This window comes from Eurosta solidaginis, chromosome 1, assembly GCF_040869045.1.
Source record: "Eurosta solidaginis isolate ZX-2024a chromosome 1, ASM4086904v1, whole genome shotgun sequence".
Taxonomy (NCBI): domain Eukaryota; kingdom Metazoa; phylum Arthropoda; class Insecta; order Diptera; family Tephritidae; genus Eurosta; species Eurosta solidaginis.
In genome coordinates this window covers 207,892,831-208,181,188 of record NC_090319.1, presented here as the reverse complement: position 1 = coordinate 208,181,188, position 288,358 = coordinate 207,892,831, and the positions used below count along the sequence as shown (strand labels likewise).

Below are 288,358 nucleotides of genomic sequence, written 5' to 3'. Positions count from 1 at the left end.
AGGGGCCAAAAATTTGGGTAAACTTTAGTTTGGCCTACAACTGTAGAAATGTGTTCAAACATTTTGGGAAAAAAGATAAAAATACTTGTTTTAGTGCAAATATTATTAGTTCGAATGCGGAGGGTAAATATTACACAGGTCAACAAAATAAGAGTTTTGGTTTGGTGCAGCTCTACTTGTAACCAAATTTGGTAGTACTCGGTACCCTGATAAAAACTGTATACTTACTTTTTTAATGATACGTACCAGGGGCGTAGCCAGAAAATTGCCTTGGGGGGTTCAAAAAAAAAATTTTTTTTTTCAGTTAAATAAATTAAAAAAAAAATGTTGTCTTTAGCTTTAACATTAAAGTACGTGTATTTAGAAGCTCATATAAAAAGGTTACATTGAAAACTCAAGCGCATGCGTCGGCTTTTCTTTGCCATTTCCTCTAAAACTTCATCAACTGTAGCAATTTGATCACGGTGGATGCATAGTGATGCATAGCCATTCAATCGATTTTCACTCATCGTGTTTCTCAAATAGTTTTTAATCAGCCTAAGAGTTGCAAAAAGGTCTCTCGTTCGTTGCCGTTGTTACTGGAAGCATACACAAGATTTTCAACAACATGTGAACATTAGGAAAAGCCACAGAATCGCATTCCTGTAATATTAATCATAGATAAATTGATAAAAAAGAAAACCGAAATACCTCCTTCAGGAATAATTAGAATTAATGCTTTTTGAGCCTATGCATGAGATCTAACGTATACGTATATAAAATTTCTAAAGAAAGAAACTGATCGAATAGAAAAAAATTTAATTGATATTAGAGAAAAATTGTAAGTTTACAAACGGCGATGGTTACTAGGACATGTTTCTGAATTTCACTTTTTCATCAGCTAGCTTTTCGGGAGCTGAGCGTTGAACTCGAATCTCCAACATTCATATCAGTGCAAAGGCAGATGCCTTTTAGCTGCTAAATGACATTTTTAAGCACTGAACACACCAAAAACGAAGAAGCGGAACGCTGCCAACAGAGTTGCATTGTGCTTTTCACTTCATTAGGCATTCGATAAGCTACTAATGAAATAATTATAGATTCGAATTTTGTAGGGAAGATTGAGCTCAATAAGCGTCTTAATGTAGAAAACTGCCTTTATTATTCAATAAGCCGTCTGTGTGAAACCAGTATTAGGCATCTGCAGAAGTGTTGACTTCTAGATTAAAAGAAAAAAACTTGACTGTCTACCGTACAAGAGAGCAAGATTTGCTGCCATTTTTTAATTCGAAATTGATATAGTTTTTTGTTCAGATGTGCAAGGCCTCCTTCTCAAAATGGGTCTTACAGAATACCACCCAAATGAATGGCGTCTCTTCATAGACAGCTCTAAACGAAGCCTTAAATGTGTTCTTTTACACAATGTTTTAGACAAAATCAGGTATAACGAGCATAATTGGAGTATTTGTGTAGATCTAAAGATGGTTAAATTTTTGTTAGGACAACAAAGTGGATACACCAATTACCCATGTTTTTATTGCCTGTGGGATAGTCGTGCCAAGCACCAACACTGGACAGAAAGGGACTGGCCTGTACGTGAGATGTTGGAAATGGGAAAGCCGAATGTGATAAACCCACCTTTAGTTACAAGAGATTCAATCATTTCGCCACCCTTACACATTAAACTGGGTATAATGAAACAATTTGTGAAGGCGTTAGATAAAAATGGACAATGTTTTCTTTACATAACGAGAAAATTTCCTAGGCTAAGCATAGAAAAAATAAGAGAGGGTATTTTTGATGGCCCACAGATAAGAATGTTGATAAAAGATACTGATTTTTCAAATTCTCTAACCAGTTTGGAACTGCTTGCGTGGAATTCGTTTCTTGAAGTTGCTAGGAAATTTCTGGGAAATCACAAGTCAAGTAAAGCCGTGATTACTCACGAACGTACGTAGAAAAAACGTGTCAGCTGACACGACCTATCTTATGAGTGTGCAATGTAAACGAAAACTCACCGACGTGAAACGCCCGCACGTACGTAGCCCGGAACGTAGAAATCAAAACAATTTTGATTTTTTCCGTAAGAACGTGTCAGCTGATCGCTCTCTCACTAGGCAGAGTTGCCTAGTAAACTTTTGTGCGCTAATTTTTGACCGTTTGCAATTTTATGCAAAAACACCTAATTAAAGCTTGAAAAATTGTGAAAATAATTCGAAATAATAATGTAAAAGTGCAGATTATAAATATGTGGTCTATTTATATTTGTTTAATATTAATTCCAGCCTTTTACAACATCAAAAATAAAATTGGAAAAAGTTGATGTTTCCATAAGCATGCATTCAAACAAGTCAATGGCAACATTGTGTCAAATATAAGCAAACAAACAAGCGCCGGCATTTTAAAATTATTTTTTATATTAGTTCTTTTTGCGCAAGTTATATTTAATTCCATTGACCAAAATGAATGATGAAATGCTAATTTCATTGGTGGAGGTGCATCCCGAGCTCTTTGATAAGCGCAGTCCATATTACAAATTAGCTGGAAGGAAGGCCACGATATGGGAGCACATTGGCCAGCAGATGAATGCAAGTGGTGAGTACAAGTTGTTTTAGTTAATTCAGTGATATAATGGGTAATATTCGAGGACATGGGTGGACTGCCTATACACGTACAATAAAAAAAAACGCGTTTTCAACAAAATTATGAAAAACGCAGCAGCCACATGAAAACTTGCAACTGTTTTTGCAAATGCCTCTTAACCCAAATTTTCCGCTTTTGGATCTTTGGTACAGAATTCAAAACACGTCCTTTAATATCACTCCCGACATTTTTGGGCATGGTTTAGCAGTCGACCATTGCTCTAGAATATTACCATAAAATGATTTTTAAATTAATTATTTTAAATTTCTTTTCAGGTGATGCATGCATGCGTAGGTGGGCATGCCTCCGTGACAGGTATGGCCGGGAATTACGGAAATCTACAGCAGCATCGGGCAGTGGTGCGCAGTACCACCGACAATGGTACCTGCTGGATTCATTGGGTTTTTTAAAAAATCACGTTGTTCCCCGACCGTAAGTAGAACACAAATTGTATATAAAGATATTTATGTTGTCTTATGTACAAACATATATTTATTGTAGGGTACGGACTTCGCAAAACGTGTGTCTGGAACCACGAATTTCCACGCAGTCATCTTCCGTTTCCCAGCCTCTCATGTCCCCACCAATTCCAGCACCTGTACCATCTAGATCTCCTACGGTAGTCGACTTGACACATTCACCATCATCGCCGCAAATTTTTGAGACAGCGCCATATGCCTGCGCCACCGGAGATGTGCCCATTATTTCCCCATCGCAGCAGTTTAGCCCTCAGTGTATAGATTTGTCTATGTCTTCGTCGTCTTCATCATTACAAGGCGGACAAGATTCCACGCCATCTCAGGCAATTCCACAAAATCGGAAGTCGACTGCGAGAAAGCGCGGAAATAATGCTGATGTCGCAAACAGCATGTGTGAGGCTATTGAGTTATTTAAAAAAAAGTGCCTCCAAGTGGAAGAAACAGGCAACCCAGCTGTGAATTCCTTTGGAAAATTGATAGCATCTATGGTTTCGCAAATGACACCTGCGAAACAGTCCCGGGCAATGCGAAAGATTATGGAGGTGGCATTCCAGGTTAAGCAGGAACCGGAATAGCCGTTTTGTATATACCTTTTCCCATGTTGAATGAACGAATAAATTTTAATTTTTTTTTACTTTTTTTTAATTTATATATATACTGAATTTTCGCTTCCTTTTACATGTCTGAATTTATTATTTATAAGTGATTATTATACATGAATTTATTTTTTAATTTTTATAACTCTGAATTTATTATTGATAAGTGATGTTTATACATGAATTTTTGTTGCGTTCTATAAGACTGAATTTATTGTTGCGTTCGATAAGACTGAATTTATTAATACATGAATTTTTGACTCGTTTTATAACTCAATAATAAAATAAATGAATATTACAAACGAGTTTTTGTTCCATTTTATAAGTCTAGTTTTTTTCTTCAGATTATAACTTGAAAGATAACTTTTAAACGAAAAGCAAAAGGTTTAGATTTTGCTTACACTAATATTGCTTCAAACTTACAGCTATAAACGCGAAAATGGCAGAGGCAACTATTAAAGTTATTGCTATTCTTTTATTAATTTTCCCTGACTTTACAAAACCCTTAAATGAAGTATATAACTTAAATGAATTATATGACTTAAAATATATGAATTCCAGAAACATTTTCACGATCCGGGGCCTGGTTAGACATTCAGGGTACCAATACACTTATACATATGGACCACTTGTGGCTAGGTCGATGGCATCTTGGAATGGCACAGCTCCCTCATTTACGAAATACTCCGCAAGCCGATCACGGAGGCTAAATGCATTAGCAGGACCTCTACGTACTGCAGATCGGAGTGGTGGTAAAGAGCGCTGACTTTCTATTTCGCGACGCCATTCTCCTTCCAGCATTAAATTGCCTTCAAATCTGTCAACATAATTTTCTGGGCAATACCAGCGGCTTTGATCATTCAGCATGATAAAATTATGTAAGGCAAGGCATGCCAAAACTATTTTCTCACAATTTTCAGGCGCACATTCAATTGTTGTTCGCAGTATTCTCCACCGTGCCGCTGCTATTCCAAATGCGTTCTCTATTACCCTTCGACCCCTTGAAAGCCGGTAATTAAATATGCGCTTAGATCTGTTTAAATTGGAGCCAGGGTATGGCCGCATCAAATTGGGTCTTAGTGGAAATGCAGCATCGCCTACGAAATAGTGAGGGAAAGGCTCAAGCGATTGTCTTGATATTGGTGCGGGGGGCGGAAGTGGCAGAGTGTCTTGCATTAATGACTGTCCAAAGGGTGAAAGTTGAAAAATTCCTATAAGAAATAATAATTTATGAATAAGCACTTAAAATGTATGTACGTTGATATGCATGTTTGTACATATTATAAATTATATAACAGCTATTACCTCCGTCACTTTGGCTGCCATAGCTTCCGATGCTCACTGCAGTGAAGGTATACTTCGCGTCGCATGTCGCCATCAGGACAATACTAAAAAACTTCTTATAATTGAAATACAGAGAACCTGAACTGGCCGGACACTTGATAGCAATATGCTTGCCATCAACTGCACCAACACAGTTTGGTAAGTTCCATGTATTGAAAAAGTCATTAGCAATGTCCTTGTACTGCGACTCTGTAGGTTCACTGACGTAGACTGGTGAAAGAAGACGCCAGATCACTTCACAGGTTTCCAATATAATTTTGCGCACTGTTGTTTTACCAAGTTTGTAGCTCCCTGCAATGCTTTGAATAGATACTCCTTGTGACAAATATCTAAACGTTCAATATGAAATAAATATAAATATACAATCACACATTAAATAGCGATAAGGTTTAGGCAGTTTAGGGGCCCCACCCTAAAATTGGGCCTTTCTTTTTGAGTGAGGTATCAAAAGACGCGTATTCACATCTAGATCAAGAATCCGAAAGCGGAAGTTAACTTTTTTTACCCGTTCAAAAGATATTAATGAAAAACCGAAAAAAACCCGCGGGTACTTCCGAAACCGGGGGTAGGATCCATAGTATTTTTGCGCAGAACACCTTTCTGCGTTGGCGGCCTTGGCCGCGCTTATGAAAAATAACCCTGGGCTACGCCATGCCAAGTCCGGGTGTGTGGTATAATGATGCACAATTTTTTTTTGTGGGTACAACACAACGACAACCACATGAAAATCGCCAACTTCAACTGCAAATATCTCCGGACAGAGATACAATTTTTCTTTTCCGCCTTCGGATTATTGTTCTCGAGATTAATACGCGTCTTTTGATAGCTCACTCGAAAATCTTGGCCCAACTTTAGGGTGGGGCCCCTAAACTGCACTACTACCAGCGATAATATACTTACAGCAATACCAAAGAAAGTCTTTCTTCAGGATCAATCCTTTGCTTTGGTTTCCGCAGGGAACTGCTGACCAAATTTAGAAGTAATTCAAACACCTCAGGGGTCATTCTTGTATGGGAAAAGACCTCCGCAGGCTCCAACGTTTTTATTTGGCGAAACACTTGCAGTTAGTAACCACTTGTGGCCCAATTTTGATTGATTGGACGCACAGCATATCGTCTTTGCCTTTTGTTGCTATTGTTGTACTCTTCGTACAATTTGTATAGCTCACATAACTCCATAAATAAATCACTTATTTCTTTGTTTTCACTGTCCATTTTCACAATTTATCTTCACTTTCGTTTTTAGTAAAACTTTCATCAACGCAAATTTTGCTTGTCAAATGTAAATAAAAGAAAACAGCTGATTTCTGCGTTGCCACTACGGGCATAAATTTCGCTCAAATGTGTATACGTACGGCATACGTATACGTACGTTATACACGTTGGTGGGTAATTACGGCTTAACTACTGATATTCTTAACAACATGCGCATTCTACGGTCGACAAAGTTAGACGGAGGGCCAACAGACACTTACATAAACATAAATTTAACACGTCTCCAATTACCATCACCGGCAGAGATGTTGAGGATGCTATCGGTCATGCTAAATCATCCAAAGCAGTGGGCCCAGACGGCATAGCCATGCCGATGCTTAAAATCCTAGAGAAAGAGGGTTTCAAATATTTGGCACATGTCTTCAACCTGTCTCTTTCCACCGTTGTCATTACCGAAAAATGGAAAATGGCCAAGGTGGTCCCGCTACTAAAGCCCGAGAAACCAGCTAACATAGGGGAGTCATATCGCCCGATATCTCTCCTATCGCCAGTAGCCAAGACGCTTGAAGCCATTTTGCTCCCCTACCTCAAAGCAAATTTGCAGCTAGCCTGTCATCAACATGGCTTTAGAAAACTTCATAGCACCACCACCGCGCTAAATGGCATTAGCACCCAGATAAGTTGCGGTTTAAATCAAAACCTCTACCATAGAAGAGTACTCGTTGCGCTAGACCTATCAACAGCTTTTGATACGGTCAACCATTGCACGTTACTGCAATAACTGGAAGGGTCTACCATGTCTTAAAAGGTGGACCGCAAATTATCTGGGTGGTCGGCAGGCATCGGTGCAATCAGGAACGAAACATCAAAACCAAGAAGAATTAAACAAGGGTGGTGTCCTCTCCCCACATTTGTTTAACTTCTACATATTAAAGCTACCTTCGCCACCAGAAGGAGTTACTGTCGTTTCCTACGCCGATGACTGCATAATATTGGCCACAGGCCCAGGCCCACAGATCGATGAGCTTTGCAACAGAATAAACGGCTACATGCCTGATCTCTCCAGGTTTTTCGTCTCGCGAAACTTGGCATTATCACCGGCGAAATCCTCCGCGACCTTATTTACAACATGGACGTCCCAAATGTCGACCATATTGAACATCCACGTCGATGACACTACGCTACCGACTGTCCTACGCCCTAAAATCTTGGATGTGACATTTGATCACGATCTACATTTTGGTGAGCATGCAGCCGCAATTGTACCGAAAATCCAGAGCCGTAATAAAATCCTCAAATCTATTGCTGTCAGTACTTGGGGAAAAGATAAAGAAACGCTCATCACCACTTACAAAACAATTGGCCAGCCGATTGCATGCTACGCGTCCCCTATATGGTCGCCAAGCCTAAAAACTACTCACTGGAAGAAGCTACAGGCCTGCCAAAATACTGCTCTCAGAATCGCCACGGGCTGTCTTCTTATGTCCCCAGAACACCATCTACATAATGAGGCGAGAATATTCCCCATCAGGAAGAGAAAGGCGATGCTAACCAAACAGTTCCTGTTGAATACCCAGAAAACAGGGCATCCCAACAGGTATCTGATTGATGAGCCAACACCGCCCAGGGGCTTAAGGAGTCATCTCCGTAAGCATTATGAGGAAATACGGCACCTGAGAACTCAGCCCTATGAAGCCAGAAAACACAAGAAGGTCCTCAGTGAACTCCACAAACAGGCGTCGGACATTTATGCCAGGAATTGCCCGGTGAACCCAGTACTCAAAGAACAATACCCAAAACTTGCGGAAGAGAAACGCACACTCCACAGGGAAACGCGAGTCACTCTAGCTCAACTCTCACCTATCCAGATTCAACCCCGACATACAAAATGTATGCCCTGCTTGCAATGTGTTGGGGACACATGACACCAACCATCTCTTTAATTGTAATGTGGAACCATCGCCTATAACACCCCTCTCATTACGGTCCACCACTGTTGAAACAGCAAGTTTCCTTGGACTCCCGCTAGGCAAGATGCACACGAGGCGTAGCTTCATAGACGTGTATAAGATATGACATGTAGCTACGATTTCTCTACGCCTCAAGATCTGCACACGAAGCTACTTTCGAGCGTCGCTACACAAAGCAAACAATTATTGAAAAAAATAAAAAATTGTATTTCTCCAGTTATATCCGTCCCCGAAACCAAAGGAAAATAGGTATTAAACGTTGTTTTTTTACACCACCGCGAACTAGAGAAAAAGATGATTTCTAGTTTCCAACACTTTTTAGCCTTTTAAACGCTTCAACAATGTCTAACCAAGCTGTTGTGGTGTTGAATATGCTTTTTCGCTTTGGTACTATACCTTCGCGCACTTTTATTAACTAAAGTAACATTTTCTAACTAATTACACAAATTTGCATACAAAAAAATTTAAGCAAACAGCTTCTTCTTCCTTTTTTTCAAGCGTACGTACGCTCAGCGACCAACATTGCTGTACTCTTAGCTACATGAAACTTTCATACTTTGTCGCTTTCATGCAGCTTACGCCTCGTGTGCAGCTCTCCATTCAAGTACATGTGTTCGACATGCAGCGTCTATGACGCGTAGCCTCGTGTGCACCTTGCCTTAGAGGATATTGATGACATTTTGTGATCGGTCGCACCGCTTTTGAAAGCTTAGTAACATTTGTTCGGATTTTTACAGTATTTGTTTTTAATACTTCCGCTGTTACTATTATATCAATATGATCATATGTATTTAATTAGCGAGCTTTGCTCATATTGCTTTATACAATGGTTTTTGTAATTGATATTAGATAAAAATTGTAAGTTTACAAACGGCGATGGTTACTAGGACATGTTTCTGAATTTCACTTCTTCATCAGCTAGCTTTTCGGGAGCTGAGCGTTGAACTCGAATTTTCTACTTCAGTACATTTCTACTCTGAAAAAAAAAATTTTATTTTATAAAATTTTTTTCCTTCCCCTTTATTTTTTAAATTTTCTTTAATTAGTACTTTCGGGAGCGCGGTTTCAATAAATAAATAAATAAATAAAAAAATGTCAATATCATGTCTTCATCACGAAGTAGTTGTGTCAATGACCCAAATGTGTTTTGCTACATTTGTGGGGAATACACAGTCCAAAAATTCAGGAAAAGTATAACATATTTTATAAAAGGTGCTTATTTTTTGTACTTTAAATTGCAAGTTGTAGACAAAAACAAGCCGTGGATACCTCGAATAGTTTGCAAAATGTGCTGTGAACACTTGAGACAGTGGGTCAATGGTAAAAGAAGCCATATGAGATTCGGCGTGCCTATGCAATGGAGAGAACAAACAATCTCTTCGATGACTGTTACTTCTGCTGTGTCGATTTGCGTGGTGTTAATGTTAAAAAAATATATATCCAAACGTTCAATCCGCTAAGAGACTTTACAACATTCAGAGGAAGCACTTGTTCCAACATTTTATTCTACCCGTGAATAATCGCATAGTGAAGTGTCTCGCGATAGTGGTATCGAAGAAATAGCGTCTACTGAGCCAACAACTTTTACCCAAGCAGAATTAAACGATCTAATAAGTGATCTTGAATTATCTAATACTGTTTTCACACAGAAACTTAATGATCTCATTTCACCTTCTAATGAAATCGTAAATTTTTTGCTTTCACACAGAAGTAACTGCTCGATTAGTATGAAGGTTGAAACTTCAAGCGAATAAAATGACAATGCTATATGACAGACAATCATGGCGGAACGATACAAGGTGGCAGCATGGTGACATACCTACAAACATAAAAAAAATTCTATGTACTTGTAACTTCGATGGACAAATATCAAAATCGTACTGCGCCGGTAGTTGATGTATCAAATCAAATAAAAAAGGTTATAATCAGCTGTTCGATGCAGCCACCTTGTATCTTTCCACCATGCAGACAATGACATTTACTTTTACAAATGACATTTTTAAGCACTGAACACACCAAAAACTAAGAAGCGGAACGCTGCCAACAGAGTTCCATTGTGCTTTTGACTTCATTAGGCATTTGATTAGCTACTAATGAAATAATTATAGATTCGAATTTTGTAGGGAAGATTGAGCTCAATAAGCGTCTTAATGTAGAAAACTGCCTTTATTATTCAATAAGCCGTCTGTGTGAAACCAGTATTAGGCATCTGCAGAAGTGTTGGCTTCTAGATTAAAAGAAAAAAACTTGTTGGCTACAGGTACGAAAGTGACTGTCTACCGTACAAGAGAGCAAGGCTTGCTGCCATTTTTTAATTCGGAAATTGGTATAGTTTTTTGTTCAGATGTGCAAGGCCTCCTTCTCAAAATGGGTATTACAGAATACCACCCAAATGAATGGTGTCTCTTCATAGACAGCTCTAAACGAAGCCTTAAGTGTGTTCTTTTACACAATGTTTTAGCCAAAATCAGGTATAACGAGCCTAATTGGAGTATTTGTGTAGATCTAAAGATGGTTAACTTTTTGTTAGGACAACAAAGTGGATACACCAATTACCTATGTTTTTCTTGCCTGTGGGATAGTCGTGCCAAGCCCAAACACTGGACATGGACTGGCCTGTACGTGAGATGTTGGAAATGGGAAAGCAGAATGTGATAAACCCACCTTTAGTTACAAGAGATTCAATTATTTTGCCACCCTTACACATTAAACTGGGTCTAATGAAACAATTTGTGAAGGCGTTAGATAAAAATGGACAATGTTTTCTTTACATAACGAGAAAATTTCCTAGGCTAAGCATAGAAAAAATAAGAGAGGTTATTTTTGATGGCCCACAGATAAGAATGTTGATAAAAGATACTGATTTTTCAAATTCTCTGACCATATTGGAACTGCTTGCGTGGAATTCGTTTCCTGAAGTTGCTAGGAAATTTCTGGGAAATCACAAGTCAAGTAACTACTCTGATATTCATAACAACATGCTAGAGAATTACAAAAACTTAGGATGTACCATGTCCATCACAGTCCATTATCTCCACAGCCACCTTGACCAGTTTCCGGATAATCTTGGTTCCTATAGAGAAGAACACGGCGAACGGTTTCACCAGGACCTAAAAACTATGGGAGAGAAGTACCAAGGCCGATGAGAGTATTGGCTGAGGAATGCAACGTTGCCGGTGTATGTAAGCTTTGGTCCACCGTAAAATCCCTATCGAATCCGTCTAAGCACATGACAAAATTTCCATCGCCTTTGGCGATAAAGTACTGTCGGAAGCGAAAAAATGCGCGAGCGCTTTTTGCCGACAATATATAATGCATTCTACGGCCGACAAAGTTAGACGCAGGGCCAACAGACACTCACATAAACATAAATTTAGCGCGTCTCCAATTACCATCACCGCCAGAGATGTTGAGGATGCTATCGGTCATGCTAAATCATCCAAAGCAGTGAGCCCAGACGGCATAGCCATGTCGATGCTTAAAATCCTAGGGAAAGAGGGTTTCAAATATTTGGCACATGTCTTCAACCTGTCTCTTTCCACCGTTGTCATTCCCGAAAAATGGAAAATGGCCAAGGTGGTCCCGCTACTAAAGCCCGAGAAACCAGCTAACATAGGGGAGTCATATCGCCCGATATCTCTCCTATCGCCAGTAGCCAAGACGCTTGAAGCCATTTTGCTCCCCTACTTCAAAGCAAATTTGCAGCTAGCCTGTCATCAGCATGGCTTTAGAAAACTTCATAGCACCACCACCGCGCTAAATGCCATTAGCACCCAGATAAGTTGCGGTTTAAAACAAAACCTCTACCATAGAACAGTACTCGTTCCGCTAGACCTATCAACAGCTTTTGATACGGTCAACCATTGCACGTTACTGCAAGAACTGGAAGGGTCTACCATGTCTTAAAAGGTGGACCGCAAATTATCTGGGTGGTCGGCAGGCATCGGTGCAATTAGGAACGAAACATCAAAACCAAGAAGAATTAAACAAGGGGTGCCACAGGGTGGTGTCCTCTCCCCACATTTGTTTAACTTCTACATATTAAAGCTACCTTCGCCACCAGAAGGAGTTACTGTCGTTTCCTACGCAGATGACTGCATAATAATGACCACAGGCCCAGGCCCACAGATCGATGAGCTTTGCAACAGAATAAACGGCTACATCCCTGATCTCTCTAGTTTTTTCGTCTCGCGAAACTTGGCATTATCACCGACTAAATCCTCCCCGACCTTATTTACAACATGGACGCCCGAAATGTCGACCATATTGAACATCCACGTCGATGACACTACGCTACCGACTGTCCTACACCCCAAAATCTTGAGTGTGACATTTGATCACGATCTACATTTTGGTGAGCATGCAGCCGCAATTGTACCGAAAATCCAGAGCCGTAATAAAATCCTCAAATCTCTTGCTGGCAGTACTTGAGGAAATGATAAAGAAACGCTCATCACCACTTACAAAACAATTGGCCAGCCGATTGCATGCTACGCGTCCCCTATATGGTCGCCAAGCCTAAAAACTACACACTGGAAGAAGCTACAGGCCTGCCAAAATACTGCTCTCAGAATCGCCACGGGCTGTCTTCTTATGTCCCCAGAACACCATCTACATAATGAGGCGAGAATATTCCCCATCAGGAAGAGAAATGCGATGCTAACCAAACAGTTCCTGTTGAATACCCAGAAAACAGGGCATCCCAACAGGTATCTGATTGATGAGCCAACACCGCCCAGGGGCTTAAGGAGTAAGCATTATGAGGAAATACGACACCTGAGAACTCAGCCCTATGAAGCCAGAAAACACAAGCAGGTCCTCAGTGAACTCCACAAACAGGCGTCGGACATTTATGCCAGGAATTGCCCGGTGAATCCAGTACTCAAAGAACAATACCCAAAACTTGCGGAAGAGAAACGCACACTCCACAGGGAAACGCGAGTCACTCTAGCTCAACTCTCACCTATCCAGATTCAACCCCGACATACAAAATGTATGCCCTGCTTGCAATGTGTTGGGGACACATGACACCAACCATCTCTTTAATTGTAATGTGGGACCAACGCCTATAACACCCCTCTCATTACCACCACCACTGTTGAAACAGCAAGTTTCCTTGGACTCCCGTTAGGCAAGATGCACACGAGGCATAGCTTCATAAACGTGTATAAGATATGACATGTAGCTACGATTTCTCTACGCCTCAAGATCTGCACACGAAGCTACTTTCGAACGTCGCTACACAAAGCAAACAATTATTGAAAAAAATAAAAAATTTTATTTCTCCAGGTATATCCGTCCCCGAAACCAAAGGAAAATAGGTATTAAACATTGTTTTTTTTTTACACCACCGCGGACTAGAGAAAAAGATGATTTCTAGTTTCCAACACTTTTTAGCCTTTTAAACGCTTCAACAATGTCTAACCAAGCTGTTGTGGTGTTGAATATGCTTTTTCGCTTTGGTAATATACCTTCACGCACTTTTATTAACTAAAGTAACATTTTCTGACTAATTACACAAATTTGCATACAAAAAAATTTAAGCAAACAGCTTCTTCTTCCTTTTTTTCAAGCGTACGTACACTCAGCGGCCAACATTGCTGTACTCTTAGCTACATGAAACTTTCATGCTTTGTCGCTTTCATGCAGCTTACGCCTCGTGTGCAGCTCTCCATTCAAGTCCAAGCGTACAGATTTCGTCTGCAGCGTCTATGACGCGTAGCCTCGTGTGTACCTTGCCTTAGAGGATATTGATGACATTTTGTGATCGGTCGCACCTATTGGATGGGGCGAAGCATTGCTACAACAACAGCATGCCGCCAGCGGTGATATAATTTTTTTTTGATCTGGCAAGAAAGCAAAACAAATGAGTGGGAATGCATACAATATATGAAGGGACAATAATGCAAAAATGATATCTCCCCTTCCCTCTCTGACATTCAGCCGGAACCATGGCGGAACTATGCAAGGTGGTAGTATGGTGACATACCTACAAACATAAATAAAAGTTCCATGTACTTTGTATTTGTAAATCGATGGACTAATGTCAAAATCGTAATGCGCCGGAAGTTGATGTATGAAATCATATTAAAAAAGAATAAATCAGCTGTCACCGTGCTACCACCTTGTATATGTACATAGTTCCGCCATGGCCAGAACAAACTTTTTTTGTTATAGAGGACAAAGATGACCTGATACGAAACAATTATTTACGCTCTCATTTTTTTCACTCTCACGAGGGATTTATCTCAAATTTGTGCTGGCAACAATCACAGATAAATCCCTCGCACCAGCTGAAGCGGGTGCCAGAACAAAAAATGTGCCAGCTAAAACGAAAAAGGGGCCAAAAATTTCGTTTAGTTTGACCTACAACTGTAGAAATGCGATCAAACATTTTGGGAAAAAAGATAAAAATACTTGTTTTAGTGTAAATATTATTAGTTCGAAGGCGGAGGGTAAATATTACACAGGTCAACAAAATAAGTGTTTTGGTTTGGTGCAGCTCCACTTGTAACCAAATTTGGTAGTATTCGGCACCCTGATAAAAACTGTATACTTACTTTTTTAATGCTACGTACCAGGGGCGTAGCCAGAAAATTGCCTGGGGGGGCTTAAAAAATAAAATAAATAAATAAAAAAATAATATTGTATTTAGCTTTAACATTAAAGTACGTGTATTTAGAATATGATATGAAAAAGGTTACATTAAAAACTCAAGCGCATGCGGCGGCTTTTCTTTGTCATTTCATCTAAAACTTCATCAACGGTAACAATTTGATCACGGTGGATGCTTAGTGATGCACAGCCATTCAATCGATAGTTTTTAATCAGCCTAAAAGTTGAAAAAGATCTCTTGTTCGTTGCCGTTGTTACTGGAAGCGTACACAAGATTTTCAACAACATGTGAACATGAATCGCATTCCTGTAATATTAATCATAGATAAATTGATAAAAAAAAAAAAAAAACCGAAGTACCTCCTTCAGGAATAAGTAGAATTCATGCTTTTTGAGCTTATGCATGAGATCTAACGTATACGTATATAAAATTCAAAAGAAAGAAACTGATCGAAAAGAAAAAAATTTAATTTAAACAAGTCATATCTACACGGAAAAAACATCTCTGGGATAGCCCCGTTTAAAATGTGAAAAACACATTATTTTTCATTTATCAAATAATTTGAATTTTACATTTTTGAAATGTGTTTTGACATGCAAAAAAGGCAAATGAGGAAACGCCTGTGGTGCGTTCACTTAACGCGCCAGTTTTTCAGAAAAATAAGAACAAAGATTTTATTAAGCGGATGCTTTTAAACTTTAACTTTATTCGTTGCCTCTGATAAAACTAAACATTTTACACAGTTATTTCAGTATTTATACCTTTAAGGTATGAACTGATTCTGCCGTTAGATCGCACATAAAAATATTCATATATGCGAGTATGTAACAAAGCATATCATGTATTTGTATGATATATGCTAAGTAGGAAAGTGAAATTAAAACAAAGAATAAGGAAAATGGGCAAATTAGCAACAATATAGCTCATGTTAGGTTCACACCGAATTAATCGAAACTGTCGGTGACATCCCCTCGCCTGTAAACGAACTAGTCTCAGTATGGTTACTTCGTATATCGCCGACATCTAGTACTGCAATTTTGACTACGGGTCGATGAAGTATACCAACTGATGTTTTGACTTTCACGCTTCGAACTTGGCCATCCTTAGCTGATGCAACGTCTATTACTCCACCTTTCGGCCAACAATTTCGGGGAGATTTTGATCTACTATTATAACGATATCGCCCACACGTACCGGAGCTGTTTCGCGAACTATTTACTGCGTCGCGATATGATAGGAATATATTCTTTAATCCATCTGTTCCAAAAACTGTCAGCAAAGTTTTGAACTGACGGCAACGTTCACAAAGGCTGGAGCTGTCGTTGCAAATAGGTTTGTAGCCACTCGACGATCCAATAAGTAGATGGTTGGGAGTAAGCGCCTCGTCATCGTGACTCTCGAGCGATACAAAGGTGAGTGGTCTGGAATTCATAACAAACTCCACTTCACATAATGCATTACGTAGACTCTCGTCGTTGAAACTCGTAGATGGAAGAATATGATACAGTACGTATTTGACAGATCTCACAAGTCTTTCCCACACCCCACCCATATGGGGTGCACCTGGAGGGTTGAATGTCCACTTTATCGTGTCAAAGGATATCGTAAGATCCGGGAAGTTGATATCCTTGAGCTTAGCGCATATAACCTTCTCCGTCGCCTTGAAGTTAGTTCCATTGTCTGTGAATATCTCTATCGGATAGCCCCGTCGTGTAATAAAGTTGCGTATCGCTATTATGCATTAGCTTGTGTCCAAGTTGTATGCTATTTCGATGTGTATGGCACGGATTGTTAAGCACGTGAAAATTACACCCCATCTTTTTTCGCGCCTTCTTCCTACGACCACCTGCAGGGGACCGAAATAGTCTATGCCGACGTACGTGAACGGCCTCTCGAACGCGGCAAGTCTTGCCGATGGTAGAGCTGCCATTTGTAGGGCTTTCGGCATACTTCTGTTGTTTTTGCATAGCTGGCAACATTTACGAACATTTTTATAGAGAACTCTAAGACGTGGTGTAAGGCATTGTCCGCGTACATGGTTGATAATTGATTCGTGCATTTGGTGGTGAAATTGCCCGTGAGCCGAACGTACGATGAGAAATGTGACGTAGTTAGAGCAGACATGACAATAACGTCTTTTCGGTTATTCAAGTTTCCCGCGCGACTCCTACTCCTGATTATACCTGTCTCGTCCAAGTAGACATCCAGAGAATATAATTTGCTCGACCTTTTCAAAGGTTTCCCGTCCAGCAAAAAGGTTATCTCCTCGTTGGAATTTGTTTGAGCATACCTAATGAGAAAATACTGAGCTTTTTGGACCATTTCGAAGTCAATAGCTGACTTTGTTATTTTAGATGATATTTTTGAATGTAGCTTTTGTATATAGAGCATGAAGGTCGCTACTGCTCTATACAAGCGTCTCCAGTTAGAAAAGTATTTAACGTTCAGCTTAATATTTCGTAATGGTATAATTTCAATTTGTGAACAATAGTGTCTGAGCTCCTTTAAGTCATCATCATTTGAGTTTACGTCAGTGAAATGCGGCCAGTTCTTCTGCTCTAACGCTAAAAACTCCGGCCCTTCAGACCTGTAGGCCGTAGCAGTAGGGCTAGTTATTTTAGTAGCCAAGTCGGTGGTTCGACTTCGAGGGTACCCACCTCCATTGGTCTGTATTTGATGTCTCGAGTATCTCACCAACCCTATGCATAACGTATTGATGGAAGTTTCTAGGATTCATCCGGATCCACCGCAATACCGTTTTCGAATCGGTACACCAATGCATAGACGTTATGCCAATTCGTTGCACACTGGCTACCGTAGAGGCCAGTCGGGTGCCGACAACCGCTGCCTGTAATTCCAGCCTCGGTATTGACAATGGCTTGAGGGGTGCGACTTTGGATTTGGCCGCTGCTAGAGTGACAGAGACATCGTTGCCCTTTTGTATTCTTAAATAGCAAACAGCTGCATACGCGTTTTCTCCTGCATCGACGAAAGTGTGCAGTTGTACATCGTCTGCCCCTTTAAGCAATGAGGAATAACAGCGAGGAATTTGTACAGCAGTTATAAGTTGCACCATAGTTTTCCAATGGCACCATTTTTCGTAGAGTTTGTCATGTAGCCGATCGTCCCAGGCAATACCGGATCGCCACACATCTTGGAGGAGAACTTTCAACCCTACAGTGTAGCAGTTGACGAACCCCAAAGTATCGAAAATAGACATTAGCACCTGGAGAACCTCCCTTTTTGTAGGCGCCAAGTTTTCATTAATGACATCGCGGCGAAGTCTCGTAAACCTGCAAATATATTTAAAATTGTCACTAGTTGGATGCCAAAACATACCCAGTATCTTTGTAGTAGACGCCCACTCTTCTACCTCGTGTACCGATAAGGGGTCATCCGTCAATTTACCCAGCAAGGGTTTGGAATTTGAGGACCAACCACGAATATCGAACCCAGCTGCGCGGTGTATATCCTTAACCTGCGTAGCCAATTTAAGAGCGGATTGTTCGTCGTCTTCGCTGTCAATGAAATCGTCGACGTAATTATTTTTCTTTATGGATTCCGCTGCCCGTGGAAATTCATCCATGAATTTATCTGCATTTTTATCACGTACGAAATGAGCTATGCAAGGAGCGCAGTTGAGACCAAATGTCAGCGCTTACATAACATACACGCTAGGATGTTTCAGATCGTCCCCGTCATCGCGCCACACAAATCGCTGAGCGTGCATATCCGTTTCTCGAACCTTTATGCGGTGAAACATTTCGGCAGTATCTCCACATACAGCAACTCTACCGACCCTAAACGCTAGCAAGATTTGCACAAGTGGTTCAGCAGATCAGGACCAGTTAAGAGAAAGTCGTTTAGTGAGTCTCCATTAGTTTTCGCAGCGGCGTCCCAAACCATACGAATATTACCAGGTTTATTGGGGTTTGTAACGACGAATGTTGGTAAGTACCACACTTTGTTTCTGGGAATTTCAATCTCGATTGTCGATAGCTTCTTCGCGTACCCCTTGATGACCAAGTTGTTAATCTGCTGTTGCATGATAGATAGCAGGGAAGGATCTTTAGCGAATTTCTTTTCTAAGCACATCAGACGTCGTATTGCATTTGGATAACTGTCAGGCAGAGGCGCATTTATATCTCGCCACAACAACCCAATCCCGTAACGATCGCCAAGTTGCTGGCACGTGCTGGTCATGATATTTAAAGCTTTAGCATCATCCTTTGATTTTGGGGACTCCTGTGCGAAGAAATCCTTCACTATTTCATGCAGGTGATCGTATTTCAGTTGGCAGTCACACGTGTGTACATTCAGATGAAATTTGTCGTTTTGGTTTCTCTCACACCCCTGCAGTGTCCACCCCAAACGCGTGTTGGAGGCTATTGGCTGACACCAGGCACCTGCTTTAACACTAAGCGGTATGGCCAACTTCCAATTATCAGCACCAATAAGTACCGACGGTTTTATGTTATTGTACGATTCGATGGGAAGCCCCCTAAGGTACTGATATTTCGATTGCATATCAGTTGTGTTAAGCGACTGTACTGGGAGATCAAGGTTATCTACCGTGCGTACATTTTCCAGTGTGAATTTATGGTTGAGGCTCCTACCCGAAATATATTTGGACGCCTTTTCAGAGTTTTCTTCGATGCGAGTGGTATTACCAGTCCAACGCAAACATAGAGTTCACCTTTTACGCCAAGTTTGTTAAACACTTCCCTTTCTATAAGAGACACTGACGAGCCTTCGTCTAAGAATGCGTGAACATCGACCACTGTATTGCCTGAATACAAACGAACAGGTAAAATTCTAAAAAGGCGACGCGAGTCCTCGTGGCTACTGTTGTGAGTGTTAACTTGTTCAATTGATACCTCGGCGTATTTGTGTAGTAGAGGGTGGTGTTTTGTAGTGCAGTCCTCTATTCCATACGCTTTGTGTATGAAACATTTGTGTCTATGCGAACCAAGACATTGGCGACAAAGATTGTTGGCTTTAACTACTTCCCATCTACGTGGTAAACCAAACCTTTTAAATACTTCACACTGGGGCACTTTATGGTCGTAGCCTTTACATATGCAACATTGTTTGTTAGCTGTATTATAAGATACTAACTTCGACTGTTTTGCACTACTTTCAATTGTACGGGTGTTAACCGTGGCATTGATCTTACCTGGTGCCAAGTTGACAACTGTGCTAGCCGCTTCTGCTAAACTGAATATCCAGTCACTAAATTGCTTCACGATCGGAATAGTATTATCTTTTTGATGGAGAGCCCAGTTCATCTTATGAGTATTGGAGAGTTTATCGACGAATTCCTTAACTAATAGTGGATTATGGAGATGCATATGCATCTGGCAACTTTCCATAGTATTGCAAATATTTCTGACACAAAGCGCGAAATCAATAAGGCCTTCCAATTTGTCTTTTGGAGGAGGCATTGCTCGAGCTCTATTGACCATGCGTTCAAGTATGTACTCGGACCTTCCAAAAGACATTCTCAAAGTACGAATAATCTCGGGAACCATTGGAGGCAGGAAAAGTTTCGCTCTAACCCCATCGCGAGCTTTACCCTTGAGACAGGCCTGGAGCCTTATGAGATTTTCCGCATCGGTATATCCGGCAACTGCTGCACTATTTTCTAAATTGCTGATAAAGAGTGGCCATTCCTCTGGGTCGCCATTAAATATAGGAAGCTGCTTTGGGATCGCTTGCCTTGCCACTAGTTGCGAATGCGACGGTCCTACACTCTGCGAAAATGGATAAAAACAGTAGAAGGAAGCTCACTGTATTGTGACAAAATTCTGTATTTGCTATCCAAATATTGTTGTTGTATCTCCATTTCTTCTTTAAGAAGCTCTAATTCAAGGTTTCGCTGTATGTCGGATTTATCACACTTGTCGTTTAATGCACTCATTTGTTGACGTGACACTGTATTTGCGTTAGTACATGAAATATTAGTTGACGAGCTAGCTATATAGCCAGCATTTATATGCTGTGGGTGATGTACCAAGGGAATCGGCGCGTGCCTTCCAATATGTACGGGTTGTTCGACGACTTTACCGTAAAGGGTGCTTGTGGAATTGTGTGCGAGACAGCATTCGTAACAGCTGTGCTTACGAGGTTGTGATGTTGCGAAGTTGAAAAATTTGTTGTTACAGGCACTGCGATGCCCTCAGCAATAGGTGTTGGGATAACCGTGGTGGCTGTTGTGGTCAGAGTTGACGCCCTACCGATCGTTCCCAATATTTGTGCTGTTGTAACTGGTTGACACAGTGGAACATATTGCGTATGCCCGTTACTTTTATTAGTATTTGGCGATGATGAAGCTGTTGGTTGAGCAGTTGTAGTTAATACGTCGTGCCTACACCCGACGCAGCTCCAGCTAAAGTCAGCAACATTGCTGTCCACTCCGACGCAGTCGAAATGATACCACCAGTTACAGGCGTCACACTGGACCATTCGCTCATTGTCCACCTCTTCACATACTTGACAATTTTGATCCATGTTTATTGGTTTTAATCTCGAATTACACTTTAAAGTTTAAAAGAATTGTTGCGTTCACTTAACGCGCCTGTTTTTCAGAATAATAAGAACAAAGATTTTATTAAGCGGATTCTTTTAAACTTTAACTTTATTCGTTGCATCTGATAAAACTAAACATTTTACACAGTTATTTCAGTATTTATACCTTTTAAGTATGAGCTGATTCTGCCGTTAGATCGTACATAAAAATATTCATATATGCGAGTATGTAACAAAGCATATCATGTGTTTGTATGCTATATGCTAAGTAGGAAAGTGAAATTAAAACAAAGAATAAGGAAAATGGGCAAATTAGCAACAATGTAGTTCATGTTAGGTTCACGCCGAATTAATCGAAACTGTCGGTGACAGCCTGAATTGATCATATTCACGCATGCAATAAGTTGGTTGATTTTAAATCAATGCGAATATGTTCGTTTAAGCAAGTTGGACCATTGAACACGATATTGTTGCCGTTGCTGTCGAACATTGTTGTGTTCGATTTTTGCTGTTCTCTGATATGTATGTAGATGGTCGTTAGGCAAATTTACAAGGAAACTTCTTTATGAAATTATAGTAAAAGTTAAGATGTACATTTGTATATTTAATAAATTGCAGAATTATTATGAAACAGAATATGATTAAAATATGTAAGTGTTCACTTCGTACATACATATGCTTGCATATTAAAAATATAATATCACCAACCAAGTAAATACGTAGCAGAATTATAAAGAAATTTATTTACATAGACATAAAACATCAAATATTTGAATTGTAATGACCTAAAAAATCAAATGATCTGGAGGAAAGGGGGGTTTAAACCCCCAAAATCCCCCGTCGCTGCGCCCTGCTACGTACAGTTTTCTAGATATGGTCAAGAACCCCTTTTTAAGAGGTTAAGGCATGTATTCCCCATAACTTTGTTTCTGTTTATTCTATCAACACAGCTGATGTATGATGATGTCGTTGAAAACAGTAAATTTCGCCGCATCTATCAGTATACAAGTTGTTAATATATCTTCACAAACGTCAGAGAAATTGCCAAAATAATGTGAAAAATTAAATTTTTTCATTTTTAATCACGGTTTTCTCGAATAATTTGTCAACCTGTGCATGTGTAAATTATTTTAAAATAGTCTACTATTAATTCTGTTTTTAAAGACATTTAACTTTTTATATCCGCGTAGATCTTCCTGGGATTTTCTACTTTAGTACATTTCTACTGTAAAAAAAAAAATTAAGTTTTCTGTAATTAGTACTTTCGGGAGCGCGGTTTCAAGTTTCAATATCATGTCTTCATCACGAGGTAGTTGTGTTAATGACCCAAATGTGTTTTGCTACATTTGTGGGGAATACACAGTCCAAAAATTCAGGAAAAGTATAACAGATTTTATAAAAAGTGCTTATTTTTTGTACTTTAAATTGCAAGTTGTAGACAAAAACAAGCCGGGGATACCTCGAATAGTTTGCAAAATGTGCTGTGAACACTTGAGACAGTGGGCCAATGGTAAAAAAAGCCATATGAGATTCGGGGTGCCTATGCAATGGAGAGAACAAACAAATCACTTCGATGACTGTTACTTCTGCTGTGTCGATTTGCGTGGTGTTAATGTTAAGAAAATGATATATCCAAACGTTCAATCCGCTAAGAGACCTTTACGACATTCAGAGGAAGCACTTGTTCCAACATTTTATTCTACCCGTGAATCATCGAATAGTGAAGTGTCTAGCGATAGTGATATCGAAGAAATAGCGTCTACTGAGCCAACAACTTTTACCCAAGTATAATCTAGAATTATCTAAGGAATCTGCAGAAGTGTTGGCTTCTAGATTAAAGGAAAAAAAACTTGTTCGGTACAGGTACGGAAGTGACACTCTACCGTACAAGAGAGCAAGACTTGCTGCCATTTTTAATTCGGAAAACGATATAGTTTTTTGTTCAGATGTGCAAAGCCTCCTTCTCAAAATGGATCTTACAGAATACCACCCGAATGAATGACGTCTCTTCATAGACAGCTCTAAACGAATCCTTAAGTGTGTTTTTTTACTCAATGGCAACCAATATGGTTCAATTCCCATTGCTCATTCAACTAAATTAAATGAAGGATATCAAAATATTCGGCGGCCACCGTGGTGTGATGGTAGCGTGCTCCGCCTACCACACGGTATGCCCTGGGATTGCACCACAGGCAAGGCAACATCAAAATTTTAGAAATAAGGTTTTTCAATTAGAAGAAAATTTTTCTAAGCGGGGTCGCCCCTCGGCAGTGTTTGGCGAGCGCCCGGGTGTATTTCTGCCATGAAAAGCTCTCAGTGAAAACTCATCTGCCTTGCAGATGCCGTTCGGAGTGGTCATAAAACATGTAGGTCCCGTCCGGCCAATTTGTAGGGAAAATCAAGAGGAGCACGACGCAAATTGGAAGAGAAGCTCGGCCTTAGATCTCTTCGGAGGTTATCGCGCCTTACATTTATTTTATTTTTTATATCAAAATATTGCACTTATTTTAGACAAAATCAAGTATAACGAACATAATTGGAGTATTTGTGTAGATCTAAAGATGGTTAACTTTTTGTTAGAACAACGAAGGGGATACACCAAATACCCATGTTTTTATTGCCTGTGGGATAGACGTGCCAAGCACCAACACTGGACAGAAAGGGACCGACCTGTACGTGAGATGTTGGAAATGGGAAAGCACAATGTGATAAACCCACCTTTAGTTACAAGAGATTCAATTATTTTGCCACCCTTACACATTAAACTGGGTCTAATAAAACAATTTGTGAAGGCGTTAGATAAAAATGGACATTGTTTTATTTACATAACGAGAAAATTTCCTAGGCTAAGCATAGAAAAAATCAAAGCGGGTATTTTTGATGGCCCACAGATAAGAATCTTGACAAAAGATACTGATTTTGGAACTGCTTGCGTGGAATTCGTTTCCTGAAGTTACTAAGAACTTTCTGGGAAATCACAAGTCAGGTAACTACTCTAATGATGTTAACAACATGCTAGAGAATTACAAAAACTTAGGATGTAACATGTCCATCAAAATCCATTATCTCCACAGCCACCTTGACCAGTTTCCGGAGAATCTTGGTTGCTATATCGAAGAACAAGGCGAACGGTTTCACCAGGGCCTAAAAACTATGGAAGAGAGGTACCAAAGCCGATGAGATCAGCATATGATGGCTGACTACTGCTGGGGAATGCAACGTTGCCGGTGTAGGTAAGCTTTGGTCCACCGTAAAATCCCTATCGAATCCGTCTAAGCACAATGACAAAATTTCCATCGCCTTTGGCGATAAAGTGCTGTCGGATGCGAAAAAATGCGCGAGCGCTTTTTGCCGACAATATATAATGCATTCTACGGTCGAAAAAGTTAGACGGAGGGCCAGCAGACACAGCAGACACAAAAAAATGGCCAAAGTGGTCCCGCTACTAAAGCCTGGGAAACCAGCTGACATAGGAGAGTCATATCGCCCGATATCTCTCCTATCGCCAGTAGCCAAGACGCTTTAAGCCATTTTGCTTCCCTACTTCAAAGCAAATTTGCAGCTAGCATGTCATCAGCATGGCTTTAGAAAACTCCATGGCACCACCACCGCGCTAAATCCCATTAGCACCCAGATAAGTTGCGGTTTAAATCAAAACCCCCACCATAGAACAGTACTCGTTGCGCTAGACCTATCAACAGCTTTTGATACGGTCAACCATGGCACGCTACTGCAAGACCTGGAAGGGTCTACCATGTCTTAAAAAGTGGGGCGCAAATTATCGGGGTGGTCGGCAGGCATCGGTGCAATTAGGAACGAAACATCAAAACCAAGAAGAATTAAACAAGGCGTGCCACAGGGTGGTGTCCTATCCCCACATTTGTTTAACTTCTACATATCAAAGCTACCTTCGCCACCAGAAGCAGTTACTACCGTTTCCTACGCTGATGACTGCACAATAATGGCCACAGGCCCAGGCCCACAGATCCATGAGTTATGCAATAGAATAAACCCCTACCTCCCTGATCTCTCCAGTTTTTTCGCCTCGCGAAACATGGCATTATCACCGACTAAAGTCTCCGCGACCTTATTTACAACATAGACGTCCCAAATGTCGACCATTTTGAACATCCACGTCGATGGCACTACGCTACCGACTGTCCTACACCCCAAAATCTTGGGTGTGATGTTTGATCAGCATCTACATTTTGGTGAGCACGCAGCCGCAATTGCTCCGAGAATCCAGAACAAAATCCTCAAATCCCTCGCTGGCAGTACTTGGGGAAAAAGATAAAGAAACGCTCATGACTACATACAAAGCAATTAGCCAGCCGCCACGGGCTGTCTTCTTATGTCCCCAGAACACCATCTGCATAATGAGGCGAGAATACTCCCCATCAGGCAGAGAAATGAGATGCTGACCAAACAGTTCCTGTTGAATACCCAGAAACCTGAGCATCCCAACAGACATCTGACTGATGAGCCAGCACCGCCTAGGGGCTTAAGGAGTCATCTCCGTAAGCATTTTGAGGAAATACGGCACCTGAGCACTCAGCCGTATGAAGCCAAAAAACACAAGCAGGTCCCCAGTGAACTCCACCAACAGGCGTCGGACCTTTATGCCAGGAATTTCCCGTTGAATCCAGTACTCAAAGAACAATACCCAAAACTTCCGGAAGAGGAACGCACACTCCTCAGGGAAACGCGAGTCACTCTAGCTCAACTTCGAACTGAATACTGTAACAGATTAAACTCTTACCTATCCAGATTCAAACGATATACAAAATGTATGCCATGCTTGCAATGTGTCCCCACATAACACCAACCATCTCTTTAATTGTAATGTGGAACCAACGCCTATAACACCTCTCTCATTATGGGCCACCACTGTTGAAACAGCCAGTTTCCTTGGAATCCCGTTAGGCAAGATGCACACGAGGCGTAGCTTCATAGACGTGTATAAGATATGACATGCAGCTACGATTTCTCTACGCCTCAAGATCTGCACACGAAGCTACTTTCGAACGTCGCTACAAAAAGCAAACAATTATTGAAAAAAATAAAAAAATTAATTTCTCCAGGTATAACCGTCCCCGAAACCAAAGGAAAATAAGTATTAAACGTTGTTTTTTTTTTTTACACCACCGCGGATTAGAGAAAAAGATGATTTCTAGTTTCCAACACTTTTTAGCCTTTTAAACGCTTCAATAATGTCTAACCAAGCTGTTGTGGTGTTGAATACTCTTTTTCGCTTTGGTAATATACCTTCACGCACTTTTATTATCTAAAGTAACATTTTCTAACTAAATACACAAATTTGCATACAAAAAAATGTAAACAAACATTTTGTTCTTCCTTTTTTCAAGCGTACGTACGCTCAGCGACCAACATTGCTGTACGCTTAGCTACATGAAACTTTCATGCTTTGTCGCTTTCATGCAGCTTATGCCTCGTATGCAGCCCTCCATTCAAGTAAATGTGTTCGACATCAAAGCGTACAGATTTCGCCTGCAGCGTCTATGACGCGTAGCCTCGTGTGCGCCTTGCCTTAGAGGCTATTGATGACAATTTGTGATCGGTCGCACCTATTGGATGGGGCGAAGCACTGGCAAGAAAGCAAAAAAAAATGAGTGGGAATGTATACAATATATAAAGGGACAATAATGCAAAAATGATATCTCCCCTTCCCTCTCTGACATTCAGCCGGAACCATGGCGGAACTATGCAAGGTGGTAGCATGGTGACATACCTACAAACATAAATAAAAGTTCCATGTACTTTGTTCTTGTAAATCGATGGACTAATGTCAAAATCGTAATGCGCCGGAAGTTGATGTATCAAATCATATTAAAAAAGAATAAATTAGCTGGGACCGTGCTACCACCTTGTATATTGTACATAGTTCCGCCATGGCCAGAACAAACTTTTTTTGTTATAGAGGACAAAAATGACTTGATACGAAACATTCGTTTACGCTCTCATTTTTTTCACTCTCACGAGGGATTTATCTCAAATTTGTGCTGGCAACAATCACAGATAAATCCCTCGCGCCAGCTGAAGCGGGTGCCAGAACAAAAAATGTGCCAGCTAAGACGAAAAAGGGGCCAAAAATTTCGGTAAACTTTAGTTTGACCTACAACTGTAGAAATGCGTTCAAACATTTTGGGAAAAATGATAAAAATAAATATTACACAGGTCAACAAAATAAGAGTTTTGGTTTGGTGCAGCTCTACTTGTAACCAAATTTGATAAAAATTGTATACTTACTTTTTTAATGCTACGTACCAGGGGCGTAGCCCAAAAATTGCCTTGGGGGTTCAAAAAAAAATTTTTTTCTTTCAGTTAAATAAATAAAAAAAATGTTGTCTTTAGCTTTAACATTAAAGTACGTGTATTTAGAATATGATATGAAAAAAGTTACATTAAAAATTCCATTGATCACGGTGGATCCTTAGCGATGCACAGCCATTCAATCGATTTTCACTCATCTTGTTTCTCAAATTTTTAATCAGCCTAAGAGTTGAAAAATATCTCTCGTTCGTTGCCATTGTTACTGGAAGCGTACACAAGATTTTCAACAACAATTGAACATTAGGAAAAGCCACAGAATCGGATTCCTGTAATATTAATCATAGATAACGGTGGAAAGAGACCGGTTGAAGACATGTGCTAAATATTTAAAACCCTCTTTCCCTAGGATTTTAAGCATCGGCATGGCTATGCCGTCTGGGCCCACTGCTTTGGATGGTTTAGCATGACCGATGGCATCCTCAACCTCTCTGGCGGTGATGGTAATTGGAGACGCGCTGAATTTATGTTTATGTATCTGTTGGACCTCCGTTTAACTTTGTCGACCGTAGAATGCATTATATATTGTCGGCAAGAAGCGCTCGCGCATTTTTTCGCATCCGACAGCACTTTATCGCCAAAGGCGATGGAAATTTTGTAATTGTGCTTAGACGGATTCGATAGGGATTTTAAGGTGGACCCAAGCTTACCTCCACCGACAACGTTGCATTCCCCAGCAGTAGTCAGCCATCGTATGCTGATGTCATCGGCCTTGGTACCACTCTTATATAGTTTTTAGGTCCTGGTGAAACCGTTCGCCTTGTTCTTCGCTATAGGAACCAAGATTCTCCGGAAAATGGTCAAGGTGGCTGTGGAGATAATGGACTTTGATGGACATGTTACATCCTAAGTTTTTGTAATTCTCTAGCATGTTGTTAACAATATCAGAGTAGTTACTTGACTTGTGATTTCCCAGAAAGTTCTTAGTAACTTCAACAAACGAATTCCACGCAAGTAGTTCCGCTTCCCAATGCAGTCGGTTCTATGTACCGGAGCGACTCGGGATTTTTCCCGACCAAGGACTGTCATTTCAGTGTGACCCCATTTAATTTGTTGCATCCCTCCCACAAATTGTCATCCTCCCAGCAGCTCCTTGCAGCAGGACTGCTCCATATTCTATTACTCCGGGAAGGCATCGAATCCAATCCGGGTCCGTCTCCTGACCCCGGTCCTGACAAATGGTTTTGCTGCATCTGCCGGAAAAGAATCTTTTTAGGACGGTCATACTCTGTTCAGTGTGTCTCGCGTAAGGGATGGTTGCATCGGACAGGTTGTTCTGGGCTTGAATCCCAAAACCCGACGTCCACGTAACTTTTATAAATCTTCTGTGGCTCCTTGCTGTTCACGCCCAAGGGCGTCCCGTAGTCTACGCCTAAGCGCCCCCCCCCCCCACTACCTTCCAGCAGCCCCGCTGCTGAGCAAGCCACAACAAGTACCAGCTACTGCTCGCGCCCCACGACGACAACAACTCAAACAGCTGCTACCACTCATAACTACTACCTTCGTAGTAGAGTCGGTAGCAATGCTGAGCATCAGCCCTTGCCCCCGTCTTCTCCCCCCCTCTTTTCCGGCAGCAATCGTGTAGGTCAGGGAAACAGACTCTTAGTCCCTACCTCCGTACCGTTTGCCAGCACAGAATATATATGTTTGCGACGCCCGCCCAATGCAGCTCCTGCCTTGGGTGGTGCCACTTTCCTAGATGTTCTGGCTTTCTCGACGGCAACCCCCCGACGGGTTTCATCGCGCCATGTTGTCAGGTCGCAAACCCAAATCATCCGGGTAACCCAATGCTTGCCCAAGGACGCCCAGTCCCAGGGCCACAACAGCAATTGCGTCCTGGCCTTCCACAACCCAGGCGTAGTCACCCGTCACTTACCCCCAGAGTGGCGGCGTCTCCCCTTATGCACTTCAGAATTCTGCAGTTAAACTCTAATGGACTAACTGGGAAGATTACGGAGATAGTCGATTTAATGAAGAGGCACAACATCCGCATTGCTGCGATTCAAGAAACAAAACTCACAGCAAGATCTGCATTGCAGACCTGCTCTGGGTATAATGTCCACAGGAAAGACCGCGAGAGCGGAAATGGAGGCGGCCTCGTGTTTATCATACACCACTGTGCAATATTATATATTTGATCCTGGCATCGACTGCAGGGACAATGTCTTAGAACGTCAAGGCCTATCTGTCCGGTCAGGCGATGCAAACCTAGAAATCATCAACATCTACATTCCTCCTGCTACCTGTTGCCCCAGTGGATACCGCCCTAATATCAGAGCCTTACTCACTGGCAACAATCGCATTATCTTAGGCGATTGCAATGTCCATCACGATCTATGGCACTCAAACTTGCGGGCGGATAGTAGGGGTGAGATGTTGGCGGATCAAATAGAAGAAACGACGTTCTGCACAATAAACGGAGACGCCCGCACACGTATGGTAGGAAGCTGTCACAGTTTGCCAGATATCTAAATCGTGAGCGCAGAACTCGTACAATGCATCAACTGGCAGCCGATGGTAACATTGGCATCCGACCACGTGCCTATACTTATTTCGCTCGAGCGTACCGCCGGCTTCATCGTCACCGAAAAACGCACTTTCATAAACTTCACAAAAGGAAAGTGGGAAGAATATAAATCTTTTACAGACAACCGCTTTGCTGCCCTCCCTATCCCGACTGATGCCCGCCAAGGGAGCGTGCCTTCCGTAAGGTCATTGAATCCGCCTCGGCACGTTTCATTCCCGCAGGGAGAATTTCCGAAATCAGGCCCCACTTCCCGACGGAGGCCGCAAACTTAGCGAGAGAACATGGCCTTATAAGACAGCTTGATCCAGGCGACCCCCAAATAAGGGATATAAACCAACGCATCAGATTGCTTGTGGAAGAACACAAGCGGGCGAAATGGGGGAGCACCTAAGAGGTTGTAACCTCTCTACCGGTGTGGGTAAACTTTGGTCCACCGTAAAGTCCCTATCGAATCCGACTAAGCACAAAGACAAAGTTTCCATCGCCTTTGGCGACAAAGTGCTGTCGGGTGCGAAAAATGGGCGAGCGCTTTCTGCCGACAATATATAATGCATCCTACGGTCGACAAAGATAGACGGAGAGCCAATAGACACACACATAAACACAAATTCAGCGCGTCACCAATCACCATCACCGCTAAAGAGGTTGACGACGCAATTGGTCGCGCTAAACCATCCAAAGCAGTGGGCCCAGACGGCATAGCCATGCCGATGCTTAAAAGCCTATGGAAAGAGGGTTTCAAATATTTAGCGCATGTCTTCAAGCTTTCTCTATCCACCTTTGTCATACCCGGGAAATGGAAAATGGCCAAGGTGGTCCCGCTACTAAAGCCTGGGAAACCAGCTAACATAGGAGAGTCGTGTCGTCCGATATCTCTTCTATCGCCAGTAGCAAAGACGCTTGAAGCCATTTTGCTCCCTTATTTCCAAGCAAATTTGCAGCTAGCCTCTCATCAGCATGGCTTCAGAGAACTCCATAGCACTACCACCGCGCTAAATGCCACTAGCACCCAGATAAATTGCGGTTTAAATCAATACCCCCACCATAGAACAGTACTCGTAGCGCTAGACCTATCAAAAGCTTTTGATACGGTCAACCATGGCTCGTTACTGCAAGACCTGGAAGGGTCTACCCTTCCCCCATGTCTTAAAAGGTGGACCGCAAATTATCTGGGTGGTCGGCAGGCATCGGTGCAATTTAGAAACGAAACATCAAAACCAAGGAGAATTAAACAAAGGGTGCCACAGGGTGGTGTCCTATCCCCACTTTTGTTTAATTTCTACATATCTAAGCTACCTTCACCACCGGAAGGAGTCTCAATCGTTTCCTACGCCGATGACTGCACAATAATGGCCACAAGCCCAGGCCCAAAGATCGATGGGCTATGCAATAAAATATACGGCTACCTCCCTGATCTCTCCAGTTTTTTCGCATCGCGAAACCTGGCATTATCACCGACTAAATCTTCCGCGACCTTATTTACAACTTGGACGTCCCAAATGTCGACCATTTTGAACATCTCCGTCGATGGCACTACGCTACCGACTGTCCTACACCCCAAAATCTTGGGTGTGACGTTTGATCAGGATCTACATTTTGGTAAGCACGCAGCCGCAATTGTTCCGAGAATTCAGAGCCGTAACAAAATCCTCAAATCCCTCGCTGGTAGTACCTGGGGAAAAGATAAAGAAACGCTCATGACTACATACAAAGCAATTAGCCAGCCGATTACGTCCTACGCGTGACCCATATGGTCGCCAAGCCTAAAAATGACCCACTGGAAGAAGCTACAGGCCTGCCAAAATACTGATCTCAGAATTGCCACGGGCTGTCTTCTTATGTCCCCAGAACACCATCTGCATAATGAGGCGAGAATACTCCCCATTAGTGAGAGAAATGAGATGCTGACCAAACAGTTCCTGTTGAATACCCAGAAACCTGAGCATCCCAACATACATCTGATTGATGAACCAGCACCGCCTAGAGGCTTAAGAAGTCATCTCCGTAAGCATTTTGAGGAAATACGGCAGCGGAGAACCCAGCCGTATGAAGCGAAAAAACACACGCAGGTCCTTGGTGAACTTCATAAACAGGCGTCAGACCTTTATGCCGGGAATTGCCCGGTGAATCCAGTACTTAAAGAAAAGTATCCAAAACTCGAGGAAGAGGAACGCATACTCCCCAGGGAAACGCGTGTCACTCAACTTCGTTCTGGATACTGTAACAAGTTAAACTCTTACCTATCCAGAATCAACCCCGACATACAAAATGTATGCCCCGCCTGCAATGTGTACCCACATGACACCAACCATCTCTTTAATTGTAATGTGGAACCAACGCCTCTAACACCCCTTTCCTTATGGTCCACCCCTGTTGAAACGGCAAATTTCCTTGGACTCCCGTTAGAGGATATTGATGACAATTTGTGACCGGTCGCGGCTGTTAGGTGGGGCGAAGCATTCCTACAACAACAACAACAACAACGCAAGCAGTTCCAAACTGGTCATTGAATTTGAAAAATCAGCATCGTTTATCAACATTCTTATCTGTGGGCCATCAAAAATACCCGCTTTGATTTTTCTATGCTTAGCCTAGGAAATTTTCTCGTTATGTAAATAAAACATTGTCCATTTTTATCTAACGCCTTCACAAATTGTTTTATTAGACCCAGTTTAATCTGTAAGGGTGGCAAAATAATTGAATCTCTTGTAACTAAAGGTGGGTTTATCACATTCTGCTTTCCGATTTCCAACATCTCACGTACAGGCCAGTCCCTTTCTGTCCAGTGTTGGTGCTTGGCACGTCTATCCCACAGGCAATATAAACATGGGTATTTGGTGTATCTCCTTCGTTGTCCTAACAAAAAGTTAACCATCTTTAGATCTACACAAATACTCCAATTATGTTCGTTATACTTGATTTTGTCTAAAACAAGTGCAATATTTTGATATTCTTCCTTTAATTAAGTTGAATAAGCAAGGCTTCATTTAGAGCTGTCTATGAAGAGACGCCATTCATTTGGGTGGTATTCTGTAAGACCCATTTTGAGAAGGAGGCCTTGCACATCTGAACAAAAAACTATATAATTTTCCGAATTAAAAAATGGCAGCAAGTCTTGCTCTCTTGTACGTTAGAGAATCACTTTCGTACCTGTAGCCAACAAGTTTTTTTCTTTTAATCTAGAAGCCAACACTTCTGCAGATTCCTTAGATAATGCAAGATCCCTTATTAGATCGTTTAATTCTACTTGGGAAAAGTTGTTGGTAGTGGTCAGTAGACGCTATTTCTTCGATATCACTATCGCTAGACACTTCACTATTGGATGATTCACGGGTAGAATAAAATGTTGGAACAAGTGCTTCCTCTGAATGTGGTAAAGGTCTCTTAGCGGATTGAAGTTTGGATATATCATTTTTTTAACATTAACACCACGCAAATCGACACAGCAGAAGTAACATTCATCGAAGAGATTTGTTTGTTCTCTCCATTGCATAGGCACCCCAAATCTCATATGACTTCTTTTACCATTGACCCACTGTATCAAGTGTTCACAGCACATTTTGCAAACTATTCGAGGTATCCACGGCTTGTTTTTGTCTACAACTTTCAATTTAAAGTACAAAAAATAAGCAAGTTTTATAAAATATGTTATACTTTTCCTGAATTTTTGGACTGTGTATTCCCCACAAATGTAGCAAACCACATTTGGGTCATTGACACAACTACCTTGTGATGAAGACATGATATTGAAATTTTTTTATTTATTTATTGAAAGGCACTAACACTTGAAACCGCGCTCCCGGAAGTACTAATTACAGATAATTTAAAAAATGAAGGGGAAGGAAAAAATTTTATAAAATATAATTTTTTTTTCACAGTAGAAATGTTTTATGTCTATGTTAATAAATTTCTTTATAATTCTGTTACGTATTTACTTTGTTGGTGATATTATATTTTTAATATGCAAGCAAAATATTGATCTCGATTTTATAAGAGTTAATAATTTATTAAATTTAATGTATTAAAATTATTTTAAATAAATTATTAGAAATGAAATGTTACTCGTTTATAAATATATCTAGTTTTTTTATAAATAAATTTAATTTAGTAGTTTTTGATTTATTTATTTATTTTGTTAATAAAAAAATTTATAAATTATAATATTTTAAGGGATAAGCTTTAAAATAAATTGTTATAAATAAAATAAATTAATTAAAAAAATATATGCTTAGAATTAGCAATTATTATTAATTTTGTTAAAAATTATTTTATTTAAATATTAATTATTTATATTTTAATTTTTTATAAAATTTTTTTTTGTCATTTTATTTGAAAGGAAATAATGATTAAATTAGTATATGTGTTTATATAAGTAATTTTGAGTGAAAAGTTTATATAAAGAACTAGGCAAATATATTACTCGCCTGTTTAACAAAAACATGTCTTTTTGTGTTAATTTTAAAGTCTAACCTGCCCAATGAATTTTTTAATGGCCGCAGTAATTTAACTGTGCAAAGGTAGCATAATCGTTAGTCTTTTAATTAAAGCTTGTATGAATGGTTGGATGAAGTATAATCTGTTTCATATAAATTTATTATAGAATTTTATATTTTAGTAAAAAAGCTAAAATTTTGTTAAAAGACGAGAAGACCCTATAAATCTTTATAATTTTATAAATTTCAATTTTTTAGGTTTATTTTATTTTAATTTTTAAAATTATTTTATTGGGGTGATATTAAAATTTAATTAACTTTTAATTAATTTTCATCATATATTTATGATTTATTGATCCATTATTAATGATTAAAAGCGCAAGTTACTTTAGGGATAACAGCGTAGTTTTTTGGAGAGTTCTTATTGATAAAAAAGTTTGCGACCTCGATGTTGGATTAAGATATAATTTTAGGTGTAGTTGCTTAAATGATAAGTCTGTTCGACTTTTAAATTCTTACATGATCTGAGTTCAAACCGGCGTGAGCCAGGTTGGTTTCTATCTTTAATATACTATAATATCTTATTACGAAAGGACCAGTTATTAAAATAATTATATTTTATTTATATGAATGTTATTAATATAATTTGATTAACTATTTTGGCAGATTAGTGCATTAAATTTAGAATTTGTAGATGTAATTTTTAATTACAAATAGTACTTGTTTATTTTTGAATTATTTTTGACTTTAATTGATTCATTAATTTTGATTGTTTGTGTTTTGGTGAGAGTTGCTTTTTTGACTCTTTTGGAGCGTAAAGTATTAGGATACATTCAAATTCGGAAAGGTCCAAATAAGGTTGGTTTATAAGGAATTCCTCAGCCTTTTTGTGATGCAAATAAATTATTTACTAAAGAACAAACTTACCCTTTATTATCTAATTATATTTCTTATTATTTTTCTCCAATTTTTTCTTTATTTCTTTCTTTAGTTGTTTGATTTTGTATGCCCTTGTTTGTAAAATTATTTTCTTTTAATTTAGGATTAATATTTTTTTTAAGTTGTATTAGATTAGGTGTTTATAGAATCATAATTGCTGGTTGATCATCAAATTCTAATTATGCTTTATTGGGGGGATTACGGGCAGTTGCTCAAACAATTTCTTATGAAGTTAGAATAGTTTTAATTTTATTGTATTTTGTTTTTTTAATTGGAAGATATTATATTTTTCAATTTTTTTATTATCAAAAATATTTTTGATTTTTATTAATTTTTTTACCTCTTAGTTTAATTTGATTTTGTATTTGTTTAGCTGAAACTAATCGAACACCTTTTGATTTTGCTGAAGGTGAATCTGAGTTAGTTTCTGGGTTTAATGTTGAATATAGAAGAGGTGGATTCGCATTAATTTTTATAGCTGAATATTCTAGAATTTTATTTATAAGAATATTATTTGGAGTTATTTCTTTATGTTGTGATTTATTTAATTTTGTGTTTTATTTAAAATTAATTTTTATTTCTTTTATATTTATTTGAGTTCGTGGTACTTTACCACGGTTTCGTTATGATAAATTAATATATTTAGCTTGAAAATGTTTTTTACCTATTTCTTTAAATTATCTATTATTTTTTATTGGGTTAAGTTATTGTTATTAAATTTTATTTAATTAATTTTGTTAAGTTAATAGAAAGTATTTTCTATATTATGTTTTCAAAACATATGCTTATTCAAGCTCACTACTACTACAACTATTTAATTAAATTATCTCATCATTTATTGATTATGGGATTTATAATATAATATAAAAAGTAAATAATTGTTAAAATTTGACCTACAATAATATGCGGAGTTTCTACTGGTCGTGCTCCGATTCATGTTAATAAAATTACTGTAATAATTATAATTCAAAATAAAATTTTATTGATAGGATTAAATTGAATTCCTAGAAAATTTCTTAAGTTATAAAATGGAAGAATTGCCAAAATTGCAATTGATATAATTAATGCTATAACTCCTCCTAATTTATTGGGGATTGATCGTAAAATTGCATAAGCAAATAAAAAATATCATTCTGGTTGAATATGAATAGGAGTTACTAATGGGATTGCTGGGATAAAATTATCTGGGTCTCCTAATATATATTGGTGAATTAATGTTAATAATATTAATATTGAGATTATAATAATGAATCCAATAATATCTTTATATAAAAAATAAGGATGCAATGGAATTTTATCAATATTTGAATTTAATCCAATAGGATTATTTGATCCTGTTTGATGTAAAAATAATAGATGAATTATTGTTATGGCTAATACAATAAAAGGTAAAATAAAATGAAAAGTAAAAAATCGAGTTAATGTAGCATTATCAACTGCGAATCTTCCTCATACTCATTGAACTAAATTTATTCCTAAATAAGGAATTGCTGATAATAGATTTGTGATAACTGTTGCACCTCAAAAAGATATTTGTCCTCAAGGTAGTACATATCCTATAAAAGCTGTTGCTATCACTAAAAATAAAATTAAAAATCCAATTAATCATGTAGGTGTAAATAAATATGATATATAGTAAATTCCTCGTCCAATATGTAGATAAATACAAATAAAAAAAAAAATGCGCCGTTAGCATGTAATGTTCGTAACAATCAACCGTAGTTTACATCTCGACAAATATGATTTAATCTGTCAAAAGCTAAATTAATATTTGCGGTGTAATGTATAGCTAATATAAATCCTGTTATAATTTGAATAATTAAACATAAACCTAATATTGAACCAAAATTTCATCAAGTTGAGATATTAATAGGTGTTGGTAAATCAATTAAAGCATTATTAGTAATTTTAATTAAAGGATGTTGATTTCGTAAAGGTTTATTCATTAATTTATAATTCGTAACGGTCCATAAAATATATTAGTAATTTTTACTATGGCAATTAATGTAATTAATAAATAGTTTATTAATATGATAGTTATTATATTTGTTGGATAATTATATAATACATGAAATTGTTATTTTAATTGATAATGAAAATATTTCATTTGATGCTAGTGAAGTTACATAAATAAATAATACTAATATTCCTCCTAAAAAAATTAAAAATAAAATATAAGAAAATCAGAAGGTTTTATATAATATTCCTGTTAATATACAAATTTGTAATGTTTGTATAAGTAATATTAGTCCTATAGCTAATGGGTGATTTATTTGAATAAAAATTAATCTAGAAATTAATGTAGTGATAAAAAAAGTTACTTGAATTATACAAGGAATGGTTTATAAAAATATTAATTTTGGAGATTAATGATAAAGAAGTTTCTTTTTTCTTGAAGTTTTAAAAAAAATAATCCCTATTTTTGATTTACATGACCAATGTCATAGGCTGATTAAAAATATCTCTCGTTTGTTGCCGTTGTTACTGGAAGCGTACACAAGATTTTCAACAACAATTGAACATTAGGAAAAGCCACAGAATCGGATTCCTGTAATATTAATCACAGATAAATTGATAAAAAAAAACCGAAGAACCTCCTTCAGGAATAAGTAGAATTCATGCTTTTTGAGCCTATGCATAAGATCTAACGTATACATATATAAAATTCAAAAGAAAGAAACTGATCGAAAAGAAAAAAAATTTATTTAAAAAAGTCATATCTACACGGAAAAAACACTAATGTGTTTTTTACATTTTAAAATGTGAAAAACACCTTATTTTTCATTTATCAAATAATTTGAATTCTACATTTTTGAAATGTGTTTTTGACATGCAAAAAAAGGAAGATATTATATTATAATAATGTGTTTTCCACATGGAAAATAATATCAAATTTGCATTATATTTCAAAATAGGAAATGTGTACTTCAAAAAAATGCTGTAAATTTAACATTATTTAAATGTTAAAAATATTTGCCTTTTCATTCCGATGAATGTAATCGCTGTGAATTGATTATATTCACGCATGCAATAGTTGGTTTATTTTAAATGTCGATTATGTTCGTTTAAGCAAGTTTGATAATTGAACACGATCATGTTGCCGTTGTTGTGTTCAATTGATATGTATGTAGATGGTCGTTAGGCAAATTTACAAGGAAAATTCTTTATGAAATTATAGTAAAAGTTAACATGTACATTTGTATATTTAATAAATTGCAGAATTATTATGAAACAGAATATGATTAAAATATATAAGTGTTCACCTCGTACTAATCAATAAATAAATTCCAGCTTGTAAACGTTCAGGTTGGTAACCTCAACCTAAAATTAGAAATAATGTAGGAATTAATCTTCATTCAAAAAATAAATAAAATATAAATAAATTCATTGAACTAAAAGTTAAAATTAAAAATATCAATAAAACTAAAATATTTAATAAAAATAAATTTTTATAATTATCCAATTTATTAATAATATAACTAGCATTTAATATAAGAATACAAATCCAAACTCTTAATAAAATTAATCCATTTGAAAGAACATCTATACCTATAAAATAAGAAATATTTATAAAATAATTTAAACTAAAATTAAATAAAATTATTATAAATATTATTAATAATAATAATAAATGAACCATTCAATATAAATTTGTTATAAAACAAATAGGAAATATAAAAATTAACATAAAAATAAATTTTAACATTATAATAAATTAAAAGATTGAAAATAATCTTTACCATAAGTTCGAATTAATGAAACTAAAATCGAAAGACCTAATACTCCTTCACAAACTCTAAAAATTAAAAATAAAATTCTAAAAAATATTATATAATCTATTAAATTTAAATATATAAATAATATAAAAAATAAACTTAAAACAATATATTCTAATCTCAACAATATTGACAACAAATGTTTACGATTAGAAATAAAAACTAAACTCCCAATTAAAAATAAAATAAAAGGTAATACTCAATATAAAATTATTAGCATTAGTTTAAAAACATTGGTCTTGTAAATCAAAAATAGAGATTATTTTTTTTTAAACTTCAAGAAAAAAGAAACTTCTTTATCATTAATCTCCAAAATTAATATTTTTATAAACTATTCCTTGTATAATTCAATTAACTTTTTTTATCACTACATTAATTTCTAGATTAATTTTTATTCAAATAAATCCCCCATTAGCTATAGGACTAATATTACTTATACAAACATTACAAATTTGTATATTAACAGGAATATTATATAAAACCTTCTGATTTTCTTATATTTTATTTTTAATTTTTTTAGGAGGAATATTAGTATTATTTATTTATGTAACTTCACTAGTATCAAATGAAATATTTTCATTATCAATTAATATAACAATTTCATGTATCATAATATTCATTGTTATAATAATAATTTCAATTTTCTTAGATAAACCTTTTATATTAAATTATAGAGAACATAATGAAATAAAAACAATATATTATATAAAATCATTTATACAAGAAAATTCTATTATACTTAATAAATTATATAATTATCCATCAAATATAATAACTATCATATTAATAAACTATTTATTAATTACATTAATTGTCGTAGTAAAAATTACTAATATATTTTATGGACCGTTACGAATTATAAATTAATGAATAAACCTTTACGAAATCAACATCCTTTAATTAAAATTACTAATAATGCTTTAATTGATTTACCAACACCTATTAATATCTCAACTTGATGAAATTTTGGTTCAATATTAGGTTTATGTTTAATTATTCAAATTATAACAGGATTTATATTAGCTATACATTACACCGCAAATATGAATTTAGCTTTTGACAGATTAAATCATATTTGTCGAGAAGTAAACTACGGTTGATTGTTACGAACATTACATGCTAATCTTTTTTTTTTTATTTGTATTTATCTACATATTGGACGAGGAATTTACTATATATCATATTTATGTAGGATTTAGTTATATTTAATGAGATTAATTGTATTTTAACAAAGTTTAATAATGTATACAGTGAATTTTAATTAAATTGAACGTCTTTACGGCTTACTTGTCGTCTTCAAACTCTTCTTAGCTTCGATTTTCGTCTTAACAGCTTCGCTTTTCGTCTTTCGTCTTTCTCGCTCTTTTCGCTCTATAATTATGAACACGCTTTCTTTTTACTCTACGTCTTTAATCTTCCTCTACGTCTTTATGCTTCTTACTGAGTATCTTCTTCTTTCTCAGCTGGATGTTCACAATAAATTCCCACATTCGGCCATTTTGACTAAACATTCGGCCCGAATGATTCGTCGCCATCTTCGTCGTTTTTGTACGTAGACCATGGTTTTATGTATTCTACGCAAGTCGTTGTATTTTTTGGACCATCGTTGTTTCCAATTTTTTGCACATCATATGAGTTATTTTGCTTCACTGTTACAATTCTATAGGGTCCCAAAAACTTTGGCTTAAGTTTAAGGTTGCTACCAAATTGCGTCCTCTTTATGGCTACTACATCGCCAACTCTATACTGCCTTGGCGTCTTGCGTCGTAGATTGTATGTTTTAATATTTTCGTTTTGTATCTTTGAAATACTAGTTTTTGCTGCTGTTCGTAAATCTTTGCGATCGTCAATAAAAGTCGTCAACAATTCTTTCTTGATACACTCTTGCAACTGCAAATCTTCCTTAGTTCGCATCTTTGCGCCAATTAAAAGTTCGAACGGTGTTGTATCAATGCTTCTACAATATGTCGAATTAATTGCTTGCTGTACTTTGTTAACTTTTTTGTACCACTTGGTCGGGTCGCTTATGCTGAGTTTAGAGAGAACTGCGATTATTATAGAATTCAACCTTTCAACTTGGCCATTTACCCTTGGTAGGCCTGTCGTCGTTTTAACCAACTTTATTCCTTCATCGTCGCAATATTTGATAAAATCTTGAGAGGTGAACGCAGATCCTCTATCTGAAATGATGTATGTTGGGTTACCAAAAGTCGTACTTTGATTGCTAAGCCGCTGTATTACTTCATTCGATGTGGTAGACTTCGTTGGATATAACCAGCAAAATTTTGTGAAAGAGTCAATTACTGACAAGATGTGCTTGTAGTTTTTGTGCGTCGACTCTAACGGGCCTAAAAAGTCGATATGGTACGTATACAAAGGTACATCTTCTTTTTGTAACGGATGCAAAAATCCCTCTTGTTTTCCCCGCTTACGATTAGTCATTATACATGGGATGCAACAAGCTATATAATCTTGTATTTTTTCATCTAAACATGGTATGTAGAACGTCTTGGATATTAATTCTTTAGTCTTCTTCGCTGCAAAATGACCTCTGTCATGTGCGTTGCCTATGATTTGTCTTTGCATAGATTTGGGAGTTACCAACAACTCAACGTCTTTGACTAACTTATAAAGAATGTCACTTTTAAGGAAATAATCTTCATAGTAATTTGCCCCATTGCTCAAAATTTGTTTTATAGCTTTAATCTTTTCGTCACGATCTTGTGCTTCTTTAATACCAATACAGGTACTGTCTACTACTATATTCATTACAGGGTATCTGCTTAGAGCATCAACGTGCTTCATACGTGTGCCAGCACGATGTTCAACTGTGTAATTATATTCTTCTAGAAAAAGAACCCAACGTGCCACTCTGGTGCACAAACTCTTTTTTTCTAGCGTTTTTGCAAAAGCATTACAGTCGGTAATTAATTTAGAATGTATTCCAAGTAAATAAACACGAAATTTCGTTAGAGCTCCTACCACTGCCAAAATTTCCAATTCGTAGCTAGTATATTTTCGTTGCGCTTCTGTTGTTTTTTTACTCATAAAATATACAGGATATAATTGGTTGTCGTCTGGTGATTTCTGCAGCAACACTGCACCAAATCCGTCAATAGAACCATCTGTATGCACTTCAGTTTCGTACGATTGATTGAAAATATTCAGCACCGGATTTTCTGTAAGTAACTTCTTTAAAATATTAACTGCAGCCTCTTCTTTAGCACCCATGCAAAACTTTACATTATTTTTAGTTAAATCAGATAATGGTTTCGAAATTATTGCATAGTTCGGAATAAACTTTCTGAAGTACCCGGTCAAACCCAAAAACTTTCTAACTGTTTTAACGTTTGCGGCATTTTAAATTTTACGACTGCTTCAGTCTTTTCCGGCGATGGATAAAGCTTTTGGTTCTCTATAATGTGACCAAGAAATTGAATACGCGTCTTCAAAAAGCTACATTTTTTCATATTTAGTTCCAAACCGAATTCTTTACACGTTTCGATGACTTCTTTAAGATTTGCTACAGCTTCTTCTTCATTTTTTGAGGGAATGATTACGTCGTCTACGTATGGCAAAGCGATACCTTTACGCGTTAGATGACGGAAAACAGCATTCACATGCCGTTGGAATACGCTAGGGGAATTGGAAAGTCCAAACGGCACCTTACGAAATTGATATTGACCGTTCTGCGTCACAAACGATGTATACTTTCGGCTTGATTCCTCAACGGAGACCTATCGTACTAAAAACTTTTGCTTTTTGTAGCCTGTCTAATTGGTCCTCTATAAGGGGTAAAGGAAAATGATCTTTTACAATTACCTTGTTCATTCTGCGAAAATCAACGCACAGCCGCGATGTACCATCACGCTTCTTAACAAGTACTATAGGGTTAGTAAATTCAGAGCTTGACTCTTCAATAATACCTTTCTGCAGCCACTCTTCTATTTGGTCATCAACAATTATTTGCTCGGTTAGCGCCATTCTACGTGGCCGCGAAAATATCGGAGAATCGTCTTTTAATAAGATTTTCATTTCAACGTTTGTAGTTTTCGATAATACTGGTTTGTAATTTGATAAAAGTTCACGCACCTCTTGCTTGGCAGACAAACTAGCGTTTTCACCTATGTCAATGTTTTCACACGAATCAGTTACGTCTATACTAAGCACAGATATTTCTTCATTAGAACTGTCATTAGATATTTTGCTTATTTTTATTCCCGACGAATTAATTGTTAGTTCTGCGACTAAACAAAAATCCGCACCAATAATAACATCAACGTCAAGATATTCGGCATTTACAACAAAAAAATTTATATCAAACACTTCATTGTCTACTGTAATGGTCTGCTTTATCTGACCCAATGGCTTAACATTACTGGTTTTGCCAAAACCTAGCAACTGCACTGTACATTCGTTTAATTTTACGTTGTCTAATTGTTTAAAAACATTAAAACTCATTATATTCGCGCTACTGCCCGTATCAATCAGTGCTACACATTTGTTTTCACCAACTTGTATGGTTTTAAACATCATTTCGTTTGCCTTTCGTATTGTGTTCACTTTTCTTACTGGGTCAATTTTTTTCTTCACATCACAATTTTTTGCAATATGCCCAAATGCATTACAAACAAAGCACTTTGTTCCTTTTTCTTTATTTTGGCAATTCTTCGATACATGCCCTTTATCTCCACAATTATAGCATATTAATTCCTTTGGTTTTCGCTTTACATACTCTTCACTGCGCACTGTGTTTTCTGTGCTACACTTTTCTTTTTCAATTATCTTTTTGTACATCTTTAACTTCTCTTTAAATTCGCTCAAATTTTTTGCACAGTATAAAATTGTTTTATTTGTTATTTTTGTGTCTATTCCGTCTATCACATATTGAATTAGTGCATCGTCGTCGATATGCCCGCGAGATGAAATGTCTTTTAATCGGTAAAAAAATTCAAATACACATTCGTTTTTATTGCGTTTGCTTTGAGAGAGTGCTTCGTGTATCTGCTTGCTAGAAACGTTTGCTTTGAATTCTGACAACAGCGCTGCTTTCAATGCGCTCCACGAATTCAAATTTCGTTCACTTGCAACGAACAATTTTGCGATACCTCTTAATGCCTTTTTCGCAAAAAGAAAACGTTGAAAGTTACTCCATCGCATTAAATCAGCTTGATTTTCGAATTCTTCTATCCAGATTTCCACAGGAATTGAGTTTGTACCATCAAAATTACGAATGCTATCCTCTACGTCACGAAAACTGATGGCAAAGCGTGCAGTCATCATTCCATCATTAACGTCTACAATTTCTCTGCCGCTGTTACCACTGTTCGCGTCACCGACATTACCGAGTTGCGCTGCTTGGCTATGCACATGTTTTAGTGGTGTAACAAACCGATTCTCTGCTGCAAAATTGTTTGCGCTTCCAGACTCTTCATACGTTTCGTCGTCGCTCGATTCGACGGCGTTGGCGTCAGCGTCGGGTACGTCGTATTTTAATAAATTACCTTCTTGCAGGTTGCGAAAAATGCTAACCACCAACTCGTTATTATTATGGCTTATGCCTAAAACATTACAAATTGACACCAAGTCCGCCTGAGTAAAATGTCCTTCAATATATTTAATTTTTTCGTTGTATTCTGCGCTCTGCTCCGCGAAATTAAAACCGGTAAATGTACGCAACCGTCGACGGTTATTTCGGTCACCTTCATAGCCAAAAACGAATTTATGCAACGCAATAATGCTTGGTGTTTTGCACACACGTAGATTTTCACATATTAAATCGTTGAGGCAAGCCATTTCACTTTGTATATAAGGACGAGCCCCCAAAAATGTAGGATTTAGTTATATTTAATGAGATTAATTGTATTTTAACAAAGTTTAATAATGTATACACTGAATTTTAATTAAATTGAACGTCTTTACGGCTTGCTTGTCGTCTTCAAACTCTTCTTAGCTTCGATTTTCGTCTTAACAGCTTCGCTTTTCGTCTTTCGTCTTTCTCGCTCTTTTCGCTCTATAATTATGAACACGCTTTCTTTTTACTCTACGTCTTTAATCTTCCTCTACGTCTTTATGCTTCTTACTGAGTATCTTCTTCTTTCTCAGCTGGATGTTCACAATAAATTCCCACATTTATTTACACCTACATGATTAATTGGAGTTTTAATTTTATTTTTTAGTGATAGCAACAGCTTTTATAGGATATGTACTACCTTGAGGACAAATATCTTTTTGAGGTGCAACAGTTATCACAAATCTATTATCAGCAATTCCTTATTTAGGAATAGATTTAGTTCAATGAGTATGAGGAGGATTCGCAGTTGATAATGCTACATTAACTCGATTTTTTACTTTTCATTTTATTTTACCTTTTATTGTATTAGCCATAACAATAATTCATCTATTATTTTTACATCAAACAGGATCAAATAATCCTATTGGATTAAATTCAAATATTGATAAAATTCCATTCCATCCTTATTTTTTATATAAAGATATTATTGGATTCATTATTATAATCTCAATATTAATATTATTAACATTAATTCACCAATATATATTAGGAGACCCAGATAATTTTATCCCAGCAATCCCATTAGTAACTCCTATTCATATTCAACCAGAATGATATTTTTTATTTGCTTATGCAATTTTACGATCAATCCCCAATAAATTAGGAGGAGTTATATCATTAATTATATCAATTGCAATTTTAGCAATTCTTCCATTTTATAACTTAAAAAATTTTCGAGGAATTCAATTTTATCCTATCAATAAAATTGTATTTTGAATTATAATTATTACAGTAATTTTATTAACATGAATCGGAGCACGACCAGTAGAAACTCCGCATATTATTATATATTAACTTTACTTAACAAAATTAATTAAATAAAATTTAATAACAATAACTTAAACCCAATAAAAAATAATAGATAATTTAAAGAAATAGGTAAAAAACATTTTCAAGCTAAAGATATTAATTTATCATAACGAAACCGTGGTAAAGTACCACGAACTCAAATAAATATAAAAGAAATAAAAATTAATTTTAAATAAAACACAAAATTAAATAAATCACAACCTAAAGAAATAACTCCAAATAATATTCTTATAAATAAAATTCTAGAATATTCAGCTATAAAAATTAATGCGAATCGACCTCTTCCATATTCAGCATTAAACCCAGTAACTAACTCAGATTCACCTTCAGCAAAATCAAAATGTGTTCGATTAGTTTCAGCTAAACAAATACAAAATCAAATTAAACTAAGAGGTAAAAAAATTTATAAAAATCAAAAATATTTTTGATAATAAAAAAATTTTAAAATATTATATCTTCCAATTAAAAAAACAAAAGACAATAAAATTAAAACTATTCTAACTTCATAAGAAATTGTTTGAGCAACTGCCCGTAATCCCCCCAATAAAGCATAATTAGAATTTGATGATCAACCAGCAATTATGATTCTATAAACACCTAATCTAATACAACTTAAAAAAAATATTAAACCTAAATTAAAAGAAAATAATTTTACAAACAAGGCCATACAAAATCAAACAAATAAGAAAGAAATAAAGAAAAAATTGGAGAAAAATAATAAGAAATATAATTAGATAATAAAGGGTAAGTTTGTTCTTTAGTAAATAATTTAATTGCATCACAAAAAGGCTGAGGAATTCCTAATAAACCAACCTTATTTGGACCTTTCCGAATTTGAATGTATCCTAATACTTTACGCTCCAAAAGAGTCAAAAAAGCAACTCTCACCAAAACACAAACAATCAAAATTAATGAACCAATTAAAGTCAAAAATTATTCAAAAATAAACAAGTACTATTTGTAATTAAAAATTACATCTATAAATTCTGCCAAAATAGTTAATCAAATTATATTAATAAAATTCATATAAATAAAATATAATTATTTTAATAACTGGTCCTTTCGTACTAAGATATTATAGTATATTAAAGATAGAAACCAACCTGGCTCACGCCGGTTTGAACTCAGATCATGTAAGAATTTAAAAGTCGAACAGACTTATCATTTAAGAACTACACCTAAAATTATATCTTAATCCAACATCGAGGTCGCAAACTTTTTTATCAATAAGAACTCTCCAAAAAAATTACGCTGTTATCCCTAAAGTAACTTGCGCTTTTAATCATTAATAATGGATCAATAAATCATAAATATATGATGAAAATTAATTAAAAGTTAATTAAATTTTAATATCACCCCAATAAAATAATTTTAAAAATTAAAATAAAATAAACCTAAAAAATTGAAATTTATAAAATTATAAAGATTTATAGGGTCTTGTCGTCTTTTAACAAAATTTTAGCTTTTTTACTAAAATATAAAATTCTATAATAAATTTATATGAAACAGATTATACTTCATCCAACCATTCATACAAGCCTTCAATTAAAAGACCAACGATTGTGCTACCTTTGCACAGTTAAATTACTGCGGCCATTAAAAAATTTATTGGACAGGTTAGACTTTAAAATTAACTCAAAAAGACATGTTTTTGTTAAACAGGCGAGTAATATATTTGCCGAGTTCTTTATATAAACTTTTCACTCAAAATTACTTATATAAACACATATACTAATTTAATCATTATTTCCTTTCAAATAAAATGACAAAAATTTTTTTTATAAAAACTTAAAATATAAATAAATAATATTTAAATAAAATAATTTTTAACAAAATTAATAATAATTGCTAATTCTAAGCATATATTTTTTTAATTAATTTATTTTATTTATAACAATTTATTTTAAAGCTTATCCCTTAAAAGATTATAATTTATAAATTTATTTATTAACAAAATAAATAAATAAATCAAAAATTACTAAATTAAATTTATTTCTAAAAAAACTAGATATATTTATAAACGAATAACATTTCATTTCTAATAATTTATTTAAAATAATTTTAATACATTAAATTTAATAAATTATTAACTCTTATAAAATCGAGATCAATATTTTGCTTGCATATTAAAAATATAATATCACCAACAAAGTAAATACGTAACAGAATTATAAAGAAATTTATTAACATAGACAAAATATTTCTACTGTGAAAAAAAATTATATTTTATAAAATTTTTTCCTTCCCCTTCATTTTTTAAATTATCTGTAATTAGTACTTTCGGGAGCGCGGTTTCAAGTGTTAGTGCCTTTCAATAAATAAATAAAAAAATATCAATATCATGTCTTCATCACAAGGTAGTTGTGTCAATGACCCAAATGTGTTTTGCTACATTTGTGGGGAATACACAGTCCAAAAATTCAGGAAAAGTATAACATATTTTATAAAACTTGCTTATTTTTTGTACTTTAAATTGAAAGTTGTAGACAAAAACAAGCCGTGGATACCTCGAATAGTTTGCAAAATGTGCTGTGAACACTTGAGACAGTGGGTAAATGGTAAAAGAAGCCATATGAGATTTGGGGGGCCCATGCAATGGAGAGAACAAACAAATCTCTTCGATGACTGTTACTTCTGCTGTGTCGATTTGCGTGGTGTTAATGTTAAAAAAATGATATATCCAAACGTTCAATCCGCTAAGAGACCTTTACCACATTCAGAGGAAGCACTTGTTCCAACATTTTATTCTACCCGTGAATCATCCAATAGTGAAGTGTCTAGCGATAGTGATATCGAAGAAATAGCGTCTACTGACCACTACCAACAACTTTTCCTAAGTAGAATTAAACGATCTAATAAGGGATCTTGAATTATCTAAGGAATCTGCAGAAGTGTTGGCTTCTAGATTAAAAGAAAAAAACTTGTTGGCTACAGGTACGAAAGTGACTCTCTAACGTACAAGAGAGCACGACTTGCTGGCATTTTTTAATTCGGAAAATTATATAGTTTTTTGTTCAGATGTGCAAGGTCTCCTTCTCATAATGGGTCTTACAGAATACCACCCAAATGAATGGCGTCTCTTCATAGACAGCTCTAAACGAAGCCTTGCTCATTCAACTAAATTAAAGGAAGAATATCAAAATATTGCACTTGTTTTAGACAAAATCAAGTATAACGAACATAATTGGAGTATTTGTGTAGATCTAAAGATGGTTAACTTTTTGTTAGGACAACGAAGGGGATACACCAAATACCCATGTTTTTATTGCCTGTGGGATAGACGTGCCAAGCACCAACACTGGACAGAAAGGGACTGGCCTGTACGTCAGATGTTGCAAATGGGGAAGCAGAATGTCATAAACCCACCTTTAGTTACAAGAGATTCAATTATTTTGCCACCCTTACACATTAAACTGGGTCTAATAAAACAATTTGTGAAGGCGTTAGATAAAAATGGACAATGTTTTATTTACATAACGAGAAAATTTCCTAGGCTAAGCATAGAAAAATCAAAGCGGGTATTTTTGATGGCCCACAGATAAGATAGTTGATAAACGATACTGATTTTTCAAATTCAATGACCAGTTTGGAACTGCTTGCGTTGTTGTTGTTGTTGTAGCAATGCTTCGCCCCACCTAACAGCCGCGACCGATCACAAATTGTCATCAATATTCTCTAACGGGAGTCCAAGGAAACTTGCCGTTTCAACAGGGGTGGACCATAAGGGTGTTACCAATTATTTTCATTATAATTGTGTGATTGCGAAAAAAAATAAAATAAAAAAAATAATATACATCATCGCTGTGTCTTCTGTGTTTATTTTTTTTTTTTGAATCGCGCTTAATTTACATTTTACATTTTTTCATATGATGTCGGCTACCTCTGCCAACGTTCCACCTCTCAAACGCCGGTCAAGCAAGGGCTCTCCATTAGCTAAAACAGCAAAATTGGAGGAGAGCGCAATTTTAAGTACGGTTCTTGCTGCGCTTCGTGATTTGGAGGCAAAGGCCCAACAACAATCAGACCAATTGCAACAACATGCGGTCCAATTGCAGTCTCTCTTTGACAACATATCTGGTAAGTTAACTACACTTGAAGTTAGCATTACTAAGAGAGTTGATGAGGAAGTTGGTGCTCTTAAAGAAAAAGCGGTCGAAGCAGAGATGCGCGTAAACAATTTGGAAGCGTTGGTTGGTGTTTGCAAGAGTGAAATGAGTAACCTGCAAAATCAACTGAAGAGTTTGCAAACTGCGAAAGCGATGCCGGAATTTGCCTCTGATGCGGTAATCTTTGGTGTGCCGCATATACAGGGAGAAAACTTGAAAAGTCTATACAACCAAATCTGCCTGTCGATTGACTTCTTTTCGCCGCAAATAAGAGATATTTTTAGAATTGCGCGCTCATCAACAAATGCAGACAGCGCAATAATAATTAAATTTTATAGTCCGATGGATCGAAATCGTACGCTGCGAGCATTTAGTGAACATCGAAAGCGAACAAAATCTATTATCTCTCTTGCTCCGCTTGGTATTGATGGCCAATTTAGAATATATGAGAGCGTATCACGAGAAAATAGAAAGCTGCTTCAAGAAGCTATCAAGCTGAGACGCGCAGGCAAATTTGTCTCTGTATTTACACTTCGTGGTGAGGTGTTTGGAAGAGTTACCAAAGAGTCCGTAGCAGTGAAAATATCAACGAATGATGATTTAAAACTTTACTGCTGACTATCAGCCGTATGCGTATGCAGTATAATTTACTTAGTTTTAACTTCTGTATGTTTACTTTATATTTGTTTATGCATATATATACTCCGTATTTTCCTACATGTAAAAATGGTCCGTTTAAGTTTCTTTAATCTTAATTTTTGTTTTTTCCTTTTGCCTGTTTTTTCTTTTGTGACTTTGTTTGTTTGTATGGTTGATTTTGTTTACATTACTCATTATGACCCTTAGCAGCAAGTTGTGTGGTGGGGGCGACAGCAGTCTTGCCATGATAAACATATTATGTCAGCAAAGCAATGGTTTTAATATTGTGCATTTTAATGCCAGAAGTTTAAATGCTGAGAAAGTAGATTTTATTAGATATGTGTTTGAAAACTCATGTGTTGATGTCATTTGCGTGTCGGAGACGTGGCTTCTTGAGGATCTTGATGACAGGCACTTTAATATTAATAACCACAAATTGTTTCGAAATGATAGGGTGGGTAGGAAAGGAGGTGGCGTAGCAGTTTATTGTAGGAGTCACATTAACGTGAAACTCATTTGCAAGTCGGTGGATTCGAGCATTGAATACTTGTTTGTCGAGGTGCACGATTTGTCTACCAAAGTCCTTGTATCTTGTGTTTATAGTCCCCACAAAACCAACAGCCCTGATATGTTATTTGCTACGTTGTCTCGGTACCTTGTAGACTATGACAGCTTAATAGTTTGTGGAGACTTCAATGTTAATCTGCTTGTTCGTGACTCATATAGTAATAGTATGTTAAATTATGTATCTGGTGCTGGTCTAAGTGTTGTCAATAACAATGTGCCAACCAGGTTTGGTGTTAATTGTTGTCCTAGTCTTCTGGATTATTTTATTGTTTCTGACCCTTCAATAGTTTTAAAATTTGACCAGATGCCATTTTTATCAGACCATGATCTTATTTTTTGTTCCTTAGATATACAATTTAACCGCTGTGATACTGGTAGTACCTTTAGTTTTAGGGATTACCGCTTACTTGACTATAATGCTTTGTGTTCTGATTTGTCCTGTGTTAATTGGAGTGATTGTTGGTTACTAGTTTCTGCTGATGAAAAACTTGAGTTCCTTAACAGCAAAATCGTTAATGCCTTTAACATACATGTGCCTATTCGCTCAAGTAGACCTAGAAATGTTTCGTGTCCGTGGTTTAATGGCCAAGTTCAAGCGGCAATAAAAGCACGTAGTAGGGCATACCAATCGTGGAGGAGGAGTAAAAGTAATGTTGCATGGCTTGCCTATAAAGCTGCCAGAAATATCGCTAATAAGATAATAAGGAACGAAAAAAGTAGATTTTTTACCTCAAGGCTAAACCCTTCGCTACCTCCAAAAACTCTTTGGCGTAATCTAAAAAGCTTGCGAGTATATGGAAGGGACAAACATGTATGCGAACTAAATGTTGACACCCTTAATGATGCGTTTGTGAGTAGTCCTGCTGTAAATCCTACTGCGCCTTTTCCAAATGCTTATGGGCGCTACTGTGGAGAAAATTTTGAGTTCAGGGCGGTATCCGAATGCGACGTGGTAAGGTGCTTACTTAAAGTTAAATCCAATGCCATCGGGGTTGATGGTATACCAATAAAATTTGTAAAAATTATTCTACCATTTATACTGAGTACCTTCACACACATCATCAACCATTGCATCACAACTTCTCGGTTTCCTGAATCGTGGAAATGTGCTATGGTAAGACCCGTCCCGAAGAAACGGCTTGCAAACTCGGTCCGTGATTATCGACCCATTAGCATATTGCCCGCGCTGTCGAAAGTTTTTGAAAGGCTGCTAGCAGAGCAAATAATTTTGCACATTTCTAGAAATAACCTCTTATCACCACACCAATCGGGCTTTAGAGCCAAGCATAGTTGTACAACGGCACTACTTAAAATTCTTGATGACATACGCATGCCTTTTGATAAAAACCAACTAACTCTGCTTTGTCTATTAGATTTTTCTAAAGCTTTTGATTCTGTTGACCATGCGTTACTTTCTTATAAACTTAAAACATATTTTGGATTTGCCTACAGTGCTTTGATGGTAATGGAGAGTTACTTAACAGGAAGATCACAACTTGTTAATACTGGTTGCGAAATTTCGGGGACCAAACACCTACCCCGAGGTGTTCCGCAGGGTTCCATTCTTGGGCCTTTGTTATTCAGTATCTTCGTAAACGATATCTTTTCGGTTTGTCGGCACATGAAAATGCACGCATATGCAGATGACATACAATTATATTTGTCTGGTAGTTTCACGGACGTAGCCAACCTCTGTCTTAAAGTAAATAATGATTTATTGTCAGTACAGAGCTGGGCCAATAATAATGGTCTCTGCCTTAATGCAACTAAATCGTTCATTTTGCCCATTTCGAAGAATAGGTCCGTTGATGCCCTTGCCTCACCAATATACATTGGAAACACGGCTTTACAAATTGTTTCTAGAACTAAAAATTTGGGTTTCGTTATCAACTCTAATCTAACTTGTGAAGACCACATCAATACAGTCATGGGTAAAGTGTATACCACTTTGCGCAATCTTAGGCAATCTGCACCTTTCACACCTCCGCATATTAGAAGAAAACTGGCCCTACAGCTTCTTTTGCCAATAATAAACTATTCAGAGCTCGTTTATAACAAGTTGGACTCATGTTCTGCACACAAAGTTGAGGTCGCCTTTAATCATGTAACTAGTTACGTTTTCGGGTTACGAAAATTTGATCATATTTCGGCTTGGAGGTCCAAGCTATTAGGATGTAACATATTTGACTACCAAAAAGCTAGAAGTGTGATTTTTTTGTACCGCTTGATTGTCACAAAATCACCAGCATATCTTTTTGAGAAATTGACATTCACTAGGTCTCCCAGGACGAGTAATCTAGTTGTGCCTAACTTTAACTTCGTTGCTTCGACAAGGCTGTTTTTCGTCAACACCGTACGTATTTGGAACTCTATCCCAGCTGCAATTAGGAATAATGTAAACCAAAGCAACTACAAACTTATTATTTTCAGTTATTTTTCTAGTCAACAAACTTAAACTGGGCATTTGTTTTATTTTTATCTTATCTTAATCTAATTTAACCAAAATTTAAAATTTAAAAAATTAAAAATTTAAAGTTTTGTAGTATTGTTTTTGATATGCTTGTTTTCTAGCATCTTTTATTTATTTATTTAAATGAATTATATGAATTATGTTTGTTGTACTACAAAAGACAATTTGTCTTATTGTACTAATGAATTTTTTCCGAATAAATGAAATGAAAAATGAAAGGGGTGTTAGAGGCGTTGGTTCCACATTACAATTAAAGAGATGGTTGGTGTCATGTGGTGACACATTGCAGGCGGGGCATATATTTTGTATGTCGGGGTTGATTCTGGATAGGTAAGAGTTTAACTTGTTACAGTATCCAGAACGAAGTTGAGCAAGAGTGACACACGTTTCCCTGGGGAGTATGCGTTCCTCTTCCTCGAGTTTTGGATACTTTTCTTTAAGTACTGGATTCAGCGGGCAATTCCCGGCATAAAGGTCTGACGCCTGTTTATGGAGTTCACCAAGGACCTGCGTGTGTTTTTTCGCTTCATACGGCTGGGTTCTCCGGTGCCGTATTTCCTCAAAATGCTTACGGAGATGACTCCTTAAGCCTCTAGGCGGTGCTGGTTCATCAATCAGATGTCTGTTGGGATGCTCAGGTTTCTGGGTATTCAACAGGAACTGTTTGGTCAGCATCTCATTTCTCTCACTGATGGGGAGTATTCTCGCCTCATTATGCAGATGATGTTCTGGGGACATAAGAAGACAGCCCGTGGCAATTCTGAGATCAGTATTTTGGCAGGCCTGGAGCTTCTTCCAGTGGGTCATTTTTAGGCTTGGCGACCATATGGGTGACGCGTAGCACGTAATCGGCTGGCTAATTGCTTTGTATGTAGTCATGAGCGTTTCTTTATCTTTTCCCCAGTTACTGCCAGCGAGGGATTTGAGGATTTTGTTACGGCTCTGAATTCTCGGAACAATTGCGGCTGCGTGCTCACCAAAATGTAGATCCTGATCAAACGTCACACCCAAGATTTTGGGGTGTAGGACAGTCGGTAGCGTAGTGCCATCGACGTAGATGTTCAAAATGGTCGACATTTGGGACGTCCATGTTGTAAATAAGGTCGCGGAAGATTTAGTCGGTGATAATGCCAGGTTTCGCGAGGCGAAAAAACTGGAGAGATCAATTTGTTTAACTTCAACATATCAAAGCCTCCCTGATCTCTCCAGTTTTTTCGCCTCGCGAAACCTTGCATTATCACCGACTAAATCCTCCGCGACCTTATTTACAACATGGACGTCCCAAATGTCGACAATTTTGAACATCCACGTCGATGGCACTACGCTACCGACTGTCCTACACCCCAAAATCTTGGGTGTGACGTTCGATCAGCATCTACATTTTGGTGAGCACGCAGCCGCAATTGTTCCGAGAATTCAGAGCCGTAACAAAATCCTCAAATCCCTCGCTGGCAGTACTTGGGGAAAAGATAAAGAAACGCTCATGACTACATACAAAGCAATTAGCCAGCGGATTACGTGCTACGCGTCACCCATATGGTCGCCAAGCCTAAAAATTACCCACTGGAAGAAGCTACAGGCCTGCCAAAATACTGCTCTCAGAATCGCCACGGGCTGTCTTCTAATGTCCCCAGAACACCATCTGCATAATGAGGCCAGAATACTCCCCATCAGGGAGAGAAATGAGATGCTGACCAAACAGTTCCTGTTGAATAACCAGAAACATGAGCATCCCAACAGACATCTGATTGATGAGCTAACACCGCCTAGGGGCTTAAGGAGTCATCTCCGTAAGCATTTTGAGGAAATACGGCGCCCGAGAACTCAGCCATATGAAGCGAAAAAACACAAGCAGGGCCTTGGTGAACTCCACAAACAGGCGTCGGACCTTTATGCCGGAAATTGCCCGGTGAATCCAGTACTCAAAGAAAAGTATCCAAAACTCGCGGAAGAGGAACGCATACTCCCCAAGGAAACGCGTGTCACTCTTGCTCAACTTCGTTCTGGATACTGTAACAGGTTAAACTCTTACCTATCCAGAATCAACCCCGACATACAAAATGTATGCCCCGCTTGCAATGACATTACATGACACAAACCATCTCTTTAAATGTAATGTGGAACGAACGCCTCTAACACCCCTTTCCTTATGGTCCACCACTGTTGAAACAGCAAGTTTCCTTGGACTCCCGTTAGAGGATATTGATGACAATTTGTGATCGGTCGCGGCTGTTACGTGGGGCGAAGCACTGCTACAACAACAACAATCGCCACGGTCTGTCTTCTTATGTCCCCAGAGCACCATCTACATAATGAGGGGAGAATACTCCCCATCAGGGAGAGAAATACGATGCTAACCAAACAGTTCCTGTTGAATACTCAGAAACCTGGGCATCCCAATAGGCATCTGATTGAAGAGCCAACACCGCCCAGGGGCTTAAGGGTCATCTCCGTAAGCATTATGAGGAAATACGGCACCTGAGAACTCAGCCGTATGAAGCCAAAAAACAAAAGCAGGTCCTCAGTGAACTCCAAACAGGCGTCGGACCTTTATGCCAGGAATTGCCCGGTGAATCCAGTACCCAGGGAAACGCGAGTCACTCTAGCTCAACTTCGAACTGGATACTGTAACAGGTTAAACTCTTACCTATCCAGATTCAACCCCGACATACAAAATGTATGCCCTGCTTGCAATGTATCCCCACATGACACCAACCATCTCTTTAATTGTAATGTGGAACCAACGCCTATACCACCCCTCTCAGCAAGTTTCCTTGTACTCCCGTTGGGCAAGATGCACGCGAGGCGTAGCTTCATAGACGTGTATAAGACATGCAGCTACGATTTCTTTACGCCTCAAGATCTGCACACGAAGCTACAAAAAGCAAACAATTATTGAAAAAAAAAAAAATAATAATAAATTTCTCCAGGTATATCCGTCCCCGAAACCAAAGGAAAATAAGTATTAAACGTTGTTTTTTTTACAACGCCGCGGACTATAGAAAAAGATGATTTCTAGTTTCCAACACTTTTTTAGCCTTTTAAACGCTTCAATAATGTCTAACCAAGCTGTTGTGGTGTTGAATACTCTTTTTCGCTTTGGTAATATACCTCCACGCACTTTTATTAACTAAAGTAACATTTTCTAACTAATTACACAAATTTGCATACAAAAAAATGTAAACAAACATCTTGTTCTTCCTTTTTTTCAAGCGTACGTACGCTCAGCGACCAACATTGCTGTACGCTTAGCTACATGAAAGTTTCATGCTTTGTCGCTTTCATGCAGCTTACGCCTCGTATGCAGCTCTCCATTCAAGTACATGTGTTCGACATCAAAGCGTACAGATTTCGCCTGCAGCGTCTATGACGCGTAGCCTCGTGTGCACCTTGCCTTAGAGGCTATTGATGACAATTTGTGATCGGTCGCACCTATTGGATGGGGCGAAGCACTGGCAAGAAAGCAAAACAAATGAGTGGGAATGTATACAATATATGAAGGGACATTAATGCAAAAATGATATCTCCCCTTGCCTCTCTGACATTCAGCCGGAACCATGGCGGAACTATGCAAGGTGGTATCATGGTGACATACCTACAAACATAAATAAAACTTCCATGTACTTTGTTCTTGTAAATCGATGGACTAGTGTCAAAATCGTAATGCGCCGGAAGTTGATGTATCAAATCATATTAAAAAATAATAAATCAGCTGGGACCGTGCTACCACCTTGTATATTGTACATAGTTCCGCCATGGCCAGAACAAACTTTTTTTGTTATAGAGGACAAAGATGACTTGATACGAAACATTTGTTTACGCTCTCATTTTTTTCACTCTCACGAGGGATTTATCTCAAATTTGTGCTGGCAACAATCACAGATAAATCCCTCGCGCCAGCTGAAGCGGGTGCGAGAACAAAAAATGTGCCAGCTAAAACGAAAAAGGGGCCAAAAATTTCGGTAAACTTTAGTTTGACCTACAACTGTAGAAATGCGTTCAAACATTTTGGGAAATAAAAATAAATATTACACAGGTAAACAAAATAAGAGTTTTGGTTTGGTGCAGCTCTACTTGTAACCAAATTTGATAAAAACTGTATACTTACTTTTTAATGCTACGTACCAGGGGCGTAGCCCAAAAATTGCCTTGGGGGTTCAAAACAAAATTTTTTTCTTTCAGTTAAATAAATAAAAAAAATTGGTCTTTAGCTTTAACATTAAAGTACGTGTATTTAGAATATGATATGAAAAAAGGTACATTAAAAACTCAAGCGCATGCGTCGGCTTTTCTTTGCCATTTCATCTAAAACATCATCAACGGTAACAATTTGATCACGGTGGATCCTTAGTAATGCGCAGCCATTCAATCGGATTTCACTCATCGGGTTTCTCAAATAGTTTTTAATCATCCTAAGAGTTGAAAAAGATCTCTCTTTCGTTGCCGTTGTTACTGGAAGCGTACACAAGATTTTCAACAACATGTGAACATTATGAAAAGCCACAGGATCGGATTCCTGTAATATTAATCATAGATAAATTGATAAAAAAAAACCGAAGTACCTCCTTCAGAAATAAGTAGAATTCATGCTTTTGAGCCTATGCATGAGATCTAACGTATACATATATAAAATTCAAAAGAAAGAAACTGATCGAAAAGAAAAAATTTTATTTAAAAAAGCCATATCTACACGGAAAAAACATTAATGTGTTTTTTACATTTTAAAATTTGAAAAACACATTATTTTTCATTTATCAAATAATTTGAATTCTACATTTTTGAAATGTGTTTTTGACATGCAAAAAAAGGAAGATATTATATTATAATAATGTGTTTTCCACATGGAAAATAATATCAAATTTGCATTATATTTCAAAATAGGAAAGTGTACTTCAAAAAATGCTGTAAATTTAACATTATTTAAATGTTAAAAATATTTGCCTTTTCATTCCTATGAAGGTAATCGCTGCACAAAGTTTCGTGTAGAACAAGCTAGCTGGACAAAAACAAAGTTCTTATTCCAAGAAAAGTGTAATGAGAAATGAAAGAAAACAAACAAAATAACGGGATTTTTGCTTTTTTTTTTGAGATTTTTGCTCATATATATTGAGTAATTGAAGTAAGAAGGCAGGAATGGCAGTAAAATGCATTGATTAATTTGCAAAATTCTTGTTGAATATTAAGATTCATATTTCTTTTAAGTGAAACTTTTTTGCATAATTTTTTTGATGGATTCTAAGCTCGAAGGTAAGTACAATTTTTTAATAGTAATTCTTTCATAATTAGAGTATTTTCAATATATTTAACATTCCGTTATTAAGAAGAAAAGGTGTTTTTCCCTATATTTTTAACTTTAGGGACAAAAAAGTTGCATGCATCCGCGGACATCCGGGCTTAATTTTACATACACTATGGAGCAAAAGTGAACACTTAAGAATCAATTTTGCAGGTTATGTCATGCACAAAACGTAGTGTTATAATATGATAGAAATCAACCAGGTTATTAGAATTGCCATTGTTTCTGGAGCAAAAATAAATTAATATACAAAAACAACAACAAATACATTTAACACAATTCGTATTTAGGTAAGGATAGGTATAGTGTTCACTTTCGCACTCATTGAAATTTTTTGCACTTGAATAAAGTAGGAGCGTCGTTTAATACCGTTATTCGGTATTTTACTAAGATATGGGGTTGACTTGGTATTTGCTATTCCAGCTATGATCAGTTTGTCCTAGTTCCCTCTGAAAAGTGGAAATATTAACCTTTATTTACAAAATGAAGCCGCGTAACAACAAAATGATTGCGGAGGTAGAAAAGCTGCTTCAACTGGGCAAGTATACACAGGAAGTTGCAACACAACTTAAAATCTCACAATCACAAGTGATGAAAGTGAAGAAATTTAAAAATTTGGGCACCCAGCATTGCAAAAATGGCTGACCAAAGAAGATTAGGAATAGCGAGGCGAAGCTTATGGCACGTTTCTTACTGACCGGGAAAGCAAAAACACCAAAAGATGCAGCGCAAAGTATTAATTGTGTTTGGACTGTCCGGCGTGCACTTAAAGGAGTTTGTTGTTTTCCTGCAAAAATGCCGAACAAGCCTAAGCTTTCAGCAAAAAACCGATAAGCTCGGATAGTGTTTGCAGCACGCCATAAAAATTGGAATATTAATGACCGGAGACGCATTCATCTGATCATAGAACGCGTCTCCAGTCATTAATAGTCCAATTTTTATGACGTGCTGCAAACGCTATCCGAACTTATCGGTTTTTTGCTGAAAGCTTAGGCTTGTTGGGCATTTTTGCAGGAAAACAACAAACTCCTTTAAGTGCACGCCGGACAGTCCAAACACTAACTTCACAATTAATACTTTGCGCTGCATCTTTTGGTGTTTTTGCTTTCCCGGTCAGTAAGAAACGTGCCATAAACTTCGCTTCGCTATTCCTAATCTTCTTTGGTCGGTCATTTTTGCAATGCTGGGTGCCAAAATTTTTAAATTTGTTCACTTTCATCACTTGTGATTGTGAGATTTTAAGTTGTGTTGCAACTTCCTGTGTATACTTGCCCAGTTGAAGCAGCTTTTCTACCTCCGCAATCATTTTGTTGTTACGCGGCTTCATTTTGTAAATAAAGGTTAATATTTCCACTTTTCAGAGGGAACTAGGACAAACTGATCATAGCTGGAATAGCAAATACCAAGTCAACCCCATATCTTAGTAAAATACCGAATAACGGTATTAAACGACGCTCCTACTTTATTCAAGTGCAAAAAATTTCAATGAGTGCAAAAGTGAACACTATACCTATCCTTACCTAAAGACGAATTGTGTTAAATGTATTTGTTGTTGTTTTTGTATATTAATTTATTTTTGCTCCAGAAACAATGGCGATGCTAATAACCTGGTTGATTTCTATCATATTATAACACTACGTTTTGTGCATGACATAACCTGCAAAATTGATTCTTAAGGGTTCACTTTTGCTCCATAGTGTATGTTATAGTCGCAAGTATTCTCTAATAGTCGAAAGAACCATTGCGAATTCTTTGCACATCTATTTTTAATTTTTTTTTTGTAGATTTAGTTATCTCTACATATCAAATAGGATGTATGTACGTACCAGCTCCGACGAGATATTTGAACCTTTAAAGCTGATCTACAAACGGCAAAACCAATTCCCTGGTACAGGGAACAAACACGTAGCCATAAAACATACAAAAATAAACGCGCAAGGTCAACAAGAACACACCAAAAGCAAAAAGGCGAAGATCATTGACTTCAACCTGCCACAACCTACCGCACCAGTCACCAAGGCATAAAAACAGGTACATACAATGGATTGATGAAGATAAACCAAAACCAGGTTTCGGCAATACCAATGACGGCAACACTGCTCGTAGAGTTTTCGAAAATTCTGAGGCTATTGCTGAGATTACGGGATTGGATGTAACGCTCATCAAAAGATTCGACACTCTCCTTCGCGCATTAGCATCTGGGTACAATATAAATATCCAAAGATTTGAAAAATTTGCGGTCGAGACTAAAAAACTATACATAGATCTCTATCCATGGTTTCATATGCCTGTTACAGTTCATAAATTCTTAGTGCATAGTACTGAAATTATAAAATCAGCAATTTTACCTATTGGTCAACTTTCCGAGGAAGCACAGGAATTCCGTAACAAAGATTTGAGACGATTCAGGGATTATAACACACAAAGGCAGACGCGTGAAGCCACGAATAGAGATGTTATGAATATGTTGCTTATAACATTGGATCCTTTAGTTAACAGTTTTAGGGAGATACCTAAGAAAAAATTTAAAAGTCTGACTTCAGAAGTCTTAAATTTACTGTCCCCCGATGATGTTGAGGAGTCAATAAATACCCCAGTTGTTTCAAGCTTTCACAGTAGTGTTGCTGATGTTCATGACTATTCCACAAGTGACTCATCCAATGAAAGTGATGATAGCGAATATTAACATAATTATAAAAGATAACCTACGCTATAACTTTTTGTTGGATCAGGTTTTATTCAATTTAAATCTATTGTCTTTTCTACTTTGTATGATACTTTACTTTTAAGTTTTTGTAATAAGTAATTTTGACATAATTAATTTAATTATTTACATTGTTATTATTATTATTGTAATTCACTTTTACATTCCTGATTGGTATTATAAAATAGTTCTGTAAAAATTGTAGTGCCAGGATAAATAGTCAAATAAATACAAGATATGTATGTACTTATGTACAGTCACTCACATAAATAAGTAGACACCCCTTTTTGGACAATTCTTACAATTTTCGCTTTCGCAAATTTATTTTAACAAATTTCCCATAAGAAAATTTGTCACGATCTATAACAAAAACTAAATTATATTTAAAAAGTTCGACGAATTTTCATAAAAAATTTTAATTTTTTTTCCGAATTTTTAGAATTTTTTAGAGTATTGAAATTTGTATTCCATTCAATTTAACTACAATAAAGTAATATTCTTAAGTCCTTTAAATTTTTTTGGATCTATGTCACTTATTCACATGCGTTACTGAATATGAAAAAGCAAATATATGCATATGAAGTAAAATTTTGGAAAAAAATAAAAAAAAAAAACATATGGCTGAAAAAAATGACGTAGTTGTAATAAATGACTGCATATGAAACGGAAAATCTCATAAAATAATTTTGTCCAGCTAGCTTGTTCTACACGAAACACTGTGCGCTGTTGAGGCAAACGAGCAAACGCCTTGAACAACTTTGGTCTTTCTTCGCTTCACTCAAACGCACAAATAAAAAGATGTTTATATTTTTTAGTTTTTTCCGAAAACGTTATAATTTCCTTTAATATTCTTATTGAAAAAAATGCAAACTTTCACACAATTCACTTTTTACAAATTGGTAACTTCAAATACCAATAACTCAGTATGTATAAAAAATGTATACAAAAGGATCGCGTCCGCGGTTGCCGATTGATAGTGCAAGACTGGTTCGTTGCAATTATTGTGGATGACGATTGTAGTGAATGCGTGTTGGCGCCTTTCCACTCGCCGCGCACGGCTGCGCATAGGATTTTCGCCGCCGTATGAATATTGTTGGAGGCGGCTTAAACATCCTGCCCGCCCTGCAGGGAGGTGCTAGTGAGCACCTTCTGCAGTTCCTGCAGGGCGCGGATGGTCGTATCTAAGGCGCGGCTGGTGTTGCGCCGTTGACATTGCGCCGTTTGCAGGCCTTGTGAAGTGCGCGCGATCGTGCGCTTGTCCGTCCGCTCCGTTTTGGGGGTTGCCGCAAATTTGGTTGCCGGGTGCGCCTTTTGTGCCCTACAGGCGCAGGTGGCCTTCTTCTCTCTCTTCTTCTTCGGTGATGCCGGTTTCCGTGGTACTCCCCCTTTTGCACGACCCTCGGGAGTCGCATTCGCCCGTTGTATGTGTGAGGGCTAGGCAATTGTAACAGTAACCCTGGGCTCTGGCCACTGTTGCACGCTGCGGTGACCGCATCGCCTTAAAAGCCGGACAGGTCCGCAGCGCGTGGTAGCGGTGGCAGAGCCGACACTGAATGCAGTTGTCGGCCTCTGCCGTGGGAGCCAGTTAACATGCTGGTCGAGATGTCATGATGGTGTCGTCATGAAAGTACAAGAGCAGAGAGAGAAACGAGAAGTAGTTGGATACAGCTGATGATACGGAAATTTAATTATACAGGGGAAACGTATATAAGTTAGAGCCCTGTGGTCGCTCCATTGGAAGAAAGCACAGTTTAACTAAGGGGCGCATGACAAGCCCATTTTGGGTGCGAACCTCTACAACCCGAACATGGTTGTCAGGTCCGAGGCGAACGTTCTCGATTCGTCCCAGACGCCACTCGGTGGGTGGGAGTGAATCTTCTTTAACTACGACGAGGTCGCCTGGTTGAGGATTTCGCTGTGGCGTTTGCCATTTATAGCGTTTCTGAAGGTCCTTCAGATAATCCTCTTTCCAGCGTCGACTGAATTGGTGATGAAGCGATTTGAGTTTTTCCCATCGATTTATCCAGGAGAGGTCTTCCGCGTTTTGCTCAGGAATGGCTAATAGCGGTGCACCTCGAAGGAAGTGACCCGGAGTGAGCGCTGTGAAGTCAGCTGGGTCCTAAAATAGTGAGGTTAGAGGCCTCGAATTGAGAACTGCTTCAATACGCACCAACAGCGTCGTTAATTCTTCGAATGTAAACTTGTGGGATGCAGCGGTTTTTTTGAAGTGGGTTTTAAAACTTTTTACTGCGGATTCCCACAAGCCGCCCATATGAGGGGCGGTGGGTGGAATATATTGCCAGTTTATTCCCTGGGGGGCATATTTCTGCACAATGTCCGCAGAGCATTCGTTAAGAAATTTAACGATGTCGCGTTCGAGTGCGCGCTGAGCGCCAATGAACGTTTTACCATTGTCGCTCATCATTTTTGAGGGATAACCTCGTCTGCCAACGAATCGGGCGAATGCTGCGCGAAAGGCTTCGGTGGTAAGGTCGGAGCATAGCTCGAGGTGTACTGCCTTTGTGGAAAAACAGACGAATACAGCCACGTACCCTTTTATGATAGTGGTCGACCTCAGAACCGATGCTTTTATTTGGAATGGACCTGCAAAGTCTACTCCTGTTGTGGAAAAGGGGAGTGAGAAATTGCAGCGCTCAGGTGGTAGAGCTGCCATTATTTGCGTGCGCGTTTTCTGTTTGAAAAGCGTGCAAGATTTGCATTGAAAAATGCATTTCTTTATAAGAGGCTTTAGTTTTGGTACGTAGTACTCTTGCCTCACCATTTGGAGCATTAACCGCATTTCTGCATTAAGAAGCAGGCGGTGTAAAAACTCCAGATACAACTGGCAGAGCCTTGAATCCGGAGGAAGGATTACTGGATGCTTCTCGATGTATTGTATTGTAGAATGTTCCAATCTTCCACCGATACGTAGGAGCCCGTATCCATCCAGAAATGGGTCAAGAGCCAGAAGGGAGCTCTTTTTGCTTATTGGCATATTGTTTTGTAAGGCGCTCTTTTCCACCCCGAAATGGCGAGATTGTGCCATTGCCACAAGCCGCGTTTTCACATGTTGCAACTCTTTGTACGCCAGATGGGGATTATGTGTTGTTGCCACCGATTTGAATTTGTTGCAGGCATTGTTCGCAAAGCGGAACACGTATGCAATCACACGGAGAGCTCGAGAGTATGAGGAGAAACGTTGAAGAATGTCGTCCTCTTCCTCGAGTGCGTGATATGCTTCGACCTTGCGTTTCTCGGGTGGAGAAGCGCTACCTGCTTTCGGCTTTGGCCATGCCGAAATGTGGCAAGAAAGCCATTGTGGTCCGTGCCACCAAAGTGAAGAGCCTATCAAATCATGCGGCTTGTAACCACGTGTGCCAAGATCAGCAGGGTTGTCTTGGCTAGATACATGGCACCAGGTGCCGCTGGGAAGATATTCTCGAATTTGAGAGGTACGGTTGGCCACATAAGTCTTCCAGGTCGACGGAGATTTCTCTAGCCAGGCTAGTACAATCTCAGAATCTGACCATAAGAATGTGTTGCATGCTTGTAAGTCGAGCTGTTTTCGAACAGTTGAAGCCAGATGGGCGAGTAGGACTGCACCACATAGCTCTAAGCGGGGCAAGCTTACAGTTTTTATGGGGGCAACTTTGCCTTTCGCAACCAAAATAGAAGATTTCATTTGGTTGCCCACATGTGTGCGGATGTAAATCGCTGCGCAATATGCTTTTTCCGAGGCATCACAGAACCCGTGGATTTGGGTGTCTTGCCCTGGAACGACATTAACCCATCGAGGGATTTCGATGTGGCAAATGGCTGGCAGATTTTCTGCGAAATGTTGCCATTTTGATAATGTTGCGGGTTTGGCGCTTTCATCCCAATCGCTGCCATCCAGCCAGATTTCTTGGAGAAGCATCTTGGCCTGGATCATAACTGGCGACAGCCATCCTGCCGGGTCAAAAAGTTTTGCAACAGAAAATAAAATGTGTCGCTTTGTGACCGAATTTTGGGTGTGTTCCGGCAGAATGGTGTATGAAAATTTGTCCGTGAGCGCTTTCCATCGAATGCCAAGAGTTTTGGTATTGGAAGTGCTCTCAAATTTTAAGAAGTTCGAGTCTAGAAGATCCTCCTTCGGAAACTGTTCTAATATGGCCGGGTGATTAGCCGTTAGTTTCTTTAGTATGAAACCAGCTGATTTTAGGGCGTTTATCACTTGAACGAGTGATTCAGTGGCGTTATCGATGGTATGACTTCCGGATAGGATGTCGTCGACATACGTTTGCGTCTTGAGGATAGTTGCAGCCAACGGGAATGTCGCTTTCGTGTCATCGGATAGTTGATGCAACGTACGAATAGCGAGATATGGTGCACAATTGACGCCGAATGTAACCGTTTTTAGATTGAAATCGCTAACATTGGAGTTGGCCGATTTGCGAAATAGGATTCGCTGAAAATCTTTGTCGTCCTCGTGTATAAGGATCTGACGGTACATTTTTTCAATGTCTCCATTGACACATACTTATGCATGCGCCACTGTAGGATTAGTAGCATGAGATCTGCTTGGAGAGTTGGACCAGTGCACGTCATTCAGGGATTTTCCTGACCCAGATTTTTTAGAGGCGTTGAAAACCACACGAACTTTGGTGGTGACCTTATCTGGTTTGACTACCGCATGATGTGGCAAGTAAAATGAGAAGACCTTGCCATTCGAAGTTATTTCGCATAGGTCGGTAGATTCCATGTGATCAAGGTCGAGATATTCTTGCAACACATTGTTGTACATTGTACCTAACTCCCCCTTTTTCTGAAGCGATCGCTCCATGCTGAAAAACTGCTGCAGAGCAGCCGGGCGGGATTTGCCGAGGGAGAGTTTTTCAGGAAACTCTTCCTTGAATGGAAGTCGCACAATGTATCAACCGTTTGGTGCACGTGTCGTTGTTGTTGCGTATGCCTGCTCACACGCTTGATCCTCGGGGGATATCTGTGGAGGTTGTGGAATTTCCTCCTCTTCCCAAAATTTTCTCAGTTGAGAACTGAGTGTCTCGTTTGACGAGAATGACACAACATTTTCAGTTATTGGACTACTGAGAATCCAACCAAAAATGGTTTGTTGCGCAAGTATGCTACCGCACACCTTTTTTATACCTTCCAGCAGAATTTGTGGAAGTATGTCGCTGCCAATGACCATGTCAGTCTGACCCGGTATGTGGCAACTGGGATCAGCAAGCTCAAGGAGTTTGAACTGCTGCCAGATTTTGCGACTAATGGTGGATGTTGGTAGATTTTTTGTTAGTTGCGGCAACACAATGGCATGAGCCTTTATCTTTTTCATGGCCTTGGATGCAACCAGTGTCAAACGACAAAGCTTGGAGGACTTTTGTACGACTTGTCCACCCATGCCAGAGATTTCGAACTTTGAATGTTCGAATGGAAGTTTCAACCGTTTTTGAACTTTCGAGGAAATGAAAGTTCTTTCCGAGCCCTGATCAATAAGGGCTCTCAGTTGAAATAATTCCCCTTCGTGTTCGACTGCGACCATAGCAGTAGGAAGGAGAATTTGGTTATCATTGGCTGCATGCAATGATTGAACCGGTGAGTGTTTTGAACAACACGGTAGCTCGCTAGAATTGGAGCTATTCTGCGTTTGTCGAACGGGAGGTGTTGACTCAGCAGTTGTGTGCTGCACGTTTGGTGCATTCGTTCGCGGGGTGGAACGTTGAGCTTGTGGGCTCGCATGCAACAGCGTGTGATGCCGTTGATGACATGTCGAACATGACCACTTGCTCGTGCACTCATTGATGATATGAGTGCTGCTAAGGCAGTTTGTGCACAGCTTAGCTTGTTTTACGAATTTTGTCCGGTTTTGCACAGACATTCGCTTGAATTGTGGACAGAATCTAATAAGGTGCGGGGAGTTGCAACATTGGCAAGTTTCCTTTTTAGATTCTGCCACAAGGGTTTGCGTCCTGTTGAAGGACCTGTTTTACGCAGAATTTTGATGAGCGACTGGTTTTTGTTTGCTTGGTTGAAGCCTATTGACCCTTTCAACGACTTCATATCTCGGAGTGAGAAAGTCGTTCATTTGTGACCATGAGGGTAGATCTCTTCGAGAAGAGAGAGATTGTTCCCAAAGTGACAGGGTTGTTTCTGGGAGCTTTGATGAACAAATGTACGCCAGAATCGGATCCCAACTGTCTGTCGTAACTCCTTGGGAGTGAAGGACAGATAGGCAGTTGTTGATTGTATTTTGCAATTTCTGCTCACTGTTTTCGGATGGAATAGTGGCAAGAGTCAGTAAGGATTTTATTTGGTTGTCAACCAGGATTCGCTTGTTTTCGTATCGTGACCGTAAAGCTTCCCAGGCAAGGTCAAAGTTATCATCGCTCAACGCATATTGCTTGACGATGGAGCCGGCTTTGCCTTGCGTTTTGTACCGGAGATGGTACAATTTCTGAGCACGGGAGAGCCTTGGGTGGTTCATGTACACCGCTGTGAACATATCACGAAAAGCGGGCCATTCTTCATAGCCACCATAAAAGGTCTCCGTGTCGCATGCTGGGACTTTGAGGTAAATATTTGCCTCAGCCGGGGGTTGGTCCACGCGGAGTGGTGGACTCGGCGTTGTCATCATTTTGATCAACGAAAGTTGATCGGCAATCTTTGCTTTAGTCACTTCATACGTATCAAGGCAGGCGCATTGTTTGCCTTGCACTGAACTCTTGAAGTCTTCAGGGAAACTTTCGTCTGGTTTCGAAAATACCAGATCGTAAACCGATTGAAGTCGTGCCCAATAATCATCTAGTGATTTGTCCTTTATCATGAGATACGATTCAGTGTGATCCTGAATCGGTGCTTCGTTGAATTTTGCACAGTATCTCATCAGATTGTCACTTTCCGCGATGAACTTTTGCGCGGATGGGTCAACTGATTTGGATTTCCGGCGGGGGGATGTTGACCTTTCCTTGGCCGTTTCTTCCTTTGGGCCACCTTTTGGTTTTGTCCCGGTTTCAGACGTTTTTGGGGGACTGAGAGGCATTTTATGCAAACTTTTGGGTTTTCACCAAAAAACACCGAATAAAATATTTGTCCGCTCAGAGAACGTTCGCAAAATTCGAAGATGGAAAACTCTTCGTGTCACAGAAATTTAAAAAAGGGAATTTAAATTGGTGGCGGTGTTTGTGTTTTTTTTTTTTGAAAAATATAGTCAAGCACGGACAACGGGACGTTCCTTAAATGATTTAAATCCGCCAAATTCGGAATTTAATAGTATGTATATTGTTTTGTAAAAACAAAAAGTATAAAATTTAAAAAAAAATCACAAACACTTTTCACTAATATATACGTGTGGAAATAAACGTGTATTTGTAAATTACTGGTATATATAGGTATATATATATTAGAAAATAATAATACTTTGAGGTGTGTAGGGATATTTTTTGAAAAGTTCCTATAGGGACGAAAATATCTCAAACTTAGCTTTGTACGACAGAATAAGTACAAATGTGCATGCGCAATATACAAACGTATGTATGTATGTATATATGTTTGTTTGTGCGAACGTATGCACGTGAATCAGATGAGCTTCTCTGTTTATGTTTACAAACAGAAGAGTTTGTTTTGATTCGCTTCTTCGTCGCTTTAATGTCGCGTTTCTTTGTGAAGCTGAGTGCGCTTGATTGCACTGTTGGGATAGTGCAGCAAAGAAAGATGAAAAAATTGCAAATATGAGAGAGGTTGAGAACTTTGATCAGCAGTACACAGCTCTCGTTGCTAATGTAGCTATATGTGCTGGGAGAATGTCGCTGGCGACTTGAACGTGTGAGTAAACACGTATGATGTTCTCTGAGTGGAGAAATAGGAATGTTGGAAAAGCAACTTGAAATTATTTGTACATGTATGTAAGTATGTACGTATGAATATTATGATTTTTATATATGCTGGCAAGCAAGAAAAAATGACTTGGAAGAAGTTGAACTGTATCGACAAGTTCAACGCTCTGTGCGAACAACGGGGTAAACTCAGCTGTAGAAGAAGTTTTTGCTGATGTTGTTCTTGCACAGTGTGTTTGAGTAGGCCAGTAAACTGCAATTTTTTGTTGGTTAAATACCACCAGAAATATGTATACACATATATATATATATATAATTGGCGGATTTTGCCTATTGGTATAGCGGAATATTTTCTACCAATTTTTGGTTGCAAAAAAGTTGCAGTAAAACCAACGGTAAGAAAATTTCCGCAATATTCATGTATACATGTGGATATATATATATATATATATGTTTTTGCAGTTTACAAAAATAATATAACTTTTGTGGAAAAAAAGTTTTATTATTTTTTGTGAAAAATAAAAAACTGCCTACTCACCGATTCCTGTATTCTGTTGCTGCTTATTTATGTATGTTGTTGTTGATTGTTGCTGATGATTAGCTGGCTGCTGTTGCTGCTGCTTGGCTGCTGGGTAAAGATGATTTCTATAGTTTTTTTTTTGTTTTTGAAAATTGAAATTTTTTCGCAATTTTTTTTTTGTAAATGTATAAGTGTATGTGTATATATATTTTTTTTATTTGCTTTTTAAGCAAGCACTTTAAAACTCGGTTGGTTTTTTTAGTAACTTTCTTTGTGGAAAAAAATTTTTTGTTCCAAAATTTTATTTTGTTTGTCAATCTATATGTAGCTATGTATGTGTATATTTTGAACACACACTGTAACTTTTATTTTATCTATTTCTTTTTTTTTTTTTGTTTTCCAACAAAGCACTTTTAAATTCCTTCACTCCTCAGCTTTCATTTGTTTTATAGTTATATTGTATATATATTTCGTTGTATAGATATATTTTTATGTACACACTGTAGTTTTGTTTTGTGGCACTTTTGTGTAGTTCTTGTTTTATATTTTTATTTTTTATTTTTTGCACGAACGAAAATTCGATTTTAATTAAATTTTATAGTTTGTAATTTTTAGGGCGGGCCAAAGATGGCTGCGAAGGACCATGACCAACTTTGGTCTTTCTTCGCTTCACTCAAACGCACAAATAAAAAGATGTTTATATTTTTTAGTTTTTTCCGAAAACGTTATAATTTCCTTTAATATTCTTATTGAAAAAAATGCAAACTTTCACACAATTCACTTTTTACAAATTGGTAACTTCAAATACCAATAACTCAGTATGTATGAAAAATGTATACAAAAGGATCGCGTCCGCGGTTGCCGATTGATAGTGCAAGACTGGTTCGTTGCAATTATTGTGGATGACGATTGTAGTGAATGCGTGTTGGCGCCTTTCCACTCGCCGCGCACGGCTGCGCATAGGATTTTCGCCGCCGTCTGAATATTGTTGGAGGCGGATTAAATACGCCTGAATTGATTATATTCACGCATGCAATATTGATTTGAATTGATTTTAAATGTCGATTATGTTCGTTTAAGCAAGTTGGATCATTGAACACGATCATGTTGCCGTTGTTGTCGAACGTTGCTGTGTTCGATTTTTGCTGTTCTCTGATATTTATGTAGATGGTCCTTAGGCAAATTTACAAGGAAACTTCTTTATGAAATTATAGTAAAAGTTAACATGTACATTTTTATATTTAATAAATTGCAGAATTATTATGAAACAGAACATGATTAAAATATATGAGTGTTCACTTCGTACATACATATGCTTGCATATTAAAAATATAATATCACCAACAAAGTAAATACGTAGCAGAATTATAAAAAAATTTATTAACATAGACATAAAACATCAAATATTTGAATTGTAATGACCTAAAAAATCAAATGATTCGGAGGCAAGGGGGGCTTAAACCCCCAAGTGCTTATTTTTTGTACTTTAAATTGCAAGTTGTAGACAAAAACAAGCCGTGGATACCTCGAATAGTTTGCAAAATGTCCTGTGAACACTTGAGACAGTGGTAAAAGAAGCCATATGAGATTCGGGGTGCCTATGCAATACAGACAACAAACAAATCTCTTCGATGACTGTTACTTCTGCTGTGTCGATTTGCGTGGTGTTAATGTTAAAAAAATGATATATCCAAACGTTCATTCCGCTAAGAGACCTTTACCACATTCAGTGGAAGCACTTGTTCCAACATTTTATTCTACCCGTGAATCATCGAATAGTGAAGTTTCTAGCGATAGTGATATCGAAGAAATAGCGTCTAGTGAGCCAACAACTTTTACCCAAGTAGAATTAAACGATCTAATAAGGGATCTTGAATTATCTAAGGAATCTGCAGGTGTTGGCTTCTAGATTAAAAGAAAAAAACTTGTTGGCTACATGTACGAAAGTGACTCTCTACCGTAGAAGAGAGCAAGACTTGCTGCCATTTTTTATTTCGGAAAATGGTATAGTTTTTTGTTCAGATGTGCAAGGCCTCCTTCTCAAAATGGGTCTTACAGAATACCACCCAAATGAATGGCGTCTCTTCATAGACAGCTCTAAACGAAGCATTAAGTGTGTTCTTTTACACAATGGCAACCAATATGGTTCAATTCTCATTGCTCATTCATCTAATTAAAGGAAGAATATCAAAATATTGCACTTGTTTTAGACAAAATCAAGTATAACGAACATAATTGGAGTATTTGTGTAGATATAAAGGTGGTTAACTTTTTGTTAGGACAACGAAGGGGATACGCCATATACCCATGTTTTTATTGCCTGTGGGATGAACACTGGACAGAAAGGGACTGACCTGTACGTGAGATGTTGGAAATCGGAAAGCAGAATGTGATAAACCCACCTTTAGTTACAAGAGATTCAATTATTTTGCCACCCTTACACAACAAACTGGGTCTAATGAAACAATTTGTGAAGGCGTTAGGTAAAAATGGACAATGTTTTATTTACATAACGAAAAAATTTCCTAGGCTAAGCATAGAAAAAATCAAAGCGGGTATTTTTGATGGCCCACAGATAAGAATGTTGATAAAAGATACTGATTTTTCAAATTCAAATACCCGTTTGGAACTGATTGCGTGGAATTCGTTTGTTGAAGTTACTAAGAACTTTCTGGGAAATCACAAATCAAGTAACTACTCTGATATTGTTAACAACATGCTAGAGAATTGCAAAAACTTAGGATGTAACATGTCCATCAAAGTCCATTATCTCCACAGCCACCTTGACCAGTTTCCGGAGAATCTTGGTTCCTATAGCGAAGAACAAGGGGAACGGTTTCACCAGGACCTAAAAACTATGGAAGAGAGGTACCAAGGCCGATGAGATCAGCATACGATGGCTGACTACTGCTGGGGAATGCAACGTTGCCGGTGTAGGTAAGCTTGGGTCCACCGTAAAATCCCTATCGAATCCGTCTAAGCACAATGACAAAATTTCCGTCGCCTTTGGCGATAAAGTTCTGTCGGATGCGAAAAAATGCGCGAGCGCTTCTTCCCGACAATATATAATGCATTCTACGGTCGACAAAGTTAGACGGAGGGCCAACAGATACTCACATAAACATAAATTCAGCGCGTCTCCAATTACCATCACCGCCAGAGAGGTTGAGGATGCCATCGGGCATGCTAAACCATCCATAGCAGTGGGCCCAGACGGCATAGCCATGCCGATGCTTAAAATCCTAGGGAAAAAGGGTTTCAAATATTTAGCACATGTCTTCAACCTGTCTCTTTCCACCGTTGTCATTCCCGAAAAATGGCCAAGGTGGTCCCGCTACTAAAGCCTGGGAAACCAGCTGACATAGGAGAGTCATATCACCCGATATCTCTCCTATCGCCAGTAGCCAAGACGCTTGAAGCCATTTTGCTCCCCTACTTCAAAGCAAATTTGCAGCTAGCCTGTCATTAGCATGGCCTTAGAAAACTTCATAGCACCGCCACCGCGCTAAATGCCATTAGCACCCAGATAAGTTGCGGTTTAAATCAAAACCCCCACCATAGAACAGTACTCGTTGCGCTAGACCTATCAACAGCTTTTGATACGGTCAACCGTGGCACGTTACTGCAAGACCTGGAAGGGTCTACCATGTCTTAAAAGGTGGACCGCAAATTATCTGGGTGGTCGACTGGCATCGGTGCAATTAGGAACGAAACATCAAAACCAAGAAAAATTAAACAAGGGGTGCCACAGGGTGGTGTCCTATTCCCACATTTGTTTAAATTCTACATATCAAAGCTACCTTCGCCACCAGAAGGAGTTACTATCGTTTCCTACGCCGATGACTGCATAATAATGGCCACAGGCCTAGGCCCACAGATCGATGAGCTTTGCAACAGAATAACCGGCTACATCCCTGATCTCTCCAGTTTTTCCGCCTCGCGAAACTTGGCATTATCACCGACCAAATCCTCCGCGACCTTATTTACAACATGGACGTTCCAAATGTCGACCATATTGAACATCCACGTCAATGACAGTACGCTACCGACTGCCCTACACCCCAAAATCTTGGGTGTGACGTTTGATCACGATCTACATTTTGGTGAGCATGCAGCGGCAATTGTACCGAAAATCCAGAGCCGTAATAAAATCCTCAAATCTCTTGCTGGCAGTACTTGGGGAAAAGATAAAGAAACGCTCATCACCACTTACAAAGCAATTGGCCAGCCGATTGCACGCTACGCGTCCCCTATATGGTCGCCAAGCCTAAAACCTACTCACTGGAAGAACCTACAGGCCTGCCAAAATACTGCTCTCAGAATCGCCACCCCATTTAATTTGTTGCGTCCCTCCCACAAATTGTCATTCTCTCAGCAGATCCTTGCAGCGGGAATGCTCCATATTCTCTTGCTCCGGGAAGGTATCGAATCCAATCCGGGTCCGTTTCCTGACGCCGGTCCTGAGAAATGGTTTTGCTGCATCTGCCGGAAAAGATTCTTTTTAGGACGGTCATACTCTGTTCAGTGTGTCACGTGTAAGGGATGGTTGCATTGGACAGGTTGTTCTGGGCTTGATCCCAAAACCCGACATCCACGTAACTTTTATAAATCTTTTGTGGCTCCGTGCTGTTCACGCCCAAGGGCGTCCCGTAGTCTACGCCTAAGCGCCACCCCACTACCTGCCAGCAGCCCCGCTGCTCAGCAAGCCACAAGTACCCGCTGCTGCTCGCGCCCCACGGCGCCAACAATTCAAACAGCTACTACCACTCATAACTAATATCTTCGTAGTAGAGTCGGTAGCAATGCTGAGCATCAGCCCCTGCCCCCGTCTTCTCCCCCCCCCCCCCCCCTCTTTTCCGGCAGAAATCGTGTAGGTCAGGGAAACAGACTCATAGTCACCACCTCCGTTTGGACCGTTTCCCAGCACAGAATATATATGTTTGCGACATCCGCCCAATGCAGCTCCTGCCTTGGGTGGTGCCACTTTCCTAGATGTTCTGGTCTCCGCGACGCCAACCCCCCGACGGGTTTCATTGCGCCATGTTGCCAGGTCGCAAACCCAACACAACAGCAATTGCGTCCTTGCCTTCCTCAACCCAGGCGTAGTCACCCGTCACTTACCCATGGAGCGGCGACGTGAATTCTGCAGTTAAACTGTAATGTACTAACTGGGAAGATTACGGAGATAGTCCATTTCATGAAGCGGCACAACATCCGCATTGCTGCGATTCAAGAAACTAAACTCACAGCAAGATCTGCATTGCAGACCTGCTCTGGGTATAATGTCCACAGGAAAGACCGCGAGAGCGGAAATGGAGGCGGCCTCGCGTTGATCATACACCACTGTGCAATATTATATATTTGATCCTGGCATCGACCGCAGGGACAATGTCTTAGAACGTCAAGGCCTATCTGTCCGGTCAGGCGATGCAAACCTAGAAATCATCAACATCTACATTCCTCCTGCCACCTGTTGCCCCAGTGGATACCGCCCTAATATCAGAGCCTTACTCACTGGCAACAATCGCATTATCTTAGGCGATTGCAATGTCCATCACGATCTATGGCACTCAAACTTGCGGGCGGATAGCAGGGGTGAGATGTTGGCGGATCAAATAGAAGAAACGACGTTCTGCACAATAAACGGAGACGCCCGCACACGTATGGTAGGAAGCTGTCACAGTTCGCCAGATATCTAAATCGTGAGCGCAGAACGCGTACACTGCGTCAACTGGCAACCGATGGTAACATTGGCATCCGACCACGTGCCTATACTTATTTCGCTCGAGCGTACCGCCGACTTCATCGTCACCGAAAAACGCACTTTCATAAACTTCAAAAAAGGAAAGTGGGAAGAATATAAATCTTTTACAGACAACCGCTTTGCTGCCCTCCCTATCCCGACTGATGCCCGCCAAGGGGAGCGTAAGGTCATTGAATCCCCCTCGGCACGTTTCATTCCCGCCGGGAGAATTCCCGAAATCCGGCCCCACTTCCCGGCGGAGGCCGCAAACTTAGCGAGAGAACGTGACCTTATAAGATATCTTGATCCAGGCGACCCCCAAATAAGGGATATAAACCAACGCATCAGATTGCTTGTGGACGAACACAAGCGGGCGAAATGGGAGGAGCACCTAAAGTCCACCGTAAAGTCCCTATCGAATCCGACTAAGCACAAAGACAAAGTTTCCATCGCCTTTGGCGACAAAGTGCTGTCGGGTGCGAAAAATGGGCGAGCGCTTTCTGCCGACAATATATAATGCATCCTACGGTCGACAAAGATAGACGGAGAGCCAACAGACACGCACATAAACATAAATTCAGCGCGTCACCAATTACCATCACCGCCAGAGATGCCATTGGTCACGCTAAACCATCCAAAGCAGTGGGCCCAGACGGCATAGCCATGCCGATGCTTAAAAACCTAGGGAAAGAGGTTTCAAATATTTAGCGAATGACTTCAACATGTCTCTTTCCTCCTTTGTCATACCCGAAAAATGGAAAATGGCCAAGGTGGTCCCGATATTAAAGCCTGGGAAACCAGCTAACATAGGAGAGTCGCATCGTCCGATATAGGAGTAGTAGGAAAGACGCTTCAAGCCATTTTGCTCCCCTATTTCCAAGCAAATTTGCAGCTAGCCTGTCATCAGCATAGCTTCAGAAAACTCCATAGCACTACCACCGCGCTAAATGCCATTAGCACCCAGATAAATTGCGGTTTAAATCAAAACCCCCACCATATAACAGTACTCGTAGCGCTAGACCTATCAAAAGCTTTTGATACGGTCAACCATGGCTCGTTACTGCAAGACCTGGAAGGGTCTACCCTTCCCCCATGTCTTAAAAGGTGGACCGCAAATTATCTGGGTGGTCGGCAGGCATCGGTGCAATTTAGAAACGAAATATCAAAACCAAGAAGAATTAAACAAGGGGTGCCACATGGTAGTATCCTATCCCCACTTTTGTTTAATTTCTACATATCTAAGCTACCTTCACCACCGGAAGGAGTCACAATCGTTTCCTACGCCGATGACTGCACAATAATGGCCACAGGCCCAGGCCCACAGATCGATGAGCTATGCAATAGAATAAACGGCTACCTCCCTGATCTCTCCAGTTTTTTCGCCTCGCGAAACCTGGCATTATCACCGACTAAATCCTCCGCGACCTTATTTACAATATGGACGTCCCAAATGTCGACTATTTTGAACATCCACGTCGATGGCACTACGCTACCGACTGTCCTACACCCCAAAATATTGGGTGTGAGGTTTGATCAGGATCTACATTTTGGTGAGCATGCAGCCGCAATTGTTCCGAGAATTCAGAGCCGTAACAAAATCCTCAAATCCTTCGCTGGCAGTACTTGGGGAAAAGATAAAGAAACGCTCATGAGTACATACATAGCAATTAGCCAGCCGATTACATGCTACGCGTCACCCATATGGTCGCCAAGCCTAAAAATTACCCACTCGAAGAAGCTACAGGCCTGCCAAAATACTGCTCTCAGAATCGCCACGGGCTGTCTTCTTATGTCCCCAGAACACTATCTGCATAATGGGGCGAGAATACTCCCCATCAGGGAGAGAAATGAGATGCTGACCAAACAGTTCCTGTTGAATACCCAGAAACCTGAGCATCCCAACAGACATCTGATTGATGAGCTAGCACCGCCTAGGGCTTAAGGAGTCATCTCCGTAAGCATTTTGAGAAAATACGGCGCCTGAGAACTCAGCCATATGAAGCGAAAAAACACAAGCAGGTCTTTGGTGAACTCCACAAACAGGCATCGGACCTTTATGCCGGAAATTGTCCGGTGAATCCAGTACTCAAAGAAAAGTATCCAAAACTCGCGGAAGAGGAATGCATACTAACCAAGGAAACGCGTGTCACTCTTGCTCAACTTCGTTCTGGATACTGTAACAGGTTAAACTCTTACCTATCCAGAATCAACCCCGACATACAAAATGGATGCCCCGCTTGCAATGTGTCCCCAAATGACACCAACCATCTCTTTAAAGGTAATGTGGAACCAACGCCTCTAACACCCCTTTCCTTATGGTCCACCCCTGTTGAAACAGCAAGTTTCCTTGGACTCCCGTTAGAGGATATTGATGACAATTTGTGATCGGTCGCGGCTGGTTGGTGGGGCGAAGCACTGCTACAACAACAATAACAACAATCGCCACGGGCTGTCTTCTTATGTCCCCAGAACACCATCTACATAATGAGGGGAGAATACTCCCCATCAGGGAGAGAAATGCGATGCTAACCAAACAGTTCCTGTTGAATACTCAGAAACCTGGGCACCCCAACAGGCATCTGATTGATGAGCCAACACCGCACAGGGGCTTAAGGGTCATCTTCGTAAGCATTATGAGGAAATACGGCACCTTAGAACTCAGCCGTATGAAGCCAAAAAACACAAGCAGGTCCTCAGTGAACTCCACAAATAGGCGTCGGACCTTTATGCCAGGAATTGCCCGGTGAATCCAGTACTCAAAGAACAATACCCAAAACTTGCGGAAGAAGAACGCACACTCCCCAGGGAAACGCGAGTCACTCTAGCTCAACTTCGAACTGGATACTGTAACAGGTTAAACTCTTACCTATCCAGATTCAACCCCGACATACAAAATGTATGCCCTGCTTGCAATGTATCCCCACATGACACCAACCATCTCTTTAATTGTAATGTGGAACCAACGCCTATAACACCCCTCTCATTATGGTCCACCACTGTTGAAACAGACAGTTTCCTTGGAATCCCGTTAGGCAAGATGCACACGAGGCGTAGCTTCATAGACGTGTATAAGATATGACATGCAGCTACGATTTCTCTACGCCTCAAGATCTGCACACGAAGCTACTTTCGAACGTCGCTACAAAAAGCAAACAATTATTGAAAAAAATAAAAAAATAAATTTCTCCAGGTATATCCGTCCCCGAAACCAAAGGAAAATAAGTATTAAACGTTGTTTTTTTTCTACACCACCGCGGACTAGAGAAAAAGATGATTTCTAGTTTCCAACACTTTTTTAGCCTTTTAAACGCTTCAATAATGTCTAACCAAGCTGTTATGGTGTTGAATACTCTTTTTCGCTTTGGTAATATACCTTAACGCACTTTTCTTAACTAAAGTAACATTTTCTAACTAATTACACAAATTTGCATACAAAAAATGTAAACAAACATCTTGTTCTTCCTTTTTTTCTAGTGTACGTACGCTCAGCGACCAACATTGCTGTACGCTTAGCTACATGAAACTTTCATGCTTTGTCGCTTTCATGCAGCTTACGCCTCGTATGCAGCTCCATTCAAGTACATGTGTTCGACATCAAAGGGTACAGATTTCGCCTGCAGCGTCTATGACGCGTAGCCTCGTGTGCACCTTGCCTTAGAGGCTATTGATGACAATTTGTGATCGGTCGCACCTATTGGATGGGGCGAAGCACTGGCAAGAAAGCAAAAAAAATGAGGGGGAATGTATACAATATATGAAGGGACAATAATGCAAAAATGATATCTCCCCTTCCCTCTCTGACATTCAGCCGGAACCATGGCGGAACTATGCAAGGTGGTAGCATGGTGACATACCTACAAACATAAATAAAAGTTCCATGTACTTTGTTCTTGTAAATCGATGGACTAATGTCAAAATCGTAATGCGCCGGAAGTTGATGTATCAAATCATATTAAAAAAGAATAAATCAGCTGGGACCGTGCTACCACCTTGTATATTGTACATAGTTCCTCCATGGCCAGAACAAACTTTTTTTGTTATAGAGGACAAAGATGACTTGATACGAAACATTTGCTTACGCTCTCATTTTTTCACTCTATCGAGGGATTTATCTCAAATTTGTGCTGGCAACAATCACAGATAAATCCCTCGCGCCAGTTGAAGCGGGTGCCAGAACAAAAAATGTGCCAGCTAAAACGAAAAAGGGGCCAAAAATTTCAGTAAACTTTAGTTTGACCTACAACTGTAGAAATGCGTTCAAACATTTTGGGAAAAAAGATAAAAATACTTGTTTTAGTGTAAATATTTTAGTTCGAAGGCGGAGGGTAAATATTACACAGGTCAACAAAATAAGAGTCTTGGTTTGGTGCAGCTCTACTTGTAACCAAATTTGATAAAAATTGTATACTTACTTTTTTAATGCTACGTACCAGGGGCGTAGCCCAAAAATTGCTTTGGGGGGTTAAACAAATTTTTTTTTCTTTCAGTTAAATAAATAAAAAAAATGTGGTCTTTAGCTTTAACATTAAAGTACGTGTATTTAGAATATGATATAAAAAAGTTACATTAAAAACTCAAGCGCATGCGTCGGCTTTTCTTTGCCATTTCATCTAAAACTTCATCAACGGTAAAAATTTGATCACGGTGGATCCTTAGTGATGCACAGCCATTCAATCGATTTTCACTCATCGTGTTTCTCAAATATTTTTTAATCAGTCTAAGAGTTGAAAAAGATCTCTCGTTCGTTGCCGTTGTTACTTGAAGCGTACACAAGATTTTCAAAAACATGTGAACATTAGGAAAAGCCACAGAATCGCATTCCTGTAATATTAATCATAGATAAATTGATAAAAAAACCGAAGTACCTCCTTCAGGAATAAGTACAATTCATGCTTTTTGAGTTTATGCATGAGATCTAACGTATACGTATATAAAACTCAATAGAAAGAAACTGATCGAAAAGAAAAAAAATTTATTTAAAAAAGTCATATCTACAAGGAAAAAACACTAACGTGTTTTTTACATTTTAAAATGTGAAAAACACATTATTTTTATTTATCAAATAATTTGAATTCTACACTTTTGAAATGTGTTTTTGACATGCAAAAAAAGCAATATATTATATTATAACAATGTGTTTTCCACATGGAAAATAATATCAAATTTTCATTATATTTCAAAATGGGAAATGTGTACTTAAAAAAAATGCTGTAAATTTAACATTATTTAAATGTTAAAAATATTTGCCTTTTCATTCCGATGAATGTAATCGCTGTTGAGGCAAACGACCAAACGCCTGAATTGATTATATTCACGCATGCAATAAGTTGGTTGATTTTAAATCAATGTCGATTATGTCCGTTTAAGCAAGTTGGATCATTGAACACGATAATGTTCCGTTGTTGTCGAACGTTGTTGTGTTCGATTTTTGCTGTTCTCTGATATGTATGTAGATGGTCGTTAGGCAAATTTACAATAATAAATTGCAGAATTATTATGAAACAGAATATGATTAAAATATATGTGTTCACTTCGTACATACATATGCTTGCATATTAAAAATATAATATCCCCAACAAAGTAAATACGTAGCAGAATTATAAAGAAATTTATTAACATAGACTAAAAAATCAAATGATCCGGAGGCGAGGGGGGCTTAAACCCCCAAACCCACCCCCTCGTCCCCCGCGACGCTACGCCCCTGCTACGTACAGTTTTCTAGATAGGGTCAAGAACCCCTTTTTTAGAGGTTAAGGCATGTATAGCCCAATAACTTTGTTTCTGTTTATTCTATCAACACAGCTGATGTATGATGATGTCGTTGAAAAGAGTACATTTCGCCGCTTCTATCAGTATACAAGTTGTTAATATATCTTCACAAACGTCAGAGAAATTGCCAAAATAATGTGAAAAATTCAATTTTTTGTAAAATTTTTCATTTTTAATCACGGTTTTCTCGAATACTTTGTCAACCAGTGCATGTGTAAATTATTTTAAAACAATCTCCTATTAATTCTGTTTTCAAAGACATTTAACTTTTTTATATCCGCGTAGATCTTCCTAGAATTTTCTACTTTAGTACATTTCTACTATGAAAAAAAATTTTTATTTTAGAAAATTGTGTTCCTTCCCCTTTATTTTTTAAATTTTCTGTAATTAGTAACTTCGCAAGCGCGGTTTTAAGTGTTAGTGCCTTTCAATAAATAAATAAAAAAATGTCAGTTTCATGTCTTCATCACGAGGTAGTTGTGCCAATGAACCAAATGTATTTTGCTACATTTGTGGGGAATACACAGTCATTCAAAATTCAGGAAAAGTATAACATATTTTATAAAAAGTGATTGTTTTTTTTACTTTAAATTGCAAGTTGTAGACAAAAACAAGCCATGGATACCTCAAATAGTTTGCAAAATGTGCTGCGAACACTTGAGACAGTGGGTCAATGGTAAAAGAAGCCATATGAGATTCGGGGTGCCTATGCAATGGAGAGAACAAACAAATCTCTTCGATGACTGTTACTTCTGCTGTGTCGATTTGCGTGGTGTTAATGTTAAAAAAAATGATATATCCAAACTTTCAATTCGCTAAGAGACCTTTACCACATTCAGAGGAAGCACTTGTTCCAACATTTTATTCTACCCGTGAATCATCGAATAGTGAAGTTTCTAGCGATAGTGATATCGAAGAAATAGCGTCTACTGAGCCAAAAACTTTTCCCCAAGTAGAATTAAACGATATAATAAGGGATCTTGAATTATCTAAGGAATCTGCAGAAGTGTTGGCTTCTAGATTAAAAGAAAAAACTTGTTGGCTACAGGTACGAAAGTGACTCTCTACCGTACAAAAGAGCAAGACTTGCTGTCATATTTTAATTCGGAAAATGATATAGTTTTTCGTTCAGATGTGCAAGGCCTCCTTCTCAAAATGGGTCTTACAGAATACCACCCAAATGAATGGCGTCTCTTTATAGACAAAGCCTTAAGTGTGTTCTGTTTTTTTTTTTTTTTTATTTTAAGTGTGTTCTTTTACACAATGGCAACCAATATGGTTCAATTCCCATTACTCATTCAACTAAATTAAAGGAAGAATATCAAAATATTGCACTTGTTTTAGACAAAATCAAGTATAACGAACATTACTGGAGTATTTGTGTAGATCTAAATATGGTTAACTCTTTGTTAGGACAACAAAGTGGATACACCAAATACCCATGTTTTTATTGCCTGTGGGATTGTCGTGCCAAGCACCAACACTGGACAGAAAGGGACTGACCTGTACGTGAGATGTTGAAAATGGGAAAGCAGAATATGATAAACAAGAGATTCAATTATTTTGCCACCCTTACACATTAAGCTGGGTCTAATGAAACAATTTGTGAAGGCGTTAGATAAAAATGGACAATGTTTTCTTTACATAATGAGAAAATTTCCTAGGCTAAGCATAGAAAAAATTAAAGCGGGTATTTTTAATGGCCCACAGATAAGAATGTTGATAAAAGATACTGATTTTTCAAATTCAATGACCAGTTTGGAACTGCTTGCGTGGAATTCGCTTGTTGAAGCTACTAAGAACTTTCTGGGAAATCACAAGTCAAGCAACTACTCTGATATTGTTAACAACATGCTAGAGAATTACAAAAACTTAGGATGTAACATGTTCATCAAAGTCCATTATCTCCACAGCCACCTTCGCCAGTTTCCGGAGAATCTTGGTTACTATAGCGAAGAACAAGGCGAACGGTTTCACCAGGACCTAAAAACTATGGAAGAGAGGTATCAAGGCCGATGAGATCAGCATATGATGGCTGATTACTGCTGGGGAATGCAACGTGATTGTCTTGCCATACCTCATTTACGAAAATCACGTAAACGAAAGTTTTTGTGTAAATAAAAAGTTAATAATAAAATAAATAACAAAAAACTTTTTTTTTCACAGTAAAAATTTACTAAAATAGAATATATTAGGAAGATCTACGCGGATATAAACAAGTTATATGTCTTTGAAAACAGAATTAATAAGAGATTGTTTTAAAATAATTTACATATGCACTGGTTGACAAATTATTCGAGAAAACCGTAATTAAAAATGAAAAAATTTAACAAAAAATTGAATTTTTCACATTATTTTTGCAATTTCTCTGACGTTTATGAAGATATATTACCAACTTGTATACTGATAGAAGCGGCGAAATGCACTCTTTTCAACGACATCAAAACTGTTGATAGAGTAAACAGAAACAAAGTTATGGGGCCATACATGCCTTAACCTATTAAAAAAAAACTGTATGTAGAATTAAAAAAGTAAGTATACAGTTTTTATCAGGGTACTGAGTACTACTAAATTTGGTTACAAGTAGAGCTGCACCAAAATCACTGTTGACCAGTGTTATTTCTCATTCAAAAGTTATCACTAAAAACAGGTTTTGTAAATATGAAGTCCCGAAGCAACCAGTCCATTTTGATCACAGAACCTGTAACGTCAGACGTGTAAGATAAGCCCTATCTACTAAATGATGTTAACTATTATATCCTTGTCCGATTTACTCAAATTTTAAAAGAATATTTTGTTTTTACTGTGAGTTAAATGCGTTACAATATTTGACTAATTAATTTAACCGAAATGTAAATTTTACTTAGATTTGTTTACATTTAACTCTAACTAGTCGTATTATTGTAAAATGAGTTTAAAGAAATGAATATTTTTCGAATATCTTTTTATTAAAATAATGAAATTATAAAATCGCCGAAATGTATTTCAAAAATCCCATATTCAGATCTATTCATTTTTGTTTGGAGTGACATCATGGACAAACATGTGCATTTTGACAGCGGTCTCTCGAAACAAAGAGTCGCAAATCCATTCATCTATGATAGAGGAGATGACAGCTGGAGACTTTGCATTTGTATACGTGAATGTGTTAGGCAGTTTTTGCTGGGAATTTAAACGCTACGATAAAACTAAAATGAACTACTTATACAGACTTTAAAATGTGGCTAAACTTACAAATTTTCATGTGACGAAAACAATTGTTTTTCAAGAATAAATAAAAACTACAAAGTCAAATATATATGTGTAGTGGCTACCCAAATCGAATCCTGCAGCAATATGTGGCAACATCATAGAACAGCTAAGTTTTAGCAACTACAGCCAACGCCTAGTTATACTTTGAATTTCAACGCATATATTAATTGGGAGTTTCCCTTTTAAAATACGACATTGTTCTTTTTAGTTTTAGTTTTTAGTTTAAGTTTTATTTGAATTAATAAATATAGAATAATAAACATAACATTCTATAATTTGTGACCCCGACGACAGTAGAAGAGTACAACCAAATATTTTACGGTCGTTGCCGAAATCGATTCAGCTGTACTGGCACATGCCAGCGACATTATTTCCTCACCACCCATTGCAAACCAAGTGACGATGTAACAGCAGCCATGTCAGAGTTGGTGGATAGGCTAGATCGTTTAGAGAAGCGGGAGGTAACGTATAAACAGCAAGGGATCGGAGCGCCTCGGCAACAAGCACGACCTATGAGAATTTACCAATTTGTTAATATTGTAGTTGTGATCATACATACATACATATATATTATATATCCACTCAAATGCCTGCACATACATATGCATGTACATATGTACATAAATAGATATTAATATACAAAGTGAAGTTTCCTTTTCTTCAAACATACAATCTTAGTGTAAAATAAATTTTTTTTATTTATGCATATGTGTAAAGATATGCGAGCATAAATTTTTACATACATATGTATATTCATCTTCAGATACTATTCAGTGCACACGCAGGAATGATTACTGTTCTACGATGTAATTTTTTTTTATACTTTCTTTCATATTCACCCTTATCGTGAAGTTCACGCGGAAAAGTGTTCGCCTTCACTTCTTTTGTTCGGGTGAACTTTTTCCGCCTATCGGCAATTTCGGGCGAACAAAAGTTCACTTCGAAACAGCTGATGCTCTATTGCGAATTGGCAGTGAACAAATAATTTACTTACAATTCTGTAAATTTTGTAACCAAGCATATATTTCCATAAAATACAACAAAAATATAAATAAAAAATTAATAAAATAATGTTTAGTATTGCACTTAGGTTGGTATTGATTGAGCGCGAGGCGAATATATATGTGAAAGCGATTCGGAGGCAATTAAGGGACAGTTCTAACCCTTTGGAGCTAAATGATTCACTGTAAGCTAAAAATTACTATTTTTAGCACTTTTGAATAACAAGTTAATTTTTTTTCAAATAGCTTTCGCCAATATTACAGGCTAAACAAGCTGGCATTCTAATATTTGCTAGATATTCTTACCAACTCCTTGTCACCATTGAAGCAAAAATTTGGAGTTCCACCAATTGTAAAGTTGAGTAAATGTCTTCCCTTTTTTCGCATAGGGAAAAAGCGTTGGAAAGGACCATGAAGTGGGTCTTAGGTAATCTTGTTTCAGTGAGGTGATCAACATTTTGGAACCGTTGCTTTGTCCACAATGGATAACTTGGCCGACTGATACGTTGTGAAAAAATAGAATTTACATACTTAGCAATACAGGAATTTCACTTTTTTCCGCCCAGCTTACGATTGTGCATTATTTATTGATTTATTTCTAATAATAGAAGTACATATAATTATAAGAGTATCAAATTTCAAAACAAAAAATTAATTACATTTTGTTTTCCTCTCGTTCGCCTGTAAAATATAAGTGAACAAATTTTGGTTTCCCCGCTGTTCATTTCGCCCGAACAAAGAGTTGCCGATAAGGTGAAATCTTTTTCGAACATGAAAAATTGTTTCGCCACCCTCTGCGATAGGGTGAACAAAAACTGTGAATATTTTCGGGTGAAAAAAAAAACTCGCGATAAGGGTGATTACTTTCTCTCGTTCAAAATCAAAACCGATTTTGTGAGCTAAGTTCAGGTCAGCTAGGCTAAAACTAAACAAACTTGTATAATGCATTGAATTTGTGAATAATAATTACTAATGTGTACATAATTTTCTTTTATTTTGGTTTGTGACCTGGGAGGTTAGTGGTAAAATAACGGGGCCTCAATAATATCTATAAGGCCAATGGTAGGGCGGGTACAGAGGCAGCCACCCATCGTTGCAACAATGAGCTGCCATGCATAAAGGTGAGTATACGGTGTGTCATATGGCTGAAGTGTGGCATGCAAGTGCGTTTGGTGTTTTTTTTATTTTTCCTATGGTAGAGTATCCCAGTGTGCAAAACAATTTATTGTTTGACCATTGACTGGGGAGAGTAGTGCTGTGCCGTGGTCACTGCACCTTGCCACAAGCACTGCTGCTCTTTTGTCCGTGAATGTGCCTATCGCACACTCAGTCGAAGGATATCATAACAGATAAAATGGCGCCCAACGTGGGCCCGATAGAGGAAAGCAACTTTTATGTGCTTTTGTTAAATATTGGCTCCACATACATGATTCACTCCTTGAATCAAATAGTCGTGTCTGCTTTGGAATTTTTTTTATTAGATTAACATTTTATAAATTTTTGATTTTTTTTCGATTGTTGTTGTGTTCAAACAGTTTTGTATGGATGCGAAGAATTTTCGCTGGAATTGACCATCCTATAGGTTAGATGCCTTGAGAAGCGTACCGCGTTAAGACTTCGTATTTAGGGAACTCTTTAAGCATGACACTTCTTTTGGTTTTGTGCAAAAATACGCGATACACTTTCTGGAATTTTCGTCATTGAGGCTAAAAGCCAATTGACTTACCAGGTGTTCACGTTTGCTACAATCCAATAGAAAAAAAATATACAAATAGTAATGCCACCTCAATTTAATAAATTTTTTTTAACTTTTGTTTAGTATTTGAGAAAGAATATATATATTTATATTGAATATTTCGGAAATTGTGGTTGTATATCAAATAAATCACAACCGATATTTCTTTCTCAAAAATGTTGCATGCCACAACACACCATGACATTATGCCCTTACTTACACCTTTGTGCCACATTATCACTACAGAGACTCCCATGGTCTCAAACCAAGTTTCTTTTGATGTTTTTTTGTTTTTTTGATAACCTTTTCACGTTTAATTATAAGCGAAAAAGATATAATTATTTTGATTTCTGTTGGGTTTTCTTTAATAGAAAGTTTTTTTTTGCGTTTAAGGACATAAGCGGATAGGCTTCTAATATTTTTGGTGATTTTTTCATTGGTTTTCATAAAAACAATCCTGTTTGCGTTATGCCCCTGTTTAATTCACTAGCACTGTCTTTTAGGAAAAAAGGGGGGCACACGGGTTTAAAGCAATATATATAAATATATTTAATTCAAAATTAACTTCAACTACACACAAGATTATGTAAAAAATGAATTTGTTTAAATATTTGAAGAACTGAAAACTGCGCGACGGCGGGCGGGCGAAAAACTGCACGAATGATGCGGGCACGAACGATGCGTGAAGGCGGGTAGTTTTAGATAAACTAAACTCAATTGAGAGTGAGCGCGGTGGTGGTTGGCAAGCCACGGCTGAGCTGCACTGCTTGCGCTTGGCCGGGTGTTGCCAGACGGAGGGGGCGGACTTAGTCCGAAAATTGGATCATGTCTTCAACATGCCCCCCCCCCCCGGCCCGACGCGTTGATGGGTTAAGGGCGGCGTCAACTCTGTCCAAGGCTGCTCGTGCCTCGGCTACTAATTGTCCTATTTTTTTTTCTTTTTGACGAGCCGATTGGCTTTGTACCGCGCTCTGGCGGTTTTCCGTGCGGGCTCGTGGGGTTGCCCTGTCTCTTCGGCGGCTGTCGTTGTCCGCATGGTTGTTCGGTCGAGCCCGGTGGAGCAAAGTGTGGTGGCCGAGTGAGCATTTTCGGCAGCTGCTTGGGGAGTCGCACGCCCCGGTGGAGTGTGAGATTGCGAGGCAGTTGAGGCAGTGCCGGTGGGTTTTGGCACATTGGTATCTCTCCTCGGGTTGCATCGCTACAGCCAACGCCTAGTTATACTTTGAATTTCAACGCATATATTAATTGGGAGTTTCCCTTTTAAAATACGACATTGTTCTTTTTAGTTTTAGTTTTTAGTTTAAGTTTTATTTGAATTAATAAATATAGAATAATAAACATAACATTCTATAATTTGTGACCCCGACGACAGTAGAAGAGTACAACCAAATATTTTACGGTCGTTGCCGAAATCGATTCAGCTGTACTGGCACATGCCAGCGACATTATTTCCTCACCACCCATTGCAAACCAAGTGACGATGTAACAGCAGCCATGTCAGAGTTGGTGGATAGGCTAGATCGTTTAGAGAAGCGGGAGGTAACGTATAAACAGCAACGGATCGGAGCGCCTCGGCAACAAGCACGACCGACCAGCTCACGCAGTGAGTACGCACGGGGTACAAATTGTGATATCTGTTAGTATCATCATATTTTCGGCAAGAACGCAACACAATGTCGGCCACCATGCGCTTTCTCACCAAAGCTTTCGGAAAACTTGTCAGCCCTCCATACAAAGCGGCTATGTCGGAGGAGGATATGAACTCCAGCCGCCTTTACATTTGAGACAGAACGTCTTCAATGAAATGTCTCATCGACACGGGCGCCGAAGATTCGGTTGTACCCAAACGTCACGTATACCGTAGTACAAGGCAGCAAGCCTCCTTTTTTTTTATTTTCTTAGTTCTATTCCCTGCTGCATTTACTTTTTTTTGTGTATCCCGCTTAGCTAGGCACCACTGTTTCTAGTTACCAAAAATTGCATCACAAAGCATCTGTCAAAAACAGGTGATATTGAATTCATTTATCGACTCATTTGAGCAAGGTAGGTCAAGAGCTATTTCCGTCATAAGCTCTCGATCTGTTCCTATGCAGTTTCGGAGCAGCAAACATCGTGGTCGTGGTCAAGTTTCCTTGTTTTTTTTTCAAACATATAGAAAATTGGAGTGAACTTTTAGACCTCCAAAATTTTAAATATTTAAAACATTAAAGTAGTGTGACATATAATAAAATCAACTAAGTCTGATTCCATATAAAATTTGACTATTTCGTGTTGGATTCAAACAAAAATAATGGATTAATTTGTCAAGTTCGCGCGATCAAATAAAACTCCTAATTTCAACAACTCTCCTGTCGCCACTTGTTAGCAAGAGCAGTCCAGTCCACCTTGAGCAGAAATACGTACATGATATCTATGATTTTCTTCTCAAGAAAACGAGCACCACATTTCTCTGAAAATTCATTTGCCAACATAATTTACATTATATGCATGATGGGTTGCTTGTGCGAATCGCAAGCAACCCTCCATTTTACTTCACCCGCATTCCGCTTCCACGGTGATAAGCTTCAAGTCATCACCAGTTCCTGAAAATCTACTTGCCCATGATCTTCATCTAGGACGTACGTAAAATCTCGTCTAACATACATACGTTCATCATCGTTGCAGTCTTCAAAACCCGAAATCATATAAGGAAATGTGAATTATAAAACTAAAGAGAAAGGCGCTATGGTAGTGACCATAGGCAACAAGTATTCCAAATGGAACTAACTAACTGCTTCCAAAAAGTAGGTGAAACTCTGCAGGAGTACGCAACAAAGATCGAGCGGCTAGCGCACTTAGCGTACACTAAGGAATCTGCAGATTTCATAGAGAAGATGAAGTGTCAAGCATTCGTGAGAGGTATACTAGATTCCGACACGAAACGAGCAGCGTACTCAACACCGAAAGGAACGTTTGCTGAAACAGTATCTTTTGCACTGACGCAAGAGACAGCAGCTCTTCTGAGCAAGCCAGCACACAAAGTTCATCAGATTGAAATTGAAAAGTCCAACTCCTTGGAGGCAACTATAAAAGATGTAATACAAGAGACCTTATCTAAGTTTAACCGGCGCAGCAGTGCGGATATCAAGTGCTATAACTGCGGGATGACTGGCCATATTGCCCGAAATTGTAGTACAACACGAGGCCAATCCAAGATGTGCTTGGGGAAAAGAAGACAAAGCGGTGGAACTAATAATGGGGATATACCAAAACAGCAGCCGTTAAACTGAAACGAACCACCTCAAAGGAGCTTGAGTTGGTTCCCACAACAGAATGCTCCATAGTTCCCGTTTCGAATATTGGACGGGAAAGCAATAACTTGTCGGTGAGGGGAACTGTCAATGGTCGATGCATGGTACTTACTTTGGACACAGGTGCAACGAATTCAATCATCCGGTCAAATATGGTAAAGGGTATTGTAGAACCATTAGTTGGGTTCAAGCTCCGAACTGCTACAGGTGAGGAAGCTGCAATTTCCGGTAGGGTAGTTTGCAATATTATTATTGGAGCTTTGTCAGTTTATCACACATTTTTAGTAGCTGAAATTGTGGATGAACTTATAATTGGCGTAGATTTTATGCTGCATCATGGTTTTACATTGGATTTGAAAAGGAAACTGCTATTGTGTCAAAATATTGAGATACCTCTTATAACCGGGTGTGCGCACAGTGTTCAGGCACGGAAGGTCAGCTTAAGTCATCGTCAACGGATTCCCCCAAAGTCCGAAGCAGTTGTATGGACTAATGTGGAAGGAAGCTGCGGAGTGGGCGAAGTTTGCGTTATTGAAGCTGCTGAAGGAAACACAAGTGTAGCCATTGCAAGAACGCTGGTGCGTACTGGAAACGGTACTCGGGTTCCGGTAAGAGTACTAAATAATTTTAATTCAACAGTTATATTGAATAAGGGGATTGTAATTGGGAAATGCCAGCCTGTGGAGGCCATAGTGAATTGCGAGAGCCCTCAAGCAGGATGCGACGGATTCCAGGAAGCAAGCGGAGAGGCTTCTAGCTTTTTAAAGACTTGGCTGCTTGGTTTGAAAGAAAATTATAGGGTAAAAGCTAAGGGATTGTTGGAAAAATACAGCAGCATATTTGCTGTGGGCAGTGGGAAACCTGGTAGAACTGCCATTGTGAAGCATCGAATAGATACAGGAGATTCAAAACCAATTCGCCAAGCTCCACGTAGAGTTCCACTAGCAAAACGTGAAGAAGCAAAACAAATTATACAGGACATGCAGGAAAATAGAGTAATTGAGCCATCAGTAAGTCCCTGGAGTTCACCTGTTGTGTTGGTTAAAAAGAAAGATGGTAGCACTCGGTTTTGTGTTGATTACCGGAAACTTAACGAGGTCACGAAAAAGGACAGCTACCCTTTACCACGGATAGATGATACTCTCGACACATTATCCGGCGCAAAATGGTTTTCAACACTGGATCTAAAAAGCGGTTACTGGCAGGTGGAGATTGAGGATTGCGACCGTGAGAAGACAGCACTCAGCATTGGTGAAGGGTTGTGGCAGTTTTCCGTGATGCCATTTGGTTTATGCAATGCCCCAGCAACCTTTGAGCGCCTGATGGAGAACGTGCTGAAAGGACTCCATTGGAAAACGTGCTTAGTCTATTTGGATGATATCATCGTTATGGGTAAAAATTTCAATGACCATTTGGAAAAGTTAGAAGAAGTTTTTCAGCGCATAGCATCCGCAGGACTACGATTAAATCCGAGGAAATGCTCATTTTTCCAGTCAGAGGTCACGTATCTTGGACATAAGGTGACAACTGAAGGCGTTCAGACAGATCAGGATAAGATACAGTCAGTAAAAGATTGGCCCCGACCGGAAAACGTGCACGAAGTTCGAAGTTTTCTAGGACTGTGTACGTACTACCGACGTTTTGTAGCTGGATTCGCCAATGTTGCTCGAAGTCTTCACAATCTCACTAAGAAAAATTGCACCTTTGTTTGGCACAAGGAACAAGAGGAAGCATTCCAGCGACTGAAAGAACTACTTTGTACCGCGCCTATGCTAGCTTATCCGGTGCAGGGAGAAATGTTCGTTTTGGATACAGACGCTAGCGCATATGGGATAGGAGGAGTATTATCCCAGATAATAAATGGTCAAGAAAAAGTGATCGCGTATTATAGCAGGGTCCTTGGAAAGGCAGAAATGAATTATTGTGTGACTAGACGGGAACTGCTAGCTGTGGTGGACTGTGTAAAACATTTCCACAAATACCTTTATGGACAAAGATTTCATCTTAGAACGGATCACGCAGCATTGAGATGGCTACTCCAGTTTAAGCAACCAGAGGGACAAGTTGCACGTTGGATTGAAAGGCTGCAAAATTATGAATTTGATATTGAGCATCGTAATGGGGAACAACATGGAAATGCTGATGCGCTATCGCGACGACCGTGTGCCATAGAGTGTAGGCATTGTTCCAAAGTTGAAAGGTCCGAAGGCAAAATAGACATAAGGCTAATGCAAATAGAACCCGATGATGAATGGACTTTCAGCGCAATAAGAAATAGTCAACTGAGTGATGTGGACATAGGAAAAATGATGGAAGCCAAAGAAGCTGGAGATAGACCATCTAAAACTGCAATTGCACCACAAAGTTCTGCGGCTAAGGCATACTGGGCCCAGTGGAATAGCCTTAAAATAATTGATGGAGTTCTTCATCGCGTATGGGAAAGTGAAGACGGAAAACATGCTCGTAATCTCATCATAGTCCCAAAATCCAGAGTTAAAACCGTATTAGAGGAATTCCACAACGGGTCTAGTGGAGGTCATTTGGGTGTGACTAAAACCCTGGAGAAAATTAAACAGCGATTTTACTGGGTAAATTGTAGAAAATCAATTGAAGAATGGATTCGAAACTGCGCACGGTGTATGGTAGCGAAGGGTCCACACACCAGAAGTCGAGGTAAATTACAACAATACAATGCGGGGGCACCGTTTGAGCGAGTGGCAATGGATGTTGCAGGTCCGTTTCCAGTTAGTGACTCTGGCAACAAATATGTATTAGTCGTTATGGATTACTTCAGTAAATGGCCGGAAGTTTACGCGTTACCAAACCAGGAGGCAAAATCCATTGCAGAGGTTTTCGTGCAAAACTGGGTAGCCAGGTTTGGAGTGCCAATTGAGATGCATTCAGACCAAGGAAGAAACTTTGAGAGCGCAGTATTCAGTGAGATGTGTTGTTTGTTGGGAATTAAGAAAACGCGCACAACACCTCTGCACCCACAGTCAGATGGAATGGTTGAAAGATTTAACCGTACTTTTGAAGAACACTTACGGAAGGTAGTGGGGACGTGTCAACAAAATTGGGACAAACACATCCAAATATTCCTATTGGCTTATCGCTCCGCTGTGCACGAGACTACCGGACAATCGCCTGCAAGAACACTTTTTGGTAGCGATTTGAGGCTTCCGTGTGATTTAGTATTTGGGAAAGGTGTTGCCCCTGCAATGGGAGATAACAGTTATTGGGAAATGGTGCAGAGTGAAATGATGAGTTGCATCGTAATGTGAGGGAACATATGCGGATAAAGAGTGACAGGATGAAAGATCGATTTGATAGAGCTGTAAATTCAGATGGGTTCAAAGAAGGTGACTTGGTACTACTGTATAATCCACAGAGAAAGAAAGGCATTTCTCCAAAACTGCAAGCATCGTGGGAAGGTCCATATAAGGTTATTAAAAATTGAACGACGTTGTGTATCGTATAAAGCGAAGCCAGCCCGGACAAGGAAAAGCCAAAGTAGTTCATTTGGAAAGATTGGCACCATATGGGTCGAAGAATTGTATGTCTAATCGGGACGATCAGACTTAAGTGGAGAGCAGTGTAACAAACTTTGAATAGGGCACTACTACTTGCAGCGTTAAACAATTTTTTTATACTTTTCAATTTTTATACTTGTTATAATTGTATTCGATTAGTCTAGTGCTCATAGATTTTAAATAATTTGTAAAACGCTTTTTCTGAAATAAATGTCAGTTAGAAAATAGAAATCGTAACATTATTAAGTCATTTTCTTTTGATAATTTAAACAATTATATTTTGTAATTGGCTTAGGAAATATTTTAGTTCTTATTTAAGGAGTGAAAACACAACTCTCCAAGCAAGAAGGCCTTAGACGCTAGGTAGAAAAGCTTATTGACTAATGCCCCATATACCTATGAGAATTTACCAATTTGTTAATATTGTAGTTGTGATCATACATACATACATATATATTATATATCCACTCAAATGCCTGCACATACATATGCATGTACATATGTACATAAATAGATATTAATATACAAAGTGAAGTTTCCTTTTCTTCAAACATACAATCTTAGTGTAACATAAATTTTTTTTATTTATGCATATGTGTAAAGATATGCGAGCATAAATTTTTACATACATATGTATATTCATCTTCAGTGGCAAGATACTATTCAGTGCACACGCAGGAATGATTACTGTTCTACGATGTAATTTTTTTTATACTTTCTTTCATATTCACCCTTATCGCGAAGTTCACGCGGAAAAGTGTTCGCCTTCACTTCTTTTGTTCGGGTGAACTTTTTCCGCCTATCGGCAATTTCGGGCGAACAAAAGTTCACTTCGAAACAGCTGATGCTCTATTGCGAATTGGCAGTGAACAAATAATTTACTTACAATTCTGTAAATTTTGTAACCAAGCATATATTTCCATAAAATACAACAAAAATATAAATAAAAAATTAATAAAATAATGTTTAGTATTGCACTTAGGTTGGTATTGATTGAGCGCGAGGCGAATATATATGTGAAAGCGATTCGGAGGCAATTAAGCGACAGTTCTAACCCTTTGGAGCTAAATGATTCACTGTAAGCTAAAAATTACTATTTTTAGCACTTTTGAATAACAAGTTAATTTTTTTTCAAATAGCTTTCGCCAATATTACAGGCTAAACAAGCTGGCATTCTAATATTTGCTAGATATTCTTACCAACTCCTTGTCAGCATTGAAGCAAAAATTTGGAGTTCCACCAATTGTAAAGTTGAGTAAATGTCTTCCCTTTTTTCGCATAGGGAAAAAGCGGTGGAAAGGACCATGAAGTGGGTCTTAGGTAATCTTGTTTCAGTGAGGTGATCAACATTTTGGAACCGTTGCTTTGTCCACAATGGATAACTTGGCCGACTGATACGTTGTGAAAAAATAGAATTTACATACTTAGCAATACAGGAATTTCACTTTTTTCCGCCCAGCTTACGATTGTGCATTATTTATTGATTTATTTCTAATAATAGAAGTACATATAATTATAAGAGTATCAAATTTCAAAACAAAAAATTAATTACATTTTGTTTTCCTCTCGTTCGCCTGTAAAATATAAGTGAACAAATTTTGGTTTCCCCGCTGTTCATTTCGCCCGAACAAGGAGTTGCCGATAAGGTGAAATCTTTTTCGAACATCAAAAATTGTTTCGCCACCCTCTGCGATAGGGTGAACAAAAACTGTGAATATTTTCGGGTGAAAAAAAAACTCGCGATAAGGGTGATTACTTTCTCTCGTTCAAAATCAAAACCGATTTTGTGAGCTAAGTTCAGGTCAGCTAGGCTAAAACTAAACAATCTTGTATAATGCATTGAATTTGTGAATAATAATTACTAATGTGTACATAATTTTCTTTTATTTTGGTTTGTGACCTGGGAGGTTAGCGGTAAAATAACGGGGCCTCAATAATATCTATAAGGCCAATGGTAGGGCGGGTACAGAGGCAGCCACCCATCGTTGCAACAATGAGCTGCCATGCATAAAGGTGAGTATACGGTGTGTCATATGGCTGAAGTGTGGCATGCAAGTGCGTTTGGTGTTTTTTTTATTTTTCCTATGGTAGAGTATCCCAGTGTGCAAAACAATTTATTGTTTGACCATTGACTGGGGAGAGTAGTGCTGTGCCGTGGTCACTGCACCTTGCCACAAGCACTGCTGCTCTTTTGTCCGTGAATGTGCCTATCGCACACTCAGTCGAAGGATATCATAACAGATAAAATGGCGCCCAACGTGGGGCCCGATAGAGGAAAGCAACTTTTATGTGCTTTTGTTAAATATTGGCTCCACATACATGATTCACTCCTTGAATCAAATAGTCGTGTCTGCTTTGGAATTTTTTTTATTAGATTAACATTTTATAAATTTTTGATTTTTTTTTCGGTTGTTGTTGTGTTCAAACAGTTTTGTATGGATGCGAAGAATTTTCGCTGGAATTGACCATCCTATAGGTTAGATGCCTTGAGAAGCGTACCGCGTTAAGACTTCGTATTTAGGGAACTCTTTAAGCATGACACTTCTTTTGGTTTTGTGCAAAAATACGCGATACACTTTCTGGAATTTTCGTCATTGAGGCTAAAAGCCAATTGACTTACCAGGTGTTCACGTTTGCTACAATCCAATAGAAAAAAAATATACAAATAGTAAGTACATCTCAAACTCATTGTCGAGATGCCACCTCAATTTAATAAATTTTTTTTAACTTTTGTTTAGTATTTGAGAAAGAATATATATATTTATATTGAATATTTCGGAAATTGTGGTTGTATATCAAATAAATCACAACCGATATTTCTTTCTCAAAAATGTTGCATGCCACAACACACCATGACATTATGCCCTTACTTACACCTTTGTGCCACATTATCACTACAGAGACTCCATGGTCTCAAACCAAGTTTCTTTTGATGTTTTTTTGTTTTTTTGATAACCTTTTCACGTTTAATTATAAGCGAAAAAGATATAATTATTTTGATTTCTGTTGGGTTTTCTTTAATAGAAAGTTTTTTTTTGCGTTTAAGGACATAAGCGGATAGGCTTCTAATATTTTTGGTGATTTTTTTATTGGTTTTCTTAAAAACAATCCTGTTTGCGTTATGCCCCTGTTTAATTCACTAGCACTGTCTTTTAGGAAAAAAGGGGGGCACACGGGTTTAAAGCAATATATATAAATATATTTAATTCAAAATTAACTTCAACTACACACAAGATTATGTAAAAAATGAATTTGTTTAAATATTTGAAGAACTGAAAACTGCGCGACGGCGGGCGGGCGAAAAAATGCACGAATGATGCGGGCACGAACGATGCGTGAAGGCGGGTAGTTTTAGATAAACTAAACTCAATTGAGAGTGAGCGCGGTGGTGGTTGGCAAGCCACGGCTGAGCTGCACTGCTTGCGCTTGGCCGGGTGTTGCCAGACGGAGGGGGCGGACTTAGTCCGAAAATTGGATCATGTCTTCCACAATGTCCCCCCCCCCCCCGCCCGACGCGTTGATGGGTTAAGGGCGGCGTCAACTCTGTCCAAGGCCGCTCGTGCCTCGGCTACTAATTGTCGTATTTTTTTTTCTTTTTGACGAGCCGATTGGCTTTGTACCGCGCTCTGGCGGTTTTCCGTGCGGGCTCGTGGGGTTGCCCTGTCTCTTCGGCGGCTGTCGTTGTCCGCATGGTTGTTCGGTCGAGCCCGGTGGAGCAAAGTGTGGTGGCCGAGTGAGCATTTTCGGCAGCTGCTTGGGGAGTCGCACGCCCCGATGGAGTGTGAGATTGCGAGGCAGTTGAGGCAGTGCCGGTGGGTTTTGGCACATTGGTACCTCTCCTCGGGTTGCATCGCTAAAAAGGCCCGGCACTGTCTCAACACATGCCGTTGACCACAGAGGCGACACTTTGGTCCCTCGGTTGTTCTGCGGGTCCTGTAAAGACAAGAAAAGAGAAAAAATATTCGTATTTTTTAGGCATGGGTGAGGGTAGCTTATATATCTTTTTCAGATTGCTAGGGTCATGAAACAGAGGGTACCAGAGGTAGGGTTGGCATTACTAGGCAGTTGGTAGCACGCACAGTTTGGCAATATTACGGGTTATTAGTCCATTTTGGGTTTTGAGTTCCACAACTCGAACATTGTTATCCGATCCAGGGTGTAAAGTGATTACCCGTCCCAAACGCCATTCGTTCGGGGGTAGTAAATCATCCTTTACCACGACTAAATGTCCAACTTGAATATTGCGTTGAGAGCATTTCCATTTATACCGCTTATGCAGCTCCTTGAGATACTCGCTCTTCCATCGTGTGCTGAATTGGTGGTGAAGCACTTTCAGTTTCTGCCATTTGGTGACCAAGGTGAGATGCTCTGCAGTTGGCTCCGGTAACGACAAGAGCGGCGCGACACGTAGGAAATGCCCTGGGGTTAGGACTAGGGGATCCATTGGATCTTCGGACATAGGAGAGAGCGGTCGGGAGTTGAGGACCGCCTCTATGCGTACTAAGAGGGTAGTAAGCTCTTCGAAGGAGAACGTCTGGTTTCCTGCTACTTTCGTAAAGTGTATCTTGAAACTTTTCACGGCCGCTTCCCATAGCCCACCCATGTGTGGAGCGTATGGTGGGATGAATTTCCATGAGAATCCGTGAGTTGCATATTTTTCTGCGACGTCTGTAGCGACTTCCTTGAGAAATGTGGTGAATTCCCTTTGAAATACGCGTTGTGCGCCGACGAACGTCTTTCCGTTGTCAGAAAATATCTGATGGGGTAGGCCACGGCGACCAGTGAATCGGGCAAAGGCTGCGTTGAAGGCGTTGGTGGTGAGGTCAGAACACACTTCTAAATGAACAGCCTTTGTGGAAAAACAGACGAACACACAAACGTAAGCTTTCACATACGAAGCTCTGCGAAGGGGAGAAGCTTTTACCATAAATGGTCCAGCAAAATCGACTCCTGTTGTATGAAAGGGTAGAGAATATGTTGACCTCTCGGGTGGCAAGGCTGCCATTATCTGCGTTTTCATCTGCTGTTTATAGATGGTGCAGGTTTTGCAGTGGAAGACGAGCTTTTTGACCTTTTGCTTCAAACGTGGAATGTAGTACTGTTGCTGTACCATTCGGATCATCAGCTGTTTGTCGGCGTGCAGCAGGTTCGAATGGAGGAAGTCTAACAGAAGAGAACAAAATCGAGAGTTTTCGGGTATGATAATTGGGTGCCGCTCATTAAAGCTATAGGTGGCATATGCTAATCTTCCAGAAACTCGCATGATTCCTGAGTCATCTAGCATGGGGTTTAATGTCAGAAGGGTGTTCTTTTTGGGTAAGGGTCCTGACGTTTGAAGCAGCTCTATCGTGTCTCCGTAATGATTCCGTTGAGTTTGAATGATGATTTTGATTTTGGCATCATTCACTTCGGCGTGGGTGAGGTTAAGCGTGGCTGGAACTTTCAGTTTCCTTGCTTTCTTGATAAACCGCAACATATAGGTCACGACGCTAAGCGCTCGAGAAAACGACGAAAACCGGTCGAGTATGTCTATATTTTCTTCCTGCAGGGTGTGGAATACGTCCACATGTCGTTGTTCGGGGGGAGTTGGGTGATGAGAAATATCCTTTGGCCACGAAGTTGATGGGTTGATAAGCCAATTAGGTCCTTCCCACCATAATGGACATTGGACTAAATCCTGAGGCTTGCAGCCTCGAGTGCCCAAATCCGCTGGGTTATCCTTACTGGAAACGTGCCTCCAAGTGGCGTTGTCAACGTTCTTAAGAATTTCAGAGGTTCTGTTGGCGACATACGTTTTCCAGGTATGGGGTGGTTTTTCTAACCAGGCCAGTACGATGGCAGAATTGCACCAGAGAATGAGTTCGTGTTGGGGTAGATTCAGCTCACTTCGCAGCTGTTTCACTAACTTGGAGAGTAAAACTGCTCCACAGAGTTCCAACCGTGGAAGACTCACGGTTTGGAGGGGTGCTACTTTGCTTTTAGCAGCTAGCAAATGGGATGAAAAACTATTTTCATGGGTTTGTACTCGTAAATATATACAGGCACAAAATGCTTTTTCTGAAGCATCTGAGAATCCATGCAGCTGGATTAGTTTATCGGGGGAATACTGTACCCACCTAGGGATTTTAATGTCTCTGATATGAGGTAAATTTTCATAAATTGAGGTCCATTTTTCGAGAGCTCCGGGCTTCACGTCCTCGTCCCAATCCGTTCCTTCCATCCAGAGTTGTTGCAGCAACATTTTGGCAAGAATCATTATTGGTGAAAGCCATCCTGCGGGGTCAAACAGTTTTGCAACTGCTGATAAAATCTGCCTTTTTGTAGTCGTGTTTTCTGCTGATGGTGGATCATACGTGTAGGTGAAGGTGTCGGTTAGCGCGTTCCACTGAATTCCAAGGGTTTTTGTGGAACTCGAATCATAGAATTTAAGGAAATCGACGTCTAGCAAATCAGGTTCGGGAACGGGTTTTAAAATTTCAGGGTGATTTGCCGACATCTTCCTCAAAGGGAACCCTGCCGATTTTAAGGCTTCGATAACTTGAGTCATAGAGTTCAAAGTGGACTGTATATTATGACCGCCTGACAAAATATCGTCGACATACGTTTCATTCAACAAAATGTCTTTAGCGAGCGGATATTCATCTTGACAGTCGTGGGCGAGTTGGTGTAGGGTTCGAATCGCCAAATATGGCGCGCAATTTACACCAAAGGTAACTGTTTTTAGTCGGAAATCTTCTATCGGCAGAGTTGGGTGTTTTCGAAAAACGATTCGATGAAAATCTTTATCTTCTTCATGGATGAGTATTTGGCGATACATTTTCTCAATATCGCCGTTGAAAACAAACTTACAAAGTCGCCATTTAAGTATGACGAGCATTAAGTAATTTTGTAGAATGGGGCCTGTATGAAGCACGTCGTTCAACGAGTTGCCAGAATGCGACACTCTTGATGCGTTGAAGACGACTCGCACTTTTGTGGTTTTGCTGTCGGGTTTTATGACAGCATTATGGGGTAGATAAAATGATAGATATTTACCATCTCTAATTATCTCTTGTTGGGAGGCGGGTTCCATGTGATCCATAGTTAAATATTCATTAAGGACTTCAAAATATTTGTCTCTTAATTCGGGTTTTCTTTCGAGGGTTCGTTCGATGCTGATATACTGCTGTTGGGCTGCGGGTCGTGAATGACCGAGTGCCAGATTGGCTGGAAATTCCGATTTGAAAGGTAGTTTGACTCTGTAGCGTCCATCTTCCTCACGAATTGTGGTTGTCCGGTAGAGTGCTTCGCAGTATTCATCATCTGCTGATCGTTGTTGGGTTTGGTGAACTTCTTCCTGTTCCCAAAATTGTCTCAAAAGTTGATTGATGGGGTCATCGGTGCATTCCGTGACATGAGTGCTGAAGGTTGATACCTTTTCAGCTACAGGGCCACTTAATATCCATCCGAATATTGTGTTTTGGGCAAGTAATGGTCCACTCACATTTCGGAGGAGCCCCTCGGTGAGGATTTGCGGGGTGATATCGCTGCCGATTACCACATCGATTTTCGATGGTATCGAATACTGTGGATCGGCTAACGGTAAATGGGACAGTTCTTCGAGATCGATGCTTGAAACTCTGACTGTGGGCAAGAACTTAGTTAGCTTCGGCAAAATTATTGCTTGTGCGTCTATCATTTGGGTTAAGTCTGCTGAACAGAATGTTATCTGGCAGACTTTATTGGCATTTTTCACAACCGTTCCACCCATTCCAGATATCTGGTGGAGAGACTCTTTTGTGGGTAGACCAAGAACCTTTTGTATACGGGATGATACAAAAGTTTTTTGTGAACCTTGGTCTATTAGGGCACGAATTTTATGAAATTCGCCAGCAAAGTATACTGATACTATTGCTGTGGGTAATAGGGTGGTTCCATGATTACTCGAGAAGAGTGAAGAAACCGGGTTTTTGTCTTGAGACTGTTGGGAGGAGGTGGCTCTTGCGGCGGCTTTCGATGTTGAGGCTCGCTCGTCGTCCGTTCTCCTAGGGGTGCCGGCTTGGGCCTTTTGAGCTCTGGGGTTTGGTTGTGATTGTTGGGGTTTGGGCTGCAAATGCAGTAGCGAATGATGACGCTTTTGGCAATAAACGCACGTGAAACTACTTTTACATTCGTTCTTGGGGTGTGACGTTGATAAACAGTTTTCACAGTAACTATTTTCTCTCACAAATTTGATTCGGTCTGATACCGATAAATTCCTAAACCTGACGCAAGATTTGACTGCGTGGTATTGGTTGCATAATCTACACGAAGCCGTTTTATTGAACTCGGTGTGATATGCCTGGGTTCTATTATTGTTAGATTGGGTCGAGTTTTGATTCACCGTTCGTGGTGTAAAACTCGAAAACTAGGGTTTCGCCTTGCCTGGTCGATAGGTACTTATTCTCTCTACTACCTCGTATCTACTGGTCAAAAATTTATTCATATCATCCCAAAGTGGGAGTTCTTTTCGGGAGCTGAGGGATTGTTCCCATAGTGAAAGGCTTTCACTTGGCAGCTTGGATGAGCAGAGGTAAACGAGGATCGGGTCCCAGTCCGTTGTCGGGATTCCTTGGGTGTTAAGGGTTGACATGCAGTTGTTGATTGTTGTCTGCATCTTCTGTATTTGTTCTCCGTTTTCTGCGAATATTGTGGGTAGGTTGAACAGCGTCTTCAATTGGTTGTCGACGAGTATCCTTTTGTTCTCGTACCTAGATCTGAGCGCTTCCCAGGCAAGCTCGAAATTATTATCGCTCAGTGGGTATTGTTTTACAATAAGCCCAGTTGGTTTTTATAGACTGCCGTGAACATATCTCTAAAGGATGGCCAGTCTTCGTATCCACCATGAAATACTTCGGTGTCGCATGGTGGTACTTTTAAATAAAAACCGTTTGCGTTTGAATTGTTCATTGGGTGGGCGGGTATTTGTTGTTGGTTGGTGCTAGCAGTATTAAAAAGCTGTAAGGCTTCTAAAATTTCTGATTTGCATGTTTGGTACGTTTCCATGCATTTAGCGAATTTTTGCTCAACCGAGCCGCTGACCTCTGTGTAATTATCTGAGAAACTTACTTCTCGATGAGACTCTAGCACCTTTGCCCATATTTTATCAAGGTCTTCTAGTTTGACCTTAAGCATACACTCTGATAAATCGGTAGCTTGGGAGGGTGACCATCTCGAGCAGTAAACCTCTAATTGGTTACCGTCATATATGAATTTCTGCAGGCATTTATCTGCAGGGGTCAATTTTTGGGTTTCGTCCGACGATTTCGGCATTATAAATTAGTTTGGTTTCTTAATAGAAATGGGAGCTTTTATTAAGCTGTGAAAATCGGAAAAATTTTTTTTTTTTTTTTTGAAACCAGCCTAATGTACGCTTGGTTCTTTATACGGGCTTGTCTCACCGCTTCTGAGTACAAGTAATGTGGGTATATAATAATATAAATATTATAAATTTGTGTTCACTGGGATTTTATTTTTTTTATTTTTTGAGACCGGCCTAATGTGTCCCGGCTTTTTGCTTTGTTATATGTACTTGTCTCAGCGCGTCTGAGCACAAGTAATATGGGTATATAGTACGTATGTATGGATTTATATATATGTGTGAAATATATTTGCCGACAAACTGTGGTGTACCAACAAACTGTGGTGTACCAACAACCTTTGTTTGCTGTGCCAATGCACTTGATCTTTATTAACAAAGTAAATGTATGCCAATATGTGATCGATGATCTTTGTTGCTTCCTTCTATTATGTAGTTACCTATGGTCATGCAATTACTTTGTTGAGGGTGGGTTTTGGCTTATGCAAAAAGATGTACAAGTGCGTGTGGGTGTTATGAGTGCATATACTTGTAGGTTTGTATGCAGAATTAATATTGGGTGCACCGGTAAAATAAACTTTGGAAAAGTGACAAAAATTTGGCAAAGTTTGTTGCTATGGGTTTTTGTAAAATATATTTCATGTAATATATGTATATAAGGGTAAATTGGGCAGCGGTGAATTTCACGCTGGAAAAATATGTAGCTCGGGTGATATTACCGAACTAAGTGGGTATATACATATATTACATATATACGTATATATTTTTTATAATAAAGTCGATATTTAGCGCAACGAACTTTTTGGGTATATAGAAACCGGGCAGTGGATTTTCCGTTGGTACGGGAATGCAAATTTATTTGTTGAAAATTTTATATGGCTTTTTGAAGGAACTGTACCTGTTGGTAACAGTAAGCAAATGAAATATTTTGCCGTTTAGGCTTTTGATGTGGGTTATATACCCAGGGTCCGGATCTTTTGATCGGAGGGGTATATAATTGGGGAATTTATAGAATTTGGGTCCGTACTTTAGACGGAGGGAATATATATGGGAATATATTGGGTAAACGGTGTACTCACTCTAACATTTTTTGTGTTAACTGTGTGTTACTTGTGGGTTTTGTGTTGTCCTTTAGCCTTTGTTGTATGGTCTCCTGGTTGATATGTTGTGTTGTAATGCTGTACCTCCTTGTTGGTGTAGTTAGTGTTAGCGTTGATTTTTCGTATATGTGTTTTCCAATTATTGTTTTCAAACTTTTTCTTTCAAATGTATTTTTCTTTTTTGTAAATAAATATTATTATGTTGTTTCCAAAAACCTTTTCCTCTTTTTTTTTTCTCACAACTTTTTCTTTTTATTTGGTATTTATATGTTCAGTTTTTGTGTACGTGTTTTGTATTGTCGTGAAAAAATTTTATTAAATTTGTATTTTTTTCCAAAAAAAACACTTTTATCTTTTCTCTTGTTTTCTTTTTTTTGTTGGGACTTTCTATTCAAATTAATTTTCCCCAAGATGAATTTTTTTTTTTTTTTTTTTTTTTAAAGGTATTTTTCCTTTTTCTCAACTTTTTTTTTCTTTTCGAAAAACTTTTCTATTTTATTTTCTACGCTTTTTTTGATTTCTTTGCACAAAACTTTGTTCTTAGTAAAATTATTTTTTTTTCGCTTTTGTCACACCTTAATGTTTGTTTTATTTGTATGTGCACTATTGTTCAATTTTTTCTCAAATAAATTTTTTTTTGTTAAGCACTTTTATAGTTTTGTGGCCGTACCGAACCGCGTTTTTATGTAAGAATTGTTTTTGTTTTACTTGTTTTTATTATATTTATGTTTTTTTTCTCACTTTTTGCTTTTTTCTTCTTTTGCCGCTGGTTACCTTTTTAGCACCAAAGGACCATGTTTAATTCACTAGCACTGTCTTTTAGGAAAAAAGGGGGGCACACGGGTTTAAAGCAATATACATAAATATATTTAATTCAAAATTAACTTCAACTACACACAAGATTATGCAAAAAATGAAGGACCATGTTTAATTCACTAGCACTGTCTTTTAGGAAAAAAGGGGGGCACACGGGTTTAAAGCAATATATATAAATATATTTAATTCAAAATTAACTTCAACTACACACAAGATTATGTAAAAAATGAATTTGTTTAAATATTTGAAGAACTGAAAACTGCGCGACGGCGGGCGGGCGAAAAACTGCACGAATGATGCGGGCACGAACGATGCGTGAAGGCGGGTAGTTTTAGATAAACTAAACTCAATTGAGAGTGAGCGCGGTGGTGGTTGGCAAGCCACGGCTGAGCTGCACTGCTTGCGCTTGGCCGCACTGGCCGGGTGTTGCCAGACGGAGGGGGCGGACTTAGTCCGAAAATTGGATCATGTCTTCAACAGCCCCTATTACGGTATACAACTCAACTTAGTTGGGTTGTAATTAAAACAACTCAACTTTCAGACAACTCAACTCCTGTTTGGTATTACGAATTACAACTTATTTCAGTTGAAGTTGAATTGGTGTTGCCAACTTAAGAAAGTGTTGATTTGACAGATAAATGAACAGCTGATCAATTTGTGGCGGAAATTTAAGCATTTGCAAAAGTGATTTTGGTATTACAAGATGGTATATGATATGAACACTATTTTATAATAGGGGGACTCATGTAACCGTATAAATGCCTTATAAAGTGTGTAAACGTATAAATTTATCTAGTGCGTAAACGAGCTGTCAAATTTTGTATGAAAAATTATTTACACAATTTGTATAAATTTACGCGCACATTTCATTGTGTAAACACGGTAAACTCAAAGGAATGCAACCTTGCAGACATTACAGCAGGCATTTTCATCAGAAATCTCCAATATCAGCAAGTAAAGGCGTTTTAGTTTTGATTTTTCACTTGATCTTAGCATTTTTTAATTTGTACAGCAATCAAAAAAATGTTGTTTGACAATAATACAGCTGATAAACAATAAAGTTTATCAAGAGTATTACTAGGTTCGTTCATATAACAGCGTGTGTAAATGGATATAATTTTACACCTTATAAGTTTATATGCTTTCATGAGTCCCCCTAATGGCGCAAATGTTGATGACTGACATGTCGCGAATACGGAAAACATTCGCGTGATCATTCTAATCCCTTGGAACTACCTAGAACCAAGTAAGAAAATGTTTAATTGACAAATGATGAGCTTCAAATGAAGTTATTTTGCAGATTTGAAAGGAATCATTTTGCTCATTACAACAAACTTAAGGACCATTTCCGCAGACGCTTTCGAGGGAAGGCTCTACGCCTATTTTAAAATTATGCGCCACACTCAGATTCCTTGCTGATGGCAACTATCAAAAATGCTGTGGAAATGATTTTGGTGTTGGACTGGTTTTAGATATTATTGAGGAGCATATTTGTACGAATTTGATTAAAACCCAGGTAATTCTATACGACAGCATGACACTGCTAATACGCTACCAAAAATATCGAGAGAGGTGTCAAACTATGCGTCTTGTCATCAGTATTAATAATCCGCAACCGGAAAAGAAAAAATTTAAGTCGTTCAAAAGATATTAACGAAAACCGCAAAATGACCAGCGGGTCCCTCCGAAACCGGGGGTGGGATCCACAGTATTTTTGCGCAGAACATCTTTCTGCATTGGCGGCCTTGGGCCGCGCTTATAAAAAATTACCCATGGTGGGTCCAACACCGGTTTGGAGATCAAAACTATATCCGCGCAGAGCACTTATGTTCACAGTTTTTTTTGTGGGTACGCCAACATTACAACAACCACATGAAAATCGCCAACTTCAACTGCAAATATCTCCGGACAGAGATAAAATTTTTCTTTTCCGGCTGCGGATTATTGTTGTCGAGGTCAATACGCGTCTTTTGACACCTCTTTCGATATTTGGACGCGTATTAGCAGTCATGCTGTCGTATAGAATTACCAAAACCCAAACACCAAAAATTGTATTTTACTCTAAAACAGCATTCCCAGGAGTAGTGATTAGTAACAATAGGACTCACGTTCGCATAATTTCGCCTATTTTGGCTGCATCCGAACTGCGGCTAGCCTCGTCCAACTTCGGAATGTCGCTCCATAAAGTCAAAAAGTTATTCAATCTAATCCTTCGTTTAAACGTTGTTTTTTCTATAAATGTGTACAAAATTGCTGATTATTGTTTGATTAAAAAAGGTTTAACTACCGGCTTTAAATTTTTTGTTTTTTTTTTTTTGGTAACGTTTTATGAGCACGTGCAGACGCGTTTCGATCTCCGTTTTTAGGACTCGAAAGCGGAAAGTAAAAATTTTATTTCTGTCGAAAAATATTTACAAAAACCCACAAAATGGCCCGAGAGGGTCCGAAATATGAGGCCCGATCAAGAGTTTTTTTGCAAGGAACATCTTTCTGCGTTGGCGGCCTTTGGCCGCGATTTGTAAAAATAACCCTGGGTGGGTCCAACGCCTTTCTGCATTAGTGTGTACAAAAAATCTGGCAAAATGCAACAACCACATGAAAATTTGAACCGAAATGATATGACAGAAATTAAATTTTTAATTTTTGTTTTCGGATTCTTAAATCGGAGGTCGAAACGTGTCTTTTGATACCAACTTTGAAAATTTTTGTTGAAAATTAGGTGGTGAACCGTCTTGTAAAACGTTACATGTTTTCAAAACAACTGCAAAATTGTATGAGACAACTGCTAGTAATCAGTTGTAAGATTTTGACGTCTTTGACAACTAGATTAACACAAGGTTGTAAACGGTAATGCCACAAAAAGTTTTTAGACTAGAGACAACTCAACCGACATTTTTTGACAGGTTGAGTTGTAATCTGTAATACCAAATTGCGAAATTTCAACCCAACCAGAGTTGAGTTGTAAACGGTAATACGGGCATTAAACTATTTTTTTAACACTGCGTAAAATGGTAATATCTTTTTTTTGCGAGTGCAAATATACATATACATTTTTTTTAAAATTTTTTTGGGAACATGCCATTGCGTCACAGCGACGAACACACTCCTTTGCAGGTTGGATGTTTTATGTGTAGGAAGGCTTTTACGAATAGGGATAACATTCTAACTACTGCGTGTGATCACCGCTTCCATCGAAACTGCCTATTGCCGTGGCTTAAGAACAATTCTTCTTGTCCACTCTATAGAGCTCCTTGGAGTAGGGAATTTAATCAGAATATATATAACACTAGATTGTTGAAGACGATGTCTCAGGGCAACGCAGGTAATACCAGTGGCAGTGGGAATCGGCAACAAGAGCTGCAACAAGGAGCAGCAAATGGTGGTAGCTTGTCAGGCGAAAGGGCGCATGGCGGGGACATACCACCAGCAAATGACGATGAAGCTCGCATCAGAAACATGGTCTCAGCAATTGTGTCTGCGAGGTCAGCAACGGTTTTTGAGGGTTTGGAAAATCGCGTAGCCCAAATAGTAGAGGCGAGGATAGAAAACACCTTATCCAGTTTCTTAGAGCGGTTAAATATTAACCCTGCTCCACAAGTCCCTGTAGGCAATGATATAAGTCAGCCAGCTAACTTATCTGCTGCTCAACACCTACCAAATAGGTCTACACCAGTGTGGCCTAGAGATGCACCTCCATTGCCAAATCAAAGTAGTACTAATTTTCATAATCAGATTGACCAAATTCGATTGAGCGAATTGTCCACTGTTCCGTATACGAGTAGAATAGCGCATCTAATTTCTAGTTGGGATGTAAAGTTCGACGCACCTCTCGTCTATCAGTCGATAGTTTCTTGTCCCGAATAGAGTTACTTGTGATACACACTTAATGGTAATTTTAATATTTTGTGCGAACACATACAATGTCTGTTTGTGAATGAGGCCAAGGGCTGGTACTGGCGTTACCGTAGGTCGGTAGAACGAATTATCTGGCCAGCCCTTTACCAAGCTTTGAGGACTAATCTTCAGCAGCATAGGAGTGATTTCGAGATTAAGGAGTTAATTCGCGCGCGTAAGCAAGGTCAAAATGAATGTTTTGATGAATTCCGTAACGCCATATTGAAAATCGCTGAACCTCTTGAAACCCCACTTTCAGAGGTAGAGTTACTCGAAATTCTCAAACATAATTTAGGGCCACGTCTTCGGCAACAACTTCTTTTTGTACCAACTAATTCTGTAGCAGAGTTGCGCCGACTCTGTTTGAAAGGTGAGAGTCTTGCTAACGAAATTGCTAAGACCACACCCTTTTCTCAAACGAACAGCTCTCGACCATTACCAAGAAGGCAGGGGAATGAAGCCTGCCTTGACTTAGACCTAGATGAGGAAGCAATAGCGCAAAGCGAATTTGCTCAAGTAGAAGCTGTTTCTCAGCCAGCTACCAAATTAAAACCTGGTTGCTGGAACTGCAACAAAGAGGGGCATAGATAGTACGATTGCCTTGAGGAGCGTACGGTGTTTTGCTACGGCTGTGGCGCACCAAACACGTATCGTCCAAAATGCCCAAAGTGTAGTCCGGGAAACTGCAAAGCGAGCGAGGAATCTCGACAGATCCCTCGCAACGATACCAAACTCTAGACAGCAATAATAACGCCAACGTATATACACAACATCAAACTGGCTGCGTAATGTCCAGTGTACGCACTGCTGACTCACTGTCTTTGACAACACCCTTAAGAAAGCAGATAATACCGTATGATGAACGTTTGAAAAGATATAATGAGGTTCGGAATATGATATTTAGTAGCGATTATAATAAATATGAAAGTCCAAAGCGTTCCACTCTGAGCACGAAAGAACTTTGGAGTAAAGTGAAAATCAATAAAAGAAATTTAAAGAGAGTAATTTGTTCACTGCAGCTGAAGGCGAATGATTTAAGACCATATGCGGAAGTTAGGTTGTTGGAAAGCGACCATCTAGGCCTATTAGACAGCGGAGCGCAAGTCTCTTGCTTAGGAGGTTTGTTAGCAAAAGAGATCCCTAAAAAACAATTGCGAAAACACCAAGTTCCAATTTGTACAGCTGATGGCAAAAGCCAAGTAGTTTTCGGTACAATAGATCTTAGTGTCCAATATAAAGGCGAAACCGAAACGATAACGTTCTTTGTTGTTCCCAGTATGTCCCAGGATATAATTTTAGGAATTGACTTTTGGCATAAGTTCATAATCTCAGAAATTTCACTCAGTGAATCTTGTAACTTTGACGGAAACTCGCTTTCGTTAAACGTTGAGCAACAGCGTCATTTCAGTTTAATTAAAAAGAGGTTTCCTAGCTTCGAGAAAGAAGGCTTAGGAAATCTTATTTATTGGAGTACGTGATTCAGCTCGAACCCCATGTCCGTCCGATAAAGCAGCGTTACTTTCCAATTTCACCAGCTGTCGAGAAACTCGTACATGCCGAAATTGATGAAATGCTTAAGTTAGGTGTAGTTGAGGAAGCTCCTAATAGTCCATGGTCCAGTCCGGTTGTGTTAGTGAAAAAGACAGGTAAAGTCCGTCTGTGTCTTGATTCAAGGAAAGTAAATAGTGTTACCGTGAAGGACGCTTATCCCCTTCCTCATATTGATGGTATTCTTAGCAGAATACCCAAGGCAAAATTTATAAGTTCACTAGACTTAAGGCGTCCCTTTTGGCAAATTCCCCTAGCCGAACAATCCCGAGATTACACCTGTTTTACCGTCCCAAATCGTCCGCTTTACCGATACCGTGTCATGCCCTTCGGACTTTGCAACGCCCCACAAGCACTTTGTCGCTTGATGGATCGCGTGATTCCACCCAATTTACGAAACCAAGTCTTTGTCTATTTAGACGATTTATTAATTGTGTCAGAAGATTTTGACACACATATGCCCGTCCTTGCTGAAGTTGCTCTACATTTAAGGAAAGCGGGGTTGACCATAAACGTCAACAAAAGTAAATTTTGCATAAAGGAAGTAAAATATCTGGGGTATATCGTGGGCAACGGAACTATACGTACCGACCCTGAAAAGATTTCGGCTATTACGCAATATCCGGTTCAGGGATGCAACTTAACGTTAAGCTAATCGTTTATCAAAAAATTTCCACCATTTCCGTTGAAACACTTCGAAATATTATCGATAAAGAAATTATCAAGATAAATTGTATCTCGTTTTTAACAGAAACGAAAAGCTTTCGTTAACGTTAAAAACGTTAACAAAAACGTGATACTTTATGTTTGACTTGTGCTGGTAATGCTATAGCCATGGTGAAGCCGTAAGGTGGTAACAGCGAGCGGAGATACACACACAAACTCCATGTAATTTGTTTGTGTAATTCGTTGGTGGTAATGTCAAAAATACTCTAGAGAAATGTTCGTATTGTCAAAATTCATGAAAAAAGTTGCAATCAGCTTGGCTAATGCTTTCACCTTTAATGACTCCGTCATCAGTCAGCTTTGCCAGCATAGTTTGAAATTAATAATCAACATAAACGATTTGATTACATTTTGATATGGCAGAAAACGAAACAAAATCATTTCGTTGATTTGACGTTCTTAACGTTAATAAACGAAACGAAATGACTATGTTTCGTTTATTAACGCTAATTATCGTAACGAAATGATATCTGTTCGTTGGTTAAGCATGCCTGGGGCCTTATTCGCTAACTGTGAGTTTTAAAGTGTACACAAGAAATTGTGTAAACTTTGAAATTCTGATTCTGTAAAGCAAAACTGTGAACAAAAAAACTCACTGATAAAAACCTCGTGAGTTTTCTTGGCAGCCAGTGTACACTATTCTGACATTCAAAACTCACACGCACTGTTGCAGAATGACTTTTTTGTTTTCATGGCGTTTGATGAATCTTTTCGCTGCTCAGCAAGCCACAACAAGTACCCGCTGCTGCTCGCGCCCCACGGCGCCAACAACTCAAACAGCTGATACCACTCATAACTACTACCTTCGTAGTAGAGCTGGTAGCAATGCTGAGCATCAGCCCCCCCCCCCCCCCCCGTCTTCTTCTCCCGCCATCTTTTCTGGCAGCAATCGTGCAGGTCAGGGAAACAGACTCTTAGTCCCTGCCTCCGTTTGCACCGTCTGCCAGCACAGAATATATAGGTTTGCGACATCCGCTCAATGCAGCTCCTGCCTTGGGTGGTGCCACTTTCCTAGATGTTCTGGTCTCCGCGACGGCAACCCCCCGACGGGTTTCATCGCGCCATGTTGCCAGGTCGCAAACCCAAATCATCCGGGTACCCCAATGCTTGCCCAAGGGCGCCCAGTCCCAAGGCCACAACAGCAATTGCGTCCGATTTCAATGCCCATCACGACCTATCGCATTCAAACTTGCGGGCGGACAGTAGGGGTGAGATGTTGGCGGATCAAATAGACGAAACGACGTTCTGCACAATAAACGGAGACGCCCCCACACGTATGGTAGGAAGCTGTCATAGCTCGCCAGATATCTCAATCGTGAGCGCAGAACTCGTAAACTGCGTCAACTGGCAGCCGATGGTAACATTGGCATCCGACCACCTGCCCATACTTATTTCGTTCGAGCGTACCGCCGACTTCATCGTCACCGAAAAACGCACTTTCATAAACTTCAAAAAAGGAAAGTGGGAAGAATATAAATCTGCAACAGACAGCAGCTTTGCTGCCCTCCCTATCCCGACTGATGCACGCCAAGGGGAGCGTGCCTTCCGTAAGGTCATTGAATCCGCCTCGGCACATTTCATTCCCGCCGGGAGAATTCCCGAAATCCGGCCCCACTTCCCGGCGGAGGCCGCGAGCTTAGCGAGGGAACGCGACCTTATAAGACAGCTTGATCCAGGCGACCCCCAAATAAGGGATATAAACCAACGCATCAGATTGCTTGTGGACGAACACAAGCGGGCGAAATGGGAAGAGCACCTAAGAGGTTGTAACCTCTCTACCGGTGTAGGTAAACTTTGGTCCACCGTAAAGTCCCTATCGAATCCGACTAAGCACAAAGACAAAGTTTCCATCGCCTTTGGCGATAAGGTGCTGTCGGATGCGAAAAAATGCGCGAGCGCTTTCTGCCGACAATATATAATGCATCCTACGGTCGACAAAGATAGACGGAGAGCCAATAGACACGCACATAAACACAAACTCAACGCGTCACCAATTACCATCACCGCTAGAGAGGTTGAGGACGCCATTGGTCGCGCTAAACCATCCAAAGCAGTGGGCCTAGACGGCATAGCCATGCCGATGCTTAAAAACCTAGGGAAAGAGGGTTTCAAATATTTAGCGCATGTCTTCAACCTGTCTCTTTCCACCTTTGTCATACCCGAGAAATGGAAAATGGCCAAGGTGGTCCCGCTACTAAAGCCTGGGAAACCAGCTAACGTAGGTGAGTCATATCGTCCGATATCTCTCCTATCGCCAGTGGCAAAGACGCTTGAAGCCATTTTGCTCCCTTATTTCCAAGCACATTTGCAGCTAGCCCCTCATCAGCATGGCTTCAGAAAACTCCATAGCACTACCTCCGCGCTAAATGTCATTAGCACCCAGATAAATTGCGGTTTGAATCAATATCCCCACCATAGAACAGTACTCGTAGCGTTAGACCTATCAAAAGCTTTTGATACGGTCAACCATGGCTCGTTACTGCAAGACCTGGAAGGGTCCACCCTTCCCCCATGTCTTAAAAGGTGGACCGCAAATTATCTGGGTGGTCGGCAGGCATCGGTGCAATTCAGAAACGAAACATCAAAACAAAGGAGAATTAAACAAGGGGTGCCACAGGGTGGTGTCCTATCCCCGCTTTTGTTTAATTTCTACATATCTAAGCTACCTTCACCACCGGAAGGAGTCACAATCGTTTCCTACGCCGATGACTGCACAATAATGGCCACAGGCCCAGGCCCAAAGATCGATGAGCTATGCAATAAAATAAACGGCTATCTCCCTGATCTCTCCAGTTTTTTCGCCTCGCGAAACCTGGCATTGTCACCGACTAAATCTTCCGCGACCTTATTTACAACATGGACGCCCCAAATGTCGACCATATTGAACATCCACGTCGATGGCACTACGCTACCGACTGTCCTACACCCCAACATCTTGGGTGTGACGTTTGATCAGGATCTACATTTTGGTGCGCACGCAACCGCAATTGTTCCAAGAATTCAGAGCCGTAATAAAATCCTCAAATCCCTTGCTGGCAGTACCTGGGGAAAAGATAAAGAAACGCTCTTGACCACATACAAAGCAATTAGCCAGCCGATTACGTGCTACGCGTCACCCATATGGTCGCCAAGCCTAAAAACCACCCGCTGGAAGAAACTACAGGCCTGCCAAAATACTGCTCTCAGAATCGCCACGGGCTGTCTTCTTATGTCCCCAGAACACCATCTGCATAATGAGGCGAGAATACTCCCCATCAGGGAGAGAAATGAGATGCTGACCAAACAGTTTCTGTTGAATACCCAGAAACCTGGGCATCCCAACAGACATCTGATTGACGAACCAGCACCGCCTAGGGGCCTAAGGAGTCATCTCCGTAAGCATTTTGAGGAAATACGGCACCTGAGAACCCAGCCGTATGAAGCGGAAAAACACAAGCAGGTCCTTGGTGAACTCCATAGACAGGCGTCGGACCTTTATGTCGGGAATTGCCCGGTGAATTCAGTACTTGAAGAAAAATATCCAGAACTCGCAGAAGAGGAACGCATACTCCCCAGGGAAACGCGTGTCACTCTTGCTCAACTTCGTTCTGGATACTGTAACAGGTTAAACTCTTACCTATCCAGAATCAACCCCGACATACAAAATGTATGCCCTGCTTGCAATGTGTCCCCACATGACACCAACCATCTCCTTAATTGTAATGTGGAACCAACGCCTCTAACACCCCTTTCCTTATGGTCCACCCCTGTTGAAACGGCAAGTTTCCTTGGACTCCCGTTAGAGGATATTGATGACAATTTGTGATCGGTCGCGGCTATTAGGTGGGGCGAGCATTGCTACAACAACAACAACAACATGAATCTTTTCTCACTGACATAAGACTTTTACATTCAGCGCTCTTTCAGCAAAACAATGTACACAATAATTTACAGAATCGCATGAAAATTTAAAGTGTAAATTTTGTGGGCAAATGAGTTTTCAATGAGTGTACATTTTTCAGTTTTTCACAGTTACAGAATTGACCCCCTGATCCGGTTCCAACAAACGTCAAGCAAGTTAGGCGGTTTTTGGGAATGGCGGGCTGGTATCGCCGATTCGTTGAATGGAACGACGACGCCGAACTAGCTTTCGAAACACTGAAAGAAAAACTTTGTACAGCACCAGTACTGGCTAGTCCAGACTACACAAAACCTTTCATCATACAATGTGATGCAAGCAAGTTAGGAGTTGGTCCAAAAGAATGCCGACGATGTTGAGGTTCCTATAGCCTATTTTTCGCAAAAGCTGAACAAAGCGCAAGGTAATTATAGTGTGACTGAGTTCGAGTGTTTAGCAGCTCTGCCAAGAGTAAAGAAATTTAGAGCTTATGTCGAGGGGCAAGAGTTCACTATAGTTACTGATCACGCTAGCTTGCAGTGGCTTATGCGACAAAGCGATTTATCCAGCCGACTAGCACGTTGGTCTTTAAAATTACAAGGATTTAAGTTTAACATTGAGCATAGGAAAGGTTCACTCAATGTGGTAACTGATTGTCTGTCACGACAGAATTTTGAGGAAGTAGCTGAAGTCCGTGAGATTGAAGTCCGTCCGTTAGTTGAATTACAGTCGTCCGATTTTTTGTCCGATGATTATCAAAAGTTGATAAGTCACGTCCGTCAAAATGAGAGCCGCTTGCCTGATCTTCAGGTAAACGAAAACCGGGTTTATAAGAGAACCGAATACCCCGATGGCAACCCGGAAAGGGAATCATTTAATTGGAAGCTTTGGATCCCCACCTCTCTAGTTCCGAGCACCATAGAAAACGCGCACTGTCCTCCAAATAAATGCCATGGTGGGATAGCGAAAACTTTGGAGCGATTGCGCAACAATTTGTACTGGCCTAATATGACAGTTGACGTCAAGAATTACGTCAGCCGATGCGAAATCTGTAAGCAAAGCAAATCGCCCAATGTAACGCTAAGACCACCAATGTCCGCACAGTATACAGTACAAATACCGTTCCAGAAACTATATGTGGACTTTCTTGGACCCTACCCAAGATCCAAGCAGGGAAACATAGGCATATTTATAGTCCTAGATCACTTAACAAAGTTTCCCCTGTTAAAAAGTTCAATACTTCCTCTTTTTGTGACTACTTGCGTGACAATGTTTTTAATATTTTCGGAACTCCCGAAATTGTAATGAGTGACAATGGAAAACAGTTCAGATCTCAGAGGAGCTCGTATCATCAAACGATCGGAGCATCTCCGTACTTTGCATTGTTTGGACAGCAAATGATTTCTCATGCTGGTGACTATGAACTCCTAAGGAAGCTCAAAACATTGGATGATACCGTACTCGACAGAAACGACACTCTGAAACTAATAAGCCGAAATATTACCGAAAACATCACCAAAGCTTTTGAAAACTCGTCAAAGCGTTACAATCTGACAAACGCTTTGAAATTGGTGATTTTGTTTTTCGTCGTAACTTTGTCTTGAGCGATGCCTCAAAGAAATTTTCCGCCAAACTAGCTCCAAAGTTCGTTAAATATAGGGTGGTTTCCATAAAAGGCAACTGCATGTACGAGTTGGAAGACGTCGACACTGGCAGAAAAGAAGTTTATCTCAGAAAAGACATCCAACACAGCACTTAGGTCACACCGTACCAACTCTCTAGGTGGGGGGATGTGTACCGTAGTACAAATCAGCAAGCCTCCTTTTTTTATTTTCTTAGTTCTATTCCCTGCTGCATTTACTTCTTTTTCGTATCCCGTTTAGCTAGGCACCACTGTTTCTAGTTACCAAAAATTGCTTCATTACGACCATTGCGTTGGTCGTGCTTGAAATGCAGATCCACGGAAGTGGATCTTTTTAAGCTTTTCAAACATACCCGAAACGCATTCTCCGAAATCGGTAAGGAACTTTCTATATTAGGGGATAAATTCAAGTAGTATGAAAACTTGTTTAAAACTTTCAAATGTATTACCGATTCAGCTGCTAATGCTAACAGCGACGGTCGTGACAGCAAACGAAAACGAACTTAAGTCTCGGCTGGCGTACTGACCCTAGACCCCGCTCAAAACATCCAGAACCCAATCGTTCCTACACTCAGCACGATAGAATTAATAAACTTAGCATCTCCAAGTCCTCTTACAGTAGAGCCTTCAACATCAAAGGCACCTCCAACAAAACTAGCAGCTAGAAAAAATATTGAACCTGCAAATCGTTCTCAGGCGACTGAGCCTGGAACTAGGAAGTTGGTTGTAGTCCCTCCTAAAAAATCGATTTTCGTGTCAAGATTCGAGAGGGATACTACTGAGGAGGATCTGAAATCGTATATCTTCTCAAAAAGGAAAACCCATGACGTAACAATTCGGAAATTTAATTTTAGTTATGAAAGAAACGTATCTTCCTTTAGATTAGATGTACCTATTGACCATTTTGACACTATCTTGAGTAACGATTTTTGGCCCTCTGGGGCACTTGTGCGGGAATTTGAATATAGGCGGAATAAGAGTGTTCCAAACTTAGCAAAGATCCCTGTTAATAACACTGGGTCAAAAAACTGAACGAAAAATCTGCTTTAGATATACTTTACCAAAATGTTAGAGAGGCTTAAACACCAAGTTAACAGAACTGTTTTTAAAATCATTTAACTCAAGCTACGATATAATTGCTTTAACCGAAACCTGGCTGAAACCTCATGTTTTTAACTCAGAGATCCTCTGTAATGACTACCAAATATATCGAAATGACAGCCTGAACAGGGTTGGAGGTGGAGTTCTGCTTGCTGTACACTCTTCAATACCATCTGAAGAGATTTGCGTAACCACCACCGATACAACTGAGTTATTGTGCATACGCACACAACTATTTGGCCATCTGTTATATCCCGCCATCTTCTGAACTGTCAGTTTATATGCATCACATTTCCTTACTAAGAACTGTTAATTCGATGCTAAAGCCTTCCGATTCCATTATTGTCTTGGGTGACTTCAATATGCCACACATATCATGGTGCATCTCTGACTTTAATATCGTACCAGTTTCGTCAAAGTCTTCTAACAATGAATTTCTAGACGGAATGTCTGAGCTGTGCCTTCAACAAATCAACATCCAATCGAATAAATTCGGAAGAGTGTTAGATTTAGCCTTTGTGGAAGATGAATCTAAATATTCCATTAGTCGATGCGAACCCATTATTGAACCTGAAGATGCTTACCACCCTTCCCTCAAAATAGTTTACGAAATTATAAATTATGCTTGTAACAGCGGAAATAAACGATACAACTCCAGTTATCGCTTCGACTTTGCGAAGGCCAATTTTAAAAAATTAAATCGTGATCTATCTCGAATAGTGTGGCCAATATTTAATGCAGATGTGGAGCAAAACGTTTCTCACTTTTACAATGCCATTTACTGTCTTTTTGAAAAATACGTACCTAAGCGGATTTGTGTACATACCGATACAAGCCAAGTATGGTTCACTAAAGAGCTGAAAATTTTAAAGAATAAAAAGTCTCGATCTTTCAAGTTGTTCAAAAAGACGGGTTTACATAACCATTACTTACAGTACTAGATTCTACGCTGCAAGTATTTTCAATTGAACAAAAAGTGTTACAAAGCTTATCTTTGTTAAATAAAAAGAAATATAACTTGCAACCCGAAGGCATTTTACGGATTCGTAAACTCTAAACGTAGGGTGAAAGGGTTTCCATCATCCATGAAATTCCAAGATAATATTTCCAGCGATGATCAAGAGATCGCCGACTTCTTTGCGGAATTTTTCAAATCAAATTACTCTATTGAGACCAACGTTTCACCTAATGAATACCCATACCATATTGATTCATGTTATTCAATCAGAGCTCCATTTATATCTTCAGAAGATGTATTATCTTATTTAAAAACTTTAAAAGTATCATATTCATACGGCCCGACAGGATCCCGACACACTTTCTTAAAAAATGTGCTGCAAACATCTATCAGCCGCTAACAGATTTATTTAATTTATCTTTAATTTATGGCGTTTTCCCAACAATATGGAAGGAATCTTTTCTTATTCCGCTTCATAAAAATGGAAGCAGGTCTTCAATAGAAAACTACCGGGGCATAGCAAAGTTATCCGCTATCCCAAAGTTATTTGATGCTATTGTTACCCATCACCTAACATTCTCTATTTCCCCCATAATTGCAAGCTCGCAGCATGGGTTCTGTAAGGGCATATCACCTATCACCAATTTACTAGAATTTACCACCCACGTTTCTAATGGATTTAGAAAAGGCCTTCACACTGATGTAATTTACACCGATTTCAGTAAAGCTTTCGACAAAGTATCACACCCATTACTTATTCATAAGCTCAGTCAACTCGGTTTTCAACCCCGTCTTATATGTTGGATTTCTTCGTATCTTGGTTATCGTACGCAAAAAGTAATCTTTAAAAATACACTTTCTGGGGTCATCAATGTTTCTTCTGGTGTTCCTCAGGGCAGCCATCTTGGTCCGATTCTGTTCTTGTTGTTCATAAACGATATATCTGGTACAATTAAATACTCAAAAATCTTGATGTACGCAGACGATGTAAAACTTTTCAAATCATGTGCCTCGGTTGAGGAACATTCCTTGCTTCAAATGGATTTAAATCACTTGGTTACCTGGTGCAATGTAAATTATATGCCGCTCAATCTCAAAAAATGTAAATTCATGTGTTTTTCTCGGAGAGTTTCGCCACCAGCTTCATATACAATTAACAACTATAGTCTAGAAACTGTAAATAATTTTATTGACTTGGGAGTCATGATGGTTTCCAAACTTAGTTTCAATCTTCATATTAATGCTACAGTGAATAAAGGCAAAGGTGTTTTTGCATTTGTTAAACGGTGGTCAAAAGAATTTAACGACCCTTACATAACTAAAGCACTTTTTACAACATTAGTTAGGCCAATATTAGAATACGGCTCGATAATTTGGAATCCGCGTTATCAAGTCCATGCAGACAGTCTCGAATCAATACAAAAACAATTTTTACTATTTGCCTTAAGAAATTTCCAATGGGACTCTTTAACTAATCTTCCACCTTATACTAATCGATTAAAGCTTATCAGTCTACCAACTCTTGCTAGTCGAAGGGAAATGCTTGGTGTAATATTTATGACAAAACTTTTAAATGGATCAATTTCGAGCCCATTCCTTCTGAATGAAGTGAACTTTTGCGTTCCCTCTCGGACATCGAGACACTTCAAACCTCTTCTGCTGAAACAATGTAGAACGAATTTCGAACAAAATGAACCTTTTCGGCGTTTATGCCAAGATTATAACTCTCACTCAAACACATTTGATAGCTCGGACTCCCTTTTTTCTATAAAAAAGATTGTTCTCACCTATCTAAATTAATGTATAATACGTTTTCTTCTGTTCTCTTTAAGTATTACGCTTGGCTGATGAAATTTCTTCTGTAGCTGAGCAGTCTCAGATCGTGACGCTTGACAAACCGCTGCCCATCAAAGACTCGGCAAAATAAAAAAATAAAAAAAGTTATTATATATATATAAATCGATCGCGTGAACAGGATTAGCCTGGTTTCATTGGGCCACTTGAGGGCAGCGCGCTGCCACAACGTCCTTAAAAAAAAAAAAAAAATAAGCATCTGTCAAAAACAGGTGATATTGATCTCATTTATCGACTCATCTGAGCATGGAGTTTCGGAGCAGTAAAAATCGTGGTCGTGGTAAAGTTTCCTTGTTTTTTCAAAGATATAGAAAATATAGAAAATTGGAGTGAACTTTTAGACCTCCAAAATTTTAAATATTTAAAACATTAACGTAGTGTGACATATAATAAAATCAACTAGGTCTGATTCCATATAAAATTTGACTATTTTGTGTTTGATTCAAACAAAAATAATGGATTAATTCGCCAAGTTCGCGCGATCAAATAAAACTCCTAATTCCAACAACTCTCCTGTCGCCACTTGTTAGCAAGAGCATCCAGTCCACCTTGAGCAGAAATACGTACATGATATCTATGATTTTCTTCTAAAGAAAACGAGCACCACATTTCTCTGAAAATTCATTTGCCAACATATTTTGCATTATATGCATGTGGGTTGCTTGTGCGAATCGCAAGCAACCCTCCCTTTTACTTCACCCGCATTCCACGGTGATAAGCTACAAATCATCACCAGTTCCTGAAAATCTACATGCCCATGATCTTCATCTAGGCCGTACATAAAATCTCGTCTTAACATACCATACGTTCATCATCGTTGGAGTCTTCAAAACCCCAAATCATATAAGGAAATGTGAATTATAAAACTAAAGTTAAAAATTAGATTTTTAAGCTACATACACATAATACATATACATATCTATAATGTAAAGTTGTTTAAGAATTCCAACTCAAACTCGAAGAAACGAGTTCCTCTCCCTCGTTAGTTTAGGTTTAGATACATAAAATGTTGCAGAGAAAATGGAATTAATTTTATGAAAGTTGATGAATTAACTAATATTGGAGTGAAGTGGATATGTTTGAGAGAGCGGTATGGTGCAATATTAACAAATTTTGTATGACATTTTTCGATGCAACCAATTGTTAACATTTACACGTTGCGGTTAAATAGTTTTTGGTATGGTATTACTTAGAGAGTTTTTTTTGTATGACTTCGTTCGAAGCAAAATTCATTATAGATATTCCTTTAACTGAGTTCTCTCCGTAACACTTTAATATTTTTAAGCATTGTTGCCAACATTTGCGGTTAGCTAATATTATTAAGTCATTTTCTTTTGATAATTTAAACAATTATATTTTGTAATTGGCTTAGGAAATATTTTAGTTCTTATTTAAGGAGTTAAAACACAACTCTCCAACCAAGAAGGCCTTCGACGCTAGGTAGAAAAGCTATCTATATATATATATATATATATATATATATATGAATCTATTTGTTATTGACTATTGCCCCATATACCTATGAGAATTTACCAATTTGTTAATATTGTAGTTTTGATCATACATACATATATATATCCACTCAAATGCCTGTACATACATATGCATGTACATAAATAGATATTAATATACAAAGTGAAGTTTCCTTTTCTTCAAACATACAATCTTAGTGTTAAATAAATTTTTTTTATCATATGTATTTAATTAGCGAGCTTTGCTCATATTGCTTTATACAATGGTTTTTGTAATTGATATTAGAGAAAAATTGTAAGTTTACAAACGGCGATGGTTACTAGGACATGTTTCTGAATTTCACTTCTTCATCAGCTAGCTTTTCGGGAGCTGAGCGTTGAACTCGAATCTCCAACATTCATATCAGTGCAAGCCTTTAGCTGCTAAGCCATATGAATGTCCCGTTGTTCGCTGTACAATTGGTCTCTAAGAGTTGCCTTTTTGTTTATATTCCTTTTGATCACCATGTAGGCACATACACTCTGTATGTAGTTTATTCCTAATGGTGTGTATATGATTTTTAGGCGCGCTTTTGAAAGCTTAGTAACATATGTTCGGATTTTTACAGTATTTGTTTTTAATACTTCCGCTGTTACTATTATATCAATATGATCACATGTATTTAATTAGCGAGCTTTGCTCATATTGCTTTATACAATGGTTTTTGTACAGCGAACAACGGGACATTCATATGGCTTAGCAGCTAAAGGCTTGCACTGATATGAATGTTGGAGATTCGAGTTCAACGCTCAGCTCCCGAAAAGCTAGCTGATGAAGAAGTGAAATTCAGAAACATGTCCTAGTAACCATCGCCGATTGTAAACTTACAATTTTTCTCTACTTTTTTTTTATTTTCGCATATGTGTAATGATATGCGAGCATACATTTTTACATACATATGTATATTCATCTTCAGCCATTTAAGTGGTGTTTCATAATCGCCAACGTTGCGCATCCTATTATTGGTGCGAATTTCCTAAGACACTACGACGTGTTGGTGGATTTAAAAAAACAAAGCAAACTTATACTTTGAAAGCAAAGAACCGATAATGCATACGCATACGCAAACGCAATCGCAAACACAAACCAAGGAATTATTTCCAAACAACCAACATAATTTTTACGAGAACGACAACATAACAGATACCCCAAGACATAAATGATAACGATTGGTTCGAGGCCGGTAACCGTATCCATCGATGGACTTAAACCGGCTTATTTCCCAAGGGATGAATTAGCAGCAATAACACAAGCCACAAGTATTGATGCCAGTACATCGGCGAATTTTCTGGAAAGGGGGTGGTGTAGTGACTACCTAAGTCGAACCCTGCAGCAATATGTGGCAACATCATAGAACAGCTGAGTTTTAGTAATTACAGCCAACGTCTAGTTATACTTTGAATTTCAACGCATATATAATTTGGGACTTTCCCTTTTAAGATACGACATTGTTCTTTTTAGTTTTAGTTACATTTTTAAACAAATTATCCAAGAAGCAACACAGTCAGAGGATGTCAGTTGAACTTAGGAGCAAGATGGCCGCAATTGTAAAAAATGTTGACTGCTGAGCAAACATCTTGTGATTGAATCATGCGGGAATACTACCTTGCGGCACCCCAGAGGTTGCCAAGAACTCATAGGACCTCATATTCTCGATTGTTTTGTTGTTGTTTGTCAAGTATTCTTGCAAGTCGGACTACGCCTGGAGCGCGTCGCATAATTTGTAACTCGCAATTAGTATCACCCTAAGGTGCGCAATGGAAAATTTACTTGCCAACGGCTTTGCGATACAACCGTTATCAGGCAGTCATAAACGGTACAAACAAATTACAAAAACACAGCGAAATAAAGCTGTAGTGCAATAATATAAAAAGCGAGGAAATAAAATAGTGCCGGTTATCCATGCAAACTAAATAAGTAATCTATAAATCCATCTGGCGAAGCTATTAGGCGCCAAGCATATACATCCGACCAAGTCATCATTCTCAAGCTAACGTCATGGTGGAAAGATGGCACCGTGTACTAAAAGCGGCATTGAGATGTCATACGGTCAACTTAGAATGGGTCGACTTTCTGCCAAATTGTTCTTCTTGGTCTGCGGTCAGCTGTTAAATGAGATCTGGGGTGGTCAATTGGTGAAATACTTTATGGGTACCCTGTTGTTGTTGTAGCGATAAGGTTGCTCCCCAAAGGCTTTGGGGAGTGTTATCGATGTGATGGTCCTTTACCGGATACAGATCCGGTACGCTCCGGTAACACAGCACCATTAAGGTGCTAGCCTGACCATCTCGGGAACGATTTATATGGCCACGTTAAACCTTCAGGCCATCCCTGGGCTGGGGGAACAATTTGTGATCGGTCGCACCTATTGGGTGGGGCGAAGCACTGCTAAAATACAACAACAAGTAACGAGTGACTTCTCTTATCATAATTTATCCACTTTGGCCAAAGTATGGAGTGACGGCTCTTAACAAATAAAAACTCTTTGGTATTATTGATAGCCAGGTCAAAACGTGTATTTCGATACCTACTTTTTTACCCAAGCCAATTTTTTGGCCGATTTTAGGACGTTCAACCATCAATTGCTTTTTTACTTTGATTGAATCAAAGAGAAACGTAAAACATCGACTAAAAAATTTCTTCGGGTGAAATGGCAATTACCTCCATGTAACCCGGTTACTTTTAAAGACTTGTATTACACATATCTAAGTAAGAATTGACATCGCTAATTGATATTGTGAAAATCTGTGAAAATTATTAGAGCAAATTATGCGGCGCAACTAAAAGTTTAAGAAGAACACCTCCGAAGTGGCGAAAACAGGCAAATAAATTTATAAATTTAATAGTTGGGTGATTAAAAAAGTGTATTAAGTGCCAAAATAAAAATGCGGTTATTTCGAAACGCCTTATTGAAGGAAAAAAGTGGAGGTTAGTGCGGCGAAATATAGGTAGATAGCAATGCGTAAAGTGTTGAAGTATTGTTTTGTGCTCAGAGGGGACCGAGAAAGTGTAAGTTTGTGCAGCTCTTCCACTGCAGCTTAATATAAGTCCACCTCCAAACAAATAGATATAGGCTTAGACTGTATAAAAGTTCCAATAAAGTTGTGTGGCCAATTTTAGGCGCAAGATTCGGATATCCACAAGAAAGTCCTTTTATAATTGCGAGTTTTTCTGGGACTGAGAAGCCATGCTCGGTCTTTCGTAACTAGGACTCAAGGTCATAATGGTTATAGAGGCTGCCCCAAGTGTGTACAACCCAGCAAACACAGTTTATAACGTTAGACAAATTTTAATAATAAACAAAAAAGGCAACTCTTAGAGACCAATTGTACAGCGAACAACGGAACATTCATATGGCGTAGCAGCTAAAGGCTTGCACTGATATGAATGTTGGAGATTCGAGTTCAACGCTCAGCTCCCGAAAAGCTAGCTGATGAAGAAGTGAAATTCAGAAACATGTCCTAGTAACCATCGCCGTTTGTAAACTTACAATTTTTCTCTAATATCAATTACAAAAACCATTGTATAAAGCAATATGAGCAAAGCTCGCTAATTAAATACATATGATCATGTTGATATAATAGTAACAGCGGAAGTATTAAAAACAAAATACTGTAAAAATCCGAACAAATGTTACTAAGCTTTCAAAAGCGCGCCTAAAAATCATATCCACACCATTAGGAATAAACTACATACAGAGTGTATGTGCCTACATGGTGATCAAAAGGAATATAAACAAAAAAGGCCACTCTTAGAGACCAATTGTACAGCGAACAACGGAACATTCATATGGCGTAGCAGCTAAAGGCTTGCACTGATATGAATGTTGGAGATTCGATACGCCTAATTTGAACTTCAGCTCCTGTATGTACTTTTCTTCCAAATTTTGCATGAACACTTCCATAAGAATTGCTGATGTGGGCGTGTCATTTTATGCTAGATACGTGGATGACATAATATGCGTTTTAACTACTAATAACGAAGAGCTCGTACTGGAGTACCTCAACAAACAGCACGGCAATATAAAATTTACAATGGAAACCGAAAAAGACGGAGGAATCAACTATCTAGACCTCACGATAAATATTGATAAAGAAGCCAAAAGATTTAACTATGACATATATAGAAAGTCAACGGCCACCGACACAATAATACACAATACCTCAAATCACCCTCAACATCATAAAAATGCAGCATTAAGGCACTTGGTAAATAGACTTGAAAGAACACCTCTTACACAAGAGGCATATAAGAGAGAACTTGAGGTCATATATAATATCGCTGCAAACAACGGATATAAAAAAGCACTAGTAGATAAGCTCAGAAGGACAAATGGAGAACCAAAAAGAAATAATGAAAAGGAAAATAATAGCTGGACGACTATGACATATACTGGAAAAGCAACATATAAATTGGCAAACTTCTTTAAAAAATACAACATTAACACAGCATTCAAAACATCGAACAATCTAGGGCGAAAACTAAGAACTAACATTAACTCAGAGGATCCGTTTAGCAGCCACGGCGTATACAAGCTTACCTGCGGATGCCAGCATAGTTACATAGGACAAACAGGACGGCAAATAAGAACGTTCAGAGAACATATTAGAGATTACAACAAAAAAATACGGAATCCAAACATTATACCCGAGTCTAACTTCGCGAATCACATGGTCGATAATGAATGTTCCCCAGCAAACATCAATAAAACAGTTAGGGTTCTTCACATACAAGAAAAGGGCCACGTCTCAACGTACTCGAAAACATGGAAATCTACAAACAGAAAACATTCGACGGTAGAATAATAAACGAACAGATAAACACAATTTCTGACACAATATTCGAGCCTTTAAAACTTGTTTACAGGAAACAACTTAATCACACAGGTACAACAGCCAAACACACAACAACAAATAAACACAAAACAATTAACACACCAAAACAAAAAACCGACAAAGAAGGTCAAACGACTAAAATCACAGATTTCTACCTACCCCAGTCAGCCACACAAATCGACATAGTAAACCACCCTCGGTTCTGAACGAACACACAGCACATACACATAACTAAATATACACAAGCATCAATTTGACAATACCTGCTCATATACCTACGAACTATAAATACAGGACAAATGACAACAACAGATCAGAACGAAAATCGACACTGATGATGGCACAACGCCGAAACCGGTTTGTCTCAAAACCAAATTTGACAAGGGATGACGGAAAATCGTTCCAATATACATCGGGTATATTTGTTTTGAAGGATTGTATAGATGACGATTCATATTACGTTTTCCTCCTTTTACACACAGGAATAAGACTGCTGTCATATGAAAAGTTCTATAAATTTGAGGGAGCTGTTGCTCAAGAAATATTGAATGAATTTGTGAACTTGTTTGGATCTTTATATGGGGAGCATTTAATTAGCTTCAATATACATGGGTTGCTACATTTATCGGAATGCACGAATCAATACGGACCCCTGGAAATTTTTTCTGCATATAAATTTGAAAATTATATGCAGTATTTAAAAAAAATAATTAAGAAACCCAATAAAGTCCTTGTACTATATTCACGGTAGATATTATATATAATTACCCGCAAATTACTTTTTGTTGTTGCAGTGAGCTGCATCGCAGTAAATATCAAATAAATCGAAAATACTTAAACCGGCACAAAGAATAAATAAACTGTTTTAATTAATAGATACAATTTGGTATTTTATTAACTTTATGATTTTCTTCTTGCGTTCGGTGATAGGTCCAAAAATATAATGGCCGAGCCACTCACGCGCCGGGTTGCATTAGCCCGTGCGAGCGACATCAGCTGATGTGTGTTTGATGTGGTGAGATTGACCTTAGGGTGCCACTACATCACCCTGCTTTGGAAAAGAAGGAGTCGCCAGTGTGGTCAATTCTGCCGGCTTCCTCTTGCCCAAAATCATTTTATGTAAGATATTTTAAATGAATGTACTCAAACACACATCAGCTTATGTTTCAATTAATAACAAGTTGTATGAATTCAATTTATTTATACAATGCTATTGAACTTATTTCATATGTAAAATAGTTTTAATTAATGATAATTAAATAACCTGCTGGGGTACCCTATTCGGCTTCTTTGTGGAAGCAGCGGTAGAGGAATCAATCAAACTTTTTTACTAAAGACCAGACAACATTTTGAACAATCCGACAAACACAAACGACACCAACATGGAAAAGCTCCTGCTTTTGTTCCAAAAGACCTCCGCTTTTGTAGTCATGTGTTTTTACGCGATGATGCCATACACAAACCCTTGAAAGCGCCGTACGATGGACCATATTTAGTGATTTCCAAATTCCAAAGACAAACTATTTTATAGGCACCACGCAGGTCAAGGTCTCAATCCGGGGTATTTCCCGCCGGAAGATGCGCTGACTACGTGTTGTGAGTGAAGCCGTATCATTGAACACTTAACTTTTGCCGTTTTTGGAGAGGAGAGGTGTAGGGTTAAAGACTCTGCTACATCATAGCCCGGCTATCTTGGCAACGCTATACATTTTGAATTGAACGATAATAATTGACATTCTTTCTTTTTCTGGTGCATTAAATCACTTTCTGATTTGCTGTTGAAATAACATCAAGTTTAATAAATAAAGGTTTTACAGATCACTCTAATGCGCGGTTTTTCAGCGCGAGTTTAAACTCCAGTTATAGTTGCCTAGAGTTTAACCCTGCCACTTCGGCCACTTAAGTTGAGATGAGCAACAAAATTTAATGTTACGGACAAAGTGACAAGGTCAAACTCTAGAAAACTTTATATAGAGTTTAAACTCACACTAAAAAACGGGGCATAAGATTCCTTAACATATATGGTTTAACTCGAAATAATTGTTGAATCACTTTACGGAACACCTGAGTTGTAACATCATTATGCAAAGATTGGTTGAAATCGCATTACATTTAGGTTATTGAAGTAAAGATACTCTTAAATATTATGTTCGACAATTTATTTAAAATCAACAATGCAAAAGAACAAAGTTTCCACATTTTAAAAAAGGAGTATCATTTAATCATCATCTTCCCAACCATTTTCATTTGATAATACTATTTTCTTAACAGAAGAATTTATGTAAGGCCTTAATACCCACTCTGTTTCTGACGCTCGAACATCATCTAATTTTCCCATTTTTATTTCATATAATCTAAGTTGGAACCTAGGACCCAACTCTGTTAACTCTAGCTCTTTATTAACATATTGAAATATATGATGTCTAAAAGATATATAATCGTTATTGTTAGCAAAAGTAATAACCCTCTTCGTATCTAGCTTAGGTACCGGAAATAGATGTTTTAATATTTGAGTTGCTCGTTCTCCTATTTTAGTTACGAAATTGTGAAAAACTAAGTGCGGCGTTTGTTCTTTTATGTTTACTATAGAACCAACATCATGGCGCATTATAACACCTGAAATATTAAAAAATGCAGTTGGGCCGTTGGGTAAGTGGCTAATAACTAAGTTATCAGGAATCCCACGGTGCTCATGAACAACTATTATATCCGTTACATCATTTGAACAGCATATTCTCATTAATTGTTTCACATCACATTGGCCCCTGTTCATGCGTTGAGAGTTGGGAAAAACTAATCTAAGTTCCTTTACAAACATCTTTAGAGTGGCAGATGGGTTGTGGGATGTTGTAATTACAACTTTCGGGGTACGGGAGCCAGCATATTTGTATTCGTCAATATCTGTAATCAGTAAAAAAGTTTTAGATTAATTTAAATAAATTTAGGCCCACTTGCAGAAGGGCAGGGTATCTTTTCAACTTAAAATTTAAATTGCCTTTCACAATGATGGGTTAGATGTTTACCTAGGGTTATAACATTAAATAGTTAACCCAGCATGTTTGGGAGTTAAATTGCTAATTCTGTGTCAATTTGACAATATCAATTAGAAATTTCGTTTCGACACGTTATTGTGCCTACTTCAGGTAGACTATGTATTTATTGAGACAAGAAAACATAATTGGAAAATATTTTCCAAATTGTAGTACATAAACACATTAATACAAATTTCAGACTTCGAATAAATTACACATATTAAGAGACATATACATTTAACATATACTAAATTTTAAAATTTAGAAAACATCTACTCTCTAGCACAGCTGATCGTCAATTGTTGGTTATCACACATGTGTTTGCACAGCTCATATTTTCTACATCTTCTTTATAGTTCATTGCCTTATGTATATGCTGCTGGATTCGAAGCTCTTCCAACGTTAATCTTCTCTTTGTTTTGCTTTCCACATATAATATGCGTGTATTATCGAAATCAGCTGAGTGATGAAATATGTTTGGCTGTCGTCATCTTTCTATTTTTTGCGTCTGCTTTATGTTCGCCTATTCTCACTCCCAAATCTCGCGCCGTTGTTCCTATATATATTTCATCTTAGGGTTCACATTCTTTACCATTACATTCCATTTCATGAATAACGTTGTGTTGCTGTTCGTTTTTATACCTTTCATGAAAACGAAATGGTATATTTAGTTCGTCACGAATCTCAAAATTGTAAGTCTTTAAAGGAAAATAGATATACCCACCAATAAGTATACCGAAACGATCAGTTGGGGTTAAATGGGGTTACACCCGAATTTCGACCATTTTGAACATCCACGTCAATGGCACTACGCTTCCGACTGCCTTACACCCCAAAATCTTAGGTGTGACTTCGATTATGATCTACATTTTGGTGAGCATGCAGCCGCAACTGTACCGAAAATCCAGAGCCGTAATAAAATCTTCAAATCTCTTGCTGGCAGTACTTGGGGAAAAGATAAAGAAACGCCCATTACCACTTACAAAGCAATTGGCCAGCCAATTGCATGCTACGCGTCCCCGATATGGTCGCAAAGCCTAAAGACCACTCACTGGAAGAAGCTACAGGCCTGCCAAAATACTGCCCTCAGAACCGCTACGGGTTGTCTCCTTATGTCCCCAGAACACCATCTACATAATGAGGCGAGAATACTCTCCATCAGGGAGAGAAATGAAATGCTAACCAAACAGTTCCTGTTGAATACCCAGAAAACTGGGCATCCCAACAGACATCTGATTGATGAGCCAACACCGCCCAGGGGCTTAAGGAGTCATCTCCGTAAGCATTATTAGGAAATACGGCACCTGAGAACACAGCCGTACTAAGCCAAAAAAACACAAGCAGGTTCTAAATACTCACTTGTTCGGTGGAGCGCCATTTACTCCGATACTCACTTGGTATTTGCCAAACTTATAACAAATTGAGTTTTATTTCAAATACAATATATATATTTATAAGATATTTAAAAAGAATGTCTTTTCTTTACCAAAATTACAATATTAAAAAAAGGTCACTTATATTACTGTAACACTTTTTAATTTGTATGTGTCACTGCTGCCAAACGCGTATCTACAATGAATTTGCCTTTTGCAAATTTTCATTATCCCGTTATATGCATTCCATTCGGAATGACGGCATTTCCAGTCCAGTATCGATATTCCCTTTTAATATGCGTTGCCATATCGTTAGTGGTGCCATTACACCATCCCCCCAGGGAAAAGATTTTTGTAAGGTGATCAGTCTTACAAAAATCCCTTTACCCTGCAGTGATGTAAATTGATTTGGAGGAACGAGATTTCTTTAATTACGTTGCTTAATTCTTTCCCCCCTTTAACTCGTTCATCCATATCAATTTTGTGGTGAGTTAAATTTTCTCCTCTAGCTATTTTATCACTAATATTTACAGAATTTATTATAGCTTTCTGTAATCTTTCAATTAATAGTTATATTACCACTTATATCACTAGTTACATTACTAATTATATTACTAGTTATATCACTAATTATATTACTAGTTATATTATTAATTATATTACTAGTAGGCGTCAATTTTTCATTATATAGATTAAAAGTACATAACCGTTTTTCATGGTTTTAAAAAGAAAATTTAATATTTATAAAATCTTAAATCTGATTAAATATAATTAGAATTCATTTATTAATTTCTTTAAGTAATTTTTGGTATACGATTTTTATGAATGATTTTTTCTTTGTTTTCAGCTTTATCAAAAATCTTTACATTAACACCGGTTACTTCAGTTACTTTGTATGGGCCTTTATATACATAATATTTTTATAATATTTTTATTGGAGATTTTCGGCCGGGGTTTTTTCCTTCTTAATAAAACAACGTTTTATTTAAATATCCTACGCGTTTCGACGCAATTTTTGCGTCTTCATCAGGGATTTTTTAATTATCTGTTTATTACAAAAACGAAAAACAACTACATTAATACTTGCTATTTTGAACATTTTTTTAGAATTTAACAAATTTCACTTACAATTTTTTGTACATTAACAATAATAATTTTTTTGTTAAATAACATTTAAAGTATAGAACATACACATCTATAAATACATCATTGACACACTGTACACCCTTTGCTTTCACCAGTCAAAAATCTACTGTAATTGCGCTAGCATAGGCGCAGTTTATGCAGTCAACATCGTCTCCATAATTTACTGTTCTCGCAATGTTTTGTTGTATGCGCAATCCTTCTATCGTCATTCTTCTATACATTTTTGTGTCTATCACGAGGCTCTTTTTGAACTAGTGCCATATCATTTTTGTTTACATTTACTGGGCGAGCATCTCTTTCGTACAATTTTTTATTTCTTTGTTTATGTTTTTCAATAAGTTCTTTTCCCAAAATATGAGACTTTTGCATTCTGTATTTTTCTTCGCTAGCATAATTTTCAATGTTGTAAATTGTATCAATTGTATCCTTTTGATAACTCATTTGGCAAAGTAGCTTTTCTACCGAATACTATCTCAAATGGTGTAAATTTGTTATCAAAAACCGTATATAGGGTTGTATTATGCAGAAATGTAAAGTATTTTAGATAGACATCCCACTCAGGAAAATTATCATTAAGGTAAGCTCGTAAGTACTCATTAAATACTCGGTGGTTTCTTTCAATAGTACCAACGGTTTCGTGATGGTAGGGTGTAGAAAAATTGTGATTGATTTTCAAAAGCTTGGTCAATTCCGAGAAAATTTCATTTTTAAATTCTGTCCCTAAATCGGACTTTATTGATTTCATTATGCCATAGGTTAAGACAAAACCTTCGAAAATTGCAGATGCAACTGTTTTTGCAGTTTTATCTGGTATAGCTATTTTAACTAGGTATTTGGTTAAATCGCACATCATGGTAATAGCGAACTTATTTCCATTCTTTGTTTCAGGCAAAGGTCCTATCGTGTCTATAACGACAATTTCAAAAGGCTTGCAAGGAGTTGGTGTGAGAACCATGTTCTCTTTAATTTTTGGGTTTACTTTGTTTAATAGGCATTTTTCGCAATTCTTAACGAATTTGGAAATGTCGCGTGTCATATTTTTCCACTAGTACTTAGTTCGTATTTTCGCGTATAATTTCGTTTCCGAAATGACCGCCTGATATCGGATCATTGTGGTAAATTTGCATGAGCTTAAGTTTCTTGTCTTCGTCAGTTACTGTCTCAACTGGTTCTGTTAATATAATAGTTAAATGTTTTAAAATCTTATTCCCGGTATCTTTAAATTTTGCAATACTGAATTGATGAAAAATTATATCATCCTTTTGCCATTCTATTTTCTTAATATTGTGATTGCCGGCCTTTCGTTCCAACCTCAAAAGTAGCTCATCTAGATTCGCTATTTTGTTAGCAACCGCAAAATTAAGTAACTCGAACTTTTTATGTTTTAAATGTGCGCATATTTGTATATTTTTAATTTTACCATTTCTATCATAATTAATATTTGATTTTGCCCTCGGGATGCAAATGCGCACCACAATGCGTGGGGAGGAGCAGATATGAACGAGAGAGGCGAATCTCTATTTTGTTACATTCTGCAAACCAATTTGCAGATAGCCAACAGGGGAAATGTTCCTACATACATTGGTCCAACATCCAGCAATGTTCTGGATATTACATTGAGCTCCGAGCGTGATATATCAAGGTATGATTGGATGGTTCTCGATAGACCATCCTTCTCCGACCATGCGTATATAAGCTTCAGCATCCCACTAAAGAGGGTAGAGAAGGGAGGAACCTTTAGAAACCCTAGGGCAACGAATTGGACTAAATTCGAGAAACATGTAGAAACGAAACTGGGACAACCCAAAGAGGTTGCTAATGTAGAGGAACTGGAGGAGTCGAATGAATTCCTAACAAGGACGCTTATGACTGCGTATAACAAAGCTTGCCCTCTAAGAAGATTCAGAGGAAAAGCAAAGCCGCCATGGTGGAGCAATGAGCTGAGTCTTCTAAGAAGACAGGTAAAAGAAATGTTTAAACTCGCAAAGACCGCGGAAAGCGAAGCGTGTCGGGACGAGTACAGGGATCTACTGAGGATCTACAAGCGTGAAATTACCAGGGCGAAGAGAAACTCATGGAAAAGTTTCTGTACGGACATAGAGTGCTCCAGTGAAACAGCACGGTTGAAAAAAGTCCTAGCAAAGGGAAACATAGTCCAGGGACTAATAAAGAAAGAGAACGGGGAATGGTCACGTGATAGTGAGGAATCCCTTGAGGTGCTTCTCGATACACATTTCCCATCGGGAGACGGTTTAGAAGAACCAGCAGACATCACTCACACTTCGATCACGGAGCTAGTAGTGCCGGGCTTGGTGACCGATACCAAGATCGAGTGGGCAGTGAAGACGTTTTCTAAGTTTAAATCGCCGGGCCCAGATGGTATATTCCCGGCCATGCTACAAGTCTCAAGTAGGGCGGTCGTGGAATGGCTTAAAATAATATTCGATGGGTGCATAAGACTGAATCATGTACCGCACTCTTGGAGAACTGCTCGTGTAGCTTTTCTACCAAAGGCGGGGAAGATCGGTCACGTGTATCCCAAAGACTATAGACCCATTAGCTTAACATCATTTCTGCTCAAAACCTTTGAGAGGCTGATAGATGTGTACATAAAGTCCAACGTGGATGAAAAGCTGCTCTCCACAACACAGCATGCGTACACCAAAGGCAAGTCGGTAGACACCGCATTGCATAGGGTGGTAATAAGCATAGAGAAATCCCTGGAATATAAGGAGTATGCTCTAGGAGTCTTCTTGGGCATTGCCGGGGCTTTCAATAATGTTGCAAAATGGGCGATTATGGATGGTCTTAATTACATTAAATTACATCCTGCCTTAATCAGATGGATCGGCTGCATGTTAAATTGCAGAAAGATTACATTACAATGGGGATTGTACGAGGCCACGAAATCAGTGGACAGGGGCACGCCGCAGGGAGGGGTGCTATCACCTCTGCTGTGGACACTGGTCATCAACCAACTGCTCAGGCAATTCGATGAGGGACCCGTAAAACTTACGGCTTACGCAGATGACGTTGCAATTGTCATAAGTGGAAAATGCCTTCCAAAGATTAGTTCTTTGATGGATCGGGCGCTTCGGGATATTCATACCTGGGCATCTAATGTCGGGCTGAAAGTCAATGCGGAGAAGACGGATATGGTCTTGTTTACAAAGAGATACAAGGTCCCAAATTGGACCAGGCCTAAGTTAGGAGCGGTGACCTTACAGGAATCATCCTAGACAGTAAGCTGTCATGGAAGCTCAACGTGGAGGAGAGGGTCAAGAAGGCCTCAACGGCACTCTATGCATGTATTAGAATGCTTGGGGGTACGTGGGGCCTATCGCCCTCTCTTTCTCATTGGGTTTTTACAGCGATTGTAAGCCCTATTCTATACTATGGAGTTCTTGTTTGGTGGAAAGCCACACAAAAAACAACATACCTCAAAAAATTAGAGGGGGTATGCAGACTATCGATGCTTTGCATTACGGGAGCCCTGAAAACAACCCCGACGGCTGCACTGTATGCCATTCTGCACATTCCACCTGTAGACCTGGTAGCAAAGAACAAAGCGTTAACGACCGCAACCAGGCTCGATGCTTCGGGGCAGCTTGAGCGCCGACCATATGGCCATAGTAGTATAGCGTCCTCAGTCACAAGACGAACAGACTACATGATTCCCTACCTGCACTTTGAGGGAGATCTTAAGGCCACAATAGAGGTGGACGGTTGGCGCAAGGGTGCGCAAATGGCGGACGAGGCGATACATGTGTACACCGATGGTTCCAAAATAGTGGAAGGAGTAGGGTCTGCGGTATACTGCGCTGATCCGGAATTAAGCAGATCCTACAGGCTGCCGGATTACTGTAGCGTTTTCCAAGCGGAAATATTAGCCGTAACCAAAGCAGTAGAAACCCTGGAAGAGAATAGCTTAAGCTGCAACCGTGTTAACTTTTATATTGACAGTCAAGCAGCAATTAAGGCAATAATCTCGCATAGCACAGCATCTAAATGCGTGTTAGAGTGTAAGCAGTCTCTGGAGAGAATCGGGACAGGGAGAAGCATACATCTATATTGGGTCCCAGGGCATATGGGAATAGATGGGAATGAAAAAGCGGACGAATTAGCTAAAAAGGGCGCATCCCTTGAAGCTTGCTCCGTAGAAGTCCCAATTAGATTGGGCGAGATTAAGCGAATGCGAGAGGTGCACATGATTGACCAAGCAGAAAAGGCGTGGGTTCAAGCGCGGGGCTGTAAAGTGTCGAAGATTATGTGTAGGTCTTACAACCTTAGACTAACACAGTTGCTTCTATCATTAAAAAGAGAGGACTGTAGACTCATGACGGGTATTCTGACTGGACACTGCCTTCTGGCGTCACATGCCTTTAAATTAGGCTTGGTCAATGATAGCAGGTGTAGGAAGTGCGGGTTGGAGGAGGAAACGATCGAGCACGTTCTGTGCTCGTGCCCTGCACTTGCCAGGCTAAGACTCCAGCTATTAGGAGTGATACAGCTGTCAGATCTAGAAGCAGCAAGTGGCTTAAGTCCTAGGAAGCTTCTAGTATTTGCCAAGAGGACGGAGTTATTTTATAACATAGGTCCTGGTTTTTGATAGGGTTTTTCAGTTTGGTCGTTAAAACAAACTTCTGGTAACACTACGGACTCAATAAGTCTATGTGAGGTCCTCATGGACCGGCCAGTTCAACCTACCTACCTGCCCTCGGGATTCTTTTTGAAAAACTATAGGCGTATTTGTCGTAAACCTGTAATGTTTCTGATTGCATTCCCTTGTCATCGTTTTGTAACTGTGTTTCCTCTTTTTGTTTTGCCATACATCTTGTTTGTACTGCTAATATATTTTTTGTCGAGTTTTTTAGTTCATCTATTGTTATACGTGATAGGGCGTCAGCGCCTACATTTGATTTACCTTTTATGTATTCGATTGTGAAATTATACTCAGAGTTCTAAACGTATTCTCGATAATTTGGATGAAGGATTTTTCATGTTGAATAAATAAACTAACGGCCGATGGTCTGATCTAACTTTGAAATGTGTACCATAGACGTATGGTCGAAACTTTTCAATTGCAAAGTATATTGCCAAAAGTTCTAGTTCTATTATTGCTTTATTTTGTTCTGATTTGCTGAATGCTTTTGAAGCGAAACAAATTGGTAAATCGTTACCATAGTGATTTTGGATAAGTATCGCACCACAACCATTCTTTGAAGCATCTACTGTTATTAAAAATTCCTTAGTGAAGTCTGGATGTTGCAATAGTTTTGGTGACATTAGGCTGCGCTTAAGTTTTTCGAAAGCTAATTCACATGAAGTATTCCAGTTAAATTCTACATATTTTCGGTTCAAACGGTTTAATGGTGCTGCTAAAGTAGCGAAACCTCCTATAGTAGTTGGCAAATGCAACGAATCTTCTAACTGCATCTTTGTCACGGGGTTTAGAATATTTTTTAATCGCTTCTATTTTCGAATCGTCAGGTAAAGGTAATAGACCTTTAGCTGAGCATTTATGCCCTAAAAATGTTACCTCAGGTCTTAGAAAATTGTATTTGATAGGGTTAAGCCGTAAATTAAACTTTCTGCATGTCTCGAAAACTGTTTCTAAATTGTTTAAATGGTGCGCTTCACTGCGTCCAATGACTATAACGCCGTCTACGTACATAAACGCTTGGTTGGGTGAAATGCCGGAAAATGCTATTGACAACATTCTTGAAAAGGAATTAGGAGCAACGTTTAGACCAAACGGTAAGACTTTCCAACGGAAAGCTCCGCGATCTGTACTAAATGATGTTATATCTCTCGAATCTTTGTGAAGTGGAATTTGGTGAAAACCCGAAAAAAGATCTAAAGTAGAAGTAGAAAAGAATTTCGCACGGCCAAGGTTATCCAAAATATCGTCTACACGTGCCAAAGGAAATTTATTGGCAATTAACTTTTTATTTACAGCCCAAGTCAACGCACATTCTATACGATTTTTGGCCATTTAGGTCTTTTTTCGGTACCAAAATCAAGAGACTGTTATAATTCGAACAACTATTATCGATCAGATCGTTTTCCAACAATTTATTAACCTGTTTATTTATTTCTTCGCGCTGAGAGTACGGTAGGCGGTAATTTTTAATGTATACTGGCGTCGTATCGTTTAGTCTAAGTTTTTGTTCAAAAAAATTGTTTATTGTCATTTTATCATTGTCTAGCGCAAAAATATCGGAATATTGTAAACATAAGTTAATAAGCTTATTTTCAGCATAACTAGGTATTTGTTTTTCTAAAATGCTTTTAAGTTCTTTGATACGACTATCTTGTTTTACTGGTTTATTGATTTTATAAACCTGATAATTAGAAAGTTTTTCGGTTTGAATGTTGCAGTTGTTTACGTATTTTACGCTATTTGTGGTGTTTATTACTTTACTGATTGGATTACTAGTATCAACTATACATTTCGCTGTGAAAATACCGTCAGAAATCTCTTGAGAATCCACGAAAAGTGGTTCTGAGTCTTTTTCTAAAGCGAAAATTCATAAACTTCGCAACGAGATCGTATAACAAATGTATCGCTTTTCATTCCATGAAGGATGGGAAGTACGATCTTTTCATTGCCTATCCAGAAGGAAATGCAATTTGTTGCATAGCTGATATCACATTTATTTGTTTTTAGGAAATCCTTACCAAGTATTCCATCTGACGGAATGTTGAAATCATTGTCTACCACGTAAAAATTTGAAAAGTGTAAGTTAGTTGTAAAAGTACCTAATGTAGAAACTGTATCTGTAGTTACTCCAGTAATATTAATTGTATCATTGTTATTAATTGACGAATTTTTATTGAGAGAAGAAATTTTAATTAACGAAATGTCGGCTTGTGTGTCGACTAAAAATGTACAAAATTTGTCAGAGCCAGTAATATTTAATTGTATAAAATCAGAATAATTTAAGACAATACACGTTTTTAGAAGAAAAACTGTGCGCTGAATCAGTTAGTAATTTGTCTCGTCCTCCCTCAGTGTTCGCTCCTGAGGGGCTTCCCTGTTTAAAGTCCGGACACTTGCATTTCTACCTCTATTATTGGAAGTGTTAGAACCGTTATTATTGCTAGTACGACTATTGTTGCTATTATTATTATTAGACTGATGCCGATTTCCGCCGCCGGAACGGAAATTTTGCCTTTGATTGCCGCGATTGAAATTGTTGCTGTTGTAGTTACTGTTACTAAAAGATGGTCTATTTTGTCTATAATTGTTAAAGTTACGACTTTGATTTTGGAAGTTTCGACCTCGGTTATTACTTTGAAAATTTCTGAAATTGTTATTGTTCCGCGCCTTAAATGCTAAAACTTGGCGTTCTTTTATTTCATTTGATTGCTCTTCAATCAGTTTAGCTACTACGTCCTTTGAGTCAGAGAAATTGGTTGAAGCAAGGATTGATTTGACTAAACTGGTTTTTGCGTTCAATCGGCAAACGTTAACTGTTTGCTCGATGGCCATTTCATGGGCTTTGGCCTGAGTAATCCCTTCGATAATGAGCGAACGCTCTAGAGAATCAGACAATTCCTCGACGCGTTTTGCGAAAACGGTGTAATTATTATTATTAACTTGCAAAGCTGCAATTTTTCCGGCCACAACTTTGGAGTTGTCGGGTTTTATACGGTTACGTAGCACTATTTTTATGTCATTAACTGAAAGTATTTGAGTTGGTATTGCTTCTCGAGCTTTACCATCGAGTTAGGATTTAATATATGAAATACAAGTGCCAGTTAAATTTTCGTCGAAAAATTCTTCGATTAACTCAATTTTATTAATGAAAGATTCGAGACACAGGGGCTCACCGCTATAATTTTCACGCATAATACCAGCACACATGCTGATAAACGATCTTTTTTCCTCAGGAGTTGCCATATTTGTATCGAAATTAGGAGTTGAAATGTGTGTTTCGGGCAATTCCTCAAATCCGTGAATTTCTCCGGACAAAGAAAGTCTAACAACAAGGTTTTTGATTGTACTGGGCGAATATGTGGTTGAGCCTTCGGAAACTGGGCTTTTAAAATCGAGGTTTTCGCAATCGGAACTTTCGGAATTAAAATTTTTGGAATTGGAATCTGAATTTTCGGAATCTGAGTCTTGCTCTGAAATTCTGGGAACTACTTTCTTGTTTCTAAGAAACATATGTAGTAGAAAGCAAAGAAGAAATATTTAGCCTGATTTAAAGTCGAATTTATAGAATTTACTTACGAAAGTTTAACAGAAATTGAAATTGCATTGAATGTTGATGTGAAATTGAAAGAATTATCCGACAATTTAATGAGATACTGAATATTTAAGTTGAATGTATATTACTTAATTAATTAATTTAATTTATTTAATTTGATTTCAAAGAAAAGTTTTTTATGTTGGTAGAAAAGACTTGGCTGTTGATAACGAACGTACCGCTTTATTAAAAAATCTCAATGTGTTTGTCTTATTACGGACGCACCGTTTTGATCAAAATTGTATGGCTTTTATTTTTATAGATATGGGCGCACCGCATCTTTCCAAAATTGTAATATAAATGTCCTCGGACGCACCGGGATTAAAAAAAAGTGTGGTATTTTTATACACGGACGCACCGCTTTAAAGTAAAAAAAATCTCTTTGGTTATTTACGGAACCACCACTTTATGCAAAAATATATGTATGTTTGTTTACGGACGCACCGTATTTCAAAAACAAAAATCTCGTATTTGTGTTGGCAAAGTAAATTGTTACGCTTAAAAACGTACATACGTAGATGGGTGAGTTGGGCAAAAATCAAAAAAAAAAACATTGAAGATTAAGCAAATTAATGTTTTGTGAAAGTTTACAATTATTGGAAGTTTTTATTTTTATAATATGTAGTTAGAATCAACGGAATTGAATTTTGCATATCTTTGAAGTTGTGGTTAGAACGGTTGAAATTGCCGAATTGTAAAAAGTAAAAAAGGAAAATTATTTGACCGAAAGTATTGAATTAAATTTTAGGTTTGGTTTTGTCCCACTGTGCCCCATATTATTTAGAAATGAATTGAAAATTTTTATAAATGTATTTGTTTTTTTGCTTTTTTTCATAATTTTTTTTTTTGTGTTATGTAATGTTTTAATAATAATAAATTTTGTTTGAAAAATAGTAATAGTAGCTACATATTGTACAGTGTCTTATTATGATAGAGTAAAGATATGCAAAGCTACAAATTTATATTCAGACCAATTCTAAATATTCTCGCGGATTTTTTTATTCCCGAGGAAAAATTCCTCCAATTCTTTTCTCCTGGGGAGAAGAATAATTGGGGAATAGGAATTTCGAATTTTCGAAGTCAGCTGTTTTGTCAATTGAAATTTCGTTGCGCATTTCTTATTTTGTTTAAAAAATTTTAAAGTTTAATTACTGTTGCCAATTTGTTTGAAATTAAGAAATAAGGTATAAACAATGCACATTATTGCATTTCATGTGGTATTCACTGAAATGAGTAATGAATTGGTGCCACAGCAACATCAACAGAGGAGCATAAAAAGAAAACCGGCGGGATAACACAAATCCGCCGCAGTTGCCTGCATTCATTCTGCAAAGCAATTTTCTGGCGGCCAAGTCGAGTTGAGTTCGCCATATGCCAAAATCTCTTTAAGTTTTCTTAAAAAATCCTTGCGCAATTTCTGGATGGCTGCATCAAATATGCGAAGAGCTCTTCCGTTGCTTATGATATATTTTTCGACTTAAAATAAAGAATATTGTGGTTGTTGTTGTATTAACAGTGAGAATATTGTGGTAGAATGTAAATACATATTTTAGCACAAATTTGTACAAATAAGTGTTCTTTCTTAAAATAACCAATTTCCTTTAACTATTTTGATGCATTCCCTTTAATTTAACTAGTGAAAAAACTCTTATGAAATGGCAGAGAAATCTCCGTCTCCCTCACATTCATAATACCTACTTTTCTCCCATAACCGGTTTCCGCTTTTTCGAACATTGTTCAGAAGACGAGGAAAGGGAGTAGTGAAAAAACTCACAAGAAATTTTTATTTAGAATACGAGGAATGGGAGAAGGAAAACCTTGCACGGAATTTTCGTTTAGAATTGGGCTGATTATGATAGAGTAAAGATTTCAAAAACTACCATGTATTTTAAAGAGAAAATAGGTTTAAAGATTATAAATTTATAATTTGAAAAGTTTTGTAGTTGTTTACATGTACATATAATGTGTTGTGTGCGCCATACCCGTGTTTGAAATTCCGCTATCCGCTTCTAGTCTGTACCCATATATGTTGTTGCTGATTGCCTTCTCTGCCGGGACTTTTCCTCTGCTGGCGTTCTGCTGCTGCTGATGTTTGTTTCTGCGCCGCTATGGTATGGTTGATGTTAGGCGCCGTTAGATGTACATATCAATTTACATATGTATATTTAATGGTGGCACATGGTAACAGTTTTTTAGGCCCGTTATGTACAGTTTTTTGATTTATAGTTTCAATTTGTACATTAATTCCGCTATTTTGGCAAATTATTTCGTGTATTAATTTTGTAGATTTTTTCGTTTTTAATAATTTGTGGTTTACCTCTGTTTTGGTTAGTTTTGTAGATTATGTTATATTTGTAGATCGTCTCTGAGTTTTTCTTTACAAAAAGTTATTTAGTTACTTCGCTTTTTTTTATTACCTCCGTATAAATTAGTTATTCGTATTATTTTTTTTGCACATTACTGTACCATATGCACGGTTGTACCACCACCATATATGTATGAGCCGTATGAAAAATTTGTAAATTAGTTCATGGTAGTGTTATTTTACACTACTGTACCATATAAAAAATGTCTAAGTAGAAAAGTTTGTAAATTAGCTCATTTTGCTTTTACAGCATTTAACCTTTTTTTTGATATTTTTTTTTTTGTATCTTATAAATTTTTTTGTAAAGTTTTGCACATTTTTAAATTTTGTTGTAGGGGTTTTTATTGTTTTTTTTTTTTTTGTGTTTTTTTAAAGGATGCTAAATTTCCACATTTTTGAGCGTTTTTTCAAATTTTTGAGCGATTTTTCAAATTTTCATATTTATTAAGTGATATTGAAATTTATTGAATGATTTTTAAATTAAAATCATTAAACGATTTTTGTAATTCACGGCGTTGAAATGGAATTTGTTAAACGCTAGCTACTCGCAAGTGTATGGCTACGTTTTTCTTTGCACTTACATATATCCTTTTTTCTGCGAGTGGCCGCCATTTTGCGGCTCGGCCCACGGTCGCCATGTAAATACTCACTTGTTCGGTGGAGCTCCATTTACTCCGATACTCACTTGGTATTTGCCAAACTTATAACAAATTGAGTTTTATTTCAAATATAATATATATATTTATAAGATAATTTTTGTTGTTATATCGGCCTACTGATTTGTAAGATCACGGGTTCGAATCGAGCTCAAGGCCTAACAATAATTTTTTATCATTATTATTGTTATGATAAATTATTTCTTAATTGAAAAATTTTTAAATTAGAATAGAAGAAAGAAAAAATTTAGACAACTGCGCTGCTATAACAATTCAGCCATCACAGCGGTTTTTTTTGTTTGTGTTCATTAATCCTACTTCTATTCTGGTTCGTGCCAATTGATATTTACAACACTGCGACATCTGTTGCAGAATGGATGTGAAAATTGGACTTGTTTGATGGCAATGCTGCCATAGTGTCATATTTTATTGACACTTTTTCCCCGTGCTCTGGGATGTATTAACAATTTTTGTTGTTATATCGGCCTACTGATTTGTAAGATCCGGGTTCGACTCGAGCTCAAGGCCTAACAATAATTTTTTATCATTATTATTGTTATGATAAAATTTTTCTTAATTGAAAAAATTTTTAAATTAGAATAGAAGAAAGAAAAAATGTAGACAACTGCCGAAGCTCGTTGTATAGATCCATATCGGGAACTACTAAATTCCTTCATCGGCAACGTTTAGGCGCCGCTGCTATAACCATTCAGCCATCACAGCGGTTTTTTGTTTGTCTTCATTAATCCTACTTCTATTCTGGTTCGTGCCAATTGATATTCACAACACTGCGACATCTGTTGCAGAATGGATGTGAAAATTGGACTTGTTTGATGGCAATGCTGCCATAGTGTCATATTTTATTGACACTTTTTCCCCGTGCTCTGGGATGTATTAACAATTTTTGTTGTTATATCGGCCTACTGATTTGTAAGATCGCGGGTTCGAATCGAGCTCAAGGCCTAACAATAATATTTTATCATTATTATTGTTATGATAAATTTTTTCTTAATTGAAAAATTTTATTTAAATTACAATAGAAGAAAGAAAAAATTTAGACAACTGCCATTTCGGGAACTGCTAAATTCCTTCATCGGCAACGTTTAGGCGCCGCTGCTATAACAATTCAGCCATCACAGCGGTTTTTTTGTTTGTGTTCATTAACAATAATTTTGTATCATTATTATTGTTATGATAAATTTTTTAATTGAAAAAATTTTTAAATTAGAATAGAAGAAATAAATAAAAAATGTAGACAACTGCCGAAGCTCGTTGTATAGATCCATATCGGGAACTACTAAATTCCTTCATCGATTCGAACCCGGATCTTACAAATCAGTAGGCCGATATAACAACAAAAATTGTTAATACATCCCAGAGCACGGGGAAAAAGTGTCAATAAAATATGACACTATGGCAGCATTGCCATCAAACAAGTCCAATTTTCACATCCATTCTGCAACAGATGTCGCAGTGTTGTAAATATCAATTGGCACGAACCAGAATAGAAGTAGGATTAATGAAGACAAACAAAAAAACCGCTGTGATGGCTGAATGGTTATAGCAGCGGCGCCTAAACGTTGCCGATGAAGGAATTTAGCAGTTCCCGAAATGGATCTATGTATTCAACGAGCTTTGGCAGTTGTCTAAATTTTTTCTTTCTTCTACTGTAATTTAAAAAAAAATTTCAATTAAGAAAAAATTTACTATAACAATAATAATGATAAAAAATTATTGTTAGGCCTTGAGCTCGATTCGAACCCGCGATCTCACAAATCAGTAGGCCGATAGAACAACAAAAATTGTTAATACATCCCAGAGCACGGGGAAAAAGTGTCAATAAAATATGACACTATGGCAGCATTGCCATCAAACAAGTCTAATTTTCACATCCATTCTGCAACAGATGTCGCAGTGTTGTGAATATCAATTGGCACGAACCAGAATAGAAGTAGGATTAATGAAGACAAACAAAAAACCGCTGTGATGGCTGAATGGTTATAGCAGCGGCGCCTAAACGTTGCCGATGAAGGAATTTAGCGGTTCCCGAAATGGATCTATACAACGAGCTTTGGCAGTTGTCTAAATTTTTTCTTTCTTCTATTTTAATTTAAAATTGTTTTCAATTAAGAAAAAAAATTTATCATAACAATAATAATGATAAAAAATTATTGTTAGGCCTTGATCTCGAGTCGAACCCGCGATCTTACAAATCAGTAGGCCGATATAACAACAAAAATTGTTAATACATCCCAGAGCACGGGGAAAAAGTGTCAATAAAATATGACACTATGGCAGCATTGCCATAAAACGAGTCCAATTTTCACATCCATTCTGCAACAGATGTCACAGTGTTGTGAATATCAATTGGCACGAACCAGAATAGAAGTAGGATTAATGAAGACAAACAAGAAACCGCTGTGATGGCTGAATGGTTATAGCAGCGGCGCCTAAACGTTGCCGATGAAGGAATTTAGCAGTTCCTGAAATGGATCTATACAACGAGCTTTGGCAGTTGTCTAATTTTTTTCTTTCTTCTATTCTAATTTAAAAATTTTTTCAATTAAGAAAAAATTTATCATAACAATAATAATGATACAAAATTATTGCTAGGCCTTGAGCTCGATTCGAACCCGCGATCTTACAAATCAGTAGGCCGATATAACAACAAAAATTGTTAATACATCCCAGAGCACGGGGAAAAAGTGTCAATAAAATATGACACTATGGCAGCATTGCCATCAAACAAGTCCAATTTTCACATCCATTCTGCAACAGATGTCGCAGTGTTGTGAATATCAATTGGCACGAACCAGAATAGAAGTAGGATTAATGAAGACAAACAAAAAACCGCTGTGATGGCTGAATGGTTATAGCAGCGGCGCCTAAACGGTGCCGATGAAGGAATTTAGCAGTTCCCGAAATGGATCTATACAACGAGCTTTGGCAGTTGTCTAAATTTTTTCTTTCTATTCTAATTTAAAAAAAGAATTTCAATTAAGAAAAAATTTATCATAACAATAATAATGATAAAAAATTATTGTTAGGCCTTGAGCTCGATTCGAACCCGCGATCTTACAAATCAGTAGGCCGATATAACAACAAAAATTGTTAATACATCCCAGAGCACGGGGAAAAAGTGTCAATAAAATATGACACTATGGCAGCATTGCCATCAAACAAGTCCAATTTTCACATCCATTCTGCAACAGATGTCGCAGTGTTGTGAATATCAATTGGCACGAACCAGAATAGAAGTAGGATTAATGAAGACAAACAAAAAACCGCTGTGATGGCTGAATGGTTATAGCAGCGGCGCCTAAACGTTGCCGATGAAGGAATTTAGCAGTTCCCGAAATGGATCTATACAACAAGCTTTGGAAGTTGTCTAAATTTTTTCGATTGTAATATGGAACCAACGCCTCTATCACCCCTCTTATTATGGACCACCCCTGTTGAAACAGCAATTTTCCTTGGACTCCCGTTAGAGGATATTGATGACAATTTGTGATCGGTCATACCTATTGGATGGGGCGAAACACTGCTACAAAAACAAGAGCTAAGTTGATTTAGCGATGTCCGTCTCTCTGTCTGTCTGTTTGTATGCAAACTAGTCCCTCAATTTGTGAGATATCTTTATAAAATTTGGTGAGCGTATATATTTAGGTGTCCGATTAGACATTTGTCGGAACCGGCCGGAGCGGACCAATATAGCATATATCCGCCATACAAACGATTTTTCAGAAAAGAGGATTTTTGTCATATCTTCCTCAATTTATCAGATTGAAGCTTAAACTTCACAATATGATTTCATATATTGCACATATTATTCACTTAAAATGATTTTTTCTTCAATTTCCTTTATTGACTACAAAATAAGTTTGTCAAATAAAAAACACACTGATACACTAACAACATATATTTTTTATTTGGCACAACAAATGCAGACCTGCTGTCCATCATCAGCGACGCGCTACTAAAACAAAAGACTCAAGAATGTAAACAAAATAGAAAATATTAGCAATATTATAGCAACTACAAAACAACGTACATATGTATGTATTAAATTAAAGAAAAAAGAGGGGAATTTATGTTCCCGTTGTCAGCATTAATGGCAATCTTGTTTTTTGTGATGTAGAGAGATTCGTAAGCGTCTAACTTTCTGTTGTTGTGCACCGCTTTTATTAAATGAAGACTCTCTTCTACAGTGCCGATGCTGTGCTTTGTTGAGCTGTCGTCATTTGTGCTGTGAATGTGCGCTGCTACTGCGGACCGATGAATTTGTTTATTGTTAGCGTGCTTTTCGTGTTCTTTGAAACGAACAGAGATTTGCCTTCTAGTTTATCCAACATATTTTGCATCGCAACCCAGGCAGCTAATTTGGTAAATGCCACTACGCTCAAGCATTGGGACAGTATCTTTTGTGGAGCCCAAAATGTTTTTTAATTTGTTGTTGTTTGTGTATACGATTTTCATTTCATTCTCTTCAAATATGTTCGTTAAATTATTGGTGATAGCAGGAAAATAACTAAATGGTATGCGTGCTAATTTGTTTGTTTTAATTTCTTTATTTTGAGCGAAGAGAGTAGTTAAATTGTTTTTGTAGTGTAAGTTGGAATGTTTTTTTATTAGTTTATCGATGAGTTTCTTGTCAAAGCCATTGGTAGTTGCGAGATCAATAATTTTTGTATACTCGTTTTTATAATTAGTTACGGAGAGTGGTAAATTCACAAGGCTATAAACCAATGAATGAAATGCAGCTATTTTGGTTTGATAGGGGCAGAAAGAATCACTTGTGATTAAACGGTCAGTTGAGGTGGGTTTTCGATATACCGCATAGTCAATTTTATTGTTCACTCTTGTGCATTTCAAGTCTAAGAAATTTATGGAGTTTTGTTCATCTTCCACTTTAACTGTGCATTTTATGCTGTCGTATTTGTTGTTTATTGTGTCCCATGTGTGTTGAAGTTCTTGTTTTTTAATTATACAAAACACATCGTCAACGTATCTGATCCAAATTCGAGGTAAGACACCTTCTGCTTTTAAATCGTTTTCGAATTTGGTCAAGAATGCTTCTGCAATTAGTGGTGACAGTGGGTTTCCCATTCTGGTACCGAAGTCATTAGAATAAAACTTATCTCTGAAGGCAAAACAATTGTGGGACATACAAATCTGGGATGCTTTATTTAAAACTTTTATTTCATCCGGGTTGGCCTGTTTGTTTTCCAGGTGTTTTCGAAGAGACTATAGCAATATCAACTGGGGTGCTCGGAAACAATGCTGTTACGTCGAAGAATGCAAAAATTTCACCTTCATGGATTTCTATATCTTTCGTCCTGTTAACAAATTCGAAGGTGTTTTTTATGCTGGCACCCTTAAAATTTCCATATTTGCTCAACTCATTTACCAACCAATTTGCGACGCGAACCAACGGTGATGATGTATTGGAGGCGATTTTCCGCATCTTTTCTCCTTCCTTATGGACCTTTGGCAAACCGTACATTTTGGGTACACTAGGATTTGACAAGGCGTATTTATTGGTCTTAAAAACTTCGCAAATTTTTTTGATGATTGTTTTGGCGTGATTAACCATACGATTAAGCGGGGATCGTTTTAAAAGTTGGAAACCATCTTCTTCGATAGAGAGATGCATTCGGCGGTCGTAGTCTTTTTTGTCCATAATAACGACTTTATTACCTTTATCGGACTTCATATAATAGACGTCCTTCTCTTTCAAGTGTTTAATCGTCTGGATTACTTCTGGTATCTGACGTTTTTTATGTTTGAGTTTAGCATTTTTTATTGCTTCCATTGCTGTTTCACGAATTGTCTTTTGTGTACTTAACGGTTTGAACTGAATGGCGGATTCAATATCTACGATGGAATCTTCTACATTCCTGGACATTGTGTGGGGGGGTAAAATTTAGACCTCTATTTAATAGGTCTAGTTCTTCAACGTTGAATATGGCGGTAGATATCCCACAATTGTTTTGCCTTCAGAGATAAGCTTTATTCTAATGACTTCGGTACCAGCATGGGAAACCCACTGTCACCCCTAATTGCAGAAGCATTCATGACCAAATTCGAAAACGATTTAAAAGCAGAAGGTGTCTTACCTCGAATTTGGATCAGATACGTCGATGATGTGTTTTGCATAATTAAAAAACAAGAACTTCAACACACATTGGACACAATAAACAACAAATACGACAGCATAAAATTCACAGTTGAAGTGAAAGATAAACAAAACTCCATAAATTTCTTAGACTTGAAATGCACAAGATTGAACAATAAAATTGACTATGCGGTATATCGAAAATCCACCTCAACTGACCGTTTAATCACAAGTGATTCTTTCTGCCCCTATCAAACCAAAATAGCTGCATTTCATTCATTGGTTTATCGCCTTGTGAATTTACCACTCTCCGTAACTAATTATAAAAACGAGTATACAAAAATTATTGATCTCGCAACTACCAATGGCTTTGACAAGAAACTCATCGACTAATAAAAAAACATTCCAACTTACACTACAAAAACAATTTAACTACTCTCTTCGCTCAATATAAAGAAATTAAAATAATTTAACGAACATATTTGAAAAGAATGAAATGAAAATCGTGGGCTATCATGTAGATGGTTTCTGTAAAGTTTGATTGAATTTGGTCGAGCGGTTTATGAGATATATCTTACCAAGCTACGGCCACGTTTCATACCAATAGATGGTGCTTATTTGCATATTTGCGTTATTTTATGAAATGCAATAGGTGGGGCTTATTTCCATTTTACATTATTCAATGGAATTTCCGTTTCTAGAATTATTTATAATTTGACGCTCGGCATTTCTCAAGTGAAAACCAAACGAAAAAAAAGAAGTCATTTTTGTTTTTTTTTTTTCATAAAAACTGTGAAAAAAAATAAATCTACTGGATTTAAGTAAATTCGGTATATGCTGTGCTTCAATTTGGTAATTTCCCACTAAATTTATTAAGTGTGACTTTGTTGTGTCAAAGAAACAACATTGTAATAGAATTGCGTTGCTTTTCTTCAGAAACAACCATGAATACAGTCGAAATAATCTTGGAAATTGCTGACCGACTGCATTATGATGAAGATGTCATACATTTCGCATAGGCAAATTCATTTTTGTCTGGGATTTTGGCAACAAGAATTCAAGAGTATCCAGTTCATCGCATTTTTTACGACGAAGCGCTGATGCATTATTTCGATCAATATTTTAGATTTCTCCAAATCAAAACCCGACATTCCGCAAATTTCAACTGGTTCTTTTCAAATGGTCGCTTCCTTACTGAAAATTTACAATATTTCTTTATTACACAACTGTCTCAACAAACAACGGTTCGGCGCAACGTGTTCCATCTTCTTTCATGACAAGAAATCAATTATTGGGAAAACGTATATACAGAATCGTTGACTGTTGCCATTCAACTTGCAAATTTACGAATACCAAATCTGATAGCCATAAGATTTACATATACAATGTTTCTTCGAAATACGGATCAAGTCAACGTTAGAAACATTCGCCCACCTGTTTTCGAATCAATATCGCTACAACTATTTGGTAACCTATCTCATGGATACCTGGAGTTCAACGAATATATTCACCAGCGTCCCGAAAATTGTTGTTCCCACACACTTACTAACTGTTTTACTCTGATGCCTTAAGAATAAAAAAATTAAAAAAAAAGGTAATGAAGAAATGTATTTATGATGGTTGTACTGATTCATCTGCATCTGATCGAGTTTTCTTAGAGAGGAGTATGAACAATGAACATGGCTGCCATTTTGCCAATAGGGATTTTTCAGACACAATGGAAAGAGATACACCACAACACAACATATCTGTCACATCGTACTTTCGGTGTATATTGACATTAGGTCTTTTTTTTATGAACTATGGAGAATCAACACGTGTGTTCAATATTTAAGTAGTTTTCGATTCATAATTGAGTATTTCTTCATTTTCAATAGAATTCATATCAATATTTATAATGCATTGGGAATTCCTTCTGTAAGTATGTCGTATCGTTGAACAAAAACATAGTAGAAAATTGTGGCAATGATGTATCCAGACCAATTCTAAACGAAAATTCCGTGCGAGTTTTTTCCCTTCTCCCATTCCTCGTATTCTAAATAAAAATTCCGTGTGAGTTTTTTCACTTCTCCCTTTCCACCTATTCTGAACAATGTTCGAAAAAGCGGAAACCGGTTATGGGAGAAAAGTAGGTATTATGAATGTGAGTGAGAGGGAGATTTTTCCTTCATTTTAAAAGAAATTGTTCACTTGATAAGCTGAAAGGAACGCTTCATAAAAATGTAAGTAAATTGTATTTTTTGAATTGAAAATTACTTATTTTATTAGGTATGTAATAAATAAAATAATATTCTCTTATATTACTCTTGATTTCAGGTCTAAAAGTACAAATAAGCAACAGATAGAACTACTAATCGATTTGATGCAAAGTCATCCGGCAATTGCGCAAGGTTGTTTTAAAGGAGGCAAAGAAGCCTTACACAGATTTTGGCGTAAAGCTGAGGAAGAGCTGAACTCAGCCGGACCACCAGCAAAATGCATTGCTGAATGGAAAAAGGTGCTTATTTTCATGAAAAAGTTGTATACATACAAGCTGACTAAAACTTATGTGTTCTAGGTGTGGGCTGATCAAAAAAAATACGTGCGTCAAAAAGCAGCGAACAACCATAAGGGTTCCAGAGGCACTGGCGGTGGCCCAAATAACGAATACAAGTTTTCCACAACAGAAAGGGCAATATTTGAGTTGATCGGTATGAAGGAATCCGTGGAGGGAGTGGGAAATAAATTTGGACTGCCATCTAAGAAGATATTGCAGCAAATTGATGGCAACATTCAAATTGAAGATGGAACTACAGTTAGGGAAAGTCGTGTTGTGGACGACATTGTCCAAGTGAGTGAATGTGAGTTAGCTAACGGATTTGAGGTATTGAGTGAGACTGTGGTAGGGATTGATTTTGAGGTATTGCATGAGGACCCAGTTATTATTGTTTGTATAAATGAAAACCCCCAAATGCTTTGATTGAAAGGCCCACTTCCTCAAAAAGAGTGTCATCTAGGAGATCTTCCTCTGACATTCTTCAAGAAGAATTGTCAATTCAACGCGAGCTCTGTGATACCATAAAGGTGCAGTGTCAGATTCCACTGATCAAAAAGAAAATATTAAAAAAAAATATAGGGCGATTGACAAAATATATGCAATTAATAAAAAGCATTATAAGGAAATGGAAAAATTAAGAAGAGAGGAAATAGATGAATTGAAAAGGCATAATTTAGCAATGGAAAATCTTATGCTCCGCCAGCTAGAAAAATAATAGAAAAATACCTAGTCGCATGACACTTGTATATAACAAGCTACCCGAATTTCTGATTTGTTTAATAGTCCTTTTTAATATTTACTAAAATATAAGACTAGTAAATTTTTTAATATCAACTATTTTTTATTTTATTTCATAGTAGTATTAATATCAGTATTATACATGCTTACGTGAACTATTTTTATTTTGTAGACTATAATATTACTTAATTTAAGACTGTGTTATGACGAGCAAAAAAAACTATTTGTGATATTTCTATTTTTTGTAAGAAAATGAGACTGAAACTCTTTAGTAGGAATTAAGTAAAATGTACTAAATTGTGATACCTGAATTTAAAGGCAGAAAAAATGAATTTAAAACAGAAAATAAAATATTAAACTCAAAGTATGTGTTTTCATTCCTTAAAAATTATAGCGAGCTTCCAATGTTGTTTCGTATGTTTTGCGCTGCGTTCAAATACTGAGGCGAAGCCAAGGGTATTAAAATCTTGATTTCTGTTTTGAGTTGCCTGCTCTTCTGTGGATTGTACTTCTGTTATATCTGTGTATGCCTTGAAATGTATGCATATGTTGTGCAGCGCGTAGCACATGTCTACAATTTTTGCTGCTTTTTTTGGTGTGTAATGTAATTCCCTTGCACCAAGGAGACACCTTCATCGATTTTTCAGCACCCCATTGGTTCGTTCAATAATGTTGCGACACTTCGAATGGGCTTCATTAAATTTCATCTGTATAGAGCCTTCGTCGGGACTCCGATGTGGTGTCATAAGCCATGGTTCTAAAGGATACCCGGCATCACCTAGTTTAAAAAGTCTTATATCAATACAAATATTTACATTGGCTTCACGTTGCAAATACTGGTCTTCAAGGTGAGTTCTCAATTCACTCACATTCCAAATAAAGGAGTCATGCGAGGCACCGGGATGGGAAGCATCAACGTACCGAATTTTCAGCTCATCGTCACACATCTAAGAAAATACAATGCCATAGTCAAATATATTTCAATTGAACTATTATAAATAGCTTACGAACATTACATTTAAGCTGTAGTAGCCCTTCCTATTGTAGTAGAGATGCTTGTTTTCCGCGGGTGCGATCATGCGGACATGAGTTCCATCAATGCAGCCGATAACACTGGGAATACCATGCTTCACGTAAAATGCACGTGAAATTCTTCTTATTTCGTCGCTGCTCATTGGCACACTTATCCATCTTTCGCACAGCTCACTTTCAAAGGTCTCAACGATTTCGTCCAGAACTTTGCTGAAGGTGAATTGCGCTAAAGAAACGTCCACATCTTTTCCGATTCCTGTTTGATACCCACCTTCAGCAAAAAATCTTAAAACTGCACTCAGTTTCACAAGCGGCGATATCGCAAATTGTTTTTTGCGATGCCGTGTGTGCGATGTGAAAACCTCCAACAAATACGGAAATGCAGGTTTGTTAACCCTATAATACTTTTGAAATCTGTAAATTCCAGAAATTTAATGAAATATAAAAGCAAAACAGAAGATGTTCTAATACTTACAATGATTGTGGCAACTCCAACGGATTGGTACTATCGCGCAACCTTCTGCTCCTCTGTTGGTGTTGCTGGGAAGCTTCTTCATCAATCATTTCGTTCACAACCATATGAAATGCAATACTATTCATTTATTATGTATATTTTTCTTTAATTTACGATAAATTCGTCAAAAGACACTAAACTTTATTTTCTTAAACAAAAGCAGAAATGCGTAATGAACTGTCAGATGGTAAAACAGCTGACTTCGAAAATTCGAAATTCCTATTCCCCAATTTTTCTTCTCCTAGGAGAAAAGTATTGGAGGAATTTTTCCGCGGGAATAAAAAAATCCGCGAGAACAAAATTCCGCGAGAATATTTAGAATTGGTCTGATCATGTTTTTCTCTTCAAATTTATTTTTTCAAATGTTCTTTCTTCGGTCATTTTACAGAATACATTTAGTGTTTTCAACTGCATCTAATCGTGCGCACGTGTTTTATTGTGTTTTTCATCAAATTTTGTGCACGGTTTGTATTTTCGTTTTGTCTTTTGGACATATACGTGCTTTTCTTAAATTAAATTTCTTGCGTTGAACATGGAGTTTTAGATTATTTTTTTCCTTTCTCTTGAAGAAAATGCCTCGAGCCAGACGTCAAAATATCGGTCGACGTACGCGTAGTGCTAACAGAATGTTACTTCAAAGAAGAGCGCAAAGTATTGATGACCTGTCACAACAAAATGAAATACGACGTGAACGATATGGACGAAATAGATCTGCAGAACCACATCGACAAAGAAATCCAGCACGACCAAGACAAATACGACATCGTGTTCTAGAAAATATGTATCGTGCTGCTTTTAATTACGATCCACAAATTGATTACAGTATGCATGGATATATTGGATTAATGAGTGCGATATGTCCACATTGTGAAGCAGCTAAGTTGCTGGGTGAAACGGCTGGCATGTGTTGTGCTAATTTACATTGCATACATATTACAAATTCAAGGTCAGATTTATCATCGAGCGGGTGCACTGTTACCATTTCCTGACGCTAATAATCAATTTTTGCAAATATATTTTATCGGAGATGAAAATCGTGAGTTGGAAGAACGTTGCACAATTGGCTCACATACAAAACGAGCGATTATTTGCGATCTCCAAAGATTTTTTCATCAGAACAATGAATTGGTGAAATTGTTCAAAACCGCTCTCGATCGTATGCCATCTGATAATCACAAAATCATAATAAGAGCGGATAAAACGCCTTTTGGTGAGCATACCAGAAGATTTAATGTACCGACGATAGATGAAGTGGCAATGATGTATCATGTGGCAAAGTTGGCGATCAGTTTCAATCCCGCGATATTGTACTTCATCGTAGCAATGAACAATTACAGCGTGTTTCGGAGCTTCATCGCAGTTACGACGCATTACAATATCCAATTCTACATTGGAAAGGTGATGATGGTTATCACATTAATATACCAATGATAGATCCAAGAACCGGTAAATAATATACTAATTATATTAATCAGATATTAAATAAAAACTAAAATTTAAAATCGAATGAACATATTTTTTACAGGTCGAAAATTTCAAAAGAAAGTTAGTGCGATGAATTATTATTCTCATCGATTGATGATTCGTGCACAAGAACAAAATTACATTCTGAGATGTGGTAAACTTTTTCACCAATACATTGTAGACATGTATGCAAAAATTGAAACTGAACGTGTCAATTTCATCCGATTCAATCAAGCCAAATTGCGATCTGAAGAGTACATACATTTGCAAGATGCAATAGCGAATGATGCAAATGTGAATGATATCGGACGTCTGAGGATATTACCACCTTTTTATATTGGTAGTCCACGCCACATGCACGAAAATGCACAAGATGCTATGTCATATGTTTGAAAATACGGCCGACCAGATCTTTTCATCACTTTTACGTGGAATCCGATGTGGAACGATATAAAAAATAATTGGTTCGACGGTCAGTCACCAACAGATCAACACGATGTTACAGCACGTGTATTCCGGCAAAAATTAAAGGCACTGATGGATTTAATTGTGAAATTAAACGGTTTTGTAAGGTACAATGTTGGATGTACTCGATTGAAAAAAGAGGTTTGCCACACGCACACATATTGATATGGCTGGTACGTAAAATAACACCGGACGATATTGATAGCGTCATATCAGCCGAAATACCAGATCAAACCATCGATCCAGAATTATTTGAAGTGGTAACAAAAAATATGATTCACGGTCTATGCGGTGATAAATATGAATTCACCATGTATGATCGATGGGAAATGTTCAAAGCGGTATCCGAGAGCATTAATTTCCGATACCATAACAGGCAATGACGGATATCCATTGTATCGACGTTGATCATTTGAAAATAATGTTAAAACGGCGATAATAAGAGTGCGCAATCAAGACATCGAAGTTGACAATCGTTGGGTCGTGCCATATTCACCGATACTGTCAAAAGTTTTTCAGGCTCACATAAATGTTGAATACTGTAACTCAGTAAAGTCTATCAAATACATTTGTAAATATGTGAATAAAGGAAGTGATATGGCTGTTTTTAGAGTAGATGGTGAAAATAGAAATGATGAAATCACTCAATATCAAATGGGGCGATACATAAGCAGTAATGAAGGAGTTTGGCGTCTTTTCGTTTCCTTTGCACGAAAGACATCCTGTTGTTGTCCATTTGGCAGTTCATCTGGAGAATGGTCAACGAGTTTATTTCACTACTGACAATGTACAGCAGAGAGCAGCACAACCATCAGCAACTACTTTAACTGCTTTTTTCCAATTGTGTGAAATCGACACATTTGCCAGAAATTTGATATATGTTGATATACCGCAATATTACACCTGGGATGCATCATCGAAAAAATTTCAAGGGCGTAAACAAGGAACACCAGTTGATGGTCATCCAGGTATTTTCCAAACAGATGCCTTGGCCAGGATGTATACGGTACATCCAAACAATGCTGAATGTTTCTGTTTGCGAATGTTGTTGGTAAACGTTCGAGGACCAAAATCATTTCAGGATTTAAGAACAGTTCACGGTCATTTTTGTCAGACATATCGCGAAGCATGTCAGCTCTTGCATTTGTTGGAAGATGACACTCATTTGGACGCTGCACTTCATGATGCATCGATTTCATCTCATCCACAGCAAATGCGAATGCTATTTTCGATTATAATATCAACATGCATACCATCGAATCCAATTGAATTGTGGAATAAATATAAAAATTACATAACTGAAGATATTTTAATTCGGATGCGTCGTAGAGCAATGGATCCTGATTTGCTGATTACATTGGAAATGCACAATGAAGCTTTGATAATAATTGAAGATATGTGTCTTGCGATTGGCAATAAAGCATTGGGGCAGTTAGCTTTGATTTCACCAAATCGTCCAATTCATGGTTTGATCGAGAGTTGCAGCGTGAACAACAATTCGATTGTGACGATTTACGTACATTTGTTCAATCCAACATCACCATGAACAATCAACAAAAGGATATATATGACAAAATCATGCAAGCTGTTTCTGATAACACTGGTGGATTATATTTTTTGGATGCACCTGGCGGCATCCGAAAAACATTTGTGATTTCATTGATTTTAGCAACTATTCGATCGCAACAGAAATTTGCTTTGGCACTCGCTTCTTCTGGAATTGCTGCAACTTTATTGGATGGAGGACGAACAGCTCACTCAGCTTTCAAATTGCCATTGAATATACAGGTGGTTGAAACTCCAACCTGTAACATATGGCAACAGTTTTGCAACAAGCAGCGGTCATTCTAGGGATGAGTGTACAATGGCAAACAAAAAATCATTGGAAGCATTAAATCGAACGATGCAAGATTTACGTGGAAACCGAAGGCTTTTTTGTGGAGCTTTAATTTTATTGTCAGGTGACTTTCGACAAACATTGCCCGTTATTCCACGATCATCACCGGCAGATGAGATCAATGCATGTTTGAAGTCTTCCTTTTTGTGGCGATACGTGAAAAAACTAACATTACACATAAACATGCGTGTTCAGTTGCACAATGATCAGTCTGCAGAGCAGTTCTCGAAGCAATTGTTAGAGATCGGAAATGGCAAAATTCCAATCGACAAAACAAATGGTTTGATTACATTGCCAAACAATTTTTGTACAATTATCCAATCAAAAGAAGAATTAATTGAACGAGTGTTTCCAAATTTTGTTCAAAATTACATGAATCACGATTGGTTGAGAGAACGCGCAATACTGGCACCAAAAAATGTACATGTCAATGAAATCAATTATCACATTCTGAAAAAATTGCCAGTTGTGGTGACAACATACACATCAGTGGATAGCGCAATGAATCAAGATGACGCAGTAAATTATCCAGTTGAATTTTTAAGTTCATTGGAACCCTCTGGTATGCCACCGCATTGTTTAAATTTGAAGGTCGGCTCATCAGTTATTTTATTACGGAATTTAAATGCACCAAAATTGTGTAATGGAACAATTTAAATTGATTGAAGCAACAATACTGACCGGCAAAGCGAAAGGTGAAATTGTGCTTATACCGCGAATCCCACTGATAACAACAGACATGCCATTTGAATTCAAGCGTTTGCAACGTCCAGTGCGCCTGTCATTTGCTATGTCCTTCAACAAGGCGCAAGAACAAACCGTGCTTTTCGCACGGACAGCTATACGTTGCCTTTTCCAGAGTAGGCATTCCAAACTGTTTGTTTATTCATATCTCAGATGGAAAAACGAAAAATGTAGTGTATCCAAATGTTTTGGATTAAGAATTGAAATAAAGATTAAAAAAACTTAATGATATTTTATTCTTTTTCCAATATTTCTATTGGTGTAGCGAAGCACATAGGGGTCCCGATAGTACCCCATATAAATTGTCATTTCTGTGCCTTTTTTAACGACTAAAAGCTTCAAATTTCATCAAATACTTACGTTTACGTTATATTTTGTTAAGATAAATAATTCATTGTCATAGCTATTTCATGCAGACCACAAAAAACGTGAAACTTTGTATCCTCACACAAAGTACCTACCTATTTTTTTTATTTTATATTTGTATACCTTTCATGAAAATGAAATGGTATATTAAGTTTGCCACGAATCTCAAATTGTAAGTCCTTAAATGAGAAGAGACAGACCCAACAATAAGTATATCGAAATGATCAGGATGAAGAGCTGAGTTGATTTAGCCATGTCCGTCTGTCCGTCTGTCTGTTTGTATGCAAACTAGTCCCTAAATTTTTGAGATATTTTGATAAAATTTGGTGAGCGGGTATATTTGAATTATTGAATATTGGAGTTATTTATTTATTTACAGTTTAGCGATTCGAACGTTAGCAGAAGGTTTGGAATAAGCGGAATTTCAATAAATTCGTTACAATATAATATTTGTAGAATACAACCAATTGTTCAGATAATAAGGTTTTCGTCATTTCCTCATTTTAGCAGCTACAATTTTCAAGAGATGTTAACGTATATACTTGCGGAGTTGTGGATCTATTTTAATAATTAGGCTACATACAACCGATTCTTCAAATCAAAATAATTTGTTATACATGCAATTTTGAATACGAAAGAAATTGCTTATAGTATAAATATCAGCACTAAAGGAAAGCATATTTTTAACGCCTACAAATTGTATGTCCCTTCTATTTAATCTTTCTAGTTACCTTGACCAAAATACGTTGAAGCTTATTTTTATCAATTTGAAACGCTTTTCTCCGAAGCAAAGTCAAATTTCGTACCTGTTTTTAAAGCGGCTAAATGTTTAACTAAATCCAACGCTGCTTGCGACATTTCTTTAAAGTTACGTCTGCGGTTATGGAGAAACGTACCTGTTTTTATGGGCGCTATTGTGCGCTGTAACCATACATATATACACGCTTCCTTCAGAACTACTACGTTGTTGTTGTTGTTGTAGCGATAAGAACACTTCCCGAAGGCCTTGGGGAGCGTCATCGATGTTGATGGTCCTTTGCCGGATGCAGATCCGGTACGTTCCGGTACCAAGCCCGACCATTTCGGGAACGATTTCTTATGACCACATGCGACCTTCTAAGCCATCCCACCCCCTAAACCCATGAGGAGTTCGGGGTCGCCAGAGCCTCGGCTGTTAATGAAACAGGATTCGACACGGATAGGTGAGGTTGATAATTGGGTTTGAAGAAGCTATATATTGCGCTGGAAACGTGAAAAAGTTGCACTACACAACCCCTTCAATCTGGTATTTTAGTCGCCTCTTACGACAGCCATACCTACCGCGGGTATACTCCACCACTAACCCGCTGGGGTTCGAATCAAGCTATAGTGCTGTTGGGTATGTATATGCCTAACGTTTTAATGTCTGTTAGTCTTGGTACATATGCTATACCGGTAAATATTTTCTTCTGCTTATCTGTTTGTGTTCTCATTTGAATGTTTGATATTGTTAATTTTTGTTGTGATCCATTTTTCTATAGCTACAGCTATACTATCGTTGTTGCGATTACCCTTTGGCAGACTGTTACTGGTTTTCTCGCTGCGGTGGACTTTATTTGATAAATTGATTGTTGGTCGTCGGCTTACGAAGTTGAAATTACCAATATGAAATAAAAACGCGGTAACGATTTCTTTTTTTGATAATATTTAATGTAACACTAGGCTGGCGAAAATCTTTGGGCTGAACCCTCCTAGAGGGTGCCGGCTGGTTATAGTCACTACAGAAACCCCGCTAGGAGTGTGCTAACTAAGTTCAGGAATCAGTGTCATTAGTGCCTTAGCTCCTTAATAGCTCTGGCATATGGAAGTGGTTCTTGGACGTGGTCTCAAGGTGGGGGCCGGACCGTTGGTGTTATGCGTTGCCGTGCCGATGGTCAGCTAACGGAGCCCTCTGGGAACCAGGCCAGGTATAGCGGATCTCTGCCTGGGGTGGACGACCCCGTTTTCCGCTAATCGTGGGTTTAAATAACGGAAGTTTCTAAAAATAAAAATAATTGCAACGAGGCCGGAACTCGTAAAAAGCCGGAATGGGTAATGCAGGGGTCCTCTACAAGCCGCGGCGCGGCTATTGCGGGTGGTACGCAAAGGCTTCAGGTGGTGCCGGAGCCTTGTTCATCGCCCATAACTTCCTCTAGGGGAGCTTTGGGGCGGCGACTGGACCTGCTGTCTCTGTGAGTAACCCTCTCGGTAGGCAGTTTACTACCGGGGGAGCAGCCCCCGGCTACGCCTACGGCGTTCACCCAAAGGAAGGATAGGCCACCTCCCTCACAGGTGCGCAGTAGGCATAGGCAGGTGGCTATACGCATCCCGAAAAGGTTGGCCCCCAACCTATTCTCCATGGCGTTGCCTGGGGACGTTGAGGAGTTACGGGCAGAAATTGAGTGGGCGAAAAACATCGTCCCTGATTTTAAGAGGTCTGCTCCGGTGAAAGAACAGGCCTCCGGTAAGCGCAACCGTTCGATGGAGGTTGTACAGAATTCTGCTAAGAGGTCTAGAGACAAAGGCCCCTCCTTCGCAGAGGTTGCTAAAAGTAGCATCCTTGTGGGGGTGTTTGAATCTAATCCTGAAAAGGAGCAGATGTTCAAGGGAAAATGGGACTGGATAAGGAACAAAATGGCCAGTTTTTCAGTCGCCTTGGTGAGGGAGAACTCTGGACATCCATCTGCTTGCAAAGAGGTGGCTTGGTATCAGGGGCAAGTCAAGTTGGTGACCTGCGACGATCAGAGGTCAGCCGACTTGTACAAAAAGGCGGTGGCTGGGTTGGGCGAGTTCTACCCTGGTGCGATGCTCAGGGCTGTCGACTTCATCCCATCTAGGACGAGAGCTAGAGTCTGGATTCCATCCAAGCCGGATGATCCAGAAGGAGTCCTTGAGGTCATAAGGACCTTCAACCCAGAGCTTCCTTGCTCTAGTTGGAGAGTCCTGTAGCTGGAGCATAGCACCAGGGCTACGCGTCAGGCGATACTGTTGCTCAACAAGGAGTCACTGCCTTTCTTGGAGCGCGCGGATGGCGCTATTAAATTCAGTTTCGACACCATGAGGATTAAGGTTTACTCGAACCTGAAGGCGGCCTATGATCCGGCACTGGAAATAGAGCCAGAGAAAGCGGAAAGCGAGGAAGAAGAGGACGCAGAACCAAACACGGTCGGTCCGATGGATAACACGATGGGCGGGGACGCGTCTTCCACCTCCTCGCTAACGCTGGACAGGCTTAGTGGTTACACTGGAAAGTAGGTAATGTCTGATGAAGACGGCGACTTGACAGTGGTGGAGGTGGTCGGTGCTCAGCCTAGTGCCAGTCCTACAAATCAACCTCCGACATTGTAAAGCAGCTTCTGCAGCGCTGCTGCTCCAGTTTTCCAGTGGGGCAGCTGATATAGCCCTTATCCAAGAGCCTTGGCTGGTAGGGCTTAAGATTTGCGGGCTGAAAGCGGCAGAATTGACGTTGGTGAGTGGTGCCACACATGGGAAGCCGCGAGCTTATATCTTGGTAAGATCTGAACAAATTTTCTTTTTCTGCCCAGTTTAGCGACGAGGATGCTACAACTATGACGTTGACGGTCGGTGGTACTGATATTACACTGACGTCCTTTTACTTTCCTCATGAGGAGTCGGCTCCGACGGAGCTAGTCTGTAAGATAGCTCGGGATGCAAAGGGGCCACTACTACTAGCGGGAGATGCCAATGCGCGCCACGAAGCGTGGGGCAGTGGATACACGAACGAGAGGGGTGAGTCACTCTTTGATTTTGTTATTTATCATTACTTTATGATTTGTAATAGGGGTTCGGTACCCACGTTTGTTACTAAGAGCAGACAGGAGTTTCTGGACGTCACTCTGATCTCGGGCAGCGGGGAATCTATGACTGTTGAAATATGTACATTTTTATTCCTACTGTATGGCAACGCCATATTATATTATATACTTGTATACTTCCGTGGAAGAAAAAATCGAGCCTTCTTCAGTAAATCGTGTTTGATGAACACGCGTTTTTTTTCACAAGCAGAAATAAAATGAAATAAAGATCAAATTGAAATCCAAAATATATAAACTTTAATTAACTATTTAACATGGTAGCAGAGCAAGGTTGTAAAAAGGCTTAAAGAGTTGTAAAGAGTTAAAATATTGGGTCGGCAGTTTATCGGAAAGTAAATTGAGGTTAAGGTAAAAAGAAGAAACAAAATGGCATCAATTAAAAGCAGCGAAATAATAATACCAATATTCGACGGAGCTGATTATAGCAACTGGATGTTGCGTATTTTGAAGTTCTTACAATTTAAGAAATGAAGAGAGGTAGCAGACAGGGAAAAGATTTGAAACCCTCTTTCCCTAGGCTTTTAAGCATCGGCATGGCTATGCCGTCTGGGCCCACTGCGTTGGATGGTTTAGCACGACCAATGGCGTCCTCAACCTCTTTAGCGGTGATGGTGATTGGTGACGCGCTGAATTTGTGTTTATGTGCGTGTCTATTGGCTCTCCGTCTCTCTTTGTCGACCGAAGGATGCATCATATATTATCGGCAAAAAGCGCTCGCGCACTTTTTCGCATCCGACAGCACTTTGTCGCCAAAGGCGATGGAAACTTTGTCTTTGTGCTTAGTCGGATTCGATGAGGACTTAACGGTGGACCAAAGTTTACCCACACCGGTAGAGAGGTTACAACCTCTTAGGTGCTCCTCCCATTTCGCCCGCTTGTGTTCATCCACAAGCAATCTGATGCGTTGGTTTATATCCCTTATTTGGGGGTCGCCTGGATCAAGCTGTCTTATAAGGTCACGTTCTCTCGCTAAGTTTGCGGCCTCCGCCGGGAAGTGGGGCCGGATTTCGGAAATTCTCCCGGGGGGAATTAAACGTGCCGAGGCGGATTCAATGACCTTACGGAAGGAACGCTCCCCTTGGCGGGCATCAGTCGGGATAGGGAGGGCAGCAAAGCGGTTGTCTGTAAAGGATTTATATTCTTCCCACTTTCCTTTTTTGAAGTTTATGAAAGTGCTTTTTTCAGTGACGTTGAAGTCGGCGGTACGCTCGAGCGAAATAAGTATGGGCAGGTGGTCGGATGCCAATATTACCATCGGCTGCCAGTTGTCGCAGTTTACGAGTTCTGCGCTCACGATTGAGATATCTGACGAGCTGTGACAGCTTCCTACCATACGTGTGGGGGCGTCTCCGGTTATTGTGCAGAACGTCGTTTCTTCTATTTGATCCGCCAACATCTCACCCCTACTGTCCGCCCGCAAGTTTGAATGCCATAGATCATGATGGGCATTGAAATCGCCTAAGATAATGCGATTGTTGCCAGTGAGTAAGGCCCTGATATTAGGGCGGTATCCACTGGGGGAACAGGTGCAGGAGGGATGTAGATGTTGATGATTTCTAGGTTTGCATCGCCTGACCGGACAGATAGGCCTTGACGTTCTAAGACATTATCCCTGCGGTCGATGATCAAATATATAATATTGCACAGAGTGGTGTATGATAAACGCGAGGCCGCCTCCATTTCCGCTCTCGCGGTCTTTCCTGTGGACATTATACCCAGAGCAGGTCTGCAATGCAGATCTTGCTGTGAGTTTATTCTCTTGAATCGCAGCAATGAGGATGTTGTGCCGCTCCATGAAATCGACTATCTCCGTAATCTTCCCAGTTAGTCCATTACAGTTTAACTGCAGAATTCTGAAGTGCATAAGGGGAGACGCCGCCACTCTGGGGGTAAGTGACGGGTGACGGGTGACTACGCCTGGGTTGTGGAAGGCCAGGACGCAATTGCTGTTGTGGCCCTGGGACTGGGCGTCCTTGGGCAAGCATTGGGGTACCCGGATGATTTGGGTTTGCGACCTGGCAAAATGGCGCGATGAAACCCGTCGGGGGGTTGCCGTCGCGGAGACCAGAACATCTAGGAAAGTGGCACCACCCAAGGCAGGAGCTGCATTGGGCGGATGTCGCAAACCTATATATTCTGTGCTCGCAGACGATGCAAACGGAGGTAGGGACTAAGAGTATGTTTCCCTGACCTTCCCTGACGATTGCTGCCGGAAAATAGGGGGGGGGGGGGGGGGAGAAGACGGGGGCAGGGGCTGATGCTCAGCATTGCTACCCACTCTACTACGAAGGTAGTAGTTATGAGTGGTATCAGCTGTTTGAGTTGTTGGCGCCGTGGGGCGCGAGCAGCAGCGGGTACTTGTTGTGGCTTGGTGAGCAGCGGGGCTGCTGGAAGGTAGTGGGGGCGCTTAGGCGTAGACTACAGGACGCCCTTGGGCGTGAACAGCAAGGAGCCACAAAAGATTTATAAAAGTTACGTGGACGTCGGGTTTTGGGATCAAGCCCAGAACAACCTGTCCGATGCAACCATCCCTTGCACGAGACACACTGAACAGAGTATGACCGTCCTAAAAAGATTCTTTTCCGGCAGATGCAGCAAAACCATTTCTCAGGACCGGGGTCAGGAGACGGACTCGGATTGGATTCGATGCCTTCCCGGAGTAAGAGAGTATGGAGCAGTCCTGCTGCAAAGAGCTGCTGGGAGGATGACAATTTGTGGGAGGGACGAAACAAATTAAATGGGGTCACACTGAAATGACAGTCCTTGGTCGGGAAAAATCCCGAGTCGCTCCGGTACATAGAACCGACTGCCTTGGGAAGCGTTATCGAAATATTGGAAGTGTTATCGAAATATTGTAGCCATCGCTACGAAAGAGGAACGACTATACAAAATAAAAAGTTACATAGCGAAATCAAATGTAGAAGTGAATGCTGCCGCTAGTACTAAATTAACAACAAAAGAAAAACTGCATCGTACACTTGGACACGTGAAATTTAAAAATTTAGAGATGTTTAAAACGAACTTCCAAAAAGGATTGGCAAAGAGTATTGAAAAAGAATATATGAAATGTGCCACATGTGCAGAAAATAAAATGTGTAATTTGCCCTTTCATAACGATAGGCACAAGGCCGGAGACATTCTGGGAATTGTGCATACTGACTTACAACGGGCCGCATAGAACTGCTGGAAATAATGGTGAAAAATATTTCCTGACCTTCATAGATGACTACAGTAAATTAGCAAAAGTATTCTGTATACAAACAAAAGGACAAGTGTACGAATGTATAATGCAGTACGTAAATGAGATACAAAATAATACAGGAAAGACAATAAAAGAATTGCGTTGCGACAATGGAACAAATATATAAATAAAAGAGTACATCATTTTTTGATTGCCAAGGGTATTCGCTTGAAAACTTGCCCACCCTATGTACACGAGCTAAACGGAAGAGCAGAAAGGATCGATCATGGACACGGCACGATGTCTTTTTACTGAAGCACAAGTCGAACGAAAATATTGGCCAGAAGTGATAAAAGCTGCTGCGTATTTGAAAATCGCATTTTAACGCGCACAATAGAAAGAAAAACACCGTACGAAATATTTTTCAAAGAAAAACCATCTATTAAAAATCTAAGAATGTATGGTAGCAAAGTTTGTGTGAGAATTCCAGAAATAAAGAGAATTTCAAATGGGACAAAAATGCTGAGCTCGGAACCTTACTGGGTTATACAGACGTTGGCTATAGAGTACTAGTTGGAAATAAAGTAGTATTGGCAAGGCATTGTGACGTCGTTGAAGAGGGTGTGACTTGTATTGGATTTGACGACGAGGAAGAAGAAGAAAATGCAGTTCTAAAAAGCATCAAAGCGTATGAAGAATTGCAGTCGGAAGGGAACGAGCCTGTGAAGAAATAAACTATGAGAGCAACGAAAAGAGTGAAGATAGTGGAAACAATGAAGACGAACATAATCAAAGGACAACAAAAAGACAAATAAAAGCACCAAAAAGAATCGGGGAGTAATTTGGATACTATTGCATAGGAGCTAATTTCTGCGATGCAACGCATCCTCTCTCCTACCAGGAGGCGGTATCATGCAATGAAGCAGGAAAATGGATAGACACAATGAACCGGGAAATGGAAAGCTTGAAGGAGAATGACACGTGGGAGCTTGTAGAGAAACCATATGACAAAACGGTTTAGATGTATACCGAAAAAAACCAAACTGTGAGTATAAAGCATGATTAGATGTAAAAGGGTTTCAACGAAAACACGGAGTTGACGATACTTTTTCTCCGGTTGCTAAAATGCAAACACTGAAATTGTTGTTATCTTATTGTTGTCAAAAGAGTTTAGAAGTCCATCAGATGGACGTAGAAACAGCTTTTTTAAACGGAAATTTATTATCAGAAGTCTATATAAAACAGCCAATAGGATTTAAAGATAAATCTGAAAAGGTATATAAATTAAAAAAAATCCCTGTATGGATTAAAAGAAAGCCCTCGTGCTTGGTATGAATGTGTTAACAAATTCCTACAGACAATCGATTTTTGAAGGTGTAAGTATGATTATTGTTTGTATGTAAAAAATGAAACACATTATAATACGTATTTGCTATTATTCGTAGATGACATATTGATTTGTCGTATATCGGAATAGATATTGAATATGAATTCGGTACAAACAATATTATGGTTTTAAGTCAAGAAATATAGAAACTTTAGTGAAACGGTATAATATTGAAAATGCAAAACTGTATAAGACACCAACAGAAGAAAATTTGAAATAGGAACAGTTCGAACTAAATGAAGATGTAAAGTATAGAAACTTAATCGGCACAAGACCAGACATAGCTTATAGTGTAAATTTCTTAAGTAGATACCAAAATTGTTGTAATGAAACATATTTTAAATACGCCTAGTTAGTGCTTAAGTATTTGTATTTAACAAAAAATGCCACACTGAAATATTATAAATATGAAAAGGCAGATATAATTGACTGTTATGTAGACGCAGATTTTGTAGATAGAAAATCCACCACTGGTTATGTTATAAGATTGTTCGGAAATGAGATTTATTTGAAATCTAAGAAACACAAATGTTTAACAAAATCCTCAACCTTTGCTGAGTATGTTGCAATATCAGAAATTATTCACTTACTTAATATAACTGAAGATGTGTTTACAAAAGTTTGTAAACCAATAAAGATAAATAAAAAAATAAATAAATGTAAGGCGCGATAACCTCCGAAGAGACTAAGGCCGAGCTTCTCTTCCAATTTGCGTCGTGCTCCTCTTGATTTTCCCTACAAATTGGCCGGACGGGACCTACATGTTTTATGCCGACTCCGAACGGCATCTGCAAGGCAGATGAGTTTTCACTGAGAGCTTTTCATGGCAGAAATACACCCGGAGCGCTTGCCAAACACTGCAGAGGGGCGACCCCGCTTAGAAAAATTTTCTTCTAATTGAAAAACCTTATTTCTAAAATTTTGATGTTGCTTTGCCCGGGGCGCGAACCCAGGGCATGCGGTGTGATAGGCGGAACACGCTACCATCACACCACGGTGGCCGCCACCAATAAAGATATTTGAAGATAATTCAGGAGCAATATTCATTATGGAAAAAAATTATGGAAATTTTACAAAAAATTCAAAACATATTGAAGTTCATTACCATTTTGTAAATGAAAACGTAAAAAATGGAAAAATTTAAATTATTGAAATTGATTCCGAAAATAATGTTGCAGACATTTTCACAAAAGCCTTAGGCAGTGTTAAGTTTGCAAAATTTAAATATATGTTATTAAATTAATTTAATAAAAGGTATGGAATATAAATGTAAGGGGGCGTGTTGAAATATGTACATTTTTATTCCTACTATATGGCAACGCCATGATTTTACATTATATACTTGTATACTTCCGCGGAAGAAAAAATCGAGCCTTCTTCAGTAGATCGTGTTTGGTGAACACGCGTTTTTTTTTCACAAGCAGAAATAAAATGAAATAAAGTTCAAAATGAAATCCAAAATATAAAAACTTTAATTGATTATCTTGACAATGACAAAAAATTTGACAGTGCTTGATGACCACCCGTTTTCGGATCATAGATTTGTCCGCTTCGACCTCGGCGGGGTGGCGCTCAAAATTGTCTGGCACAGGAACCTTAAAAAACGCCAACTGGCTTATCTACAGTGATCAAAAGAGGCTCTCATGATTTAGTGTTTATATACCCCAGAACTCTGCAGAGCTGGATAATATGGTTCACTCGTTCATGAAGGCATGCGGGGATGCTCTTGATAAGGCCTGTCCTAGGAAGAAATCTGGGGGTAAGGCCAAACCACCTTGGTGGAATAGGGACATAGATAACCTACGCAAGGCATGTCGGAAGCACTCAATCTTGCTAAAGCCTCCAGAGAGGCTGAAAAATGGGATGCATACAAGATGATTCTAGGGGATTATAAGAAACTGCTAAGGTCGTCGAAGGGGACCTCCTTGCGGAAGTTTTGTAGCGAAATGGAGACGGTGTCTGAGGGATCTAGACTCAGAAAGGTGCTCTCTGGTGCTCCAAAATGTGTCCCGGGATGTCTGCAAGGATATGATGGGACATGGAGGGATTCGGCAGGGAGCACCCTTTGCCTGCTCCTGAATACGCACTTTCCGGACGGTAGTGATGAAGTAATGAACTGGAGGGATACTCACACTGACGAGCCGTATGAGGGGAAGTTCATTACAATGGGTAAAATTAAATGGGCTCTAACGTCGTTCAAGCCCTTCAAAGCACCAGGACCGAATGGGTTGGCTCCGGTACAACTCCAGCAAACAATTGAACTGAGTTCTTTGTGGTTGTATAACATTTTCAAAGGAGTTTGTGATCTTAACCATATTGCACGGGGTTGGAACGATTCAAGTGTCACCTTTATGCCAAAAGCTGGAAAGAGGTGTCACGTGACCCCTAAAGACTTCAGACCGATTTGTCTGACATCTTTCAAGCTGAAGACACTCGAGAGTTTAATAGACTCTACACTTAAGGAGTCCTTGGAGGGGAAGTTATCGACATCCCAGCATGCGTATATGAAATGGAAGTCGCCTTGCATGCAGTTGTCTCCGATATTGAGAAATCCGTGGCGTACAAGCACTTCACAGCCATAGCTGCGATAACTGATGCACTAATGGGCTTGGGCCGATCCGGGGCTAGTGAAACTTGTTCAACTGTTACTGTTGCGAAGAAAGGTTCACGCTAACCTGGCAGGCTCTACGGTGGTCAAACACATACGGAGAAGCACCCCACATGGTGGGGTACTTTCTCCATTTCTATGGATTGCCACACTAAATGAGCTCTAGGTTCTTCTTGAGAAGGACGGTTGCGGCAAGGTAATCGCATATGCTGATGACCTTGTGATATTAGTTAGCGATATAAAGCAAACAAAGTTGAGACTGGTGGAGAAGTGGACCAGGAGTAATGGTCTATCGGTTAATTCAGCCAAAACTGAAATGGTTCTGTTCACCAGAAAATATAAGATACCTACGTTGCAGCTGCCGGTGCTAGCGGGTATGACCCTGACGCTGAGGTACTCTGCCAAATACCTAAGAGTAATTTTGGATAGGAAACTATCCTGGAGGGAAAACGCTCAGGAGCGTGTGAAAAATAACGGTGGCACTGTACAGCTGTAGGGGAGCTGTTGCGCAAAGATGGGGACTATCACCGGATATTCCCCTGTGGCTCTATACCGCTGTGGTTAGACCAATCCTTTTATACGGGGCAGTGGTCTGCTGGACGAGCTTAGATACTAAATCAAACCTACGGGTATTATAACCGCACTGCGTTACCCGCCTTTAAGCAAAAACACACCCCTGAGTGCAAGTGGCATCGCTGTCAGCTGTTGCTGAACAGCAATGCCAATTGCACTCAGCAGGACCAATTGCATTCAGCAGTAAAAATGATGGCCGCTGAGCGTGGGTGAAAAACGAACCCGATGAGTTTCGTTTCAACAATCAAAGTAACCGGCCAAGCCATCAGCACGCGTTAGTTATTAAAATCGAAAAGAAAAAGTAATTGAATAAAACTAAGTGGTGGATGTGTGTTTTGAACTAAAAAGTTAAAAGGCTAAGTAACTGAGTTGAGAAATAAAAGACTAACTATATTTTATCGCTTAAACATAAAGAAATGAAACACATGAGATTGTAAACGAAACGATAAGTGAGTGTATTGTACGAAAGAAAAACTAAAGTTGCACTCAAATAAAAAACTAACTTAAAAACTGAAATAAGTGTACTCAATTGGACTCAAACGGAAATTTTATTGTTGCATGTGGGTGCGGGTGTGCACAGTGGGCTGCGTACCCACAAGCGTGAGTATAATTACAACGAAAATGGTTGGCGGGCAAAAGCCAACCTTAAATGGCGACCGTGACGCCGGGCCTCGGAATGGCGGCCATAGTGGCGAAGAATCAAAAAGAAAAAAACCTAAAAATTTAAAATCCAAAAACAATTTTTAATCAAAAATTAGTTAAACAAACAAAAATAAAAAAAAAATAATATTACAAAAATTTTTCTTGAATTAAAATTTAATTTACACAAAATTCGTATTACAAATTTGAGAAGATGCGGTGCGCTCGTATCTATAAAAATAAAACCATACAATTTTAATAAAAACGGTGCGTCCGTAATAGCACAAACACATTGAGATCTTTTTAATAAAGCGGTGCGTCCGCTATCAACAGCCAAGTCCTTATACCAAAATAAAATACTTTCCTTTGAAATCAAATTAAATTAAATTACTTCAATATACATTCAATTTATCATTAAATATTTAGTCTTTCATTAAATTGCCGGATAATTCTTTCAATTTCACATCAACATTCAATTCAATTTCAATTTCTGTTAAATTTTCGTAAGCAATTTCTACAAATTCGACTTTAATCAGTTTAAATATTTCTTCTTTGCTTCCTACTACATATGTTCCTTAGAAACCAAAAAGTAGTTCCCAGAATTTCAGAACAAGACTCAGATTCCGAAAATTCCAAAAATTTTTATTCTGAAAGTTCAGATTCCGAAAATATTGATTTTAAAAGCCCAGTTTCCGAAGGCTCAGCCACATATTCGCCCAGTACAATCAAAAACCTTGTTGTTAGACTTTCTTTGTCCGGAGAATTTCACGGATTTGAGGAATTGCCCGAAACAAATATTTCAAATCCTCCTAATTCCGATACAAATATGGCGACTCGTGAAGAAAAAAGGACGTTTATCAGCATGTGTGCTGGTATTATGCGTGAAAATTATAGCGGTGAGCCCCTAGGTCTTGATTCTTTCATTAATAAAATTGAGTTAATCGAAGAATTTGTCGACGAAAATTTAACTGGCACTTGTATTTCATATATTAAATCCAAACTCGATGTTAAAGCTCGAGAAGCGATACCAACTCAAGTACTTTCAGTTAATGATATAAAAACAGCACTACGTAACCGTATAAAACCCGACAACTCCAAAGTTGTGGCCGGAAAAATTGCAGCTTTGCAAGTTAATAACAATAATTACACCGATTTCGCAAAACGTGTCGAGGAACTGTCTGATGCTTTAGAGCGTTCGCTCATTATCGAAGGGATTACTCAGGCCAAAGCCCATGAAATGGCCATCGAGCAAACAGGTAACGTTTGCCGATTGAACGCAAAAACCAGTTTAGTCAAATCAATCCTCGCTTCAATCAATTTTTCTGATTCCAAGGACGTAGTAGCTAAACTGATTGTAGAGCAATCTAATGAAATAAAAGAACGCCAAGTTTTAGCATTTAGGGCGCGGAACAATAACAATTTTAGAAATTTTCAAAGTAATAACCGAGGTCGAAACTTCCAAAATCAAAGTCGTAACTTTAACAATTATAGACAAAATAGACCATCTTTTAGTAACAGTAACTATGGAAAGAACTTCAATCGCGGCAATCAAAGGCAAAATTTCCGTTCCGGCGGCGGAAATCGGCATCAGTCTTACAATAATAATAATAGCAACAATAGTCGTACTAGCAATAATAACGGTTCTAACACTTCCAATAATAGAGGTAGAAATGCAAGCGTCCGGGATTTAAAGAGGGAAGCCCCTCAGGAGCGAACACTGAGGGAGGACGAGACAAATTACTAACTGATTCAGCTCACAATTTTTCTTCTAAAAACGTTTACTGTCTTAACTTAAATTATTCCGATTTTATACAAATAAATATTACTGGTTGTAACAAATTTTGTACATTTCTAGTCGATACACAAGCCGACATTTCGTTAATTAAAATTTCTTCTCTTAATAAAAATGTGTCAATTAATAACAATGATACAATTAATATTACTGGAGTAATTACAGATACAGTTTCTACATTAGGTACTTTTACAAATAACTTACACTTTTCAAATTTTTATATCAAACATACGTTGCTCGTGGTAGACAATGATTTCAACATTCCATCAGATGGAATACTTGGTAAGGATTTCCTAAAAACAAATAAATGCGATATCAGCTATGCAACAAATTGCATTTCGTTCTGGATAGGCAATGAAAAGATCGCACTTCCCATCCTTCACGGAATGGAAAGCGATACATTTGTTATACCACGTCGTTGTGAAGTTTATAGAATTTTCGCCTTAGAAAAAGACTCAGAACCACTTTTCGTGGATTCTCAAGAGATGACGGTGTTTTCACAGCGAAATGTATAGTTGATACTAGTAATCCGATCATTAAAGTAATAAATACCACAAATAGCGTAAAATACGTAAACAACCACAACATTCAAACCGAAAAACTTTCTAATTATAACGTTTATAAAATCAATAACCCAGTAAAACAAGATAGTCGTATTAAAGAACTTAAAAGCATTTTAGAACAACAAATACCTAATTATGCTGAAAATAAGCTTATTAACTTATGTTTACAATATTCCGATTTTTTGCGCTAGATAATGATAAAATTACAATAAGCAATTTTTATGAACAAAAACTAAGACTAAACGATACGACGCCAGTATACATTAAAATTATCGCCTACCGTATTCTCAACGCGAAGAAATAAATAAACAAGTTAATAAATTATTGGAAAACGATCTGATCGAAAATAGTTGTTCGAATTATAGTCCCTGGATTTTGGTACCGAAAAAAGACCTAAATGGCCAAAATCGTATAGAATGTGCGTTGACTTTAGGGCTGTAAATAAAAAGTTAATATCCGATAAATTTCCTTTGGCACGTGTAGAAGATATTTTGGATAACCTTGGCCGTGCGAAATTCTTTTCTACTTTATATCTTTTTTCGGGTTTTCACCAAATTCCACTTCACAAAGATTCAAGAGACATAACATCTTTTAGTACTGACCGCGGAGCTTTCCGATGGAAGGTGTTACCATTTCGTCTGAACGTGGCTCCAAATTCATTTTCAAGAATGATGTCAATTGCATTTTCTGGTATTTCACCCAACCAAGCCTTTATGTATGTAGACGATATAACTGTAATTGGATGTAGCGAAGCACATCACCTCAATAATCTAAAAAAAGTTTTCGAAACCTGTAGGAAGTTCAACTTGCGACTTAACCCAAAAAAGTGTAATTTTCTTCGACCTGAAGTAACTTTCTTAGGGCATAAATGCTCAGCAAATGGGTTGCTACCAGATGATTCAAAAATTGAAGCAATTAAAAGGTATCCTAAGCCACGCGATAAAGACGCTGTCCGAAGATTTGTGGCATTTGCAAATTATTATAGGAGATTTATTCCAAATTTCGCTCCTTTAGCAGCTCCATTGAATCGTTTGAGTAGAAAAAAGGTTGAATTTAATTGGGATACGGCATGTGAGTTAGCTTTCGATAAACTAAGAAAAAGTCTGATTTCTCCAAAACTATCCAGATTTCACCAAAGAATTTTTAATTACGGTTGATGCTTCAAAGTTAGGTTGTGCTGCGATATTGAGTCAAATTCATAATGGTAACGACTTGCCAATCTGGTTTGCTTCAAAAGCCTTTAGCAAATAAAGCAATAATAGAATTAGAACTTTTGGCAATATATTTTGCAATAAAGCAATTTCGTGCATATATTTATGGCACTCACTTCAAAGTTAAATCAGATCATCGTCCACTAGTTTATCTATTTAATATGAAAGATCCGTCGTCGAAACTTTTCAGAATCCGTTTGGAATTGTCCGAATATAATTTTACCATAGAATATATTAAAGGAAAATCTAACGTAGGTGCAGACGCATTATCGCGAATATCAATTCAAGAACTTAAAAATTCCAATAATCAAATTTTAGCAGTACAGACGAGGTCTATGACGAAACGTCACGAACAATTACAACAATCGGCTGAAGACATAAACGAAGAAAATGTCAAATTACAGGTATTCGAAAAATTTTCATATAATTTTTCCAAGAAAATCCATAGGATAAAAAGCCAAATTTGTCATGACAACGATAAAGATAAAATCAATTTAAAAATATATGCGCATTTAAAACATAAAAAACTCGAGTTACTTAATATTGTGTGTACTAACAAAATAATGCAACTAGATGAATTACTTTTGAAGCTTGAAAAATAAGCTGGTAAACACAGTATTAAGCAAGCAGAATGGCAAAAAGATGATCAGTTATTTAAATATTTTTTTATTTCAAATTTTAAAAGTACAGGGAATTCAATTTTAAAAAATTTACAAATACTATTAATAGAACCTGTCGAAACAGTTACGGACAACGACAAAAAACTTAAATTAATGGAAATTTACCACAATGACCCGATATCAGGAGGTCACTGCGGAAATAAAAAGCTTTACGCAAAAATACGTACAAATAATTATTGGAAAGGTATGACCCGTCATATTGCCACATGCGTCAAAAATTGCAAAAAATGCCTTTTGAATAAAGTCAAGCCAAAAACCAATGAAAATTTGGTGCTTACACCAACACCCTGCAAACCTTTCGATGTCGTAGTTATAGATACAATAGGACCATTGCCTGAGTCGAATAATGGGAATAGGTTCGCGGTTACCATTATGTGCGACTTAAGCAAATACCTAGTTACAATATCAATCCCTGATAAGACTGCAAAAACAATTGCAACTGCTATTTTTGAAGGCTTCATCCTCATTTATGGCATAATGAAATCAATTAAAACCGATTTAGGAACCGAATATAAAAATGAAATTTTCTCTGAATTAACTAAACTCCTAAAAATCGAACATAATTTTTCTACAGCTTACCATCATGAAACCCTAGGTACAATTGAAAGAAATCATCGGGTGTTTAATGAATATTTACGAGCTTTTCTAAATGATAACTTCCCCGAATGGGACGTTTATTTGAAATATTTTACATTTTTGCATAATACAACTCCTAGTACAGTTTTTGATAATGGATTTACTCCATACGAATTAGTATTCGGTAGAAATGTTACCTTACCAAATGAAGTTCAAAAGGAACAAATCGATCCAATTTACAATGTTGAAAATTATGCAAAAGAAGTAAAATATAGACTACAAAAACACATAAAATAGCAAAAGATTTAATTAATTAACATAAAATTAAAAATAAGGATCTATATGATAAGAGGGCGCGTCCGTTAGCTATTAATATAAACGATAAGGTAGTAGTACAAAAATAACCTAGAAATAAACACGAAAGCATTTACCAAGGACCATATATGAGCCGTTTATTTTAAAAGTGGCATAAGTCATTTCATGTCGTTTAGGTTCAGTGGTAATTTGCTTGTATCTCTCCTCGCCTCCAGTTTTTTGGAGTCCAATATCCAAAAGATGCAATTCTTATTATTATTTTATAATTGTAGAACCATCTATATATGCATTCGTTCAAAAATAACAATGCATTTAAGACCATGAGTTGGAAATGACTTATGCCACTTTCAAAATAAACGGCTCATATAGTCACAAAAATTGATGGAATTAATGTCACGGTTTTAGATGAAATAAATAAAAAGGAAAAAACCGTTCACAAAAACCGAATCAATAAGGTAGACTAAACTTTTCTTCATACAAATTTACAAACTAGCTTGTAACTAATTTTTAAATTTTCATTACTCTGTTGTTAAAGCATGAAATATCAAAATAAAATTTATATTAATATACGAAAACAAAAATTTCATTTTACATGTAAATAAAACCAAATATTAATATGCACGCACAATTTGTAATATATATAATACATTAATTTAATGCAATAGAAGTTAGAAAACAATTTACACATAAGTAATTGAATTCATATTATAATATTAACAAAATTTCATATGTAGAAGGAATAAATTGTTCTGATTGAACGAATGAGAAAAAAGGGGAGGAACACCCTAATATCATACATTCATTCAACCAAAACAATTTAAAAGTCATAGGAACAAGAAGAATATGACAAATCTGATCAACTTGTCAGCTGTTGCTGAACAGCAATGCCAATTGCACTCAGCAGGACCAATTGCATTCAGCAGTAAAAATGATGGCCGCTGAGCGTGGGTGAAAAACGAACCCGATGAGTTTCGTTTCAACAATCAAAGTAACCGGCCAAGCCATCAGCACGCGTTAGTTATTAAAATCGAAAAGAAAAAGTAATTGAATAAAACTAAGTGGTGGATGTGTGTTTTGAACTAAAAAGTTAAAAGACTAAGTAACTGAGTTGAGAAATAAAAGGCTAACTATATTTTATCGCTTAAATATAAAGAAATGAAACACATAAGATTGTAAACGAAACGATAAGTGAGTGTATTGTACGAAAGAAAAACTAAAGTTAGACTTAAATAAAAAACTAACTTAAAAACTGAAATAAGTGTACTCAATTGGACTCAAAAGGAAATTTTATTGTTGCATGTGGGTGCCGGTATGCACAGTGGGCTGCGTACCCATAAGCGTGAGTATAATTACAACGAAAATGGTTGGCGGGCAAAAGCCACCCTTAAAGTATTCCAGAAAGTACAGAGCAGTGCTCTAATCTGCGTGGGGGTGCTCTGCGCACCACCCCTGCGGAGGCGCTGGACACTATTTTTAATGTGTTGCCAATAGATTTAATGGCCAAGCAATGTGCGGCCTTTTCTGCGCTGCGACTGCGAGAGTTATCCGGATGGAGAGACAATGTGGATGGTCATGCAGCCATCCTTAAGTATCTGGATTCGCCTTCGTCGGACTATTGCGCTCCGACTGTATTTTACAATATGAAGTCCCGGATAGGGATTATTGATTGAAGTAGCCGCCGGACCTGAGCGATAGGCTGCAGATATATACTAACGGCTTAAAACTCATATCCGTTCCGCTTTCGTCGTCCTGGAAGGGATTGAGCATGCCGCTCGCTACCTGTAAGCTCATTTTGAAAGGGATTTTCCTTAGGGAAGCGGGTGTGATATGGAGCAATCTTGAATCCTGCTACCACTCTAAGCTCGTGTGGCCTGAATGGGATGCGAGACGCAAAAAAAGTCTCCTTCTTCTTGGAAGGGGGCATATCTCTGGTGGTTGGGCTTATAACCACCCACATACAATCGGGAGGCACGCACAACGGCTGGGTGCTCCCTATAATGATTACTGCAGGAGCTGCAAAGACGAAGAGGAGATAGAAACTGTCAAACATTTTCTGTACGATACGGTTCTTGTTGTTGTAGCAATGCTCGGCCCACCCAATAGCCGCGATCGATCACAAATTGTCATCAATATCCTCTAACGGGAGTCCAAGGAAACTTGCCGTTTCAACAGGGGTGGACATAAGGAAAGGGGTGTTAGAGGCGTTGGTTCCACATTACAATTGAAGAGATGGTTGGTGTCATGTGGGGACACATTGCAAGCGGGGTATACATTTTGTATGTCGGGGTTGATTCTGGATAGGTAAGAGTTTAACCTGTTACAGTATCCAGAACGAAGTTGAGCAAGAGTGACACGCGTTTCCCTGGGGAGTATGCGTTCCTCTTCCGCGAGTTTTGTATAATTTTCGTTAAGTACTGGATTTACCGGGCAATTCCCGGCATAAAGGTCCGACGCCTGTTTATGGAGTTCACCAAGGACCTGCTTGTGTTTTTTCACTTCATACGGCTGGGTTCTCAGGTGCCGTATTTCCTCAAAATGCTTACGGAGATGACTCCTTAAGCCCCTAGGCGGTGCTGGTTCATCAATCAGATGTCTGTTGGCATGCCCAGGTTTCTGGGTATTCAACAGGAACTGTTTGGTCAGCATCTCATTTCTCTCCCTGATGGGGAGTATTCTCGCCTCATTATGCAGATGGTGTTCTGGGGACATAGAAGACAGCCCGTGGCGATTCTGAGAGCAGTATTTTGGCAGGCCTGTAGTTTCTTCTGTACGATACTATTTCGATGCGTTAGAAATAATGCTACAGCAGTCATCAAAAGCGAGAAGCGCTCGTTCTATTCGGCTAGGCTGGATCCCTCTCTCCTCTCAAATATTCTTTGGCGAAACCTGAAGAGCTTGCGGGTATATTGCCGTGATGTCTCCGATTGTAAGCTGAGCTTTATTAAAGGTTGTTCTTCTTCTGTCACCCAAGCCCCGCCCATTTCATGTAATTCGTCTGTTTATGTTGGTTCACCGTTCGAATTTGTCTCTGTATCCGAGTGTGATGTGATTAGATCAGTTCTTAAAATTAAATCTAGTGCTACTGGTGAGGATGGTATACCAATCAAATTTATTAAGATTGTACTACCATTTATTGTTGGTACCTTAACCCGCATTATCAATCACGCCATCACAACCTCTTGCTTTCCATCCCTGTGGAAAATTGCGTCTGTGCGACCAGTAGCGAAAACAAAGTCTGCGTGTAGCCCCAGTGATTTCCGTCAAATTAGCATCTTGTCTGCCCTGTCAAAAGTCTTCCGTATGATCAAATAAAACCTACATACCCATAGTAATGGTTTGGTTTCCCCTTACCAATCTGGTTTCAGGGCTGGGCGAAGTTGCTCCACTGCCATGTTAAAAATCTTGGATGATATTCGCGTGCCATTTGATAAAAATCACCTGACCCTGATTTGTCTACTTGACTTCTCAAAAGCCTTTGATTCTGTTGATCATTTATTACTCTGTTCAAAGCTAGGTAGATACTTTGGGTTTAGTGAAAGTTCAGTTAAGCTTATGCGAAGTTACCTTACTGGTAGGTGCCAAAGAGTAATGACCAGTACTGATATCTCAATCAATACTTGGCCCTCTTCTCTTTAGCCTGTTTATTAACGACATATTTTCGTCTTGCAACTATGTAAGTCTTCATGACTATGCTGATGATATTCAGATGTATTTATCAGATTCCTGTGATAATATTGATACCCTTGCTTAAAAGTTTAACACTGATCTGGTGTCGATTGCGAATAAATCTTTTGTCCTGCCTAATGCGAAAAAGAGGTTGCAAGGTGTTACCCCCAGCTGTACTTGAACATGATGCTTTTGCAGGTTGTTAGTAATATTGGCTTCGTGATCAATTCTAACTTATCCTGTGCTGATCACACAAATTCAGTTGTATGTAAAGTGTATGTCTCCTTAAGAAGTCTGTGGCTGACTGGTGCTTTTACACCTTTAGTCATTAGGCGGAGATTCGCTATTCAACTACTGCTACCTATAATTTCATACTCCGAATTAGTCTATAATAAGTTGGATTTACAATCTGCCCACAAAATTAATGTATTATTCAATCATATTACTCGGTATGTTTATGGTCTTAAGAGATATGATCACATCTCCAGCTGGAGAAATAAACTTTTGGGATGTGATATTTTCCAGTACGGTAAAGCCAGAAGCTGTATTTTTCTGTTTCGTCTTATGTATTGTAAGTCTCCCTCTTACCTGTTTGACAAACTTGTTTTCACGAGGTCTGAGCGTACCAGTGATTTAATTATCCCTATCTTTAATTTCATAGCATCTGCGAGGTTGTTCTTTGTCAACACTATAGGAACCTGGAATTCCATACCTGCCTCCGTTAGGGGTAAGCTAAACAAAAGTAATTTCAAGCAAATCTTGTTTTCTTATTCGCAAATTCGGACTTAAATTCTGACCGACCATCTATAGGTTATTAATGATGCCTTATAAGTATTATTACTATTGTTATTACTAATGTTATTATTATTATTGTTATTATTATTACTATTAGTTTTAATATTATTTATACATTTTTATTAATATATTTACACCTCTTTATATTGTTTACTTGATGTAGTTCATTACAATTTTGTTTTTTGTTGTACTATAAAAGATGTTAAGTCTCATTGCACAAATTTTTTATTTAAATAAATGAATGAATGAATGAATAATGAGTATAGTAAATCATGCACATGTGTATATACTTACCTGAGAATATGTTTGAATCAACAATCATACACCATTCGCCCTGTATGTTGCATGTATATATTCGCCTCGATAAGCGCTTACGATTTACTATTGCATCCTGTTGTTGTTGTTGTTGTAGCAATGCTCGCCCCACCTAATAGCCGCGACCGATCACAAATTGTCATCAATATCCTCTAACGGGAGTCCAAGGAAACTTGCCGTTTCAACAGGGGTGGACCATAAGGAAAGGGGTGTTAGAGGCGTTGGTTCCACATTACAATTGAAGAGATGGATGGTGTCATGTGGGGACACATTGCAAGCGGGGCATACATTTTGTATGTCGGGGTTGATTCTGGATAGGTAAGAGTTTAACCTGTTACAGTATCCAGAACGAAGTTGAGCAAGAGTGACACGCGTTTCCCTGGGGAGTATGCGTTCCTCTTCCGCAAGTTTTGGATAATTTTCGTTAAGTACTGGATTCACCGGGCAATTCCCGTCATAAAGGTCCGACGCCTGTTTATGGAATTCACCAAGGACCTGCTTGTGTTTTTTCACTTCATACGGCTGGGTTCTCAGGTGCCGTATTTCCTCAAAATGCGTACGGAGATGACTCCTTAAGCCCCTAGGCGGTGCTGGTTCATCAATCAGATGTCTGTTGGGATGCCCAGGTTTCTGGGTATTCAACAGGAACTGTTTGGTCATCATCTCATTTCTCTCCCTGATGGGGAGTATTCTCGCCTCATTATGCAGATGGTGTTCTGGGGATATAAGAAGACAGCCCGTGGCGATTCTGAGAGCAGTATTTTGGCAGGCCTGTAGTTTCTTCCAGTGGGTGATTTTTAGGCTTGGCGACCATATGGGCGACGCGTAGCACGTAATCGGCTGGCTAATTGCTTTGTATGTAGTCATGAGCGTTTCTTTATCTTTTCCCCAAGTACTGCCAGCGAGGGATTTGAGGATTATGTTACGGCTCTGAATTCTCGGAACAATTGCGGCTGCGTGCTCACCAAAATGTAGATCCTGATCAAACGTCACACCCAAGATTTTGGGGTGTAGGACAGTCGGTAGCGTAGTGCCATCGACGTGGATGTTCAAAATGGTCGACATTTGGGGCGTCCATGTTGTAAATAAGGTCGCGGAAGATTTAGTCGGTGATAATGCCAGGTTTCACGAGGCGAAAAAACTGGAGAGATCAGGGAGGTAGCCGTTTATTTTATTGCATAGCGCATCGATCTTTGGGCCTGGGCCTGTAGCCATTATTGTGCAGTCATCGGCGTAGGAAACGATTGTGACTCCTTCCGGTGGTGAAGGTAGCTTAGATATGTAGAAATTAAACAAAAGGAGGGATAGGACACCCCCCTGTGGCACCCCTTGTTTAATTCTCCTTGGTTTTGATGTTTCGTTTCTAAATTGCACCGATGCCTGCCGACCACCCAGATAATTTGCGGTCCACCTTTTAAGACATGGGGGAAGGGTAGACCCTTCCAGGTCCTGCAGTAACGAGCCATGGTTGACCGTATCAAAAGCTTTTGATAGGTATAGCGCTACGAGTACTGTTCTATGGTGGGGGTATTGATTTAAACCGCAATTTATCTGGGTGCTAATGGCATTTAGCGCGGTGGTAGTGCTATGGAGTTTTCTGAAGCCATGCTGATGAGGGGCTAGCTGCAAATTTGCTTGGAAATAAGGGAGTAAAATGGCTTCAAGCGTCTTTGCCACTGGCGATAGGAGAGATATCGGACGATACGACTCACCTATGTTAGCTGGTTTCCCAGGCTTTAGTAGCGGGACCACCTTGGCCATTTTCCATTTCTCAGGTATGACAAAGGTGGAAAGAGACAGATTGAAGACGTGCGCTAAATATTTGAAGCCCTCTTTCCCTAGGTTTTTAAGCATCGGCATGGCTATGCCGTCTGGGCCCACTGCTTTGGATGGTTTAGCACGACCAATGCCGTCCTCAACCTCTTTAGCGGTGATGGTGATTGGTGACGCGCTGAATTTGTGTTTATGTGCGCGTCTGTTGGCTCTACGTCTATCTTTGTCGACCGTAGGATGCATTATATATTGTCGGCAGAAAGCGCTCGCACATTTTTTCGCGTCCGACAGCACTTTGTCGCCAAAGGCGATGGAATCTTTGTCTTTGTGCTTAGTCGGATTCGATAGGGACTTTACGGTGGACCAAAGTTTACCCACACCGGTAGAGAGGTTACAACCTCTTAGGTGCTCCTCCCATTTCGCCCGCTTGTGTTCATCCACAAGCAATCTGATGCATTGGTTTATATCCCTTATTTGGGGGTCGCCTGGATCAAGCTGTCTTAAAAGGTCACGTTCTCTCGCTAAGTTTGCGGCCTCCGCCGGGAAGTGGGGCCGGATTTCGGGAATTCTCCCGGCGGGAACGAAATGTGCCGAGGCGGATTTAATGACCTTACGGAAGGCACGCTCCCCTTGGCGGGCATCAGTCGGGATAGGGAGGGCAGCAAAGCGGCTGTCTGTAAAGGATTTATATTCTTCCCACTTTCCTTTTTTGAAGTTTATGAAAGTGCGTTTTTCAGTGACGATGAAGTCGGCGGTATGCTCAAGCGAAATAAGTATGGGCAGGTGGTCGGATGCCAATGTTACCATCGGCTGCCAGTTGACGCAGTTTACGAGTTCTGCGCTCACGATTGAGATATCTGGCGAGCTGTGACAGCTTCCTACCATACGTGTGGGGGCGTCTCCGTTTATTGTGCAGAACGTCGTTTCTTCTATTTGATCCGCCAACATCTCACCCCTACTGTCCGCCCGCAAGTTTGAATGCCATAGATCATGATGGGCATTGAAATCGCCTAAGATAATGTGATTGTTGCCAGTGAGTAAGGCCCTGATATTAGGGCGGTATCCACTGGGGCAACAGGTGGCAGGAGGGATGTAGATATTAATGATTTCTAGGTTTGCATCGCCTGACCGGACAGATAGGCCTTGACGTTCTAAGACATTGTCCCTGCGGTCGATGCCAGGATCAAATATATAATATTGCACAGAGTGGTGTATGATAAACGCGAGACCGCCTCCATTTCCGCTCTCACGGTCTTTCCTGTGGACGTTATACCCAGAGCAGGTCTGCAATGCAGATCTTGCTGTGAGTTTAGTCTCTTGAATCGCAGCAATGCGGATGTTGTGCCGCTTCATGAAATCGACTATCTCCGTAATCTTCCCAGTAAGTTACGTGGACGTCGGGTTTTGGGATCAAGCCCAGAACAACCTGTCCGATGCAACCATCCCTTGCACGTGACACACTGAACAGAGTATGACCGTCCTAAAAAGATTCTTTTCCGGCAGATGCAGCAAAACCATTTCTCAGGGCCGTGGTCAGGAGACGGACCCGGATTGGATTCGATGCCTTCCCGGAGTAAGAGAATATGGAGCAGTCCTGCTGCAAGGAGCTGCTGGGAGGACGACAATTTGTGGGAGGGACGAAACAAATTAGATGGGGTCACAATGAAATGACAGTCCTTGGTCGGGAAAAATCCCGAGTCGCTCCGGTACATAGAACCGACTGCCTTGGGAAGCATCCTAAAATGTACTTGTATGCAGAAATTATCCCGTGCATGCAACAAACGAGAATTTTTCTTTCAACAAAGCAGTGGAAAAGGGTACAGGAATTTACTGAAGATCAAGCCCCTAGGCGGTGTTGGCTCATCAATCAGATGTCTGTTTGGATGCCCAGGTATCTGGGTATTCAACAGGAACTGTTTGGTTAGCATCTCGTTTCTCTCCCTGATGGGGAGTATTCTCGCCTCATTATGTAGATGGTGTTCTGGGGACATAAGATGACAGCCCGTGGCAATTCTGAGAGCAGTACTTTGGCAGGCCTGTAGCTTCTTCAAGTGGGTAATTTTTAGGCTTGGCGACCATATGGGTGACGCGTAGCACGTAAACGGCTGGCCAATTGCTTTGTATGTAGTAATGACCGTTTCTTTATCTTTTCCCCAGGTACTGCCAGCAAGGGATTTGAGGATTTTATTACGGCTCTGGATTTTCGGAACAATTGCCTGCGGCTGCGTGCTCCTCAAAATGTAGATCCTGATCAAACATCACACCCAAGATTTTGGGGTGTAGGACAGTCGGTAGCGTAGTGCCATCGACGTGGATGTTCAAAATTGTCGACATTTGGGACGTCCATGTTGTAAATAAGGTTGCGGAGGATTTAGTCGGGGATAATGCCAGGTTTCGCGAGGCGAAAAAACTGGAGAGATCAGGGAGGTAGCCGTTTATTTTATTGCATAGCGCATCGATCTTTGGGCCTGGGCCTTTGGCCATTATTGTGCAGTCATCGGCGTCATTGGTAGGTCTAGCGCTACGAGTACTTTTCTATGGTGGGGCTTCTCATTTAGACCACAATTTATCTGGGTGCTAATGGCATTTAGCGCGGTGGTCGTGCTATGGAGTTTTCTAAAGCCATGCTGATGGCAGGCTAGCTGCAAATTTGCTTTGAAGTGTGAGAGCAAAATGGCTTCAAGCGTCTTGACTACTGGCGATAGGAGAAATATCGGGCGATATGGCTCTCCTATGTTAACTGGTTTCCCAGGCTTTAGTAGCGGGACCACCTTGGCCATTTTCCATTTTTCGGGTATGACAAAGGTGGAAAGAGACAGGTTGAAGACATGTGCTAAATATTTGAAACCCTCTTTCCCTAGGCTTTTAAGCATCGGCATGTCTATGCTGTCTGGGCCCACTGCTTTGGATGGTTTAGCGTGACCAATGGCATCTTCAACCTCTCTGGCGGTGATGGTAATTGGTGACGCGCTGTGTTTATGTTTATGTGCGTGTCTTTTGGCCCTCCGTCTATCTTTGCCGACCGTAGAATGCATTACATATTGACGGCAGGAAGCGCTCGCGCATTTTTTCGAACCCGACAGCACTTTATCGCCGAAGGCGATGGAAACTTTGTCATTGTGCTTAGACTGATTCGATAGGGACTTTACGGTGGACCAAAGTTTACCCACACCGGCAGAGGTTACAACCTCTTAGGTGCTCCTCCCATTTCGCCCGCTTGTGTTCATCCACAAGCAATCTGATGCGTTGGTTTATATACCTTATTTGGGGGTCGCCTGGGTCGAGCTGTCTTATAAAGTCACGTTCTCTCGCTAAATTTGCGGCCTCCGCCGGGAAGTGGGGCCAAATTTCGGGAATTCTCCCGGCGGGAATGAAACGTGCCGAGGCGGATTCATTGACCTTGCGGAAAGCAAGCTCCCCTTGGCGGGCATCATTCGGGATAGGGAGGGCAGCAAAGAGGTTTACTGTATCACCCCTACTGTCCACCCGCAAATTTGAATGCCATAGATCGTGATGGGCATTAAAGTCGCCTAAGATAATGCGATTGTTGCCAGTGACTAAGGCGCTAATATTAGGGCGGTATCCACTGGGGCAACAGGTGGCAGGAGGGATGTAGATGTTGATGATTTCTAGGTTTGCATCACCTGACCGGACAGATAGGCCTTGACGTTCTAAGACATTGTCCCTGCGGTCGATGCCACGATCAAATGTATGATATTGCACAGAGTGGTGTATGATAAGTGCGAGGCTGCCTCCATTTCCGCTCATGCGATCTTTTCTGTGGACATTATACCCAGAACAGGTTTGCAGTGCAGATCTTGCTGTGAGTTTATTCTCTTGAATCGCAGCAATGCGGATGTTGTGCCGCTTCATGAAATCGACTATCTCCGTGATCTTCCCAGTTAATCCATTACAGTTTAACTGCAGAATTCTGAAGTGCATAGGGGGAGACGTCGCCACTCTGGGAGTAAGTGACGGGTGACTACGGCTGGGTTGAGGAAGGCCAGGACGCAACTGCTGTTGTGGCCCTGGGACTGGGCGTCCTTGGGCAAGCATTGGGGTACCCAGTAGATTAGGGTTTGCGACCTGGCAGCATGGCGCAATGAAACCCGTCGGGGAGGTTGCCGTCGCGGAGACCAGACCATCTAGGAAAGTGGCACCGCCCAAGGCAGGAGCTGCATTGGGCGGATGTCGCAAACATATATATTCTGTGCTGGCAAACGGTGCAAACGGGGTTAGGGACTAAGAGTCTGTTTCCCTGACCTACACGATTGCTGCCGGAAAAGAGCGGGGAGAAGACGGGGGCAGGGGCTGATGCACAGCATTGCTACCGACTCTACTACGAAGGTAGTAGTTATGAGTGGTAGCAGCTGTTTGAGTTGTTGGCGCCGCGGGGCGCGAGCAGCAGCGGGTACTAGTTGTGGCTTGCTGAGCAGCTGGGCTGCTGGAAGGTAGTGGGGGCGCAAAGGCGTAGACTACGGGACGCCCTTGGACGTGAACAGCAAAGAGCCACAAAATATTTATAAAAGTTACGTGGACGATGGGTTTTGGGATCAAGCCGAGAACAACCTGTCCGATGCAACCATCCCTTACACGAGACACACTGAACAGAGTATGACCGTCCTAAGAAGGTTCTTTTCCGGCAGAAGCAGCAAAATCATCTCTCAGGACCGGGGTCAGGAGACGGACGCGGATTGGATTCTATATCTTCCCGGAGCAAGAGAGCTGCTGGGAGGATGACAATTTGTGGGAGGGACGCAACAAATTAAATGGGGTTACACTGAAACGACAGTCCTTGGTCGGGAAAAATCCCGAGTCGCTCCGGTACATAGAACCGACTGCCTTGGGAAGCGCATTAGGTCGTTGTTGTTGGGTGCTATGGGGAGAAATAGCGCACTACTTCTGGCACGCAGACAACTATATGTATCAGCAACATTTAAGTTGTTGTTGGATGGTTTCAAAGAGTCCATTATATGATTTTTTAAATCATCGAATTTTTTTGTCACAGCACTTGCAATTAGGTCAAAACCTTGTTTTTGAGCCACGAGAATAGCGTTCAAAGTATTAGCTAACTTGTCCGGCATATTAACACAATTTTCATACAAGTAAAGCAAATGCGGGTTATACTTGATTAGGTTTACTTCATAGTCAGATTCCCTCACTACAGGCTCCGTGGAAAATCCTCTTACAGAACCCATTACACGGCACTAGACTATTGTCACCAGATCTGGAAAATTTTCTGTTACATTTTCCACAAAATTTATCCATTTTGGCAATTTAAAACGAAAGAAAAGAAAATATAAGAATATGCAAAAATATGAGAGCGAATAAAAAAACACGTCCGTACGCGGCGAGACACAAATTTTTTGGAAAAAATTAGATGAGGCACCTTCTTGTAAAACGTTGCCGGAAAAAATTAAAAAAAAATTAAGATTAAGATTTGTATTAATAAAATACAAATACAAATTAAACCTTTTTTAAAATTAATTTAAGCTTTATAATCAGCAATTTTGCACACATTTATAGAAAAAACAAGTTTTCAACCAAGGATTACATTGAACAACTTTTTGACCTTCTGGAGCGACATCTCGAAGTTGGACGAGGCAGGGCGCAGTTCCGATGCAGCCAAAATAGCTGAAATTATGTGAATCGATACTACCCACTACTCCTGGGAATCCTGTTTTAGAGTAAAATGCGGTTTTTGTAGCGCTTTGCTCTGGAGTCATATGGGTTTTAATCCACTCCGCACAAATATGCTCCTCAATATCTAAATATCTAAAACCTCTTTATTAATTGTAGATGTTGTCCAGTCTAACACTAAAATCATTTCTGCAGCATTTTTGATAGCTGCCGTCAGCAACGAGTGTAGTTTTAAAATAGTGGTACCAACACGTCATATCTAATCAAGCATAAATCACATCCTGTATCTATGAGTGCTGAATGTACGAAGCTCCGAATTTTAATGTCTTTAAAAATAAGTCCGCCCCGTGATACGGTTCTGCTTTTTGTACTCATCATGGTTCCATTAAGCGATTCTGCCTTCAACTCCTTTTTGGGGTTTTTACAATTCGACGCTATATGACCCAGTTGACCGCATTTAAAACAAGTGACTGTAGCCTGGGGACAATTACGCAAAATGTGGTTTGTTTCACCGCACCGAAAACAGCGTTTATCTTGTTGGTGTTGCGCTTGTTTTGGTAATTTCCCAGATTGTTCGCTTGATTTAACTGCAGCTGCTCGGCTACCTGATTTTCTCGTAAACTCTTATTTGCTCTTTTAACTCGTTTATGTTTCTTGCCAGGTAGAGATTTGCCTTGTTGGACCTCGTATCTGGCAAGCCATCTATAAAATATTCGATTATGCTAACATCATCTAAATCAATCATGGCACAATGGATAGAGATGAAATATTAGGGTTCACCGTAAGTAATTTGAAAAGCAAACTCACCGAACTAGGGCTTTCCACAAGTGGTCTTAAGGTAGTCCTTCAAGACAGACTTATGGAGCATTATGGAATTGAGCTTAGCGATGACGAAGACGAAGTCTTCCAGAATGCTTCCTCTGTACACTCCGTTGCCGTTGGGGTGCGTGAAACAACTAGAACACCCTTCACACTTCGTGACATCGAAGATTCTTTGTCTTGTTTTTCGGGTTCAGGCCAAGCATCAATAGAAAAGTGGTTAGAAATTTTTGAGGAGAACGCTGCAGCAGTGCAGTGGAATGAATTGCAAAAATTTATTTATGCAAAGCAATTGCTAAAAGGTGGTGCTAAGATGTTTGTTCAGTGCCAAAAAGGTATAAAAGACTGGGACTCTTTGAAAAAATCGTTAAAAGAAGAATTTGGTTCAGCAGTATCTGCGAGTGAAGTGCATCGTATGTTGCGCAATAGGCGAAAACAGTATAACGAAGATTACAAAGAGTACTTGTACAACCTCATGGAAATAGGGAAAATGATTGATTTAGATGATGTAAGCTTTATAACTTTTTTTTGGTATCTACCTTGTTATAATGTATTGAAATGGATATTCTTATTTTTTGCAAAAATTAGTACTCAAAGCGATTCTACAATACAATCGAGCTAGTATATAAACTTATACTTATCGTTAGTTTGTCTCGACAGTGTTCAGCTTTCCCGTTTGTTAGTGCGGCATCGGCTCGTATCAACAACTGCAATTTAGTAGGTGTAAAGTTTCTTCCATCAACTGCAACATAGGTTCGCCAAATATTATCACTTATCGGAATCGTAGATTTACTGCTGGGCTACTTCGACTTATTCGCCCATGTCAGTACAGTAACACATCAACAACAACAACAACATTTAAGTTTTACTGCTTGGCTACTCGACTTGTTCACCAACAACAGTACAGTAACACATCAACTGTGGGGCTTTTACTTAGTCGCCCACAACAACAACATTTACGTTTCTGTGCTTGGCTACTCAACTTGTTCACCAGCAGCAGTATACAACACTTCAAAGTTCGTGTTCCGTTGTTCGTTAAACGGACGCCGCAAAGCGACAAAATTTATTATTTCTTTTTCACGTAAAATATGAGCGATGAACATAACTGCTTTTCAACGATAGGGTTTTGCATATAGGCACTCCAATGTATAACTGTTCTATCGTATGACTTCAATTAAACCCGATATAAATTTTTGGTACAGTTTTATGGAGATATTGCTGCATTTCTAGCACTGAATTTTTCACAACGATCTGTGACAAGCTTTTTTTTTTGTATGTACGTGTGTGGCTTAACGGCTTTAGCACAAATAATCGGACGGCGCATGAAATAAAAGTTTCTATTAAAAAATTTCCGCACTTCTGACACCATTTGTGGGGTTCAAAAAGGATTAACACGGTATTTTCTTTAAAATTACGTCAAATTGTTTGTATTTCGTTTATTTCGGTTTTACAATTAACATTTCAAGTTCGTATTGTTTTGCGTTGTACGCTACTATTTTAAGTTACATAGACACGTTTAGTTCACATTTACACATGTTTTAGTTCAAATTTATTTATTTAGTTAAACATTTTTACTTTGCACTTATGCTTTGGCATATACAAAAAAGAAGTTATTTTACTTGCCGTGGCGCGTCCGATTCACTACTCAACTTCATATGAACTGTCCTCAAGCGCAAACTATGACTTTGAAATTTGTCTATTCGCTATTTTAAAAGTTCCGTTATCCCTTTGTTTCTTGTTTGCATTTTATCTTATTTATTCATGTTTCTGCTGTTAGTCCGTTGTCCGCCTGCAGTCGCTTTATGACATACAGTGTTGTAAAATGTCTTAATTACTTTAAGGCTCCCACATATATGATCTCGAGAAGAATAATCCGAAGGCGAAAAAGAAAAATCGGTAATTCTATACGACAGCACTTAGCGAGTGAACGTGACCTCATAAGACAGCCCTATCCCGGCGACCCCCAAGGTTAGGTTAGGTTGCAAGGGCTGAGCTGGACACTATGGTAACAGCTCACTACTTAGGCCACCAATGGGCCCATTGTAATACCCTATAAGGTCTCAAAGAGGAACTCCACCCTGCCTAAAGCGGGTCTAACCACCTCGTGGAAATTATAAATTTTACTAGAGCCTTTACTTCATAGCTAGAGACCTCAGCGAGGTCATGTAGAAAAGGTTTACCAATGATGGCCAACCTACGCCTACTAAGCGCTGGACAATGACAGAGAAGGTGCTGGACACTCTCTTCCTCTTCTGTACATCTGCAGCTGCGACAACAACAACAACAATAGTCGAAGGTCGTTGCCCCCATTCTAGCACCATGCGTGCCCATTAAGCAATGCCCTGTTAGAAACCTTATCAGGGACGATAGAACTGATTTGTTTAAAATCAGAAGCGCTTCTGTGCGCCCCTTGTCATATGAGGGCCAGGTTTGCCTGGATGTCTCACACGATGATATGGCTGACCATAGTCCATTTGCAATTCTTATAGTGCTTGTGTTCACACGAAGCCTAAACGTGGCCAAGGGTATACCTACCGAATCATTTCCCGGAAGGATATGGTCGGTGGTGCTTCTGCTGGCCAGCTCGTGTGCTCTGCAATTGCCTTCAATATCCCTGTGCCCAGGTACCCATATAAGGCTGATACTGAAGTGCTGAGCCATCTCGTTAAGAGATCTGCGGCATTCAGTGACCGACTTTGCGTTGTCGACGAATGAGTCCAGGGCCTTTAATGCGGCCTGGCTGTCTGAGAAAATAAACACCCGTTAACCCATCCTTAGGCATAGACCCGAGATGGTTCACAGCCCTGTGTATTGCCGGCATTTCCGCTTGGTAAACACTACAGTGATCTGGTAGGCGAAAAGAGACCTATAGACCCAGATCCGGCGAAAATAGGACTGCTCCCACCTTCCCGTCAAGCTTAGAACCATCCGTGAATATGTTGATGGCACCCGGTACCGTTGTCTGGTATTCCAGTCCTGTCGCGATGGTATATATATACTATAGTTTTTAACGAAGACGTTCTTTGGCGTGCAGTAGTCAGTGCGCACCGGTATTGGGTTTGGGGCGTTCGTGCCCAGGATTATTGCGTGTCCCTTAGATCCATTTGACTAGAGACCTGTTTCCTTTATGCGTAGAGCGGCGATGACCGCTATTTCCTTCGCCACCAGGTCAAGAGGTGGAAGGTATATCATTGTGTTGACTGCTTCAGATGGAGTGGAGCCGAGAGCCCCGGTGATGCAGAGCTCCGAACTCCGTTGCACCTTTTGAAGCGTTTCAAGATAGGTTGTTGTTGTTGTTGTAGCAATAGGTAGTTTTAGCTAGTGCAGGCCACCAGACAAAGGCACCATAAAGAAGAATCGGGCGCACAATGGCTGTATAAATCCAGTAGGTCACCTTGGGGGAGATTTCCCAGGAGGTGCCAATTGCCCTCTTGCAGGTGAACAGCGCTGCTGCTGCCTTCTTGCATCGCTCCACTATATGGTCACTCCATAATAGCTTCCTATCCAGAATGACTCCCAAATACTTGACTTGATCGCTAAATGCTAAAAACGTACCCCCAATTCTTGGCGGTGTTAAATTGGGTACTTTGTACCTGCTCGTGCAGAGGACAAGCTCGGTTTTATCCGGGTTGACTTCCAAACCTGTGGCTGTGGCCCAGTGCGAAATTTTGGATAGTGCCCCTTCCATTAGGTTGCAAAGAGTTTGCGGAAATTTCCCCCGCATCGTGACGCAGATGTCATCTGCATACGCGATCACTTGGTGACCTTCTGATTCCATGAGGCATAGTAGTTGGTTGACGGTAACCACCCAAAGTAGCGGAGAGAGAACACCTCCCTGCGGAGTGCCTCTGTCGACCGGTCTGCGGATCACGCATCCACTTAGCTCAGTTTTAATCTGCCTACGCGTAAGCAGGCAGGGAATATAAACCAACGCATCAAAATGCTTGTGGATGAACACAAGCGGGCGAAATGGGAGGAGCACCTAAGCCGTTGTAACCTCGCTGCCGCTGTAAGTAAACTTTGGTCCACCGTAAAGTCCCTATCGAATCCGTCTAAGCACAATGACAAAATTTCCCATCACCTTTGGCGATAAAGTGCTGTCGGATGCGGGGATCAGAATATACCCGCGGTAGGTATTCCTGTCCTAAGAGGCGACTAAAATACCAGATTCAAGGGGCTGTGTATCGCAACCCTTCAGGTTGCCAGCGCAATATATAGCTTCTCCAAATCCAATTGTCAACCTCACCTATCCGCGGCGAATACTGTTTCACTAACAGACGAGGCTCTGGCAACCCCAAGCTCCTCATGGAACTTGAGGGTTGGGAGGGAGGGAATGGCCTGAAGATTTTATGTGGTCACATAAATCGTTCCTGAGATGGTCGAGCTAGCGCCTTAATGGTGCTATGGTACCGGAGCGTACCGGATCTGTATCCGGCAAAGGACCATCAGATCGATAACACTCTCCAAAACCTTCGGGGAGCAACCTTATCGCTACAACAACAACAACAACCGGAAATTCATGTCAGGAGTGTATTGCAGGTTGAACTATAACTTAAAATTTATCTATAACTATATTAGTATGAACAAGATAAAACTCAACGTTAAAAAAACGAAAGCAATTGTAATCAACGGCGAATCGGAAGATAATATTATAGTTAATGATGAAATAATAGATAAAGTTGACGAAATTAAATATCTAGGCATTGTCATCGACAAAAAATTAAATTTCGATAAGCATATAGATTATATCTGAAGTAAAATCTCGGAAAAAATTTGATTTTTCCGATGAATTCGCAAAAATATATCTATCAACAGCGCCGTAAAGATATTTAATGTAATGATCAAGCCACATTTTGAATACTGTTCGACGATTTTATTCCTGGGATCCACACAGATGAAAAACAGGCTGCAAAAACTACAAAACAAAGGGATGCGGTGCATACTATTATGTAATAGGCTGACACCAATGGCATATATATTAGCTGAAATGGTTAAATATCAATCAAAGAACAATTATGAACGTACTTCTTTTTGTGTTTAAAATGAAATATCACCTACTACCAAAGTACTTAACGAGCCAAATAGCATATGTAGGAGATGTGCAACCCTACGGCTTAAGGAACAAGAATGATTTTATAATTAAATTTTATAAATCCAATAAGGCACAAAATGTTTTAATGTATATTATTATTATTATATTATTATATTTATTTATTACGGTCTTTAAGACCTAGTTGATATTAAGTAAACATTTGCTTCATTAAACATCAAGTGTTTTACAATATAAAAATAATTTTACTTTAAACTTATTAATATTTTCACAATCTTTTATCTCAGTAGGTAGTTCATTGTACATTTTGTACCCTGTGTATTCTAAAGTCTTCTTTGCGAACTCTGTTCTTACTCTAGGCAGTCTTATATTATTGCAGTATCTAGTTCCATAACTATGGATCTCGTGATTATATAATATTTTATTGCTCAGGTAACTCGGTAGCATTCCTAATCTTACATGATGTATAAATTTCAAAGTGAAGTAACTTATTGACTGTTTTATACTAAGCCAGTTTAACCGATTCAGCATTATAGTTTTTGATGTTCTTGGGGTACATTTTAATATAAATCGCATTGCCTTGTTTTGTTGTATTTGTAGTCTTTTAATTTGCATATCACTCGCTATCAGCAGAATTGTAGGACAGTATATAAAGTGCGGCTCAATAATTGAACGATACACCATTATTTTATGACGTTGACTAATATGTTTACATGTTCTGTACATGAATCCTATTTTCTGCGCAATTTTTCTTTCAAGATAATTTATATGTTCTCCAAAGTTCAGGTTTTCATCAATTAAAACTCCTAAGTACTTCATTTCATTTACTCTTTGAATGAAGTTGTTTTTTATCTTCAGGGTTATATTGTTTAAACGTTATTACGTATGGTGTTCTGGTTTTTGCAAAATACCATGAACTTAGTCTTATCTATATTTAACTTCAATTTTTTAAGGCACAACCAGTTGTATAGTGTCAAGATCTTCTTGTGCTTACTGCATTGCACAGTCGGCATATTTCTCACTGATGGTATAAGGTATAAAGGCATAAAACTTTTTAACGAATTGCCAAGCAATATAAAAAACGAAAGAAATATTAATGTATTTAAAAGACTGATAATATATCATATTAGAGAACATTATAGCTCACAATGATCCAATTAGCTATTGCTAAGATTACCGATTTTGTATTACTAAACTAAATGCCATTAGCACCAAGATAAATTCCTGTTTAAATCAAAACCCCCATCATAGAACAGTACTCGTTGCACTAGACCTATCAAAAGCTTTTGAAACGGTCAACCATGGCACGTTACTGCAAGACTTGGAAGGGTCAACCCATCCCCCCTGTCTTAAAAGGTGGACCGCAAATTATCTGGGTGGTCGGTAGGCATCGGTGCAATTTAGAAACGAATCCTCTAAACCAAGAAGAATTAAACAAGGGGTGCCACAGGGTGTGTCCTATCCCCACTTTTGTTTAACTTCTACATGAGCCGTTTATTTTGAAAGTGGCATAAGTCATTTCCAACTCGTGGTCTTAAATGCATTGTTATTTTTGAACGAATGCATATATAGATGGTTCTACAATTATAAAATAATAATAAGAATTGCATCTTTTGGATATTGGACTCTAAAAAACCGGAGGCGAGGAGAGATACAAACAAATTACCACTCAACCTAAACGACATGAAATTACTTATGCCACTTTCAAAATAAACGGCTCACATATCAAAGCTACCTTTGTCACCTGAAGCTGGCCGATGACTGCACAATAATGGTCACAGGCCCATAGATCGATGAGCTTTGCAACAGAATAAACGGCTACCTCCTTGATCTCTCCAGTTTTTTCGCCTCGCGAAACCTGGCATTATCGCTGACTAAATCCTCCGCGACCTTTTGGAACATCCACGTAGATGGCACTACGCTACCGAATTGTCCTACACCCCAAAATCTTGGGTGTGACGTTTGATCAGGATCTACATTTTGGAAAATCCAGAGCCGTAATAAAATCCTCAAATCTCTTGCTGGCAGTACTTGGGGAAAAGATAAAGAAACGCTCATAACCACTTACAAAGTAATTGGCGAGCCGATTGCATGCTACGCGTCCCCGATATGGTCGCCAAGCCTAAAGACCATTCACTGGAAGAAGCTACAGGCCTGCCAAAATACTGCCCTCAGAACCGCCACGGGTTGTCTTCTTATGTCCCCAGAACACCATCTACATAATGAGGGGAGAATACTCCCCATCAAGGAGAGAAATGAGATGCTAACCAAACAGTTCCTGTTGAATACCCAGAAACCTGGGCATCCCAACAGACATCTGATCTTGATGAGCCAACACCGCCCAGAGGCTTAAGGAGTCATCTCCGTAAGCATTATGAGGAAATACGGCACCTGAAAACTCAACCGTATGAAGCCGAAAAACACAAGCAGGTCCTCAGGGAACTCCACAAACAGGCGTCGGACCTATATGCCGGGAATTGCCCGGTGAATCCACTACTCAAAGAACAGTACCCAAAATTTGCGGAAGAGAAACGCATACCCCCAGGGAAACGCGAGTCACTCTATGTTGGATACAAGTACAACCCTGCAAGTTATCATACTATCATATACACACATGAACACTGAACGCTTTTGACAGTGGAAATAATGTTAGTCGAGAACGCGTTTTGCACATCTTTTGTATCATAACCTTTATACTTATCATTTTTTATAATTATTGTAATTAGTTAACTTAATAAAGTGTGAATTGAATTCTAAATGGTAGAAATACAACATCTGGCGACGAGGTAAAGTTACGTAAGTAAATTCGTTTGCAAAACCAAGTAATTAAGCTTTGCAATAATACGAGTACAAAAACAATGGAGGAACAAATGAAAGCATTTTTCAAGCTAATGCAACAGCAGCGCGAGCAAGAGAGCACATCCATGCAAAACCTGATCAAGCAACTCCTTGGAGGTAACCAATCAGCGGGAAGCGCAAAGCCTCCAGAAAACTCTTATAGAATTTCGTATCCAGGCACTGTACACAAGTATTTCTGAATTTTCTTTCAACCCCGAAGATAACCTCACATTCGAAACATCCCTGCAAGTTATCATACTATCATATACACACATGAACACTGAACGCTTTTGACAGTTGAAATAATGTTGGTCGAGAATGCGTTTTCCACATCTTTTGTATCATAACCTTTATACTTATCATTTGTTATAATTATTGTAATTAGTTAACTTAAAAAGTGTGAATTGAATTCTAAATGGTAGAAATACAACACTCTAGCTCAACTTCGATCTGGATACTGTAACAGGTTAAACTCTTACCTATCCAGAATCAACCCCGACATACAAAATGTATGCCCCGCTTGCAATGTGTCGCCACATGACACCAACCATCTGTTTAATTGTATTGTATTGTATTGTACTGTATTTATTAGGCAATTCATTCCAGCACAACAATTTGGCAAAAATTATTTTATAGTGCTAGTCGGTAAAAGGCATAAAATAGGATCAATTTAAACTTGAAACTTAAAGCTAATGACTATGGCTAAGAAAAGGTTACAATAAATAATCTATTTAATAAATAATAAATAAATAAATAAACGAATGATACGAGTACATTTCTTTAGAAGAAGAAGGTTATTATAGAAACTTGATAATTCTTTATTGAAGAGCAGAGAATTGCTTATAAGCTTATAAGTCTAGAAGGGAGCGAGTTCCAAAGACGTATGGAAGTAATGAAGAACTGGCGATCAGATATTAGCATACGATGTCTGAAGTGGGTAAGGAGAACTGATCTAGACGACTGGAGAAAATTTAGCTTCCGATACAGATAGTCAGGTTCCTTCATATATATTCATTTATGTAGCGTAGTGAGCGTTCTAAGTTTAATAAGGTTATCGAAAGAAATGTTTAGCAACCTGTAAGCACGTGGTCAAGTCTTTTCAACCCATAGACGTATCTAGCAATGTTGTTATAAACAACATTAAGTTTCCTATTACGTACATAGTCACAATTAGAGTAAATCTCACAACCATAAAGGAGCGTAGGTATTAAGTACGCTTTTGCTATTAGTAGACGAATATGTAACGGAGTAAAATATTGTGTAAGCCAGAGTGTACGAAGCATCCCATACACTTTTCCCACTGTGCGGAAGATGTGATCTTTCCATGTCAAGGTTTTGTTAAAAACTACACCTAGATTTTTTGCTGTGTAAACGTATTCTATAATAGTGTTGTCTAAAATTAAATTTTCCATTCTACTTTTATCTAGTGACCTTCTATGAATGACTATACAATGACTAATACATCGATCGATATATTCGACTTCTTAGGGTTAAGACATAAGCCGTTCATAGAAGGCCACGTACCAATTTGACACAAATCGTAATTTAAGTTATTAATACACGAACTGGTACGATCACTAGGACAGCACATATACAATTGTACGTCATCAGCATAAATGTGAATATTACAATACTTGAGAACACCATGCAAATCGTTTATATACAAAACAAATAACAGGGGACCAAGGATTGAGCCTTGTGGGACGCCTCTTAAAACACTGACGAAGTCAGACTTTCTGCTACCAACACTTACTGCCTGAGTTCGGTCGGCCAAATACGATCTAATTAGGGCTGTTGCATAGTTGGAGAAATTAAATAGGTTGTCCAACTTCTTGCAGAGAACGGTGTGGTCGACCGAGTCAAACGCTTTTGAATGGTCGAGAAGAGTTAGGAAAGCAGTAAAATGTTTGTCAACTTGTTCTCGAATATCCTCTATCACCGATAGGAGCGCCGTTTTACAGCTACGATTTGACCTGAATCCTGACTGGGAATCTGTGAGGTTATTATCCTGCACATAAGTATTTATCTGACAGTGCAAAATTCGTTCGACGACCTCGGAAAGGAAAGGCAGAATAGCTGTAGGTCTATACTCCTTATTTTGCTTGGGGATTGGGATTACCTTAGCAACTTTCCAACATTTGGGAAATACACAGGACGTCAGCACAGAGTTAACCAAGTAGGTTAAGTGAGGAAGGATATTAGGAAGAATTATTTTTAAAAATTTCGGACATATACCATCGAACCCCATAGCATTACACTTTACTGAAAGAATGGCTTGAACGACATCACAATCATCGACACTAGCAAACTCAAGAGGACCAAAATCAACATTAGCGCGAATACAATAACTGTCAGCACATTTATTGTCACTTGAGATTGGCAGATTTACAAAATTTATATTTATCTCGTTAATGTCTACATCAGGGAGGACAGAAATATCACATTTGGATTTTCCGATACCAATATCTTTCATCGACTTCCAGGTTTCCTTCGAACTCAAAGCAGCACTAAACTTGTTGTTATATATGTAAAATATTTCACGCAAATGTATTAATCTATTGTTGTATATGTATACATAAATAATGCTCCACTCCAAATACATTCACATAGCCATGTAAATTAACCACATGCTTATTCTCATACATATGTACGTAGTTTTAAGTCTTAACAACTTAAATAAAGTCAGTCTCTCATCTACTCTCAACGCGTGTGACTTCACAAACATATCAACTGGCGACGAGTAAAAAGAAAAAAAAAGTTTGAAAATTAATCCGCGGCGGTGGTAATCGAAAAATTAAGATGGCGACTGATAAAGAAAGTTTTGTTACTTTGCTGGAACAACAGCAGAAATTTGCAAAAAGCCTCATAGAGGAGCAGCAAAGGTAGATGAAAACATTCATGGAGCGAACTAGTGGTCCAAGCCAGGGTACTAGTGAATCACTCATATGCCCACCTTTTCACAATTTCAATAAGGACTTGCAGAATTTGGAGTCATATATGCAACAGTTAACGCAACATTTTCTTGCATATTCAGTTGAAAATGATGAAAAGAAAAAAAACTACTTTTTATCGTGGATTGGCTCAAAATTTATTTGGGAGCAATAATTTACTCACGTTTTCGTACAAACAGTTAATAGACAAGTTAACGGGTCATTTCCAAATGAAAAGACACATTGTAAGCATCGGTTTCGATCGATCAGGCGAATGTGAAGTGCTGTGTTATATTTTGGTATTTTCCTCTTGTACATGTTAAAAATCGTTAAAAATGCGAGGTAGAGACTCAATAAGCGAATTTATGTTCTAATAATCACAAATAAAGTGAAAAAAACTCCAAAATTAACTATTTTATATTGAAAATAAATTTGTTCACATTTATACAAACTATAAACATAGATCATATACACGGATAAATAAACGGCAATAATGGGTGTGTGTGCAAAATGCAATTCCACAATAAGAGGGGAAAGTGGAATAGCATGTGAAGGAGTGTGTGGGAAAGTGTACCATGAGAGCCTACAATGCTCAGGAGTAGATAAATATAGCGCAAAAATTATTGGTGAAAAAAACAACATGATACGATTTATGTGTGACGAATGTATAACATACATACAAAACGTCGACCTGGTGCTACAAGATATGCAGATGAGTGTAAAAAAAATAACTCTATATTAAACGAATACAAGAGCGAATTCGAAGAAACTATGAAAAAAAGCCAAAATGAGATAAAGTCATTATTGGAAGCAGTTGAAACGCGGTATACACAGCGTATTGCAATGATGGAAAAATCTCAGAAATTATTTGAAAAAAAAATTTGGAGAAGTAAAAAACTTATATGAAATGGTTGAAGAAGTAAAAAAACAAAACTGAAACAATCGGCAAAGACAACGAAAAGGTGGGATTCAAGGGGTTGTGTAGCGCAATATATAGCTTCTCCAACCCAATTGTCAACCTCACCTTCGAGCGGCGAATCCCGTTTCACTAACAGACGAGGCTCTGGCGACCCCAAGCTCCTCATGGAACTTGGGAGTGGGGAGGGAGGGATGGCCTGAAGGTTCAATGTGGCCATATAAATTGTTCCCGAGATGGTCGGGCCAGCACCTTAATGGTGCTGTGTTACCGGAGCGTATCGGATCTGTATCCGACAAAGGACCGTCACATCGATAACACTCCCCAAAGCCTTCGGGGAGTAACCTAATCGCTACAACAACAACAACAACAACAACAACGAAAAGGTGCATAGTGAAATCAAAAAGCTGAACAACAACACTAATGAAATACAAATGTCATATGCAGAAACTATTAAAAACAATATAAAGAAAAAGGCATTGCCAGAGTTAAAAAACGATTATGCAATAATTGTGAAACCCAAAGTAAAGCAAGCCGTTGAAAAAACGAAAATAGACCTGATCCCAAAGATTTGAATATTTCGAAAATTTTATCAAAAAATAATGGTGTAATGGTGATTCATAGTCAAAATAATGATGAACGCAAAAAAATCAAAGATGCCATTGAAAAAAACATTGGCAAGGAATATGAAATAAAAGTGCCAAATTCAATTCGTCCAAGCTTTTTAATTGCAGGAATGAATTTTAAATACGAAAACAGCGATTTAATAGAATCAATAAAGAAGCAAAATAATAACCTGAGGCTCATTAAAAGTATTGAAGCAGTTTGAAAGAAATCGAGGCAACATAAAGGTGTATAATGTAATCATCGAAATAGATAAAGAGGATTTTACAAAGGTTCTTGCCACAGAGCGAATAAATATCGGGTGGGATAGATGTAAAGTCTTCGATGCTATTAATGTACTAATGTGCTACAAATGCAAAGGATTAATCGTAAATCAGCCGACTGTAAAAACGAAGAAGCTTGCCACAAATGCCACGGAAAACACAACGATAAAACATGTGAAGAAAATCCAATTAACAAGTGTCTAAATTGCATAAAAGCGAACACAAACTTAAACCTAGCTTTAGACATAAATCATGATACATTTGACAGGCACTGTCACTGCTACAATAATAAACTAGAGATAAAAAAACAAAAATTAGGATATTACCAACTAAATGAAGATGCAGAAATCTCACAAAAAATATATAATTACAAATTCAAGAAACCCAAAAATAAACTAAAATGTATATATCTTAACACAAATAGTATCACAGCTAACAAAAATGAAGTTGAAATAATGATCGAGGAAGAAAATCCAGATATTGTACTTTGTGCGGAACTGGAGATTGCTGGGTTCAATCATATTAGATGCGACTCGCATAGTCGTCACACCGGTGGTGTCTTAACCTATATTCATAAGAAAATTGATTTCAAAGTTATATTCAATAGGAGCATAGGTAATAATATATGGTGTATTGTGTTTGAAGCAATACGATGTATAACTAAGTGGAGGGTTTGTGCGTTATATCACTCCCCAAACACCAGTGATGCCGAATTCATAAGACATATTAATGAGGTGATGGAAGATTGCTTTTCTGAAAGCGGCAACAATATCGTTATTGGAGACTTTAATATAAATGTCAATACACACACAACATACTCGAGACAGCTAAATAGGACATTCGAATCACTAGCAATGTATCAATTAATTAATTTTAATACAAGAATAACAGAAACAACGCAAACGAGAATAGATCTACTCTTTAGTAACAAAACTGAAGTTGAAGTATCGAATTTGGATTCGTATAAAATATCGGATCATGAAACTATTTCATTCAAACTACCAATTCAAAAGAAGTACCAAATGAGAATCTATGAAAACCGCGTGTGTTGGATTAACTATGCAAAAGACCACTTAGTAAATCTCCTTAGAACTTACAATTTAGCTGAACTAAACAACTGCGAAGTTAGCCTAAAGGTCCAAAGAATAAACAGCATCCTTAATGACGTAATGGCCACTTTAACATATAAAAAACGATTTCAAGTTGAATTGATTAATAAATGGTACGACCATGAACTAACAGATTTGAATAAGCTGAAATATGAACAATTTAAAATAGCAGAGAGAACCAATAATTGGGATAACTATATTACAATAAAACGATATTACAAAAAAGCAGTTAAAATAAAAAATAAAACATTTATGGAAAACAAAATCTCAAGAAATACTAATAAGCAAAAGTTAATGTGGAAATGTCTAAAAGACGCCATAAATCTGAGTAGTGAGGTAGCACAAATTCAAAAAATTTCTATAAATGGTGCTCTTATTGAAGTTGATTATGAAATAGCAACTGAATTAAACCGTTACTTTAATGAGAGCATAATCAGATTCAGAGATAGCATTGAAATCTTCGAAGCAGGTGGAAATCAAATGGAGATAAGCAGAAGCTTGTTTAAACTGAAGGAAATAGATGTTGAGAGTTACAACGAAATTAAAAAACAAGTACGGAGGAAAAAAATTAGTAACGGAAGGTGTATTAAAAGACAGCATGGAGTACTTAGGCTATACCTACACACGTGTAATTAATGAAAGTTTCCAATTTGGTGTATTTCCAGACTGCTGGAAGACCTCAGTAATTGTACCTGTGGAAAAAGTAAAGGGAACAATTAAACCAGAGGAGATACGACCTATAAATACCTTACCTAGCGATGAGAAAATAATAGAAACTGTAGTTAAGAACCAATTGCTGGATTACTTAAATAAATACGAAATTGTAAATTTTGCTGACTTTACTGATTTTCTGAAACCTCTACTCTTAAGTTACGAAAATATAGTCCTAGCTGGTGACTTCAATAGCAACCTGCTCACAGATTCAAGTCTTAAGCTAAGTATGGAATCTCTGGGACTCTTCTCGGCTAACATTACCATACCAACGCATTTTACCAACACTAGTTCCTCGCTGCTAGACCTCTTCTTTGTAAACGACTCAGAGAAAGTACTTCTTTACGATCAGCTGTCTGCTCCCAATATTTCTAAACACGACCTCCTATTCATTACTTACAACTTTCAAACGTTGTTTACACCGCTCGTTTATATATCGTGACTTTAAAAGTATAAATTATAGTGCACTTGCTGAAGCAGTGGAGTCTGTCGACTGGAGATTGATTCGAACGATGGCATCGGTGGATGGGCAAGCTAAATTCTTTCAAGACAGTATAAATAAGCTCTTCGACGACCACGTTCCTAGGAAACTTAAGGTGACGAAACACAATAGCAATCCATGGTTTGACGCCAGTATTATGCATCTAATTCACTTGCGTAATCTAGCTTATTCCCGGTGGAAAAGATACAGAACTGTGGAAATGCACATGCGCTTCAAAGCTGCACGAGTCACTGCCAATAAAGCCATAAGATCGGCTAAAGTACATTTCTACGAAAATAAGTTCAGCACCGCTTTAAATTCCAAAGAAACTTGGAATAGGATCAAGAAAATTGGAATTGGCAAATCCAAGGCCGATCTCTCTGTCCCCCTGATGTAGATGTTAACGATATCAATGATAGTTTTTTAAAGTTACCTCCCTCGGCTGCTAATGTATGTATTGACAACTACGGTGATCGTGTAAATGTTGATGCTAGTCCTCTCGGGTTTGTTCGTGTCGATGACTGTGATGTTGTGAAAGCCATACTTTCTGTGAAGTCCACCGCTATAGGCTTAGACGGAATATGTGCAAAATTTGTGAAAAATTTTTCTACCCGTAATTCTGTCCCATATAACCTATTTAATAAACTCTATCCTAACCACCTCTGTCTTTCCAAAATGTTGGAAAGCTGTTAAAGTTATCCCCATTCCCAAACAAAACAGATGAAAAAATTATGGAGACAGTGGTGAAGGATCAACTTGTGGCATACTTAGAGAAGCATAATGTGATTATCCCAGAACAATCGGGATTCAGGAAGAGCCATTCTTGTGAAACAGCGTTGAATATGGTAATTGCAGATTGGAAAGAAGACATGGCGGAAAAAAATTTACGGTGTCTGTCTTCTTGGATTTAAAACGGGCTTTTGAAACTGTCGATAGATCTGAGCTATTGGACGTTATGTTTAAAATTGGTATAAGAGGAAAGGCGTTGGAATGGTTCCGGAGTTATTTGGGTGACAGAAAACAGAGAACGATAATTGGAAAGGAGGTTTCATCAGTGGTGGATGTTAACATTGGTTTACCACAAGGCTCGGTCTTGGCGCCAATATTGTTTACATTGTATATCAACGATATCAAAAGATGCTTAAAATATTGTAAAATACGTCTATTTGCGGATGATGCATTGCTTATCATAAGTGAAAAATATGCAGAATGTGCCATGCTGAAAGTACAAGAAGACCTGGACTCGCTATACAAATGGTTATGCCTTAGAAAACTGAAATTAAATGTCGAAAAAACTAAGTTCATGATATTTTGTAAAAACACTAATATCATAAGTAACAATAGTATAAATAATATTACGCTGAAGGTAAAAGACATGGAAATCCAAAGAATAGACAAAATTAAGTATTTAGGAGTTTTGATTGATGATAATCTAAATTTTGGAGAGCATGTAACTTATCTGGAAAGGAAAATTGCACAGAAAATAGGCTTCATGTATAGAACATGTAAACATATCAGTCAAAGTCATAAAATATTGGTATATCGTTCAATTATTACTTTATTTATTGTCCTACTATTATGCTATTAAGTAATGATATATATATTAAGAAACTTCAAATACAGCAAAACAAGGCAATGCGATTTATTTTAAAATGTCCTCCAAGAACGCCAAAAATTGTAATGCTCAATAGATTAAACTGGCTTAGTATTAAACAGTCAGTTAGTTATTTCACATTGAAATTTATACACCAACTTAGGTTAGGAATGTTACCGAATTACCTGAGTAGTAAAATACATTATAATCATGAAATCCACAATTATGGAACTAGAAATTGCAATAATATAAGACTGCCTAGAATAAGAACTGAGTTCGCCAAAATGTCTCTTGAATATTTAGGGTATAATATGTATAATGAGTTACCTTTTGATTTGAAAGACTGTGAAAATATTAGTAAGTTCAAAGAAAAATTGTTTTTATATTGTACGTCACTAAATGTGACATGAGTATTTATGTTTAATCTCTTATTTTAACCTAAACTAGGTCTTAAAGACCGTAATAATAAATAAAAAAAAAAAAAAGAGTACAGGCCGATAGCCATACTGCCTTTTCTTTCGAAGGTCGTTGAGCGCATCCTACATGGGCAGATCGCCACATATGTGCATGCAAATAAACTTTTAACGGACCATCAGTCCGGTTTCAGACCAAAAAGGAGCTGTACTACGGCACTTATTTCTGTTGTAGAAGATATACGGGAGCGCACAGATGATAACTTTACGGCTTTCCTAACCCTTCTTGACCACTCTAAAGCCTTTGACTCTGTTGACCATACCCTACTATGTAAAAAGCTGGAAAACATGTTTAATTTTTCCAGTCATGCAACCAACCTAATCAGATCTTATCTAGACGGCAGAACGCAGGCAGTATGTGTAGATAATAGAAAGTCAAACTTGTTAGACGTTTCGCGTGGTGTACCCCAAGGGTCAATCCTTGGTCCTTTGTTGTTTGTATTGTACATTAATGACCTGCCTCGTGTTCTTAAGTATTGTGACGTCCTCATCTATGCTGACGATGTTCAATTGTATACGTGCTGTGCTGTCGATTGTATGAGTTTATGTATAAGTAACTTGAATCAAGACCTTAGTCAAATAGGTGTATGGGCTTCCATGAATGGTTTATGTCTAAATCCTAGAAGTGCATTGTTATCCGTAGAAAGCCGCTAGCTACAAATGGCTTAAACAATATTATGTTTGAAAATTCTGTTATAGAATATGTTGACACGGCAAGAAATCTTGGCATAGTTTTTAACAAAACATTGTCCTGGAGAGACCATATCTTTAGAACCGTAGGAAAAGTGTACGGTATGCTCCGTACACTGTGGTTGACACAGTATTTCACTCCGCTACATATTCGACTACTTTTATCCAAAGCGTACTTAATACCTACGCTCCTCTACGGCTGTGAGATTTTTTCTAACTGTGACGCTGTGAGTAAAAAGAAGCTTAATGTTGCCTACAATAACATTGCTAGATACGTTTACGGGCTGAATAGACTTGATCACGTTTCCTGTTATTCTGCAAAGTTGCTAGACATTTCTTTTGACAATCTTTTAAAGTTTAGAACACTTATTACCTTGTGTTGCGGCCGGGGTAGGCTTGAAATTAACAGGCTTTTGAACTTGTATTATTGAGCTAATATGCTCTGAATATGCTCTGTTTTATTTCCTAAATAATTATAATGTTACAACATATGTTCCACATTACAATTGAAGAGGTGGATGGTGTCATGTGGGGACACATTGCAAGCGGGGCATACATTTTGTATGTCGGGGTTGATTCTGGATAGGTAAGAGTTTAACCTGTTACAGTATCCAGAACGAAGTTGAGCAAGAGTGACACGCGTTTCCCTGGGGAGTATGCGTTCCTCTTCCGCAAGTTTTGGATAATTTTCGTTAAGTACTGGATTCACCGGGCAATTCCCGGCATAAAGGTCCGACGCCTGTTTATGGAATTCACCAAGGACCTGCTTGTGTTTTTTCACTTCATACGGCTGGGTTCTCAGGTGCCGTATTTCCTCAAAATGCGTACGGAGATGACTCCTTAAGCCCCTAGGCGGTGCTGGTTCATCAATCAGATGTCTGTTGGGATGCCCAGGTTTCTGGGTATTCAACAGGAACTGTTTGGTCATCATCTCATTTCTCTCCCTGATGGGGAGTATTCTCGCCTCATTATGCAGATGGTGTTCTGGGGACATAAGAAGACAGCCCGTGGCGATTCTGAGAGCAGTATTTTGGCAGGCCTGTAGTTTCTTCCAGTGGGTGATTTTTAGGCTTGGCGACCATATGGGCGACGCGTAGCACGTAATCGGCTGGCTAATTGCTTTGTATGTAGTCATGAGCGTTTCTTTATCTTTTCCCCAAGTACTGCCAGCGAGGGATTTGAGGATTATGTTACGGCTCTGAATTCTCGGAACAATTGCGGCTGCGTGCTCACCAAAATGTAGATCCTGATCAAACGTCACACCCAAGATTTTGGGGTGTAGGACAGTCGGTAGCGTAGTGCCATCGACGTGGATGTTCAAAATGGTCGACATTTGGGGCGTCCATGTTGTAAATAAGGTCGCGGAAGATTTAGTCGGTGATAATGCCAGGTTTCACGAGGCGAAAAAACTGGAGAGATCAGGGAGGTAGCCGTTTATTTTATTGCATAGCGCATCGATCTTTGGGCCTGGGCCTGTAGCCATTATTGTGCAGTCATCGGCGTAGGAAACGATTGTGACTCCTTCCGGTGGTGAAGGTAGCTTAGATATGTAGAAATTAAACAAAAGGAGGGATAGGACACCCCCCTGTGGCACCCCTTGTTTAATTCTCCTTGGTTTTGATGTTTCGTTTCTAAATTGCACCGATGCCTGCCGACCACCCAGATAATTTGCGGTCCACCTTTTAAGACATGGGGGAAGGGTAGACCCTTCCAGGTCCTGCAGTAACGAGCCATGGTTGACCGTATCAAAAGCTTTTGATAGGTATAGCGCTACGAGTACTGTTCTATGGTGGGGGTATTGATTTAAACCGCAATTTATCTGGGTGCTAATGGCATTTAGCGCGGTGGTAGTGCTATGGAGTTTTCTGAAGCCATGCTGATGAGGGGCTAGCTGCAAATTTGCTTGGAAATAAGGGAGCAAAATGGCTTCAAGCGTCTTTGCCACAGGCGATAGGAGAGATATCGGACGATACGACTCACCTATGTTAGCTGGTTTCCCAGGCTTTAGTAGCGGGACCACCTTGGCCATTTTCCATTTCTCAGGTATGACAAAGGTGGAAAGAGACAGATTGAAGACATGCGCTAAATATTTGAAGCCCTCTTTCCCTAGGTTTTTAAGCATCGGCATGGCTATGCCGTCTGGGCCCACTGCTTTGGATGGTTTAGCACGACCAATGGCGTCCTCAACCTCTTTAGCGGTGATGGTGATTGGTGACGCGCTGAATTTGTGTTTATGTGCGCGTCTGTTGGCTCTACGTCTATCTTTGTCGACCGTAGGATGCATTATATATTGTCGGCAGAAAGCGCTCGCACATTTTTTCGCGTCCGACAGCACTTTGTCGCCAAAGGCGATGGAATCTTTGTCTTTGTGCTTAGTCGGATTCGATAGGGACTTTACGGTGGACCAAAGTTTACCCACACCGGTAGAGAGGTTACAACCTCTTAGGTGCTCCTCCCATTTCGCCCGCTTGTGTTCATCCACAAGCAATCTGATGCATTGGTTTATATCCCTTATTTGGGGGTCGCCTGGATCAAGCTGTCTTAAAAGGTCACGTTCTCTCGCTAAGTTTGCGGCCTCCGCCGGGAAGTGGGGCCGGATTTCGGGAATTCTCCCGGCGGGAACGAAATGTGCCGAGGCGGATTTAATGACCTTACGGAAGGCACGCTCCCCTTGGCGGGCATCAGTCGGGATAGGGAGGGCAGCCAAGCGGCTGTCTGTAAAGGATTTATATTCTTCCCACTTTCCTTCTTTGAAGTTTATGAAAGTGCGTTTTTCAGTGACGATGAAGTCGGCGGTATGCTCAAGCGAAATAAGTATGGGCAGGTGGTCGGATGCCAATGTTACCATCGGCTGCCAGTTGACGCAGTTTACGAGTTCTGCGCTCACGATTGAGATATCTGGCGAGCTGTGACAGCTTCCTACCATACGTGTGGGGGCGTCTCCGTTTATTGTGCAGAACGTCGTTTCTTCTATTTGATCCGCCAACATCTCACCCCTACTGTCCGCCCGCAAGTTTGAATGCCATAGATCATGATGGGCATTGAAATCGCCTAAGATAATGTGATTGTTGCCAGTGAGTAAGGCCCTGATATTAGGGCGGTATCCACTGGGGCAACAGGTGGCAGGAGGGATGTAGATGTTGATGATTTCTAGGTTTGCATCACCTGACCGGACAGATAGGCCTTGACGTTCTAAGACATTGTCCCTGCGGTCGATGCCAGGATCAAATGTATGATATTGCACAGAGTGGTGTATGATAAGCGCGAGGCTGCCTCCATTTCCGCTCATGCGATCTTTTCTGTGGACATTATACCCAGAACAGGTTTGCAGTGCAGATCTTGCTGTGAGTTTATTCTCTTGAATCGCAGCAATGCGGATGTTGTGCCGCTTCATGAAATCGACTATCTCCGTGATCTTCCCAGTTAATCCATTACAGTTTAACTGCAGAATTCTGAAGTGCATAGGGGGAGACGTCGCCACTCTGGGAGTAAGTGACGGGTGACTACGGCTGGGTTGAGGAAGGCCAGGACGCAACTGCTGTTGTGGCCCTGGGACTGGGCGTCCTTGGGCAAGCATTGGGGTACCCGGTAGATTAGGGTTTGCGACCTGGCAGCATGGCGCAATGAAACCCGTCGGGGAGGTTGCCGTCGCGGAGACCAGACCATCTAGGAAAGTGGCACCGCCCAAGGCAGGAGCTGCATTGGGCGGATGTCGCAAACATATATATTCTGTGCTGGCAAACGGTGCAAACGGGGTTAGGGACTAAGAGTCTGTTTCCCTGACCTACACGATTGCTGCCGGAAAAGAGCGGGGAGAAGACGGGGGCAGGGGCTGATGCACAGCATTGCTACCGACTCTACTACGAAGGTAGTAGTTATGAGTGGTAGCAGCTGTTTGAGTTGTTGGCGCCGCGGGGCGCGAGCAGCAGCGGGTACTAGTTGTGGCTTGCTGAGCAGCTGGGCTGCTGGAAGGTAGTGGGGGCGCAAAGGCGTAGACTACGGGACGCCCTTGGACGTGAACAGCAAAGAGCCACAAAATATTTATAAAAGTTACGTGGACGATGGGTTTTGGGATCAAGCCGAGAACAACCTGTCCGATGCAACCATCCCTTACACGAGACACACTGAACAGAGTATGACCGTCCTAAGAAGGTTCTTTTCCGGCAGAAGCAGCAAAATCATCTCTCAGGACCGGGGTCAGGAGACGGACGCGGATTGGATTCTATATCTTCCCGGAGCAAGAGAGCTGCTGGGAGGATGACAATTTGTGGGAGGGACGCAACAAATTAAATGGGGTTACACTGAAACGACAGTCCTTGGTCGGGAAAAATCCCGAGTCGCTCCGGTACATAGAACCGACTGCCTTGGGAAGCGCATTAGGTCGTTGTTGTTGGGTGCTATGGGGAGAAATAGCGCACTACTTCTGGCACGCAGACAACTATATGTATCAGCAACATTTAAGTTGTTGTTGGATGGTTTCAAAGAGTCCATTATATGATTTTTTAAATCATCGAATTTTTTTGTCACAGCACTTGCAATTAGGTCAAAACCTTGTTTTTGAGCCACGAGAATAGCGTTCAAAGTATTAGCTAACTTGTCCGGCATATTAACACAATTTTCATACAAGTAAAGCAAATGCGGGTTATACTTGATTAGGTTTACTTCATAGTCAGATTCCCTCACTACAGGCTCCGTGGAAAATCCTCTTATAGAACCCATTACACGGCACTAGACTATTGTCACCAGATCTGGAAAATTTTCTGTTACATTTTCCACAAAATTTATCCATTTTGGCAATTTAAAACGAAAGAAAAGAAAATATAAGAATATGCAAAAATATGAGAGCGAATAAAAAAACACGTCCGTACGCGGCGAGACACAAATTTTTTGGAAAAAATTAGATGAGGCACCTTCTTGTAAAACGTTGCCGGAAAAAATTTAAAAAAAATTAAGATTAAGATTTGTATTAATAAAATACAAATACAAATTAAACCTTTTTTAAAATTAATTTAAGCTTTATAATCAGCAATTTTGCACACATTTATAGAAAAAACAAGTTTTCAACCAAGGATTACATTGAACAACTTTTTGACCTTCTGGAGCGACATCTCGAAGTTGGACGAGGCAGGGCGCAGTTCCGAAACAGCCAAAATAGCTGAAATTATGTGAATCGATACTACCCACTACTCCTGGGAATCCTGTTTTAGAGTAAAATGCGGTTTTTGTAGCGCTTTGCTCTGGAGTCATATGGGTTTTAAACCACTCCGCACAAATATGCTCCTCAATATCTAAATATCTAAAACCTCTTTATTAATTGTAGATGTTGTCCAGTCTAACACTAAAATCATTTCTGCAGCATTTTTGATAGCTGCCGTCAGCAACGAGTGTAGTTTTAAAATAGTGGTACCAACACGTCATATCTAATCAAGCATAAATCACATCCTGTATCTATGAGTGCTGAATGTACGAAGCTCCGAATTTTAATGTCTTTAAAAATAAGTCCGCCCCGTGATACGGTTCTGCTTTTTGTACTCATCATGGTTCCATTAAGCGATTCTGCCTTCAACTCCTTTTTGGGGTTTTTACAATTCGACGCTATATGACCCAGTTGACCGCATTTAAAACAAGTGACTGTAGCCTGGGGACAATTACGCAAAATGTGGTTTGTTTCACCGCACCGAAAACAGCGTTTATCTTGTTGGTGTTGCGCTTGTTTTGGTAATTTCCCAGATTGTTCGCTTGATTTAACTGCAGCTGCTCGGCTACCTGATTTTCTCGTAAACTCTTATTTGCTCTTTTAACTCGTTTATGTTTCTTGCCAGGTAGAGATTTGCCTTGTTGGACCTCGTATCTGGCAAGCCATCTATAAAATATTCGATTATGCTAACATCATCTAAATCAATCATGGCACAATGGATAGAGATGAAATATTAGGGTTCACCGTAAGTAATTTGAAAAGCAAACTCACCGAACTAGGGCTTTCCACAAGTGGTCTTAAGGTAGTCCTTCAAGACAGACTTATGGAGCATTATGGAATTGAGCTTAGCGATGACGAAGACGAAGTCTTCGAGAATGCTTCCTCTGTACACTCCGTTGCCGTTGGGGTGCGTGAAACAACTAGAACACCCTTCACACTTCGTGACATCGAAGATTCTTTGTCTTGTTTTTCAGGTTCAGGCCAAGCATCAATAGAAAAGTGGTTAGAAATTTTTGAGGAGAACGCTGCAGCAGTGCAGTGGAATGAATTGCAAAAATTTATTTATGCAAAGCAATTGCTAAAAGGTGGTGCTAAGATGTTTGTTCAGTGCCAAAAAGGTATAAAAGACTGGGACTCTTTGAAAAAATCGTTAAAAGAAGAATTTGGTTCAGCAGTATCTGCGAGTGAAGTGCATCGTATGTTGCGCAATAGGCGAAAACAGTATAACGAAGATTACAAAGAGTACTTGTACAACCTCATGGAAATAGGGAAAATGATTGATTTAGATGATGTAAGCTTTATAACTTTTTTTTGGTATCTACCTTGTTATAATGTATTGAAATGGATATTCTTATTTTTTGCAAAAATTAGTACTCAAAGCGATTCTACAATACAATCGAGCTAGTATATAAACTTATACTTATCGTTAGTTTGTCTCGACAGTGTTCAGCTTTCCCGTTTGTTAGTGCGGCATCGGCTCGTATCAACAACTGCAATTTAGTAGGTGTAAAGTTTCTTCCATCAACTGCAACATAGGTTCGCCAAATATTATCACTTATCGGAATCGTAGATTTACTGCTGGGCTACTTCGACTTATTCGCCCATGTCAGTACAGTAACACATCAACAACAACAACAACATTTAAGTTTTACTGCTTGGCTACTCGACTTGTTCACCAACAACAGTACAGTAACACATCAACTGTGGGGCTTTTACTTAGTCGCCCACAACAACAACATTTACGTTTTTGTGCTTGGCTACTCAACTTGTTCACCAGCAGCAGTATACAACACTTCAAAGTTCGTGTTCCGTTGTTCGTTAAACGGACGCCGCAAAGCGACAAAATTTATTATTTCTTTTTCACGTAAAATATGAGCGATGAACATAACGGCTTTTCAACGATAGGGTTTTGCATATAGGCACTCCAATGTATAACTGTTCTATCGTATGACTTCAATTAAACCCGATATAAATTTTTGGTACAGTTTTATGCAGATATTGCTGCATTTCTAGCACTGAATTTTTCACAACGATCTGTGACAAGCTTTTTTTTTTGTATGTACGTGTGTGGCTTAACGGCTTTAGCACAAATAATCGGACGGCGCATGAAATAAAAGTTTCTATTAAAAAATTTCCGCACTTCTGACACCATTTGTGGGGTTCAAAAAGGATTAACACGGTCTTTTCTTTAAAATTACGTCAAATTGTTTGTATTTCGTTTATTTCGGTTTTACAATTAACATTTCAAGTTCGTATTGTTTTGCGTTGTACGCTACTATTTTAAGTTACATAGACACGTTTAGTTCACATTTACACATGTTTTAGTTCAAATTTATTTATTTAGTTAAACATTTTTACTTTGCACTTATGCTTTGGCATATACAAAAAAGAAGTTATTTTACTTGCCGTGGCGCGTCCGATTCACTACTCAACTTCATATGAACTGTCCTCAAGCGCAAACTATGACTTTGAAATTTGTCTATTCGCTATTTTAAAAGTTCCGTTATCCCTTTGTTTCTTGTTTGTCTTTTTATCTTATTTATTCATGTTTCTGCTGTTAGTCCGTTGTCCGCCTGCAGTCGCTTTATGACATACAGTGTTGTAAAATGTCTTAATTACTTTAAGGCTCCCACATATATGATCTCGAGAAGAATAATCCGAAGGCGAAAAAGAAAAATCGGTAATTCTATACGACAGCACTTAGCGAGTGAACGTGACCTCATAAGACAGCCCTATCCCGGCGACCCCCAAGGTTAGGTTAGGTTGCAAGGGCTGAGCTGGACACTATGGTAACAGCTCACTACTTAGGCCACCAATGGGCCCATTGTAATACCCTATAAGGTCTCAAAGAGGAACTCCACCCTGCCTAAAGCGGGTCTAACCACCTCGTGGAAATTATAAATTTTACTAGAGCCTTTAGTCAGTCAGTGCGCACCGGTATTGGGTTTGGGGCGTTCGTGCCCAGGATTATTGCGTGTCCCTTAGATCCATTTGACTAGAGACCTGTTTCCTTTATGCGTAGAGCGGCGATGACCGCTATTTCCTTCGCCACCAGGTCAAGAGGTGGAAGGTATATCATTGTGTTGACTGCTTCAGATGGAGTGGAGCCGAGAGCCCCGGTGATGCAGAGCTCCGAACTCCGTTGCACCTTTTGAAGCGTTTCAAGATAGGTTGTTGTTGTTGTTGTAGCAATAGGTAGTTTTAGCTAGTGCAGGCCACCAGACAAAGGCACCATAAAGAAGAATCGGGCGCACAATGGCTGTATAAATCCAGTAGGTCACCTTGGGGGAGATTTCCCAGGAGGTGCCAATTGCCCTCTTGCAGGTGAACAGCGCTGCTGCTGCCTTCTTGCATCGCTCCACTATATGGTCACTCCATAATAGCTTCCTATCCAGAATGACTCCCAAATACTTGATCGCTAAATGCTAAAAACGTACCCCCAATTCTTGGCGGTGTTAAATTGGGTACTTTGTACCTGCTCGTGCAGAGGACAAGCTCGGTTTTATCCGGGTTGACTTCCAAACCTGTGGCTGTGGCCCAGTGCGAAATTTTGGATAGTGCCCCTTCCATTAGGTTGCAAAGAGTTTGCGGAAATTTCCCCCGCATCGTGACGCAGATGTCATCTGCATACGCGATCACTTGGTGACCTTCTGATTCCATGAGGCATAGTAGTTGGTTGACGGTAACCACCCAAAGTAGCGGAGAGAGAACACCTCCCTGCGGAGTGCCTCTGTCGACCGGTCTGCGGATCACGCATCCACTTAGCTCAGTTTTAATCTGCCTACGCGTAAGCAGGCAGGGAATATAAACCAACGCATCAAAATGCTTGTGGATGAACACAAGCGGGCGAAATGGGAGGAGCACCTAAGCCGTTGTAACCTCGCTGCCGCTGTAAGTAAACTTTGGTCCACCGTAAAGTCCCTATCGAATCCGTCTAAGCACAATGACAAAATTTCCCATCACCTTTGGCGATAAAGTGCTGTCGGATGCAGGGATCAGAATATACCCGCGGTAGGTATTCCTGTCCTAAGAGGCGACTAAAATACCAGATTCAAGGGGCTGTGTATCGCAACCCTTCAGGTTGCCAGCGCAATATATAGCTTCTCCAAATCCAATTGTCAACCTCACCTATCCGCGGCGAATACTGTTTCACTAACAGACGAGGCTCTGGCAACCCCAAGCTCCTCATGGAACTTGAGGGTTGGGAGGGAGGGAATGGCCTGAAGATTTTATGTGGTCACATAAATCGTTCCTGAGATGGTCGAGCTAGCGCCTTAATGGTGCTATGGTACCGGAGCGTACCGGATCTGTATCCGTCAAAGGACCATCAGATCGACAACACTCTCCAAAACCTTCGGGGAGCAACCTTATCGCTACAACAACAACAACAACCGGAAATTCATGTCAGGAGTGTATTGCAGGTTGAACTATAACTTAAAATTTATCTATAACTATATTAGTATGAACAAGATAAAACTCAACGTTAAAAAAACGAAAGCAATTGTAATCAACGGCGAATCGGAAGATAATATTATAGTTAATGATGAAATAATAGATAAAGTTGACGAAATTAAATATCTAGGCATTGTCATCGACAAAAAATTAAATTTCGATAAGCATATAGATTATATCTGAAGTAAAATCTCGGAAAAAATTGGATTTTTCCGATGAATTCGCAAAAATATATCTATCAACAGCGCCGTAAAGATATTTAATGTAATGATCAAGCCACATTTTGAATACTGTTCGACGATTTTATTCCTGGGATCCGCACAGATGAAAAACAGGCTGCAAAAACTACAAAACAAAGGGATGCGGTGCATACTATTATGTAATAGGCTGACACCAATGACATATATATTAGCTGAAATGGTTAAATATCAATCAAAGAACAATTATGAACGTACTTCTTTTTGTGTTTAAAATGAAATATCACCTACTACCAAAGTACTTAACGAGCCAAATAGCATATGTAGGAGATGTGCAACCCTACGGCTTAAGGAACAAGAATGATTTTATAATTAAATTTTATAAATCCAATAAGGCACAAAATGTTTTAATGTATATTATTATTATTATATTATTATATTTATTTATTACGGTCTTTAAGACCTAGTTGATATTAAGTAAACATTTGCTTCATTAAACATCAAGTGTTTTACAATATAAAAATAATTTTACTTTAAACTTATTAATATTTTCACAATCTTTTATCTCAGTAGGTAGTTCATTGTACATTTTGTACCCTGTGTATTCTAAAGTCTTCTTTGCGAACTCTGTTCTTACTCTAGGCAGTCTTATATTATTGCAGTATCTAGTTCCATAACTATGGATCTCGTGATTATATAATATTTTATTGCTCAGGTAACTCGGTAGCATTCCTAATCTTACATGATGTATAAATTTCAAAGTGAAGTAACTTATTGACTGTTTTATACTAAGCCAGTTTAACCGATTCAGCATTATAGTTTTTGATGTTCTTGGGGGACATTTTAATATAAATCGCATTGCCTTGTTTTGTTGTATTTGTAGTCTTTTAATTTGCATATCACTCGCTATCAGCAGAATTGTAGGACAGTATATAAAGTGCGGCTCAATAATTGAACGATACACCATTATTTTATGACGTTGACTAATATGTTTACATGTTCTGTACATGAATCCTATTTTCTGCGCAATTTTTCTTTCAAGATAATTTATATGTTCTCCAAAGTTCAGGTTTTCATCAATTAAAACTCCTAAGTACTTCATTTCATTTACTCTTTGAATGAAGTTGTTTTTTATCTTCAGGGTTATATTGTTTAAACGTTATTACGTATGGTGTTCTGGTTTTTGCAAAATACCATGAACTTAGTCTTATCTATATTTAACTTCAATTTTTTAAGGCACAACCAGTTGTATAAAGTCAAGATCTTCTTGTGCTTTCTGCATTGCACAGTCGGCATATTTCTCACTGATGGTATAAGGTATAAAGGCATAAAACTTTTTAACGAATTGCCAAGCAATATAAAAAACGAAAGAAATATTAATGTATTTAAAAGACTGATAATATATCATATTAGAGAACATTATAGCTCACAATGATCCAATTAGCTATTGCTAAGATTACCGATTTTGTATTGAACTAAATGCCATTAGCACCAAGATAAATTCCTGTTTAAATCAAAACCCCCATCATAGAACAGTACTCGTTGCACTAGACCTATCAAAAGCTTTTGAAACGGTCAACCATGGCACGTTACTGCAAGACTTGGAAGGGTCAACCCATCCCCCCTGTCTTAAAAGGTGGACCGCAAATTATCTGGGTGGTCGGTAGGCATCGGTGCAATTTAGAAACGAATCCTCTAAACCAAGAAGAATTAAACAAGGGGTGCCACAGGGTGTGTCCTATCCCCACTTTTGTTTAACTTCTACATGAGCCGTTTATTTTGAAAGTGGCATAAGTCATTTCCAACTCGTGGTCTTAAATGCATTGTTATTTTTGAACGAATGCATATATAGATGGTTCTACAATTATAAAATGATAATAAGAATTGCATCTTTTGGATATTGGACTCTAAAAAACCGGAGGCGAGGAGAGATACAAACAAATTACCACTCAACCTAAACGACATGAAATTACTTATGCCACTTTCAAAATAAACGGCTCACATATCAAAGCTACCTTTGTCACCTGAAGCTGGCCGATGACTGCACAATAATGGCCACAGGCCCATAGATCGATGAGCTTTGCAACAGAATAAACGGCTACCTCCTTGATCTCTCCAGTTTTTTCGCCTCGCGAAACCTGGCATTATCGCTGACTAAATCCTCCGCGACCTTTTGGAACATCCACGAAGATGGCACTACGCTACCGAATTGTCCTACACCCCAAAATCTTGGGTGTGACGTTTGATCAGGATCTACATTTTGGAAAATCCAGAGCCGTAATAAAATCCTCAAATCTCTTGCTGGCAGTACTTGGGGAAAAGATAAAGAAACGCTCATAACCACTTACAAAGTAATTGGCGAGCCGATTGCATGCTACGCGTCCCCGATATGGTCGCCAAGCCTAAAGACCATTCACTGGAAGAAGCTACAGGCCTGCCAAAATACTGCCCTCAGAACCGCCACGGGTTGTCTTCTTATGTCCCCAGAACACCATCTACATAATGAGGGGAGAATACTCCCCATCAAGGAGAGAAATGAGATGCTAACCAAACAGTTCCTGTTGAATACCCAGAAACCTGGGCATCCCAACAGACATCTGATCTTGATGAGCCAACACCGCCCAGAGGCTTAAGGAGTCATCTCCGTAAGCATTATGAGGAAATACGGCACCTGAAAACTCAACCGTATGAAGCCGAAAAACACAAGCAGGTCCTCAGGGAACTCCACAAACAGGCGTCGGACCTATATGCCGGGAATTGCCCGGTGAATCCACTACTCAAAGAACAGTACCCAAAATTTGCGGAAGAGAAACGCATACCCCCAGGGAAACGAGAGTCACTCTATGTTGGATACAAGTACAACCCTGCAAGTTATCATACTATCATATACACACATGAACACTGAACGCTTTGGACAGTGGAAATAATGTTAGTCGAGAACGCGTTTTGCACATCTTTTGTATCATAACCTTTATACTTATCATTTTTTATAATTATTGTAATTAGTTAACTTAATAAAGTGTGAATTGAATTCTAAATGGTAGAAATACAACATCTGGCGACGAGGTAAAGTTACGTAAGTAAATTCGTTTGCAAAACCAAGTAATTAAGCTTTGCAATAATACGAGTACAAAAACAATGGAGGAACAAATGAAAGCATTTTTCAAGCTAATGCAACAGCAGCGCGAGCAAGAGAGCACATCCATGCAAAACCTGATCAAGCAACTCCTTGGAGGTAACCAATCAGCGGGAAGCGCAAAGCCTCCAGAAAACTCTTATAGAATTTCGTATCCAGGCACTGTACACAAGTATTTCTGAATTTTCTTTCAACCCCGAAGATAACCTCACATTCGACATGTGGTATGCACGATATGAAGATTTATTCGAAGTTGACGCCGCAAATCTCGATGTCGCAGCAAAAGTCCGCCTACTTTTGCGCAAACTTAGCACGTCGGAACATACCAAATACGTTAATTTTATTTTGCCAAAACACCCACGAAATCTAACCTTCAAAGAAACCGTGGAAACACTTACCAAATTGTTTAGTCTACAGAAATCTTTGTTCAACATTCGATACCAATGCTTACAGGTAACGAAAGACATGAACATAGATTTTACGACGTATGCAGGTAAAAAATAAATAAAGAATGCGAGAATTTTCAGCTCAACAAATTAACGTTGGATCAGTTCAAATGCTTAATTTTCATTATGGGTTTAAAGTCACATGACGATTTCGAAATAAGAACCAAATTGTTGACACGCCTAGATAGTGACGATGCTCTTACACTCGAAAAGTTATCAGCGGAATGCAAGCGGCTGTTGAATCTAAACGCAGATACAGCATTAGTTGAAACAACAAAAGAAGTAACGTCAGTCAACAAAGTGCAAGCGTCCAAGACAAACAACAAGAGTGTGCCAAAATCACCGTGTTGGTTTTGTGGGGGCATGCATTACGCATCCGAATGCTCATTCAGCAAACACAAATGCAAACAGTGCAATCGCAAGGGGCACAAAGAAGGCTATTGTGAGTCGGCCAAACCGCTCAAACATCAAAAGCACAAATCGTCAAACTACAAGTACGAGGGAAAGCCTAAGAAAAAAAGTCAAGGGGAAGAGAAAAAAATCACCAGTATATTCGCTACGAAGAAAATCAATGTGAACAATAGAAAATACATTCGCGTACACATAAACGAGTTCCCAATTGATCTGCAATTTGACACAGCGTCAGACATAACAATAATATCGGAAAATATTTTCAAACAGCTTCACGTGAACGATACAACAAAGCCCAGTAACACAGCTCGTAGCGCAACTGGCAAATTACCATTATCAGCACAATTTACATGTTCAGCAAAATTCAAAGGGAAGAAAACAACTGCAACATGCTATGTCACGCCCGTAAAAACTTAAACGTTCTAGGTCTAGACTGGAAACGCGGCTTTGGAGCTCGACAAGGAGCCAATAAATTCACTTTGTAATAAAGTCATCGATGAAAGTGTTAAAACCGATAACAATATAAAACATCTCAAAAATTTATTTCCATATGTTTTCGACGAGAGTTTTGGGTTGTGTACGAAAGCAAAAGCACATCTGGCGATCAAGCCAAACCAGCAACCGATTTTCGACCTAAACGACCAGTCGCTTACGCCATACAAGGACTAGTCGAAGCGAAACTCCAACGGCTTCAAGACATAAATGTCATCACACCAGTCAATAATTCAGACTGGGCTGCGCCCATCGTGGTAACCAGGAAAGCAAATGGAAGTGTACGACTATGCGGCGATTTTTCAACAGGGCTTAACAACGCGTTAGAAATGCATCAGTATCCACTACCATTACCGGATGATCTATTCGCACGGTTAGCTAAAGCGAATGTTTTCAGCCACATCGATCTTTGAGACGCATTTCTACAAGTTGAAGTCGACGATGATTCTAAACATCTACTCACTATAAATACGCATGTATGAATGATATTCGGTGTTAAATCGTTTCCGACAATATTCCAGCAAATTATGGATAAAATGTTAGCGGGGCTGAATGGAGTAGCGGCATACATCGACGACATTTTCGTAGCAGGTGTAAGTCAAGAAGATCACGATAGAAAATTACACGACGTATTGAAACGCATACAAGAGTTCGGATTCAAACCTAAATTCGATAAATGCAAATTCTATGCAAATCAAATAAAATACCTTGGGTTCATTATAAACGAAGAGGGCATACAGCCAGATCCAGCACGCATATCAGCTATAACACAGATGCCCGAACCAAACAATTTATCGGAATTACGATCATTTTTAGGTGCAATCAATTTTTATGGTAAATTTATAAAGCACTTACGTACCTATCGAGGACCTTTAGATAATCTCCTGAAAGCAAACGTTAAATGGGTATGGACACAAAAACACCGCGACTGTTTTAACCAGTTCAAAAGTATTTTATCTTCGAATCTTTTGTTGACACATTTTGACCCAAAACTGGACATAATTATGGCGGCAGACGCATCAAACTACGGCCTCGGCGCATGTATCTTACACGAGTATCCCGATGGTTCAGTAAAGGCAATATGCCATGCGTCACGATCACTAACTGAAGCAGGCATTGAACGCACAAAATCGATAGCGAGAAGTTTTGTGCACTGGCCCAATATCGATGACGATATTGTCTCCATGGTACGAAACTGCAGCAGGTGTGCATCAGCAGCAAAACGACCGACTAAGACACTTCTAAAGGCATGGCCTACTCCTTCAGAAGATTGGGAACGACTACATGTTGACTACGCAGGTCCATTAGATAATAACTACTTTCTTATCATTGTAGACGCGTACTCAAAGTGGCCTGAGATAATTCAAACAACAAGCATTTCTAGCACCAAAACAATCGAAATGCTGAATGAAGTTTTCTGCAGACTGGGCATAGCAAAATGCATCGTTTCGGACAACGGATCGCAATTTGTAAGCACGCAATTTGAAAGATTCCTGGAAACAAATGGAATCGAACATCTTCGATCCAGCCCGTATTATCCTATGTCCAACGGACAAGCGGAACGATTCGTGGACACCTTTAAAAGAACGTTAAAGAAATTAAAAGGAGGGGGAAATACTGTCCAAAATTTACCATCATTTCTCCACGTTTACCGATCGACCCCGAACAAAAACACACCCAACCAGACATCACCAGCTGAGGCTTTATTCGGTCGCAACATACGAATTCCATTAAACCTGATATTGCCCAGCAATTCCAAACAAGCGGGACCGCAAACAAGCATACAAAAACAAAATATGCAAAAGCAATTTAATAAGAAACATGGTGCTAAACATTCTGATTTTGTACCACAGCAACCGGTTTACGTCACTATACATCATCATAACAAGTTTCACTGGAAGCCCGCCAAAATCATAGAAAGAGTTGGGACGCTCATGTACAACTTGAGATTGAGCAACGGAAGAGTTATCCGTGCACATGCAAACCAAATCCGCAAACGGGGAAATGAAGATATACCTTCAGAAGAGTCGACAAATAAGTGCTCACTAGCGGAAGCATTTGGGTTATACGAGGACGAACCACATAAAGATGGTGGTGCAACGGATTCTAACGAAAATGCAGTGAATGCAACAGAAAGGCAAAGGCAACCACTACCTACACCCTCTACTGAGGTCGATTCACTCTTAGGCGTAACACCTAGAAGGACCGGCCGTCTACGTAAACCTGTGCAGAGATATTCACCGAACTGAGAAGCCTCTTAGGAGGGGATCATCACTCAACAGGGGAGGTGTTGGATACAAATACAACCCTGCAAGTTATCATACTATCATATACACACATGAACACTGAACGCTTTTGACAGTTGAAATAATGTTGGTCGAGAATGCGTTTTCCACATCTTTTGTATCATAACCTTTATACTTATCATTTGTTATAATTATTGTAATTAGTTAACTTAAAAAGTGTGAATTGAATTCTAAATGGTAGAAATACAACACTCTAGCTCAACTTCGATCTGGATACTGTAACAGGTTAAACTCTTACCTATCCAGAATCAACCCCGACATACAAAATGTATGCCCCGCTTGCAATGTGTCGCCACATGACACCAACCATCTGTTTAATTGTATTGTATTGTATTGTACTGTATTTATTAGGCAATTCATTCCAGCACAACAATTTGGCAAAAATTATTTTATAGTGCTAGTCGGTAAAAGGCATAAAATAGGATCAATTTAAACTTGAAACTTAAAGCTAATGACTATGGCTAAGAAAAGGTTACAATAAATAATCTATTTAATAAATAATAAATAAATAAATAAACGAATGATACGAGTACATTTCTTTAGAAGAAGAAGGTTATTATAGAAACTTGTTAATTCTTTATTGAAGAGCAGAGAATTGCTTATAAGCTTATAAGTCTAGAAGGGAGCGAGTTCCAAAGACGTATGGAAGTAATGAAGAACTGGCGATCAGATATTAGCATACGATGTCTGAAGTGGGTAAGGAGAACTGATCTAGACGACTGGAGAAAATTTAGCTTCCGATACAGATAGTCAGGTTCCTTCATATATATTCATTTATGTAGCGTAGTGAGCGTTCTAAGTTTAATAAGGTTATCGAAAGAAATGTTTAGCAACCTGTAAGCACGTGGTCAAGTCTTTTCAACCCATAGACGTATCTAGCAATGTTGTTATAAACAACATTAAGTTTCCTATTACGTACATAGTCACAATTAGAGTAAATCTCACAACCATAAAAAAGCGTAGGTATTAAGTACGCTTTTGCTATTAGTAGACGAATATGTAACGGAGTAAAATATTGTTTAAGCCAGAGTGTACGAAGCATCCCATACACTTTTCCCACTGTGCGGAAGATGTGATCTTTCCATGTCAAGGTTTTGTTAAAAACTACACCTAGATTTTTTGCTGTGTAAACGTATTCTATAATAGTGTTGTCTAAAATTAAATTTTCCATTCTACTTTTATCTAGTGACCTTCTATGAATGACTATACAATGACTAATACATCGATTAATATATTCGACTTCTTAGGGTTAAGACATAAGCCGTTCATAGAAGGCCACGTACCAATTTGACACAAATCGTAATTTAAGTTATTAATACACGAACTGGTACGATCACTAGGACAGCACATATACAATTGTACGTCATCAGCATAAATGTGAATATTACAATACTTGAGAACACCAGGCAAATCGTTTATATACAAAACAAATAACAGGGGACCAAGGATTGAGCCTTGTGGGACGCCTCTTAAAACACTGACGAAGTCAGACTTTCTGCTACCAACACTTACTGCCTGAGTTCGGTCGGCCAAATACGATCTAATTAGGGCTGTTGCATAGTTGGAGAAATTAAATAGGTTGTCCAACTTCTTGCAGAGAACGGTGTGGTCGACCGAGTCAAACGCTTTTGAATGGTCGAGAAGAGTTAGGAAAGCAGTAAAATGTTTGTCAACTTGTTCTCGAATATCCTCTATCACCGATAGGAGCGCCGTTTTACAGCTACGATTTGACCTGAATCCTGACTGGGAATCTGTGAGGTTATTATCCTGCACATAAGTATTTATCTGACAGTGCAAAATTCGTTCGACGACCTTGGAAAGGAAAGGCAGAATAGCTGTAGGTCTATACTCCTTATTTTGCTTGGGGATTGGGATTACCTTAGCAACTTTCCAACATTTGGGAAATACACAGGACGTCAGCACAGAGTTAACCAAGTAGGTTAAGTGAGGAAGGATATTAGGAAGAATTATTTTTAAAAATTTCGGACATATACCATCGAACCCCATAGCATTACACTTTACTGAAAGAATGGCTTGAACGACATCACAATCATCGACACTAGCAAACTCAAGAGGACCAAAATCAACATTAGCGCGAATACAATAACTGTCAGCACATTTATTGTCACTTGAGATTGGCAGATTTACAAAATTTATATTTATCTCGTTAATGTCTACATCAGGGAGGACAGAAATATCACATTTGGATTTTCCGATACCAATATCTTTCATCGACTTCCAGGTTTCCTTCGAACTCAAAGCAGCACTAAACTTGTTGTTATATATGTAAAATATTTCACGCAAATGTATTAATCTATTGTTGTATATGTATACATAAATAATGCTCCACTCCAAATACATTCACATAGCCATGTAAATTAACCACATGCTTATTCTCATACATATGTACGTAGTTTTAAGTCTTAACAACTTAAATAAAGTCAGTCTCTCATCTACTCTCAACGCGTGTGACTTCACAAACATATCAACTGGCGACGAGTAAAAAGAAAAAAAAAGTTTGAAAATTAATCCGCGGCGGTGGTAATCGAAAAATTAAGATGGCGACTGATAAAGAAAGTTTTGTTACTTTGCTGGAACAACAGCAGAAATTTGCAAAAAGCCTCATAGAGGAGCAGCAAAGGTAGATGAAAACATTCATGGAGCGAACTAGTGGTCCAAGCCAGGGTACTAGTGAATCACTCATATGCCCACCTTTTCACAATTTCAATAAGAACTTGCAGAATTTGGAGTCATATATGCAACAGTTAACGCAACATTTTCTTGCATATTCAGTTGAAAATGATGAAAAGAAAAAAAACTACTTTTTATCGTGGATTGGCTCAAAATTTATTTGGGAGCAATAATTTACTCACGTTTTCGTACAAACAGTTAATAGACAAGTTAACGGGTCATTTCCAAATGAAAAGACACATTGTAAGCATCGGTTTCGATCGATCAGGCGAATGTGAAGTGCTGTGTTATATTTTGGTATTTTCCTCTTGTACATGTTAAAAATCGTTAAAAATGCGAGGTAGAGACTCAATAAGCGAATTTATGTTCTAATAATCACAAATAAAGTGAAAAAAACTCCAAAATTAACTATTTTATATTGAAAATAAATTTGTTCACATTTATACAAACTATAAACATAGATCATATACACGGATAAATAAACGGCAATAATGGGTGTGTGTGCAAAATGCAATTCCACAATAAGAGGGGAAAGTGGAATAGCATGTGAAGGAGTGTGTGGGAAAGTGTACCATGAGAGCCTACAATGCTCAGGAGTAGATAAATATAGCGCAAAAATTATTGGTGAAAAAAACAACATGATACGATTTATGTGTGACGAATGTATAACATACATACAAAACGTCGACCTGGTGCTACAAGATATGCAGATGAGTGTAAAAAAAATAACTCTATATTAAACGAATACAAGAGCGAATTCGAAGAAACTATGAAAAAAAGCCAAAATGAGATAAAGTCATTATTGGAAGCAGTTGAAACGCGGTATACACAGCGTATTGCAATGATGGAAAAATCTCAGAAATTATTTGAAAAAAAAATTTGGAGAAGTAAAAAACTTATATGAAATGGTTGAAGAAGTAAAAAAACAAAACTGAAACAATCGGCAAAGACAACGAAAAGGTGGGATTCAAGGGGTTGTGTAGCGCAATATATAGCTTCTCCAACCCAATTGTCAACCTCACCTTCGAGCGGCGAATCCCGTTTCACTAACAGACGAGGCTCTGGCGACCCCAAGCTCCTCATGGAACTTGGGAGTGGGGAGGGAGGGATGGCCTGAAGGTTCAATGTGGCCATATAAATTGTTCCCGAGATGGTCGGGCCAGCACCTTAATGGTGCTGTGTTACCGGAGCGTATCGGATCTGTATCCGACAAAGGACCATCACATCGATAACACTCCCCAAAGCCTTCGGGGAGTAACCTAATCGCTACAACAACAACAACAACAACAACAACGAAAAGGTGCATAGTGAAATCAAAAAGCTGAACAACAACACTAATGAAATACAAATGTCATATGCAGAAACTATTAAAAACAATATAAAGAAAAAGGCATTGCCAGAGTTAAAAAACGATTATGCAATAATTGTGAAACCCAAAGTAAAGCAAGCCGTTGAAAAAACGAAAATAGACCTGATCCCAAAGATTTGAATATTTCGAAAATTTTATCAAAAAATAATGGTGTAATGGTGATTCATAGTCAAAATAATGATGAACGCAAAAAAATCAAAGATGCCATTGAAAAAAACATTGGCAAGGAATATGAAATAAAAGTGCCAAATTCAATTCGTCCAAGCTTTTTAATTGCAGGAATGAATTTTAAATACGAAAACAGCGATTTAATAGAATCAATAAAGAAGCAAAATAATAACCTGAGGCTCATTAAAAGTATTGAAGCAGTTTGAAAGAAATCGAGGCAACATAAAGGTGTATAATGTAATCATCGAAATAGATAAAGAGGATTTTACAAAGGTTCTTGCCACAGAGCGAATAAATATCGGGTGGGATAGATGTAAAGTCTTCGATGCTATTAATGTACTAATGTGCTACAAATGCAAAGGATTAATCGTAAATCAGCCGACTGTAAAAACGAAGAAGCTTGCCACAAATGCCACGGAAAACACAACGATAAAACATGTGAAGAAAATCCAATTAACAAGTGTCTAAATTGCATAAAAGCGAACACAAACTTAAACCTAGCTTTAGACATAAATCATGATACATTTGACAGGCACTGTCACTGCTACAATAATAAACTAGAGATAAAAAAACAAAAATTAGGATATTACCAACTAAATGAAGATGCAGAAATCTCACAAAAAATATATAATTACAAATTCAAGAAACCCAAAAATAAACTAAAATGTATATATCTTAACACAAATAGTATCACAGCTAACAAAAATGAAGTTGAAATAATGATCGAGGAAGAAAATCCAGATATTGTACTTTGTGCGGAACTGGAGATTGCTGGGTTCAATCATATTAGATGCGACTCGCATAGTCGTCACACCGGTGGTGTCTTAACCTATATTCATAAGAAAATTGATTTCAAAGTTATATTCAATAGGAGCATAGGTATTAATATATGGTGTATTGTGTTTGAAGCAATACGATGTATAACTAGTGGAGGGTTTGTGCGTTATATCACTCCCCAAACACCAGTGATGCCGAATTCATAAGACATATTAATGAGGTGATGGAAGATTGCTTTTCTGAAAGCGGCAACAATATCGTTATTGGAGACTTTAATATAAATGTCAATACACACACAACATACTCGAGACAGCTAATTAGGACATTCGAATCACTAGCAATGTATCAATTAATTAATTTTAATACAAGAATAACAGAAACAACGCAAACGAGAATAGATCTACTCTTTAGTAACAAAACTGAAGTTGAAGTATCGAATTTGGATTCGTATAAAATATCGGATCATGAAACTATTTCATTCAAACTACCAATTCAAAAGAAGTACCAAATGAGAATCTATGAAAACCGCGTGTGTTGGATTAACTATGCAAAAGACCACTTAGTAAATCTCCTTAGAACTTACAATTTAGCTGAACTAAACAACTGCGAAGTTAGCCTAAAGGTCCAAAGAATAAACAGCATCCTTAATGACGTAATGGCCACTTTAACATATAAAAAACGATTTCAAGTTGAATTGATTAATAAATGGTACGACCATGAACTAACAGATTTGAATAAGCTGAAATATGAACAATTTAAAATAGCAGAGAGAACCAATAATTGGGATAACTATATTACAATAAAACGATATTACAAAAAAGCAGTTAAAATAAAAAATAAAACATTTATGGAAAACAAAATCTCAAGAAATACTAATAAGCAAAAGTTAATGTGGAAATGTCTAAAAGACGCCATAAATCTGAGTAGTGAGGTAGCACAAATTCAAAAAATTTCTATAAATGGTGCTCTTATTGAAGATGATTATGAAATAGCAACTGAATTAAACCGTTACTTTAATGAGAGCATAATCAGATTCAGAGATAGCATTGAAATCTTCGAAGCAGGTGGAAATCAAATGGAGATAAGCAGAAGCTTGTTTAAACTGAAGGAAATAGATGGTGAGAGTTACAACGAAATTAAAAAACAAGTACGGAGGAAAAAAATTAGTAACGGAAGGTGTATTAAAAGACAGCATGGAGTACTTAGGCTATACCTACACACGTGTAATTAATGAAAGTTTCCAATTTGGTGTATTTCCAGACTGCTGGAAGACCTCAGTAATTGTACCTGTGGAAAAAGTAAAGGGAACAATTAAACCAGAGGAGATACGACCTATAAATACCTTACCTAGCGATGAGAAAATAATAGAAACTGTAGTTAAGAACCAATTGCTGGATTACTTAAATAAATACGAAATTGTAAATTTTGCTGACTTTACTGATTTTCTGAAACCTCTACTCTTAAGTTACGAAAATATAGTCCTAGCTGGTGACTTCAATAGCAACCTGCTCACAGATTCAAGTCTTAAGCTAAGTATGGAATCTCTGGGACTCTTCTCGGCTAACATTACCATACCAACGCATTTTACCAACACTAGTTCCTCGCTGCTAGACCTCTTCTTTGTAAACGACTCAGAGAAAGTACTTCTTTACGATCAGCTGTCTGCTCCCAATTTTTCTAAACACGACCTCCTATTCATTACTTACAACTTTCAAACGTTGTTTACACCGCTCGTTTACATATCGTGACTTTAAAAGTATAAATTATAGTGCACTTGCTGAAGCAGTGGAGTCTGTCGACTGGAGATTGATTCGAACGATGGCATCGGTGGATGGGCAAGCTAAATTCTTTCAAGACAGTATAAATAAGCTCTTCGACGACCACGTTCCTACGAAACTTAAGGTGACGAAACACAATAGCAATCCATGGTTTGACGCCAGTATTATGCATCTAATTCACTTGCGTAATCTAGCTTATTCCCGGTGGAAAAGATACAGAACTGTGGAAATGCACATGCGCTTCAAAGCTGCACGAGTCACTGCCAATAAAGCCATAAGATCGGCTAAAGTACATTTCTACGAAAATAAGTTCAGCACCTCTTTAAATTCCAAAGAAACTTGGAATAGGATCAAGAAAATTGGAATTGGCAAATCCAAGGCCGATCTCTCTGTCCCCCTGATGTAGATGTTAACGATATCAATGATAGTTTTTTAAAGTTACCTCCCTCGGCTGCTAATGTATGTATTGACAACTACGGTGATCGTGTAAATGTTGATGCTAGTCCTCTCGGGTTTGTTCGTGTCGATGACTGTGATGTTGTGAAAGCCATACTTTCTGTGAAGTCCACCGCTATAGGCTTAGACGGAATATGTGCAAAATTTGTGAAAAATTTTTCTACCCGTAATTCTGTCCCATATAACCTATTTAATAAACTCTATCCTAACCATCTCTGTCTTTCCAAAATGTTGGAAAGCTGTTAAAGTTATCCCCATTCCCAAACAAAACAGATGAAAAAATTATGGAGACAGTGGTGAAGGATCAACTTGTGGCATACTTAGAGAAGCATAATGTGATTATCCCAGAACAATCGGGATTCAGGAAGAGCCATTCTTGTGAAACAGCGTTGAATATGGTAATTGCAGATTGGAAAGAAGACATGGCGGAAAAAAATTTACGGTGTCTGTCTTCTTGGATTTAAAACGGGCTTTTGAAACTGTCGATAGATCTGAGCTATTGGACGTTATGTTTAAAATTGGTATAAGAGGAAAGACGTTGGAATGGTTCCGGAGTTATTTGGGTGACAGAAAACAGAGAACGATAATTGGAAAGGAGGTTTCATCAGTGGTGGATGTTAACATTGGTTTACCACAAGGCTCGGTCTTGGCGCCAATATTGTTTACATTGTATATCAACGATATCAAAAGATGCTTAAAATATTGTAAAATACGTCTATTTGCGGATAATGCATTGCTTATCATAAGTGAAAAATATGCAGAATGTGCCATGCTGAAAGTACGAGAAGACCTGGACTCGCTATACAAATGGTTATGCCTTAGAAAACTGAAATTAAATGTCGAAAAAACTAAGTTCATGATATTTTGTAAAAACACTAATATCATAAGTAACAATAGTTTAAATAATATTACGCTGAAGGTAAAAGACATGGAAATCCAAAGAGTAGACAAAATTAAGTATTTAGGAGTTTTGATTGATGATAATCTAAATTTTGGAGAGCATGTAACTTATCTGGAAAGGAAAATTGCACAGAAAATAGGCTTCATGTATAGAACATGTAAACATATCAGTCAAAGTCATAAAATATTGGTATATCGTTCAATTATTACTTTATTTATTGTCCTACTATTCTGCTATTAAGTAATGATATATATATTAAGAAACTTCAAATACAGCAAAACAAGGCAATGCGATTTATTTTAAAATGTCCTCCAAGAACGCCAAAAATTGTAATGCTCAATAGATTAAACTGGCTTAGTATTAAACAGTCAGTTAGTTATTTCACATTGAAATTTATACACCAACTTAGGTTAGGAATGTTACCGAATTACCTGAGTAGTAAAATACATTATAATCATGAAATCCACAATTATGGAACTAGAAATTGCAATAATATAAGACTGCCTAGAATAAGAACTGAGTTCGCCAAAATGTCTCTTGAATATTTAGGGTATAATATGTATAATGAGTTACCTTCTGATTTGAAAGACTGTGAAAATATTAGTAAGTTCAAAGAAAAATTGTTTTTATATTGTACGTCACTAAATGTGACATGAGTATTTATGTTTAATCTCTTATTTTAACCTAAACTAGGTCTTAAAGACCGTAATAATAAATAAAAAAAAAAAAAAAGAGTACAGGCCGATAGCCATACTGCCTTTTCTTTCGAAGGTCGTTGAGCGCATCCTACATGGGCAGATCGCCACATATGTGCATGCAAATAAACTTTTAACGGACCATCAGTCCGGTTTCAGACCAAAAAGGAGCTGTACTACGGCACTTATTTCTGTTGTAGAAGATATACGGGAGCGCATAGATGATAACTTTACGGCTTTCCTAACCCTTCTTGACCACTCTAAAGCCTTTGACTCTGTTGACCATACCCTACTATGTAAAAAGCTGGAAAACATGTTTAATTTTTCCAGTCATGCAACCAACCTAATCAGATCTTATCTAGACGGCAGAACGCAGGCAGTATATGTAGATAATAGAAAGTCAAACTTGTTAGACGTTTCGCGTGGTGTACCCCAAGGGTCAATCCTTGGTCCTTTGTTGTTTGTATTGTACATTAATGACCTGCCTCGTGTTCTTAAGTATTGTGACGTCCTCATCTATGCTGACGATGTTCAATTGTATACGTGCTGTCCTGTCGATTGTATGAGTTTATGTATAAGTAACTTGAATCAAGACCTTAGTCAAATAGGTGTATGGGCTTCCATGAATGGTTTATGTCTAAATCCTAGAAGTGCATTGTTATCCGTAGAAAGCCGCTAGCTACAAATGGCTTAAACAATATTATGTTTGAAAATTCTGTTATAGAATATGTTGACACGGCAAGAAATCTTGGCATAGTTTTTAACAAAACATTGTCCTGGAGAGACCATATCTTTAGAACCGTAGGAAAAGTGTACGGTATGCTCCGTACACTGTGGTTGACACAGTATTTCACTCCGCTACATATTCGACTACTTTTATCCAAAGCGTACTTAATACCTACGCTCCTCTACGGCTGTGAGATTTTTTCTAACTGTGACGCTGTGAGTAAAAAGAAGCTTAATGTTGCCTACAATAACATTGCTAGATACGTTTACGGGCTGAATAGACTTGATCACGTTTCCTGTTATTCTGCAAAGTTGCTAGACATTTCTTTTGACAATCTTTTAAAGTTTAGAACACTTATTACCTTGTGTTGCGGCCGGGGTAGGCTTGAAATTAACAGGCTTTTGAACTTGTATTATTGAGCTAATATGCTCCGAATATGCTCTGTTTTATTTCCTAAATAATTATAATGTTACAACATATGTATAAAATACAAGTACTGAAAATAAACTTACGTTTTGGTTTTTCGCCTCCCGTCTAGCTCGCCGCTCAAATTCGTTTTAATCGGTTGCAATGAAAATGCAAAACTTTGACAAAGGCGAAGGGAGTTGCCAGATGGACCAAATTTATAAGTTTGTTTCCATTAGTACAAAGTGTAGAGAACAGGGTAATACAAATATGAAAACAGGTAATACTAACATAAAGAACAGAATAATTCAAACATAAGTAACGACTAAACTACTTTAACGATTCTCGCCAACATCCCGACCACCGTGAATCTGGTCAGATTCACCAACCTCTAGCCGAGCCAATACGCACGCTGGTCGCCGGAATAACCCAACTGTGGTCTGCACCTCCGCTGCTCGGACTTGGTTGTCCTTCCCTGGGAACACGCGAACTATTCTTCCCAACGGCCACTTGGAGCGATGTATATTACTGTCGCACAACAGGACCAAATCTCCTGGTCGCAATGGCTCGACCGGTTGGTACCACTTAGTGCGTCGACACAGATCTGGCAGATATTCCTGAACCCATCTTTTCCAGAAGAGATGCTGTGCTTTGCACCTTCCTCCATTGCTTCCTAGACACCGTGTGATCTTCTTCTCGCGGATGAGGGGTCTGTTCTGAGTTGGCAGTACCTATAAGAAAATGGTTAGGTGTTAAAGGTTCGTCGGTGGGTGTTTCTAATGGAATGTGCGTTAACGGTCGGCTATTCACAAGGTTTTCCGCTTCGCACATAAGACTGTATAAACTTTGCTCGGGTAGACTCTCATTGTGTAGAGCATGCCCCATGGCCCGCTTGACGATGCGCACAAGTCGCTCCCAGCATCCACCTACATGCGGATTCAACGGGCAATTAAACACCCACTCGATGCCCTCAGTTGCTAGTGCGTCGGCTATCCTCCCATTCGCGAAGTCCGAACGTTGCCGCTGTATTTCTTTATTAGCGCCGGTGAAGTTAGTAGCGTTATCCGACCGTATGCGAACCGGGGTGCCTCGCCTGCACATGAAGTTGCGAATGCATAGGAAACAAGTATCGGTCCTGAGGTCCTTGGCAATCTCCAAATGTATGGCACGCGTCGTCAGGCAGGTAAACAAGGCTATCCAACGCTTCTCCTTCCGTCGACCTATGGTTACGAGGAACGGTCCCATGTAATCTAACCCGACATAGGAAAATGGTCTCAAAAACGGCGTTAGCCTATCCTCTGGCAGCTGGCCCATTATCGGTGGTCGCGGTTGCGCACGATCCTTCTTACAACTTTGGCATTCCTTAGCGGCGCGTCGAACGGCTGCTCGAATATGGGGTACCCAAAACTTTCGGCGGATTTCGGCTATTATAGTTCCTTCATTCTGGTGCTTCGCTTTAAAATGATAGTACATGGCGATTATATTTGTGACGTGGTGCTCCTTCGGAAGGATGATTGGCCTGCGACTCTGGAGCGGTATTACTTCAGCGGCATCAATGCGACCCTTTATACGCATGACTCCTTTCTCATCGATGTAAGGTGTCAGCTTCCACAAATTGTTATTTCGCCGCAGTTGTTTCCCTACACGCAGAGCCTCATACTCTTCAGGATACGCGTCCATCTGTACCGCTCGACAAACTAAGTGCTCAGATGCTTCCAGCTCCGCTACGGTTAGATATCCGTACTCCCTTAGTATTCTGTGCCTCTTCCGAGCGTTGTTGCAAAACCGCAACATCCACGCTATAACTCTTTTCATACGAATGAAACAAGAGAATCTTTTAAACGTATCGCCTCCATAACTGAAGTGAAATAGGAACTTAGTGCGAAGTTCTTCGCTGGTTTGCGTCTGGGCCACGACTGCCGGCCACTCTGATTCGTCCTTATACAGGAAGTTTGGTCCTGTCGCCCAGAAGAACGTTTCCCGCTTGGTAGGCGCGTTGCAAAATCGGCTGGGTTGTCGATACTGGGCAACCATCTCCAGTCTGTTGCTTTACTGCCTGCCAGCACTTCCTTCACTCGGTGTGCCACATATGGCTTATACCGGCGGTGATCCGAGGTTATCCACGCCAACGTTGTCTTAGAATCGCTCCACATGATTGTTTTTACAGGTGTAAGGTCATGGTTTTGAAGTACTGCTGTACGAAGTCGCGTGGCTAAAACGGCCGCTTGCAGCTCCAGACGTGGCACCGTTTTCAACTTTAAAGGGACACATTTTGGTTTGCCCATCACGAACGCCAAACGTATTATACCACGCCCGCTGCTGATTCTCCAATACGCCACTGCTCCATAAGCTGATTCGCTGGCATCGGCAAACACATGTAGTTCTACCGACGATTTAAAGAAGTTTCTATCATAACATCGCGGCATTCGTAAGGTTTCGATGTCCTTTAGCATGTTCAGCCACTTTCTCCACATCGCGAAAGCTTCATCCGGTATACCATCATCCCATCCGACCTTCTCTTGCCACACTTTCTGCAAAATCAATTTAGCCACTATCGAGTATTCTGCTGCCAAGCCAAATGGATCGAACACTGACATGGTTATCCGCAATGCTTCTCGCTTAGTGGGTCTTGTTGCGCCTGTCATTAACCTACCATCGATTTTGTTGAATGATAAGGCGAATTTTAGCTCATCCTTCACGTTATCCCAAACCATGCCAAGCACTCTCTGGAACTGTCCATCGGCAGATCTATCGAGATTCACCATGGTCAGTGCATTTCCTCCGCTATTAAAAGCATCTGATACTTGCTTGCAATTAGACACGAAACGTTTCAGCTCAAAACCACCCTGTTTTTGTACCCAGACTACTTCCTTGGTCACGCGCACAGCTTCTTCTTCAGTGGTAAAACAATGCACATAATCGTCAACATAATGATTATGGATAATCGCAACTGCTGCTTCAGGGAATACTGTCTGGAACTCTCTGGCGTTTTTGTTCTTCACGAACTGCGCGGAGCATGGTGAGAATGTCATCACCGTCATAACGTAATCCTCCAATGGCGCTTCAGGTTCGATCCTCCATAGAAATCGCTGCGCCTCTTGGTCTTCGCGCCGTATCTGCACCTGATGAAACATCTCTACGACATCTGCGCAAACCCCAACTAATCTCTGCCTGAATTTCATTAATATGGTCGCTAGCGGCTGACCCAAGTCCGGCCCGCTTAGCAGAACTGAATTAAGTGAAACGCCATTAACTTCTGCTGCAGCGTCAAATACCACTCGTAGCTTTTCCGGCTTGTTAACGTTGCGCACTCCGAAATTTGGCAAGTACCACGTCCTTTTACCACGCTGCTGTGCTTCCGCTTCGTTCAGACGCCTTACGTAACCTTTTCGAATGTATTCACCCATGATATGCGTATACCGCTCTCGGAGGCCAGGGTCTTTAGAAAACTTTCGCTCCAGTGCCATTAATCTCCTTTCTGCCATGCCTCTACTATCAGGGAGTTCCACCTGATCGTTCTTCCACAGGAGTCCCGTTTCGTATCGTTGCCCCTTTCGAACTGTCGTTGTGTTAAGTAAATGTTTGGCTTTCTCATCCGCTGCGCTCTCCACATGCGCATGTGCACCACTGGCTTCCCTCGCATCGTTCACTATGAAATTTTCAACCAATTGCTCGAGCTTCGACTCACCGCTCTTATGCACAAACAGGGAATGGTAACTTCCAGACGGTTGATGCACATGACTTGGTCCGTAAAGTACCCATCCAAGCTTTGTCAACACAACCGTTGGTCCGCGCCTTCCGTCAGCTATTACACGTTTCGCCACGCCCAAGTGCGCATTATCTAGACCGATTAATAATTTTGGTATCGCCGCGTCGTACTCAGCGATTGGCAGCTGCTTAGAGAACCGATGCTTCCACTGTAGTTCTGAATTGTTCAGCGTTTGCTTTGGCAACTGCAAGTCTTCGACGACCTTAACGTTTTTCATACAAAATCTCCTCGCGTTTGCATCGAGCCCTGATATTTGAATATTACTATTAAAAACCGTTTGAGTTACAGCATTGTTTCCGAACCATTGTAATGTCAACTTCTCTTTATTACCTATCAGAGCAAGCTGATTTGCTAATCTCCTATTCATTAACGACACTGCCGAACCCTCGTCAATAAAGGCATAACAAACTACCTCCCGCCCATTCGCATACAATTTGACGGGTAGAATTTTGAACAAAATATTTAAGTTTTCTTGTCTTGCGACCGCGTTAGTAAACACTGGTTGCCTTGTTGTGTCTTGACTCTGAACTGCACCAGCGATTCGTTGTTCATCTGAATGCAGCAGCACGTGCACTTTCTTCGCGCAGTTTGGTGCAGAACATTGGTGCTCTTTTCCACACTTGTTGCTTCTGTGCCCACGCGTTAGACAATTAAAACACAACCTTCTCTTTCGCACAACCTTCCATCTCGATTCGACGTCCATTGTCTTAAACTGACTGCATTCTTCTATGTGATGTGCCTCTGTACACAATTCGCAGCTGACCGCTTGCTTCTCGTTTGTACCAACGTGAAAGAATTTCATCCGCCCTTCATTACTCCTTTGGACCGGTCGCGTTTCCTGGGTTGAATTGAGGCAGGTGATGTTCACCACGCGCGCCAGCTCCTGTATCCACTCACTGAAATGGCAGATTGTCGCTCTGGGTGTAATGTTTATGGCATGGCGAGCCCACTCTAATCTTCGCGATGTTGGCAGCTTAAACAGCAACTCTTCCATAAGGGTAGGATTGGCTAGGTGGTGTTCACAACCAGCAGCTTGGAGAAACGTCGTTAAATTTTGCACAGTTGTAGCAAACGGCACCAGCATTTCCAAACGATTTTCCGGTATTGGCGCACAACTTCGAACGCGCGCAATCTGACTCTTGACTAGTTGCTCTGGTCTACCAAAACGCTCACCTAACACATCGATAACTCTTGGTACATTGTTGCTATGAATGAGCGGACATTCAACTACTTCGCGCGCCTTTCCTTTAATGGCCTTCTGAAGTCTTATCATATTTTGCCGCTCATTATACCCGTACTCCTGAGTCGTCATAATGAACGATTCGCGAAACATTGGCCAGTCCTCAGGTTTTCCGTCAAATTCTGGCAAATCATATAATTTTTTTACGGCACCTTGACCGGAGGAACTACCCAAAACGCGATTCAAGCTGGCCAACGTTTCTGCAATCGACTCATTTTCCCTTATTATGTCATTTCCCCCAGTTGATGAGTTGCCTTCACCCAAACGCAAACCAATCGTCGCATTATTTGACATACTCGCAAGCTGCGCCACTGTGTTTTGTAATTCAGCCATTTGCTTTACCATAGCGCTAATTTGTAACTCAAGTGGTGATTGTTGTTGTTGTTCAATTACATTTTGTTCTTGAACAGTGGTATTTAGATCGTCACTACCACCATCGTCATCTACATGACCGCTATTTGACCCTGAACGCGTTAGTGGCATGTTATACCGATACCCTTGCGCTTGGTTGTTGCAAATAAAATTTTCCGACCACCGTTATCCCTAACCGCACCGACTTACCCACTAACTACGCTAACCAAATTCAGGTACTCACCCCTTCTTCTCCAATGTTTCACAATGTCCTTGTCCAGCTATTGGCTGTGTTCTTGCATGCTGCACGTTCAAATTACTCAAAAACTCCAAATTTGTCCCATTTGGTTATGTATATATAAAATTGTCGGTGGCCAATGAAAAAATTGGCACATGGAAACGTTGTCAAATGCAATAAAATGGCGCACGAAAAAGTATGCAAATGAATTTAGGTTCAGCAAAACGAAATAAAAGATGTTGCGGCCGGGGTAGGCTTGAAATTAACAGGCTTTTGAACTTGTATTATTGAGCTAATATGCTCTGAATATGCTCTGTTTTATTTCCTAAATAATTATAATGTTACAACATATGTATAAAATACAAGTACTGAAAATAAACTTACGTTTTGGTTTTTCGCCTCCCGTCTAGCTCGCCGCTCAAATTCGTTTTAATCGGTTGCAATGACAATGCAAAACTTTGACAAGGCGAAGGGAGTTGCCAGATGGGCCAAATTTATAAGTTTGTTTCCATTAGTACAAAGTGTAGAGAACAGGGTAATACAAATATGAAAACAGGTAATACTAACATAAAGAACAGAATAATGCAAACATAAGTAACGACTAAACTACTTTAACGATTCTCGCCAACACCTTGCATAAGATAATCTACACGAAGGAGCCTTATTACCTATATCGAAGGCTTCAATTTCTTCATTCTACGAGGACAATTGTTCTTGCACATGTTAAGCACCGTATGCTAATTTCTGAACGCCAATTCTTCGTTACTTCGATCCGTCATTGGAACTCCCTTCCAGCCAGAATAAGACAAATAAGTAATGCACTGCATTTCAAAAAAGAATTAATCTTGTTCTTTAATTGACTCACCTCTCCTTCTTCAACTGACTCTCTTTACTGATCTTCTATCCGTTTTTCTTGCCACCTCCTATTTCCTCAAAGGATAGAACCTAATATTATTACTGTACTACCTACCCTTGCAATGTCCCCTCTATTCTTATTTCTGTTCTGTGTCCCTAGGCTAAGCTCTTTAAAATTTATTGTAACCATTAAGTCTTATTTTACAAATTATCTATTGTTTATCTAAGTTATTGAAACATTTTTTGAATTTTCGCCATTGTTCTGACTAGCACTATAAAATAATTTTGTCAAATTGTTGTGTTAGGAAAAATTTAATAAAATACAAATACAAATAAATAAAATAAAAATACAAATTGTTATAAAGGAGCAGTCGGGGTTTAGATCAAAACACTCGTGTGAAACTGCACTTAACCTGGTAATCGCAGAATGGAAAGAAAGTAGAACGAAGAAACAATTTACAATTTCAGTTTTCCTAGACCTAAAAAGAGCTTTCGAAACAGTAGACAGAGATATTCTTATAAGAAAACTGTATAAAATTGGCATTAGAAACATAGCGCTTAACTGGTTCAAAAGTTACCTTAGTGGAAGAAAGCAGAAAACTGTAATAAGAAATAAGATTTCCCCCGAAGTGGACATTGAAATAGGATTGCCACAGGGATCGGTGCTTGCAGCAATTCTTTTTATAGTTTACATAAATGATATTAAAAACTGTATCAAATACTGCAAAATAAGATTATTCCCTGATGATGCACTTTTGACTATAAGAGGTAACACAATTGATGAGGCAGCCTCAAAAATACAATCGGACCTACAGGCAATATATAAGTGGTTGTGCCAAAATATGCTTAAAATAAACATAGAAAAGACAAAATGGATGATAATGGGGTGTGTCGCTAAAAATAGCAAATACCCCTATAGAAAGAGTAACCCGAATAAAATACTTGGGAATAATTATAGATGACAAATTAAAATTTGATGAACATCTAAAATACATCGAAGGGAAAATTTCCAAAAAAAAATAGGGTTCATGTTTCGATCATGCAGGCATATTAGTATGCAATACAAAATACTGGTCTATAGATCCATTATCGAGCAGCATTTTATTTACTGTCCTACAATCCTATTCGCATTAGCTGATTCGCAAAAATCCAGGCTACAAATTAAGCAAAACAAAATTATGCGTTTCATATTAAGAAAACGGTATGATACCCCAATTAAAGATTTACTAGACAGCTTAAACTGGCTTAGTGTAAAACAGAACATCACTTACTACACATTGAAGTTTATACACAACATAAAGTTGGGAAACCTGCCGTATTACCTAAGTGAACGTGTCAGACTAAACAGAGAGGTCCATAGCTATCAAACAAGGCACAATAACTTCCAACAAGACACTTCGCTTCCCAAGGCAGTCGGTTCTATGTACCGGAGCGACTCGGGATTTTTCCCGACCAAGGACTGTCATTTCAGTGTGACCCCATTTAATTTGTTTCGTCCCTCCCACAAATTGTCATCCTCCCAGCAGCTCCTTGCAGCAGGACTGCTACATATTCTCTTACTCCGGGAAGGTATCGAACCCAATCCGGGTCCGTCTCCTGACCCCGGTCCTGAGAAATGGTTTTGCTGCATTTGCCAGAAAAGAATATTTTTAGGACGGTCATACTCTGTTCAGTGTGTCTCGTGCAAGGGATGGTTGCATCGGACAGGTTGTTCTGGGCTTGATCCCAAAACCCGACGTCCACGTAACTTTTATAAATCTTTTGTGGCTCCTTGCTGCTCACGCCCAAGGGCGTCCCGTAGTCTACACCTAAGCGCCCCTGCACTACCTTCCAGCAGCCTCGCTGCTCAGCAAGCCACAACAAGTACCCGCTGCTGCTCGCGCCCCACGGCGCCAACAACTCAAACAGCTGATACCACTCATAACTACTACCTTCGTAGTAGAGCTGGTAGCAATGCTGAGCCTCAGCCCATGCCCCCGTCTTCTTCTCCCCCCTCTTTTCTGGCAGCAATCGTGCAGGTCAGGGAAACAGGCTCTTAGTCCCTACCTCCGTTTGCACCGTCTGCCAGCACAGAATATATAGGTTTGCGACATCCGCTCAATGCAGCTCCTGCCTTGGGTGGTGCCACTTTCCTAGATGTTCTGGTCTCCGCGACGGCAACCCCTCGACGGGTTTCATCGCGCCATGTTGCCAGGTCGCAAACCCAAATCATCCGGGTACCCCAATGCTTGCCCAAGGGCGCCCAGTCGCAAGGCCACAACAGCAATTGCGTCCTGGCCTTCCACAACCTATGCGTAGTCACCCATCACTTACCCCTAGAGTGGCGGCGTCACCCCTCATGCACTTCAGAATTCTGCAGTTAAACTGTAATGAACTAACTGGGAAGATTACGGACATAGTCGATTTCATGAAGCGGCACAACATCCGCATTGCTGCGATTCAAGAGACTAAACTCACAGCAAGATCTGCATTGCAGACCTGCTCTGGGTATAATATCCACAGGAAGAACCGCGAGAGCGGAAATGGAGGCGGCCTCGCGTTTATTATAAACTTTGGTCCACCGTAAAGTCCCTATCGAATCCGACTAAGCACAAAGACAAAGTTTCCATCGCCTTTGGCGATAAGGTGCTGTCGGATGCGGAAAAATGCGCGAGCGCTTTCTGCCGACAATATATAATGCATCCTACGGTCGACAAAGATAGACGGAGAGCCAATAGACACGCACATAAACACAAATTCAGCGCGTCACCAATCACCATCACCGCTAGAGAGGTTGAGGACGCCATTGGTCGCGCTAAACCATCCAAAGCAGTGGGCCCAGACGGCATAGCCATGCCGATGCTTAAAAACCTAGGGAAAGAGGGTTTCAAATATTTAGCGCATGTCTTCAAACTGTCTCTCTCCACCTTTGCCATACCCGAGAAATGGAAAATGGTCAAGGTGGTCCCGCTACTAAAGCCTGGGAAACCAGCTAATGTAGGTGAGTCATATCGTCCGATATCTCTCCTATCGCCAGTGGCAAAGACGCTTGAAGCCATTTTGCTCCCTAATTTCCAAGCACATTTGCAGCTAGCCCCTCATCAGCATGGCTTCAGAAAACTCTATAGCACTACCTCCGCGCTAAATGTCATTAGCACCCAGATAAATTGCGGTTTGAATCAATACCCCCACTATAGAACAGTACTCGTAGCGCTAGACCTATCAAAAGCCTTTGATACGGTCAACCATGGCTCATTACTGCAAGACCTGGAAGGGTCTACCCTTCCCCCATGTCTTAAAAGGTGGACCGCAAATTATCTGGGTGGTCGGCAGGCATCGGTGCAATTCAGAAACGAAACATCAAAACCAAGGAGAATTAAACAAGGGGTGCCACAGGGTGGTGTCCTATCCCCACTTTTGTTTAATTTCTACATATCTAAGCTACCTTCACCACCGGAAGGAGTCACAATCGTTTCCTACGCCGATGACTGCACAATAATGGCCACAGGCCCAGGCCAAGAGATCGATGAGCTATGCAATAAAATAAACGGCTATCTCCCTGATCTCTCCAGTTTTTTCGCCTCGCGAAACCTGGCATTGTCACCGACTAAATCTTCCGCGACCTTATTTACAACATGGACGCCCCAAATGTCGACCATATTGAACATCCACGTCGTCGGCACTGCGCTACCGACTGTCCTACACCCCAAAATCTTGGGTGTGACGTTTGATCAGGATCTACATTTTGGTGCGCACGCAACCGCAATTGTTCCGAGAATTCAGAGCCGTAATAAAATCCTCAAATACCTTGCTGGCAGTACCTGGGGAAAAGATAAAGAAACTCTCATGACCACATACAAAGCAATTAGCCAGCCGATTACGTGCTACGCGTCACCCATATGGTCGCCAAGCCTAAAAACTACCCACTGGAAGAAACTACAGGCCTGCCAAAATACTGCTCTCAGAATCGCCACGGGCTGTCTTCTTATGTCCCCAGAACACCATCTGCATAATGAGGCGAGAATACTCCCCATCAGGGAGAGAAATGAGATGCTGACCAAACAGTTTCTGTTGAATACCCAGAAACCTGGGCATCCCAACAGACATCTGATTGACGAACCAGCACCGCCTAGGGGCCTAAGGAGTCATCTCCGTAAGCATTTTGAGGAAATACGGCACCTGAGAACCCAGCCGTATGAAGCGAACAAACACAAGCAGGTCCTTGGTGAACTACATAGACAGGCGTCGGACCTTTGTCGGGAATTGCCCGGTGAATCCAGTACTTGAAGAAAAATATCCAGAACTCGCGGAAGAGGAACGCATACTCCCCAGGGAAACGCGTGTCACTATTGCTCAACTTCGTTCTGGATACTGTAACAGGTTAAACTCTTACCTATCCAGAATCAACCTCGACATACAAAATGTATGCCCTGCTTGCAATGTGTCCCAACATGACACCAACCATCTCTTTAATTGTAATGTGGAACCAACGCCTCTAACACCCCTTTCCTTATGGTCCACCCCTGTTGAAACGGCAAGTTTCCTTGGACTCCCGTTAGAGGATATTGATGACAATTTGTGATCGGTCGCGGCTATTAGGTGGGGCGAGCATTGTTACAATAACAACAACAACACAATAACAACTTTTACTTGCCGGTAGTGAGATCCGAATTCGATAAAAAAAAAAGTATATACTACGGGAATTAGAGAAAATAATGATCTGCCAATTGATATTAAAAACTGTAATAATACCAAAAAATTCAGAAAGTTATTATACAGCTACGGTAAAGCGCTACCTGTAAGGTAGTTAAATTTTTTTAGTAAATAATTTTATAGATTATTATATAGTTGAAGTCAAAGAAATTCAATGAATTGAAACAAATATGTAAACATTAAAAATACTTTGTACCTTATTAAATTATATAGATCTTCAAGATCGTAAATAAATAAATAAATTAAATTAAATTGTAGCCGCACGGGACGATTTTTTTAAGAGAACAATGAAAGACTCACAAACACATAGAGATTGGGTTGCCGACTTTAGGGGAATTGCGCACGAATGTCATTTCGTGTGCTCTACAGCAGGGTGTTCATCAAATTTTGTCGATGATATGATACGCGATCAAATAATTGTTCACACACCTTATGATTCCGTTCGTGTCGCAGCGCTTCAAAAATTGCAACCAACACTTGAAGATGTGCTAGTAATTGCTGAGACGTATGAAACAACAACAAAGACGGTCGCGACGATAAAAGCAAATTGCGAAAAAGAAATAAACTTGGTGCAAACACGAAAATAACAAAGTAAGCAAAAAACTAGCGAATTGCCAAACACAACCAACCTAAAATCTTGTTCGGGGTGCGGAAACTCTCATTCGCGAGACACAGCCATTTGTCACAACTGTGAAAAAAGGGACACATAGCCGCTGTCTGCATGAAAAGCAAAAATAAAAAGAGTTACGATGAAACGAAGTGTGCAAAACAAAAACAAAGCAGCGAGTATGCAAAGAAATAAAGTCAAAAATGCAAATACCGTAGACTGAATTGAGGAAGTGTATAGTTTAACCGGTGTGGTAAAATTTGAGTCAAACAAAAATATTATTGATGCCAAATTTTAAACGAAATAGTTCAATTCCAAATGGACTCCGGCGCAACAGTTTCAGTTATTAACTATGCTACTTACAACCAGCTAAAGAGGCCAAAGCTAAATAAGTGTACTCGTATATTACATGCGTTTGGTCAACAACCAATTCCAATTTTGGGCGAGTTGCACACTGTCGCAAACTGTGGAAATAAATCAGAGAAAGTTACCTTGATAGTGACCAGCATAGAGAAATGTAACAATTTGTTTGGCTTGGATTTATTCAGTCTTTGGATTTGAAATTCAACAAGTTGCGAATGTAGTAGTTGAATTAAAACCGCAAACCGAGGAACTAGCTAGAAAATATAAGGAGGTTTTTGAACCTGCTCTCGGGGCGATCAAAGATTTTAAAGCGAGTGTTGTACTTAAACCAAACGCTACACCCAAGTTTTTTAAATCGAGGCAAATACTATTTGCACAAATGGCTAAGTTCAAAGCTGAAGCAAATATACTTCCGGAGGCTGGTATTTGGAAACCTATAAAATTCAGTAATTGGGCATCGCCCATTATACTTGCGCAAAAGCCAGACGGGACAATACGCATTTGTGGTGACTTTAAGCAAGCGGTAAATGCACAAATCCACGTTGAGCAGTATCCACTACCAACGCGCGAAGCTCTTTTGCATACAATATGCCACGGTAAGCATTTTACTAAAATCGATTTAAAAGACGCATATTTACAAATGATGCTGGATGAACCTTCGAAACAGATGATGGGTGTAAACACGCCTCTTGGTCTGCCTCAATACCAACGTTTGCCATACGTTATAGCAAGTTCGCCAGCTATTTTTCAACGATATTTAGAACAACTTCTGACTGGCATAGAAGGATGCGGAAATTATTTAGATGACATTGTCATTACAGCACCCACCACCGAGCAGCATTTCAGCCGAGTTGAGCAAATATTAAAAATATTGCAAGAAAACGGAATACGATGTAAAAGAGAGAAATGTTCTTTCTTTCAAACCGAAATTGAGTATTTAGGTCGTCGGATAAGCGCTAAGGGGATCCTTCCGGACCACTCAGGGTTGCGAGCAGTTAAGGAACTGAAGCCTTCCGCTAACTTCATCAAATTAATTATTTATTAAATCAACTATATCAAATTAAGGGTGGTGATGTGTTATATATGTAAAATATTTCACGCAAATGTATTAATCTATTGTTGTATATGTATACATAAATAATGCTCCACTCCAAATACATTCACATAGCCATGTAAATTAACCACATGCTTATCCCCATACATATGTACGTAGTTTTAAGTCTTAACAAATTAAATAAAGTCAGTCTCTCATCTACTCTCAACCTTAACGCGTGTGACTTCACAAAACAAGTGCAGAATACATACATTTGTCAAAAAAAAAATAAAAAATTGGACTTTATAGAGATTTTTATGCTGATTCCAACTATAATTCTGCGTAGAACACCTTTCTGCACAGGCGGCCTTCGGCCGCGCTTATAAAAAATAGCCCTGGGCTACGCCATGCCAAGTCCGGGTGTGTGTTATAACCGCGGCTACCGCAACGGTGATGTCCTTCTGCATAGTACACCCTTCTGCGCAGCACCCCAAATAATATTAGACTACAATTATTAAAAGTGTTTTACAAAAACAAAATACATTAATAGTGTATGTTTGTTTGCATTTATGCCGACGTGCCACCACCTTATAATGTTCTACCAAGATAAAAAGATATTGTTGCGGAGCTGGAAACACTATTCACCACCGTCATTTGTTTAATTGCAACCATGGTTCAATTATGTACAGGTTGGCTCATCTCATCAGCTGATTTTATTTATGTCATTGCATGGTCGAAAGGATTTTATTTATTTATTTATCAGTCTACAAATTAAACAATTATACAGACCAAATATACCGACACTTAAATCTGAGATGTAATACATGATATAAACAACATAAGCAGTCATCAATTTTAAAGTAATATTTAAACAGTATTGAACCAAACGCTTGACAATTTCAATTAAAGACTTAGAAGTAAGCAAAAGATAAAATGTTGTAAATGTGTTAAAATGTACTCATGAAGGAGCTAGTAAATAATAATTTATGAAATTGACAATAAAGCAAATTAATAGTAGATAAAATATATAAATAAAAAAATAAATGTAAGGCGCGATAACCTCCGATCGAAGATCTAAGGCCGAGCTTCTCTTCCAATTTGCGTCGTGCTCCTCTTGATTTTTCCCTACAAATTGGCCGGACGGGACCTACATGTTTTATGCCGACTCCGAACGGCATCTGCAAGGCAGATGAGTTTTCACTGAGAGCTTTTCATGGCAGAAATACAATCGGAGCGCTTGCCAGACACTGCCGAGGGGCGACCCCGCTTAGAAAAATTTTCTTCTAATTGAAAAATCTTATTTCTAAAATTTTGATGTTGCTTTGCCCGGGAGTTGAACCCAGGGCATACGGTGTGATAGGCGGAGCACGCTACCATCACACCACGGTGGCCGCCATAAATAATAGATAAAATATATACAGAGTAGAATTTATACAGAATTTCATTACATACATATAAAAATAATGATCACTACGCAATTTTGCGTAACTGGTAACTGGTACTTCAAATTTGAAACAGATGGTTGAACAGTATATCACGGTTTAGCGTTCTTTGCTTCATTTCGAATTACAAATTTAATGTAGGTAAAAGGTATTTTTTAATACCAAGAAACGAGTCGCAGACGTCTAAATTTTTACAGTGTTTATTAAAATCAAGACATAAACAGTGAAGTGTCAAAAGAAGATGGCAAACTCAAAATGAAACCAACACATTGGCAACATTTTACTTACACATACAAAAACGTCTAAGTTTTATGTTTCCATTCCATACCATTCGCACCAACACCAATACACAGATTTTGACAATTTGAACAGTATACACAACGACAAACTCCAGAAGCAAATTTCGAAGAATACTATAAAATTTGGCATGAGATTAAATGAAGATTGGTTTGTGAACAATACGAACATCGAAGTACCGCAGGAGTCGCGTTGGTTATTGTCACTTGGCAACAAATTCGCCCTACCAGTGTCAAGAAAAACATTTTCACCCATTGAAATAATCGCCGATTTGGAACAATGCGTACAAAGTTTTGAGGACGAGAGGGAAAAAGATACTGTAAGGAGTGACATTGCGGCAAAAATCAATACTTTTCAACAAAAAATTAGAAACTGCACTAAGGACAAGTTTATACTGAAAACATCGACAGACACCAAAAGATTCCTTAACCAACACAGAAACGAGATCATAATAACAAATGCAGACAAAGGCAACAAGACAGTTATGATGTACAAAAATGAATACGAACTAAAAATGAAAGAGTTGCTAAACGACAAAAACACATACAAAACAATTTGGAATGATCCCACACAAAAACTGATGAGGAAGAATAACACAATTATAAATAATCTTTACAAACAAAGGAGACTCGATGCAAAACAAAAATTTCAGCTGACATCCGCGGCTGCTAATGCTCCAAGACTTTACGGACTTCCGAAAATTCACAAACCACACGCACCACTTAGACCGATTTGCTCATCTATTAATGTACCATGTTACAAATTATCAAAATTTTTAGAAAATATTATATCCGATGATCTTAATATAAAAAGTTCACTTCAACTTAAAGAAAAAATCAATAATTTCACAATTCAAGACGACGAAATTCTCATTTCATTCGACGTCGTATCTCTTTTTACGAATATACCCATACATTTAGCAATACGCACTATTATGCGAAAATGGGAAAAATTGGAGACACATACACAAATAGACAAAAAACAGTTCCAGACGATACTAGATTTCTGCCTACGTGACAACAATTATTTTTCATATAACAACACCATATACCAACAAATATACGGAATGCCAATGGGCAACCCGCTATCTCCAACCATTGCAAATATCGTTCTGGACAAAATATTGGACGACAGCCTCGCTGAATTAAAAAGCAAAGACATATATGTCAAATAAATGATTGTGGAGCGGCGAAAAACGGTAAAACGGTACGGTTGTGTTTATTTCTGCTCCTTGAATTTTGCATTTTAAAATGGTAAAACTATATTCAAATACTTTTTAAGAATAAATAATGTGTGAGACAGAGACTCAAAAAGCGGAAGCAGAAGTTGGTTTCAAGAATATTATACCAAATAAAGTTTGATTTTTTAAATTTAATATATATGCGAGAAAGTGACTCTAAATAAAGAAAGCAAAACGCATACACTTACAAAGTTTGATACATATATATACATATATTCATTCTGTATAAAAAATGGAGAGTAAATGCGACAAGTGCAAAAGTACAATACGTGGAGAAGTGTTAAAAATTCGTTGCGAAGGGGTATGTGGGAGATATTATCATTTAGCACCAAAATGCTCTGGCATAGACCAATACAGTGTTAATAAATTAGACGAATGTGAAATGCTTAGATTTATGTGTAATGATTGTGTGCAGTATGTGCATAACGTAGATGACATTCTAAAAGACATGCAGATGGTAGTGAGCAAAAATGGCAAACAACTATCTGAGTACAGGAATGAATTTGATAATGCTCTCAAGAAACATGAAAAAGAAATAAAGCAAGTTTTAAAAGCAGTGGAAGTTGCATTTAGCGACAGAATTAAGGCAATGCAAAAAGCGCAAGAATCATGCGAAAAGAGTGTTGTAGAAGTAAACAAAATACGGGAAATTGCTGAAGGCTTCAAGCGAAGCAGCGAGCAGGTCTGTGATGAGTTGAAAACAAACAAGGATGACAATAAGAAAATGATTGAAGAAATAAGTAAAGAGAATAAAAAAATGTGCAATGAAATAAAGAAAAATGTTAATAGTGTTGAAGCCAAAGTGTCATACGCAGCGATAACAAAAAATGATGGACAAAAAAAAGAAGTGTTACCAGACATTAGAAAGAATCATCCCCTAATTGTCAAGCCGAATAAAAAGCAAAATATAGAAATAACCAAAACTGACCTAAACTCGAAAGTTGATCCTAAAGGGCTGCAAATAACTAATATAGTAGCAAGGCAAAGCGGAGTTGTTATTGTTGAAAGCGAAAATGACCATGAGCGTGACAAAATAAAAAATGCCATTGAGAACAATCTGGGAAATAACTATGAGGTTAAGATTCCCAAAAAAGTGAAACCAGCAGTCATGGTGACTGGTATAAATTTTAAATATAGCGACGAGGAACTGGTGCAAAGAATTAAACGACAAAACATTTGTTTAAGTGAAACGGACATCAAAATTGTTAAGCAATATGAAGTGAAAAAGAACGCGAAAAACTATTATAATGCTGTGATAGAAATGAATGTTGAAGCGTTCACAAATGTACTAGCTGGAGAGAGGCTTAATGTAGGTTGGGAACGTTGCCGAATATATGATGCAGTGCAGGTATTGTGTTGTTTTAAATGCAAAGGCTTCAATCACAAAGCGGCTGACTGCAAGGAAAAGGAAGTATGCACAAAATGCTTGGGTGAGCATAAACATACACAATGCATAAAGGATGCAGTAAACAAGTGCATTAACTGCATACGAGCAAACAAGGAGCTGAATCTAGGACTTGACGAAAACCATGATACTCTGGATAGAACTTGTCCCGTATACCAACAAAAACTAGATGCAAGGAAAAGGAAAGTTGTTTATTAGCAACCAAAGAAAATCCTTACAGCAGCGCAAAAGTCAAAATATTATTTAAATCGAGATAGCAATATATACAACTTGGAATGCATTTATCTTAATATTAGTAGTATCATAGCTAATAAAATCGAGCTGGAACGTCTTATTGAAATAAGAAGACCAAGTATTGTGTTATGTACGGAAACGTGTACAACAGAACATATCTTGGATTCTGAACTTAGTATTCCGACATACAAATGCATTCGTTGCGACTCTCAAAGTAGGCACACTGGCGGTGTTGTCATGTATGTGAATGAAAATATACAATTTAGCATAGTTTGTAATAAAGCTATCAACATGAATGTGTGGTGCATTATTGTAAAAATAAACAAATGCGCGTTAAAATGGAAAATCGGTGTACTATATCACTCACCAAGTAGCAGTGACTCCACCTTTATTACTTATCTAAATGAAATCATCACTGAACATCTCAAGGAGGCGGATAATAATTTAATAATTGGAGATTTTAATATCAATGTAAATGTATCGTCAACATACTCAAACCAGCTAACAAGTTTATTTGCACAAATGGCAATGATACAAAGGATAAACTTCGACACAAGGATAACAGAGTACTCGTCTACAAGAATTGATTTGCTATTCAGTAACAATGATAAAGTTAAAGCAGTAAATATAGGTGAACATCGCATTTCTGACCATGAGACAATCCACTTCGAAGTGCCAACAACAAAGCTTTGTAAAATGAGAAGGTATGCTACTGTTACATGTTGGGAGTACTATAGTGCTGAAAATCTTTTAACTTTGCTACGAACATGCGATTTCAGCTTTATGTCAATTTCCGGAGTAGAAACTAAAACTAAAGCCCTAAACGAAGTTGTAACTGTGGCTATGCAAGCACTGACTTATATAAAGAGGACCCAAATACAGATAAGAAATAAGTGGTACGACCGAGAATTAACAAACCTGCATAAAAGAAAAATAGAATCTTATAAAACTGCTCGAAATACTGGATTTTGGGACGAATATAACGTCATTAAGAAAATATATAAAAGAACCATAATTTATAAAAAAAAGAAATACATGGAAGATAGAGTAAATCATAACAATGGCGATATGAAACGTATGTGGAAGTGTCTAAAAGACCTCGTCGAGCTTAATGATGTTAAAAAACATATCACTAAAATTGTAATTAACGGTGAATGCCTGGAAAATGAATATGATATAGCTAATGCCCTAAATAACTTTTTTATACAAAGTATTGTTGAAATTAATGATAGCATCGAAGAAATTGTAAATGGGGATGAAATAAGCGCAAATCATAGTAATCCATTTGAAACATTTAAATTTACTGACATTGTAGTGGACGATATTATTATTATCACAAAATCACTTAAAAACAAATATGGCGGCGACAAGCTTTTATCGGAGGGTGTCGTTAAAGATGCCATGACATATACTGCTAATTTCTACAAAGACATAATTAACGAATCCTTAAACAGCGGTATTGTACCTAGTTACTGGAAAATTTCAACAATAATACCTGTTGAAAAAGTAAAAAATACAATGAAACCTGAGGAACTACGTCCAATTAACACGTTACCTACAGATGAAAAAATTATGGAGACAGTGGTGAAGGATCAACTTGTGGCATACTTAGAGAAGCACAATGTGATTATCCCAGAACAATCGGGATTCAGGAAGAGCCATTCTTGTGAAACAGCGTTGAATATGGTAATTGCAGATTGGAAAGAAGACATGGCGGACAAAAAATTTACGGTGTCTGTCTTCTTGGATTTAAAACGGGCTTTTGAAACTGTCGATAGATCTGAGCTATTGGACGTTATGTTTAAAATTGGTATAAGAGGAAAGGCTTTGGAATGGTTCCGGAGTTATTTGGGTGACAGAAAACAGAGAACGATAATTGGAAAGGAGGTTTCATCAGTGGTGGATGTTAACATTGGTTTACCACAAGGCTCGGTCTTGGCGCCAATATTGTTTACATTGTATATCAATGATATCAAAAGATGCTTAAAATATTGTAAAATACGACTATTTGCGGATGATGCATTGCTTATCATAAGTGAAAAATATGCAGAATGTGCCATGCTGAAAGTACAAGAAGACCTGGACTCGCTATACAAATGGTTATGCCTTAGAAAACTGAAATTAAATGTCGAAAAAACTAAGTTCATGATATTTTGTAAAAACACCAATATCATAAGTAACAATAGTTTAAATAATATTACGCTGAAGGTAAAAAACATGGAAATCCAAAGAGTAGACAAAATTAAGTATTTAGGAGTTTTGATTGATGATAATCTAAATTTTGGAGAGCATGTAACTTATCTGGAAAGGAAAATTGCACAGAAAATAGGCTTCATGTATAGAACATGTAAACATATCAGTCAAAGTCATAAAATATTGGTATATCGTTCAATTATTGAACCACACTTTATTTATTGTCCTACTATTCTGCTATTAAGTAATGATATATATATTAAGAAACTTCAAATACAGCAAAACAAGGCAATGCGATTTATTTTAAAATGTCCTCCAAGAACGCCAAAAATTGTAATGCTCAATAGATTAAACTGGCTTAGTATTAAACAGTCAGTTAGTTATTTCACATTGAAATTTATACACCAACTTAGGTTAGGAATGTTACCGAATTACCTGAGTAGTAAAATACATTATAATCATGAAATCCACAATTATGGAACAAGAAATTGCAATAATATAAGACTGCCTAGAATAAGAACTGAGTTCGCCAAAAGGTCTCTTGAATATTTAGGGTATAAAATGTATAATGAGTTACCTTCTGATTTGAAAGACTGTGAAAATATTAGTAAGTTCAAAGAAAAATTGTTTTTATATTGTACGTCACTAAATGTGACATGAGTAGTTATGTTTAATTTCTTATTTTAACCTAAACTAGGTCTTAAAGACCGTAATAATAAATAAATAAATAAATAAATAAATAAATAAAATACATAACCAAATATGTAGATGACATATTCGCAATTGTTAAAGCTAAAGACGTGGAAGACATACTAACAGTATTTAATGCACAGCATACCAGGATACAATTTACTAAAGAATTAGAGCAGAACAACAAAATTGCCTTCCTAGACGTAGAAATACACCGAAAAAACCAAAACTTAACGTTCAACTGGTATGCAAAGTCGATGGCATCAGGAAGAATTATCAATTATCACTCCAATCATCCATGGAAGCAGAAAATTAACACAGCAACAAGTCTAATAAGGAAAATACATCTTCTAAGTGACGGTGATTTCATAGAAGAAAACAAGAAGAAAATAAAAAATATTCTCTTCAAAAATAGCTACCCGAATACTCTAATAGAAAAGCTTATAATTAATACGACACAAGAAATGGACCACCCTAATTCATCAAATGGACAAACAGAAGCAAACACAAACAAAACTTATATTGGAGTTACCTATATACCCGGACTAACAAGTAATCAATCGCTCAGGAGAATTATGAAAAAAGACAACATAACATTTGCTCACAAACCACACAATACACTTAATCGTTTCTTTACAAAAACAAAAGACAAAATAGACAAGGGACAACAATGCAATGTAGTGTATAAAATTCAATGCAACGGTAACAACAACAATACCTGCAATAAATGTTACATTGGCACAACGAAAAGAGCATTGAGAACGAGAATACACGAACATGAAATGGACGCAAAAAACAGAAAAACAAATACCGCGCTTTCTCAACACCTGACTGACAATGGCCATACAGCTGATTTTGGGAACGCAAAAATTTTAGATGTTGAGAGAAGATGCAAAAGGAGGATGACACTGGAAAGTCTCCGCATCCAACAACATATGACGAATGTCATGAATTTTAAAGAAGACATTGACAATACAAATAGCGCTTATACAGCAATAATAAAAAATGATAAGAACAAAAATGGAAAATAAGAAAAATGAATGTGTCGATTGTCCTGTGATATTATTGTGTTTGTACAACTAATCAAATTATTGTGAGTTATTGTTTTAATGTTGAATTTGTAATGTTTATTGAAAATAATGATTACTTTTGTATTTTCATGTTGTTTGTTTGAAAATAAATAGACTTCCTGATGATGACGCGGATGCGTCGAAATGCATAGAAGAGAAAAGTAAAAACTCTTGGGTTTTTTCTTTATACATATCGACCAAAACAGCTCCAACCCAGCAAACATTTTCATAAAGAATTTGGTCCAATCAACATATTGAACAGACATATTTTGTTGCTTTACAGATGAGCCAACCTGTATGTAGTTGAACCATGATTGCAACAACGAAAAAAGCGACAATACTACTGACGGGTTTTCCGCGAATAACTTTTAAACGAGATAAAAAATGTAGTTTCTGCTTTCGGATTCTGAATCTTGACGCAAATAGGCGTCTTTTGATACCGCTATCGAGAACAATAATCCGAAGGCGGAAAAGAAAAATTGTATCTCTGTCCGGAGATATTTGCAGTTGAAGTTGGCGATTTTAATGTGGTTGTTGTTGTGTTTATACCCACAGAAAAAATTGTACATAACCGTGGCGGTAGCCACGGTTATACCACACACCCGGACTTGGCATGGCGTAGCCCAGGGTTATTTTTGATTAGCGCGGCCGAAGGCCGCCAACTCAGAAAGGTGTTCTGCGCAAAAATACTATGGATCCCACCCCCGGTTACGGAGGGACCCGCGGGTCTTTTTTCGGTTTTTCGTTAATATCTTTTGAACGGGTAAAAAAAGTTAACTTCCGCTTTCGGATTCTTGATCTAGACGCGCCGTTTGATACCTCACTCGAAAATTTTGGCCCAAATTTGGGTGGGTACCGTAAACTGCACTATTTCCAAAAGCCTATATTTCAAAAAAAAAAAAAACTAAGAGGATTTCCTAGAGTTGCGGATGATAATTTTGTGATTTTTAGAACCCCCTCTACCCTACAAATCAGCAAAAGTTTGAAAATCGTGGCACCTTTTATAAAATGCAATCCATTTTTGGATGCGTATAAGCAGTGTCAAGCTGTCGTAAAGAATTACCCAAAAACAACCCCAAAGGTTGTTGTTGTTGTTGTAGCAATGCTCGTCCCACCTAATAGCCGCGACCGATCACAAATTGTTATCAATATCCTCTAACGGGAGTCCAAGGAAACTTGCCGTTTCAACAGGGGTGGACCATAAGGAAAGGGGTGTTAGAGGCGTTGGTTCCACATTACAATTAAAGAGATGGTTGGTGTCATGTGGGGACACATGGCAAGCGGGGCATACATTTTGTATGCCACAGGGTGGTGTCCTATCCCCACTTTTGTTTAATTTCTACATATCTAAGCTACCTTCACCACCGGAAGGAGTCACAGGCCACAGGCCCAGGCCCAAAGATCGATGCGCTATGCAATAAAATAAACGGCTACCTCCCTGATCTCTCCAGTTTTTTCGCCTCGCGAAACCTGGCATTATCACCGACTAAATCTTCCGCGACCTTATTTACAAGGACGCCCCAAATGTCGACCATTTTGAACATCCACGTGATGGCACTACGCTACCGACTGTCCTACACCACAAAATCTTGGGTGTGACGTTTGATCAGGATCTACATTTTGGTGAGCACGTAGCCGCAATTGTTCCGAGAATTCAGAGCCGTAACAAAATCCTCAAATCCCTCGCTGGCAGTACTTGGGGAAAAGATAAAGAAACGCTCATGACTACATACAAAGCAATTAGCCAGCCGATTACGTGCTACGCGTCACCCATATGGTAGCCAAGCCTAAAAATCACCCACTGGAAGAAACTACAGGCCTCTCAAAATACTGCTCTCATAATCGCCACGGGCTGTCTTCTTATGTCCTCAGAACACCATCTGCATAATGAGGCGAGAATACTCCCCATCAGGGAGAGAAATGAGATGCTGACCAAACAGTTCCTGTTGAATACCCAGATACCTGGGCATCCCAACATACATCTGATTGTTGAACCAGCACCGCCTAGGGACTTAAGGAGTCATCTCCGTAAGCATTTTGAGGAAATACGGCACCTGAGATCCCAGCCGTATGAAGTGAAAAAACACAAGCAGGTCCTTGGTGAACTCCATAAACAGCCGTCGGACCTTTATGCCGGGAATTGCCCGGTGAACCCAGTACTTAACGAAAATTATCCAAAACTTGCGGAAGAGGAACGCATACTCCACAGGGAAACGCGTGTCACTCTTGCTCAACTTCGTTCTGGATACTGTAACAGGTTAAACTCTTACCTATCCAGAATCAACCCCAACATACAAAATGTATGCCCCGCTTACAATGTGTACGCACATGACACCAACCATCTCTTCAATTGTAATGTCGAACCAACGCCTCTAACACCCCTTTCCTTATGGTCCACCCCTGTACAAACGGCAAGTTTCCTTGGACTCCCGTTAGAGGATAGTGATGACAATTTGTGATCGGTCGCGGCTATTAGGTGGGGCGAGCTTTGCTACAACAACAACAACAACAACAACAAAAATATGTCTGTTGGGATGCCCAGGTTTCTGGGTATTCAACAGTAACTGTTTGGTCAGCATCTCATTTCTCTCCCTGATGGGGAGTATTCTCGCCTCATTATGCAGATGGTGTTCTTGGGACATAAGAAGACAGCTCGTGGCGATTCTGAGAGCAGTATTGTGGCAGGCCTGTAGTTTCTTTCAGTGGGTGATTTTTAGGCTTGGCGACCATATGGGTGACGCGTAGCACGTAATCGGCTGGCTAATTGCTCTGTATGTAGTCATGAGCGTTTCTTTATCTTTTCCCCAAGTACTGCCGACGAGGGTTTGAGGATTTTGTTAACCCAAAGGTCACGCAGTAGTATAGAATTCCCCAGCCGGCTTACCAAAATCCTTTACACGTCCGGAATCCATTGCGCGTGGCAAATGATCCTCTGATACCATCGTTATTCCTTTCCCAATCTTTTTATTCAAAAGATTACCAACACACGTTTTTAAAAGAAACTCTCTCCTTAGCCTCGCTTGCCTACGAATCATCACGACCACTGAATGGAAACAGCAGATATTTATAATATACTGGAACTTTTTCTCACAGCTTTGACAGCGATACTAGTAAGTACAGGAAGGTTGCGATATTTTAAAGGCCGCGGCACATGACATTTTTCATATAGTTGCAGAAGTTTAAAGGTTAATGCACATTACAAGACGCAACATGTAGCGACACGTTCCTACAAAATATACGCGGGTTTTTGCCTAAAGGTTCATGCACACTATACGACGCGACATATACCGACAACAGCACGACACGTTGCGACAAAATATTCTTTGCATGCATTCTTAAGCTAGAGTCATTGGTGCTTTATCGGTAACCGTATCTGTAACCTTTTAACAGCTGATTCGACCAACCTTATGAGAATCAATGCAATCGATTATTGGTGCCGCTAAGGTCGTAACCGTATCGTAGCCAACCAATTGGGTTTTGGTTTACCGTCGTAACGATAAACAGCTGATTACGTTAGGGATACGGATAAAGCGATACGACATACGGCACCATTGACTCCGGCTTTATGGAACCATGCACACTTTGCGACAGTTGTACGACACGACACGATCAAGTTGCCAACTAGGCAAAAATGCCGCGTCGTTTCGGTCCACTGTCGCTAGATGTGCATTACCTCGCGGCACTTTTACGACATTTTCAAATATTTCTTTACAACCATGTCGGTTGACGAAGAGCAGCTAATTTTGCAAATAAGCAATTTCCCTGAACTTTATTATCTAAAGAATGAACACTATATGAATATGCAGCGCAAAAATAATATTTGGGCACAAATAGGAAGTGAAATTGGGGCAGATGGTAGGTATACATTGTAATTTAAATACAAAAAAGCAAGAAACTTTCCCCCCTATTGCTGGTGTCGATCGGAATAGAATCGACAATTTGTCGATTCCATTTTTTGCATTTAATATTATTACTATACAAATTAATCGCCAAATCTTTGGAGAATTATAAACATTTATTTTATACAAGACAGATTTTGCTATTTTTTCAACTTTTCGATGTATATAACATAATTTGTATACACTATAAAGATAATTGATTATCGCTCAGCGGTCGACTATCTACTGCAATCGACACTTGCAACAGGGGGGTTTATGGACCCACAGAGTGAAATTATTCGACGCAATTGTATTGCAGCTGAAGGTTTATCAAAAATGGTTTCCAGAAGTATAGTCCGATATATTCTAGTGCTTGAGGTGCAAATGCTCAATGGTTTCCAAGATAATCCATGAAGTGAAGTTTTTATTTTAATAAACATTTAGTGAACCCCGTAATAAACGCTGAAACACCTGTATTATTTGCCTGTCTATAGATTAAACACGTACCTATCCACACTCAACACCAACATGCCCAATGTGGAGAATCACCGCACAAATCACTGGATACTTTTCAGCCTTTGGCGCGTTATTTAACAAATTTACCAAATGGTTTCCAACGAAGAGGTATGCAAACAATATTTTATATTTTGAGAACTAATAACTACATTGTAATATACAAGTTCCTCTAGAATAAAGTGCCGGATCACTGACATCGTTCGATCGCAATCTGCATGTTACACTGGTATGGCGCGTTCCAAGCTGCGTCGCAGCCGCTCAGTCAGTAATATTCGTGACATAAGGGAAATAAGACCAATGAAACGACCAGAAACGACGCTTGCTCCCATACCTGCCAAGACAACACGCTATGCATACACAGGCGCATCTACAAATACCACAACACAAATTCGTTCTGTATTCAACTCAAATGTTACAATTAATAAACCATCACGTATAGGTAATATAACAACTTCCACCAAAGTATCTTCAAAAAGGCAATTACCAACACGACCTCAAATTGGAGCAGGAGCTACTGGTAGTGGTACCGTATGCGCTGTTATGACGAATACCACGGCGATAACGACAACAGCAACGAAAGCTGCCACCCATAATAAAAAAGCTACACCCAATAGCGCCAGTTCGTCAATATCAACCACAGGTGCTGGAAAACCAATTAATAAACGTATACCGCCTTATGATTTTAAGGCGCGTTATAATAATTTATTGGATAAACATAAAATTCTTAAAGCAAAATATGAAGAGAAATGTGAGCAAATGGGTTCGTTAGATGGACTACCAGAACAGCTTGAAGAATCACAGGATCAATTATATAAAACCAGGAGAACTAAAAACCTTTACACTGAGCATGATTGTTTAATTCAGCAACTGAAATCCTTAAATTTAAAATTTGATTCCATTACGGGCTCACTTGTGAAGACTAAGGAAGAATTGGAGTTTATAATGCACGAACATTAAGTCGATATATTTGCATGCAAAGTTGGAATACTTTAAAAATACTCTAATTTGTTTTTTTTTTTTCTTATAGCTTCTAAAAGAAGCCCACGATACACTTACACATGAAGTACTACAGCTACGCGAACGATCTACACCTTTAACAACCGAAAATGAATTGTTATATGAAGATTTGACTGCCTGCAAGGAGTAACTGTTTCATGCAAACTTGGAACATAAAGAACAACATAACACTATGAGGGATTTGTGTGGCAATATACGCGTGTTTTGTCGTGTAAGGGCGCCATTAGATTTTGAAGAAGATAAAGTACTCTGTGGATTGAATTATATTGATGAATCCACAGTTGAAATACAAAACTACGATAAGAATAAAGGTGGAACACAAACTTTCTCCTTTGATCATGTCTTCCATCCTAATTTAAAACAGGAGGACATTTTCGAGATGGTGTCACCTTTAATACAATCTGCCTTGGATGGTTACAATATTTGTATATTTGCTTATGGACAAACCGGCAGTGGAAAAACATATACAATGGAAGGTGTGCCGACAAATGCTGGAGTGATTCCACGCACAGCCGATTTACTTTTCGATTCCATTAAAAATTATAAACGTCTTGGTTGCGAATATGAAATACGTGTAACATTTTTGGAAATCTATAACGAAGTCTTATATGATTTGCTGAGCAACGAACAGAAAGATATGGAATACGCATGGCTAAACATAATAAGAACGATACATATGTGTCAAATGTAACTCAGGAGACTGTAACCTCTGCTTCACGTTTACGCGATTTGATGCATGTGGCAAAAATTTTTCGTACCACGGCTTCAACAGCAGGCAATGAACTTTCATCACATTCTCATGCTGTTACAAAAATTGAACTTATTGGTTTTCATGCCGAGAAAAATGAGACATCAGTCGGAACGATAAATCTTGTAGATTTAGCTGGCTCTAAGTCACCCAAAACTAGTCCACGTATGAGCGAAACTAAAAATATAAATCATTCACTATCGGAGCTCACAAATGTTATATTAGCATTATTGCAAAAACAGGATCATATAACATATCGCAATTCCAAATTAACGCATTTATTAATGCCTTCATTGGGAGGCAATTCAAAAACATTGATGTTTATAAATGTAACTGCATTTTTAGATTTAGATTGTTTTGTATTGTAATTTATGTAATTATTATTATTTTTAATAAATTAAATAATACCCTGGGGAGAGTAGATTCTTCTCAAAATACTCCCAAGTAAATATTCCATAGAGTACACACAAGCAAAGCGAGAACTGCAGTAGGTTATCATCTAAATACTCCAATATGCCGAAAATGGAACATAAAATTGCACGGAGGACCCCTGATTTTAGCAGGGTAGGAGAGGACCACATACTCCGGCTCTCACTGTGTTTCTAAGTACTCCATGGTATACCCTCGGGAGAGCATTCTCCCCCAGCGGGTTAGGGGTCAGAATATACCCGGGGTAGGTATGCCTGTCGTAAGAGGCGACTAATATACCAGATTCAAGGGGCTGTGTAGCGCAACCCTTCAGGCTGCCGGCGCAATATATAGCTCATCCAAACCCAATTGTCAACTTCACCTATCCGCGGCGAATCCTGTTTCACTAACAGACGAGGCTCTGGCGACCCAAAGCTACTCATGGAACTTGGGGGTGGGGAGGGAGGGAATGGTTTAATGTGGCCACATAACTCGTTCCCGAGATGATCGGGCTAGCACCTTAATGGTGCTGTGGTACCGGACCGTACCGGATCTGTATCGGGCAAAGGATCATCACATCGATAACACTCCCCAAAGCCTTCGGGGGCAACCTTATCGCTAAAACAACAACAAGTAGATACTTCTCAAAATACATCCACCTTTCTGCGTTGGAGGCTTTCGGCCGCGCTTATATGGAATTACCCTGGGTGGGTCCAACACGGGTTTGGAGACCAAAACTATATCCGCACAAAACACTTATGTTCACAACTCCGCCTTTGGATTATTAATACTGTTGTCAAGACGCGTCGTTTGATACCTCTCTCAATATTTTTGGATGCGTATAAGCAGTGTCAAGCTGTCGTAAAGAATTACCCAACAACAACCACAAAGGTCACGCAGTAGTATAGAATTCCTCAGCCGGCTTACCAAAATCCTCTACACGTCCGGAATCCATTGTGCGTGGAAAATGATCCTCTGCTACCATCGTTATTCCTTTCCCAATCTTTTTGTTCAAAAGATTACCAACACACCTTTTTAAAAGAAACTCTCTCCTTAGCCTCGCTTGCCTACGAATCATCACGACCACTGAATGGACGCTTCCCAAGGCAGTCGGTTCTATGTACCGGAGCGACTCGGGATTTTTCCCGACCAAGGACTGTCATTTCAGTGTGACCCCATCTAATTTGTTTCGTCCCTCCCACAAATTGTCATCCTCCCAGCAGCTCCTTGCAGAAGGACTGCTCCATATTCTCTTACTCCGGGAAGGCATCGAATCCAATCCGGGTCCGTCTCCTGACCCCGGTCCTGAGAAATGGCTTTGCTGCATCTGCCGGAAAAGAATCTTTTTTAGGACGGTCATACTCTGTTCAGAGTATCTCGTGCAAGGGATGGTTGCATCGGACAGGTTGTTCTGGGCTTGATCCCAAAACCCGACGTCCACGTAACTTTTATAAATCTTTTGTGGCTCCTTGCTGTTCACGCCCAAGGGCATCCCGTAGTCTACGCCTTAGCGCCCCCACTACCTTCCAGCAGCCCCGCTGCTCAGCAAGCCACAACAAGTACCCGCTGCTGCTCGCGCCCCACGGCGCCAACAACGCAAACAGCTGATACCACTCATAACTACTACCTTCGTAGTAGAGTTGGTAGCAATGCTGAGCATCAGCCCCTGCCCCGTCTTCTCCCTCCTCTTTTCCGGCAGCAATCGTGCAGGTCAGGGAAACAGACTCTTAGTCCCTACCTCCGTTTGCACCGTCTGCCAGCACAGAATATATAGGTTTGCGACATCCGCCCAATGCAGCTCCTGCCTTGGGTGGTGCCACTTTCCTAGATGTTCTGGTCTCCGCTACGGCAACCCCCGACGGGTTTCATCGAGCCATGTTGCCAGGTCGCAAACCCAAATCATCCGGGTACCCCAATGCTTGCTCAAGGACGCCCAGTCTCAGGGCCACAACAGCAATTGCGTCCTGGCCTTCCACAACCCAGGCGTAGTCACCCGTCACTTACCCCCAGAGTGGCGACGTCTCCCCTTATGCACTTCAGAATCTTGCAGTTAAACTGTAATGGACTAACTGGGAAGATTACGGAGATAGTCGATTTCATGAAGCCGTACAACATCCGCATTGCTGCGATTCAAGAGACTAAACTCACAGCAAGATCTGCATTGCAGACCTGCTCTGGGTATAACGTCCACAGGAAATACCGCGAGAGCGGAAATGGAGGCGGTCTCGCGTTTATCATACACCACTCTGTGCAATATTATATATTTGATCCTGGCATCGACCGCAGGGAAAATGTCTTAGAACGTCAAGGCCTATCTGTCCGGTCAGGCGATGCAAACCTAGAAATCATCAACATCTACATCCCTCCTGCCACCTGTTGCCCCAGTGGATACCGCCCTAATATCAGGGCCTTACTCACTGGCAACAATCGCATTATCTTAGGTGATTTCAATGCCCATCATGATCTATGGCATTCAAACTTGCGGGTGGACAGAAGGGATGAGATGTTGGCGGAACAAATAGAAGAAACCACGTTCTGCACAATAAACGGAGATGCCCCCACACGTATGGTAGGAAGCTGTCACAGCTCGCCAGATATCTCAATCGTGAGCGCAGAACTCGTAAACTGCGTCAACTGGCAGCCGATGGTAACATTGGCATCCGACCACCTGCCCATACTTATTTCGCTTGAGCGTACCGCCGACTTCATCGTCACTGAAAAACGCACTTTCATAAACTTCAAAAAAGGAAAGTGGGAAGAATATAAATCCTTTGCAGACAGCCGCTTTGCTGCCCTCCCTATCCCGACTGATGCCCGCCAAGGGGAGCGTGCCTTCCGTAAGGTCATTAAATCCGCCTCGGCACATTTCATTCCCGCCGGGAAAATTCCCGAAATCCGGCCCCACTTCCAGGACGCAAACTTAGCGAGGCAACGCGACCTTATAAACAGCTTGATCCAGGCAACCCCCAAATAAGGGATATAAACCAACGCAGCAGATTGCTTGTGGATGAACACAAGCGGGCGAAATTGGAGGAGCACCTAAGAGGTTGTAACCACTCTACCGGTTTGGGTAAACTTTGGTCCACCGTAAAGTCCCTATCGAATCCGACTAAGCACAAAGACAAAGTTTCCATCGCCTTTGGCGACAAAGTGCTGTCGGACGCAAAAAAATGCGCGAGCGCTTTCTGCCGACAATATATAATGCATCCTACGGTCGACAAAGATAGACGGAGAGCCAATAGACACGCACATAAAGACAAATTCAGCGCGTCACCAATCACCATCACCGCTAAAGAGGTTGAGGACGCCATTGGTCGTGCTAAACCATCCAAAGCAGTGGGCCCAGACGGCATAGCCATGCCGATGCTTAATAGCCTAGGGAAAAAGGGTTTCAAATATTTAGCGCATGTCTTCAATCTGTCTCTTTCTGCCTTTGTCATACCTGAGAAATGGAAAATGGCCAGGTGGTCCCGCTACTAAAGCCTGGGAAACCAGCTAACATAGGTGAGTCGTATCGTCCGATATCTCTCCTATCGCCAGTGGCAAGACGCTTGAAGCCATTTTGCTCCCTTATTTCCAAGCAAATTTGCAGCTAGCCCCGCATCAGCATGGCTTCAGAAAACTCCATAGCACTACCACCGCGCTAAATGCCATTAGCACCCAGATAAATTGCGGTTTAAATCAATACCCCCACCATAGAACAGTACTCGTAGCGCTAGACCTATCAAAAGCTTTCGATACGGTCAACCATGGCACGTTACTGCAGGACCTGGAAGGGTCTACCCTTCCCCCATGTCTTAAAAGGTGGACCGCTAATTATCTGGGTGGTCGGCAGGCATCGGTGCAATTTAAAACGAAACATCAAAACCAAGGAGAATTAAACAAGGGGTGCCACAGGGTGGTGTCTTATCCCCACTTTTGTTTAATTTCTACATATCTAAGCTACCTTCACCACCGGAAGGAGTCACAATCGTTTCCTACGCCGATGACTGCACAATAATGGCCACAGGCCCAGGCCCAAAGATAGATGCGCTGTGAATTAAAATAAACGGCTACCTCCCTGATCTCTCCAGTTTTTTCGCCTCGCGAAACCTGGCATTAGCACCGACTAAATCTTCCGCGACCTTATTTACAACATGGACACCCCAAGTGTCGACCATTTTGAACATCCACGTCGATGGCACTACGCTACCGACCGTCTTACACTCCAAAATCTTGGGTGTGACGTTTGATCAGGATCTACATTTTGGTGAGCACGCAGCCGCAATTGTTCCGAGAATTCAAAGCCGTAACAAAATCCTCAAATCCCTCGCAGGCAGTACTTGGCGAAAATATAAAGAAACGCTCATGACTACATACAAAGCAATTAGCCAGCCGATTACGTGCTACGCGTCACCCATATGGTCGCCAAGCCTAAAAATCACCCACTGGAAGAAACTACAGGCCTGCCAAAATACTGCTCTCAGAATCGCCACGGGCTGTCTTCTTATGTCCCCAGAACACCATCTACATAATGAGGCGAGAATACTCCCCATCAGGGAGAGAAATGAGATGCTGACCAAACAGTTCCTGTTGAATACCCAGAAACCTGGGCATCCCAACATACATCTGATTGATGAACCAGCACCGCCTAGGGGCTTAAGGAGTCATCTCCGTAAGCATTTTGAGGAAATAGGGCACCTGAGAACCCAGCCGTATGAAGTGAAAAAACACAAGCAGGTCCTTGGTGAACTCCATAAACAGGCGTCGGACCTTTATGCCGGGAATTGCCCGGTGAATCCAGTGCTTAACGAAAATTCTCCAAAACTTGCGGAAGAGGAACGCATACTCCCCAGGGAAACGCGTGTCACTCTTGCTCAACTTCGTTCTGGATACTGTAACAGGTTAAACTCTTACCTATCCAGAATCAACCCCGACATACAAAATGTATGCCCCGCTTGCAACGTGTCCCCACATGACACCAACCATCTCTTCAATTGTAATGTGGAACCAACGCCTCTAACACCCCTTTCCTTATGGTCCACCCCTGTTGAAACGGCAAGTTTCCTTGGACTCCCGTTAGAGGATATTGATGACAATTTGTGATCGGTGGGCGAGCATTGCTACAACAACAAAAACAACCACTGAATGGAAACAGCAGACATTTATAATATACTGGAACTTTTTCTCACAGCTTTGACAGCGATACTAGTAAATACAGGAAGGTTGCGATATTTTAAAGGCCGCAGCACGACGCTTCTCTTTCTAATCCGCCATCTTGAACTCCCACTCTGAAACTCAATTTGCCTCTTTGCGAAACTACTTTTTCATTCAGAGGAAAAATTGCAGTAAAAACCATTCAAATCAATTTTCCTGGAAAAGTATGCAAAGACATCACTTTTTTCTCCAATTCTATTTTGAGTTGACTTTTCTATAACTCAAATGCGTAAAATTTTTTATATAAAACATTTTATATTAAACGAAATTATTTGAATTTTAATATTTCCGTCGAAAATAATGGCAAAATGTTTTTTAATAATAATTCTAATACATGTTTTAACTATTCTATGTTTCTGCTTAACTGCTGTTTCAGGATGCACGTTTTGCAGCTCAATAGCAAGGGCTGACTTTGGCTATGATGAGATAGTGACCCGTTTTGATATTGATTCTCGAATGCTGCGCATACAAAAAAAAAATTAAAGCATGTGCCTTCCGCGTGTCGCGACATGGCCGATCTGGCTGCGTTGTTTTATATGTCTGACGTTTGGCGGTGCAGATGAACACAACAATGAAGAACAATGTACACATTTCACCTCATTATAGCGAAATATTCAAATAGAGCCATGAATCACACTATCTGCACCAGAACAATTTATTTCATGCACACTGCAATAAACATCGCATGATGCTGCTTCCATCGCATCCTATAATAATTCTTTAATTCAGTACAAATGTGTTTTTATGTAGCAGTTGCCTATGCAGCTCAAAACTCGCTCTGCATGAAAAAGTGTTAAAGCTCATACAGGTCATCACTATACCTCTTTCGATGTTGTTGTAGCGATAGGGACACTCCCCGAAGGCCTTGGGGAGTGTTATTGAGTTGATGGTCCTTTGCCGGATGCAGATCCGGTACGTTCCGGTACCACATCGGGAACGATTTGTTATGACCCCATGGGACCTTCTAGGCCATTCCGCCCTCCCACCCCCTATATTTATGAGTAGTTCGGGGTCGCCAGAGCCTCGGCTGTTAGTGAAACAGGATTCGCAACGTATAGGTGAGGTTGACACTTGGGTTTGGAGAAGCTATATATTACGCTGGCAACCCCTTGAAAGGGTTGCGCTACACAACCCCTTTGAATCTATTTGGTATTTTAGTCGCCTCATACGACAGGCATACCTACCGCGGGTATATTCTAACCCCCTAATCCGCTGGATTATCCGTCGATACTCGCCGTCGGCATCACGTGCCCGACCATAAATCTTCCGGAAAACTTCTCTCAACACTCCAAGAGCCATCTGCCCTCGACACCGTCGATGATTCCCGAGCCATAAGGCACTACAGGCATGATGAGTGACTTGTACAGAGTGATTTTTGTTCGTCGGGATGGGACTTTACTTTTCAGTTGCCTACTCAGCTCAAAGTAGCACTTGTTTGCCTAAGGCATTTTCCCATTGATTTCTAATCTGACATTGTTTTTTGGGTTAATGCTGGTTTCAAAATAGACGAAATCCTTTACAGTGTCGAAATTATACCCGTCAACAGTGACGTGGCTGTCAAGGTGCAAATGGGCCGATTCTTTCTTGGGTGACAGCAAGTACTTCGTATTGTCTTCATTTACCGCGAGAACCAATCCGCTAAGTAAAAAAAGAAAAAAATTGTTTCTAAAGTACTTTGAGCTGGCTTCCACAATTTCGCTATGGTAAACAAGCCTATATATGCTGGCAGCCGCAGTGACCTATATTCACTTTTTATTTTTATAAACAAACCAGCAGACCCGGCAGAATTTGGTTTATCTGCATACATTTTAATAAGCTTTTTCCATCTAACTCTGCCCTCGCCCCTCTACACTTTTTCCTAATCTTTGTATTGCCCCACCCTCCGTATTTTTCGCTTCATCTATCTCCATCTTCGTCTCATTCTATCTCTTTCTCAGTCTCCTTCTCTCTTTTCTCCTCTCAAGTTTTTCTCATTCTTATTCATATCTTATTGCCAGTCCCAGAGGATGTATTTTGTTCCAGTCCCATTCCGAGTCTCAGTCCCAGTCCCACTCCGAGTCTCAGTCCCAGTCCGTCTCTGGTCTACTTTCCGGAAAAAACATCGTAAATACTAATATAGGCAAATTTATATACCAAATTTCAGGCAAATCGAATAGGACGTATGTAAATAGGTATGTGGGTATTATTAATTCATGTCTTTATTTCGACTTCGCATGCATATTTATCAGTTTTGCTAGGTTGATGCGACTAAATTGAATATCACAATGAAAATTATTTTTAACCCTTTCGACCCGGTCGGTACAATATATCCCAAAAAACTTTAAAGACACCTATTGGTAAGATTTGCTGAAGTATATGCGTGAAAAGAAATTTTTCCCGTTATTTATAGTCTTCACTACATTGTGTTGACACTTCTTTGAAATGTAACAGCTACAATAGGTTGTAAACAGTGAAAAAGTGAGCACGTGTTGTGAAATTCTGCAGAAAATTTGATAAATACTACGACCAGAACGGTAAATATTATTAATTCGATTATTATTAATTCGATTGCGATTCGTAATAAAATCAAGGCTATTTCTTTATGGGATTATATGTCCCAGTAGTATTTTAACTCGGGATTATATATCCCTGGAGTTCACAAAATGCTTATAAGTTTACTAAAGTCTTTTTAGAATTTTTATACCTAATAGACACAATGGCCAGCAAGAGAGCTAAATTAACAGACGATGACATCGAAAATGTACTCTACAATTCCTCAGGGGAATCGGAGCCATTTGAAGATAGTGGCTCTGTGTATCTAGCTTCGGAAGATTACGATGAATCTACCGGGGAACAGGAGGGTTCACATATGGAAAGTGATGGATATAGTGATGAGGAATCCAGTTGCGATGAAGATATCGGTGCCGATGACGTGGAAGAGAATTTTGCCGTTTCAGTAACACCTGCTACGGAGAATATATGGACAATCGCAGACGGCGGCCGCCCACGAAAAGAAATGCCTCCACAGTACACCCCATCCGTGCTTTGTGATTTGAATCGAGGCTCCACTGAACTGGACACTTTTTTGAAACTATTTCCTCCAAGTCTTCTCATATGGATAAGCCAGTGCACAAATGAAAGGATCAATATCGTCAAGAGAGCTCAAGGTGAATATAAAAAGAAACCTGTAAATATTCATGAAACAGACCAGAATGAAATTTTGACAATGCTAGGAATAATGCTCGTGACTTCCTACAATAGACTACCGAAAATCCCTATGTACTGGTCTAAGAGAAAGTCTGTTGGCAACGCTTTGATTAGGGACAGTATGTCACGAGACCGATACCTGTTGCTTCACTCAAAGTTTTATTGCAACTCTCCAGAAAAGCCAAATGGCTGCTCAAAAAGCTACTATATTGAAGAGGTGGTCAATTGCCTAAAACATACCTTCACTGCGTGTCGCGAGGATAGTTCATTTCAAGCCATCGATGAATCAATGGTCAAGTTCAAAGGACGATCACCATTGAAGCAATACCTTCCAATGAAACCCATAAAACGTGGAATTAAAATTTTGGAAAGATCTGACTCATCCTCTGGCTATGTATACGACTTCAATATATATTGTGGGAAAGATGAATCACGAAATTTATCCGACAACTCGGCATTGGGCGAGACAAAAACTATAAAGCGAACGAATGTGGCACTTTTCTTCGATAGATTTTTTTCCTCAGTGTACCTCTTCAACAGCTTACCATTTCCGGCGGTCGGAACTATTATTTCCAATCGGAAGCAGCTTCCTACGTGTACAGAGAAGTTGAAGAGAGGAGAGAGTTTGTGCTACCAAAATCAATTTGGAACATCATGTGCCTTCTGGCAAGACACTAAACTGGTGACTGTAATGAGCAATTGTCATGGCGGAGACATAGGTTGGATTCAACGGAAACAGAAAAACGGTGAAAAAATCAACTTGGCTTGCCCAAAGTCCATTATCGAATACAATCAATACATGGGTGGGGTCGATCTGTCTGACCAGATGTCACAGCTATACGATATCAACAGGAAGTCTACAAAGTGGTGGAAAAAGGTATTCTACAAACTTCTGCAGACTACATGTGTCAACTCATGGATACTATATAAAGAAACGCACCACTTGCCAAATTACCCTTACATTGATTTTGTCATTTCATTAGCGGAGGATATGATTAAGTTTGGGCGGGCTAGAGAAAACTAAAGTGCCCAAGAAGAAGAAATCTGGACGACATTTGAAGAATCGAGACGTCAATTACGGCATAGTTGGCGATCATATACCCATCGAAGGCACAACGCGATGCCGATGCGTGAAGTGCTCAAAGGACAAGAAAGGTGGAAAGAACGATAAGCGTACTTTCTTCACATGCAAGACGTGCGAAGTGCCACTATGTTTTAAGTGTTTTACACCATATCATATGTAATATTTGTTTTTTGAATGAATAAATTATATAAACTTACTCTGGTTGAAATATTTAATTATGGACACTGCTGGGACATTATATCCCAAATTTTAAACTTAAACAACCGTTTGGGATTAATTGTCCCACTCCCCACGGCGCCTCTGATAAGGAAAATTGATATTCGGGCTCGGTCAAAGTTTTAACTTTTTAGTAGTCTTTAAAGTCCAACTAGTGTCGATATTGCATATCCCACAGTTTTTTATCGGTTCGAAAGGGTTAAAGCTCTCAGCAACAGCTTTCATTTGATATCCATAATACACACACATCTTGGGGGTATCCGGGCCCATATTTTGGCCTAAATTTCGAGACCCGGTCACCCAGCGGTGTAAAACTTACTCTGTACTAAAGCATGCATCAGCAGCTTCAACTTGATACCCATAATGTAAAAACACATTCTAGGGGTATCCGGGTCCACGTTTTGGCCTATATCTCGAGACCCTAGTCACCCAGCGGCATAAAACTTACTCTGTACTAAAGCACTCATCAACAGCTTCAACTTGATACCCATAATGTAAAAACACCATCTAGGCGTTCACGGGCCCACGTTTTGGCCTATATCTCGAGACCTTAATCACCCAGCGGTATGAAAATTACCCTCTACTAAAGCACTCAACAGCTTTCATTTGATATCCATATTCTACAAACACATTCTAGGGTACCCGGGTCCACGTTTTAGCCTATATCTCCAAACCCTGTGCGTCGATCCTGAATTGTCTTTGCTATAAATCTCACAGAGCCCGAGACCCCTCCAACGAATGCAAAACCGTGGAAATCTGCTCGTGCGTACTGGAGTTATAGCGTCAGGAAGGAAAACCCGACTTATTTTTATATTATAGATGACAAGATATTAGTTTCGTTACTATTTTGGATTAGGTGCTTTGCTATGAAAAAGTACTCGATTTAATACTGTTTCACAAAGCGGCCTCTTCTGTTCTTCCCCTTTCACTCTTCATTCGCATTAATTGGGATCTTTCAAAATGAGCTGTCACTACATAGACCACCTTGTCGTTATTACATCCCTACAAGACAGGTACCCGTTCCCTAATCGATTACTTAATCGTCATCAATAACTTGTTCACCAATTATCGTCTTAATGACTTTTACATTGCTGTCGTGAAAAAGGTAACGCATGTGCTCTCTCAAAATAGTGTACGTGTGACTCTCTTTCTCGCTCTTACCTATTGTGTTTTCGACATTCCTTCTCGCTCGATGTTATTTAAATTTTTAAGTTACTTCATCAGTTATGTTTTCGTTATCGCTAACCAAAACATATGCAACAACAACAATACGGGTAACTGGTCTATCGGTTACCCGTATCGGTTACCTTCTGTCAAATCGCTTTTTCTATGAATGAAACGCGTCTTTTATGTTCAGATAATATTTAATTATAAATTATTCATATATACAATGTTTTTTTAGAATTTAAATTATTGCCTTATTACTCTAGCGAACTTTACATATGTGAATTTTTATATTTATAAACTATATAAATACATTAACGTCTATTCATAGTCGTGCCCTTTCCGAAACCTTGTTTTGAAGTTCTTATTTTTCCTGCGCTGGTAGTGTTGCTCATCAGTTTGCAGTCATATTAGTTTGGTAGGTATAGTAACATCAGACGTAGGGAAATTAGGAAGCATGTCAGGAGTATCACCAGAATCCAAAGAAGCATGGTGGTTCGTCACCTCCGTTTTCTTCCATATCCGGATTCATTCCATACTAGTAATTATAAATATCTTGTAGATGCCACATAGGTGTAACCATACCCTCAAGATATTTCCGTTCAAATCTTGTGGTGTACACGTAAACTTGTATTTGTTCTAAATTATTCACCACATTCTAAACATAGAAAAGATGTATTAAGTGTTTGCGTAAATACCATTGTGATTACAATATGGACAAACATTCAATTCTAAACTTTTCGTTGTTACATCAATTGTTTCAGCGTGTTGTACACGTAAATAAAAATTCATACTTGAATGTATTTTCGTCTTCCAATCGCATAATTTACATTTTAAATAATGACTATTAGGCATATGAGAAATCTCATGGTCCAATAATTTGTTGAAGCTTGGTGTAGCTGCTTGAATAACACAAAATTTACATTTTGCACCACGTTCGTTATATTTAAATTGTAAATGTTCTGGTTTCTCTACACGATGCATAAAGTTTAGATGCTTTTTCCAACAATGTGCTGAATTTAATTGAAATACATACATTGGGCATTGTCTCATGATAAATTTTTCAGTATTAGAATCAGATTGGCCTTGGCCATCTTCATCGTGTTGCAAAGTAGGCGACACATGTTGGTGTTGATGTTTGCGCATATTGCGGATATGTTGGCGGTTCACTAGGCATTAATTGTTTAGAAGTTTCAACTTGTTGCGTTTGTTGTTGTTGTTGCTGGCTGATGATGTGGTGTTAACGTTTGTTGTACAATTTATTCGGGTGATTGCACATATTGTTGGTGTGTTATAGTGCTGGAAATCCTTCCGATATTGAAAGTCCTTGATTAGTGTAATCCCCACGTAGTGAACTACTCCTGTGACCGCGTCCGCGGTAACTATTACATCTGAAGGCGCTTAAGTTACAGGCATAGCTGACATCGCTTATATAACAGGTTGACTCTAAAGTAAAAACCAAAACAAAATATTAGAATCAGTGTTTATGAATAACATATTTAAAATAAGCTCTTACAACAACGTGATCGGTGGCTACATCCCCGTGAAAGTAGTGTGGTGTTCCTCCTTGTATAAACGTAGATACAGGATGTGCTCAACCGTGCAGTTTTCTTCTAATTTGAGCAAATGTATGTTCTTACAGCCACAGCTGGAATATTTGGGATATTTCTATCCTTACATCGTCAAAATCAAATTACCTAGAATGAAAAAGAAACTCATATCAGTAAGAATAGATTAAAAGTTTTTAATATAAGCCGAAAAGTGTTCCATAAATAGGGCTCCACACATAGCTCTTTTCCAAAGGCACAAGAGAAATTTCAGATAACTAGAATCAGGACCTGGTAAAGTAACTTCAAAGGCGATTTAGTCGCCACTACTTCGTATGCGCATTTCTCTACGCTCCCTTTCGGCATGCATCATCAATTTCGTCATTACTATAAAGGCCATCTTGCTCACAGCAATCCAACAATCTATTTGTCCGCAAATTCGTGGAACTAAATTCCTAATGGAAGGTTTCTCTCCAAAAACTCTGTTTACAGACAGTCTTTCGCCGTGAAAACGAGGGCAGTAAAATATTACATGTTCTGCGCCTTCCAATTCGGACGGACAGCTTGGACAGAAAGGATCCTCCTCTATCCCACGCTTATGTAGATATTCCTTCAAGCCACCGTGCCCGCTCAATATCTGTGTGAGATGGTAATTTAGTTTGCCGTGTTTTTGCTCGTACCATTCCGCTATATTCCGGACTAGCATGAAGGTTCAGCGCTCTTTTCTCGAATCTTCCCGCCGTTCTTGCCACCTAACTATTGTTCGTGACCTTGCGGTTTTCTTAGCATCTTCAGATGGTCGGCTGAATCCAATGCCATACAGATCGGCCATTTCACCTGAGAGTAGATCTACTGGGATTTTCCTGGATAAAACATGGATCGCGTCGTCGGAACAGCACATGCTATTCGTATAGCAGTAATGCGGTAGGCTGCTAGTATATCTTTTTGGTGGACCATTTTAGATCTGTGCCATACTGGTGCTGCATATAATATTATAGAGCTGGTTACGTTGGATAATCGCTGACGGGTAGCTTCGCTTGGGCCGCCGATGTTGGGCATTATTCGCGTTAGGGTTCCACTAACTCTAGAAACTTTGTCCCCCACCGCCCTGAAGTGCTCCCTAAAAGTTAGTTTTGAGTCAATGATTACTCCTAGATATTTCAAGGAGGGCTTTGAATTTATTTGAAAATCTCCTATGGTTAGGACCAACTCATCCACAGTCCGCTTTGAGCTCATCAGAACCACTTCTGTCTTATTGCTAGCCATCTCCAGCCCCGTGTTCGTCAACCATTCCTCTATTCTTCCCATGGCGTCATTACATAATGCTTGGAGCAGATCAAGTTTCTTGGCCACTGCTACTACGACAATATCATCTGCATAGCCGACAATTTCCGTGCCTCCGGGAAGGTGGTTTTGTAGCACCCCGCCATACACCGCATTCCAAAGAGTTGGACCTAGAACAGATCCCTATCTAATCTATCTATCTATCAAATTATTCGGAGCAGGTACGGAACTTGTCTTGGGACACCCAAAGTGCACCCACGCTTCTCATGGCTCCAGCGGGTTAGCGGCTTCCTAGAACTTAAGCCACTTGCTGCTTCTAGATCTGACATCTGTCAGCTGGAGTCTTAGCCCGGCAAGCGCAGGGCACGAGCACAGAATGAAATCGATCGTTTCCTCCTCCAACTCGCACTTCCTACATCTGCTATCACTGACCAAGCCTAATTTAAAGGCATGTGATGCCAGGAGGCAGTGTCCAGTAAGAATACCCGTCATGAGTCTAGTCTACAGTTTAATGATGATAAAAATATAAGAATCAGTGTTCCACCTTGTATAAACGTAGGTACTGTATGTGCTCAACCGTGCAAATTGACATTAGCAGTAACATTATTTACATAAACATAGCTTGGTATTTGTGCAGGCCTCAATATAGCATACATTGGTCCAGTTCGGTGTGCACCCGTCACTGGTACAAACACTTTTGAATGCATAGCTTTCATATAGGATGGATGTCCAGCAGTGCTCCGGTTGTGCCAATATGTAATGGGCTGCTCCGTCTCTTGGTACGGCTGTATAGGTATAGGCGGGTGCAATGTATTACTAGGCTCAAGATCGGAAGGTACATAGATGGCTCGAAGACGCCAGAGGGGATTGGAGCCAGAGTTTTCGGACCCAGAACCAAAATATCAGTAACTCTAAAAGCACATCCGAGCATTTTCGAGCGGAAGTATTCGCCATAAGTTAGTGCGCTAAGCTGAACCTTCAGCGCTGATACCCCAAAGAAACAATTGCCATACTCAGTCAGGCAGTCAGGTTCCACTAAAGGCACTTGCGGCGTTCGAAATAAAGTCAGCACTTGTCCTTCAGTGCGTAGAAAAGCTGAATCAATTAGGAGCACACAACGTAGTACTGTTGGCCTGGGTCCTAGGCCACAGGGGAGTGGAGGGCAATGAGCAGGCGGACTCCATGTTTAATTTGTTGCGTCTCTCCCACAAATTGTCAACCCCCCAGCAGATCCTTGCAGCGGGTCTGCGCCATACTCTCCTCTTCCGGGAAGGTATCGACCCCAATCCGGGTCCTTCTCCTGACCCCAGTACTGAGAAATGGGTTTGCTGCGTTTGCCGGAAAAGAATCTTTTTAGGACGGTCATATATATAAGGGCCTGAAATATTTCAATGAACTTCCTAATCACATAAAAAGTAGTAATAACTTCAATACTTTTAAAAAAAGTTTATTGGAGCATTGTAAAACCCTTCCAATAAGATAGTTTTTTTTTCTTTTATTTTTTTACATGATATACCGATACTGGAGCGCGAAAAGGGAATGGTAATAATGGTAGCAGCAAAATACAATGCATCCGGCCCTAAGGAAAAGAAAATCGGTCGCCACCTGTAACTCCAGACAGTTCCAACAACTAATTTCGCTGGAATTCGGTATTTCCAGCTGGTATTTACTGTTGCTGATCGGAATCATTCGCATTCCGACAGCATAAATATAACAATAAAATTATATAATGTGTAACAAAATTAACGAAAATAAGGCCAAATAAAAGTTGGAGCAAGGGGGATTGGAAACACGTCCTTTTCAACCTCCCATTATATGTTGAGCTGTGCTAATCGGAATCTTCATGCATTCCGACAGCGTCTTTACTAAACAAAGTTGAGGGGTGATTGGATACACTTATTTTCAATTTCCAACATCCAAAGACATGTTTAGCTTCATTGATCGGAGACTAATACATTCCGAAAGCTTAAAATACACATATAATTGAAAAATATAAGTTCCAAATTTTGTTGCCTTAAGCTGGGAGCACTGACTCGTCCCTCTGTCACGCTAGTAAATATGCTGATCGGAATCACATGGCATTCCAACAGCATATTCAATAGAAATAAGTGATTATAACAATGAATTGTACTTAGTAGTTTAAGTTTTGGGCCTAAACAGCCGTAATAATAAATAAATTAAATTAAAAAAATAAATACTCTTGTCAGTGTTTCACGTGCAAGGGATGGTTGAATCGGACAGGTTGCTCTGGGCTAGATTCCAAAATCCAGCGTCCTCGTAACTTTTATAAATCTTTTGTGGCTCTTGTTGTTCACGGCCTCATTACATTATGAGGAAATACGGCACCTGAGAACACAGCCGTTTGAATCTAAAAAACACAAGCATGTCTTCAGTGAACTCCACAAACAGGCGTCGGACCTCTATGCCGGTGATTACTGTACTCAAAGAACAAAACTAGCAGAGGAGGAACGCACTCTCCCTAGGGAAACGAGAGTAGTCACTCTAGCCCAACTTCGAGCTGGATAACGTAACAGGTTAAACTCTTACCTATCCACAATCAACCCCGACATACAAAACATTGTCCTGCTTGTAATGTGTCCCCACATGTCACCAACCATCTCTTTAACTGTATTGTGCAACCAACGCCTCTAACACTCCTCTCATTATGGCCCACCCCTGTTGAAACAGAAAGTTTCTTTGGACTCCCGTTAGAGGACATTGATGACAATTTGTGATCGGTCGCACCTATTGGATGGGGCGAAGCACTGCTACTACAACAACAACAGGCGGACAACACGGTAAGAGAGGCAGCAACTGCATGGCCCATCGATCCCGAGCCGTTCCTGCCAGTTGGCCCACAGGGGCATCTATTAGTAGAAGAAAGGGAAATAGGGAAGAACACTGGCGCAATATGCCAGGCCTGAGTCAATCTAAGTTACTGTTAGGGGGTTACAGGACAACTCGATATAGGGCATTAATAGGCCTCTCAAAAAGATAACCTAAGAACCCCAACGGCTATTCTTACAAGACACTGTAGACTGAACAGTCACATGCAAAAGCTGGGTATAGTATCGAACAACACATACTGATTTTGTGATGGATCAGCAGACGGTGGACCATATCCTTCTTGCGGCGCAATTTCAAGACGTAGGGCTAAGTTTATGGGCTCACCATGGCCAGAGCATTCCCACATTTAATCCCTCAAGCAAAGAACACTGCTGGGGTTCATCAAGGAAGTCGGCTAGGATGAGGTGCTGTGAAGGAGATGTGCAAGTCACTGTGCAATCCTCAATAAATGATCTATCTATCTACGTTCCGGTAACAAGCACCATTGTGGTACTAGCCCCACCATCTCGGGAACTATTGATATGACTACATTAAACCTTCTAGGGATTGAATATTAATAATGCCGGCAATGCGAAAGTCTGCTAAAATGCACCATTCTCCATGGAATGCTCGATATATAACTTTCCACGTTTTGAAACAGTGATGAAAAGAGCAAAATTTACAATAATTTTAACTGGCTGTGGGTAGTAAGGTGTTGATGTCCTCTCTTAACGCAATGTAATGACAACTGCGATGCAGGGGAAATGACAAAAATCTTGCAAATCTACTGATAATAATTCATTTTTCCTCCCCTTCTATGCAGTTCTATGCATACATACATATGTATTTTTCTCTCCAAATGCTAATTAAAAATTAATTGGTTTTCACATGAACTTCGAACTCTGTCGTATTTGCATTCTTCAGTTGATTATCAACAAAAGCATGACAAATTATCACTAAAAAATTCATACATGTTGCTTATATATTTAATATGGTAGCCAATTTACTTACCCTTTCTGGTGCGATGATTCCTGGACAATCGGGCCTGACTAGACGCGATTTTTTTTGCCTTAAGAGAGCGTGCTTAACGCGAACCCTATCATGTTATGGCACAACTTTGGTGATGCAAAAAATCAAAGACATTTCTGCTTCTAATGCTTCTAGGATAGCAGCAGCAGCTCCCGGTGGCACCACATAAATAACAGTTGCAGGCCGATCAGTTGCCTTTTTTGCTCCGGCTACCTATTCAATTTTAATTCACATTACATTATCTACTATTGCAATTTTTAATCACTACAAATCAATATAAATTACCGAAGCAAATACTGGCAACCCAAGATGCGTAGTTCCAGCCTTTTTTAGGGAAATACATCCAACCAGTTTGGTACCGTATTCCAAAGCATGTTGCTTGTAAAGTACCTTGTTTTTGTAGATTTCCTTTGATTGTGGCATATTCTGAGCTGAATCGCAACCCGGCGGAGATGCTATCTATTAGAATAATATAACATTTTTTTTATTATTTAAAAATTCACATACGTATGAATGAAAATCAGAAAGTAAATAATGTTGTTGTTGTTGTAGCGATAAGGACACTCCCCGTTATGGACTTTGGTGGTCCTTTGCCGGATGCAGATCGGGTACGTTCCGGGAACCATTAAGGTACTAGCCCGACCATATCGGGAGCGATTTAGTTGACATAAAACCTTGTAGGCCATCCCGTCGGTTCTATACAACTTAATATGGTAACGATTTAAAAGACGGTGCACCACCCAATTTTTATCAAAAATTATCAAACGTGGAATCAAAAGGCGCGCTTCGAGCTCCGTTTTTATTATTATTTGATATTTTTAAATTAGGTGGTGTACCGTCTTGTAAAACTTTACCCTTAATATTATTTTGGGCGAAGGCCGCCAACGCAAAAAGATGGTCTCTGCAGCAATATTCTTAATTTCCGTCACATGTCACAACTCAAATTAACTTAATGTTATTTTGGGCGAAGGTCGCCAACGCAAAAAGGTGTTCTCTGCAACAAAATTTTTAATTTCCGTCACATGTCACAACTAAAAGCACAAGATATTTTTCGTTGTAAACAATTTATATTTTTTTTGCGTTTCAATTTTTCCGGAATAATTAATGAACTGTCATTTCGATGACAGCATGAAACGTCGATGTGTTAGTGGAGATCGAAAAAAGCTTTGAATGTGTGGGTGAACTGGTTACCCTCGTCTTGTAGGGATCATGTGCTTAACAGAAGTTTAAAGGTTAATGCACATTATAAGACGCGACATATAGCGACACGTTCCGACAAAACATACGCGGATTTTTGCCTAAAGGTTCATGCACACTATACGACGCGACATATACCGACACCAGCACGACACGTTGCGACAAATAATTCTTTGCATGTATTCTTATGGAACCATGCACATTTTGCGACAGTTGTACGACACGACACGATCAAGTTGCCTACTAGGCAAAAATGCTGCGACGTTTCGGTCCACTGTTGCTAGGTGTGCATTACCTCGCGGCATTTCTAGGACATTTTCAAATATTTATTTACAAACATGTCGGTTGACGAAGAGCAGTTAATTTTGCAAATAAGCAATTTCCCTGAACTTTATGATCTAAAGAATGAACACTATATGAATATGCAGCGCAAAAATAATATTTGGGCACAAATAGGAAGTGAAATTGGGGCAGATGGTAGGTATACAGTGTAATTTAAATACAAAAAAGTAAGAAACTTTCCCCCCTATTGCGGGGGTCGGTCGGAATAGATTCGACAATTTGTCGATTCCATTTTTTGCATTTAATATTATTACTATACAAATTAATCGCCAAATCTTTGGACAATTATAAACAGTTATTTTATACAAGACAGATTTTGTTATCAACTTTCCGATGTATATAACATAATTTGTATACATTATAAAGCGGTCGACTATCTACTGCAATCGACATTTGCAATAGGGGGGTTTGTGAACCCACAGAGTGAATTTTTTTTATTTATAAAAGCTTATACAATGTTATTTAACATATGTACAACCTAAAATACATGCATCGCTAGCATCAGAGGCTATCAGCTGTCCGTTGAAGGTAATAGTCTAGTTGTTGTTGTTGTTGTAGCAATGCTCGCCCCACCTAATAGCCGCGACCGATCACAAATTGTCATCAATATCCTCTAACGGGAGTCCAAGGAAACTTGCCGTTTCAACAGGGGTGGACCATAAGGAAAGGGGTGTTAGAGGCGTTGGTTCCACATTACAATTAAAGAGATGGTTGGTGTCATGTGGGGACACATTGCAAGCAGGGCATACATTTTGTATGTCGGGGTTGATTCTGGATAGGTAAGAGTTTAACCTGTTACAGTATCCAGAACGAAGTTGAGCAAGAGTGACACGCGTTTCCCTGGGGAGTATGCGTTCCTCTTCTGCGAGTTCTGGATATTTTTCTTCAAGTACTGGATTCACCGGGCAATTCCCGACATAAAGGTCCGACGCCTGTCTATGGAGTTCACCAAGGACCTGCTTGTGTTTTTCCGCTTCATACGGCTGGGTTCTCAGGTGCCGTATTTCCTCAAAATGCTTACGGAGATGACTCCTTAGGCCCCTAGGCGGTGCTGGTTCGTCAATCAGATGTCTGTTGGGATGCCCAGGTTTCTGGGTATTCAACAGAAACTGTTTGGTCAGCATCTCATTTCTCTCCCTGATGGGGAGTATTCTCGCCTCATTATGCAGATGGTGTTCTGGGGACATAAGAAGACAGCCCGTGGCGATTCTGAGAGCAGTATTTTGGCAGGCCTGTAGTTTCTTCCAGTGGGTGGTTTTTAGGCTTGGCGACCATATGGGTGACGCGTAGCACGTAATCGGCTGGCTAATTGCTTTGTATGTGGTCAAGAGCGTTTCTTTATCTTTTCCCCAGGTACTGCCAGCAAGGGATTTGAGGATTTTATTACGGCTCTGAATTCTTGGAACAATTGCGGTTGCGTGCGCACCAAAATGTAGATCCTGATCAAACGTCACACCCAAGATTTTGGGGTGTAGGACAGTCGGTAGCGTAGTGCCATCGACGTGGATGTTCAATATGGTCGACATTTGGGGCGTCCATGTTGTAAATAAGGTCGCGGAAGATTTAGTCGGTGACAATGCCAGGTTTCGCGAGGCGAAAAAACTGGAGAGGTCAGGGAGATAGCCGTTTATTTTATTGCATAGCTCATCGATCTTTGGGCCTGGGCCTGTGGCCATTATTGTGCAGTCATCGGCGTAGGAAACGATTGTGACTCCTTCCGGTGGTGAAGGTAGCTTAGATATGTAGAAATTAAACAAAAGCTGGGATAGGACACCACCCTGTAGCACCCCTTGTTTAATTCTCCTTTGTTTTGATGTTTCGTTTCTGAATTGCACCGATGCCTGCCGACCACCCAGATAATTTGCGGTCCACCTTTTAAGACATGGGGGAAGGGTAGACCCTTCCAGGTCTTGCAGTAACGAGCCATGGTTGACCGTATCAAAAGCTTTTGATAGGTCTAACGCTACGAGTACTGTTCTATGGTGGGGATATTGATTCAAACCGCAATTTATCTGGGTGCTAATGACATTTAGCGCGGAGGTAGTGCTATGGAGTTTTCTGAAGCCATGCTGATGAGGGGCTAGCTGCAAATGTGCTTGGAAATAAGGGAGCAAAATGGCTTCAAGCGTCTTTGCCACTGGCGATAGGAGAGATATCGGACGATATGACTCACCTACGTTAGCTGGTTTCCCAGGCTTTAGTAGCGGGACCACCTTGGCCATTTTCCATTTCTTGGGTATGACAAAGGTGGAAAGAGACAGGTTGAAGACATGCGCTAAATATTTGAAACCCTCTTTCCCTAGGTTTTTAAGCATCGGCATGGCTATGCCGTCTGGGCCCACTGCTTTGGATGGTTTAGCGCGACCAATGGCGTCCTCAACCTCTCTAGCGGTGATGGTAATTGGTGACGCGTTGAGTTTGTGTTTATGTGCGTGTCTATTGGCTCTCCGTCTATCTTTGTCGACCGTAGGATGCATTATATATTGTCGGCAGAAAGCGCTCGAGCATCTTTTCGCATCCGACAGCACCTTATCGCCAAAGGCGATGGAAACTTTGTCTTTGTGCTTAGTCGGATTCGATAGGGACTTTACGGTGGACCAAAGTTTACCTACACCGGTAGAGAGGTTACAACCTCTTAGGTGCTCTTCCCATTTCGCCCGCTTGTGTTCGTCCACAAGCAATCTGATGCGTTGGTTTATATCCCTTATTTGGGGGTCGCCTGGATCAAGCTGTCTTATAAGGTCGCGTTCCCTCGCTAAGCTCGCGGCCTCCGCCGGGAAGTGGGGCCGGATTTCGGGAATTCTTCCGGCGGGAATGAAATGTGCCGAGGCGGATTCAATAACCTTACGGAAGGCACGCTCCCCTTGGCGGGCATCAGTCGGGATAGGGAGGGCAGCAAAGCTGCTGTCTGTTGCAGATTTATATTCTTTCCCACTTTCCTTTTTTGAAGTTTATGAAAGTGCGTTTTTCGGTGACGATGAAGTCGGCGGTACGCTCGAACGAAATAAGTATGGGCAGGTGGTCGGATGCCAATGTTACCATCGGCTGCCAGTTGACGCAGTTTACGAGTTCTGCGCTCACGATTGAGATATCTGGCGAGCTATGACAGCTTCCTACCATACGTGTGGGGGCGTCTCCATTTATTGTGCAGAACGTCGTTTCGTCTATTTGATCCGCTAACATCTCACCCCTACTGTCCGCCCGCAAGTTTGAATGCCATAGGTCGTGATGGGCATTGAAATCGCCTAAGATAATGCGATTGTTGCCAGTGAGTAAGGCCTCGATATTAGGGCGGTATCCACTGGGGCAACAGGTGACAGGAGGGATGTAGATGTTGATGATTTCTAGATTTGCATCGCCTGACCGGACAGATAGGCCTTGACGTTCTAAGACATTGTCACTGCGGTCGATGCCAGGATCAAATATATGATATTGCACAGAGTGGTGTATAATAAACGCGAGGTCGCCTCCATTTCCGCTCTCGCGGTCTTTCCTGTGGACATTATAACCAGAGCAGGTCTGCAATTCAGATCTTGCTGTGAGTTTAGTCTCTTGAATCGCAGCAATGCGGATGTTGTGCCGCTTCATGAAATCGACTATCTCCGTAATCTTCCCAGTTAGTCCATTACAGTTGAACTGCAGAATTCTGAAGTGCATGAGGGGTGACGCCGCCACTCTAGGGGTAAGTGAGGGGTGACTACGCCTAGGTTGTGGAAGGCCAGGACGCAATTGCTGTTGTGGCCTTGGGACTGGGCGCCCTTGGGCAAGCATTGGGGTACCCGGATGATTTGGGTTTGCGACCTGGCAACATGGCGCGATGAAACCCGTCGAGGGGTTGCCGTCGCGGAGACCAGAACATCTAGGAAAGTGGCACCACCCAAGGCAGGAGCTGCATTGAGCGGATGTCGCAAACCTATATATTCTGTGCTGGCAGACGGTGCAAACGGAGGCAGGGACTAAGAGTCTGTTTCCCTGACCTGCACGATTGCTGCCAGAAAAGAGGGGGAGAGAAGAAGACGGGGGCAGGGGCTGATGCTCAGCATTGCTACCAGCTCTACTACGAAGGTAGTAGTTATGAGTGGTATCAGCTGTTTGAGTTGTTGGCGCCCTGGGGCGCGAGCAGCAGCGGGTACTTGTTGTGGCTTGCTGAGCAGCGAAGCTGCTGGAAGGTAGTGGGGATACGCTTAGGCGTAGACTACGGGACGCCCTTGGGCGTGAGCAGCAAGGAGCCACAAAAGATTTATAGAAGTTACGTGGACGTCGGGTTTTGGGATCAAGCCCAGAACAACCTGTCCGATGCAACCATCCCTTGCACGAGACACACTGAACAGAGTATGACCGTCCTAAAAAGATTCTTTTCCGGCAAATGCAGCAAAACCATTTCTCAGAACCGGGGTCAGGAGACGGACCCGGATTGGGTTCGATACCTTCCCGGAGTAAGAGAATATGTAGCAGTCCTGCTGCAAGGAGCTGCTGGGAGGATGAAAATTTGTGGGAGGGACGAAACAAATTAAATGGGGTCACACTGAAATGACAGTCCTTGGTCGGGAAAAATCCCGAGTCGCTCCGGTACATAGAACCGACTGCCTTGGGAAGACTAATAGTCTAGTTGAGGGGTCGACTGCTAATACGCTACCAAAAATATCGAGAGAGGCGTCAAACGACGCGTCTTGACATCAGTATTAATAATCAGATGGCGGAAAATAAAAATTTTAACGCGTTCAAAAGATATTAACGAAAAACCGAAAAAAGACCCACGGGTACCTCCGAAACCGGGGGTAGGATACATAGTATTTTTGCGCAGAACACCTTTCTGCGTTGGCGGCCTTCGGCCGCGCTTATAAAAAATAACCCTGGGCTACGCCATGCCAAGTCCGGGTATGTGGTATAACCGTGGCTACCGCCACGGTGATGCCCATTTTTTTTTGTGGGTATGAACACAACAACAACCACATGGAAATCGCCAACTTCAACTGCAAATATCTCCGGACAGAGATAAAATTTTCTTTTCCGCCTTCGGATTATTGTTCTCGAGATTAATACTCGTCTTTTGACACCTCACTCGATATTGTTGGTAGCGTATTAGCAGTCGACCCCTCAACTAGACTATTACCCCGTTGAATAAGTGATTTGTGTTATATTCTTCTCAGTAGATCGGAATCTTTTAGAAAATAATATATAGTTTTTATGTTTTCATCAGTTGGGTTGGAAAGAAGGGAGATAGGATCCATATTAAAGTTACGTTCCCTTTTATCTCGAAGCATTGGGCAAAATTCTAATAGGTGGAGGACAGTGGCTCCCGACCACCCCCTAGTTCCATCAGGTATCTGTGGTCGCCAGAGCCTGGTCTACTAAAGAAACAGATAAGAGAATCTATAAATTGTGCTAGTAGCCCTTGAATCCTTTCGGTGGTGCATCACACAAGTATATTCTGTACTGGCATATGATCAATTTGGAGACAACCAAACGTTTATTTTCATGTCCAACACGGAACTGGTGCTCGACCCCTGCTGCTAAAGGAGGTAGGCGTAGTCATATCAATTCGTTCCCGGGTTACTCGGGGAAAGCAGTTTTAGCAGTACTCTGCCCTTTTCAAATTGAATATCCATTCAAGGACTTCATATAATTTATTAAACAGTCATCTGCATTTATTTGTTTTTGTAGCACGTCTAATTTACTTCGTAACATCAACGAATTATCCCTTGTT

The 288,358-nt window shown here is 39.3% G+C and overlaps 2 protein-coding genes, 1 long non-coding RNA gene and 1 pseudogene across 6 annotated transcripts; 1 reads left to right on the top strand and 3 right to left on the bottom strand.

Moving 5' to 3' along the window:
- Positions 1–3,768: 3,768 nt before the first annotated feature.
- Positions 3,769–6,305, bottom strand: LOC137240769 (uncharacterized). Its single transcript, XM_067767464.1, has 3 exons — positions 5,942–6,305; positions 5,003–5,370; positions 3,769–4,908 (listed from the first exon to the last, which is right to left on the bottom strand). Exons 1-3 carry the CDS (start codon positions 6,043–6,045, stop codon positions 4,310–4,312), a joined length of 1,071 nt encoding a protein of 356 aa, XP_067623565.1. The 5' UTR covers positions 6,046–6,305; the 3' UTR covers positions 3,769–4,309.
- Positions 6,306–66,021: 59,716 nt separating this feature from the next.
- Positions 66,022–260,163, bottom strand: LOC137236999 (U3 small nucleolar ribonucleoprotein protein IMP4). Of its 3 annotated transcripts, none has more exons than XM_067760120.1 (2): positions 259,898–260,163; positions 66,022–71,604 (listed from the first exon to the last, which is right to left on the bottom strand). In XM_067760120.1, exon 2 carries the CDS (start codon positions 69,091–69,093, stop codon positions 68,041–68,043), a length of 1,053 nt encoding a protein of 350 aa, XP_067616221.1. In that variant the 5' UTR covers positions 69,094–71,604; positions 259,898–260,163; the 3' UTR covers positions 66,022–68,040. The 3 variants fall into 2 exon arrangements, with proteins under 3 accessions (XP_067616221.1, XP_067616222.1, XP_067616223.1); XM_067760122.1 differs by lacking the exon at positions 66,022–71,604 and adding an exon at positions 130,071–130,827 and having other exon boundaries at positions 259,898–260,149.
- A 566-nt stretch (positions 260,164–260,729) lies between these two features.
- LOC137239563 (protein claret segregational-like) lies at positions 260,730–263,540 on the top strand (annotated as a pseudogene).
- An 11,067-nt stretch (positions 263,541–274,607) lies between these two features.
- On the bottom strand, positions 274,608–282,256 carry LOC137236998 (uncharacterized). Of its 2 annotated transcripts, none has more exons than XR_010948745.1 (5): positions 281,967–282,256; positions 281,398–281,571; positions 281,095–281,325; positions 275,943–276,123; positions 274,608–275,872 (listed from the first exon to the last, which is right to left on the bottom strand). It is a non-coding gene; the product is annotated as an uncharacterized lncRNA (long non-coding RNA). The 2 variants fall into 2 exon arrangements; XR_010948746.1 differs by having other exon boundaries at positions 275,943–276,094.
- Between the last annotated feature and the right edge of the window lie 6,102 nt (positions 282,257–288,358).

Coding starts and splice junctions, on each gene's coding strand:
- LOC137236999 (XM_067760120.1), bottom strand. CDS start 69,093: ATGCCTCTCAGTCCCCCAAAAACGTCTGAAACCGGGACAAAACCAAAA.
- LOC137240769 (XM_067767464.1), bottom strand. CDS start 6,045: ATGACCCCTGAGGTGTTTGAATTACTTCTAAATTTGGTCAGCAGTTCC. Junction 5,371..5,941: donor AGACTTTCTTTGGTATTGCT/GTAAGTATATTA, acceptor TTGAACGTTTAG/ATATTTGTCACAAGGAGTAT. Junction 4,909..5,002: donor TGGCAGCCAAAGTGACGGAG/GTAATAGCTGTT, acceptor TATTTCTTATAG/GAATTTTTCAACTTTCACCC.